We start from the raw sequence: 237,280 nt of genomic DNA, 5'->3' as shown, positions 1-237,280 counted from the left end.
GTACTAGAACGACTTGACCATACGTGTGAAGACAAATGCATACAACATTATTGTCGAAACTATGGTCCTCTTGGCATTACATGTGCGTTTTCTGATCTCTTTGCATCTATTTCTTACTATCAGTCCTTCTCTGTGGCTCAATCATGTGTACCCAGGTTTCATCACCTGTTAACAAGTTAAAACTAACCCGACTATTACAGCCTTTATATGTTTGCTAAAGTTCACGAGCACATTTAAGGCGTTGCTTCTTTCCCTTTCAGTGAGCAAATGAGGTACCCACCTAGCCCTTTCTCCGGCCCGAACGCTTTTCATATTTATTTGCACACTGCCTCCAGATACGCAAGTATAACTGCCTGTTTCTTTTACAGACAACCGCGCATCATGTCCAACCACAGCTTTTACAGCATGGATGTTTGCCTTCTGTACAGAGATTTAGACCTACCAAAACGGATATCGTCTTCGACAGACCTAAACGCTCAATATGAATTTGCCTACTCCAAGAGTGAAAAACAAACCACTCAAAAATAAATATTTAATTGCAAATACCATCAAACAACATACTTGATATCATTTCCTAAAGTCAAACTTTCAATATTTGTTTCGAAAACGGCGATTATTTTTGCTCCAAATAGAATTACGTACACCGTTATATACATATAAAAGCTATTTTTCTTTATACAACATTGTTCGTTCCCCATCGTGCATCAAAACCATATTTGGTTAGCACATGTAGATATTGATTATACACATTTTCTGTAACTACTGTTGTTGATGCAACGCGACGGGGAGGGAGTGTGTGTGTGGGGGGGGGGGGGGGGGGAGTACTTTTAACAAAATATAACTACAGGGTGTTACCAAATGTAAACTAACCAGTACATTTTATATTGAATTTCATTAAAATAATTTGATAGTCACATATTTCTACATCTGTTTGTAACTCAAATAACATACCAATGTGTGCAAAACGTGCACATAGGTATGCGATACATGTATAGTACTGAGAGATGCAATTACTGTGAATTCATTATTTCGTTGCGTTAAATTTTCATTGAATTTTACTCATTCTGGTTGTTTGTTGCAGAAGATTTGCAAATGTCTGTAAAATACTTGTGCTCAACACACCAGACAATCTACGTCACGCCCTCCTCGCGACGTCACAAACAATGAGGAAGGTATTTGTTTTCGAGTTTTTAATTATTTTGTTTTGTATTTTTTTTATATATTCATATTTAAAGTTTTCACTTTTTTTTTTATCTTTTCTTGTGTTTTTATATCTATTTGTTCTAGACACATACGAAATGTCACACGCATGCGTTACTTCGTGTTCTTCCTTTTGTGAAAACTGAACAGAAGATTGTTCTTTGTGGCGGACTAGGCCTAAACACCACAACAAAGTGGCAATTTGAGCACAACAGTAAATCCGATCCTGACTATAGTATATGCGCAAGAAATAACTCTTTGGATTGATATGCCTGTGATGCATAGGTCAAAAACAGTTGCTTCTTGGCAAGTCAAATCAATGACGGTTTCACATTAAAAATTTAGTGTGATGCCAAGAAAGTGATGTGTCAAGTCGCTTTCCATGAAGATGACATATACAAATACGGCTGGACTCGAAAACAAAAGGTCCAGCGGAGGTTCAGGTGGCATTTTTATGCAACGACCTGCATCTACTTTATCCATACAAATGACACATTTCGAATGTGTTTTGTCCACAACTTAAGCCATGGTTTGCACAAAATTATCTTTAGCGGGGTTGGAGTCATCCAAGGTTAACTTTTTCCGATACAGCTTCCTTAGGCGAGCCTCACAAAGGACTGTCATTTCGAATACATTTTTATTACATGTTTTAGCTAAATGCTGAATGAGCCGCGCCATGAGAAAAACAACGTAGTGCATTTGCGACCAGCATGGATCCAGACAAGCCTGCGCTTCCGCGCAGTCTGGTCTAGATCAATGAGTTCGCTTTCAAAACTTATTGCATTTAGAGAAAGGTTTGCGAACAGCATTGATCCTGACCAGACTGCGCGTGAATCTTTGCTGGTCGCAAATGCACTATGTTGGTTGTCTCATGGTCTTAAATACTGTCTGTGCCACTGGTACTTGTCCCCAGCGAGAACTCACCCTACGGCCCTGACAGGATATGACTACTTTTTTAGTATTAATATTGTACAGCACACACATATCTGAGAGCTGTACAAACATGTACATGCACTTGAATCACTTTAATAAAACCAACCGGTCACATACATGTATATCGGTAGCATTCCTATTCACACATGTAAGGTATTAATAACTTTACATTATGAACATTGTATAGATATGAAAGTAAAGTAAGTTTAAATCAAGTAAAGGAAGTTTGCACAAATATCGTTCTCTTTTTTCATGGATATAAGATTTTAATTTTAAAATGTTATTTTCTCCTTAGAAAAAATGTTTTGCAAAGTGTTTTTACTTGGGATTCATATATTTGAAACTTCCATAAAGTGAAAGCATTATATTTTTACGTCAATTGAACATTTAAGTTTTTCAAAAAAAAAAAAAAAAAAAAACTGTACCGTGGCCACAGATTAAATAAAAAAAACATCTTGATAAGAACAGATACAAACCAGTTTCTGCTGATTAATGTTAACTAACACATTGGTAAATATGTGATTCGAAACGATGAGGGTGTTGTTAATGAGAATTTTGCATTCAAAATGTAGGCTAGAAGCATATGATATTGTCCGAAGTCCTTAGTTAATCTTTCAAGCGTTTTAAAAGATACATGTACCTGGTAGCCCTTTAGTGACAGAACTTTTTGCATTGCGTATGATTACATTCCGACCTAGCTGTCTTTTCATGCTCGAATACTCTTCATTATGTTCTACTTCATGAATGTTTGGACAAAATAAAGGATTTTTTATTATGTCAAGGGGTCGTATGTTTAAGCTGCATTAGAATCAGATATTTTTTTCTTTATGTTTCTTTTTCTTTTTTAGAAAGTTATATTGTTTTTCAAGACTTATTATTGATTTATGGTACAAAAGCGGACCTTTCTATTTGATAAGCCATCTCTTGCTGTTTAAATTGAAACAGAAGTGTGAAGGGTTAGACATCTTTGACAATACTGAGTTAGGCCTACATGTAGTAAAAAGTTTATTTCCCTATTTTTCTTTACTTTACATTTTGTAGAAGAAATGTAGGTAGGTTTTGCTTCTACCCCATCGTTGTTTTGAATGTAGGGAGCAATTTTAAAACAGTTTCACAGGACTCGGTTATACTTTTTCAGTGTTGGGGTTAAATTTCTATCCGATTAAGTCCTTTTTACTTGAGGCTTCCGCAGTATTTGTATTGTATAATAGTTTAACAATACTTCGAGGTTTCTTTTATTGAAATTATTGGTATAATGAATTCTCTGCGAACGTTGTATAGTGATTATCACTTTGTAATCTGTCTCTGTTTGAGCTTGATGAAATATCATAAATTATACAAAAAAGAGAGAAAAAAAAAACCCACACGGTAATTGCATCAGTGTGGAACAATTTCAACTTTAAGAGTTAATGCAATTTGTTAAGCATTACTATTACGGGTCAACTACTGTAATTTATCAATTTATTTGTCACCAGTATTTTTGCATTTCAGAGGATTTAAAAGTTTAGAAAAAATTGAAGGCACCTGTTTAAATTAACCAATGATTTCCATTAGACCGTGCTTCATGCAAGCCGTATTATCGCAAGTTCAGTAGTATGTTAGTGCTACTGAATGTATAAATATCGGATTGATTGTAAATTTAGACCTAAAACAGATCATACCTTGTAATGTAATATGCTTCAAAATTATGTAGTAATGACATATATCTATAATTTAAAACAGATCGACTACGCATGACATGCTACGTTCGTAGATAACCTGTATTGTACTTTTTTTGTATATCTTAATTGATGAAATACGATACACATCGGTGACAAAGCAGTCTTGACAGCTGGCACTGATTTGAAACAAAAGATTAACCAAGATTGTATAAAAACAAGCATTCATAACATTTCTACGTTACTGACATTCTTGACTTTGTGTATCGTAAATGGTATTATAGAATTACGTTCTGTTTGTTTGTTGTGGGTTGAACGCCGTTTTTAAAAGTATTTCAGTTATGTAACGGCGGGCAGTTAACCTAAACAGTGTTCCTGGATTAACTGCCAACTTCCCCGCATGAATCAGAGTCGGAAGACGAATGAATTAGACACATTGTCTTTTATCAAATCGTCACGGAGAACATACGCCTCGCCCAGGGCTCGAACGCACGACACCGAGATCCTAGATCTGCGCTCTTCCTAATAAGCTAAGCGTGCGGACTTTATAGAATTGCATGGAATCTAACCAATGACGAAACGGATAACAATGGAAAGCAATATTCTATTTTATTGGACGGATAGCTCAGTGGTGGGCACACTGGCCTTCCAATCCTGAGGTCGGGGGTTCGATATCCGGCAGCTAGTGGGGATTTTTTAGAAACGCTTTTAAGTGTTTTCTACCCAACTAGAGATGTACTGGTCAGGAACCCAGGCAATCTTTGCGTGTATCAGTGCTATACACTGGGCACGTGAAAGAACCAGGCTGTCTATTCGCAACGAGCTAGGCTAAGTTAGCCGGACAAGCCTGTATCTGATTTCTGATCTCTCTGTCGTGGGGGCTTTGTCTCTGTGTCTGTACTAGTAGAGGATGAGTTATGCGCCCTGTGTGGCTGCATTTGAACTATGTAAAGCGCCTGTGAACACGAAATTGATCATGAAAAGGGCGCTATATAAATCTGGTATAATAATAATAATAGTAATCTAAAATACATCCCTGTACTTTGACGTATTTCTGTGTCATCATCAGCTTGTAACAGGATACCAAATCTAGTGAAGCAAATATAAGCTAATGCCCATCTTAGCCTGTCTTGTCGATGATAGGCGGTGAGACCAAGTGCCTTGTGCTTTCTGTGTCATTCTTTCAAGTGAGAAGCTCGTAGACGACTGCAAACTGTATTGGTCTGTATTCTGCGCATTAAAAGAAAGAAGCGTTACTTATCAAAAATTGAAGTAACAACAGCGTTTTTCATTTAACTCAGGAAGAAACAAGAGGGCCAAGATGGCCCTAGGTCGCTCACCTGAAAAACACACCATAACACACCATAACAGTGTAAACCTGTTTGACTTAGTGATTTCATGGAAAAAATATTCTGACCAATTATCATTAAAATTGGAGCAAAAATCTTGAGTATAAACAAGTATGCACTTTGATTTGACCTAGTGACCTACTTTTTGACCTACTCTTTTCAGATCACCCATATTCGAACTTGGCCTAGATTTTATCAAGGCTTTCATTCTGACCAAATTTCATGAAGATCAATTGAAAAATACAGCCTCTATCGCATACAAAAGGTTTCTTCCTGGATTTGACCTAGTGACTTACTTTTTGATCCAACATGACCCATATTCAAACTTGACCTAGATTTCATCAAGACTATGATTTTGACAAAATTTCATTAAAATCAGTTGAAAAATACAGCCTCTATCGTATACACGAGGTTTTTCTTTGATTTAACCTAGTAATTTACTTTTTGATCCTAGATGACCCATATTCATATTCTATCTACATTTCATCAAGACAATCATTCTGACATAATTTCAGGACGATCAATTGAAAAATACAGCCTTTATTGCATACACAAGGTTTTCATTTGATTTGACCTACTTTTTGACTCCCGATAACCCATATTCAATCTTGACCTAGATTTCATCTATGCAATGATTCTGACCAAATTTCATGAAGATTAATTGAAAAATACAGCCTCTATCGCATACACAAGACTTTTATTTGATTTGACCTAGTTACCTAGTTTTTGACCCCAATAATCAAACACGACCTAGATTTTATCAAGGCAATCATTCTGACTAAATTTCATGAAGATTAATTGAAAAACTCAGTCTCTATCACATACACAATGTTTTTCTTTGATTTGACCTAGTGACCTACTTTTGAACCCAAAACAAATAACGTTCTAAACTGACCTAGATTTCATCAAGGCAATCATTCTGACTTAATTTCAAGAAGATCAATTGAAAAATATAGCCTATATCGAATACACAAGGTTTTTCTTTGATCTGACCTAGTGACCTACTTTTTAATCTCAGATGATTTATATTCAAACCTGACCTTGATTTCATCAATGTAATCATTCTGACAAAATTTCATGAAGATCAATTGAAAAATCAAGCCTCTTTCGCATACACAATGTTTTTCTTTGATCTGACCTAGTGACCTACTTTTTGACCTCAGATGACTCATTTTCAAACCCGGCCTAGATTTCATCAAGGTTATCTTTAAAGTTTGATTTCATGAAGATCAATTGAAAAATACAGCCTCCATCACATACAAAATGTTTTCCTTTGATTTAACCTAGTGACCTACTTTTTGACCCCAGAAGACCCATATTCGAACTTGACCTAGATTTCATCACGACAATTATTCTGATTAAAACTCATGAAGACAAATTGAAAAATACAGCCTCTCTCGCATACACAATGTTTTTCTTCCTTGATTAGACCTAGTGACCTACTTTTTGACCCAACATGACCCGTTCTCAAACTTTACGTAGATTTTATCAAGACTATCATTCTGACAAAACTTCAAGAAAATCGGTTGGAAAATACAGCCTCTTTTATAACGAGATTTTTTTTTTGTTATTTAACCTAGTGACCTAGTTTTTAACCCCAGATAACCTATTTTCTGATTCGGCCTAGATTTCATCAAGGTTATCATTCTGACCAGAAGTTATGAAGATTAGTTGAAAAATACAGCCTCTATCGCATACAAGGTTTTTCCTTGATTTGACCTAGTGACCAGTTTTTGACCCCAGATGATCCATTTTCGATCTCGGCCTAAATTTAATTCAGGTTATCATTCTGACCAAAATTAATGAAGACTAATTGAAAAATACAGCCTCTATCGAATACACAATGTTTTTCTTTGATCTGACCTAGTGACCTAGTTTTTGACCCCAGATAACCCATTTTCAAACTCGGACTAGATTTTATCAAGGTTATAATTCTGACTGAAATTCATGTAGGTTAATTGAAAATTACAGCCTCTATCGCATACACAAGGGTTTTCTTTGAATTGACCTAGTGACTTTTTTTTTGACCCCAAATGACCCATTTTCGAACTCGGCCTAGATTTTATCAAGGTCATCATTCTGACATGAATTCATGAAGACTAATTGAAAAATACAGCCTCTCTCGCATACACAAGGTTTTCCTTTGATCTGACCTAGCAGCTTCCTCTCTTGGCGCTAAACATTAAGGGGATAGTGTTAGGACTAGTCAGCCCGGTATCAGTATAATGTGACTGGGTGTGATATCATGCCACGTGTCTACGGCGTGATATTATAGTGAGGCAGCACTATAAAGTTGGGCATTGTGCTTACTGCTAAAAGTAGACACCGTCGTTTATATGACTGGAAAATTGTTGAAAAAGACGTTAAACCCGAACACACACTCACACACACTGACCTAGTGACCTAGTTTTTGGTCCCAGATGACCCATTTTCAAACTTGGCCTAGATTTCATAAAGGCAATCATTCTGATTAAATTCCATGAAGAGCAGTTGAAAAATACAGCCTCTATCGCATACACTAGCTAAATGTTGGCAGACGACAGACAGACGACAGACAGACATATGACAGACAGACGCCGGACATCGAGCGATCACAAAAACTCATGTGAGCTAAAAGAACTGTCTCGGCGTTTTTCGGCGAATGCCGTATTAAGAACGAATTCGTGACCATGCCACGTGATTTCAGTTTGCAAATCAGATTACTCGATAACGCATTATAGATAATTTATCAAAATAAACGATTTATGCAACTCTTTGCCTGATTGGACGAGAGTGTCTATTTGTTTCACTCTGCTGATTGTGCTACGCTGGGTGAAATGTAGACAAAGCATTTATGCTAAATGACGCTGTTCACAGTTTAAAAGCTATGTTTCGCTCAGTATATTTAGCAAGAACATTGATATATCTTAAAAAATGATAAGTCAGTTTGATAAATATGATAAAAACCTGTTCAAATACCAACATATATCAATTTACAGAACGAGCTGAATACGGTCTGCGTATCACATGAATAAGGTGTGATTAGAGTCTTCTATGCAGAGAAGTGCCTTCCAGACCGCTGCTGTAATTATTTGTCGTAGAATAAACGAAACAAAATTGCACATCTAGGAAACCTTTGTGAACATTTTAATGAGAACCATTTAAATTGTTGTTAAGTGTGGTGTTTGGTTCTGCTATTTGCAAAATGTTAGATAGATGATAGAATGACACGATCTTTAAACCTCATAATTCAAATTATACTTCTTGTCTTACTACAATTAGCCTATAATCTTTTTTAAAGATTGTTCTTGTTTTTCACTCTCCTGATTGTGCAACGCCAAGTGAAATGTCAGACAAGGAGTGTTTAATGACGCTATTTACAGTTTTAAAGCTACGCTTCGTTCAGTATATTTAGCAAGAATATTTGATATATCTAAAATGATAAGTAAGTTTAATAGATATAATAGAAACCTGTTCAAATACCAATATGTATCAATTTACAGGGAGAGCTGAATACGGTCTGCGTATCACATGAATGAGGGTGTGATTAGCCGATCGATTAATGTCTTCTAGATAGAGAAGTGACTTCAAGACCACTGTTGTAATTATTCGACATAGAAAAAAAAAACAATGAAACAATATTGCACCGTTACGAGACCTTTGTGAAAAATTAAGAGAACCATTTAAACTGTTTAAGTGTTGTGTTTAGTTTTGCTATTTTCAAAATGTTAAATAGATGATAGAATAACACAAATGATATGAAAACCTCATAAACTTCTTGTCTTAATACAATTCGCCAACCATTTTTTTAAAGATATTTCTTGTTGAAATTGAAATACGATCACGTAGAGTACTGAGACGTATGCCGAGATATAGTTTTATAGTGACATGCAAACCTTCTTTATTTGTTATTTTTTAAACTTCCGGCTATACATTTTCGAATGAGTTTATTTCTGTCATTATCATTTAAGGTGATGATGAAAAAGGGATAATGCTTTATTTCCTTTTTAAAGCGAATACCCCAAACATAGATATGTAAATTTTTTTTTGAAAAAAATCGTTTCATCTATATTCACCTTTATGTCGCATACTTGATGTTGTAATAATGTGTATTTGTCATCACATTCTGTTTATTTTAAGTGGTACTGAATGTGTATTTACATATTGCTAAAAATAAAAATGACATTATACTGTTCGATACCTATACTTACGTGTGCACTTAATTATTAGTAACGAAGCACCGCGTAATGTCCCAAAATACCGTCATTTTATATCTATCAATTGTTCACAAAAGTAGACCGTATTGTTTTAGAAAAGTGCACGAGAAAAGCTGTGAAAACTCGCATATTCCCGCAATTCTGGAAACTATAAACTGATCAATCGTTAAGTTTCATGTAAATATATGAAACAGTGGTGGCATCTTGCCTTTCGATGAAACATTATTTTAAAAATCATAAACCACAATGTGTGGGTAAGTCGCTTTAGAAGTGGAATTATATAAGCACAATAATAAGATGCACATTGTAGCCATAATACCAAAATGGTATAAATAATTCCACTTTTCTGATATACTGTTGTTTCATTGAATGTATTAATCTTAAAATGAACAGAAGAAGTAAAAATACGAAAACATTTTGAGTTTTCAGTTCTTACACTTACGTTAATTGATTGAAATATCCAGGTATGTGGTGTTTGTTTTATTTTCTCATGTGTTTTAGCGTATCTGATTAAACATTCCGTCATCACTGTTCGTAAGGTTTAGCAAGCTTAGTGATAGAGGCAGCAAGTGAACTCGAGAAAAATATATCTGTGGAAACATATTTTTTGCGGCAAATAGCTTGATATTACGAAAAAACTCTTACCGTTTAATGTTTAAGCCGAAAGACATCTTGACAGGAAAACAATAAACCCAGTCACGCATATGCATTTTAAGTTTCATTGTTCTATGATATTTTTGAAATTTATCTTGTGACAACACATTTATTTAAGTAAATCAATTACTTTTCAGATACTTACCCCTGTTTCTTATCCTTGGCTAAACTTGTGTCAAAATTGAAGAACAAAAATATACATAGAAAACAGAACGACAATTCGTATGCTAATACAACAAATATACGGAAAAGACAGAACGGCAGTTATCGCTCAAAGCGACAAATATAAGGTATTTGTCGTATTGGCGCCTTTTTAACGCGCGACACGTAAACACGACAGGCCGATAATGTTTTTCATGAAAGAGTGTTTGGGCCCTTTAAACTTGCCAACATGTAAAGTCTAGAACGACAAACTGCGTGCCAATATGGTATTTGTCGTCTAGGCGCGCTATTGGTCGTTCCAACGAACTTGCGTCCTTCAAGCACTCAAACACGCTCTGTAAATTCTCGCTCTACCTCATTTTTGTGTAGTATAGCCTTCAATACGAGTGATATTTCAACATATACATTTGACTTGGCATTTTGAAATTCTAAGTCAAATAAAACACATTTTCCTCTGTTTGTCTTTTTCTCAGGTTTTAATTAAGCAGCTTAATTTTTCGAATGTCATTGATTTGGGCCGATTAACTTGCCTAAGCCTTACATTTGTAGTTAATGTTAATTTCAATGTCTGGTGTCGTTTCGTTGCAATAATAACACTTGTACAGCTTCATTGCACCTAAAACAGACAGAAATCAGAATTTAATCGTAATTAGTTATAACAATCTGCCGTTCAATATTGACAAAATCGTATCAAAATATTTGCAATAAGTAGTACAGTCTTGTGTGTAAAATAAAAATAAGTCGTTCACTATCATTTCAATAGGGCGTACAATACAATACAACACAAAAGCACCAAGTCCAATCGTCTTTAAAGTACAAAACTCGTAATTACCCTAGGTGTTTTAAAGTAGTATAATATCTTAAGTAAAACGTTCTGCAAGAATAGGTATTTTAATCTCATAAATATTCATCAATAATATAAAACATCAAACAATATTGACATTGATGGTAAACATTATCATTGAAAACGGCTTGTCTATCATGATGTAATAAGAGATTAGTAAATCATTGAGAATTGGAAATTCTGTAAACCTTTTTGGAAAAGGATAGGTTTATTCATTAGGATACTATGATATGTTTTAATTTCAAATTAAAGGTCAAATAAAAATAACTAAAGTCGTTAAACAGAAGTTTGATATTGTCTACAGAATATAAAATAGGCCATATACAGTACAATTTGGCTTCTTTTAAAAAAGAACCCATTGAGAGGTCCGGTGTTGCTCCTTTTAAAGTTATATCAGAGACATAAATAACAATTGTCATCTATGTTTCTGGTTATATGATAGGTTGTGCTATAGACGAAAAAAAACTGTTTCCCTGTTGCAGGTCACTGTGACCTATTAGGGGTCATAGTCACTGTGACTATGACCTAAATACCTCAAAATCAAAAAGTCATCTTCAGGTTATGATCAACCTCCGCCATTCCCAAGCACTCCCTAGTTACTGAATTTCATTCAAAAATATTCAAAAGCTACCAACTTCCCCGTTCATTTTGGACCAAGAGAATACCGAGAAATTTTAGAAAAGCTTAGAAGAAAATTGCAATCGAACGGACGTCTGCCGAAAGTGAAAAAATATATCATTCTTTTTTTAATGTATTTTTTCATAGATTTTTATTGTTAATGTGCTATTTGAAAAAGAAATTCTAAACATTTAATTTGTTCTAGTTTATTACTCAGTTTGTAAGGTTTATATGTCGAATTGCCGCCTTGTTTTGATCACGTGATTAACATCACCAGCCATAGGGTCGAAGACACAGAAGCGCAGAAGAACTCTTCTTATTCCGGCAGAACTTCCGAACGGGGCAAACGAACCCGCCAGTTAAACAATAAATTCATATAATTGAACGAAATACATTTAAACGTGATTCAATTCATGTGCATATCTTTAAACACTGCGAACAAAGAATAGTAAATATATATCTATATATATATATTGTTAATAACTGAACCGTTCCAACATTTGTAACAATAGTATTACACTACATTTCTTTTTATTTTAAACGAACAATTATTTTCGTCTCGGAGGATTTTAAAACTTACTTGTGCGCGAGCGCATTGGGCCATTTTAGACTGGCTCACCGTAATTTGCGCTAGAAAGTGAAATCTAACGTCGTAAAATTAGTAGAGTAGTCTAAATCCTCCTAGTTTGAAAGCCAACACTATGGAGAGGTTTTGATAGACCTCTCCAATAATATGTCAAAAACAAGTTACGGTGGCCCTAGATTGCTATGGCGCACGGGAGAGTTGATTTTTAATCGTTAGCCAGCGCACGGCAATTAATTCTGACTTTGCGACCAGTGCATACCAAGATCATGATCATGGTTTTCACTGTTCGCTATTCAGTCAGTAAATTTTCAGCGAACACCTCCCGTTTTACAAATTAGAAAGGTAAAGGTTAAAAACGAAAACTTTAAGTAATATCATAAGACAGCGCCTCAGTACAAACGGATCGGTAATCAATAATGTTATTTGTACTATACCTGTGATATTGCTTCATGCATCTTTCACTCGACCAAAGCTTATGAACTTGATTTGGAGATGTAGCAAGGGAAATAATAAACCCGCATTAAGACTGGCTTTAATGTATTGAATTAATTCTACGTTAACTCGTCACATTACGTTTTTTACCTGTCCCAGGCTTAAGTTTTAAAACGTAAGTCATTGATTTTAGTGCCTATATATTTATAATGTAGAACAATAATGAGGTGACACCTGGGAACCATTTTTTGCCTGATATATCATTCATCAATAGCAGCTTCACATATAGCCCAGTTTTTACCTTTTTTGTCTGTCCCTAGCATGGGTGTGTATATTGCAAGCTATTTTGCAAAGGCAATACGTACTGTACACTTTAGCACAATGCCTGAACTAAAAGAACTAAGGTAAGTGAGGATTTTAAAACACAAAATCATACCTTATTGAGTGATATCTTTTTGCATTTTCCAATAGTCCTTTTTCCCGATTTTTAAAGTTAGATACGTTATGCGAATTTAACTGACAATATAAGCAACGATTTATGTTTTATGGAACCTCATATTAGTTTTAAATGTAACACACAGCATAGCTGTATACATTCTCAAGTTATTTCATAGTAGAATAAATACTCTTTTTTTATTTAACGTCGCACCGACACATGATAGGTCATATGGCGACTTTCCAGCTTTAATGGCGGAGGAAGACCCCAGGTGCCCCTCCGTGCATTATTTGATCACGAGCGGGCACCTGGGTAGAACCATCGACCTTCCATAAGCCAGCTGGATGGCTTCCTCACATGAAGAATTCAACGCCCCGAGTGAGGCTCGAACCCACATCGATCAGGGACAAGTGATTTGAAGTCAGCGACCTTAACCAATCGGCCACGGAGGCCCCTAAATACTTTTAGACCAAAGCAAGTTGATCAACCGCGACTGGAATTTTTGAATAAAAACATAAGATACGTCATACAGAGTTTGCAAAACAAATGAAAATATCTTTTGGAAAGGGTGACCACAAACCAAATTATTATTAAGCCAGCTATGCCTACTTCATGTAAGTGAAGGAGATGTAGTAAAAAAAGTGATCATTTTTAAGTATGGTTCGATTTCATAAAATGAAAGTAAGATACGTTAAAATAAGATAATGCTGATAATTGACTAATTCACAACGACAATTCATGTAAATCGATGTATGCGCAATTGGGTACATTAAAATATCATGTGGAAGCAAAATACGTCGCGAACATGATTGTTTACACATACTGCTTACTTAGTGGGAGTGTTAGAAAAATGAATGAAGTATAGCCTAGAAGTAGTGAGTAGTTATCAAATATGTACTGTATTGGACATGGTATTTGGCAATATTATTAAAGGTTATACATTTAGATTTAATGTGGAGTTAACTTTGATCTTTTATTTGGAAAAAGGTGTTCGGTTAGCAAACCGAAAACAGTCGTCAGTTATTTAACGTATCCTATGCATTATAACGTATATTATAAAAGAATACCACATTATTTATACATGTAATTTAATATTTCAAATTAAGAAAATATAGGTTAATAAACTCTTTCAAGTGTAGATCTATACAAAACATAAGCTACTTAAACGTGTTTTCCTCTATTGAGTATGCAGAACAAGGCCAATTACGTAACGTATCTTACGAAAATCATAACGTATCTTATGAAAATCCGTTGTTTTATTCTAAAGCGTAGCAATGGAGGTAAATTTCATATGTTTACAATAGATTCACTAGATCTACATTTCAATGCTTGTATTGTCACCAATGATATTAATAATGCAGAACTTTAAGCAGGAAGAATAGAGATGAATAGCGAAGAAATCTGATCTTCATTATCTGAAAAGGACAGAGTCTAAATAAACAGCCGAATCCCATGGGCAGTAAACACAATAAAAACACCGACAGGCACGGCGAGATAGGAATAGAATAATATGAGATATATGAAAGAGTGATAAAATTTGATGTTCAGTACTTTCAAAGATCCATTTTTCTAACTTTATAATAACCTGAAAATTTGATAAAATTCTAAGTGTCTAAACCGTATTTTTTGGGATTTTCTTAAGATACGATAATATGAATGAGATCATGATTATGATTGTATATTCTTTAAAACGTTCAAAGAAAAACATTATATGAGTATTGTTTTAAAAGTTAATTCATTTAACATGATGCTTCATATAAGATATCAAAGCCCAAGGCCCTGTGGTTTTGTACTCGAAGATTTACATAGTTTTCTCTATATAAGTTTATATTAACCATGTGATGCCAAGGGTAGGGTCATATTTGATCCTATGGATATAACTTGTAGAGAACCACTAGATGAGGTTACATATTAAATATTAAAGCCCAGTGTCCTTTGGTTTTGGACAAGATTTTTTTTAAAGTTTTCCCCATATAAATCTTTATTAACCAATTGGCTCGAGGGCGGGGCCATATCTGACCCTAGGGGGATAATTTGAACAGTCTTGGTAGAAGACTACTAGATAATGCTATATACTAGATATCAAAGCCCTAGCTAAGACCTGTGGTTTTTCCTTTCGGTTGCTTTGGCAACAAGACTTCTGTATAGAATTCAATTTGTTAAACAATTTTAAAGAGTACTATCCAAGGAACATCACTATGAAATTTCATCAAAATTGGCACGGTGGTTTATTATTATTATTATTATTATTATTATACCAGATTTATATAGCGCCCATTTCATGATCAATTTTACGTTCAAAGGCGCTTTACATAGTGCAAATGCAGCCACACAGGACGCATTATTCATCCTCTACTAGTACAGACACAGAGCGATCTGACCAGAGGGACAGATTGAGACAAAGCCCCCAGGACAGAGAGGTCAAAAATCAGATACAGGCTTGTCCGGCTAACCACCGACCTCAGGATTGGAAGGCCAGTGTGCAAACCACTGAGCTATCCGTCCACCACTGTTTAGGAAAAGATGTTGTTTACAGGAAAGTGTGGACGGACAGACGCCGGCCAGTGAGCGATCACAATAGCTCAACTTGAGCACTGTATGCTCAGATGAGCTAATATGATAACATGCTACTGTTAATAATTAACTTTTTATCAGATATGTATATAAGTATTTACATTTACAACCTATATCTGGTATGCATGTATACACCATTTTGATGTTTCAATTATTTTATAAATGTCAAAAAAATATTACATGTTTTCTGTAAATCACAATGAATTTGAATAATCAATTTATGTACGAATGGTATAACGTAAAGAAATCAACATTAGTCAGTTCAAAAATATTGTGGCAGCCATCTTAGCGGCCATTTTTAAAAATAAACTTGATCGGTTTCTTTTCGTCTAAACACATATTTCGTACTTATATTTTGTCGATAATGATGATATATAGTATGAAGTATACATATCAAAAGATGGCTATTAGTTTGTTTCTGATTTCACCTAACATTAAATATATTTCATATTGACTTATAGTCAATATAAAAGTGGTATAAAATGTGTCAAAAAGTTTTATTTCGTATCGATTTATGTATATAAATTTGAAGATTTATAAGTTTAAAAATGTTATAATAATTCCAACTGAATTTAAAGAATTTAAATGCTTTTAGACATGTTTGTCATAATTTCACAATGTATTTGATCGCTGCTGTATGAAAATCAACGTTAGGGCTTTGCATCAAGTATGGATCCAGATAAACCTGGCCATCTGTGCAGTCTGATCTTGATCCATACTTTTCGCCTATCCTCTGGATACAGTGTTTAAACTGCTAAACGAAAAGACTGAGTGTGGATGTGGGTATATACGATTATTATGGATGCACAGGCCGATCTGGATTCATACTGTTCCTTATCAGTTTGATAAAAGCTTTGAAACTGTTGAACGGATAGTGTGGATAAGGGGTAGATGCGCAGGTCTATCTAGATCCATACTGTTCGCTTATCAGTTTGATACAAGTGTTGAAACTGCTAAACGAACAGTATCCACGGATGTGGGTATGTACGATCAGTATGGAGGTGCAGACCGATCTTGATCCATACTTATTCACTTATCAGTTTGATACAAGTGTTGAAACTGCTGAACGAACAGACAGAGTGTGTATGTGGGTATATACGATCAGTATGGATGTGCAGGCCGATCTGGATCCATACTGTTCGCTAAACAGTTGGATACAAGTGTTGAAAATGATTAACGAACAGTTTGGATGTAGGTATATACGATGAGTATGGATATGCAGGCCGATCTATACCCGTACTGTTTGCTTACCTGTTTTGAAACTGCTAAACGAACAGTGTCCACGGATGTGGGTATATAACTGTATAGTACGGATGTGCAGGCTGTTTTGGTCCTTGATGGTCGCCAAACCATAACGTTTGTTTTCCAACAGCAGTGCTCATTTGAATTGTTGATACCTCATTATTTAAGAAAAAATTACGTTCATTGGTGCAAACGTTTTGTACCAACTCTATATTTTACAGTTTCATCAAGCTTTGTGAGTAAGAATATCATTTTTTTTTTTACAAAATGAAATATTAAAACGTATGAATGTTTAAACACATGAAGACACTTTTATTTTCTATAAAGATTATACACAAACTTTGCCATTTACTATTCAGTATAAACATGATAAACAGGATGTGTAAGAACTTCAAAACGTCTACAAAAATAAACAATAAATATGTGGCATCAATCAATACCTTGGTATGTTTTTTGTTGGATTTAACGTCGCACCGACACATGATAGGTCATATGGCGACTTTCCAGCTTTAATTGTGGAGGAAGACCCCAGGTGGCCCTCCGTGCATTATTTCATCATGAGCGTGCACCTGAGAAGAACCAACGACCTTTCGTAAGTAAGCTGGATGGCTTCCTCACATGAAGAATTCACCTCCCGTGTGAGGCTCGAGCCCACATCGATGAGGGGCAGTAATTTGAAGACAGCGACCTTAACTACTCGGCCACGTAAGATCAATGCAATCGAAACATTTCGACTCCAAACTTTTCAACCCAAAGAGACAATTCTATCTTATGAAATTTCAACAGATACTCTTTTGACAATTCAACTCCTTTCAGTAAGTTTTCTAAAATTACACGAAGTCCCGATTGTTATGAGTGAGAAAGCTACACTGTGTACATATTACTGACAATTATCATTATTAAGGACTTTAATATATTTAAAAATGATATGTAATATCATAACTATTGAAGTATTAAATTTTCACATAGTTAAGTGAATTTAGCGCATCCACTACTACATAAGTGTACCTCCTAAAAAATCCAACAACTCGGGTCTAATCTGCTGCTTATCAGCGATTATGTAACAGTAGCTAATTAGAGGGCAATTGGTAAAGCAAAGGTCACCAATAGACCACGAAGATGTTGGCATTGGGGTTGAATGAAAATTATGAATTATTTTCAGTCAGTGAATGTCGAATGATAATTAAAACAATATTATGTTTGTCATTATTATTATCATTATTATGTTGCTTTTATTATTATTATGAATAATAATAATAATAATAATAATAATGATAATAATAATAATAATAATTAATTGTATAATGAAAATAAGAAACAGGTATAGTGAAAACTCAATAACATCCTTGTATTGGCAAAGAATATCTGCCAATATATATCATAATAATGAAAAAGGTCATATCGGCGAAAGTGTCCTTATCATGATATTTATTTATAATACTGGCAAGACAATGGGAATATGATTTCTCTGATACATGCAATCATCAATATTGGTAAACAATATGACAGGGTAAAATAAAATTATTGTGTTTCATCTATACTTTCAGTTTAAATTTTATAATTTAAAAGGCATAAAGTGTACCTTTGCATGCTTTCATTATAACACTGGAATGCATATTGGGTTTTCATTTTTATACAAATATCCTGCAATATATTCAGGAAACAATAATAAAACTTAAGATGAGTGAATGTCACACTTTTCTGTAATATCAAATTTGAATGTGTGCATACCTTTAGACAGTAGACAGAAACAACTAAAATCTTGCTTTTCTTCCTGTAAGCATGGTGAAATTTGTGATATGTATTTGTGATATATTCCCAAATAAGTTACTTTTCTTCTTTTTCAAATAACAAACATGGTCTTTTATATAAAGAAACGCCAAAAAGATACAACTTTTAAAATTTTTACATCTTTATTAAATGAAACTTTGATTATAAAATACACTGTTTCCTCTTCTCACTTACTGATACAGGTATAAGGTAGACCGACGTTCCAATAAACAATGACCCCTGTTTATTGGAATCATACTGTGCAAGCCATTAGACCACCGACTGTGCTAATAAAGACAGAAATTCCTTTGCCCACTGCCAAGATCTAGGCCATTAAGATGCTTTTTTTATTATTTTCTATTATGTTTATTTCTATTGGAACATTATGTTGCTTTGTCTGAGTCCTTTGCCTTGTCATGAACTTGCATGTTTTTTTTTCATACATTTTTGCGAATAAAGTATCAATCTGTCCGCTCGTCTAATCAGAGGAAATGGAAAAAGCATCACCACTCACGCCCTTAAATACCGGCTGAAGAGGAATTCAAATCCAATTGTTTTGGTGTCGTTCTAAGTTGTATTATGCCTATAACGTCAACAAAAAATGCACTTGTTTTGCCCTTTTACTATGCCTTTGATAATATATTTGTCGTGGTCTTGTATGTAAATGGAATGTTTAATAAATAAGGAGTACTTAATATAAATCCTTTCTGTGCTAAAATTGCGATACACTCGATTGCTTTTACGTATTAAAATGTAGTTTTAGATTTATTTCGCAAAACCGATTGGCACATTTTTACCGTTACCGACTATTCTTTTCACAAACAATAACTGTGTCACCTAAAATATAATTCTGTGTTGCTTTATGATCTACAAATCCAACAGTTCATCGTTTGGCTCTCTTAAAGGAAACCGGTCTTGTCAGAATTCTTGTCAGAATTTCTGATTATACTATTTTAAACATGTCAACCCAGGTATGCAGTTTGTTTTTCGCTTTGGGCATACAACTTTATTCTAAACTTTCAAAATAGTTTTCCTCTGTTCTTAAATAATTGCACAGGTGAAATATTTTTCAATTTGGTTATTAAATAGATCATTCTATAGAAGACTATAATTTCTCTTTGCTAACACTGATTATGGACAAGTGCATTCAAGATCAATGACGATTTAAGATATGATATATTGACAATACAGATGGGTATCTTGTTCAAGGTATTGTTGTACAAGGATTGATTCTATCCTGAAAGCTTTGCTATGTAAGATGTTCTGAAATTAAACTAGATTGCGTACAGAATATAGCATCTAACACTTACACTGTATTGTAAATACTTGTACATGCACGTGAAGTAAAACAAAAACAAGGAACAATATCCAACAGGGAAAGCCACGTTCTAAAACCGCAGCCTCCCCAAACGCGCACACGATCAATACACACACACCACACACACAAAGCAAACACACAAGGAAAAAAACAAACAAACAAAGGAACACAGCTGGGCACCGCCTTGGAACGGTCAGTGGCAAAACTGCCACTGGGGAGCTTAAATCGGTTTATGGTGCACCTGACCTCATTATTACCCCCACCATGTTCAGATGTCACAGGACAGTGTAAATAAAAGTTATCCCACGCCAGGTGAAACCCTAACATACGCAAAGGCAACAGGATACATGCAATGTAAAACACAAAAATGCTCTTCTATATATATCATCCTTAAGAAGCTAAAGCACATGTACTCAATGCCTTTGCAGAAGACAGAGCAGCAAGAAAAACACCAGTAAGGGCTTGACGTAACAGACCAGAAGACAAAAATCAAAATAGCTCATTTCTGGCGGGATTTAAGAACTACTATTCATAGAGTCCTCCACCTGTTCCGTCAGACACAATCAAAGAGGAAAGCGTAGCGTCAAACTGTAAAAGGGCGTAATACCAAACATGCGGTGTGTCTCAAAACCCTAAGGTCATATACCCTCTTCGTTAAAACGGTTAATGACTTTGCTAAATACAATTGGAAAATTGCCATGACTTAAAATCTTTTAAAGTTTGTAAACCACATCCACTTAAAAAACAGGTTTGGATATGCCCTCGGGCAAAAGTGTCTCCCAATTGCTATTGTATTTCAAAACCAAATTTTGCAAAGTATTTAGGTAATTTATAATAACGGTAGCCCTATTGAAGAAGTTTATTTGTAATATATAGATTACGTTCATTGAAATCCTCAGCATGACTGCACGATCTTGCAAACCGAATCATCTGAGAAATATATACTCAACACTTACAGAGAAGTTGATTCTATCGTGCAGTTATCAGAGACGTGCTATTCAGACCAACGAAAATGATTTATGCATTACGAATGATATGCTTTATTTCCAAGAAATCAGAATAAATGCTACAACATTGCCTTATATAATATTAGATGCTCTTTGATAGCTTCAGCTTTGTTCTTTACATCCCTCGTAAATAATTTGAGTTTCAATTTTATCTATTCTGTTCAAAACGGACAATAACTTTTCGACAAGAAAGCCAACATCTTAAAAAACTATGTCAATATATGCATCATTCCAAGCTGACAAATATATATATATTAAGCGACAGTATTTTGTAAATCCATCTGTTTTTAAGTTCCATTAATTACTAAATCCGACCAACACAGATGAGCTTATTAATGTGTTTAAACCTATCAAAGAGGCAATCAAAAAAGAAATTCGCTTATCAATAGTACATTATAAAGTATACATGTCACTGTGTTCTCACTTCCTTTGTTAATAACATTATATTTTGGTAGCTTAGGTAATGTTATCTTTTATGTTACTTTCTTTAAAATTGTATGAACGTGACTATGTATATTGTAAATGTTGGTGTTTAGTCGATGTTGCGTTCTGTTCTTCTGACTGCATCATAGTTTCTTTTCATAACTTTACATAGTACATAGTTAACGAGGAATATAAAGCTCAATCCGGCGACAATTCCAATGACTATCACAGCAATTTCCCAATCGGCTAAACCGGATTTTTCTGGGAAAAAAAGTGAATATTACATTGTTTTTTTACATATTTGTCAAAATGAAGTAATCAATCTCTTGCAAATGTCTCTCAAATATCATGGTAACAAGTCCTATTTGGATGAAATTATCCACCTTGCAGTACTGAAATTATGTTCGTACATATTGATATCTGAAGTAGAACAATGGTGCATATTATTTCATACCGGTTTATGTGAGTAGCAATATAAGGGACACCGGCCCTTAGCTATGCTGGAAATGTTTTTTAGCGAAACAAAATGATTAGAAAACAGATGTTAATGTTCAAGCAAGAAACGTTCTGATAATTGTTTTCCAAATCTCATGTGCAATTTTAGAAAGTTGTTTTCTCAATCTCTAAGTTCTTTATATATATATAAATATAAACGATTCGACTATCTTCTAAGCTCTGGTTGATGAAAAAATATATTGTTAATTTTCGTTGAAATGGTATAAGTCATTATGACAATTACATGCACATCAAATGATTGAATATGTTATTGAATCACTTACTTCTTTCATTGCAGTTACGCCCTTTAAATCCTCCATGTGTACATTCTCCAGTCTTGAAGTCACATTTCTGACCTTGGCATTCTGTGTTGCAAATGTTTGTACAATTTTCGCCCCAATATGTGCCCTTGACGCATCCGTATAGACACTGACCGGAAGTCACATTACAAACAAGTATATTGGGACCCTTCGGCTTATGGCAGTAGCCACTACATCTCATACTGCAATGCCCAAAGACAAATATTATATACAAACAGTTTTAACTCAATAATATATCAATAAGCGTTGTAAAGAAAACCAACCTGAGAAAAATACTATAAAGACACATTTAGTGATATTGCAGTTTCAAAGCCAGCTTTAATTATATCGCAATTACAAGCGCATGCATACAGTATTAAAATGAATAAACGTGAAATAAACAATAAAACTCATTTTAAATGCTAATGGATATTTTCTGCTCGGATAAACACAATAAGGGCCTGCTTTCAAGTACTGTGTCTTTGTATTTACAATCATTTTTTTAAATACATTAGTTTCTTGTATATCTTATTATTGCATTTGGATTTACAAGGAATTGTTAATGAATTCGCACTGTCCTAGTACATTGAATGAACGTACGTACATTTCCGGTTCAAAAAGCGCTCTACCATTTAACACTAAACCAGAATCTGTGTTCACTTGATTAGGGCAGAGTAACCGAATTTTTGTCCCATATTGGTAGAGATGTTTTCTATCAGACAGACTCAGCATTAAGGTAAGTAGTGTTTACTTTTATTTTTTTGTTTATTAATCATGAATATAGATCATGGCAAAGTATACATATTGATATATTTAATATTTACACTCTTAACCTTTTTTACTCGAACTTAAATGTTTGTTATTATTTGCATACCAGCTGTAATTATTGGTTGCCTGTGTTAAACTAGACAAGATCAGCATTTTACAATTATATGTGGGGTACTGTGGAAAAAAACTTGGAAGACGCTGGTTTGAATACGACTAGTATCAAACCATGGGTCACATTTTTTCCAGTAAAGCCGAACCATATTATTCAAATTAGATTCTATTGCTTATTTACTTTCAGAATTGGCAATTATACTGAAAAAATATGGCTTGAATATATTATCATTTATTCGAAAACTAACCTTTATGGTAGAGCCATTTTTCATACATTCGCCCTTTGGAAAGGAAAAGCACATCAACAATAATACTTAAGAGACCTCGTTTTGGTCCAGTCCTAATGAAAATTGGCCAGACATTTTGTCTGTAAAATCACTAGGTCAAACATGTTTACACTGTTATGGCATGTTTCTTAGGTGAGCGACCTAGGGCCATCTTACCCTCTTGTTATATCGATTAATATTTACAACGTCTTAAACTTAAAAGACTTTCACCAGTTTATCAGTTTTTCAGTTGATAACAAAAGTTTTAGATGAAACCAACGAAAACTTTTGTATGATATGTGCGCTATTTATAGAGCGTTTTACTTTTAAAAGATAATGTTTGGATGGTAAAACTCCGCATTGATATATTAGAGATTTTCAACTTACTTCGACGCGGACTGCGGACAGCGGACTGCGTACTTACAGTAGGGGTTTTCTCAAAATATTTAAAGGTTCGCAAGGAAAAAGATACCTATGGTATATATGTTTCTTTTACCTATATGTGTAGTTACTTTTGCCTTCTCAATTAGTGTATTGTGATATAATTATCTGCTAATACAATACATACGTTTGAAAATATATAGTAAACAGGCTACATTTTAACACTCGTAATCGCAATTTTCAGATGTCATACTCTATTATTTTAGTTTATGTCACATTTAAACGAGTCGGCTACATAAATGTCTACATGTAGGATGCCTCTAGATTCAGTGTAATACCGGTACTCTGTCGCATTTTACTTGCCTTTAGCATGTCCTTCAAATATCCGTATGCTTTAACATTTTGTTTTGATATGGAGACATTTCTTCTGCGCGACGCTAACGACTTCGAACCCCCAGTGCAACGATAAAACTTCATCTTAATATGTTCATGTATTAAAAAAGTCAACTTGAAACGTGGATTTGAAGATAACGGCGATTCCTATAAACAAAAAACAACAGTTTGGGTTTAATTTGTGTCCGTCCATACGGTTCCTAGACTTGTATTTCCTAGTAACAACATAAGAAAAAAGCAGTAAAAATATTATTGTGAAAAAAAAGATACATTTTGAATAAAACAAACGTCCGTTTAATTTTTGTTTCATAGTGTAAATACAGTGTTCTCGTAGACTGCTGTACTGAAAAAGTCATTGTTTTTCATTAATTTTGTTAACTGTAGAAATCATGAGAAGTTTAATGAAATATCTTAAATGATTTAGTTCAACACTTTGTCAAAACATACGGGAAGTTCTCATTACATGCATCTTTCATCCCTGTCGAAACGAGATCCGATATATTACCATAACTTAGCGGCAACATCCTGAATTAGTTATGTATCAGCATGTTTGAAAATTAAAAAGAAAGAATGTCAAATTCTTATTAACATGATCTGATATCAGATTTTGAAAAATGATCAAGACAGGCTCGATCTTGATAACTGAGATCACGCCAAGACTGAATTCCTGAGCTTGAGTTTGAGAATGAAACATTGTCATTGATATCAATATTGCATGTTAGAATTTAAGATTTAAACTCATGACTATTTTCAAGTGGGTATTCAGTATGGATTGTCAGTCTCTACTGGAATCTAATCTTTAAGTACCATCAAAACTAGCTGTCATCTTTTCAATCTAAAACCCAGCTGAGACCGAAAATTGTTTTGTGAAGAAAGGGCCTGAGAAGCGTCCAAGGTCAAAATTCCGATCATATTCCAAAAATGTTTTATGGCCAGTAAATGCATAGAATTGTCAACGAGATTATATTTTTGAATTAGTCAACTCCTATGACGCCATTTGAGCAATTCTGTGTGGTCATTTGATACAACAAGCTTTGAAGTCGAGACTAGCCTTTTATCATTATTTACAAAGTCTTTTTAGTCGAACACATGCAAAAAAGGGGTTATGTGTAGATACTTGTCTTCAGGGAACTTGAACAAAGATTTAATCTCATGAAAACTCAAGGTCTATATTGGTTTAAAAATTCATTATGTAGCCATCACGTATATCATGGTAGGGTGACCGGGAATACTGAATGAATTCAGTATCGTATAAAACTGAATTTGTAGGGTTTGAAATGGTTAAGAATATAATAATACCACGCGCGGCATATTTTTACCGCGTTGCATTACAATGTCACGCATCGTACCGTGCATATTCAAAATTGTGCGTCGTACAATAGCATTTCAGCGTCGCGCGTGCTATAATACGAAAGCCCATACTCCATATACACCATATACATTTTTGATACCAAAAATGTTGTTGTGATCCCCTACCGTTAAGGGTCGGTGAACCTCTTGCGGCGCAGGGGAAAAGTGTCTTTCTCCTCACAAGAAGGTCATTGGTTCAAATTCTGGTTTATAGGGTATGTTGATCGTTGAATCAACAGCCGTTTCCACTGCTAGCGAATACTAGCTAGAACCTCACGAAATTGACAGCAAGCATATAAATAAATTGCAGCAACTCAAATAAAAAAGAAGTTTGCGATACAGATCCTCCAGCTTCTTGTTCATAAATACGGTAGTCAAAAGAATCAAAAAGCGATATAAAAGGTAAAAGGGTGAAAAAAATTAAAAATGCCCCCACACTGTAAAGAAAATATCTTATAGCTGTCTTTTCTCAGATATTTTAAAATGAAAACAGTATTACGGCATTAGAACCGGATGCTAAATATGCAACTGTTCAGTTATGCATAACTTCCTCATATACAGTTTGAGAAAACCCCTATAGTAAGTCCGTAGTCCGCAGTACGCGTCGAAGTAAGCTGAAAATCTCTAATTGAAGGTCATATGGCGATTTTCCAACTTTTGATGGTACATGAAGACCCAACGTACCATTCCGTGCATTATGTCATCACATGTGGGCACCTTAAAAGAACCAGCGAGATTTCATAAGCCAGCTGAATGGCTTCCTCACATACAGAATTTAACACCCCTACCAAGGGCTCGAACCCGCGTTGGACGGTTGGCCGACCTAAATTACATGGCCATTGAGGACTCGGGGAAATATTAGGAACAGTATATGACGCCTAGATGTTTATGCAACAGCCGAAAAAATAAGGTTATTGAAGTAATTTTTCAAATAGTGTAGTTCATACTAAATAACACAGGTTGGCTAACTGGAACTTGACTGTTTTTCTTTAATTGCATACCACCTATAATTATTGGTTGCCGGTATTAAACTAGACATGACCAGCCCTTTTATAATTATCTGAAGGAAACTGTGGAAAAAAATTGGAAGACGCTGCTTTGGAAATGAAAATTACATCACCAATACATATCAAATCACCTTTCATTAGCTTTACACGTTTTACATTCTAGAGAGCAGTCTGGTCCACTGAAGCCGTTTTGACACCCGTACATACATGCTTTTGTCATAAGGTCACATGCTGGCTTCTCGTCATCTAGATGTAAACAGTTGTCACTACATTCTACATCGCCTGTCGCTTCTGAAACAGAGGTAATACTAAGGACTTTATTAACAACATAATTAATAACATAAGAAATTTACGTTAAAATAAACAATTAGCTGTTGACTTATTTATTACAATAAGTGATATTGGCACACTGTGCCAAGTAATTGTTATTTTCGCACGCTTAGTTTCCAGCAAGACGTCTTGGTGTTCCAATGTCTGCGTCATATAAATTTGTATGATTATTATAAAAACTCAATAAAAGGATCGGATGTACCCTTTGGACATAACGAATCGACAAGTAAGGCTTTCCTTAAACTTAGTACGTACACTATTATGGCCTATAGGTATAACAAAGACCTACTGGACATTTATCGTCATACTCGGGTGACAAAATACTTGGTAATTTGATTTGTTTACAATCAATAGTCGATAACGATCAACGTTACAAATGTACAAATGATTATATTTTACGCAAATGAAAAATTAAATTATTAAATTTTAGGAATATGTTAGTTTCTTTTCGAATTTATGCGAGGTCCTCATGCGGGGCGTATAAATTTTTAGGCAACACAATCCGGTTTAAGAGGATTGTAATTAGTTGCACAACATTATTCATTTATCCATTTTGTTAGTTTTTTAACGTCGCACCGACATTATCATAGGCCAAATGACGAAATTCCATCTTTGATCGCGGAGGAAGACTGCAGTTGCTACTCTGTACATCTTGACAATTCATTACGAGCGGGCAGGGCACCTGGGTAAAACCATCGACCTTCTGTTAGCCAGCTGGATGGCTTGCTTACATGAAGAATTCAACGCTCTGTTATGATCGAACCCAAATAGATAAGGGGCAAGTGATTTAAAGTCAGCGATCTTAATTGCTCGGCCACGGAGGCCCCTTTCACAAAATTAGGGTTTAAGTATTAAAGTAGTGAATTTATTATCAAATCAGATATAAAACACTTACTAGACACATAGAAGTGCAGCATCAGGCAGAAAACGCCAAATTTGTATTTATTAAAGTCCATTTTAACCCGTTACGCTAACAAACTGCTTTTATGATACAACTCGTTTCAGCGAGGCAGATAAATTATAAATTTAAACCTAAAACTTATCATTTTCCTCATTCTTTGTAAAATGGTATGCTTCAAAAGTATGTGGTTTTTTATATATATATCTATAAATAGATTGACTATAATAATAAACCTGTATTATACCTCTTTATTTATGAAGTACGTTACAAAATGCCTCGACTATTCAAAATACAGACAAGTAGCAGCCTTGACACTTAACACGGGCATTGCAAAAATTATACCATTTCTGCATAACTGACATTCTTGGTGTTATCTGTCGTGTACAGTATGATACTTAGAATTACATGGAAACCCAGCAATGACGAAACGGATAGACTTTCGAAAACAATATACTATGTAAATCTGAATAACTTCAATGCACTTTAACGCATTTGTGTGTCATTTAACTATCATCTCTTAAAAAAATTGAGGTAAAAACAGCGGTTTCCAGAAAACTCAGTAAGAAGATCATGATATTTTATATTATAGGGTATACAACGCAAAAGTCTCGGCGTTTTTGAAACGTACCTTGCCAAGTCAAATACGATTACGTGGAGTCTAAATCTGCTTGGACAGACCCGCATGCCGTGAACTAATTGAATAATGACATCCAAACCTTCTTGTTGTGTCATTTCTTAAACTTCCGGCGACACATACTCGAATGAATTGATTTCTGTCATTATCATTAAGGTGATGACCGATTGAAAGGGCATATCCAGTCAAACCTGGCTGTTGATCGGGACATATTAGGTGTGTGCTGGGGGCGTTTGTTCGAGGTGTATACTCCCTCGGGCAAAATGAATTACAGAACAGCTTTGGTGCATTATGATATACATAATTGGAAATATACCCTCTCTTCTTTTGGATGACTTTTTATATGATAAATATATCTGTCAATATCATGAGGATACATTTTGATTTTTGGATCTACGAAACTTATCTGATGAAAATGCAAGCAAAAATGTCTTGTATTTATCATATGTAACAGACTGTGGGTCTGTTTTCTGCATTCTCCTTGACTTAAGCTTAATATTATACTAAAAAGATTTATGATGAATACAATTTCTTTTAAAATGGTCTACGCTATGAATTCTAGGCTTTAAAAATGTATGCTTGCAGTTTTTTAGGGATAATGATGCGTTAGGTGCACACCTGGCACCGGTAGTGAATATACAGTATTATATGTGTGTATGTTAATGAGGGAGGGTGGGTGCGACTACTAGATGGGGAACCCCATCCTGCAATATTTTTGTACTTTAAACACTAAGACCTGTATTCTGCTGAGTTTCACAAGATAAGTGCTTCCCTGAAGAAATGTTTGTCATAACAAGATAAACTTACAAATATTGTTATTTTCATTTTCTGCTCTATATGTGCTTACGAGCTTTTCTTAATAAAATGATTATGTGGTTTTAAGAGTGTTGTATTATTTATTTATGAGGAGAGTAGGAGGGGATCCTCCCGGTATAAGTTGCAATATGTACAATCCAAATCCTAAATTTTAAGGGGATTCCAACATTAAAACTTACGATGGTCAATTATTTTCGGTTAAAGTAACATAATGTCATTTAAACTTTGAAAAAGGGTACTCTAAATAGAAATCTTTATCAGGGTGCAAGATACTTGTAGAAGGTATTTCTGCAGATGGTTTTGAATATTTCAACAGCCAAATGATGATTTTTAGCCAGCTTTAGGGATATTTTTTATACTTATAATATTCAAACATTACAGGCGTGATAAAGACCTAAATGCATATTCTGTATTGTGTAGTATGCCTTAGTTCACTTGAAATAGTTAAATGCAAGTCTCTTTGAATTTAAAAATATTAACTTCTCTAAGCCAAAATGGTAAAACAATGTCGTTTCATGTTCATATACATTAATCATATAATTGATACCAAAAAGAGAAATGAGCACCATGGAAAACGCCAGCCCAAACTGCATTTTACTCGGGACATATTAAGTGTGTGTGTGTGTGTGTGTGGGGGGGGGGGGGGGGGGGTAGGGGTTGTATATTTGAAGATACACCCTACCCCTGTTTGAATGACTTTTGATCTGGAAACACGTGACTTAGAAAGGCAGCTTACACGGAAAAATGGCCGATAATTTATCCGATTCGCAGGTAAAACCTAGGTATTTCTATTGATAAACGTTTGTTTTAGATGTTTAAATATTATTCTGATACATCCCCTTTACATTCCTATTTCCTTCGGTACCTATACTTTGTTCCATCCAATTGTATTCTGCGAAACACTTGGGAAGTCTTAATACATTCCCGGTTTTTGGGATGACGGTATCGGCGGACGACACAATTTTGTCCAAAAAATACAAATTACTGAAGTTAATAACAGTACAATCACATGAAAAGTTAACCAAGCATCTGGTCCATCTTAAACATCTAACGAACTTGCAAAAACAAAGCTGCTAAAATGAGAATGTCGAAATCTATGAAATAATGCTAAACACGTACACAGTCTTCGAAGGAACAGCTTCTGTATTCAAACGTGTTTATACACATTCATTTAAAACATGTGTACATATAAATATAGAAGTAACAGCCGGGGAAAAACAAAAGGCGGAAGGATTCAATTTCAACATAAAAAAAAGATATTAAGCAGAAGTTGGAGATAGTACCAGAGCTATGAGGAGTTAAAATGTCAGAACGTAATTCATTTTAATACCATTTAATCTGTAATCGAAACGAAGAGAATGCCAGAAATTACTTTAGTTTTAGTTAGATTCATATCTCGACGACTGACAGGTTGAATTGATTAAATGTTCTGTTTTATTGCTACCTATAACCTGCTAACAAACTATCGAATGTACTGAATAACACTAGTTTCAGTCCATGGGATAACGTTAGCATCTTTCATCTATCTTACAAAGAAATTGAAGTTGGCAAAATAGCTTTAGGGCCTATAAAGGGCTGACAATAAGTGTAGGATCAAGTCTTTTGGCCAACGTTGTGCCAATTGGGAAAATAACATTGGTCAAACTTTGACATTCTTTGTTTGGTCAAACGTGAGACAATCACCTGTACGTTGGATATTGCATACACTATATTTTTGTCTAACGGCTTCCAGTTGGACTGTAAAGTAACAAGCTTTGTTGAACCTCAAAATGATAGCTACGCATTTGGAAGATACTACAAAAATTGGCTGAGGTTTGGTAGTCACTGCCATATGCGTTACACTCAACACAATTTTGTAGTTTACAAATATGTAGAACCAACATGCATTGGATAGTACACGTCCAACGCAAAATATTATTGAAAAACTTTTCTCAGACCCCTAAAACATGCACAGAATTCACCAAATATGATTATGTGGGTGGAAGACCGTGGTGTCATCCTCACATTTATATATCGTTTCACAGAATTCAATATTTGCACGCATTAAAAAATCTCGTTGGAGTATCCATCCGACCACACCAGCAAATTAAACCAACAAAAGAATACAACGTCGTTTGGGGCCGCTTTTATAGGGGACCGAAATTAACCCCGATTGTTGACCTTTGTATCATAATACGTAATGAGGGAAACCCTACTATTTAAAAGGAGCGTACGTAAAGCTCTGATATACAGTATTCCCGAGCAAATTTTATTGAAAAAAAAATGAAATAAAATGTGCAGAGCAGATTGAAAACTTTTAACTGATCCAATGTAAGTATTTAATATGAAATATTTTAACATACTAATTATATTTAAGGCTACATCCCTTATTTCTACTATGAAATAATCGATATGAATAATCAGCCAAAAAGCAAACCATCGCGGTCGAGTTGCGACTACTTTACACGCTCAGGAATTTACATTTTTGTTAATAATATTTGAAAACTATATTATCTCGGGAGGGAAATTTCAATTTCGAACCCCCTCTCCCATCAATTTTATAGAAGACATTCCCTATGTATTCCTTGTGTAATATTGAGCACTGCACCTTATGTTCAACAAATTATAAAAATTCTTTCCATTCTATGATGCCCAATACATCAATACATCTAAATTAAGTGCAGTTGGCGGTTGTTTTTGGAATGAGTGGTCCTTTTACCTACGCTGGCTGCCGAACTATTTCGATAGCACGAAAAAACCTCATTCGAAAAGGTCTTTAGAAAATAATCATTTACGTATTTATCATAAGATGCTGAACTGTATTTCCGATGTCTCTTTTTTGATGATGTAATGCAATATTTAGAAACAATAAACGAACAGTCCTTTAAAAAGAAATAGTCTAATAATCAGAAGGTAGTAACTTGGATGAATGTTAAAACTATACTGTTAGCATAAACATTTTCATTTTAGTCATATTGGGACGATTATAATGTACTGTCAGGTAACATTTCTCACTTACTTCGCAAAAAAAAGTATAACGGATAAACTGTTCGCTATTGCGTCGTTTAACAGAGTATTAACTGTTTTCGTAAAGCAGACTAATCTATTGCTAAAACTAGGGCTGGGACGATTTAAAAATTTTGAAAACGGTTAATCGTTTGTATGAAATCGAACCGAACCGACTAATCGGCCGCAATTTAGAAAATGCTGTTTTCTTTCCTGGCGACTGTACTAAGGTACTCCCAGCAGCTGATTGCGGAACTTGCGGACTTTATCGTTTGCAAGCAGTGTTATGCAAGCAGTATGATAATTAATAAGTTATATTTTTGTGCATTTTAAGGGGACGCATATTGCTACATTCACAGTTCATACAGAAATGCAGAAGGGGTGCATATTCAAGAAATCGATAGTGGGAAAATAAAAAACTTATTCCTAAACCGATATAATACTGATGGACACCTGTAATATTCAGTACTTTGTGGATAAGGATACGGTACTATGAATGTAATAGGAAAACAGAGGTCTTTGTGAAAGTACATTCAACACAAAATATTAAGCTTTTGTATCAGGGAAAAACAGGTTTTTTACAATAACAGTGTTCCAAATGATGCTGAAGGGATGAAATTTTCTTTCTAACACACCAGGTTTGCTTAAACATGTAAAAATTTAACGCCACGTAATTTCAGCTCGGGATGGACGCCATATTTCTCATTGATAAAAAATGTAAACAAAAAAAATCAGAGTGGGATTAGCATTGCAAGGGCATAACATGACATTCTACACAATGAATACCTTAGATCAGATATCTAAGATGCTACACAGGTCAGGCGGGTTAAATGCATAATGTCGATCACTTGAAATTCATCTTGAAAAGGTGATTAACTTTAGTTTATTTACATGGTTTTTAATTTTCCCACGACTTCTCGGCGATTCACTGCAAATGTATTACTGCGCCGGACGAAAGGTAACTCTAATAAACAACGGGAGACAACTTAGGTGTTAGCACGTGTACGATTTAAAGAAAAATATGCCGATGATTATAATTTCTTATCAAATAATGAATCCTATTCAGATATTCGTCTTTAATATTAGAAAATTATTAATTTCTGTGGACATTTATCAAAAAATATTACTTACAGTGGACTACTTTGCGCATCAAACTAGTTTCGCTTCAGTTGTGAGGCACTTCCGTTATACTTTTTGACAACAATAACAAAACACAAAATGAATCAATAAAGTCACTTATAAACCGATTGCTACTTTAATCAGTGTAAGTGTATTGTTGTTACAACATTATACATGTTCGTTACGTTATGAGATAAAGTTTATCTTGAACAGCATAATCCATTAATTACGTTTAGATGATATTGCATTTACAATTTATTTGACCCCGTTTCTTTACGTGAATGACAGCATTCTCGTGCAACTCGTGCAAACAGAGTTATGAAAAGTATGGTGGAGAATTCAAGGACAAATTATAAATGACATTAAAGTGAGGATAACTGTATATTCGTCCAGTTTTGATCATTGACATTCCTGCTGTGTATTAGTAAGTTTTGTGAACAAGATTAGAATGTTACTTTTGCACATATACACATTGATTGGACCTCTCAACCAAATTCCATACCTTATTTTAGGGATTTTTAAGACAATACATTTTCAAAAGTTTGTTGAATGTGTTTTGATATTTAAGTGCATTGTAGTTCATGAATACCAAGTTAAAAATTAATAATGGCAACATTTCTAGGCCCTTTTTGTAAGCCACTAGACTTCTGTAACGATAAATGTTTAATATATTAAGGGGAATATACTCTTTAAGTTTTGGAATGTGGCATTCCTTGACCACTGTATCTTTTCTTATGCACTACTTTGTAAACAAACTAAATAATGTGTTTTAGCTTACATATGCGAAATGAAAAGCAAGACAGTGAACTTATTTCACATTCTTTCTTTAAATTAGAATCTGTATGACATTGATAAATGTTTGGACAAGGTGAAGAACTATTATTTTCGCACAAAAAAGTATTAATTGTTGACTTTGAATGTACACAACAAGTCTTATGTAATTCAACAATAACTTTCTTGTTTCAGTTTTTCTCATTTTTATTTTAGTGAGCAATCCTTTGTGTACTTATAACAGTTGAAACAGTATCCATTTCATGTACCAAAATCTTGTACTTTTTTGCAGGTAAACTTTATCATACCCCACCCACTTTTTTCTAATTTCAAAGTATGCGTCCCCTTAATCTAAACATATCACGACAGGCAAATCCGAGACTATTGACTATGTTGAATGTGTTTTAGCGGAAATATACTGTGGGTCTATGTGCAAGTCAAAGAAATGTATAAAGATAAAGTACAATTCGTGATGTGTATTGCTTGAGAGCGGTTTTGTAAAATTAAAACCGGTTTCACCTAGAAATTGAATCGGATCCGATTAACCGTTTAATCGTCCCAGCCCTAGCTAAAACTAACTGCGTACACTTCACTGATCTATTTGTAGCACTTGGGATTTATCGGACAGAAAACGTATTGCTTTTTTCATTTTTTTGCGTAGTTTCTATTGCATGGTTTGAGACAGTCTCTCTATTCCATGTTGAATTGATACATGATTGTGTTTTTTGAAAGATACTGTTCATTGTATTGATTTATTAAGACTTTCAAATAAATATCATTTTGTGTATAAGTGTAAATATCTATGTTATTATGTTAAACATCAAACGTTTTTGATTTTTTTCACTTTCACCTTCAACTGTCTTTCATAGCAACATATTTCTTATTCACAGTTATCTTAAAAACAAGTTTCACAGTTCTATTTTTCGTTTGATTACATGACGCCCTCTGATGTTTACATTAATGCTTTTACTGTATGTAGCCTTGCGACGCAATTTGTCGCTACCAAAACTCGACTGAATGACTACTGAAAAACGTTGCTACCATTTAAAAATGTAATACATCACTTTATATGACAATATGACCAGACGTCATTGAAATGCATTGATAGGTGTATTTTTATGAATTTATCGTAAGATTTAAGTATACTTTTATATCGATGTTTAGATATTTGTCAAGTACTCGGTTACATGAAATGTTGGATAATTTGTAAGATACGTGTTTTAACAACTCAGACGTGAAATTATCACACTTTAAAATTGGATTTCTGTAACAATCCACAAGATGGCAACCAATGTAGGTATCTAGATCTAAATATAGACTACGTAATCTTGATGACTGTTTATAATAAGCTTATATCAAATTACATGAATACTCAATTTATAACCAAATAAAACGAAGTTTGTTTGATTGTTTGTTTGTTTGGGATTTTTTTCGTGTTTTTTTCGGGGTGGGAAGAGGGACACTGTCATCAGACTAGAAAGAAAATACCCATGTAAATGTTATCCCCTACCAATAGGTATAATATAAGAACAATGTTCATGAACGGGAAAGTGCTCTTACCCATTTCAATCGTACATTTCTCATCAAAAACGTGTGCAGTATATATTGAACAAGCGATAATTTATCTTCCATCGTGCACCAGTCACATTGTCTCAATGTTTCATGTTACAGAGATACTCCATGTAATCTATGATTTCGTCATTGTTACAGGAAACATTTATGTGAACTTTCCTATTGAACATCCGGTCTAGAGGTCACAGCTGTGTGCATATGTTAGGCGAAAAGTAAACACGCCAAATATTTACAGTTTTACAGTAAAACTCGAAATAATGAATGAAATTCGTCTTAGATATGATTTGAGTTTGAAGTCATACATTTGTATACGTACACATCGGTTCTGTTTTTTAATTCATTTTGCACATTTAAACTGCATATACACATTCTAGCGTACACGTGTAGTTTAACGACGACTGACATATATTTTCACATCAGCCAATCAGAATGGTTTTGTAATTTAGACCGGAACTTCACCAGGGAAGTTTCAACCAAGTATTTAATGTAATGTTGACAAACTATATACTACGCGTTGAAATGGTCGCCAATTTATATTTGCTAGGGACAATTTTTCGCATAAACGCCTTGTACCTTCACAAAGTCTTTGAACTTAAAAAATGGTACTGATTGATAGCCCATACCTAGTTTTTTTCTTAAATAAGATTATTTTGCTTTCCCATGGGATAGAATTCCTTTGGGAATCCCATAGAAAATTGTTCCTGAATGTTCCCTAGGAAAAAATTTTCCACAGGAATACATTCCTATGCAAAGACTTCCTGTAGGAAATTGTTACCTAAGGAATGTTTCCCATGGGAATGCGTACCTACAAGAAAGATTACATGTAAGAATGTTTTCTATAAGGGAAAATTGTTCAATAAAATTTTACAAATAAAGATTATGGACAACATAAAATATGCTGAATATCGTTTATTAAGCTGCCTTCCTGTTAAGTTCATAAGGGAGAGCGCAGATCTACAGATCGATAAGGAATATTAAAGACATGTGACACAGTGTGGTACACAATGGAAGATAAATTACGACTCGTTCAATATCCATTACCGAACTGTGTGTTTTAGGTATGAAATGCGCGGTTAAAATGCGTTAGTAAATTTTGCCGTTTATTACCATGGTTGTTATTATATACCTAAGGGTAGGGTACATTTACAGAGAATTACAGGTCAAGTTCTACTTTGAGATTAGTAGGTCGAAGGTCAAGGTCACAATGACCCTGAACAGTTAAATGGTTTCCTGATGACAACATGAGACAACTGTGGCCTAGGAACAATTTTGTATACAGATGTAACATCATAAAATTCAAGTCAAGTTCGACTTTGAGGTCAGTAGGTCAAAGGTCAAGGTCACAATGATCCGGAACAATTGAATGATTTCCAGATGATGACTTGAGAACACTAGAGGTCTAGAGTCATAATTTTATGTACGCAGGTGCTACATGATAAAATGCAGGCCAAGTTAGACTTTGATGTCAGTACGTCACAGGTCAAGATCACAATGACTCGGAACATTTAAACGGTTTCCGGATTATAACTTGATAACACTTAAGCCTATGAACTTGAAAATTAATAAGAAGTTAATCTCTATTGATTTTGGTGACAATATGTCACAGGCAAAGCTCACACAGTGACCCGGAACAATTCAACGGCTTTTGGACGATAACTTCAGAACGTTTAGGTCTAGGATCTCGAAATTTAATAAGGAAGTTTGTCATGACCAGCAGATGACCCCTATAGATTTTAACTTAAAAAGGTCAAATATCGCACATGACTCTGGAACATTTAGTCTGTTTCAGGACATAACTTGAGAAACCTTAAGTCGAGGACCATGAAACCATAGGGAAATTGATTATGACCAGCAAATGACATCCTTTTGATTGTGAGGTAAATAGAACAAAGGTCAAGCTAATTCTGCTTTTACATTGGCTTAGTTCTGTGACAAGACCGTATTGCTTGTGTATTGCCTTTGTGGATTTTTTGTTAGCACTACTGAAATAATATGCAAAGAAAACTATTTAACATTTTTTCTTCAACTCACGATAAATTTCTTTTATTTTGAAAATATTAAGTAGCTAGAACACAAAACAAATACATGTATATGCATTTCAATTGACCCTTACATTAAAAACGAATTCTGCTTTCCTGGGCATGTGAGAGAAGCAGGATTTTCTATTTGCAAAAATATAATTCTAAATTAGAAGCACATGCCTGTATCTAAACTTTCTTTGTCTCTCTGGTCTGAGAGTTTGTTCCAATTTGTATTTCTTGTCAAATTCCTCTGCCTCTGTATCTGCCTAGTATAGGATTAATTTGGTACCAAAGAGTGGTTGCCAATGCTTGAAGCGTCATCATTTTATGTACATTTTAAGTAGACGTCGTTTCTACTTCTTTCTGTATGCAATTATATGCACCATGTTTTGTCCTTGTATTTTCGAAGAGATCTGTGGTTGTCAAATTGCTTTTTCGAGTCTGGTAAATTCTTTAATTGTCTTTTTTTCTAGAAAATGTTCATGCTTGTGGGATTGTACAGTGTACGTCTGTCCAAAAAAGCGTGAATTTACTTTCACCAAATCGTGACCAGCTGTTATAAGTAAATTCTTCATTAAAAAAAACTCTCTGAACTTTCATAGGCTGTTGAACAACACATTCTCGTAATAAAGGATTTGCAACATCCCTATGACGTCTAGCAAGGGTATAAGTAGAAATCTGTAGTAATTGCAATATTTCATTTTATTTTATTTACTTTTCACTACCGTTTCTCTGATTTACATACGCCAATCTCAAAACAATACCTCAAGGGCATGTTATGTTTGCTTATAGATAACTTCTTAATGTACAACCAAAATATATTCACAATCATCGTTTTCATTTTGAAGTGATGTTTAAGCTCCAAAGATTCTGTTTGATCTAGATTTTTGCACAGAAATATATTATATATTAAGCAGCATACAGGAAAATTATAAATTAGAAATAGCAATTAAAGCAAATCTGGGATTATCTTCCATTTACAAAACCCACTAATTTAAAAATGATAATAGACCAGGAGTCAGGCATCAATGTACCATAAAAATGATACCAATGTAAATAGAACTATCGTATTTTCCGGACAATAGGCCGCTGCACTGTATTGGCCGCAGCCGTATATTCTAACTATATCAGAAAATAAAATGTATGATAAAGGCCGCTCCGGCATATTGGCCGCAGCCAATACACCGCAATGCGATTGACCATATTGTTTAAAGACTAGCTGTCCCGATAAATAGTCATTGAAGTCGGCTGTATCTACTGGTAACCACACTTGTTAATCCGTCGAATGCAGTAAACTTTTAAGTTCGAACTGCAAGTTATCGTGAGTTTTTTTCAAAGGCCCTCCCGGCAAAATTGTTCATTCTGTAATTTTTACCTGATTCGATTGGATAAGCAAAATATGGCAACATTGACGAAAAAGAGAAAATTGTTTGGTTGCATACACTAAACAGAAAGGAAATCGGTATGTTGGTCGCTACTTTGAGGTATATAACGGGAAACACTGTTCTGTTCGATATTCAGATTACACATATTTGACGCAATACCGGTAATTGTCTGTTTGTGCCTATTCATCATTTGTCTATAGAACACAGTTTTGTCTTTCGTGTAGATTTTTCAAAAATGGGAATTCTTTGAATTATGAACATAAAACATATTGATTTCATGTTAAAATCTATTTCCAATACCGAGATGTAATTGATATTATTCATAGGCCGCATGAGGCCCATTCAGGAAAAATAAAATGACGTATAGGCCGCTTCAACGCATAGGCCGCGCCCCTAAAAATTTCACTTTTTTAAACCTATAGGCCGCGGCCTATTGTCCGGAAAATACGGTATTCTAAGTAAAGCAACAAAACAGTTCATATCACGAGAAATGATCTGGTAATTAGGGAGAAATTATCTCATAAAAAAACTGAAAAGATCTCACAATAATGAGGAGAGATTTGATGTCGTTATAACGAGAAGAAATAGAGATCAAGTTTGAACATTGGAATGATTTCCGATCAATAGCCAGAGAACCATTGGCTTAGAATCTTAAGCCCTAACTGGCACGTTAGTATTAGTTAGCAGATGACACCTTTCAACCTCCGGGCACATCTGTCAGAGGCCATTGGTGATTGTCCTTAAGGGAAGTAGTCTAGCAAGTTTGATAATTCGGAAGCGCTGACGTAACGTTATATATCCGCGTAACGTAGAATAAAGCCCGGCTCGGCATCTAGGAATGAAAATCTTCTATTAATTTATGGCAATGCTTGAGTAAACTTATTCAAACGGAATTGTTACATTCTTTTTCCAGATAAAATATGATGTTAAAAAGTTTGACATGTTAAGTAATACCAAATTATGTCTTACAAACAGACTGAAAAGCAAATATCTCTTTACTCATTTGCAATTATCTCAAAAACAAGCAGACAGATCTATACATTTTATTTCACTTTCATTATTATTTGCCGAATTTCTTAGTATATTTTAAAGTTTTGATAAACCTGGGTTTATTGAAATTCTACGAACTTTATTTGACCCGACCATGCATAAGTACGTTAAAAATGTTTTTTTCTTCTAAAACTTTAGAACCGTTTGACCTATAAACTTTAAAACTTCCTAAGCATATCAAAGCATTCTATAATGGTATAAATTGATTATTGATTGTTTACCAAAATACCTAAAACGATTCACAAACATAGGTTTTACAGACACAATGTAACGGTATGAAAAAAATCATTTCAGCGGCATTAGGATTTTGTAAAATCACAGTCTGAGAGGGAGATAAAAACCTGTTTCGTAATAAAATGTTTTACGGAGCCGTAAGATGAATTTCCAGTCCCAATCTTTTGAATTTTCTAGGACGTTCGCATATTTAAAACCCTCTCCGAAGAATGATACTTAACAAAACGAAATCAATTTATATCAATTCACACGGCTTTGGTAGATGGATTGTGAAGTCAACAATTCTTTTTTTTTTTTTTTCTTTTTTGTTTGATAAATAACAATTGTTATACAATAAAACACCAATGTTGTTTCAACAGTTTAGACATTATAGATTATAGACCTACATCTTCTGCCATACTGTTATAGCTTTACTAATACCGTTTACAGTGTGATGTTAGATATTCTATTCCTTTAAGGAAATAAAAACGAACTTGTTTTGGCCTACCCCAATGCCTTATCAAAATTCTTTATTTTTTGTAGACATTATCTTTTCTCAACAGTTAGTATTCCTTGCTGTGAAGTTATCACAAGTAGGAAGGTGATGTAGTTTATATCGAAATATTACAAGCAATTCATAGTGGAAGAATGCACCAGATGCCCATTTGGGCATAATTTCGTCACGGCCGAGCACCTGGGTAGAATCGTCGATCTTCCGTAAGCCAGCTGGATGGCTTCCTCACACGAAAAATTCTACGCCAAACGCGAGGTTCGAATCCACATCAGTGAGAGGCAAGTGATTTGAAGTCAGCAACCTTAAACTCTGAGTCACAGCAGCCCCGGCCTGCAGTATCATAAGTGTCAAATACTTGAATCTTAGGACACCAGTCCATACCATATCCAATTCAGTAAATTAAAGATATCCAATGGCCATCTTTCAGTAAAATATGTTATCTTTAGATATTTATTTCTTATGTATAAAGTCCCCATCAAATGTATTTAACTTTACCAAATATATGAATTAAACTTTGCATACAGAGCTACATTCAGAATTAAATGACATGTAGTAACAGTTGAATGTTAAAAAAAACGGTCAGTTATTTTTAATTTTATTTATACTTATTTATACAATGTGTACAGTTTTAAAACTAATTCATAGTACTGTTAATACACATAAACTTGATAACTTTATGTTTACATAAATTAGGCCAAAAAATATATGTGGTTCAGGTAACATTGCCAAAAAATAGGGTAGGTGGGTAGGATTTAATTACTTGTTTTAGAAAATCCATGTATGAGGCCGAAACTTACGTGTGGTTCAAGTAACATTGGTAAAAGAACAGGGTAGGTAGGTAGGCTTTTTGAGCAATTCTGAAAGGGGGCTATTCAAGAAACATTTCTTGTGAAGTTTGATCAAATTGGCCAAGTGGTTTAAGATTAGTCAAAACAATAGGTCGTTTCGGGACAGCATGATATCTTTTGACTTTTCGCTGTCTCTGTCACAGGGATGACAACTATAAAATATCAGATCATAAAATAAGTCATTCCAATAAGCCAAATGAGTAAGGCTAGTTTAAGTGATGTAATTTGAAGCCTCCCTTGTAACCATGACTTTAGCCAATTGTAAAAATATTTTATAGCCAAAAGTGCCAGAATTAGTAGCCATTATTTTTAAACTCTTTCTTTTAACCATCCAATTGCTCTTGAACATGTACATCCTAATATCACATTGAATCAAAAATAGCTTTTAATCTTCTCATAAAAATGTTTAAGCCATTTTTCAAGAACAATTTCAAAGCAAAAGTAATTGCTTAATATATGAAATTATCCCTTTAATAGTTTGCACTTTTTGAATTATCTCCCTTTAATAGGCATTTTCACTACTTAGATGTTTTTAAAATATTAATATTTAGCTCTTTATTTTTGACCTTTATATTTCAAAATTTATATAAGGTCATTTATCAAAAACAGAGTTGTTTTATTTTATTTAATGACTTTTAAAAAGCTTTTTTAATGCTTAAAATTTCATTATATATATATTTCAATTTCTGTTCCATTCCATACATATTAATGTATAGCAAAAACACCACTTAAAGGTATTATTAGCACTTTGTTTTAAAGCTCTTGGGTGGGGCTTTTTAAAGTCCATCCCCGTGTATCAATGCTTTACATTGGGCAGGTGAAAGAACCAAACGAACTGCTTTAGTTCATTTGTATCTCGAAGATTTTTCACTGAAATTTTACGAACGCGACCGAAATGTTACGAACGCGTAGATTTATTTAACACATTTCATGATCGCGCATTTTTAATTCTATGCGAGCGCTTCGACTTATCATTATTTCCAGATTTTTTGTTCTCCTGATCGACCATTACTTCCGCGAATGTGCTTGTTATTAAGAATTACTTGTAAATTTATCTCGGTCGATGTTAAAAATAACTTGTGACTTCATCTCGCGTTTAAGCTTAAAAAATAAGCGGAGCTTTAGACGAAACGCGCAACTAATATTTCGTTTCATTTGCTTTCGTAGAAGTAGCTAGGCGGGGCGAAGTTTGGCGAATCAGATTGACTGATAATCGTTCTTGCGTGAAGGAACACTCTAGCACCTCTCGACGAATGTTTAAATTATGCCCCGAGGTGTAATTCGATATTGACACGTTGGCGTATTGTCTTGGCGTATTGTCTTCGTGTATAACTAAATATCGGATTATTTATCAATAGAAGCTTTCTTCAAAGCGTTTCAGTTCGTACTCGATATTTTTCGTCCCAGGCTAATTCGTAACCACAAACAATTTTCGTTCCAAAAATCGATAAAAAGACTTAGGGTTGGCGGAAAAAAAAATAGGGTCGAAGGGTTACCTGAACCACACATATTTTTTATTTTGGCCTTATATGAAGTATTTTTTCCTGTTTTTAAATATTAAATTTGGATCTACTATACCTTTAATAAACGGTTATGTTTGTTTCAATACATAAAAAGTCAGGACTGTGCAATGTGCCAGTTTGTTTAAATAGATTACAAATTTACATTTTTGTCATGATAGATAAAAAAGTTGAAAACTTGAACTGAAAGGTATGTTACACTAAAGATCTGAAGACCACAAGCTTTATTTTAAATATGTTCTAACATGTGAATAAAAACTTCCTGTAAATACATTATAAATTTTGGCGATAGAATTTCTTCTCTCCGTACGTTTAAAAAGCCTTCAGTCTGATTTATTTTCCATTTTGTTTTGTTAGGTTTACAAGACAGCTCTTTGCCATTCAGCAGTTAGGCACAATTTCTTGTGTAATAGTTAAATCCCGGGTCCGATTCAAAACTACTTGAATGTGTTAAAGGGGTTTGGGATTTTAGTTCACACCTATCATTCCAGGTATTGTAGTTGAAACCGAGACAATTGCTGAAACTAGAACAGTATTCCTTGCACTGCGATAGACCAACACTGTCATATTCTTCCACACTGCTTTTTACCCAAAGGCACATGTTTAAGTATTCAATATATTCCACACCGTAGTTTACACAGCCTGAAAGAAACAAATATCAATGCATATCGCAGGAAGATAATGCATACATTTTGCAAAATAGAACATAGTCTTAAATCTTAGCAAAGAAAGTGAAAAATACAGTGGTATGTTTAGGACATGCATTTATCTTTTAAAGAATAACATTATCTCGTGCGCTGAACATCTTATCTCGTGCACACGACATCTTATCTCGAGTGCATGACATCTTATCCCGAGCGCTTGACATCTTACCTCGTTCACACAACATCTTATCACGAGTGCACGACATCTTATCTCGAGTTCACGACAACTTATCTCGTGCGCTGACATCATCTTATCTATATATGTTTATTAAGGTCCCATGTGTGTATACAAATCATCTGTAAAAACATACAACTCCCACCGTTTTAGCTTTTGTTACGTTTCCTTTATACGTCTACGGGTCTGCAGGGTAGTAAGTTAAATACACAAACTGTTAAAAAATGCAATATAACAATGACGACGCAAAGGAATAAATTTAAGTCATTGGCAAAATAATAAGTATGTAGGCTTCGCCCATATATCAAAGAATTTTCTCGTTTCCCTTTTATACATGCATGCAATTTTATAACTTTTCTGACAATGTGCGAATTGATACTATCAGTCGAACTGCGATTTGTTGCTTATTTTAACATAAAGTAAGTATCATTAACCATGTTCATTTAATCTTAAAGACAGGATGACCAGTTATGTGCACTTCTCCCTCAAATGATGTGGTAAACTTGTACTGGTGGGAATGAATAGGAGGACCCTAATTATCTACTCGTTCGTATGTTTTACTTTCTTTTAATTTAACGTCGCACCGACAAATGATAGGCCATATGGCGACTTTCCAGCTTCAATGGTGGAGGAAGACCCCAGGTGCCCCTCCGTGCATTATTTCATTACGAGCTGGCACCTAGGTAGAACCACCGACCTTCCGTAAGCCAGCTGGATGGCTTCCTCACATGAAGAATTTACTGACGACGTAAATACACACTAAGGTAGCAGGGTACACGAATTTTGACCCCCGTCAATATTTGTTATAATTAGAATTTCGTGATTTTGGATGTCTGAAGATTAAAGTGAGAGATTGATTGTTAATTCTTTAGAAAGTTTAAACAGTTAATTCATAAGAATTTATGATGTCAGTTGTAATACTAACTGCTGATAGCTTTGTATGAATCGATGAGTCACCTTGGCGCGGGAAATTCAAATCATAGAAGGGTTCCATGCTTGTTGATTGATACTCAGGAACATCTTTGCTATTTTGTGAAAAAAAATGAGATGGATGGGCCCCTATTCAAATAATATCCTGTAGTTCAGTAGGGACTATTAAAGTGAGATATGCAATAAAATTGGACATTGTTTCTGCAACGGGATCATCGCAGGCTGTTTGGCATGTTATTTTTAATGGATGGTATAACTTTTTCGTTTTGATAATTTTCTGTTTTCATGTATGAGAGTCCTGATCTTGTCATTAATTAAAAGCACAAAACATGCACACAATTTATAAAATGCCCACCCTGATTCCGCTCATTAAGGAAGTGCAATATTACGACTCACTACATGTAAGCCCGGCCGTGCCGAAAATTTTCGAATCTAAGTGTACCCTGCTACCTAAGTGCCCTAACATCTATAAATAGGATGACATGCGCTTGACATAAGATGTCATGCACACGAGGTAAGATGTCATTCGCACGAGATAAGATGTCGTGCGCGCGAGATAAGATGCCCTGCGCTCGAGGTAAAATGTCGAGTGCTCAAGATAAGATGCCGTGCGCACGAGATAATTTAATATTTAAATAATACATGCATGTCCTAAACTTGCCACCGTAGAAAAATATCAACGCTTTAATGAAATATCAGTATATATTTACCTAAGTTTTCTTGAACAACAATATAAATGCACCCTACTACACGTATCCTCATGTATCTTATTTTAAACTTTGTTGTGTCTGTAAGCTGTAATATTATAGGTTAACTTAATTAAGAAATTATTTATAGCATAACAGTGCTTTACACGATGGGCGATTATACGTCGACGTTATAATTTCACTAGAGCGCAGCTCGAGTGAAATTATTTCGGACAATGTATTTATAACCGCCCGAGTGTATAAATAGTGATAAAGCACTGTTTTGCTCTAAATTATTTCGATTGTTATATGTTCTTTATTGTAAAATTTATATCAAATATGATAGAACTGTTTCTTCGCACAAGCACAGTGCCAATAGTAGGTCTTTGTTAATGCAATCCAGGGCCTGAAATGGTAATGCGTTTTGCGGCACTGTTCGGGCGAAAATTATTGCGAATTATTCGGCACGTGTGTTAATTAATCAACGAAACTGTGACATTTCGTTTAAAACATGTTATTTAGTAAAATATTTCATGAAAATTGAAACCGTTATTTCTTGATGCGTACGTGGTGCTAAATATCGCGTTGACGTGACGTCAACATAACATTCGTTGTGATGATTAAAGCATTGTTAGTCATATTAGAATATTGATTCTGTACAGTATGGCCATATATTATGACCCATTCTGAGAAAACACTTTGAACGGGCTAAAAGAGGGATCCAATATGTTTTCGGATGTGTTTTAGGGCAAATATATCATGTTTTGTTCAGATCATTGTTTCGTTCTAACCCAGGTTTTCTCGTTAGGAATGAAAAACTTACAGACAGGCATGATTCTGTGATCAGAACGAATGCACATGAAAGGAACAATGCGCCACGCTCTTACTGGCAGAACATTTCGTGCGAGTATTTTAACGGCTTTTAACGATTGGTTAATGAGGAGATTCGAAACACCATTGTTGCATCATGCGACGCCGCGTAGTGCAAATCGCAATTAGGAAGAGTAAAATGGATAATATTCATTTTCATTATTTACTATGGACTAATATTATTTGTGATATAAAATGCAAGCATAATTTGAACGAAAATCATGTCCTACTGCTCTTGAAATAATTAGATAACATTCAACATTACTTTAAACGCTAAATCATGTTGTCTTTGTATTGGCATTAAGTGAAGTAATGTGGTAATTACGCTGTACTTTATTCAAGCGGTTACATAGATAATGAACAGTTGCTGTAAAATTATTTTCTTTCCGTTAGGGAACAATTCTCTATTAGCTAGGACCTCGTTGTTGCAGAGAATATGAACAGAAAAACCCGACATAGGTCCAATAATTGGTTGAAACACTGTTTGAAAAAGACATAAACCAGCAAAAGCTATAAAACATGTCCTTACCTGTAACACATGAGTCGGATGAAGGGTCGTGTCTGTAGCCGGCTTGACACGAACAGTTGCCTGAAAGACACATGCCGGCAGACATTGAACAATTCGCACTCGTTGTACACGCGCTGCCATACTGACTCTGTGGGACTGTAGTTGTCATTGACGTTGAGGTCGTGGAAGTTGTCGCAGACGTTGTTGTGGTTGTAGACTTTGTTGTGGTTGTTGGCGATATTGTGGTTGTGGGGGTTGTTGTGGTTGTTTGTGTTGTTGTGGTTGTTGACGTTGTTGTGGTTGTAGGCGTGGTAGTTGTCGTAGGCATTGTGGGAGTTGTTGTGGTTGTATACGTTATTGTGGTTGTGGGCGTGGTAGTGGATGTAGACGTTGTTGTGGCTGTGGGCTTTGTTGTGATTGTAGGGGTTGTTGTGGTTGTAGACGCTGTGGTTGTCGTAGAAGCTGTAGTAGTTGACGTGGTCGTAGAAGTCGAAGTAGAGACATCTGAAAAGTATTGAAACAATGTTTATTGCTTTGTCTCTCGGCGTTATGGTACTTAGTCCGCTACTCGAGGAGTAGCAGACTAAGAGTAAGCATATGCACTTCAGAACGGCATTGTGTAACAGATAAGTTTCGGTTATAAATACTCTTACTAAGGTCGTAAAATGGATAATATTTTATCATAACGTCTTTCGATTTCGTTAATTTCGTAATATTTTACTACCATAACGTATTCATAAGCGTGTAAGTTTCAGAACATTATTATTAGCAATGATTATATTAATGTGCTAAACTTGTGTCCACTTGAGAACATAAATTTCCATTTTCCACTAAAGTAAAGCTGTCAATACTGTTCAATAAATACCTTCTAACATTATTGTTGAGCATTTCATAAAGCAAATAGACGTGGATACCTTCCAAACAGTTTTGCTAAGCCGTTATGTTTAATAACTTAAATCGTGTTTATCTCTTTCATATTTGGACTGTACAAGGACATGAGAATACATATAGTTAAATAAAAAAATCTACAAAAACCGTAAAGATAGGGTTGTTATTAAACGTATTCTAAAGCGATTGCCAATATACGGCATAACTTAAAATATTACGGCTTACCTCTTGTTTGGTAATAAGCTGTACCATGCATAACTTCGCATCCATCCGTTGAGGAAAGAAATACCTCTGATCCTTTGCAAAATTGCTTCTGCTTGTTATAAAAGAAACTTCTACACGTTGGGACCGTGTTGCACTTGGCGGCACATCCTGTCACTTTCGTAAATAAACCCAAGTCCAAACTTGCCAACGGGCACACCATATTTTCGATTGTAGCTTCCTTTTTGAATAATTTTCTTTCAATGAAAGCTACGCTTGGTCCAATAATACTAAACAGCAGCACAAGTTGTTTCAAAAGTAACATTTTTACTTCATATTATTACATAATATTACGTCAATCATACACAAAGCAAACTTATTACAGAGGCCCGAAGTCACCGTTTGAAAATTTGCTAAATGAGCTAATATTCAGAGCTGCCAATTAAATGGGCGGCGAGAAAACCTGCAGCTTTAGCTCATCCATACAGAGCAAAACGTCAATCAAATAAAGCTTTTTGACTTTTAATCTTTAAGATATTCGCATGTTTCTCAGCCATTGCAGTAAAGTATAAAACGACTTTTGGCCGAACGCCAGACGCTAACCACGCCTCATTGTACAGTCGGTGCATCAATCTTTTGAAATAAAGCCCGCGTATCGCTTGCTTTAAATAAAGTAACCTTTCAATATTGGCACTGATTCAGTAAAATCTGTTACGAATTAAGTTTTTTCCAAATATTGCTATTATTTAAACTGCACAATCTTGTTATTTTGTCAATATTTATTCCAGTTGTTTTAGCTGAGTGCATTATTTACAAACTGGGTTATTTTGAATATCCTTCAGGAAAACACAAGCAGTCTGAACGGAAGAAATACAAACATTTTATAGAAAACTGAAAATTTATAGAAAAAGAAATCTCGTTATATGTCATTTAATTGGAGACGGATAGTCTTGTCAGTTGGAGATCTTGCCGTTCTTGTTTCTTTGATACATTGATAAATCGATTAAGATAAAAGTGGCGGCAATAATTCTTGTAAAGATGTATGTGAGTATTGATAAAAAGGCCTTTCCTCAGATGAATCAAATATTTATGAATGACTGCAAAGTTATTAACGTCAAAAATAGATAAAAAAAACATCTCTAACTCTGCAACCTGATGACGTCATAAGGTTGTGTCAGGAAGAGAAATGAAATTTTCTAGACGTAATTTGTACCTGACATTACCAAGGTATAGCGTTTGTTTGCCGAAAACAGGCAATACAATGCAGTAAATATAATGTTAGATCCGCCGACACGACAACACATAAACACGACAATTTCTGTTCAGACATCTGTCATAAAATGTAATGTAATTCTGAAGCCAGTGGCATAGGGTTTTAGAAGCATTTTCTATTCGAACGAACAGTCAATTCAAAATTTATTTATAATATTCATTAAAGCTGCATTAGAAGATTTTAAAACAGTACAATAATTTATCAGATGTCAGTTATCGTTTTAAGCATACGAAGTGAATATATTACTGACCCAGTTCCACAAATATTTAATTTGGGAGCGGGGAGCGGTAACAGTTGAAGAATGAAGGCGGCATCGGCGGGCCGAGTGGGGTTAGGTACGGAAGGGGGTAACCCCTCTTGTGAGGTGGGACATGGCGTGTCTGCCTTTAAATGTTTGAAATATATAAAATGGTGGCCTCTGCTGCATTTTTGAGCCCACATTTTGTTGAGGTACGGGGGTAACCTCCTCCTGACAGTGGAGTCGCATGGTCTTTTCCTTGTCATTTCTGAAATGTAAGTATGAAATTGTGGTCCTTTCTGCATTTTTGTCCAAAATTTGAGATACGTGAGCAGGTCATGCCCTCCTATTTAGGGGGTCAGAGGGTATGTTTGAAATATATAAATGAAATGATGGCCTCTGTTTCATGTTTGGGTCTAAATTGTGAAAACATAATATAATTCCTTTGCCACAATAGTTTTCGTGTCGGCTGGGCGAAAAACACGAAAACTGTATTTGTCGTGTATCGTGTTGGTGGGGCGAAAACACGAAAACTCGACGGATAATACGAGAAAATAAAGGGCGCCAACGCGACATATTTATACCCGCCAACATTAAAATGCGACAGACAAATAAACGGCCCCCTCTTAACGTCGGATTTTTGCGTAAAATGTATCGTGTTTTCGGCCCGCCGACAAGACAACACAAAAACTCAACAAATTAGGTTTTTGTCGAGTTTTCGTGCTTTCGTGTTGTCGTGTTTTCACCCCGCCAATACGCCAACACGAAATTGCAGAAATCAGCCACCATAGAAGTCAGCCACCATGATAGAGGGCACTTTTGAACCCGTTAGATGTGGCCTTGTCGTATCAACAGGCTCGTGGCTGTGTTATGTATTACATTGTTTTCAACATATCGGCCATAAAGGTCATGGTGGTCAAATTATTATATTCACAATATTTAAATCTTTGTAATGAAGGCAAGGCCTTATCTGACACAATCTTGCTTGGTTGTTTTTATTTTGTTTAGTACAGTATTAGTGTCTTAAGAAGGGAACGAGACGACCCACCTCCCTTCGACTAACGCCAACTCCTAAAACATAATTTACAATTTAGACATCAGATGTCAATGGAGCATCTGTAGGCGATTCCTGTGTAAGTTAACAACACCCATCAATAAGTTAAATGCATTGGTAAAACGTTGTTAAATTGATAACGTAAAATTTATTAAACCTGTTAAAAGCATTTATCACTTACTATTTTTCAACCAATGCTTAAACTAATGCTAACGGATTTACTATGTACTAATACACAGCCTGTCAAGGGATAGACACAATATGTCTGCTTAATGTTGATTGCTGGTTGAGGGAGAAAGAATTTAGAACGAAACGTCCATTCAGGAATTGTTATCTAACTAGCTGCTTAAGACAGGCGACTGTTAAATACAGGAGGCCATCAAGAAAGTTTGACTATTTGCCTTAAGTTTCATATCATATTGTTTTCCATTTAATCCGAACATTTTCGTACATTTTCTCGTGGATTCTTATAGTTTCCGCTGGGAAGAGATGAGAGTGTCGAACTTATATTAACATGTAAAACTGCAAGAAAAATGACTGATTTCCTGTCACAAGCTAAAGTGCATTAGCAAAAATTGAATGGAAGCCAACATCTTTTTTATAATGAAAACACAGTTATGTGATTTTGTTGTCAATCGACAGCCAGTATCGTCATCAGTTTATTCAGAAATAATAAATATATACCTATACTTTATCAGTTAATAAAATATGTGCAGGAGTTCGGATGCGTAATAATTAAATCAAGAGTGCGTAGAGAGTGATTTAATATTCGCATTCGAACGACTGCCCATATTTTATTAACTGATAAAATTATTGGAACATATTTATTATTTCGATTCTAACCACGCAAATCTTCGCATTTTATAGCACTACATTTCAGCTCGATACGTCATTCGGCTGGTCATATGCTATTATAAAAACCTCCCCACAAATGGAAAGCGTTGCATAAAACGGAATTTTCCGATATTTAGTAAATTTGAATTTAAATATTAAATAGTTACTGCTGTGAAAATGTTATTTTCATTAACCTTTATTAAGGTCGGATATAGAAATCAGAAGTAAATACTTCATTCAAAGTTTATATAATTTATAAAGTTTCTAAAAATAGTACACGTCACCTACATGATGGCACTGAAACATACACGCCAGAAAATTGCTGCATATAAACACGTTAACACTTGAGTCTGGAAGATTTTAACATGAATTATAATTCAGTTACTGTCAAAGTAGAATATAGTTGACATTTGTGGTGCCTACAACGCAGAAATTGTAACTACACACACGACCAGATATGGATCTAGATGCACCGATGTTGAAATTGAAACTTACCGAGCTGAAACATTTTCATACGGTAAAAATATAAACAAATAAAGTCATCATTTAGAAATTGTTTGTTTCTGAAAATTTAATGTACTTTTTATTACTACTATTTAGCACTGAAAAAGTCGAGTATTTATTCGGCATATAACGGAAGCAGAGTAGAATCTCACGGTCATGTTACAATCGTAGGGTGGAATAGAACAGCTATGTTTTATCGTAGATGCATGTATAGGTGATTTCGCTATATGTTTATATAGCCCCTTCGTATAGTCGGGCTAAAATCATCATTTGAGCCATACCATGAGAAAACCAATATAGTGGCTTTGCGACCAGCATTGATCCAGAACAGCCCGCGCACCCGCGCAGTCTGTTCAGGTTGCATGTTGTTCGCTTTCAAAGCCAATTGCAATTAGGATAATCGTTAGCGAACAGCATGGATCCTGACCAGACTGTGCGGATGCGCAGGCTGGTCTGGATCCGTGCTGGTCGCAAAGCCACTATATTGGTTTTCTCATGGTGCGGCTCAAATGATGATTTTAGCCCGACTATACGAAGTATGGAGAGCTATCCTACTTGTCCTGGCGTCGGCGTCGGCGTCCTTCCGCGTCCGCACTTTGGTTAAAGTTTTGATACACTTTCTCTTTATCTTTGTTATTACTTGATGGATTTACTTCAAACTCAAAACAGTTGTTCCTCATCATCACCCACATCATATGGCACAAGGATCATAACTCTGGCACCAATATTTCATGAATTATTCCCCCTTTTTACTTAGAATTTCGGTTAAAGTTTTGGTACACTTTCACTTTATATCAGTTATTACTAAATGGATTTGATTCAAACTTAAAACAGTTGTTCAACATTATCATCCACATCATACGACACAAGGGTCATAACTTTTGCACCAGTATTTTCATGAATTATTCCCCCTTCTTACTTAGAATTTCAGGTTAAAGTTTTGGTGAACTTTCACTTTATCTCAATTATTACTAAGTGGAATTGTTTCAGACTTAAAATAGTTGTTCAACATCATCACTCACATCATGTGACACAAGGGCCATAACTCTTGCTCCAGTATTTCATGAATTATCCCCTCTTTTTACTTAGAATTTCAGGTTAAAGTTTTGGTGCACTTTCACTCTATCTCAGTTATTACTAAACGGAATAATTGTTCAACATCATCACTCACATCATTTGTTACAAGGGCCATCATTCTTGTACCATTATTTCATGAATTATCTCCCTTTTAACTTATAATTTAAGGTTAAAGTTTTGATGCACTTTCATTCTAATTCAGATATTACCGAATTGATTTAATTCAAACTTAAAATAGTTGTTCCACATTATCACCCACATCATATGATGCAAGGTCCATAACTCTGGCACAATTTTTCAGGAATTATGCCCCTTTTACTTAGAATTAAATGTTAATTTTGATATTTTTCACTATATCTCAAGTTATTACAAAATGGATTTGATTCAACATGACACAAGGTGCATTACTGTTGCACCGATATTTCATGAATAATGCCCACTTTTTGCTAAGAATTATACTTAATATTTTGATACACTTGATCCTTATCTCTCTTATTACTTAATACTTTTGACACAGACTCAAGCTATTATCCATATTTCATCCATGTTTGAGTCATTAAACACTCCAATGACAGCTCCAGCTTCGTCAAATGTGCCCAGTTTCACTATCTAGCATCGAAATAGTCGAGCGCGCTGTCTCCTGTGACAGCTCTTGTAGTTTTTGTGTTAACCTTGCTCTTTAAACCAGAAAGTACTTATTTTTCTTGGACTATTAATCAGCAATAAATCCAAAAGTTCACATGTTTTAATAAAACGAACGATCCAACTAACATGAGTAACAGGTCAGTATTTTCAATAGCCAAAGAATTGACCAGCGGTCTCTACATCTCATATGCGTTCAACTGCGATCAACTGCGTATTAATATGCTCAGAACATCTAGAAACGTAACGTTTTATTTACCCTCGATTTTTTCATACTTTCTTTGTGCATGCATATTTGAATTTTGTGTACTTAGTCTAGTACTGTAAAAGCGTGCAGAAACCTGATCATCATCCAAAACCAAAAATAAACAAAAAAAAAACATGAAATAAATAAATAAATAAATAAAATAAAGCTGGTGCAGTTTTCTTGTCAATTATCAGGTTAAAAGTATTGACTGTAGACCAAGTGTTTTTATAAAGTCAGTTGGCATTTGCCATGAGCGTGACATTTGAATAATGGCATTTTATTGAAATAAGGGAGAACGCTCACGAGGTATGTCATTTTCCTGTTATTTAGAATTCATTCAATGGGTGTGTAATAGAGCACCGCTTAAGCCGGTGCATGAGGGCGTGAGAGGTGTAGCACATTTCATTACCTCTCATGAACAGACTCAATTAAACAAAGTCTGATATTATTATTTTTGGTTACATTCCATGATTCCAAAGGATCTTTGCACAGATTTTATTATTTATTGTTTCTTGTTAACATTTGATTTAGAAGTGGCTGTACCTCTACGTTTTGAGATCATATAAGGTTTGAAATGAAAGTGATTATATTAAAAGCCCTAATTTATGAAACACATGTTGACAACAATTAATTTCGATCAAAACAGCGTCATAATCCAGACAATATTCCATACAAAAATGTAGTCCATATCCGATTTTTCAAACGTTGCTTTTATCTCTGAAGAAGACATGTCGAAAGCTCAGCAAAGTTTATTTACTTCGAAGACTTTGTTCAACCCCTTGATATTACCAATATTAGCATTCTGCAGGAAAAATATCGGGTTGAACGTAATTTACTATTGACATGGTATAGAAAACTGAGGAAAACGCTCTATTCATGTCCTTTATGGGACAAGAACAAGAGTCTGTTAATGCGAGTTATTCTAGTTTAGTTTTCCTTTTTAAAATTTGTTAATCGATCTTTCTCTAGAAAATGTAAGCGACGATTTTGTTTATTGTAAAAGGAAATTCCGGTTATTAGAGATACTGCGGATGCTTTTTTGTAGCCTTCATCGACTTATCTTGTTCTATCAGGTCTATGTTATCTTTCAAAAATTCTCACATTACCTGCACATTATTATTTGCAGATTCATGATATCACCTTGTTTAATATGATGTTAAGTAAACTAGATTATTTTTGCACTTGTATATAAGTGGCGTATAATAAATGTATTTGGATCAATGAAAATTTAGTGTTAAGATGCATACGGTCTTATCCAACAGGCAGATTAATGTTATGGACCTTAACTTGTTTATTCTTTTTTTTCTAAGACATGATGATCATATTCATTTGCTTCTTTTCTTAAATCTCATCTTCCTTACAATTATGTTTTAAAGTAACGTATTCTGTTAAGGCAATATATGGTTTAAAATGGTCCGAGTTAAAGTTTAAGCATAAAACCTCTTTAGGTTAGGTAGATAAATTGTGATTTTGTATGTATACTATTGTTTCATCTGCAGCACTGTTCAGGTCAAATAGCGACCTTTAACCTTTTTACTGAAATGGACTTGAAGGGAAATTGTATAACGGTAGCCTAATATTTCCACCAAATTTTAGACGGGTCATAACCCAGACTATTCTGCCCTTAGCCGACAGATAGAAAACGTCTAAGAAAACAAATCTTTGCTTCGATTTTATTGTAAACCTCGACGTAAGAATTCAAGCATCTTCAAAGGTAACTGCAAAATAATAAAAGTAATACTGTACTTTCACCAAATAAAATGACATAGGCATTTCCCTAAAACTGAGGAAGAAAACTTGAAAAACTTACATGATGAAAAATATTTAGTGGTGTAGTGCCTGATACTATTTCAGAATACGGTATCTTAACGGAAATGTACGGAATTTAGACCGTCCAAAAATAAAATTGAAAATAACAGGTGGTATGATTAGTTCAATAACATTAAACTTGCACAGGGCGCCTTTTAATATTTGGACGTTCAACATGTCCCTGTGTCAAGTTTAATCGAATGTCAGCCATTTGCATAGCACAGATTACGACTTTATTTTATTGAAGTGTAATGTAGGAAAACTCTCAAACACGTGAAACATTGGTTTACCGTAACTAAAACTGCACCACCAATCACTTCCCCGGCGCATTTCACAGAAACTTCCAGCGTAATTTATTGAAATATCACGAACAATACAACACCGAATAAATATATAGAATCAATTATACATGCTTAGACGAAAACAAATACGTTTAGCCTACGACACTTGTAAAAATCTGCGGCCATTATTTAACGCATGGGTACCGCCTAACGCATGTGGACAGGCACGTTTCCAGGTGGGGGGCCAGGGGGTCCGCCCCCCCCCCCCCCAGCTGGCTGGCTAGTTACGATTTTTATTACTATGGGCCCCTCAATTAACAAATTTATACACCAGCGCAACTGGCTTGATTTGACAGCAATACACAGGCTAAAGAGCCATAAAACCGTGTCCAGTAGTGGAAATTAGCCCCAGGCATGTCAAAGGTAAAAGTTTATCTGTGCATGCTTCATTGATCGCTTGATCGGTACTTGATTGGGTAGTGGAGAAACTATTATGTTTTTTTCTCTTTGGAAGTGTTCAAAAATGATCATTACATTGTTGGTTTTGTTAAGTAAATCATAAAATGAATTTGAAAATTGAAAGATTATGATGGTTGTATTTTGTTTTTACATTAAGGCACATTCCTCAAATTTATTAAATTGATACATATTTATCCTATCTTTTTATTTTACAACAATTATGAATTTGAAACTACTGTATCAATTTTACTCTTTTGGGTCCAATAACCTTTATTAAAAACTCTCATAGTTTTAAAAATAGTTTCTCAGTTAATCTTACAAAACGTATCTAAAACTCGTTACTTATGAGGGGTTTTATACATAAAAATATTTAATATGTGCTGTGATGTTATAGTTTGTACAGTAAAAGAAGTATAAAATACACATCTATTTATTTTTATAGATCTTTGGTACAGTTAAGATTTCATTGTCATTTGAAATCTGTGATATAAATAGTAATTGTCATAATACTTCGTTTGTTTTGTTGGAAATCTAAAAACATTTGGCCATTTTGCAAATAGGATACCCTTAATAATTAGACTAGCCACTAGACTGATATTTACGATATTTCTATGATTTATTTTCTTTTTTATGTTCATAGAGACAAAAAGCCTGTCTATTCTAGAGATTTTCTAAGAGGACTGATGTTAAAATTGTAATATTGGACATAGTATATAGACTGGCTCAGTTCACTACATGAAATCATAGAAATGTGAAATAAAAATCATCATAGTCTAGGAGCTAGTCTACTTAATAATCATTTTAAAACTTCAACATTTTTTTTCAACTGGATATCATACAGAAAAATAAGTCCATACACTGTGACTGTACAATCATACATACATTGAAAAGGCTTGATGAAATGATTAAAAAGTAGACTTTTCCTTAAATATATAATACATTCATGCATCCTTAAAGGTGTTTCAGGTAGCAGGAAAATGCATCTATTCATGTGCCATATTAAAAAAATTTCACAATCGGGAGGGGATACCCCTCCCGAACCCGCACCCACCCCAGGTTGCCCCCCCCCCCCCCCCCCCCCCCCCCCAGCAATCAAATCCTTCACACGGGCCTGGTGGACTAGCCTTTTAAACTGCTTTGATACGACTTTACAACTAATTTAAGTAACTTTTAATAAAATTACAACCAATAAATGCTGATTACACCCATCGACTATAAACATATGCATACTACATAGACAATACGTTAGTAACGGGCCGCATTTTTTTTTCAAATCCGCCCGTCAGAATATTTTTTCATCTAAAATTAATCTTTATAATAAAGAAGATTTGACAGTTCGTGTTGTGTTGTGAAAGTGAATGGATGTAAATTTCATTTTCAAAGTGCGGACTGATCTTCAATAACTTCAGTAAGGCAGTATGTTCAATGGATGTGTAAATTAGGTTTCTTTGTCCGTTGTTGGTATTTAGCTATCGCTTTCAAGTCACTTCTACCGTGAACTTGTAAAACCTTCCGCAAGAACTTTTGCGGAAAGTTCTAACAGGAAATTCATACTTTCGATAAAACGTCGGACTATATGAAATGTCAAAATCGTAAAATATTGAAGTCCGACGTTTATTTATAGAACTAGTGGTATGATGAACAGATTTCTGAACAGCATTATTAGAAAACTAGAATGCATTTATATACAGCTCATACGATAAGAAATAGCGTATAACTTACGCAAAAGGCTGCTAAAAACACTGGTAATTAGAAGGCGCTGAGAAGCGTGTAAACGTATACAAATGGCGTACTTTATCTAAGGGAAGTAACTATTGTGATGAATTAGCGGTTAACGGCGCCTTATTTTAACAATCTCAAAACACCTGTACAACTGAAAAAACAATAAGCGTTAACATACAAGAACAGAAGTATTCATATATAGATATAAAAAATGAGTAGAGAATAAACAAATCTAATACTGTTCCAGTACACTCCCGGCCTGTGAAACTTCACACTTTACTGTCTTATAATGAATTATAAATGCCATATGTTTTAGTGAAAATATGTAACTACAATATAATCAGTTCATATAATTGACAAATGGTAAAGCTGTCCTAAGTTTAAATCCAGTATTAAAATGAATACACAGTCTAATCAACCAGTACAACCATTTCTGTGACAGGGCGAGTGTAGTTAGTGCACTTTCCATTTCTGCACACGCGTACTTCTGCCTTTCTAACGTTTTTGTTACTATCACTTTCAATAGCGTTTTCTACTATTCCCACTGTCCATTCATTCCTTGGAAGATTGTTTCCCCTGAGAAGTACAATGTCCCCATTCTTAACACTAGGTTGCGGTATTTTCCACTTTCTCCTTGACTGAAGTACGTGAATATAGCTATCTTTCCACTGCTTCCAGAACATGTCAGAAAGAACCTGAACCATTTTCCACTGCTTCCTATACATTTCGCGTTGATCGATGTTGAAAGGAACTGTTGACTCGCACTGAACTTTCTGATTAAGTAACATAGCCGGAGAGAGAATGACGGGACAGTCTGGGTCGTTTGAAATTGGTGCTAGAGGTCTCGAGTTAATAATACCACTTACTTCCGCCATGAGTGTAGTAAGTACCTCATGCGTAAGATTTTTAGAAGTCACTCCAAGTAACATACCATCTAGGATTCTTCTAGCCATGCCTATCATTCTTTCCCATACTCCTCCCATATGGGAAGAGTGGGGAGGGTTAAACCGCCATGTGACGCCTGAATCTCGAAAATAGTTTGGCACAGGGCCACATTCAACATTAATGACATTGACTTTTAGATCTTCGGTTGCTCCAACGAAGTTGGTACCTCTGTCAGACCTAAATTCTTTCACATTACCCCTCAAGGCAATAAATCGTCGCAAGGCATTTATGAAAGATGAACTTGACATTTCTTCCAAAACTTCAATATGTACTGCGCGAGTGGTCATACACGTCAAGAGCAAAGCCCACCGTTTTGACTGCGCCATACCACCTCTGGTTCTGCGTGATACAATTGCCCAGGGGCCAAATACGTCTAAACCGACAAATGTGAAAGGCGGACCTGGTGTAAGTCTATCAACCGGTAAGTCGGTCATGATCTGGTGTTCTGTTTTACCTCTTAGTTTTCGACAAATGACACAAAGGTGTATTATCTTGGATATAAGCCTCTTTGCTCCTACAATCCAAAATCCATTGGTTCTGATACATCCTTCTGTAAGTAATCTTCCTTGGTGTTTACATTTTTCATGGAAGTGACGTACAATCAAACTAGCTGTATGGCCTTTACCTGACAATAAGATCGGGTTTGTCAACTCCTTAGGAAGGCAGCTTTGATTAAGCCGGCCCCCAACACGAATGACTCCTTCATCATCCAAATAGGGATTCAAGGAACTGATTGGACTGTCACGACATACTTGTTTACCAGCAGCAAGACATCTTATTTCATCACCGAATGACTGGTTCTGGCTAGCCTTCACAATAAATTGCTCAGAATCTTTAAGTGACTCTTGTATTAAGGATTGGTTAGTTTCAGGACTTCTGGTACACTTTCTCATCTTAAAGTTCTTAACTGCCTTTTTCAGGATGCAGAATGCTATCACTAGTTTCTGCCAACTTGAAAATAAATCAAACTTGTCAGCAATATCTTTGACGACACAAGTTTTATTCACATTTACGTCTTGTCGGATTTCTTTGTCTTCATTTGGTGAAATAAGTGGATATTCTTCTGCTGCTTCGTCATTCGCCTTTTACAACATCTCTGGTCCATTTAACCATTTGTTCAACTGATCCACTGATAAGCAACCTCTACTACCAATATCTGCTGGGTTTACTTTGGTGTGAACGTAACTCCATTGGGATGCTTTTGAGAGAAACAAGATTCTTTGTACTCTATTACTAACATAGTTATAGAAACGCCGTGTTTTGTTATTAATGTATCCTAGCACGACTTTGCTGTCTGTGTAAAACTTCACAGCTGTAAAGACAACATGTAGAGCTTGAAGAATAATTTCTCCTACCTCTGTAGCAAGTAGTGCAGCACACAGCTCGAGGCGAGGTATCGTGTGCCCATGAGAAGGTGCCAACTTACTTTTCCCCATGACGAAGCCTACAGACCTAACATCTTCACCACTTAGCCTAATGTATGCAACTGGACTTACAGCTTTCTCTGACGCATCGGAGAAGATATGTAGTTCAGGCTTTTTGGCTGTGCTGAGAGAGTTGGATACGTACATGCGAGGAATAGACACTTCTTTAAGTAGAACGAGTGTGTCAGTCCATGATTTCCACTTCAATATAAGATCAGATTCAAGTGGTTCATCCCAGTCTTTGCCAGAGGTTATCTCTCTCATGAGAATTTTACCATGAATAATGACCGGCGACACAAAACCGAGAGGGTCAAATACACTATTTAGTATGGACAGTAGACCTCGTCTTGTATTCTGCTCTTGTTGTGTGTCGACGTTGAACCTAAATGTATCAGTATTCAGATCCCACAACATACCAAGGCTCTGGTTAATGGGTAGCACATCTTCATCAAAGTTTAAGGACTTCAAATTACTTTGTAAGTCTTCCCCTGGAAAGGCTCGCATGACATCTCTGCTATTCGAAACAATTTTATGTAACCGAAGATTGCATGCTGACAGACACTCCTGTGTTCTCTGCATAAGACTCACTGCTTTATCTACGTCTGGTAGTGAAATGAGCCCATCGTCAACGTAAAAATCTTCGTTAATGAAACCTTTGACATCATCGTCAGCATTCTCGGCTGTCTTTCTCAGACCATACGCTGCAACTGCGGGTGAAGCACTGTTCCCAAACACATGAGCACGCATGCGGTACTCGATCAGCTCTTGATTAGTATCATTTTCACGATACCAGAAAAACCTTAGAAAGTCACGGTGATCTTCCCGGACAAGAAATGAATAAAACATCTGCTCTACATCTGCCATGATAGCATAACAATCTTTGCGGAAGCGCAGTAGGATACATAACAAACTGTTTGTCAAATTAGGTCCAGGTAAGAGTACACTGTTCATTGATACACCTTTGAACACCGCTGATGAATCAAACACACCCCTTATTTTATCAGGCTTTTTAGGGTGATACACCCCAAATATTGGCAAGTACCACACTTCACCTTTTGCTGGTGGAGCAACTTCTGCAGCTCCAGATTCAAGAACCTTTTTCATGAATGTTTCAAAGTGTTGCCTCTTGGTAGGGTTTCTTCTAAGACTCGAGTCTAAGTACAATGCGCGTTTTAAGGACATTTCTCTATTGTTTGGAAGAGCTTGTCTTGGGGTGCGGAATGGTAGGGGCGCCACCCAGTGCCCATTTTCATCCTTTCTTAATTCAGTGTCCATTATGTTAAAAAATTCCCTGTCTTCAACTGATAAGCCAACCTTATTGTCGTCTCGTGTACGTACAAAAATGTCTTTCTCGATATTACCTGACTGATCACTCCCTTCTTTTAGATTAAATTTGCTTTCACATTCAGGAAAGATGGACTGTCTACCACTTTTATGTACGAAGGTTTTATTCACCTTTACAGACATGTTAGGTGTGTGGACATTTCCGATGCACGTCTCACCTATCAAAACCCATCCAAGACTTAATTTCTGTGCATATGGTCCAGTCGGTCCTATAATCTGTTCATGTACGTGATGTACTTCTGGTATGTCTCTACCTATTAATAACTGAATGTGTGAGTCTTTGTCCTGGGATGGTATATATGTGGAAATGTTCCGCAAGTGCACATATTTATTGGCAACGTCTGGTGTTGGAATCTCTTCACGGTTATCAGGAATCTCGTTGCATTCCGTAAGACAGGGTAATTCATGTGTGCTGCCATCTAGACTCTCTATAACAAAGCCTTCGCCTGTCCGACCCGACGTTGTTATGCTGCCACCACATGATGAAAGTGAGTAGGTAATTTCTTGGAAGCTACACTCACCTTTGAAAAAATCGAAAAATTCTGGACTTGCTAGTGATCTATTGCTCTGATCATCAATAAGCGCGTAGACTGAAACCCTATCCTCCGGTCTGTCTTTGTGATAGACATGAACTTTCACAATTTTAGCACAAGATTTACTCAAAGAAGCGTCATCACAAACCTGTGAGCATTTACAGCTGATGTTGCTTAATGTTTGGGAGTTACCATCACTGGCTGCCTTCTCCGGGACAGAGTTGTTCTGCTCAGCGTTAGGCTTAACAGGTTTGAATATGTGTAAGACAGATGTGTGCTTTTGACTCCCACATTCATCACACTTAATTGGCACTTTACAATCTTTAATCATATGTTTGTCCGACTTGCAACATCTGAAACAAATGTTCTTTTCTTTCAGAAACTGTCTTTTCTCTTCGATTGACATTTTCTTGAACTCCCTACATTAGTCTAGCGAATGCGATGAAGTATACGAATGGAAGAAACATTTAGGCTTCTCCTCAGACTGTATTCCAGTCTTCTTGGCTGCAATAGGCGTATAGCGGATAGATCTCGGTGAGACTTCCTCTCTGTTCATACTTCTAGTGAAAGATGTATCAAACTGAAAACTTGGATCATTCAATAATGCACACATCTCTCTGATGAAAGTGACAAAGAAAGCGAATGGTGGGAATGTCACTTCTTGAGATACTTTGTATTTCCTAGCTCTGTCTGCCCATTTGTTCTGGAGATGTGTCGGTAACTTAGAAACGATAGGGTTAACACCTATAGGAGAGTCATAATACGACAGTAGTGTGGAATACTGTGTGTTTTCTTTTACACTTTCTATTTCTGACAACACATCACTAAGATCATACAGTTTTTTGTAATCTTTAACAGTAATTCGTGGAAAGCTTGCGATCTTTTTCTGAAGTGTGCTTTCTACAAGTTCAGGAGCACCATAACGTTCATCTAATCTTTGCCATATTTTTGTGAGTCCTCCTTCTGGATCATGTGCATTGGCTGCACGAAGGTTCAAGGCCTGTTTTGACGACTCTGTCCCAAGCCATTTAATTAACAAATCTATCTCCTCTTGAGGAGTAACATTTAATTCTTTAGTGATACTGATGAAAGTGTTTTTCCACACCGAATACACAACTGGATTGTCTTGAAATTTTGTAAATCTAGTCATAAGCAAGTCTTTCTTCACCAGAAATTTTCCAAACTCAGTTCCTAGGTCCAATTCTCTTGACGTTGATGGTCTATGATAATAAGGAGCATTCACATAGGGTTCAGGCTCATTATGTTGATTAGTATTTTCATACAACTCTGAAACTGATGATACGGAATGTTTCATAACGTAATCCTTTGTTCTTTGCATAGGCGGTTCAATCGTGTGAGGAATATTGCCTACTGAAATTCTAGCATTTTCTGAATCATGCCACTCACTTAAAGTTTCGTACACATTGTTCTCTGCTGTTGCTTCGGCAACCAATTTCTCGTCTTTCAACAAACAAAGTTCTGCTTCAATGATCTTGTCTCGTCTTTCAGCTTTTGCAATGTTTACACTTAATTCTTCTTGTAATAAAGCTTGCTTGGTTTTCAATTCAAATTCCTTTTGTGTCACTGTCCTTCTTGCTTTTGCTGCTTCCAATTTTGCTTTTACAGAGACTGAACTTGTTGACCTGACACTACTTCGGCTTGATCTTGAGTGAATAGATCTACTGTCATTCTCAAGTATTTTCAAGCATCTCGCCTCTAAATTTGCGTATCCTATTGTAATTCACTGTTTCCTTTTTCAAATGTTCTTGAACTAAACGGTTGCTTTCATTAGAACGCGTTGCTTCAAGGAAGCCAACATACTCCTTGCAAACAATTTGATACTCTTCATATTTATGACGAATTGATTGTTCAGCCTGTCTTAGAATAGTTTTATCATTATCTAGAGCAAACGAGTTGTCTAATTCTATCTGCACTGTAGACCAAGTCTGCTGTATCTTCTCATTATATGACTTGACTTTTATATTGAATTCCTCCATGCCTTTATCTGTCAAAGTTCTGATTCGTTTTTCGTGTTGAAGGTCCTTTTTAGCTCCTGCTTGCTCAGCTGTAGACATGTCACTCTTCTGAAGTATGAATTCTTACTATTCTGCCCTTAGCCGACAGATAGACAACGTCTAAGAAAACAAATCTTTGCTTCGATTTTATTGTAAACCTCGACGTAAGAATTCATGCATCTTCATAGGTAACTGCAAAATAATAAAAGTAATACTGTACTTTCAGCAAATAAAATGACATAGGCATTTCCCTAAAACTGAGGAAGAAAACTTGAAAAGCTTACATGATGGAAAATATTTAGTGGTGTAGTGCCTGATACTATTTCAGAATACGGTATCTTAACGGAAATGTACGGAATTTAGACCGTCCAAAAATAAAATTGAAAATAACAGGTTCTACGATGAACAGATTTCTGAACAGCATTATTAGAAAACTAGAATACATAAATATACAGCTCATACGATAAGAAATAGCGTATAACTTACGCAAAAGGCTGCTAAAAACACTGGTAATTAGAAGGCGCTGAGAAGCGCGTAAACGTATACAAATGGCGTACTTTATCAAAGGGAAGTAACTATTGTGATGAATTAGCGGTTAACGGCGCCTAAATTTAACAATCTCAAAACACCTATACAACTGAAAAAACAATAAGCGTTAACATACAAGAACAGAAGTATTCATATATAGATATAAAAAAATGAGTAGAGAATAAACAAATCTAATACTGTTCCAGTACACAGACACTATTATATGAGTCATACCATGTTTTAATTGTAATGATTTGAAATGTAGTCAAATGTCTGTTTATATAGCTGTTATATTTATTATACCACAACATGATAAAAACTCATATAATGACGCTTGTCAATACATATTTTTTTTCAATACATCTTTCCACATTTTAACTATAAAATGTATCATTCTGGGTATAAACTTAAAAAGTGTATCATTAAACAAGCTTCGTTTGTACCATTAAGTGACTACGCGCAATATCATGTCCATGCCGCTTATAAAGGCACTTGGATTTATGTCGGATTTTAGTCTACTCATTCAAATTTAACTGATGACAATTCTGTAAATTGAAGTACACCTGGCACGGCACTAAGGTAACGCTGAAGTACTCTTCTGTGTGATTAATGTGCAGATCCTTTCTTATGCAAGATATGCCCTTTGATCAAGGTTGCATAATTTTTCTTGCGTTCCGACAACCTTGTTATTTGGACTTTAGTTTACGCTCCTGCTGTATAGATATATGTATACATGTTCTCAAAGAGACGAATTTTTGAGATATAATGTATCGGGTAAAACTCTTCTTTCACTTGAATAAAGAATATCTCGAGAGACCTTTGCCTCTGAATTTTGTGTTTTTGTCAAGATCGCGAACAATGGAACAGATCAAATGACTACGAAATAGTCATTGGAAGCATAGACCATAACCAAGAAAACATGGTAGCAGACTCGTTTGATTGAGTCGGGTCATGAGAGGTATGGAAGTGGGCATCACCCCTCACGCACTATAGCACCGGTTTAATCGAATTCTATTATTGCACGAAGGAATGAGCTCCATAAATGATCACATATGGAAACATAACAACATTGAGTCCACGTACGGGGAGACTTTTTACAGTCGCTGCATGACACTTGAACATTGCTGTTGTAATAGTTAAAAATGTCAGTGAAATGGTCTTTGGAAGCATAGAACGCAACCAAGTTAACATAGCAGACTCGGTTTGATTCAGTCTTTTCATTAGAGGTAATGAACTATTAGCATCATTCACGCCCCTAGCACTTGCTAAAAGAGGAATTCTGTAAATGTACAAATGTGTATACTGAGTCCAAGCACAGGAAGAAAACGAACCACTGAAAGTGAGGGTCTGATAACATTGAGTTTGGACGCTGTCAGTACCAAGGTCTCTCGTCATTTGTTCGACATAGGTTCGACACCGTTATACATACAATTCTCGATTTCGCGAACTGCACAGCAAGGTTATCCAATGGCGCGATTACGTTATTTTCTACAAGCAGAACAAGTAATGGCATGTGCAATTCAACAGAAAAATATGCAAAAGTCATTTAATTACAAGGGTTGCAGAACGGTTTTGAACTCGATGTAAACTTAAGCAAATGCGTTTACCACATGCATTTCCTTTGTGAAAATGAAGTTTTGTTTCCTAACGTATGTAGTAACTTGCGGGAATAGGAATTATCATCTAGAACGTAAATGAATAAGGACAAAAGAATGTATTTTAGTGAAAGTCTAAAGAAAATATTTCGAAAATTTAAACACATTCATTTTGCATATTAAACAAAAAAAAATATGTTAAAACTATAGGTACAAGTATCTTTCTTGGCTACAATATACACATGTTCACACACACACACACACACACACACAAAAAGAAATTTGGATGAAATAATATTTTGACGAAGGCGAGAATATTTTGAACAATTGTCTTTGGAACTGTAAACGTAGCTTCGTTTAAAGAAAGTACGATCCTTTTAGATCAGCTTGATGGAGTTCTTAAAAAGTGTGTGTGTAACAGACAATTTTGCTAATGTTCAGGCTAGTTTGACTGTATAAACGCTATAAAACGTCCTGCATACTGACATTTAATATTGGAACGCTATATATATATAGGGATATCAACACGCTTAAAGGTTATTATCTTTGTTCATTGTACATATTTGGAAAAACTTTTTAAGTTATAAAGTAGCTCTTGGAGACTATGTTCGATTTAAAAAAAGTTACAAGCAAGAGACGGCACTGAATGTAAAATTTCATACCTCTTTTGTAACACTTAAATCAGATCTGGAAACAAAGCTAAATTTTGCAGGCAACATTATGCAATCGAAATATAACTAGGTTTCTGATCGTATTATCTCTATTAATATAGATATTCTTTTCAATATGTCAAAAGGTACGCTGAACTGTATTGCTAAATGGCAAATTAAGAAGGTAGGTTACCTTAATATTTGTGTGTGCTCATGCCCAACCGGAAGCTAACCTGACGATTTACGACGACGTTTACGACAAACTAAATGTGTGTTTACATCCATTCTTCAGAAAAAAGTCATGAAACTGTCTCCGATCTGATGCTTAATGGTTTAGTAATGCAGAAAAAATGGGTGAATTGTCACAGAAATGCTTCAAAACATTGTTGCTTTAAAATGGCGTCATTGACATCATGACAATACATGTCGGTTACCGCGCAATATTAATAGCTTTTATTTTCAAAGTACGTAAACATATATAATTCTGTGCAGTTTTTTTTATTTGAACTATTTCTTAACAGCCATCATTTGCTGGAATATTTTTATGTGTCTTTCGCTCTCAATAATAATCAATATTTTGCTTCTTTTGTTTAGTTATATTGAAGTGTTATGCGGATTGTAAGAAATTTTAAATTAAAAAAATGGGTAGTTTGATTTGTAATGCCTATTTTTCAGTTTCCGTTGATAATTTGTTACTTATATATTAAAACTAAGCCCTAAACTTGTTCAAATTTAAGCAGAAAATTGTGGTTTCTTGAATTAAATCGATGTTACCACTGAAACGAAGCCCGTGACCTATATTCTAAATGTAAAATTCAAAAGCGTTGACACTGGTCTATTTAAGGAACACTGCTTCCGCATTTCATTTGCATTTTAACAATATACATAATAATAATAGTAGCATGCAGAACTATTTTTCCATTAAACATGTCAGACGAGTGTTACTGCTGTAAGAATTTTAAGCTGTAAAATTTGTTTAAATAAATGCATATATTAACAGGAAAATATTACTTACGTTAGAAATAAAATGTTTTAAAGCTACATTTACAAGAAAGATTATTTAATATTTTTTTATTAGAAATTACGATAAAAAGCACGATGTAAGCTATTTTAAACATCTCTGTTGCCACGGTTACTTTAAACTTTAAGAAAAATAGAGTACCATGTAAAGTGCTTGGTATTTTGCTAATAATATTACCAAGATATTCCATGTTGGCCATTAACAGAATGGCACTGAAGCCGTCCAAAAACCCGTTTTCAAACATAGTTGTTTAAAAATGAGAGAAAATGCGTTACCATGACAACACGAGCACCGCGACATATACATTTTAAGCTTATATTAGAAAGATAACGCGCATACTAGTAAAATTGATAAAAATGCAGACTTCTGCGGATAACAATGAAACCAAAATGCACTGAAAACTGTTAAATAAACGTATTTTCCTTCTTCTTTTTATATAAAGTACACTTGGAGGGCCATGTTCTTCAAACCTGTATGAAAATTATACTTGAACGGCCAGAAATAAACGAAATTGAGATTGTATCAGTCAAAACATTAAATGACACGAAATACAAAAATTTATGCTGTTCAATTAATCTGAATTTACCCTGGTAACCTCCCTATCAAATTAGGTGTAAATTCTAAAAATGTATGAATGTATTAACGCTTTGAAAAGAAGAACAAGAATATAATTCAAAGAATTGTTCTGTTTTACTTAAAGGGTTTTGTATTACAGATTAAGCCAAGAACTGTAATAAAGAATTAAAACATCAAACTGAAACTGAAACAAACATGTCAAACGTGGAAGATAAACTTAACCTTGAGCTAGCTAATTTTATAGAACGCACTTGGTGTTATTTTACCATGATGGAAAAAAATCCAAACTCGATTACATTATTTAGAGCAAATACTGTTTCAGTGGAAATAACGGTTTGCAATGGAAGGTACGCAACTCAAAAAATATACGGTTCCAAAACAGATACAGTAACTGTTGCATTTTACTTTTTAAGCTAGTGAATAAAAACTGTTGCAGGCGGGTTGCTTCAAGCATATTTAATCATATAAAAGATGCTAAAAATAGGGATGAGGTCAAACCAAAAAATGTGTGTGGAGAGAGTAAATATAAAGGTAGAGGCATATAGAAAGCGAAAGTCATAAAACACGGGTTGGGGCTGAGGATAGCATGATAATGATTATACAAAACATATTAAATTAAACGGGCAAAATGCTACTTTAAATAGGAACATCGCCTTTAAAGGTCAGTAACCCATATAAAAATATGGGGTGGGGTGTTGTATTCGTTTGCCTAATCTCATACCCTATTTACAACTAGTTGTACAAGGAAGTGTAACACGAATAATTTTCCTCTGAGGTAAGCTCTAATAATATTGATCATAAAATAAAGTATGTTAATAGGGGTTATAAGATGTATCTGTTTCGTGTGTTTGTACATACCGGGATTCTGTACTCTGTCCAGTACTAACCTGTCCTCCGAAAGCGTCACAGAGTCTCACACACGAGTAGTCACCTCACTATCAAATAGGAAAAACCCATAGCGAGTTACTGTGTGTGGGTCAATCACTACATACGCGTTCTGCTTTACAACTTTTGCAATGGATCATCCTTTGATGAATATCATAACAAATTTACAAATATTTGATTAAAACAAGAATTATGTTATACTTTCTTTAGTTTTAACATAACATTCCTATAATATACGGCGCTTGTGAAACCAAGTTTAAGAATTGATGTGATTTATTTATATTTCATTCAAAGTTCGGATGATCTGTGCTAAAACAGAGTGAACGAATTCCTTTGGTTACACCATTTTTGTAATGTGAAGATTTCTTTTATTGACTTCATTAACTTTGAGCTGGCCCATGCAAAATGTGTAAGTTGTGACATATACACAATATGATGTTGCTCGGGATATATCTCCTTCCACGAGGAAGGGAGTGGGAGAATAGTCATTTAAAAGTCAATATAGTTGGAATCGTCTCTGTTGTCATATATTTTTAGTCCTAAATTACCATTAACAACAGTAAGATGTAGGTCCAAAAATTGCGATTGTAAATCTGAGTTATTAGCTTTTTTAAGTTGTAATTCTTGTAACTGTATACATTGTGTATCACCATTTCTGGAAAGTATAAGATGATCAGTTTTAATATATATTCAAGGTACCTTGAGAGTTATTATTTGTATTACTTTTATTGAAATGGTAAGTTATTGCCTAATTTCTACTCATACATTGCTTTCTTGTTTGTTGTATGCGATTTTTCCTCCTCCTTACTCCCCCTATTGCCTGCATTTGCGCGAGTCTTTGCATCTCTCCCCCTTTGCTTTTAGTTAGTTTTCGTGGCTCGCCTTTACTCTGGCTGGCGGAATCTCCTAAGGCGGTACACAATTGTTTTTTCCTGCTTGAATGGGTGTGTTTGTGTGTCTAAGATGGTGCCCTTATGTTTTCTATGTTATTTAGTTGTGTGTTGTTGTGTGTTTGATTTTGGTACATGAGTGTCTACGCATATGTGGTTTACGTTGTAGTGCGACAGTTATTAAGTAACATAGCATTTCTTTTGTATATTCATCCTTGTTAATCTTTTCCCTTCACATTCCTCCCCAAACCCCCACCCCACCATTTTACCACTTCCTCCCCCTCTATCTATATTTCACATAAATTAATATGTACTTGTTGGATGTTTGAAGCAACCTGACTGTAATATTTTTCCATTACAGCTTCTTTTTGTTGTGGGCCTACTTTGCAAATGTGTGGCTCTGAGGCTGTGTTTTAGGTGCGTTGTGCTTCCGAGAAATCTACCCTTATCTATTATCTGTTGTGGTTGAAGACATGGTTGTGGTTGCAGGCGATGTTGTGGTTGTAGGCGTGGTTGTGGTTGTAGGCAACACAGTCCCAACGTGCAGGAGTTTCTTATATAACAAGCAAAAGTAATTTTGCAAAGGAGCAGACGTATTTCTTTCCTCAAACGATGAATGCGAAGTTATGCATGGTACAGCTTATTACCAAACAACGGTTAAGCCGTGATATTTTAAGTTATGCCAAAAATCAGCAAACTTTTAAAAATACGTTTAATTACAACCGTATTTTTTACGATTTCTGTAGATATTTGTTCATTTTATTATATCTATTTTCATGGCCTTGTACAGTCCAAATATAAAAGAGATAAGCACAACTGTAAGTTATTAAACGTAATAGATTTACAAAACTGTTTGCAAGATAGCAGTTACTTCGCCATCCAGCTTTAAATCAGCTAAAAATGGAAACATATGTTCTCAAGTACAACAAATGTCCAGTACATTAATATAATAATTGCTGATAATAATGTTCCCAGATTTACCTCATTCTCGTAGAGCAATAACGTTAATCAAAATAAGAGCTTCTTTAAAATATTCGCATGTTTCTTAGCGATGGCAGTAAAACGACCTTTTGCCTAACGCTAGACGCTAGCCACGCCTCTTTGTATTTGTGGTACATCAATCTTTTGAAATAAAACACCCATATCGCTTGTTTTCACTGCAATTAACATGGCACTGATACAGTGAAATCTGTTAAGAATCAAGTTTATCCAAATAGTACAATTGTTTTAAGTGTATTTTCTATTTATTTTGGCAATATTTATTCCAATTGATTAAGCTTTACATTCTTTACAAATGTTGGTTTAAAGCTACTTCAGGAAAACAGTAGTGGTTTGACCGTAAAAGATATGAAGATTTATAGAAAAGAATTATCGGTTATATATCATTTAATGGGACACAGATAGTCTTGTTAATGGGAGAACTTTCCGTTCTCTGCAATCACTGTCAGTTTCTCGCGCGCGCGTTGTTTACATAAAAAATGCAATACACATGACGCTTCACTAAAGAGTAGAATTCTAAATAAATACTGCTTTTCCGACACTTTTTCAGATATACTAGCACATATTTTAGACGTCATTTAGTGATTCCGATTGATACAAAGCACTTGCATTTGTTACTATTAGTTTAATTAAGCGATGGGAACTTTACAGAGCTCACCAGAAGCCGATAGATATGTAGCACATGTAAAGACAAAGAACAAACTGGCCAAAATCCATCCCGTGCAATACATCATATTTACCAATAAAGTGATAAAACCATTTATTTATTTTGCTATTTGATTTTGTTTTCAAATAGTAGAACATTTCTTGTTACCCTTTCGTCTGTGTCGGGGTCAGCGTCCGGATCACACACGTTTTGACAGATTTCTTTAAAACTATTTGGAGAACTGCCTAAGTTAAGCCTCACAGGGTAATAAAGATAAGTTATTTGTCAAAATTATCTCCTTTTTTAATTTAGTAACTTTGCTTAATGTTTCGCATGTATTAAAGCAGCTTTCTCTCCAAATGCTTTCACACTACAAACGTATCTTTGAAATCATGAAAAGCCCTCTTAAGGCATATCACATAGCCATAGCTATTTTTTTGGTAAAATGTATGCCCCTTTTAACATAAATATTTTGTAAAAGTTTTTTTCATGTAAAAAATCAAAGACAAATTTCAAACAGGGAATGCCACGTACCAAAAACGCAGCCTCCACAAAACGAAACCCGCAGCACCTAGACGTGCACACACACACAGAGGACAAAAACGAACAAACAAAGGAACACAGTGGGGCACCGCCTTGGAACGGTGAGTGGCAAAAACACCACTGGGGAGCTTAAACCTTTAGAATGAATTACAATCCATGAAGGATGAAAATATAAGCCTGATTGTTGGCCATATGTTTTCAAATTCTCCATACCTTTTTGGTATCATAACATTACCCCAAATAACATGGTTGATAACTCTAGTCTTCATTTTGGTAACATTATGCCAAATCATTTGATTATTAATTAATATATTAAATTGAAGAGTACGGTATGTGTGTTCGGGTTTGGCATCTTTTTCAACACATTTCAATCATATAAACGAACTTCTATTATGATGTATATCTTATGGTAGCGTAGAAAATTGTTTATTCCAGAAAGTAGAAAGCTGCTCCACAGAAACAGGACTTTCAGAAAATTATAGTGGTAAAATTTTCCAGGAAGGAGGTGTGAATGTTACTGGTGGGAAATAGCCTAATGTGTTCTATATCAGACAACTAAAAATGATATTCCCCTAGTTTGTCATTTGTAATGGGCCGCAACTGCCCTTTAGAATGCACTGATCTTTATATATCTGGCTATAGGAGTATCTGATAATGTAAGTAAATGTAACTTCACATATATAAGAATACACACTCGCTAAAACTGCGTCGTATTACGGAGCGCTTTATGGCCCAAACTCTACTATTGTAAGTAAAACAACAAAACATATCAAGAAAAGATCTCGCTATTACGAGTAATGATCTCGTAATTATGGGAAATTATCTCGTAAAAACTGAAAAGATCTCGAAATAATGAGGAGAGATCTCGTAAATACGAGATTTGATATCGTTATAACGAGAAGAAAAAGGGATCAACTTTGAACATTGGAATGATTTCCGACCAATAGCTTGAGAACCATTGGCCTAGAACCTTCAGGCGTCATTGGTCAGTAGATGATACCACTCAACCTCAGGTCCAATATGTCAGAGGTCATTGGGGATTGTCCTTGAGGGAAGTAGTTCAGCATGTTTGATAATTCGGAAGCACTGGCGTAACGTTATATATCCAGATAACGTAGAATAAAGCCCGGACTCGGCATCCACGAATGAAAATCTTCATGAATTTATGGCAATGCGTGAGTAAATTTATTAAAACGGCATCGTTACCCTCTTCTTCGAGATATAATATGATATTAAAATGTTTGACAAGTTAAGTAATTTCAATTCATGTCTTACAAACAGACTGAAATTTAGATATCTCTTTACTTATTGGCAAATATCTCAAAAACAAGCAGGCAGATCTAGTTTACATTTTATTTCACTTTTATTATTATTTGCCGAATGTCTGACTATATTCTGAAGTTTTGAAAAATCTGGCTTTAATTAAATTCTACGAATTTTATTTGACCCGACCATGCATAACTACCTTAAAAAACAGTTTCTCTTCCAAAACTTTAGAACTATTTCACCTAAAAACTTTAAACTCTAAAACTTCTTAAGCATATCAAAGCATTCTACAATGGTATAAATTGATTATTGTTTGTTTACCTAAAATATCTAAAATACTTCACAGACATAGGTTTTACAGACACAGTGTAACAGTATAAGACATCATTTCAGCGGCATAAGGATTTCATATACACACAGTCTGAGAGGGCGGTTAAATACTGTTTCGTAATAACATGTTTTACGGAGCCGTTAGATAAATTTCCAGTCTCAATCTTTGAATTTTCTAGGACGTCCGCATATTTGAAACCCTGTCCGAAGAATAATACATAACAAACGAAATCAGTTTATATCAATTCACACTTCTTTGAATGACTGTATGAAACACTAAATTTCGAAATAAGATCATGAAGGTAGACAAATTGTGAAATCAACAATTCTTTTTAAATTTGATAAATAACAATTGTTATACAATAAAACATCGTTGTTGTTTCAACAGTTTAGACATTAAAGATTATAGTGCTACATCTTCTTGCATACTTTTATAGCTTGACTAATACTGCTAACAGCGTGTGGTTAGATATTATATTCCTTTAAGGAAATATAAAAGAATTTGTTTTGGCCGGCCTCAATGCCTTATCAAATTTATTTCTATTTTTTGTGTAAAAATAGTCTTTTTTCAAACTTAAAATTTCATCGCTTTAAATTTATCGCACCTAGGAAGTGGATGTAGTTTATATCGAAATTTTACAAGCGCTTCATAGTGGAGGAATGTCCCATGTGTCCTTTTAGGCATTTTTACGTCACGGCCGAGCACTTGGGTAGAATCATCGATCTTCCGTGAGCCAGCTGGATGGCTTCCTCACATGAAAAAATTCTACGCCCAAAGCGAGGATCGAATCCACAGCAGTGAGAGGCCGGCAGTATCATTAGTGTCAAATACTTGAACCTTAGGTCCCCATTTCATACCATATCCAATTCAGTAATTTAAAGATATCCAATGTCCATCTGTTAATTATATATTTTATCTTTAGATATGTACTTCAAATGTATAAAATCGTCATCAAATGTATTTAACTTTACCAAATATTTAAATTTAGTTTGCATATAGAGCTACATTCATAATAAAATGGCATGTAGTAACAGTTGAATGTTAAAAAAACAGCCAGTTGTTTAATGGTAGTTCACATTTGTACTGTGTTTATACAGTGTGTACTATTTTAAACCTTATTCATAGTACTGTTGCTACACATAAACTTGATAATTTTATGTTTATTTAAATCATATGAAGTAATTGTTCATGTTTTTGAAATTTGGATATAATATACCTTTAATAAATGGATTTGTTTGTTTCAATACATAAAAAAACCAAAACTGTACAATGTGCACGTTAGTTTTAACTTTACATTTTCGCCATAGATAAAAAGTTAAAAATGCAATTGAAAAGTATGTTACAGTCAAGATCTATAGGTCACAAGCTTCATTTTGAATATGTCCTAAAATGTAAATAAAGACCTCCTTTAAATACTGTTTAAATTTTGGCCATAGATAGTTCGTTTTACAATTATTCTCTCCGTGCGTTTTAAAAGCCTTCAGCTTGATTTATTTTTCCCTTATCTTTTGTTAGGTTTACAAGACAGTCTTTTGCCATTCAGCAGTTAGGCACAATTTCTTGTGTAATAGTTAAATCCCGGATCCGGTTCAAAACTATGTGTTAAAGGGGTTTGGGATTTTAGTTCACACCTATTGTTCCATGTATCGTAGTTGAAACCACGGCATGTGTTGAAACTAGAACAGTATTCCTTGCACTGAGATAGATCAACACTGCTGTATTCTTCCACACTTTTCTGTACCCAAAGGATCATGTCTAAATATTCGATATATTCCGAACCGTAGGTAATACAGCCTGTAAGAAACAAATATAAATGCACATCTTAGTAAGTTAATACATACATTTTGCAAAGTAGAACAGAGTCTTAAATGTTAGCAATGAAAGTGAAAAATACGGTGATATGTTAAGAACATGTATTAATTTATTCCAAAGATTAAATTATCTCGTGCACTCGACATCTTATCTCGTGCGCACGACATTTTATCCCGATCGATCGACATCTTATCTCGAGCGCACTAATAGTGCCCTAGTATATATAGATAAGGTGTCGTGCGCTTGACATAAGATGTTAGGTGGGCCGATGGTCTAGTGGTAACACGCTTGACTGTCAATCCAGAGGTCCGGGGTTCGAATCCCGGTTGAGGCACTGGAAATTTCTGAGATGCTCTTGAGTGACTGCCTGTACTGGTTCTCCCCAGGAAAGACGGCTTCGCGTGTATCGGTGATATACACCGGGCACGTTAAAGAACCAGACTGTCTATTCGTAAAGAGCTAGGCTAAGTTAGCCGGACAGGCCTGTATCTAAAAAGTTATCTTTGTTTGTTCTGGGGGCTTTATCTCACTCTGCCCTCTGGTCAGATCGCTCTGTGTCTGTACTAGTAGAGGATGATTTCTCGCCCTGTGTGGCTGCAGTATATGTAAAGCGCATTTGAACGTGTTTATCATGAAAATTGCGCTATATAAATCTGGTATAATAATAATAATGATAATAATAATATGTCGTGCACATGAGGTAAGATGTCATGCGCACGAAATAAGATGTCGTGCGCTCGAGATAAGATGTCGTGCGCTAAAGATAAGATGCCGTGCGCACGAGATTATTTAATCTTAAAATAATAAATGCATGTCCTAAACACACCACCGTAGAAAAACACCAACGCTTAAATGAAATATCCGTATACCTAGGTTTTCTTGAACAACAAATAAATGCACCCTACTACACGTATCCTCGTGTATTTAATTTTAAATTTAAACTTATTTGTTATTTGTTGTGTCTGTAAGGTATAATATTAAAGGTTACAAAAAGTGCATTTAATATTGTTTCTGTACAATACGGCCATATAGTATGACCCAAGTACCCATTCTGAGAAAACACTTTGAACGAGCTAAAAGAGGGATCCAATATGTTTTCGGATGTGTTTTAGGCCAAATATATCACGTTTTGTTCAGACCATTGTTTCATTCTAGCTCAGGTTTTCTCGTTATGAATGAAAAACTTACAGACAGGCATGATTCTGTGATCCGAACGAATGCATATGAAAAGAACAATGCACAACGCCGTTATTTGCATAACATTTCGTGCCTTTATGAGGAGATGCGAAACATCGTTGCATCATCCGACTCCGCGTAGTGTAGTACAAATGGCGATTACGAAGAGTAAAATAGATATAAGATACTATTCATTTTTATTGTTTACTATGGACTTATATTTAAGAAATATTTTATAGCAAAAGAGTATTTTAACACTATTTATGTACCTTGGGCGGTTATACGTCGGGCGTAATAATTTCACGAGGGCATAGATAATGAACAGTTGCTGTAAAATTATTTACTTTCGTTAGGGATTAATTTTCTGCGAGCTCGTTGTTGCAGAGAATATGGATTGGTTGAAATACAGTTTGAAATAGACTTAAACCAGCAAAACCTATAAAACATGTCCTTACCTGTAACACATGAGCCGGATGAAGGGTTGTGTCTGTAACCGACTTGACACGAACACGTGCCTGAACGACACATGCCGGCTGACATTAAACAATCAGCATTCGTTGTACACGCGTTGCCATACTGACTCTGTGGGACTGTAGTTGTCTTTGACGTTGGGGTGCTGGTAGGCTTTGTAGTACTCGTAGGCGTTGTTGTATTTGTGGGCGTTGTTGTGGTTGTTGGCATTGTTGTGGTTGTAGTCGTTGTTGTGGTTGTAGGCGATGTTGTGGTTGTCGGCGATGTTGCTGTTGAATGCGATGTTGTGATTGTAGGCGATGTTGTGGTTGTTGGCGTTTTTGTGGTTGTAGGCGTTGTTGTGGTTGCTGTAGGCCATGTTGTGGTTGTAGGCGTTGTTGTGGTCGTAGGCATTGTTGTTGTTGTAGGCGTTTTTGTGGTTGTAGGCGTTGTTGTGGTTGTTGTAGGCGTTGTTGTGGTTGTAGGCGTTGTTGTGGTCGTAGGCATTGTTGATGTTGTAGGCGTTGTGGGCGTGGAAGTGGTCGTAGACGTTGTTGTAGTTTTGGGCGCTGTTGTGGTCGTAGGCGTTGTTGTGGTGGTAGGCATTGTTGATGTTGTATGCGTTGTGGGCGTGGTAGTAGTCGTAGACGTTGTTGTGGTTGTTGGCGTTGTTGTAGTTATAGGCGATGTTGTGGTTGTTGGAATTGTTGTGGTTGTAGGCGTTGTTGTGGTGGTAGGCATTGCTGATGTTGTAGGCGTTGTGGACGTGGTAGTGGTCGTAAACGTTGTTGTGGTTGTGGGCGTTTTCGTGGTTGTAGATGTTGTGGTTGTCGTAGACGTTGTAGTGGTTGACGTGGTCTTAGAAGTCGTTGTAGTGATATCTGAAAAGAATTGAAACGATGTTTATAACTTTAACACCCGAGGTTATGCTACTTAGTGTGCTACTCGAGAGCTGTTAAGTATATACACTTCGGAACGGCACGGTGTAACAAAATTTTCTCGGTTATAATTTCTCGACATTAATGTACCTTTCTGTTACATACATACTAAGGTTTTAAAATGAATAATATTTTGCCATAACACCATTTCGTCAAATATATTACTATCAAAAGGCATTCATAAACGTGTAAGTTCCATAACATTATTATCAGCAATTATTATATTAATGTGCTGAACATAGGTTGTACTTGAACATAAGGGGGGGGGGGTCGCAGTTAGATGTCTGCGCAAAATGTTTTTTGATTTTCTTTATATTTTATGACAATACACCTACATGTATTAAGTTTATTCACAAGTGTTACTGTTATCAGTTTTTACTTAATTTTATAGAAATTCACATTTAAAGTGGGTGGGGTAATTTGACATGTAACCAGTCAGGAACACAATCTCCGTCGCGTTTTTAAAAATGGTTGAAACTTTTTACCTGGAACTTTCGTTCCAGACGACAAATAGGAGGTTCACAAGTTCATATCATGATAAAGACTCATGCATGATTTCATCAATTTATATGTAATACTTTCAGAGCTAGGCGCACAGCAAGGTGAAAATGTGCATTTTTTACTATTTCAGGGGCCATAACTCTAGATATAGGGGCAGAGTCAGGCGAAAAGTAGGAGATGCTCAAGTTCATATCACAATAATGATTCATGCAAGGTTTCACCAATTTATATGAAATGCTTTTTGCGCTATCCACATCACAACGTGAAAATGTGCATTTTTGACTATTTTAGGGGCCAAAACTTTGGAATAAGGGTGTTGAGACCATAGAAAAATAAAAGGTGCGCAAGTTCATATCATGGTTTAGATTCATGCAAGGTTTCATCAATCTATATCAAATACGTTCTGAGCTAGGCGTGTCACAAGGTGAAAATATGTGTTTTTGACTATGTCAGGGGCCATAATTCTGGAAAGAAGGGGCGGAGCCAGACAAAAACTAAAAGGTACGCAAGTACAAATCACGATAAAAACTCATGCAAATTTCATCAATTTTATATCAAATACTTTTTGAGCTAGGTGCGTCAAAATCTCGGCGACGGACGGACGCTCAACACACGATGCACTGCACAGAAACCAAATCAATCTTGCCCCAAACCACTCATACGGGCATATTTAAGATAGAAGTAGATAATCTGAGGGCCATTTCTTGAACTGCAAAATTATTATTCTATATTTGGTTGCTTTGAATGTTTAGCTTCGCATGTTTTTTACCCCACCCATTTTTTCCCTAGTTTGTGAGTGTAGCCACTATTCCAATATGTAATCAGATGTACTGATATATTGTCATTTTAATGTTTATTTAGCTTACATTATCTGCTGTACAATAACACCTACAATAGTCTCATTACGTAATATAAATGTTTTAGATTTTTGGTGAAGTTCGTCCATGTGAAAATCAGTATAATTTGATTAGGCCACTTTGTGGCTTGTGTTAAAAACGTATTCAAGACAATTTTAAACGCAACATGTTGTGTGTAAGTGTGAGCATTGCATAGTTTATTTTATCACGAAAGTCCCAGGTAAAAAGTTTTCAACCATTTCAAAAACGCGGCTAGATTGCGTTCCTGGCTGGTTACAGTTCAAATTACCCCAGCCACTTTAAATGTGATTTTCTATAAAGTAAGTAAAAACTGATAACGTAAACCTTTGTAATGAAACTTAATACAATGTAGGTAATTTGTCATAAAATATAGAGAAAAATCAAAAAACACATTTTTGCGCAAGTAACCTAACTGCGACCCCCCCCCCTCCCCCCTTTCCATTTTCCGCTTATTTAAAGCTGTCTATACTGTTCAATAAATATCTTCTTACATTATTTTTGAGCGTTTCATGGATGGGGAAGTAACTTCTATCTTGCTACCTGTTTTTTTAAGCTGTTATGTTTAATAACTTAAAATTGTGCTTATCTCTTTCATATTTGGACTGTACAAGGCCATGAAAATACATATAATTAAACAAAAAAAAATCTACAGATACCGTAAAAATACAGTGGTTATTAAACGTTTTTTTTTCTAAAACGTTTGCCGATATATGGCATAACTTAAAATATCACCGCTTACCTGTTGTTTGATAATAAGCTGTACCATGCATAACTTCGCATCCATCCGTTGAGGAAAGAAATACCTCTGTTCCTTTGCACAATTGCTTCTGCTTGTTATAAAAGAAACTTCTGCACGTTGGAACTGTGTTGCACTTGGCGGCACATCCTGTTACTTTCGTAAATAAACCCAAGTCAAAACTTGCCAACGGACACACCATATTTACAACTGTAGCTTTCTTTTTGAATAATCCTCTTTCAATAAAAGCTACCTTTGGTTCAATTATACTAAACAGCAGCACAAATTGTTTCAAAAGTAACATTTTTAAATTGATAATATTACATTATATTACGTAAATCATACACAAAGAGGTCCGAAGTGACCGCTTGTAAATGTGCTAATATGCAGAGCTGTCTTTGGGCAGCGAGAATACCCCCAGTTTTAACTCTTACCTCTTATAGCAAAAACGTCAATCATTAAAATATTCGCATGTTTTTTAGCCGTGGCAGTAAAGTATAAACGACTTCTGGCCTAACGCCAGACGCTAACCACGCCTCATGGTATATGCGGTGCATCAATCTTTGAAATAAATCTCGCGTATCGCTTGCTTTTGAAAAATTTAAATAATTTAATCCTTTCACTATAATAATTATTAGTAAAATCTGTTAAGAACTATGTTTTTCGAAATAGTGCTATTGTTTATACTGTACATTTTTGTTATTTAGTCAATATTTAAACCAATTGTTTAAGCTGAGTGCATTCTTTTCAAAGGTTATTTTGAATCTACTTCAGGAAAAAAGAATCCCAGTTATATTTCATTTAATGGGACACGGATAGTTGTCAGTGGGAGATCTTTCCGTTCTCGTTTTTTTCATACATTGATAAATCGATTTCGATAAAAGTGGCGACAATAATCCTTGTAAAGATGTCTTGAAGCGAAGACATGTAAGCATTGATAAAAATGCCTTTTCTAAGCTGAAATCAAATATTCCCATTGATGACTGTAAAAGGCATTATAAATTTGTGTAACGGCACATCTCTATCAGTGCAACCAGTCCTCGTGGTGACGTCATAATGTTGTGTCAGAAAGAGAAATGGAATTTTGCAGACGTATAATTCGTACCCGACCTTCCCATGGCATAGCGTTTGTTTGCCGAAATCAGGCGACACAATACAGTATATATATCGGTAGGATTACAGTAGGATTTCCGGGATTCCCAGTGCCTTCCAGTGGGATTCTCAGTGGAAAACATTGATTTTCCCGGCGGGATGCCACTTGATTTCTTATCGGGATTCCCAGTTTTGAAGTGGGATTTCATGGGAGTTCCAGTGGGGTATACCAGGATCCCGAAATTCTTTCCGATTGAGATCCCGGTAAGATCCCACCTAAATCCCGCTGGGATCCCATTTTATCCCAGTGGGATCTCAGTATATAACCGGGATAACAGTGTGATTTTTTAGTTGAAATCCCGCTGAATTGCAGCTGGATCCCAACAAAAATAACGCTACAAAAATTCTGGTGAAATCAACTATAACACAGAGAAATTAATTTCTTTGTATAGGTTTTAAAGTTAAAAGGTTGCAAATTAACACCATATTCTACATATACTTAAAAATGAAGTTGAAAATTAATTTTTTGTAACATTTCCCCTTTGTTCTGTGTCATGAAACCACATAGACTAGTGACAATAATAAAACTAATCAAAATGATACCTACTTAACAGGAGAGAAAAACAAGATTAAACTCATGCTAAAGCTGTATTAAAGAAGATGTGAAAAAATCCAAATCTCTCCAAAAGAAACAACACAATAACTACTAAAACAAGCACACATAATTATCGTCTGTAGAAACGAATGAAATGTTAGTTTTAGCTATTGCACCAATAATATTTCCACATGATCATGATTCACTATCTTTTTGAAAGGGCAGTCGTATACGTCGCAGTCTATTAAATGAAAAATTCACGATCATTTCACAGAATGAATGTTAATTTAATCTTTGCCGGTTTATTATTACAACAATATTTCCCTTATAAAATGTAAATAATATGTTAACTATATGCATGCTAATACGGTCTTACATATTTTCTTATCTTATTAAGAACAGCAATTTAGCACTCACTAGGAAACACATCGTAAGACTTGTATTACAACACAAAATAAATACAGAATAAAACGGTTATCTCTCATTAATTGGTTTCTTCGAGTTCTTTGAGTTTGGTCCGTTTAACAAATATAAACATGTTTGTAATGAAAAGACAGGGTATAACAATATAGTATTTGATAATGTAATTTTCCTACTAGATCCCTAACATTAGCATGAAGAAATCAAAACTTATGAATCATAGGCTTGAAATGACGCACATTGTTTAAAATATCATAGCAACAATGATAATGTCAACGATATGTACAGGCATATGCAGACAAAAATTGTATACTAACAATTGTATACTAACTGACGGTGGCCGTTTTAACATTTGATAAAAAAATATTTCCTGATGAACATTTGGTCAATGTTTGCAATTTCTGAGGGCACGGTCTGACTGTCTTTTAAAGGAATAGGGATGAAATGGTGACCTAACACGTGCACAAACATAACATTTTTTAATTACTTCTCTAGAACAAAAAATTAAAACTGCACGGATCATCCTAATTGTCTTCCCTTGCTTTTAATGGGGTTTAAATTGTGTTTTATGGCTTAGATTCTAAGATATCCTATTATTAATACCAACAAGAAAAATCAATACTACCCTATCCGTGGCTAATAAATTTTTCCAGTATCTTGTGTATGTGTGGAAAACAATTTTACTCTTAGTAAACATATTTAGCGTTGGACATATAACTTAGAACATATTTGCAATGTAAATGAAAAGCTTATGGGGATGACCCGTCATTTGAGCAATGTGAACCGCACACTTAGAGAGAACTATCTACATACTGTAACAAATAGATCATTCTCAATACGATGGTCGTGTGGTATAGCGTTACGCACACCTGACCGTGTATAATTCCCTAGTTCTTTATAGCCCCTGGTTTGAATCTCCTGTAAAAACTTTCTTTATCTATTAAAACTAAATGATGTGAATGTTTTAATTCACATTTTTCCCCTTTTACCTATTTCTAGTTTTTGCTGAGATATACGCTTTGATGTTACCCGAACAGACAAAGCAGCTGAACTATATATGCTTCAGCTGCATGCTTATTCAAAATACTAATAAAGTATTTTATATATTGAATGACAATATGCAATTTAAAAGATAAACAGTCAGTTCACAAAGTAATAAAATGCACACACATTAAATGGACTGGATTCCAAATCTTGGCAAAGAATTATCCTTCTTGAAGTTTTGTCATATAATGAGTATTACATCATGATCTTTTGTTTCTAAACAATTTGAAAATGCTTAATCAAGACAAAATAAGTCCGAGTGAGAAATCGAACCTGGGTTGCCTCGGCAATAAAAGCTTTCCTACTATTTTGACAAATACACAGCCGTACTTAACGGCCGCTTATACAAAGCTTTATAATTTAGACAGTTTACCTCCGATACCCGTTACAAATACTTTTCAATTTTGAATAAAGAAAAAACTAATTCTCCAGTGTTTCCATAACATACAATTTGTCAGTAACTAAGTTTCAAAGCTTCCTAAGAAATATAGCTATAATTCCCTCATATCTTTAATCTTTGTCGTACGATCCATTAATACAAATATATTAAAATAGGAATTTCAAATAAGATGAAAAAGATATTCTATACGAGTAAACATACGGGCTGAAGCGATGTCGCATTGCTTCGCAACCGATGTATCTAAATGCCGCTATATTCCATCAAAATGAGATATCAATATCATGTACAATTTTGCTAATATCAAGGATCAATGAAACGCCACATCTCCTCTTTAAGTTACGAGTATTGCAAGTACAAACCATGCAATACTTTTTTCTATTCCCGTTTTTTTTTCCCATTGCTACTTCAGTCATGTCTAATACTTGATAATTGAAAGAAAAATAAAATATTTGCAAAAGATACGTGTTTAAAAACGTGAAGGCATATATATTTGTATGCCCCATTTGTTATGCTAAATCACTAGAAGACTGGACATTTCAGTTTGTCCGATAAATAGTATATAAGCATCACTAATATAATGATCACATCTTTGTTGTAGTAATTCGTTTCAGAAAGAGTACACTTCCAAAGATTCCTGTGTTCTTTTCACAAATGGTCCTAATCTATTCTTTCTTCCGAGCCTTGTTCAATATTTGTCCTGTAAGTAAAGATAAAAGTTTTGCTTGAAAACAAAACACAGAAAGTTTGTTTACATCTTTTAAAAAAGGCAGCTAATAAATGAACTTTCTGATGTGTTCTATCCTATCCAGTTTGTAGTCATCCATTCTCCACATTTGGTTCATGAATTAAAATTGTCAGTAACTTGATGATAATAAATTAGTATATACGTGTACAGAAGAAAACAATGCCTGGGACAGATAAATAAATAACGTAAAATCTATAAAAAAAAAAACTGAACTGGTACTGCGTTTATTGCAGTTTCGACGAAAATATCGTTAGCTATTAAAGCAAGAATATCTTCACATCGTAATAAAGTGTTCACATTTGCATAAAAGTGTATAAGTTTTATGAATTGTCTGGACTAAATTTTAAAGTAAATAAATAATTTACTAAATTTCCGAGAGTAAATAACTGAATCTGGCATTCGTTTGATCATCCCCTAAATAATGTACTATTTATTTTGAATAAACATAACAACCAGTTAACATTTATATGACACGTTTTCTGTGTTTTTTTTTTAAATGTTAATCATGGAATAATTAATAAGGTACCAAAATCCAATAAAGGATCCCAAATTAAGTATTATGCAAAATGAATGCCATATGTGGAAAATTCGTACAAAAGGATCATATGCATATTTGATCAAATTCAATTTTATCTAAACAATAGATGTACTACTTTCAACTGGCTGACTGTTGTCAAAGGCTGGTTTGTTTTGCTTTTGTGTGTAAAGATAAAATTTCGAATCATTTTTATTAACCTCTGCGAAGACCAACATGAGTCTCGCTCAATTATGTCAGTCAAAATAGGAACACTGAATGTATCATATAGGTAAATTCATTATTTTCTTATATAAACAGTCATAGTTTTAATTTAATCATAACTAATACTGTGCACATGCATATAGTGTACAGAGAAAACTGATTACTGACACTTTCTTTAGCTATATATTGCAGGGTTGTATTCAGTTTATGTCTCTGAGAGAATATACTTGGAAACCGTTTCTTTTCGTAAACTTCGAGCATGTGTTCTTGTTTTTCTTTTTTCTTTAGCTTTCTTGAGCCGTTAATTTGTTGGCACGTGCTACTGGCAAATTTTCTTTTACAACACTGCAAAAATACAGTGATGAAGAACTATACATATAGGAAATGTACTGTTCAATATAGAATATAAACAAAGTTTTACTTAAGTGTTATTTTATGTACTAACTTTTATGCGTAGAATTAATGATTTGTTTTAAACTTTGTGAAAATCGTCTTTGTGACGATTAGATGAATACATCTAATTATTTTGTAGTCAGTCGCGACTTTTTATTTCATTACATTGGTGCATATATAAACCTCCCAGGTATGTGATCCGCCAGTTATTATGGTACATTTTTATGTCTATTAAAGGCAATGATACTACAAATGTATCTAAAATCTGATCCTTTTTTTGCGCTCGGATGATCGTCCTTATTTCTAATGATATATAGATGGCACTTTTGAATTCGTTAGAGATGGCCTTGGCATATCAACAGATACATGGCTGTGTCATATATTACAGGATTGATTTCAACATATCGGCCATAAGATTAATAGTGGTCAAATGATTGTATTCACAATATTCAAATCTTTGTAATGAAGTCAAGGCCTTTTCCATCATAATCCTGCCCGGTTATTGTTATGTTATCTAGTAAGGTATTAGTGTTTTAAGAGGAGAGACCGCCTCCCTTTAACTAACGCCCACTCCTAAAACATAATTTAGAATTTAGAGGAGCATCTGTAGGTCATTCCTTTAAAGATGTATGTAAGTTAACACCACCCACCAATAAGTTAAAAGCATTGGTAAAATGCAGTTAAATTATTAAAGTAAAATTTATTTAACCTGTTAAAAGCAATTTATCGTTTACTATTTTCAACCAATGCTTAAACTAATGTTGACGGATTTACTATCTAATAATAAACAGTCAAGCTATTAAGCAGGTGGCTGGTTAAGGTAGGTCGAAAATATAATAGCTGACTAGTTGCTTAAGACAGATGACTGTTAAATACAGGTGGTCATTAAGAAAGTTTAACTGTATGCCTTAAGTTTCATTTCGTAGTATTTTCTATTTAACCCGAACCTTTTCGTACATATTTCCGTCAATTCTTATAGAGTTTCAGCTGGGAAGAAAATCAATTCCTTGCAAGTTGCCTGTCTCACTTTTTTAATGATGAGAATGTCGAACTTATTACCATGTAAAACTGCAAGAAAAATGACTGATTTCCTGTCACAAGCTAAAATGCATTAGTTTCGGAGTTAAACAATAGCAAAAATTGAATGAGAGCCAACAATTATTTTATATTGAAAACACTGTTATTTGATTTTGTTGACAATCGATATCCAGCATCATTATCATTAATTACACGTGGTTTTAACAATGACATATCACTGACAAGCATACTATAAAAATCTAATTAGAATAAAAAAGATATTCGGCATTGGTGGGGATTTAATGTATTTAAAATGCTGGATTGCAGTATAGATAAAGAAATATAACAAAGGTATTCTTTCACACTGTGCATGCCTTCTCACAAAGTGTGAAGTTTTAATGAAATCACTTTAACTGTCAGTCTTTCGCGCGTTGTTTACATAAGAAATGCAATACTCATTACGCTTTACAAATTAAAGAGTTCGAATATTCCTGTACAATTTTAAATTAATACTGCTTTTCTGACCCTTTTCAGTAGATAAACCAGCAAATATTTTCAGATGGCTTTTTTTTATTCAAATTTTTATCAAACACTTGACAATGTATTTATTACTATTAGTTAAATCAAGCGGAGGAAATCTATCCACAAGAACATTACGGAGTTTGCGGAAATAGCCGAGCTCATCACAAGCGTCAACTGCACTATACATAGATAGCTGTACTAATATGGAGTTCCAAGATCCAATGTACTAAAGCCCAATCATCATTCAGGTAAAACTTTAGAATTTTAAAATTTAATGTCACAAAACGTTTTGTGAAACATTATATTTATTTCAGCTAATTAAAAGTATGCATGTATTCATTTCTGTCCAGTATCCCGCTGTTTTTATTGGTAGAAGAATTATAAATTTACAACTCTTATTGGGTCTTTAAGTAGATCAAAAGTTGGCTTAGACAGCTACGCCGAAAAAAGTAAAACTTATTGACATACTGTAGACGGCACATTTTGAATTATATTTAGCTTGTTCTGCCTTCTGCTGCTTGTAGATTCGAACATTTTGTTCGACGTACATTTTGTTTAATAAGAAATCGATCCAATTGTTTTTCGTCGCGGAAACCAGGATCGATCCCTCCTCGGTAACATGCGCGATACGAAGTCAAATAATAAGATGCAGTAAGCGTCTACGCAATTTTTCGAACCACAACGCCTCGCATATTGTAAACAAGGTAATGACAAGTAGGTTGCTTTTATTCCATATCAAATAGAAGGAATCCTGGCTTTTAATCTCAAATTTGCATCTGTTAGCTGAAGAGAGTTAAAAGGTGAACCACGTCAACTACACGAAAATGAGTAACGTGGTATACATGAGCTACTTACCTTCTAGAGAAGGTCCGTAAGATATTTATTGGCCGTGCAGCAACACTTAATGTAGATGCACAGTATGTGAGGTATTAATTAAGACACCTAATCTATGACAGATTTAACTTTGTAGAAGTACTGACCAGAAATATAAATATGCAGAAGGAAGTAACTTCGTGATATTTTCTAAAATGAGCGTGGGTTAGATAATAAAGATGTAAAGTCCAAATATAAATACACGTGATTTACCCAATCTAGCGTTTGAAAAACGTATTTCTCTTTGGTTTACTTAAACTATATCAGAAGAATTACGAGTACTTCAGTGTTTAATTTCAGTTTCTGGAGCCATCATGACAGAAAAATCACGCATTGACGACTAAAATAGGGGAATTTGTGTCGTTATAAAAACAGTACCTTACATAAACATGTTACACACTTTCTTGAAGAGAATGGTTTAAAAACGCATTGTCCACAAACATGCATTTTCAATTTTAATTCGGTTGAGTTGAAAGTAGATCGATTCCTGATTTAGGAAGCGCATTATTTCACATATTATTTCAATTATTTCTTAATTTCTTATTCGGATACTAGATAATCTAGAAAAATACAATAACATATTTTGAGAATTACTTGTTTTGAAGTTCGCGTGACAGTAAAACTTGTTAACTAAAAAATAATAGAAGTCGCAAATAAACTGTATATGCTATGCAAAATATTTTGATTGATGAAACGTATTGCAGATGGCGTAAACACACTGTTAAGAAATGTCAATTATCAGCATTGTTTCAAAGTCCTTTCTTCCTGTCTGTTTGTCTGTCTTTCTTATTTTCTTCTTCTTTATTCTTGTATTAATTATTTTCAACTTCATTAAGATCAAACTGGAGACATTCAATTGCTATTATTGTAATTTTAACATTTAAGTCTGAATTTTCACAAACTCGACTGCACTTAAAAGGAAAGCTTTAACATTTTACTTTAATTTATAGGAATTTTCACCAAACATTCGGATCCTTTAAAGAAAAAAGGCACTTATATTTATATATCTTAAAAATATTGGTACTTTTTCAAAGTCGCCCTTTCCGTGGTTACTGTAGTATTCTTCTACGTTGGGTGTCCTACGTCTGTTTTATGAGTATGTTGTAGTTAACCTCATGATGATAGAGATACTTACCGATTCTTTTCAAGGAATGTATTGAATTTTGCAACATCCCTGACACACCCAGCACCGACTTTAGTCACGTTCTTTATTATAGGCAACATGAACTGGTTTCTTGATCTGAATAGGTCAGAAAATAAACAACTCTGGCTACGTTAAGAATGGATATGGATGCCACAAGACTCTTTCAAGACTTCTGTTGTGACAGCTCATAATATATATAGAAGCACAAAATGCAAACCAAGCAAAATAATAGCAGGATTGGTTTTATTCAATGTGCTTCTGAGTATTTATACACTCTAATGCAAAATTTTCTGTTTGCTAAAATATTAAAATTGCAGTAGTCTGCATTATAAAGGAACATTGTTTGTAATACTATCTATCATTTAAATATCTATTATTGAAAATATATCATTCCTTTATAAATAGTTTTACTAAGTCATTTGAAGGAAACATTAAAAGGCTGTTTCAGTAATTAAATCTTGCTTTGCTTCAATAGTTGACATATTGACAGTAGCGAAAACATATGAAAATCATATTCTTATTATCTTTATTTTTCTGTAGAAAAACTAGGTGGGATGTGAGCTTTAAAAATTAATTGTAATGTTTAGGTATTATCTTAACCTGGCCTATATATGTACGTGATTAGGTTGGCAACATTATTAAACGTCTGCACACACGTCGTCAAAGTAAAAAACTATATTTATGCAAAGAATGTAAATATAACCTGAGAAATATCGTTTTAGTAATATGCGAAAGGACCTTTCGACCACTATTTAATGTGTAAACTTTTAATTGAGAATTTTCCTGCATTTTAAAACATTATTTCATCAAATCGACTAGCTTGTCAATGACCTCGTAAGTCTCTTAAATGGTGATTTTTTTCGTTAACTTTGCTCTTTAAACGAGAAGGTACTTAATTTTCTTGGACTTTTAATCAACAACAAATCCATAATATCACATGTTTTAATAAAACAAACGATCCAACTAACTTGAATAATTGTGTGTTAATATTACCCCGTATGGCATTTGCCATGAGCGTGACATTTGAATAATAGCATTAGATTTTAATAAGGGAGAACGCTCACGAGGTATGTTCATTTTCATGATATGTCGAAAAGCGTCGAGAAGGTACCCTATATTCAACAAACGTTTTTGTTTCTCATTATACATATGTGCTGTGTACTACCATGTGTTCAAAAGCCATAAGATATTATTAAACTTAAACAAGCACATCAGCGTTACCGGTTTTGCTCAGCCGTAGTGCCTGCTTTGTAGGTCTAAAATGTTTGTAACTAGTGTAGAAGTGGTTGTTTTTGTCGTTGCCGTAGAAGTTGTCTTAGCGTAATGGCTGAGACCGTGGTTGTATTGGTCGTAGATGCAGAAGTGATCGTAGTTACCATAGACATAGAAGTTGTTGTATCTGGCGTAGAGATAGAAGTGGTTGTAGCTCGTGTAGATGTAGAGATGGATGTAAATGGCATAGATGTAGAAGTGATTGTAGTGGACATAGATGTACGACGTGTGTTCAGAAAGTCCGTGGACAAGACGCGCATTACAAAACGTGTAGCTTTACCCTTACAAAAAGACGCAAAAGTGTTAATTTGATCAGTCTACAATCAATTTTCAACTTCTGGCATTCCTTGCATCTCTGCGAGTATACTAAAACGTTGCTATAGCAACACTACCTCGCCTGCACGCGGCACTTCGTATTTTCAGAAAACGCATATGTATACCTTGTCTATTGTCGTCTGCATAAACGGCAAAATGCGCGAAAAAAAAATGTATCATATTAAATGTGACGTCATTTAACGTTTTTAGCGGTTATTTTGAAGGTCATCCGCATTGAAGCGCGTTCTTTTAGCGTCAAACAAATCGCAAACAATATTCAGCTATGGCAGCAACGTTACACAATGAGCAGCGCAGCGTGATAAAGTTTTGCGTAAGTGCAAACATGACACCGATGGATACACATAAATTAATGCAGAAAGGGAAATTTCACGTTTCAAGAAGTTTAGTGTTTAAATGGCATAAAAGATTTTCAGAAGGACTTGATGATATAAGTGACAAACAGAGGACAGAGAGGCCTCGCCGAAGCGAGAGTGAAGTTAAACAGGTGCGCGAAATCGTTTCAGAGGACAGGAGGAGATCGGTGCGGGAAATCAGTGACATTACCGGCATTAGTGAAACTGGTGTTCATAATATCTTAACAGAGGAGCTTGGCATGGGCAAAGTGTGCGCGCTGGGTGCCGCGACTCCTCCGAGACAACGAAAAGGAAACACGTGTTAGACTGTCGAAAGCATTCATCGACCGTTATGAAAGAGTAGTAGTGGGTGTAGCAAGCGTAGAGATAGAAGTGGTTGTGGCTTGTGTAGATACAGAAGAGGTTGTAGTTCGCATAGATGTAGAAGTGATTGTAGCGGGCGTAGATGTAGTAGTGGGTGTAGTAGGCGTAGATATAGAAGTGGTTGTAACTAGCGTTAATGTAGAAGTAGTGGTTGTAGCTTGCATAGGTGTAGAAGTGGATGTAACAGCCGTAGATGAAAAGGTTGTTGAAGTTGGCGTAGATGTGGAAGTGGTTGTAGCTGGGGTAGATATAGAAGTTTCTGTAGCTGCCGTTAATGTAGAAATGGTTATATCTGGCGTAAATGTAGAAGTAGCTGTAGTGGGCGTAGATATACACGTGGTTGTAGTTGCAATGGATGTAGAATTAGTTGTATGGGCGTTAATAAGTTGTTGTAGCTGGCGTAGATGTAGAAATGGCTTTTTTGGGCGAAGATGTAGAAATGGTTTGAGTGAGCGTACATATAAAAGTGGCTGTAATTGGCTTAGATGTAGAAATGATTGTAGCTGGCGTAGATGTAAACTTGGGATCATGAAGTTCATTGAATAAATGTTTAACCTCCGCTTAAGCCGGTGCTAGGGGGCGTGAGAGGTATTGCAGATTTTATTACCTCTCATTAACAGACTCAATCAAACCGAGTCTGCTATTATTAGCATTATTTTTTAAAGGGATCTTTTTACAGATTTTATTATTTATTGTTTTGTCTTTTGATTTACCTCTACGTTTTGAGATCATATAAGGTTTGAAATGAAAGTGATTAAATTGCAAGTTCTAAGTTATGAAACACATATTGACAACAATTAATGTCGTTCAAAATCGCGTCATAGTCCAGAAAATATCCAATACAAAAAAAATGTAGTCCATTTCCTTTTTTTTCAAACGTTGCTTTTATCTCTGAAGAAGACATGCCGAAAGCTCAGCAAAAGTCTATATACTTTGAAAAGACTCTGATCATCCCCTTGATATTACCAATATTTGCATTCCGGGGTGAACATAATTTACTATTGAAATGGTACAGGAAACGCTCTATTCATGTCCTTTGTGGGAGAAGAACAAGAGTCTGTTAATGCGAGTTATTCTAGTTTTGTCTTACTTCTTAAAATTTGTAAATCAATTTTTTCTCCAGAAAATGTAAGCGAGGACTTTTTTAATGTAAAAGGAAAATCCGGTTATTGGAGATACAACGGATATTTGTTTGTAGCTATGTATGCCTTCATTGACTTATCTTGGTCCAAAATATCGGTCTATATTATATTTCAAAAATTCTCACATTACCTGCACATCGTTACGTACAAATTCAGGATGTCACCTTGTTTAGTATGATGTTAAGTAAACTAGATTATTTTTACACTTGAATATAAGTGGCGTACAATAAATGTATTTGGATCAATGAAAATATAGTGTTAAGATGCGTACGGTCTTATTAAACAGCCAGATTAATGTTATAGACTTCAGCTCATTTATTCTCTTTTTCTAAAACATAATGATATTTCATTTGCTTCTTTTCTTGAATGTCAGCTTCCTTACAATTATGTTTTCGAGTAAGTTAAGGCATTTCATGGTTTGAAATGGTCCAAGTTAAAGTTTAAGCATGAAAACTCTTTAGGTTAGGTAGATAAATTTTTAATCTGTATGTGTGCTATTGTTTCATCTGCAGCTCTGTTCAGCTCAAATAGCGACCTTTCACCTTTCTGAGGGACTTGACCTCAGATTAACGTCAACACCTACGGTTTGGCCAAAACTAACGTATTGTCTAATAGCGGGTAAAAGGTGTATAACGGTAGCTTAATCTTTCCACCAAATTTTAGACCGATCATAACGCAAACACTATATTGACGGACGATATGAGTCATATCATGACTTAATTGTTATAATTTAAAATGTAGTCAAATGTCAGTTTATATAGATGTTATTTAATTATACCACAGCATGATAAAAACTCATATAATGATGCTAGTAAATATATTTTTAATACATCTTTCAACATTTTAACTATAGAATGTATCAGTATAAACTTAAAAAGTATATCATTAAACAAGTCCCGTTTATACCATTAAGTGACTACGCGCCATTTCATGTGTAATTGATTGTAAATATCCATGACGCTTAAAAAAAACCACTAGGAATTGTTTCGGACTTTACACATTCCACAAATTAGTTGACGCCTTTGCAAGTTTAAGAACACCTGGCACGGTATCATGGTAACGCTGAAGTACTCTTCTGTTTGATTAATGTGAAAATCCTTGTTTAGGTATTCAATGTATGTCAAGAAATGCCCGTTGATCATTATGGCATACTTATTGTTTTCGTTTTAGAAAACCTTGATATCTGGACTTTAGTTTCACGGCTCTTTCTGTAGGGTTGAATGTTTCTGGATAGACGAAGGTGTGACCTATATTATATAGGATGAAAATCTTACTTTTTTTCACTGGAATGGAGAATATGTCAATGAGACCTTTGCCTCTGAATCTTGTGTTTCGTTCGAGGTCGCGAACAATGGTCCAGGAATAGATCAAATGACAATACCATTTTTATCGTCGAAATTCTTTAAACACATCTAACACGACGGCATTCTTTCTGTAATTGCCTCATCTATAGAAAAAAAGACTTAAAGCTATATAATTAGATCTGTGAAATGGTCCTTGGAAGCATAGACCGTAACCAAGGCAACATAGTAGCAGGCTCGGTTTGATTCAGTCTGGCCATGGGAGTTAATGAAATTTGCACCACCCCTTACGCCCCCAAGCATCAGCGGAATTATATTGTTGTATAAATGAATGTGCTCCATGATCCCAAAGGATAGGTAAATATAAAAACACTGAGTCCAAGTACGGGGAAACTTTTAACAGCCGCCGCACGACACAAATATTGCTGTTGTAATAGTTAATAAAGTCTGTAAAATAGTCCCTAGAAGGAAAGAACGCAATCAAAGTAACATGATAGCAGACTCGGTTTGATCGAGTATGGTCATGAGAGGTGTTAAAATGTACAACACCCCTCACGCACCCTAGCGCCGGCTTGAACGGAATTCCATTATTGCACGAATGAATGTGCTTCATAAATAATCCCAATGGATAGGGAAATATAACAACGACACTTGAACATTGCTGTTTTAATAGTTAATAAAGTATGTGAAATGGTCTTGGAAGCATAGAACGCAACCAAGGTAACATAACAGCAGACTCGGTTTTATGAAGCCTGTTCATGAGAGGTATTGAAATATTAAAACCCACGCGCACCCCTAGCACCGGCTAAAGCGGAATTCTGTTATTGTACAAATGAGTATACCGAGTCCATGTACAGGAAGACAGCAAACCACTGAAAGTGAGGGTCAGTACCAGGGACTCTCGTCATTTATTATAATTTCGATACCATTATACATACTAACAGAAATATGGTTTTGGTGACAAAGTTAGACAGTCGGTTCAAATGTGTCTGATAGGTTCGACAACTATAATATAGACTCACTTAGAACAATTATCGATTTCCCGCACTGCACAACAAGGTTTTCCAATGGCGCGATTTCGTTATTTTCTACAAGCAGAACAAGTAATGGTACGTGTATGCGCAATTTGACAGAATAATATACAAAAGGCATTAAATTACAATGGTTGCAGAAATGTTTTGAACTCGAAGTAAAATTAAGCAAACGCGTTGACCACATGAATTTCCTTCTCGTTTCATAAAGTATGTAGTAACCTGCGAGAATATGAATATTCAGCTAGAACGTAAATAAGTAATGACAAAAGAATGTATTTTAGTAGAAGTCCAAAGAAAATATTTCGAAAATTTAAAGACATTGCATAAACGAAAATTTATGTTAAAACTATAGGTACAAGTAAAGTTTAAGAAAGTACGATCTTTTTAGATCAGCTTGATGGAGTTCTTAAAATGTGTATGTTTAACAGACAAGTCTATTAATATTCAGGCTTGTTTTAATGTATGAACGCTATAAAACGGCATGCATACTGATATTCAATGTTGGGACGCTATAAGGAAATCCTCCTTATCATCTGAGAGTTATGTAAAACATGCTTAAAAGTTATTGTCTTTGCTCATATACATCTTTGGAAAATTCAATTTTCAAGTTATAAAGTAGCTCTTGAAGACTATGTTCGATCAAGATAACAGTTTGGAGCAAGAGACGGCATTCATTACTCTTTTGTAACACTGGAATCAGATCTCGAAACAAAGCTTTATTTTTGTAGGTAACATAATGCAATCGAAATATAACTTGGATTCTAATGGTAATACCTTTATTAGTATTAAATATTCTGTCAGCTGTGTTAAAAGGTACGCGGAACTGAATTACCGAATGGCAAATTATCAATTATTCCAAAAATGTATAAATGTATTAACGCTTTTGAAAGAAGAACAAGAATATAATTCGGAGAATTGTTCTTTTACTTAAAGGGCTTTATATTACAGATATAAAGTCAAGAACTGTAAAAAGAATTAAAATACAAAACCGAAACAAATATGTCAAGCACGAAAGATAACTTAAGCTAATGTTGTAGAACACACTTAATATTATCTTTACCATGGAAAAATCAAAACTCATTCTCATTATGTAGAGCAATACTGTTTCAGTGGCAACTGGCTAATAATTTACTGATGACATAGGTTGCCAAACGGGAAAAAATTGTATACATAGATCACACAGAAAAACCTTAGTCCATTTATTTTTAATAATTAGGAATGCTGGTTTGCAAGAAATATATAGAATAGAATCTAAATAACAACAAAGTTAAATATTAATACTAGTGATTTTAAAGTTGCTATACTTTTAAGCAATTTTAAGTAATACTACTCTGTAACAGACTGAAGCAGGCTGATTAATACGGCCTAATGGGTGAATGGGAAATATAGCAATAATTGTTCATATAACAGAAACGACAGTCTATGTCCCATTGTTTCAGAAAATAATTTAACGTTGTAATAGAACAAATCGTATATAACTGTGAAAGCAGTGACAAACATTTCTGATATGAAAGACAAAAAAGGTTAATAACAATCCGTTGGTAACGAAAGGGACGCAACTCTAAAATTAGACGGTTTCAAAACAGAAACAGTTGCGTTTTACTTTTCAAGCTTGTTAATTGAAACTGTAGTAGGCGGGTTGCTTCAAGCACATTTACTTTTAAGAAAGATACAAAAAATAGGGATGGGGTCAAGAAGTGTGCGTGGAGAGGGAAAATATAAAGGATAGAGGCCTAAAATGTGGGGGCCATAAAACAGGGGGTTAGGGATGAAGAAGGGGAATGCTTGACAATAATTATTCACAGCATATTAAAAATATAAAGGGGCACCTTTAAAGGTCAGTAACTCATATAAAGAAAACTGGAGTGGAGTGTTGAATTTGTTAGGAGCACCCCGAAGTCCTACATATCCTATTTACAACTCTTACAACTAGTTAGACAAACAACTGTAAAACGAATAATGTTTTTCTGAGGTAAGCTATACTATTATTGATTATAAAATAAAGTGTATTAATAGGGGCAATACAAGGTACCTGTTTCATGTGTTTGTACCTAGCCAATGGACTGGGAGTCTGTACCTGGTCTAGTACTAACATGTCCTCCGAAAGCGTCACAAAGTCTCGCGACAAGTTTGATAGTTTCGAATTCAGGAAATCAATGATTTATTTAAGAAGAAATAAAATGATAATTATTGTAACAGTTATTGCTTTAGTAAAATGTCAATTATAGAAATAATATGCCATCACATGCTAAAGGATCTTATAATGAAGTTAACCGTCACTACATATTTTCAAATACATGTATATCTGTAGTCGGTGCTAGGAGTGTTGCACATTGCTGCTCATTAACAGACTCAATTAAATCGCATCTGCTATCATTTTGCTTTGTTGCATTCTATGATTCAAAGGGATCTTCTTGCAGATTGTATAGATTTCAGTGCATAGCTGCCTTTATGCTAAAATACATCACATTATATGTTTAGAGATTGTTTGGTCAAAATTTGTGACATATATTTTCAATACGATCCTGCTTTGATTACTACTCATCTATCTCCTTGTTCATTACAAATCATTGAAGTATCCGCTCAGGCATAGTCTACGAAAGGCCAGCTATTGAACGAAGTGTCCATAGCGTATTTAGGACAAAGTGTCCTGAGAAGTGGCCTTTAGCCAAGCCATGATCCTTGAAATATTTATTTACTGTATAGATACTTTATAAAACAAATATTGGCAATAAAGCAGTGATCTCTGACCGACATGTTGTTAAAACGCGTTTCTGTCCACGCAATATGTCCAGGTTGAATTTGAATGTTGAGTTAAGTATGATTGTAAGATTTCCGAAATGATACTTCATTCACTTTATGGTATTCAACTTCAAAAAGGAACATTATCGGTTTGAACGGTATGTAAAATGTAAAACAAAAATGTAAAGATTTTTATTGTAAGATCGTTTATATGACACATAATATATTTAGAGTGTGTGTCAGTGTAAGACCTCACAGGACAGGACCTCGCAGGTTTATTTTTAAATTTTGATGGTTTCTGTTTTTAAAATTATCTAATATCCGCTGGAAACATGAAACGCAAACTAGCAAATAGTTGACTTTGTTTCATTAAGCGGTATGTAATAAAATGTGCACCGCTCATCACGCTCCTTAGTACCGACTTAGGTGGAATTCTTTTATGAATTAACATAGGATGAATGAAATCCATGACCCAAATAACCAGAAATAATAAAAAAAATAGTTTAAGATTTGATCAGGATATAGATCAGCGTGTCACCGTGCGATATTCCTGCGAATTACTACACAGATTTTGTTCTTGCGTAATAAACAACCAAATAATATAATATTTAATTATACTTGAAAATGACTCATTTTATATCTGCACAACGTAACACCAAATGTCATGAAATTATAATGTTTATGTTTGAAAAAAAAGACATCTGTTACATTTAATAATCTGACATTTTCAACCGTACATGTCTTTTTTCAAATTTATCTTTCTTTTCCATAGACATAAATGAAACGAAAAGAGAACTTAGGGGATCAGATTCATACTCACACAGTTGTACGGTTATGACTGAGGAATTTAAACTTTAAAGCTGTGTCATTTAGCGCATGTTATAAGGAAGCGTTTCTGTACGAATAGTAATAACTAAAAATGTTCGGAAACCAAACTGGTCTATGTCTGGCTGATTACAGTAAGCAGCATACGCTAACAACATTTATACATGTATACACATTATACTTAAAATGTATAGAAACCGAAATATTTTAATTCCTCATTTCTAAGTTAGTATATTTTAACAAACGTTTTGCCCGGTCTTATTTCGTTCGAAATGTATGTACATGTAGTTAGCAAAACGTTAGGCCATCACCTGTACTTGCGACACTGTATGCACTTATATTGTTTTCTCACGGCTTCCATTTAGACTGTATAGTATTAAACTGTAAAAAAAATATTTTCCGTTTTATATTACACAAGTCGGTTTCAATATGCACTAGACGATGTCAAGTTTTATTCTAACAATTTTAAGATTTTCTTTTATATAAACAAAGAAAGATTTTACCGTGTATTGTCTTTTCGATTAAAACACGTTTCGCAAAATGACCTACTTTTGGCTATTCCGCCTAAAAATAGATTCAAGATTAATTTAGTATCCATCCCTGGTGTAATTCGAACGTGTTAGAATGGAAATAGATTTTAGTTTTGCGTGCTTTGATGGCAGATAAAACACGTATTTTGTTCAGATGCGTCGTAATTAATCACTCAGGTCTTCTGCCTTTGTGATTAGATTACTACGCATCTGAACTCAAAATCGTGTTTTATTTGCCAACAAAGCACGCAAAATTAAAATCTATTTCCCAAATAAATCCTTTCATTTTACCTGCATGAACTCATGTTACGTTGAACGGTTTCTCAATGGACTGCATGGCAACATGTTTTGTCAGACTGATTCATTACTGTACATGGCAACACATGTTTTTACTCTTCATTTTGTGTTTAAATCAATGAAAGTAAGCTTATATCAAATAATATCTAAATACAATATAAAATATCAACTTAACTGGCGGGAAGGGGAATGAAAATATGACCAGGCGGCGTTGAACTGCATTGACAGGCATTTTAATGAATTTATTATTGTATGTATATTAACTTATTTTGGCGGTAACAGCAGCCAATAGTATGGGATCGTACAAAAGTTCGATTTTCTCCATTTTGAACATAAACCTTCAATAAACCCATTTTATGCCCGTAACATATTTAACATAACCATGACCTTAGCCGCCCGTCGAAAAGGTCATAACACACTGTAGTAATTAGTAGAATTGGTCAATTTCATATGGGAGATCAATAAATGTTTTAAGATAATGTGACTTATATTCCAACTGTTTAGATAACAATGTATTCAGCGTGGTTAATGTATTAAATCAGCTAACTCATAAAAAGAATAACGCATATACATTTATTGAGATATAAGTAAGCTTTGTTTTATCGTTTAGGGATAACCCATTATTTTAACTGGGGACCGTAAGTCTCTTTTCATGGAAATGCACCGTGTATTATTGAAGGTTCCATGTACACCACCGTATGAATACATCTGCATATGTCTCTTAACTGTAATTGTAAAACGTATAAATGTTTAGTTCTGCTCAACCTAGGGCTATATGATTTGGGTGGAAGAATGCATTTCCACTACCGTAAAACCGAGCCTAAAACATTTCATTTAAATACACTAATCTATACATTTTCGGCAAAAATTAATTTCCCTGAAAATTCCACAAATACTGAGTGCGTCGAAAGTGACTAGTGGTAGAAACTTATAGACGTAAGAATTTTGCAATATATTCTTATAAATGACCAAAACTATTGTGCAGAAAGTAGTAAACCGTTGCAACACTTTTGAAATAATGCAGAACATTTTCGTTATTTTTGCATTATTAACAATACCGGAATCTAACATTTATTTTCACCCACTTTCAGTGTCATATATACATTCTATGCCAAAATTGGTGGAAATGAACATGGTGAAAAATGTCACCCAAACTGTGGGCGAGTAGCTTTAAGTCGTATTGGGCGACTTGTGGTTTTTCATCTTTTCTTTTTTGTATTTCAGTTACGTTAAAAACAGTACAAGATATAACTCCTACTAGTATACGTTCGTCGTACTCGAGAATTATTTAATGTAAAATTTCAGGTGAAAAGTGACATGTTAAAATCATTTCTGTGAAAAGGTCTACCTTCCGTAAGCCAGCTATATGGCTTCCTCACATTAGAAGGGCCTCCGTGGCCGAGTGGTTAACGTTGCTGACTTCAAATCACTTGACCCTTATCGATATGGGTTCGAGCCTCACTAGGGGCGTTGAATTCTTCATGTGAGGAAGCCATCCAGCTGGCTTACGCAAGGTCGGTGGTTCTACCCAGGTGCCCGCTCGTGAGGAAATAATGCACGGAGTGGCACCTGGGGTATTCCTCCACCAGCAAAGCTGGAAAGTCGCCATATGACCTATAATTGTGTTGTTGCGACGTTAAACCCAACATGTAATAATCCTCACATTAAAAAGTCTACACCCACTGAGTCACGGCGGCCCCGGCCTGTAGTATCATTAGTGTCAAATACTTGAACCTTAGGACACCATTCTATACCATATCCGATTGAATAATAAAATAAACGGTTCTTGTTTGTTTCAATGCATAAAAGGTCAAGACTGTACAATGTGCAACTGGTTTATTAGATTAGAAATTTTCACATTCATCATAGATAAAAAAAGACAAAAATACAACTGAAATATATGTAACAATCAATGTCTAAAGACCACACGTTTTTTTTCCGTGTGTTTTAACGTGTTTGGCCATGTACATTTTCATCTCTCACTCCGTGCGTTGTTAAAGCTTTCAGTTTGATTTAGTTTTCTTTCTTTGTGTTCTGTTAGGTTTACATGGCAGTTCTTTGCCATTCTGCAGTTAGGCACAATTTCTTGAGTAATAGTGAACTCCCAAAGACCCTACAAAACTACTGGGATTTGATAAAGGGGTTTGGGATTTTAGTTTACACCTACTGTGCGAGGGTCTGATGTTGAAACCACGGCATGTGCTCAAACTAGAACAGTATCCCTTGCACTGCGACAGATCAACATTGTTGTATTCTGCCACACTGTCACTTACATCAAGGCGCTTGTTTAAGTATTCGATATAGTCCACACCATAGTTTGTACAGTCTGTAAGACAAAAATATACATGTACATCTTAGTAATTTACTGCATATAAATTGCAAAATAGAACAGAGTCTTAAATTTTAGCAATGAAAGTGGAAAATACGGTGATATGTTTAGGACGTGCATTTATTTTTTTAAGATTGAATTATCTCGAGCGTGCGCGCGGCGTCTTATCTCGTGCGCACGACATCTTGTCTCATTATCTTATTTTATCGCACTGCTCTTGAAATAGAAGATAGCAACATTATCTTTAACGCTAGAGCATGATGTTCTATATGTACTGGTTGGTATTAAGGAAACTTATGTGGTAATAACGCTCTACTTTATTGTGCATATCGCTTTAGTATGGTGATACAGATATTAATGAAAAGTCATTGTAAAATCATTACATTTCGTTGGGGAATAATTTTCGGGGATCAAATAACGCTGGGTGTGTAAATAAATTTGAGATATCAATTTGCAAATTACTGATAAAAAAAAACTAGAAAATAATGTCGAAATACAGTTGATTATCCTGTAAAACATGTAACAGATCATCAGAATATCTACTTTCAGTTTCACTTTTGCAATAAACCTGTGAACATTAGATTTTCGTATAAAAACACAGTCTGATCAGATGCTCGGTTGCTTAGAGAAGAGCGCGTTAACTTATCCTATTCCCTTCAAAGAAAAGTGCACTAAAAATGGGAAAATGTGGAAGTTCAATATGAGCCGGACCCGGTATCAAGCTGATTTTTCTGAAAATGTATATTTTAGTAACCTTATTTTCTCAGCAAAACTTCAGCCTGACATCATGTCCGGCTCACAATGAAAGTCGAGCATGCAGTGTGTAAATCGCGTATGAAAACGATGAAAGTCACGGACCTCGAGTACTTTAAAGGTCTGAGTCATACAAATAACTTAGTTTTGAAGTATTTTTAAAAGTCATAGTTTAAACGATTATGATCTTCTTTAGTTAAAATTTTAATTATGGAGTTTTCATATTCTGATTATTTATGGGGCCATTTCGCATATCTTATCATGTTTCGTCCTTTCGGATTTAATGAAAAAGTCCGGAAAAGCGCATTGTACTGGAGGGTTTTCTATGGATAGTTTGATACATTATAGTTTATATGTTGACTGCAGACTTCTGTATAATAGTTTTATTATCACAAGGTTTTATTTGTCTGATTTTTAAGAAAATCAGCTCTCTCTGGTAAAGCAGTTTTACTAGGCTAAATCCAACGTTCCCGGAGAGTCATGGATTCGATCCCACACTGGCCCCGGTTTTTTCCTCATTTTGCTATTATTATTTTTCTTTGCCATCAAGTGCCTGTGGACAAAACAATAAAGCCATCGACAGCAATAAATGTCCTCGAATGAGCCTTTTTGAAAGTTATTGAGCAGACAAGGTATTTTTGTCAAAATGTCAAAAGTCGAAAATGGGCAATAACTCCGTCAAAAATTATTGGACCGCAGGCGAAATCGAACATTATCTGCAATTTATAGTTATATACATGTGTACCAAAAATCTCTTCACCTATATTGTTATAGTCAACATAACAAAATTAATGATTATTTAAAAGGTTTGATCGATGTAATGACTGCATAGGCACAGTGTCTGTCCGATCTTATCTAAAATCGAAATGATGAACATAGTCAGTCTGTCTGACCAACAGTCAGATGAATTATTTATCTAATAACTAATAAACGATTGATATAAATAATGAAGAGTTATATAATGATTTAGATAATTATTAAATCGTTGATTAATTGATTGATTGATTGATTGATTGATTGATTGATTGATTGGGAGACAAATTCTTAATGTGCTATTGATTGATAATAATTAATGATCACTTATAGAAAGAATGACTGACAGATCGATTTAGTCGAATTATTTCATTGAACCAACTAACTGACTCGTTAAATAATCGAAACTTCCTCATTTTGTCAATCTCTTCAGTACTTTCTACAATTTTGTAAATAGATTCAATTTGGTTTGTCAGCTAGGGACGGCAATGCCTGGTTTAGCGGACACATTTGACTGGAAGCCATAGACGAAATCTAAGAAAATGCATGAGTATTTTAAATCATAGACTTACATTACACTGAACTTTTAAAACCTAAAATTACATGCATTTTCCTCATTTTGTCAATTGCTTCAATTTGATTTGTCAGCTAGGGACGGCAATGCCTGGTTTAGCAGACACATTTGTCTTGAAGCCATTAACAAAAATCAAAGAAAATGCGTGATTATTTTGAAATATAGCTTAATATTACACTAAACATTTAAATCCTTAAATTTCATGCACTTTCTACAATTTAGTCAGTTGCTTCAATTCGGTTTGTCAGCTAGGGAAGGCAATGCCTGGTTTATCAGACACATTTGTCTTGAAGCCATTAACAAAAATCAAAGAAAATGCGTGATTATTTTGAATTATAGCCTAATATTACACTAAACATTGAAATTCTTAAATTTCATGTATTTTCCTCATTTTGTCAATCGCCTCAATTTGTTTTGTCAGCTAGGGACGGCAATGTCTGGTTTATCAGACACATTTGTCTTGAAGCCATTAACAAAAATCAAAGAAAATGTGTGATTATTTTGAATTATAGCCGAATATTACATTAAACATTTTAAATTCTTAAATTTCGTACACTTTTTACAATTTTATCAATCGCTTCAATTTGATTTGTCAGCAGGGACGGCAATGCCTGATTTAGCAGGCACATTTTTCCTGAAGAAATTCATAAAAATCAAAGAAAATGCCTGATTATTTTATCCTTAATCTAATCATTTTTGCAACACATTTGCCGAAATATCCAGTAAAAATTCATGTTTCGGTATCTTTACCTATTTTCGTGACCCTCATATGACCTACAATGCTGAACAATATCAAAAAAGGTGAAAGCATTCGCTGTTAATACCCCAAGGGGGCGAAAATGAATATATAGATAGTAGTAAAATTAAAGCCCAAAGAGTGGGGTGGGCATGCGTACAGGTCCGCTTACGTAACGTTTCGGCGTGTGTTAAAAAGAAAGTCATTTATATTTCAAGAGAATAAATTACCCTACAATTTGGTACCCACTATATTATTAAAACTCATCAAATAAGTGATTTACTGCCAGAAAACGGTGTACAAAGTTTTGAAAATGGCTATTTCACATAGGGAAAAATGTGGGTTGGGTAGTATTTTAGCACTGTGAAGCCATTTATGCACCGATTTCAAAGCAATGTGTCTCACGCGTTTGCTAAAAAGTAGTAAATGTAACTGGGTATAAGTATTTAGAAAAAGTAGAATGGACCAAAAGTGTGTGTGTGTGTGTGTGCAGTGTGGGGGGGGGGGGGGGGATGAGCTCGCCAGCCAGACTCGGCAAAGTTAGGGCCTGCGACTCAAAGAAAATAACTTTTATTCTAAGAGCATGAAATTTCCTACAATTCGATACCAAAATTATAATTATAACTTTTAAAATGTGTGATAAACGTGCAAAAAAGCGTGTAATTGTTTTGCCTAATGGCAATTTCATCTAGGAAAATGTGTTTAATTATCTAAGCAATATTACCTAAAGGTTGGACGTTATTTAATAAAAGCGGTATCATTATGACGGCAATACAAGTGGCCTTGCAATGATGACAATATTGATCACTAATCTAATCATTTTTGCAACACAATTGCTGAAATATCTAGTAAAAATTCATTATTTTTTTCGTACTTTTACCTATTTTCGCGACCCTCATATGAGTTCTGACTAAACAAACATCATCATTTTGCCATATTCATGCACCTACCTACTATATGTTACTTTAGTATATTTGTAAATAAGACTTTTGAAATTAGGTCCCAAAATCTTGGTAGTAATTCTGACATGTAATGATATTAGCCTATGATACATCTACAGTAAATAAGTGTTTAAAGTACTGTTATTCATGTTCATATGTTTGATATTACATTTGTACATACATATAATATCCATTAAGCTGGTCTTGCATTTCAGTTTTGCCAAAACCAAAACATATGGATATTATAAATTGGCTGAATGAGTCTCAAATATAAAAATGTAGTTATTGCATATTATCTGTTTAGCTATATGTGTCATTTTGCTGAGTCTTGTCTTGTTATTTTCGACTCAAAACAAGATAAGACCCATGCATTAACTTTTATCACGCTGCATTGTATAAAATTGATATAATTACATGAACACGAAGTGATATCTACCCCATACCTAATACATTATTTGGTATCTAATTACACTGACAAAATCATTGTCAGCAGCCGCTGTCTGCGACTATTGTCAGCCGTTGTAATTGTCAAAGTCTATTTACATATAAGTGTATCACAATTAGCATTTATATATGGGTAATTTGTATTAAATTTTATTACCATAGGTCATTGTCAATAGCCAGTGCCATGATCAGAGAAGGTTTAATATACTGCTTTGACCCGGATGTTAATTAATGGCCTAATATGATATGATATAGAGTAGTTCATATTTGTCAAATTGCATTTGTAAAATTGTGTTATATGTACCGCCATATAATCATTGTCAGCAGCCATTGTCAAAGTTAAATGAAATGAGTCCTACATAACAACAGAGAAGCCAAGAAATGCATTTAGAAAAAGTAAAATGATGGACCAAAAGGGGGAGGGGTTGGAATGCTTGCCAGCCAGACTCGGCGTAGTAAGGACCTGGGACTCAAAGAAAATAACTTTATTTCTAAATGCATGACATTCCCTACAATTCGATACCAAAATTATGATTATAACTTTTTAAATGTGTGATTATATAACTTGCAAAAAACATGTATTTTTTCCCCTAATGGCCATTTTACGGGATGAAGTGGTTGCGTGGTTTTAATCATCTGGGCACTGTAACGTAAAGGATGGACGGATTTTAATAAAAGAGTTATCATTATGATGGCAATTAAAGTTGCCTTGTAATGACGACAATATTGATCCTTAATCTAATCATTTTTGCCAAACAGTTGCCGAAAACTCTAGTAATAATTATTTCTTTTAACTATTTTCGCGACCCTCATATGACTTGTGTCTAAACTAACATCATTATTTCGCCATATTTATGCAATTACCTACTATATGTTGCTAAAACATCAAAAATGGTGAAAGCATTCGCTATTAACACCCCAAGAAGGCGACAATGAATATATAGATAGTACAAACGAAGCCCAGAGAAGGGGGGTGGGGCATGCGTGCAGGTCCGCTTTGGTAAAGTTTTGGCATGCATTGAAAATGAATTTATTTATATTTCAAGAGAATAAAGTTCCCTACAATTTGGTACCATCTATATTATTTAAACTCATCAAATGAGTTATTTACGGCCAGAAAACGGTGTACAATTTTTGAAAATGGCTAATTCACATAGGGAAAATGATGGGATGGGTAGGTTTGTTTAGCACTGTGAAGCTACTTATGTGCCGATTTCAATGAAATTTGTCTTCAAACTTTTGCTATAACATATCAAATGTAATTGGGGCTAAGTAAATGAAATGATTCCTACATAACAACAGAGAAGCCAAGAAATGCATTTAGAAAAAGTAAAATGGTGGACCAAAAGTGGGGGGTTGGAATGCTAGCCAGCCAGACTCGGAATAGTTAGGGCCTGCGACTCAGAGAAAATAACCTTTATTTCTAAATGCATGAAATTCCCTACAATTTGATACTAAAATTATAATTATAAGTTTTAAAATGTGTGATTAACGTGCAAAACAAAATCGTGTAAATATTTTGCAATGACCATTTTTCGGGATGAAATGGTGGGTGGGTTTAATTATCTGGGCACTGTAAACTAAAGGATGGATTGAATTTAAAGGGAAAGGCAATGTTGTTTTGATGTTAATTCCATCTGCTGGGATTTCTTTAATCATTTAAAGAAGTGAAAGAATTTTCAGAATCGACTAAAAAGGAGAAAGTTATGAGCATTTGAATATTTGATCAACATCGCGGCCATTTTGTTTCCATGGCACATCTCTTAATTGTATTTACTTATTTATATATATTAATATATAAGTATATTTATATATTTAATAAATTACCATGTTTTACATCTTACACTAAAGACTCAAGAAATATATAAATTTAATCTATATAAAAGGTTATTTGCTAAATAAAGAATTCTGCAGTGTGTAAATAACGTCATAAACACACAAAATGGCTGCCTCTATGATCAAAAATTTTCTTAAAATTCAAACTGCCATATCTTTTTCAATAGTTGTCCGATTTTTAAACTTCTTTCAGCGTTATGAAATGCTTGAGGATGGCTTTCATATAGAATTTACTTGTAGTCAGGCTTTCCTTGTCCTTTAATGAAGAGGTATCATTATGATGGCAATACAACGGGCCTTGCAATGATGACAGTACTGATCCTTAATCTATTATTTTTGAAACACAATTGTTCTATTCTATTCGCAATTTTTTTATTAAAGACTACAATTATGAAAACCTGCGTGAGTTGCAAAATTTTCAAATAAATCTAGCAAAAAAAAAAAAAAAAAGAAAACAAGCATACGACTCTATTATTTTTGTTTGCCGAATTTTCTAACGTTCTGCAATTTTGAAAAATCTGGGCTTAATTAAGGTCTTCAAATATTATTATATCCGAGCGTGCTGAACTACCTTAAAAGTGGTTTCCTATTTTAGATCCATTTGACCTAAAATCCTTAAAACTTCGTAGGCATATCAAAGCATTCTGCTATGGTATAAATTGATTGTTGATTGTTTACCTAAAATACTTCACAGACATAGGCTTCACAGACAGAGACATCATTTCATCGTCATGAGGATGTCATCTGCCTACAGTCTGAGAGGCAGGTCTTCGTAATAAAACTGTTTTACAGAGCCGGTAGATCGATTTTCAGTCCCGAACATTTGAAGTTTAAGGTACTTCCGCAAACTGAAATTATAAATTCATGTGAAAAATCAGAATCCTCGAAACAGCTTTCGAAATGCAATTGTTAAGGACACAAAAAAATATATGATAAAAGTTGAAAAGATATATCTGTAGGTAATCTTGCGAGCATGAAAGCTACGCTGAACCCTATCTCCACAGTGCTTCGGAAGAAAATGAGTCAACATTTTTGGTGCAAAATTCTGGTATCGTATGCAACCTAAATTGCTATAAAATATTTATTTTCAAAAGAAAGAAATGCCAAAATAGTGCACATGAGCGTTACTTTTTCAAGAAAATGTCGTTAAACATCCTAATGCGCAAAACACGTGCACAGTTTTTCTAAAATATTTCGCCGCCATGTTTATTTCAAGGAATTAAAGATAAGAATGATTGTTCTTTTACCCCAGATTTCCTTACTGAAATATGTATGTCTCCTTATTCATGGTTAGATATATATCCATTTAGTATAGTTCTGCACTGTCCGATCTCGTTAATCTGTTACCGATCCTTTACATTTAAAGAATAAGCCAATGTGTAATGTTAGTTTTTCGCTTTACACACCTCTCTTGGACAAGAAAGCCGTTTCACTTAAAATTTGTAAGAATCCGCTGGCAAAGTATTAATGAAATATCGGAACTTTTTTCTAAAATAAAGTTTAATTTCAATCATTTTCAAAAACTGGAAATATTGCACATTGTGTTGAAGTTATAAACAAAACGAAAATCCCAAAAATAAACCATTTTAGAACTTTTCCGGGAACTATACGTTTCAGCCGAACAACGCATTTGAAGATGACACAAAACTGATTTCTCTTTGTAAACAATGTCTAAGTTCACCTGTCAGCATTAGTGTCACGTAAAGACATGTAAGAACGAGATCAAATTTAAATACGGGGATAAAAACTACTTATTAATCCAGCTGAAAACTGAAATACCCGCATTATATCAACCTACTATCCTTATACACAACAATTATACATACCACTTCTATGAACTAACATAAATACAACCATTCAATTGAATAAATCAATTCAGATATCAAACAGCACAAATTACTTCACAACATCAGAATCATTACTTAAACATCACTATGAGTGTCTCTTTAAACTATCTTATAAAGGCACTTCCAATTTTTCATATACTGTCATATTCTATGATTTAAACACTGCACTGTACAAGTGTCATTTGTGTCCAATACTAAAATGTCTTTTTAATACTATCAATTTCATCAGGTTTAATATTTACACACTTCCTGAACACCATGAATTACTTATCAATTACCATTGATAATAGTTCGTAATTCGTAAATCTTTAACACAAAGTATTATTTCAACCAAATTACGTTGCTAAAGCACAATTATGAAACACAAATAAAAGTAGCCATAATCAACTTAAACATGCATAAATATTTAAGCAGAAACTATACAAAATAAAATTTAAAGCAACACGAAACATAGGTTTAACAATCAACTTTCAACTTTAAATGCATATATGTTCTATAATTATTCCAATATCAAAAACCGTCCGATCTTTTTCGTGAGAAATAAAACGAAGCAATTTTAACTATTTGTTTACACTTTAACCATGTGAAATTAAAAGCATGTAATATCAAGAGACTCCCGTGCATTTTGAACCTCTCGTGGAGTGAATAAACTGAATATACTTTAAAGTATGGTGTCTAAGTTGAGCCAGTTAATTGTTAATTTCACAGAACATACATTACAGAAGTGTTTATGAGATAATGCATGTGTACGAATATTTCAAAGTCTACTTTATATTAACGACGATAGAAAACAAGTGTGCACTCGGCAAAAATAGCAAGTCTATTATTTTCAGGTGTATACTGTCCATTTCTATGCCGAAATTGCAATACACATTTTTTATCAGTTTAAATCTTTGGAAGTGTGAAAAAATATCATTCTTTAACGAAGAATCAAGATAAAAAAAAATAAAGATACTTTTGAGATATTTCTGATTTTTGTCATCAGGTTTTCGCGCGAAAAGTTCAACCGATTGCATTTTGTATGTTTCGTAGTTATCTACAATTGTATACAAATTGTATTACCGCCTAACATATTTGGCTGTACATTTTTTTTCTGCGATTTATACTCACTGTCCTGCATAAATTCTCATATTGTATGAAAAATCGATAGATCAAAATTAGTTAGTTTACGACGCATGAAACGTCTAATAAGGAATCTCTATACACATCTAACTTGTCCCGGACCAGTATGCGGAAATACTGTGGCCCAATGTCTCAAGATTGTCTAAAAATATTTGCATATATCGTGATAAAGCAAATATTTCGATTGTTTTTATAATTTATAAATATACAATCACGCATGTGTGAGAAAGTTACGTTAAATAATTTCGGTAGTTACCGCAGAAAGTGCCTAAAATTCCATTTCCACCAAATGTTCCGTGAGATAAGCAGCGCGTAGGTACATAAATTCCAGTATAATGAATTAAACCTTTCTTATACTTGCACAATCTTTGAAACGAATTTTGGATCGTTGCCAAATCTTGTTCACGTTAAGTCTGAAACTGTAAGCTAATATAGCTTTCTGTCCAGTTCCTGGAATGTTGTATTGTAAATATTTCATGCTTTTCGGAATAAAGATACGTTTAAACTAAACTAAGTCTGAAACTTTTCTTACAATTTAAGGCAGTTTGGTACACCGCACATTGCACTACTTTTATGTATGCTGAAAATAGCAACATTTTCGTTTTAATACATGAAGTGATCAGATTTGAAAACAGATTTTGAAATAAGTTTAGTTCTATTCAGTAAGACAATTCTTCTATGAATTAATTGAAACTTTTAACTAACTTTTGCCATTCATGAATTTTTAATAAAGTATTTGGAAAGGATTTATAAATCTAACCAAAAATTTGGAAAAAATACAGGTAAATCATCGACAGATCTGCTTTGTTTATTTCCAAATGTCAGTATCACTTTATATACAGCTACTTTTAGTTCAGGTCTTGCAAACTGAGCTGTTTTTGTGCTATGGAACAGCTGCATTTGAAAGTTTTGTTCACTATATTTTCACACCACAAATGAAGGTCACTCTAAATCAAGATGGCGGAAGAACCTTAACAAACGAAATCAGGTTATATTAATCCACACTTCTTTGAATGTGTGAAATACTAAAATTCAAAATAAGATCATAAAGGTAGATATATTGTGAAGTCAACAATTCATGTTTGATAAATAACAATTACTATACAATAAAACATCGTTGTTGTTTCAACAGTTTAGACATGATAGATTATAAACCTACATCTTCTGCCATACTATTATAGCTTGAATAAAAGTGCTTACAGCGTAAGGTAATATATTCTATTCATTTAAGGAAATAAAAACCAAACTGTTTTGGCTTGCCTCAATGCCTTATCAAAATTCTTTATATTATTATAAAAATATGATAAACGATTTGATGTAGGTTCTTTTTTGTAGAAATTTATACAGTTAGTATTCCTCGCTGTGAAGTTTTCGCACCTAGTAAGTGGATGTGGTGTTTAGTTTCTATCGAAATATTACAAGCGCTTCATAGTGGAGGAATGTCACAGGTGTCCTTTCGGGCATTATTTCGTCACAGTCGAGCACCTGGGTAGAATCATCGGTCTTCCGGAAGCCAGCTAGATGGTTTACTCATATAAAAAATTCTACGCTCTAAGCGAGGCTCGAATCCACATTGGTGAGGAGCAAGTGATTTGACGTCAGCGACCTTAACCTCTGAGTCACGGCGGCCCCGGCCTGTAGTTTCCTAACTGCCAAATACAACACCATTCCATACCATATCCGATTCAATAATATAATAAACGGTTCTTGTTTGTTTAATACATAAAAGGTCACAATGTGCACGTTTTTAACTGTATTACAAATTTACACATTCGCCATAGATAAAAAAGATAAAAATGCAACTGAAAAATATATAATAGTCAAAATTTAAAGGCCACAAGTTTTATTTTCCATGTGTTCTAACATGTGAATAAAGACCTCCTGTAAATACATTCTAAATTTTGGCCATAGAAAGTTCGTTTTACAGCCCCCCCCCCCCCCCCCCCCCCCACCTCTCTCTCTCTCTCCGTGCGTTTTGAGAGCTTTCAGTTTGATTTGTTTTTCTTCGAGTTCAATTAGGTTTACATGGCAGTTCTTTGCCATTCAGCAGTTAGGCACAATTTCTTGAGTAATAGTGAACTCCCGAATACTCTACAAAACTACTGGGATTTGAAGCGGTTTGGGATTTTAGTTTACATCTGTTGTGCGTGGGTCTGATGTTAAAACCGCCGCACGTGCTCAAACTAGAACAGTATGCTTTGCACTGCGACAGATCAACATTGTCGTATTCTTCCACACTGTCACTTACATCAAGGCGCTTGTTTATGTATTCGATATAGTCCGCACCATAGTTTGTACAGTCTGTAAGAAAATAGAAATACATGTACACCTTAGTAATTTACTGTATACAATTTGCAAAATAGAACATTTACCAATGGAAATTAAAAATAAGGTGGTACGTTTAGGACATGCGTTTATTTTTTTAAAGATTAAATTATCTCGAGCGCACGACATCTTAACTCGTGCGCATGACATCATATTTCGTGCGCAAGAACATCTTATGTCAAGCGCATGACATCTTATCTCGTTCGCACGACATCTTATCTCATTATCTTATCGCACTGCTCTTGAAATAAGAAGATAACAACATTATTTTTAACGCTACAGCATGTTGGTCTACATATATTGGAATTAAGAGAAGTCATGTGGTAATTACGCTGTACTTTATCATGCGTATCGCATTCGTACGGTGACATAAATAATGAACAGTTGCTGTAATATTTTTTGTTTAACCTTTCGTCGGGGAGTAATTTTCGGGGACCTCGTGGTTGCACAGAATATGGATGGAAAAAAACCTCATGGGTCTGATAATTAATCGCATTTCCATTTGAAATAGATTTAACCCAGAAAAACTTATAAAACATGTCCTTACCTGTAACACATGAACCGGATGAAGGGTCGTGTCTGTAGCCGGCTTGACACGAACACGTGCCTGAAAGACACGTGCCGGCAGACATTGAACAATCAGCACTCGTTGTACACGCGTTGCCATACTGACTTTGTGGGACTGTAGTTGTCATTGACGTTGAGGTCGTGGTAGGCGTGGTAGTGGTCGTAGGCGTTATTGTGGTTGTAGGCGTAGTTGTGGTTGTGGGCGTTGCTGTGGATGTTGGCGTTGTTGTGGTTGTTTGCGTGGTAGTGGTCGTAGACGTCGTTGTGGTTGTGGGCGTTGTTGTGGTTGTAGACGGTACGGTTGTCGTAGACGTTGTTGTGGTTGACGTGGTCGTAGAAGTTGTAGTAGTGACATCTGTAAAGAATTGAAACGATGTTTATACCATTATCGCTCGGGTTTATGCTATTTAGTGTGCTGCTCAATGGCTTTTAAGCATACACACTTCGGAACGGCATGGTGTAACCGAATTTTCTCGGTTATACATACTAGAGACTCACTTGAGAATCACTTTAACAAAACTTAAATTTCCATTTTCCGCTAATTTAAAGTTGTATATACTGTTCAACAAATATCTTCTTACATTGTTATTGAGAGTTTCATAAAGCAGATGGATGGGAAAGTAACTTCTGTCTTGCAAACAGTTCTGTTTAGCCGTTACGTTTTGTTATGTTTAACTTAAAATTGTGTTATATCTCTTTCATCTTTGGATTGTACAAGTCCATGCAAATATATATCATTAAATGAAAACAATCTACAGAAATCGTAAATAATAGGGTCGTTATTAAACGTATTTTAAATCGTTTGCCAATATATGGCATAACATAACTTACCTGTTGTTTAGTAATAAGCTGTACCGTTCATAACTTCGCATCCATCCATTGAGGAAACAAACACCTCTGCTCCTTTGCAAAATTGCTCCTGCTTGTTATAAAAGAAACTCCTGCACGTTGGAACTGCGTTGCATTTGGCAGCACATCCAGTTACTTTTGTAAACAAACCTAAATCCAAACTTGCAAACGGACACAACATATTTACAATTGTAGCTTCCTTTTTGAATAATTTACTTGCAATAAAAGCTACGCTTGGTTCAATAATACTAAACAGCAGCACAAATTGTTTCAAAAGTAACATTTTTAAGTGTACAATATTGCATAATATTACGTAAATCATACACAAATCCAAACTCTTTCACAGAGGTCCGAGGCCACCGTTTACAAATAAGCTAATATGAGGAGCCGCCTTTGGGCGGCGACAAAACCTCAAGCGTTACCGTATCCTCTTAAAGCAAAAACGGTCAATCAAATTAAGAGCTTCTTTACAATGTCCCATGTTTCTTAGCCATGGGCAGTAAAACGACCTTTGGCATAACGCCAGACGCTCAACACGCCTCTTTGTATTTGTGGTACATCAATCTTTTGAAATAAATCCCGCGTATCGCTTGCTTCCGCCGCAATTAATATTGGCAGTGAAATATGTTAAGATTTAAGTTTATCCAAATAGTGCTATTGTTTAAACAGCACATTCTAGTTATTTTGTCAATATTTATTCCAACTGTTTAAGCTGAGTGCATTCTTTACAAAGGTTATTTTGAATCTACTTCAGGAAAACACTAGCGGTTTGAACGGAAAAGATATGAAAAGTTATAGAAAAAAAAATCTCGATTATATGTCATTAAATGGGACACGGATAGTCTTGTCAATGTGAGAACTTTCCGTTCTTGTTCCTTTTGTACATTGATAAATCGATTTATGTGGCCTATGTTATATTGGGTGAAATTCTTACTTCTTTCATTGGAATGGAGAAAATGTTAATGAGACCTTTGCCTCTGAATCTGGTGTTTTGGTCACGGTCGCGAACAGATCAAATGGCAATACCATTATCTTTTCAGTTATCGTCGAAATGTTTGAAACACATCTAACACGACGGAATTCTTTCTCTTTCCCGTCTATTGAAAAAAGACTTGAAACTATATAATTCAATCTGTGAAATGGTCCTTGGAAGCATAAACCGTAATCAAGGCAACATAACAGAAGACTCGGTTTGATCACAAAGAATCAGAAAATGCAGCAACACTGAGTCCAAGAACGGGGAAACTTTCAGCAGCCGCCACACGACACTTACACATTGCTGTTGTAATAGTTAATAAAGTCTGTAAAAAGGTCCTTGGAAACATAGAACGCAATCAAGGCAGCATAATAGCAGACTCGGTTTGATTGAGTCCGGTTATGAGGTATTGAAATTTGCAAATACCCTTACGTACCCTAGCACCGGCTTAAGCGGAATTCTATTATTGCACGAATGAATGAGCTCCATAAATGATCCCAAGGGATATGGAAATATAACAACACTGACTCCAAGTACGGGCACGCCCCTAGCACTGGCTAAAGTGGAATTCTGTAATTGTACAACTGAATATCTCGAGTCCTAGTACAGGAAGAAAGCAAACCACTGAAAGTGAGGGTCTGATAACATTGAGCTCGGACGATGTCAAAACCAAGGTTTCTCGTCATTTATTGTAGGTTTGACACCGTTATACATTCGTAACAGAAATATGATTTTGGTGATAAAATTAGACTATCGATTCAAGTGTGTCTGATAGGTTCGGCAACCATGATACAGACTCGTGAGTTTATCTTCGAACTATTCTCGATTTGCCGCACTGCACAACAACGCGATTTCGTTATTTTCTACAAGAAGAACAAGTAATGGTATGTGCAATCCGACAAATAATATACAAAAGTCATTAAATTACAACGGCTGCAGAAAGGTTTTGAACTCGAAGTAAATTAAGCAAATGCGTTGACCACATGCATTTTCTTTGTGAAAATGAAGCTTCGTTTCCTAAAGTACGTAGTATCCTGCGAGAACGTGAATTATTATCTACGAGGGTCCTGCAAAATGTTCTGTCACTAATTGGCTTCCGTAGCTTTATCCCAGTTATTTCTTAAATGGTTCATAGTATTTGAATGATGTGTCCAATAGCTAACGATATCCGTTTATTTTGTGCAAATTGCTTTTAAAATGACCGAGTTATTCCAAATTGAAATACATGTAATCATATACACTGACCAATTTACTTGTCACATTGTCAAATGGACGAAAAAAACTGAAATTCGTAACTATATTAAGGCATCGCAACAGTCAAAACTCAATAGCAGTTCATATTTTCAGCCGAGTATTTTTCTCTTGCAAACTGCACTAAAGCCTTAACAGTTAGCCAAATTATCAATACATAGAAGCATATGTAAAATGTTTGAGTCTCGTTTAGACCGAAAGTTTATCCCAAAATATTGAAATCTTACGGGCAGTCAAACTCCATTATAACGTATATAACAAAGACAAAAGTTTGTACATGCATTACTGACCACAGCTAGCCAGGTAAACCAGAACACATCGATTGTTCATCGCCACACAACACTAACTCTACTGATTTATATAGGGAGATAAGATAGTTTTTCATTGAACAGTCAACCTATAATATCACCTGGTTATATACCTGTAAATTATGTGTGAACAGATAAAACAAACTGGATAAATTGATGATGTTTTGATTTTTGTGTATAATTCAATAACCAGGTAAAATTTCAAAATAAATTCCCTAAGACTGTTCTTCCCGGTCTGCTTTACAATTGGCTGTGATTATTTTTTAATGTATTAAATGTATATTGAGTTAGACTACATGTAAAATTGCATAATTTTGTCATTTTGGTCAGAGAAAATATCGAGTAAAGGCGTAATACAGGTAGTGAAATGCACATCCTTTTACTTGCACATGTTTACATAGATATTTAGAACACAAGTATGACAACATTATTGACTTTATTGTTACCACTTAGTCATATTTTATTTTTTATGGAAATTTGCATGTAAAATTTTGAGTAAAATGGCCGCCACTGTGGCGATGCCTTAGACGTATCATTGCTTGATATATATTCAAAGCAGATATTTAATGAATTGTGTGGTATATATGGACCACAGGCCATTTCAATGCCCATAGTATTTAGGTGAGTTAAAGCTTTTAAAGCTGGAAACTTATCTACCGAAGATGATACCCGTTCTGGTAGGCCTAAAACCTCTGTTACAAATAAAATCTGTAAAAAGATCCGTTGGAAGCAAAGATACAACCAAGAAGAATAATAGCAGACTCGGTTTAATTAAGTCTGTTCATGAGAGGTAATGAAATATGCAACGTACACCTCTCACGCCCCCTAACACCGGCTTAAGCGGTACTCTATTACATATAATTAAGTTGGATGGACTCCATGATCCCAAAGGACCAGAAAAAATTCAAGGCAAATATAGCTGCTGTAAAAGCTGTAGTCCAACAGGATGCGCAATTGTCGGTGAAAGATATAGTTAATTGTAATCGCATATCAAAAGGTAGTGAGCATACAATTCTGAAGAAGCGTTTGGACCTGAGAAAGGTTAGCGCTAGGTGGGTACCTCATTTGCTCACGGAGGGGCAAAAGAAACAACGCCTTATATGTGCACGGCGGCGGGAACTTTTGAAAACATACACAGGCTGTAATAGCCGGGTTATGTCTAACTTGCTAACAGGTGTCGAAACCTGGGTGCACATGTTTGAGCCACAGAGAAGGGCTGATAATAAGAAATGGAAGCGAAAAGATCACAAACGCCTCTGTATTGTCAAGAGAATAATGAGTTCGAAAAAGATGTTGTATGCAATTTTCTTCAATTCTAGTGGGCCAGTCGTTCAAGTGCCTTGTCCATCTGGTCATACAGTCACTGGACGATTCTACAAGAACTCTGTACTGAAGAAAGTGAAAGAATTGCAATAAGAGGCGTCAAAGCAAAGGATAGACAGGAGTCTTTTACACGACAACGCCCCCTGTCGTTAAGTATTTTTTGGCTTCTGAAAAGGCGGAAGTTGTAAGCCATCCGCCTTATATACATGACATGAGTCATTGTGACAATTTTTTTATTCCAAAGGCTTCAGAAAATGCTTTCTTGAAAGGAATATAAGTCCAGAAGTTCTCTTGGCAGTGCCATTTATCAATGTCTCAAACAGATTCCAAAAGAAGACTATTTATCTGCATTTCGCGATTGGGTAAAAGGTAACCTTTTGTTTCAGAAAATAATTTAACGTTGTAAAAGACCAAATCTGCATAAATGTAAAAGCAGTGATAAACATATCTGATATGAAAAAAATAATTTGAAACAAAGAATGTAAATAACGGTTGTTGGTAATGAAAGGGACGCAACTCAAAAATTAGACGGTTTCAAAACAACAACAGAAGGCGAGTTGCTTCATGCACATTTAATTATAAGAGAGATGGGATCAAAACGTGTGTGTGGAGAAGGTAAATATAAAGGGGAGAGGCCTAAAAAGTGGGGGATGAAACAGAGTCTTGCAAAATTGAAGGAATTATTTAAGCCTCCCATTGTACCAAGTTATGAAAGTACATTTGTATTTCCTTATTGGAGAAAGAGAAGATGCAGTTTATCATGCCCGCTTAAGAAATAAATGTAGCATCCTTAACTACGATCTTTACAATAATCACTTCCGAAATGATCCTTTTTGTGAATCGGGCCTTTAGCCACTTCCTAATAATTATACCTGAATGGAAAGGGGTGTTGCACATTCAAGCATTACCTCTCATTTATCTAAGAGACAGAATTAAACAGCGTCTGCTATTATTTTGGTTGGTTGCATTCTATGATTCAAAAGGGATCTTCTTGCAGATTTTATGGATTTCATTGCGTAGCTGCGTTTAAGCGATAATACATGACATTATATTTTTAGTGATTGTTTGGTCAAAATTTATTACATATTTTCAGTACGATCCTGCTTTGATTATTACTCACCTGTCTTCTTGTTCATTATTATTCAACTTTACAATATTACACACTGTATAAGATCGGTTGCAAACATCATATGAAACAGACAGAGCTAATACAAGACATAACTGAGCCAATATGAGAAAAACAGGGCCAATACGAGAAAAACAGGGCAAATGCGGAATTCAAGCATTTTGATTGGTTCAAAAGAGAGGGCCAATACGGAGAAGTCACTTCCGTTATATTTTTAAATGACGCCATTTAGTTAACATCAGAGTTATAGATTATATTTTTTTTTTCACATTTTGACAAAAACCCATCTAACATGTTCATGTAATAACCAAGTATGACTGAGCAGGATGTACGTGTTCATAGATTACAACGATACTTTCGTTTATTCGGAATTGTGTAAAATGTAAGTGTTTCCTGTCAGAAATTCTGGCAGTTGTCAAGGAAAACAATGAGAAAACACGGAAACTCAGATTAATCAAAAGGATGAGACTTATCTTTAACAGACATGCTGATAGTATGGACTATTTGTGCAATGATAAATAGCGATTCAAATGCTGGAAAGTGGATGAATAAATTGGCGAACAAGAGTGTCAGTTGTGAACTGCAAACAATTTCGGATAAGAATTAAACGAGGCATGGGAGTGTATAATTTGTGCTTGGTTGATTCTATTATCTTGATCAACACATATGTGTACAATTTTGTGTCTCGTTGCCTGCAGCCTAAAAGGAAATTACTTTTAAAGAAGTTTTTATCGCATTTCAAATGCTAAGATAACTCACTAAAGAAAATAAATAGGAATTCAAAAATAAGGTAAGTTCTAGTTACTCTTGATTATGTCACATCAAGAACATCTCTCAAAATTATTCTCAAGTACCTACATACAACTCGTTCTGTTTTACTGGCTAAAATGATTATGATGTCTAAAATAAGTCTAAACAACTTGTCAAGATTTTTCACCTGAATGCGCATAGCTGCAAGAAGGTAACTCACAGAGTTCTTATACTGTTACCGCCAACAGTCGAAAGTTGAATAATAATATTATCATTAATCAAGCAATTTCATATTGGCCTAGTTATTTGTCCTCGGGCAGTCCTACTGGCCCTCGGCCTATGGCCTCGGGCCAATACGACAACCCTTGGACAAATAACAAGGCCAATATGAAATTGCTTGATTAATAACATTATATTACAAATCATTGAAGCATCCGCTCAGACATAATCTATAAAAGGCCAGCTTTTGAACTGTTAAAACGCGTCACTGTCTACTGTATCCAGGCAATATGTCCAGACTGATTTTTGAATGTCTGGTTAAGTATGATTTTAAGATCCATCTTATAATATTCACTTCCAGTAAGAAACTTTGAACGGTTAATAAAATATAAAACAAAATAATAAGGATTTTATTGTTAAATCGTTTATTGCACACATAACATATACAGTCTGTGTTAGTGTACGATCTAACAGATTTGTTTTGGAAATTTGATGGATTCTGTTTTTAAAATTATCAAATATATGCTGGAAACATAAAACGCAAACTAACAAATAACTGACTCAGTTTGATTGAGCGAGATGTAATAAAATGTGCAACGCCCCTCACGCCCCTTTGTACCGGCTTAAGAGGATTTCTTTTATGAATTAACATATGATAAATAAATTTATCATAGATATTTAGATTTGATCAAGATTTAGACCACCCTGTCACCGTGACGGCGAATGCGATATTCGCGCGAATTACAGTTAACTATATTACTAGTAAACAACGAAATAATATATTTAATTATACTAAGTCTTGAAAGTGACTTATTTAATCTGCACAACGTAACACCAAACGTCATGATGTCAATGTCTGACATAATGTTTTTGTTTGAAAAATAAGACATCTTAAACATTTAATATAAAGGGGCGTATATCTTTATGTTCGCTTTAAGGGATATTTTGATAAATGAAATCTCACTGAGAAAATGAAGAAGCTACAAATACATGTAAATAAGTAAATACAATAAACAGCGCTTCTGTACGAACAATTATAACTCAAGGGTACGGAACAAACGTCCTATGTTCTGTTGATTACAATATGCAACGTTTTTATATGAATGATAATAAATAAACAGTCTGGAAATCAATGTCTTCAGATAACTTTTTATGTCCAGCTGATTCCAATAAGTAACCTTGCTGCACGAATCTAAATAACGGAAAAGAGTTCTGAAATCATTGTTTTGGTGTTTTGTTTTTATTATGTCCAACTTTATGACTAAATTTTGATTTTATTTAAATTAACCCTATCGTACTATTTAGGTTGTTTTAAAGCATCGGGTTCGTAATCATCTGACATTTTCAACCGTACATGTTTTCTTTTTTTCAAATTTATCTTTCTTTTCCATAGACATAAATGAAACAAAAAGACTACTTAGGGGATCAGATTCATACACTCACAGTTGTACGGTTATGATTGAGGAATTTAAACTTTAAAGCTGTGACATTTAGCGCATATTATAAGGAAGCGTTTCTGTACGAATAGTAATAAATGAAAGAGTTCGGAAACCAAACTTGTCTATGTCTGGCTGATTACAGTAAGCAACATACGTTAACAACATTTATATACACATTATACTTAAAGACGCGCCACAAAATAACTGTAATTTTTTTGTATTTCCATGATGGTTATTATACATAGTTTGCATGAAAAATAAAATAGAAATAACAAGTGTCTAGTTACAAAATGACTGTGACATACATAAGGTCAAGACAATGTATTTAATGTCTAAATATATTATTAAGTTAATGTAAATTATGCACAGTGCTCGATGTATTAAGCTGAGTTTAGACCATACTTTGTTTCTCCAGTGTACGATAGTCATGATTCTATGTTTTTAAAACTATGCTGAAAAGAGAATATCCGAAAAGGCTATGAAGTTGAGGAAACACGTTTTTTCACGTGGTGGGCCTAAAAGATTCACCTGTCATATATTGTTACGCTCCAACCCCTTGGAGTCGCTTTCAGAATTATTCCTATGCCTATATATATATATATATATAGCCTATATGCTATGACAGCGTTCAGTCGCTGCCTAGCAAATATGCTAATAAGTGCTACCTGACTGTGGCCCTTGGGCGTGATCTTGGGTGTGGTTCTGAACTACACTATATTGGGCCGGAATGAACCTTAGGATCGGGCATTGAGAATATGTATATAATTGGTAGACGTGACTGTGACCGTTCGACCACCCAGTTTGATTTGACCACTGCTGCTTAACGTGTCTACACCTCTGTAGACTGCTGAGACTAGACTCCTGTAGGTTGCTTGACGTGATTGGGCTTTTGTTGACTGCTAGGTGTGACTGGACTTCTGTTGACTGCTAAGTGTGACAGGACTTCAATTGACTGCTCAACGTGAGCGTCCTTCTGTAGGATGTAAGTGTGACAGGACCTCAGTTGACTGCACAACGTGACTTGCTTTGTAGGCTGTAACACGTGACCGGATCTCTGTAGACTGCTAAGTTACTTGATGTGTGTCGAAAGCTCAACGTGAATGGGGCTAAGATCGCTTCTGGCCAGCCTTCGCAGATGTTCTCTGGTTGAACTCCAACATTTACGTTTTGGGAAAATATATCTCTACTTAAGACTTAACAAAGAATTCTAAGACTTAAACTAATAAAAATACCACAAACGACTATTAAAAGTTTCTATTATTTATTTAACAAGTCCTTAATAATTGTTTCTCATAAATAAATCATCAAACATTGACTAAAATCTAAAGGAATAGTCGCAAGGCAGTTTAATATATCAGTTTTTTGAGCCAAAGTTTGAGTTCTGCAAAATAATTTAAATAGATCAAATAATTCTTCCTGTTCCAAAACAAGCTTTAGAATACCAAAATAAAACTAATAAAAAATGGTGCACACCCTTATAATTTCTATTTCAAGCCAAAACATTGTTAATTTCGAAGAACGGCCAAATACGGTATGCAGCCGAAATTTTGATGCTGGAGCTCCAGAATGACGGTAAGCAGTTCTTATATACTGTCGCCGAACATGCCACAAAAAAATGGTGAAATCCACGAACGCTCCACAGGAAAATTGTGGTGACCACAGAAAATTCGTGGCGCCCACAGAAAAATCGTGGTCCACGGAAAAGTTGCGGTACACCACAGGAAAACTGTGGGGAAAGTTTAAATGGCTCTAGCTGACTGAAAAATACACAAAGACACAAAATATTTAACAGACATACAATATAAATCCCGAACTAGTGCTATCTGGAAAAGATTTAGTGTAAATAGCCGTAATTTTAGTATGAAAATATTCACTCCCTTTGCAACTATTCACCGTGTAAACAAACATGGCGGAAAAGATTCTAGGCAAAGGTGTAGTTGATAAAAACATTAAAATACATTGTTTTACATCAAAATTCATAGAATTACTCAGCAGATTTACTTCATGAAGGTTGCTACACAACATGAAATTGGAATTTAACATCTGGAAACTAAAATGAAGGAATAAGGGATTACTGACAACTGTCGTGAAATTCGGATACATTTACAAACTTTGACAAAGTTCTGTCATGGAAAACGGCTTCAAAAGTGAAGGATAGATAAAAATGCTGGTACAATACGTAATGTCTGGTTGTTGACTTGTGAAAATGACCTAAGACAACAGTCAGCTTCATGCGTTGTCGCCAGCAAAAGCTGCAAAACGAAAGTAAACAACCCAAGTGAAAGAACGAAGGATAAATGAAAGGTAAAATTTCTAGAGCATTTCAATATTTTAGAACCAGTATTATCAGAATGATGTGCACGAAGTTCGTGTGGGAGGAAGAATGAAGTCACTAGGTTGTCGTGGATCTTTAAAATGTATAGAAACCGAAATATTTTAATTTCTCTTACCTATCTGAGGATATTTTAAACAAACATTTCCGTCTGTCTTATTCTGTTCTTAGTTTGATAATACTCTGGTCACAAGAACGCTACGAGCTCCGTGCGAGTAGGTTTTCAGTCGAATTTTGGCAAACTCGTACGGCGTCTGCACAGACATCTTTGATTCGTACGGCGTCGTGCGTATTTTTTGAACTCGTAGAGGACTCAGAAACTTGGTGAAAATGTTTCACCGAGCTCCCGAGTTCTTTACTAGCTCGTAGAGATTTTCGAAGTCGGAAGCAGCTCGCAAGAGGCCGATACGGGAACCGCACGGGCCTCGGAAGAGCTCGTACGGGCATCGCACGGATTAGGAAAACTGCAAGGCTTGCTGATACTCGCACGACTATCGTAGGGGACTCGCACGGACCGATGTCCGTACGATATTAAGGACACAAGTGTGATACTAAATGGAAGTGGCTACAAATGGACATATTTTCAGACGTCGCAAAACTAGTTTATTCCTGTCGCAGGGACAACGTACAGACACCGTACGGGCGTTAAATACATTTATATGTAATAATCATTTTACAATGGTCACTATTCTCTTATACTACGGAACTCTTTTTATAAATCGTCTGTCCGTAGTTTGTGCTATTTTCCAGTCAGTAATTCAGCAAGAGTTATAATCTGCAGTGCTAAACTCATGATCCTTGAAATCATTTTTAATATACTGCTTTCTAATACGGTCCGATTTATTTCCATGTTAAACAAAGAAGACAGATACTGTGTGTTATTATGCAACACATGCACTGTTTGTACGTCACAACTATTACGTCATAGCGTCAGTTCATTATATCAACACACAAAAAATTATTCTGGCATCTATACAAGGAAAACAATAATAATCATTATTTCGTATTTCACCAATGCCAAATGGAACTGCATCAAATTAATAACACTTCATGTTGATCGTCTCATTGGCATCGGCAAGTGTTTAGATGCGCGAGAAATAAACAAAGAGTGCGTTAACAAAGTTGTTAAAAGTCATAGCATCTGAACGATGAATAATCACAAGAGGCATTGTTTTGTTTTTTTTTTTTTTTTTTTTTTTTTTTGTTGTTGTTGTTTTTCATTTTAACATGTTTAGTGAAACATTATGATGAACATAATTTAAAAATTAAAGCCTATACATTTTACAGAGCCTTGTTAACTTAAGAAATAATATAATTCATCCAGTGATTTGCCGTTGAATAAATCATTGTTTGGAGTTCAGATGCGAAGGAATTATATCACGAGGGAGCAAATCACTAAATGAGATATATCATTTCGATTCTAACACGTTACCAAGGAGTTTTAAGTACATCCTTGACGACATTCATTAAATATTTGCCCGTTTTCAATCGGTTTCTTTTCCAGCGCGCCGCTATGCCGTTTGACGCCATGACGTAATAATTGTGACGTCAGAACAGTGATTTGTTGTATAATAATTCACTGTTTTCTGCCTTCTTTGTTTAATAGGAAAATGAATCGGGCCGTGTTAGAATTATTAATTATCCTCAAGAGTATAAAAACAAGTCTTATCTTTAGCATCTGAACGATGAATAATCACAAGAGGCATTGTTTTTTTTTTTTTTTGGGGGGGGGGGGGGGTTGTTGTTGTGTTTTTTTTTTTCATTTTATAATAACATGTTTAGTAAAACATTATGATGAACATAATTTAAAAATTAAAGCGTATACATTTTACAGAGCCTTGTTAATTTATCAATTATCCTCAAGAGTATAAAAACATGTCTCATCTTTACAATATAATTTCAATTGAAATGAATTATTCCTCTTATCGGTGTGATTTAAGGGAAATACTGTATTAAATGTACAGGATACCAGTCTCCTCTGTGTATTGTTGAGCTAATTAGACAAGTGAGAAGGTGATCTATCAGCACGGTGGAAAAACATGCATTGTCATACCGTGGCAGAAAAATGGTAACATAAGTTGAAGCTTTAAATTGCTAACGATGATCTGCAAAACATTAGGAGCATATTATAAATTTTACATCTAATATTCAATTACACAATATAACAGTCGTTTGTAATATCCATCCACAAGGGCATGAAAGGACAAACATCAGATATAAATTCTACGAACATATAACTGCAACGGTGTGTTGGTGCATTCCTCTTGCATCCATTTCTTTAATAATACACACATATTAAACTTCTTTCAGCTTGTTAACATTATCCACACGTTCTGGTTCAGGACAGTGACATACGCTTTAATGTACGTACTATCTCAAGACGTTAGTCGGTACAACTTTTTTCGTTCCCCGCAGTTCCCCGCAGTTTTGTTTTGTTTGTTTTGTTGGGTTTAACGTCGCAGCGTCATCATTATAGTCATAGCTTTGATGGTAGAGGAAGACCTCAGATACCCATCTGTGCATTATTTCACCAAGGACTGGCAGCTGGGTAGAACCACCGACCTTCCGTAAGTCAGCTCGATGGCTTCCTCGCATGACGAATTCAACGCCCTGAGTGAGGCTCGAACCAACATCGGTAAAAGGCTAGTGATTTGAAGTCAGAGACCTTATCCACTCGGCTACGAATGCCCCAAAAGACAGTTGTCATAATCAGAATGTTTATATTATTAGTCTACAATTTCCATAGTTATGTAGAGTACGATCTATACAGATCATTTTGAAAAAAGTACAACGCAACAGAGATAAAAAAAAAAAACAGTTTGGTTGAATTTGATTAAATCTGTTCAAAAGTGGTCCTGAAGTGTGCAAACCCAAACACCATCCGCAGCAATGGCTAAACAAAACTCTATTTTAGTAAACCTTAATGGAATGCCTTGTTCCGTAGAACCAGATAATAATATAACAAACTGAACCTGAGTACAGGAATGAGCCACTTGGCAAATAAGGACGGATGTTCTGATAGTAGATAAAATCATGAAATCTATAGAAATCTACAGATCCTTTGGAAGCATAGAACGAAACCAAGATAAATAATAGCTGTCTCATTTTGTTTCACGAGAGATTATGAAATATGCAACAATCCTGACGTCTCCTAGAATTTCTGACATGGGTGAGTACCATTTGTTGTTGATTACCGTGTTTAGTTGTTGAAAAATCATTGGCTATTGAACATCGTTTCAGACGCATCGCATCATTTCAAAAGTATCTGTTACGTTCCGCTTATATTATACTTTAAAAGGACACTTTGAAAAATATCATACAAGGATAACTTTCTACCCAATGCCACATAATTCCAAGTTTGGACTTTGAAGAATTTTAAACATCGAAACCACAGACCGTTTATAGCTAACGTAATCTCCAAATTGTTTTTGAACATTAAATAACTTTGAATGACATGTTAATAGAAGTTACATTATTTTAAAATCTCAGTTTCAGTAATAAGGTCGTCCATATGACAAGTAATTAACACCTATACCTACTGCTTACATTGTTTCGCTATTGTTTTTATTAACTAATTTTTGTATAAATATTGCAACATTTAAAGGGTGGGATATGTTTGGGATATTATAACTGAAAAAAGCTATGTAAAAGTAATATAAAGATATTACATGTAAAGATATCCAATGCGCATCATTCACTTGTACTTATATAGTTTATCTTAAGATAATTAAATGTAAGTTTACTTTACAAAATTACTAACGAAATGTGTTTGTAGAGCTACATACACAATAAATTGTCATATATATCTGTCGCTTGTAAATTAAGTTCTAGAAGTTTTCTTGGTGGTACACTTTATACTTTTCCTTGCTGAATATGCAGTGGTTTTGTAGATTTAAACTTATCCAATTATAGTACTGTTTATACACACATGCTCGTTTTCTTTTTATATTTTTATAAAATAAAAATAACTATTTAAATTTTCCACCTTGAATTGGGCTCTTACGTATCTTTCACTTATTACTTTTTAGAATACGCGCTGGTGGTAGCACAGATTATGCTTGGAAATAGTTAACATTTAATATGACCAAAGAGAACTCCTCTTCCTTCAATGAGAACGAATTCATAGTCTTCTGTTACATGTTATACTGATAATGCCCCGCCTTATTCTCTCTATTATAGTTTGAAGCGAGTATCAGATTTGTTCAAAATATCACATTTAGCCAATAGATTCTTCTTAGAACTGTGAAACCTCGCGAGATTTTTATATTGGCTGGATCGTATTGCATTTCTACAGATCTAATTGGCCAAAGCCGGTTAAACCATATCTTTACTCAAACGGTTGGCTATATTTATTTAGACACGTATTGATCAGTTTATTCATAGCAACATTCGCTTGAACAGAAAAAAACAACATCTTATCATTTCACTGTAGAGTAGTTACAAAGGATCCAAAAGAAATGGAGCTTATCTCAAAAAAAGCCACAAACATCTCCTCTCTGTACAATCTGTACAATAACTATGACGACCTCGTCTACCGAGAGAAGACTTTTCAAGAAAACATGCTTCCAGACTACTTGCTCCGGTTTCTTTATAATGACGACTCTCCCGAAGAGATTGCCGTTGCAGTGGCGCGTATGAGAATGTTTAACAAATTTCTTTTGTACTTTCTACCAATTATGATATGTGTTTCATTTCTTGGAAACTTACTGGTTATTCTTGCAGTTCTTCACAAAAAGAAAGGATATACTTCTACAGAAGTTTATATCGTTTCCCTCGCAGTAGGAGATCTTCTTGTCAACTGCGCAAATACACTGAACGAATATCTCGTAGCCTTTGGATTCGTGGAACGGACGTATTCAACGCTTGATTGCAAACTACGCCGAATTCTACCAATTGCGAGCCATTATATATCTGTGTGGCAGTTAGTCGTCATCTCTACGGAGAGAGCTATCAGCGTATTAATACCACACAGAGTCAGATATATTTGTTCAGTTGGTACAGCAAGAACAACCGTTATAGCGGTTTGGTCGGTTAGTCTCCTAATTGGACTCTTCATAAATGTCATAACTTACCCAATCAATTATAATAAGTCTATACTTGCATGCAGCATCCATTCGGAGATGGTAGCAGCTTTTAATATCTTTTTTAAGATACACAATGCCATACTCTTCTTTATTCCATACACGTGGATATTTTGTTGCACCATTGCGATTACCATCACGCTCGCGAAAAATAAAATGAAATCTTCAAATAAAAGAGTTTCAAATTCTGTAACTTTTACTCTGATGGGCTTAAACATTATTTTCCTGCTTACGCAGGCTCCTCATCATATTTTCAGCATAATGGACTACACTGGATTCTTTGACGATTACTGGTCAATCGTCGAGACTATAGATATGGCCCTTGTCAGGTCGGTCTCAACGTTTCTGACTGATGCCAACAGCGCTGTTAACGTGTTTGTATATTTCCTGAGCGGTACTAGATTCAGAAATGACGTAAAACGACTTTTTAAAAGTTGGAAAATGTCTCCTCATCGTTCGGTTACAGACACAACTCACACAGGAAGCCAGCGTTTTTAAGATTTTTTCCGGTAGAAACTGAGGAATTTAAGTGTCTTATAAAGTAAGTGCAGTGTTATGATAAAGAAACAAGACATAAATGCTATGTTATGACATAAAGTATTCATTGTGTGATTTGTCCACGTAAATTGTGAGTATTAACTAAATAGTTTATTATTGTTGCATGTGTTCATATTAAATGGAATTAAATTCATCTCCGAACCGAAATTTTACCTTTCTGTGCAAACTCGATTTTAATAGAATTCTGTCATAAACTGATCATATCCTAACATGACCAAACCATACCTACTGAATACCATAACCTGATTTCAGTCATAGTAGCCGTTAAAGTGAGAAAAATTCACATTGAATGTTGATTGATTTTGGTCAAACAGTTACAATTTTCCAATACAAACCTGCTACGGTTACTAATCAATTGTCTCTTTCTTCGTTGCAACGAATTAATACTATCCGCCCATGTACAATGTATACACTACAAAAGGCTAGCTTCTTCTGAAATAAATGTCTTTGAGCGAATTGTCTTGAGAATGAAGTGTCTCGAGGACGAAGCGAAGCTGAAGTCTTGTCATTGTTAGCATATCATTCTTGTGCAACTTATAAAGAAGCGTTTCTGGTCGAATAAATATTACTGATAAATAAAAAGAGTTCGGAAACCAGAAATTGTCTTTTTCTGTCGGATTACAGTAAGAACATTTATATACACATTATACTAAAAATGTGTGGAAATCGAAATATTTTGATAAGGTCTTCTTATCTAACTTTCGTTTGCCAGGCCATATTTTGATCGCAGTTCGAAACTTTATGTATAGATACAATTGAAATGGAGAACCATATGTATCTAAATTGTATATATGATATTATTGTTTTTATGCCTTTTATGATAGTTCGCACGCAGTATTACTAAGAATGTGAAGTTAATCACACAAAAATATTATGAAAATTTGACAAAAAATACTGTCAAATACAGTCAACATTTTATAATCGGTTTATAGCGAATTAGCGATCATTTTCATTATATACCTTTATAAATTCTAAAAACAATCGGCTTGTAATTTACAATTAAATATGAACAAGCAGAAAAAAAACCGTATTGTACCTTTAAATTCCGTATTGTATCTCCCATATTGTATGCTATAGGACTACTTTCATTAAATTATGAATATGTATGGCGTGACACAGTTCCATAAATAGCGCACATAAAGACTTCACCTAGTTCCATTTTAATATCGATAAACATTAAAAATTTCCTTTAATAACAAAACAATAAACAAAAAGGTAGAGGTATATAATAAAAGGGTCATTATAACAGTAGCTGGATCAGGGATTTTGTATTCGGCTCTCATGGATTTTGCAAGGTCGGATCACACTCGGCGTTTGCGCGCCTCGTGAGATTCGATCTGGCAAAAATCTAATGGAGCCGAATACAGCATCCCAGATCGATCTACTGTTATAATAACCCTATTATATTTCCTAACTACTCTTAATAATGTGAAAATCTGTAAAATTCTTTATTGTTTGCCCAGTATCCAATATTTATTCTTTTTGCTGTTGTTGTCTTTTTTTCCAACTTCTTCACCAGATAAGAGGGGGTAATAAATCTGTAACCTTGAAAATTTGCAATATGTACATAATTTATCTATAGGTTCTGATATTGAATAAAGAGTATACATGTAGTTTCTTGTTCTGATGTTACTGTAGTCTTTGAAAAGCCAAAGAGCTTGTCTGTAATTATTCATATGTCTTATGAAATAAAACATTTCCCCCCTGAAAAACCCTAAAATATCTACTCTTTATAAAATCAATGTCTATAGTCTATGCTATTGTCCTGTCAGTTTTATTCAACAGGAGTTTACTAGGCTGAGGGGAAGTTGTTGAAATAAATTGTAATACAAATGTATTTTGCTTTCTAACACGGTCCGATTTATTTCCATGTTGAGGAAAGAAGACTGCAACTGTGTTATGGCATCAAATACACTGTCTGTACGTCACAATAAATATGCCATAACAACAGATGTCATAACGGCGCGTTCGAAAACAGAACCACACAAAACATAGACACACTTCTGAATATCTTCGAAGATATAGAAAGTAATCCTTAACTTCGTGATACCCGAAACTTAAAAAGTAAACACGCAATCAAAGAAAACAATAACAGTCATTTTTGTATTCGACACAGCCAAAATGAAACTGCATCAAATGCAAAAGAAATATAATAATTGAAATTATTATTTACAAAATTGCTAGAGCTTCGCTTTGTTATCGTCTAAATCTCGTTGCTTCTGAGATCAGATTACCTAAAAATCAACCGTGAGTACGCTACGCATCAACAATTGTTAAATATCATTACATCTGAACGATGAATATTTACAAGATGCATTGGTTATTTTTATTCTAACATGTTCAGTAAAACATGATAAAATTATTTACAATTTAAAGTTGTTTACATTTTACAGGGCCTTGTCAACAAACGGCGAAATGTATGCTCCGAAATCGAAGAACTTGTTTCATCTTTGCAATGTAATTTCAATTGAAATTCGTTATTCACTTGTGACGGTGTGATTTAAGGGAAACACTGTAATAAATATATAGGACACCTCTGTGGTTTGTAGAGCTAATTAAAAAGATGAGAATGTGATCTTTTACCACGATGAAAGAAATGCATGATTATGTGACAGAAAAGTAGAATAAATAAGTAGGAGCTTTTAATTGCTAACGACGATCTGCAAAAATAATTACGTGTTATAGATTTTACACTTGATATTCAGTTACACAAGGTAACTCTCTTCTTCGTAATATCCGTCTAGAGGGTTTAGAAAGGGCAAACGTTAGACTGTAAGGCCATGGTAAGGATAAATGATATCTTTATACCACTCATGTCTGTCTTATATAAACTTTATCAGGATCCTGCGAAAAAACAAGTGCACCGGATGTTGGTACATTTCTTTTGGAATTCATTTCTTGCATTTTAATTCTTTTATAAGTTATATACACGCCAACAATACTTCTTTCATACAATCCACACGTTCTGAACCAAATAGTGACGTACGCTTCAGTGTACGTACTCTCTCAAAACGTCAGACGATGCAAGCTTTTTCGTTCCCCGCAGACAGTTGATAATCAGAATGTTAAGAGTTTAGTGTACACTATTTCCATAGATTTAAACACTGTCAGATCATTTGGAAACATGCAACGCAACCAAGATAAATAATAGCAGCCTAAGTTTAGTTGACTTTGTTCATGTGCGGTTTTGAGGAGAGAAACACCCCTCAGTACACCCCCCACCCCACCTCTCACTCACCCCCACTCGCAGCACGGCTTAAGCAGAACTCTATTGTAGTAAACGTTAATGGACTATCTTGTACCAAAGCATCAGAAAATATTACAAAATGAGTCTGACTATAGGAATGAGCCACTTGGCACTCAAAGACGACTATTCTGGTAGCTAATGAAACGTGTAGAAGTCTATAGGTCCTTTGGAAGCATAGAATGGAAGCAAGATAAATAATAGATAAATCATTTTCACTGAGTGAGCTGATAAGAGGTAATGAAACATGGAACAACCCTCTAGTCTCCTAGAAAAAGTGACAGGGGTGAGCACCATCTGTTGCCGATTACCGTGTTTACTTTTTGGGTGGGCTATTACACATCATTTCAGACTTATTTCATCAGTTCAAAAGTATCTGTGTCGTTCTACTCAATTAAAAAATATTCTACGAGGATAATGTTCTACCGAAAGCCACATAGTTCCAACTTTGAACTTCGAGAATTTTATAAATTAAAACATGGACCGCTTTCTTTACAACGAACGTAACGTCCTAAATGTTTTTGAACCTTAAATAACTCTTATAATGACATGCTACTAAAGCAGGTAACGTTACATTAAAATCGCGGTTTCAATAATAAGATCGTCCATTTGACAAGAAACTGACACTTATACCTACTGCTTACATAGATTTGCAGGTTTCGTTTATTTAGTTGATCTTTAAGATAATACATTTAAGGGTTAAAAATCCTCATTAAATAAATTTAAATTTACAAAATTTATGAAGAAAGGTGTTTCCAGAACTACGAGGGTTCTTCATATTTTTAAATAGGAATTAGGTATCTTTCATTAATTACTTTTCAAAAACACAACAAAAAACGAGCAATGTACTGTGTAATTTAAGTAAGAGTTTTCAATGCTAAAGTGTAGTTTAATTAATCAATTTGTCATGTAATTGAACACAGGTCTAGTTCGAGCCTCACTCGGGGCGTTGAATTCTTCATGTGAGGAAGCCATCCAGCCGGCTTACGGAAGGTCGGTGGTTCTACCCAGGTGTCCGCTCGTGATGAAATAATGCACGGAGGGAGACCTGGGGTCTTCCTCCACCATTAAAGCTGGAAAGTCGCCATGTGTACAGTATAAAGAAGAGTATGAAATTATACATTTTTATAAAAATATTGTAAACTGCTATTATCTCTGAATGGAATTTGCACGCAGTTATAACTCTAGTATAATTTTCTGCGTAAGTTACGACATTAATGAAGATTCCAAATAGGAGACTAACCGCCCAAACCGCTATAACGATTGTTCTCGCTGTACCAACTGAACAAATATATCTGGTTTTGTGTGGTATTAACACGCTGATAGCTCTCTCCGTAGAGATGACGACTAACAGGAACACGGAGACAAAATGGCTTGCAACTGGTATAACCCGGCGAAGTTTGCAATCAAGCGTCGAGTACGTTCGTTCTACGAATCCAAAGGCAACACGAGATATTCGTTCAATGTATTTGTGCAGTTGACAAGTAGATCTCCCACTGCAAGCGAAACGATGTAGAGTTCTGTAGAAGTAAATCCTTTCTTTTTGTGAAGGACTATAACAATAACTAGCAAGTTTCCAAGAAACGAAACACATATCACAATTGGTACAAAGTACAAACTGAATTTTGAAATCGTTCTCAAACGCGCTCTCGCATCTTCAAAATCTTTGTAATATTCATCACTGTAAATGAATGGGAGCATGTATTCCGGAAATATGTTTCCTCTGTAGACAGGATCGTCATATTTATTGTTGTTGAACAGAGGGGAGGTGTTTATTGCAACGTTTGAGATATCCTCAATTCCTTATGAATCCTTGGCTACTTTTTTACTATGAAAAATAATATTATTTGTCTTTCTGTTTAAGCGATTGACTTCACTTATCAACAGCAGAGTGAATAGATATACACAACCGTTTGCATAAAAATATGCTTTAACCAATTAAATTTTGTAGAAATGCAATAAGACTCAGCCAGTATACAAATCTCGCGAGGTTTCACGGCTCTAAGTGGAATCTATTGGTAAAATGTTATGCTAATACATTCGCTTAATATAGAGAATAAGGCGGGGTATTATCAGTATAGCATGTAATAGAAGTACATTATTACAAGGACTATGAATTCGTTCTCATCGACTGAAGAGGAAAGTCCCTTTGATCATATTAAATGTTGAGATAATCTTTGATAACACTTTTTTTTGGTTGGATTTAACGTCGCACCGACACATGATAGGTCATATGGAGACTTTCCAGCTTTAATGATGAAGGAAGACCCCAGGTGCATTATTTCATCACGAGCGGGCACCTGGGTAGAACCACCGACCTTCCGTAAGCCGGCTGGATCGCTTCCTCACAAGAATTCAAGGCCCCGAGTGAAGCTCGAACTAGACCTGAGGTCAATTACATGACAAATTGATTAATTAAACTACATTTTAGCATTGAAAACTCTTACTTATTAATAAATTACACAGTACATTGCTCGTTTTTTGTTGTGTTTTTGAAAAGTAATAAATGAAAGATACATAAGATCCCAATTCCTATTTAAAAATATGAAGAACTATTCATAAAAATATGAACCCTCGTAGGTCTGCAAACACCTTTCTTTATAAATTTTGTAAATTTAAATTTATTTAATGAGGATTTTAACCCTTAAATTTATTATCTTAAGATCAACTAAATAAACAAAACCTGCAAATCTATGTAAGCAGTAGGTATAAGTGTCAGTTTCTTGTCATATGGACGATCTTATTATTGAAATTGCGATTTTAATATAACGTTACCTGCTTTAGTAGCATGTCATTAAAAGAGTTATTTAATGTTCAAAAACATTTAGGACGTTACGTTCGTTGTAAAGAAAGCGGTCCATGTTTTAATTTATAAAATTCTCGAAGTTCAAAGTTGGAACTATGTGGCTTTTGGTAGAAAATTATCTTCGTAGAATATTTTTCGAAGTGTTCCTGTAAAGTAAAAATTGAGTAGAACGACACAGATACTTTTGAACTGATGAAATAAGTCTGAAATGATGTGTAATAGCCCACCCAAAAAGTAAACACGGTAATCGGCAACAGATGGTGCTCACCCCTGTCACGTTTTCTAGGAGACCAGAGGGTTGTTCCATGCTTCATTACCTCTTATCAGCTCACTCAGTGAAAATGATTTATCTATTATTTATCTTGCTTCCATTCTATGCTTCCAAAGGACCTATTTCATTAGCTTCCAGAACAGTCGTCTTTGAGTGCCAAGTGGCTCATTCCTATACTCAGACTCAGTTTGTAATATTTTCTGATGCTTTGGTACAAGATAGTCCATTAACGTTTACTACAATAGAGTTCTGATTAAGCCCGTGCTGCGATTGGGTGTGCGTGTGTGCTGAGGGGTGTTACTCTCCTCAGACCCGCACATGAACAGAGTCAACAACGTCAACCAAACTGAGTCTGCTATTATTTATCTTGTTTGCATTGTATGTTTCCAAATGATCTGACAGTGTTTAAATCCTATCCTATGGAAATAATGTACACTAAACACTAAACATTCTGATCATCAACTCTCTGCGGGGAACGAAAAAGGTTGCATCGGCTGACGTTTTGAAAGAGTACGTACACTGAAGCTTACGTCACTATTTGGAACTAGAACGTGTGGATTGTATGAAAGAAGTATTATTGGCGTGTATATAACTTATAAAAGAATTAAATTGCAAGAAATGAATTCCAAAAGAAATGTACCAACATGCCGTTGCACTTGTATTTTCACAGAATCCTGATGAAGCTTATATAAGACAGACATGATTGAAGATATCATTTATCCTTACCATGGCCTTACAGTCTAATGTTGTCCTTTCCAAACCCTCTGGACGGATATTACAAAGAAGACAGTTACCTTGTGTAACTGAATATCAAGTGTGAAATCTATAACACGTAATTATTTTTGCAGATCGTCGTTAGCAATTAAAAGTTCCTACTTATTTTATTCTACTTTTCTGTCACATAATCATGCATTTCTTTCATCGTGGGGATAGATCACATCCTCATCTTTTTAATTAGCTCTACAAACCACAGAGGTGGTGTCCTATATATTTAATGCAATATTTCAATTAAATCACACCGTCACAAATGAATAATTCATTTCAACTGAAATTACATTGCAAAGATGAGACAAGTTCTTCGATTTCGGAGGATACATTTCATTGTATCCGTGTGAAGTTAGCAGAATAGAAGAATAGCAGAATAACTCCAGCAGAATAGCAGAATAACTCCAGCAGAATGGCAGAATAGCAGAATAACTCCAGCAGAATAGCAAAATAACTCCAGCAGAATGGCAGAATAGCACAATAACTCCAGCAGAATAGCAGAATAACTCCAGCAGAATGGCAGAATAGCAGAATAACTCCAGCAGAATAGCAGAATAACTCCAACAGAATGGCAGAATAGCAGAATAACTCCAGCAGAATTGCAGGATGAAAGAAACAAACTGAAAATGAACACTTCAAAGACTGAATTTATCATGTCTTGTAGCTGACCTCAATTGAACAAATATTTCACAAATGCGATTAACATTGCGGGTGATGATATCAAATGTGCAAGCATAATTAGATATCTCGGTGCATTTCTTGACGAAACACTCAACTTTAAAGATCTTATAAATCGCAAATGTCGTACAGTCATGTTGAATTACCTACGAAGTAAGAACATCCGTTAATATTTAACAAAATCAGCCACTGAAATTTTAGTTTTGTCTCTAGTTATTTCACATCTGGATTACTGCAATGTCATACTGTATGGTGTAGCTAACGGTGAGGTGCGTAGGATGCAACGTATTCAAAACATGTGCGCAAAAGTTGTCCATAACCGAAAATTTGGCAGTTCTAAATAGGCATTGTATGACCTACATTGGTTGCCGGTGAAAGCAAGGATTGAGTTCAATGTATTTAACAGAATTGCTTAGACAGTATATTCATAGTACATAAGGTTTAAGATAGTCCGGAAATTCTGAATGTCGTTATGTTGTTCCATACAACACGTGCAAAACATTCAATAATAGAAGTTTCTGTACTATTGGTTCAAAACTATGGAATGAACTGCCGTTAGAACTACGCAAAAGAAAAACACTTGCCACATTAAAAATCTTAAGACACTGTATTTCAGAGACTTCGTGTCATTGTTCTAAATTTTTTGCTTACTATTTTAACAACATATAATAATTCTTGAATTTTTGTAAAAGGTTTTACATTTTAAAATTTATATTTTTAATGTTTGTTTAATTAAACATAATTGTTGGTGCAGGCACTATTGGTAAGGTTGGGTGTAGTATTTCTTTTTTTCTAATAATCTGTAATAACACCATTAACCAGGGGGTTTGAACATCGATATGCAGCCCGTCAGTGCATACCATGTAAGGCTGTTTAAGCACTGGCATTCACAATAGAGGTAAAATAACTTCAGGGGAGAGGTTGCGGTCATTATTTTTTGTTTAAATAAGGCTGTTTTGATTGTTCGTATTGACTCCAAGGCGGAGCCAAAAACACGTACTGACCTCCAGATGTGACGTCATCACAGTTTGACGTCAAAACAATGCGACGTCATACACAATTTACCTTGACAAATGACCAAAGGCTGCAGATATTTGTTTTTTATGTTAATACTTATGAATAGACTGGATCTAATAATAAAACAATTATTGCCTTTTAAGTTCGGTCGATATGTGGATTTATCAACCTGATAAATCCACATATCGACCTCATCAAAAGACAATAGTTGTATATTATTATTAGATCTATGTTTTTAGTCCTTTCCATTGGTCTAGAAGATGATCAATGATAAAAAAATCGTATTGACTCGAAGGCGGAGCCAAAACCACCTATTGACCTCCAGCTGTGACGTCATCACGGTTTGACGTCACGACAATGCGACGTCGTACACAATTTACCACGAAACACGAAAAACTTGGCCAAAGGCTGCAGATACTTTTATTTAATGTTTATACCTATGAGTAGGCTGGATTAAATAATAAAACAGTTGTTGCCTTTTAAGTTCGGTCGATATGTGGATTTATCGACCTGATAAAAGCGATATCAACCTGGGGCTACGCCCTCGGTCGATTTCGCTTTTATCGGTCGATAAATCCACATATCGACCTCACCAAAAGGCAATAATTGTATAATATCTCGTCCACCACAAGCTTCATGCGTTAAGCAAAATAATAATTTCACACCTGCCATGACTTTTGTCAGAAAGTTTGTTTATAACGATTTTCGAGCGATGAATTTTAAGCCGAAGAGTGGATAAATGTAGACGAAAGTTGCATGTCCGGTTTTGTAAGTATGATTAAAAGAAATTTACTATCGTTAGTTCGATAGTCTTTCAAAATTCAACATGGTTTTCTTTGTATTGATAATGAAAAATATATCTCATCTATTGTATCACAACGACTCTCAAGGTCTTTGTACACCTCAAAATCATTACCTATCTGATTCCCTGAAAGTAAACATTGAAGGGACCATCCTGTGATGGAATTCCCTTTCATATGTGACTTGAATCCAGCCTGCTGAAGAGTTTATAACATCAATCTGCTACTCTGTTCCATACTCTTTTGTTATTAACAGTTTGAATTACCTGACTGTTTGTCATGATTTGAATAGATCTACTTGTTTTATAGTGTTATAGTGTAAACTTGATTGCCAGGCGCACCACCAACACACCAGTATTGAGCGTAAACAGTAGATAGATGTGTGTCATAAGAACATAATTCAGCATCCATACTTGCGTGCGAACAAGAGAATAAATGTGCAATTTCTGTTTGGCTCGAAGGGCAAGGGGAGCACTGGTGCCAAGTTTATTCAGGTGTCTGGTTATCTCATGTTTTACATAATTTACTTTATGTACACGTACGTTGAGGTTTGAAAAAAGTTCGGCTTATTTAACCACTTTATTTAGTAAACCGTGAGTATGATCGTTTTTCCAGTCTGATTGTATATTTCTTGTCTCGTATGAATTCTTAAACTGGTATAAAGATGTAGTTGAACCAACAAATGATGCCCGATTATTCCAAATGTTCACAATTCTATACGGTACCGAAAATATGTTTCCTTGTGACTTTCTTACACTATTTCCTACTTCGTCTAAACGCATAACCTCTTGCATATAAATCTTTTTAAAAACTCAGTCTTGTTATTCATGGTGGGTGCAGGGGCGTGAGGGAGTTACAGAATTCATTACCTCTCAATGAGTCTTTTATTATTTTATTTGGTTGCTTTTTATGCTTCCAAAGGGTCTTCATTTAGATTTTGTTAATTATGTTAATTAATCAAGTCTATTTCCATCTTCATCTTCTCTTTTAAACGATTTTCATATACATCTTTTCTTAATTGTCTTGCTTTTTAAGTCTCCATATTATAATATTTCAGTATTTAAACTATGACCACTGGAAGTTTTATACACATAAATAAACATGTTAAAAACTTTCTTGTCAAGACAGGGGGGAAATATATAGGATATCTTTCAAGATATCTGCCATAACTAGTTTGCCTATAAAAAAGAACTAAATTAAAAGCTGGCTTCTAAATTGGGACATAGAAATGTAATGGTTAAGATTACTATTGCGTTGGTTGTTGAAACTGATCATGTTCGAAACTTCTAGCATAAATCAGCTCTTTTTCCGTTTTAAGGGGTGTGTTAACAGGTGAGTGAAACGTATGTTGACAGGGAGGTTATCGCGAACACGCGCTCTTTACACAAGCTTTTACATATGCGTGATCCTTCGAGATCCGTAAACCCATAACGAATTGTTCAAAATTGATTTAAATGACGTCATCCTGATAAAGCAACACTGACATTCCAGTCCATTTTGATGCAAATTAGATGACGTTGATGGATAACGAATTGTTCAAAATTGATTTAAATGACGTCATCCTGATCAAGCAACACTGACATTCCAGCCCATTTTGATGCAAATTAGATGACGTTGATGGATAACGAATTGTTCAAAATTGATTTAAATGACGTCATCCTGATCAAGCAACACTGACATTCCAGCCCATTTTGATGCAAATTAGATGGCGTTGATGGATAATATATTCATGTTGGTGCTTATAGTTATGACATTTTTAGACTAGAACAAGGTAAAACTGAAACACAATAATTTGATTAAACGCCTATCTTTATACAATGATATATTCAATGGCGTTGTACATAATAATAATTATAATAATAATAATAATAATAATAATAATAGTTATTATAACAATATTAATAATGCCAATAATAATAATATCAACCTTATTGTAACAAACAGTCATGACAGTTCACCTCCCCTTGAGGTCATTTTACCCCTATTGCCAATACCAGTGCTTAAAGCATCTGGTACGCCCATACGAGCTGCATACAGAGGTTCAAACCCCCCGGTTAATGGCGCCATCACATACTATTTAAGAAAGAAATACTACACACTACCCTACTCATAGAGCCTTACCAACAAGTGCGTTTATTAAACAAACCTTGGAGATATAAATGTTGAAATGTAAAACCTTTTACAAAAAATTAAGAACTATCACCTGCTGTTTTCGCATGATAAACAGTTATCAAAAATTTAAAACAATGCCGCGAAATCTCTGAAATACATTGTCTTAAGATTATTTTGAATGTGTCAAGTGATTTACTTTTGCGTAGTTCTAACGGCAGTTCATTCCAAAGTTTTGGACCTATAATACAGAAACTTCTGTCATTGAATGTTTTGCTCTTGTTGTATGGAACAACATAACGACATTCAGACGATCTCAAACCTTGTCTACTAGGAATATACTCTGTAAGCAATTCTGTTAAATACAGAGGTGCTCTGCCAGAGTGACAGCTATACATGAAAGAAAGTATCTTGAAGTCAATTCTTTAGCCAACTTCACAGGCGCGTGTTATTTTCCAAATTTCACTATTCAAAATGGTATACATGTATCTTATGATTGCAAAGTTGTATTAAACTGTGAAAGGTCTTTATGGAAAGCGCATAGAATCAGCTAGACGTACATACCTTTGATTTGGCACTAAGCACAAAGGAAAGCCCGGGTCAGCTTCATGAGTACAAGTCTGTCATAATCATGGCTGTAATTTGAGAATCGTAATATTATTGTAAATAATGGAATGTTGCCATATTGAAACCAAACCAAACAAAGGCCTTATTCACAGAGACACGTACGTCATTAACAAGACAGTAAAATAAACAGAATGCTAGAATTTCAGCAGGAGATATCGTTATGAATGTATGTGAGATTTAGGATTGAAAAAGACGTTGGGTTAGCGTTTTGGATGTGAAGTGTCAGCTAGAATGCGTTGGTATTAGTGACGAAAAAACCATGAAATGAAACAAGTTGGAAAATTTGAAACTAATAACACATATTTATCACAATATCGAGTAGCATTTTAGTTGATTCTGTACATTTAAAGGTGAGTAAAAAATCTGTTTCAGGTCACTAAATTTGTGAAGTTGGAAAATGAATGTCGTCAAGTGCGCGACATACGACATATGAATGTCGTACAACAAACGACATACGACATTCAAAAAAAATGTTCAAAGTCGTAAGTCGTATGCCGCGTACTGAACGACATTTAATTTTTTGTCAAAGTTCGAATGTCGATTGTCCAATATTATTGGTGGACGACATTCATTTTTGTCGAATGTCGTGTGTCGTATGTCGCGCACTGGACGATATTCAAATTTTATGGCTTGTTTCTCTTGATACTCTGTCTTCTGCATATGTACATACGTTTTCGGTTCTAGAGGTTTTCTTTTTATATATTAATACAGAAGCATTTTTTTGTGTTTTATGTGCCATATCTTTTAGTTTCCATTACGTGTGTTAGAAATTCACCTGGCGGGGATTACTTTTATTTACACTGTTCCGTGTCTTTGGAACATGGTGGGGGTAAGAGTGAGGTTGACTGTGCACAATAAACCAGTTTAAGCTCCCCAGTGATGGTTTTGCCACTGACCGTTCCAAGGCCGTGTCCCACTGATATCCTTTAATTGTTCGTTTTGTCCTAGTGTCTGCTTTGTGTGAGAAAGTGTGTTGGTGGTTTTGCTTTGTGTGAGAAAGTGTGTTAATGGTTTTGCTTTGTGTGAGAAAGTGTGTTGGTGGTTTTGCTTTGTGTGAGTGTGCGTGTGTGTATATGTGTGTTGGTCTAGTGCTTGTCCGCGTGCTGGGTTAACGTTTGAGGACGCTGCGTTTTATCCTTTTTTTTTTTTTGTGATTGCAAAGTTGTATTAATCTATGAAAGGTCTCTATAGAAATAACATAAGCCCATGGAATTAATATAAGGCTTTATTCACAGAGACTGGCCGTAGACAGGTCAGTAAAATTAACAGAATTCTAGAATCTAAGGAGGAGATATCGTTTATGAAAGTATGTGGGATTTAGGATTGAAAAATACGGGGATATGGCGTTGTCAATGTGAAATGTCCGCTAAAATACTAGTACCACTGATACTAAAAAAGCGGCAAAATGTTATTTTGTCACTGACCTTAATAAGCAAAATTTCTTATAAATACCACGTATTTCCCAATCATTTCACATGAAGGTATGTATGATAAAATTGAAAAATAAGCCACCGGGCCAATTTGGCCTATATGTCACCAGGATTATCAGGTACTAATATACAAAATTATTTAACGGTTCATATAATATCTATTTAAGTAGGCTAACTATGAAATACATATTATTATATGTTATATACATATGTTAAGCATGAAGTACCAATTATCATATGCAGTGAAAAGAAAATATATTGCAAGACAAATTAAAAAAAATATCAAAGAGCTGAATTAATTCATCAATTCCTATATCTGAAACATGTAGAAAACCTTTACATACATATGGTAATATTGAGAGACAAAAGATTAATCCATCCCTATTTCATGTAGTGAATATCCGATCGATCCCTTACCGTCTCAAAATGTAAAATCAAAGACATGAATTAATCGATCAAGTGGCGGAGTATGAAAAAAAGCAAAGCTTCATTACTTTAAAAACATGACATAAAGCTCTATGCAAAACAATCCACTATCATTGACGTTTTAAGAGTGTCTGAGTACATTGTAATAACGTTTAGATGTACAGATCAGTGAAAACGTCGATTTCTAATGATTAACATGATAACATAAATGATTTGTATTGATTACTGCAAACATGTTGCATACAAATACATATCCGTTATAAAAATATATTTGAAACACATGCATTATTTACTGTTTTGACATATGAAAAAGGCTATAACGCATACGCTAATCACATACCAATAGTTAAGTATTAAGATACACATTTTGGTGTAATGTCACAAAACCTCGAGCGCTAGAATTAACGATAACCCGAACAAATTTTGCCGGTTCTGTAGATTTTGAGCGAATGAAGGTGATTGTATTCGAAATCGTGAAACACGTCTGACAAAGGTCTGATCAAGACTTTGAACACCAACCTTTGAATATCTTACTTTTTCCGTAGAACAGTTGGACAACACATTAACCTTTAGCATGCTAAATTTCTAAAATGGACTGGTCCATCATTATGTTTGGGCAATACCATTTATACTCACTTGCAACCAGCAGGCTAAAGGTTAAAAAAAAGAAAAGGTATTTATGAAATTTTATAGCAATTTTCAGGTGTTACTCAAACCTGGCAAATGTAGGTCAAGTTAGCAAAATAATAAAAATTGTACACAAATGTCGTCAAAATTTGGAACATATTTTCTTATTTAACTAGGAAGGGTAATACGTTGTGAGAAAAATCGTTTCACAAAAAGTAAAAGTATTTTATTTTTTGTCTTTATCTGCATTCCTTTAAAGCAGAATACGTGTATATGAGAATTTGATTCGTAGTTGTTTACAACATCTTTTGGATATAACATGAAATGGGACGAAAGCAACATTTTCAAGACATAACTGATATCGTTATATCTGATACTTTTCGAAAGGATGGAACAGAAAGATGTTTTTCTTTGTATTTCTGATCTAAACCAGTTCATAACCTGTATAAATGAGGTTTTGTGTTTTGTAATTCAGTCAAAATACAGGCCATTGTGCATTTTATGTCTGGTATTAATCATCTATAAACAAAACATGACGACCAAACAAATGATTGCAGGATTCCAGTGTGCACTGTAAGTAGAGTTATTAATTTACAAACTGTTTCTATCGAGGCATGGAAGTAAAGTGTAGTCGGCAAGATAAAATCGTTACACTGTTTGTTGGTGACAGGGTACGGGATATAAGCGGTCTCACCTGATATGGATTTCCTCGGCAGGGTATAGCCCGTACCCTCTCACCAACAAGCAGTGTAACTAATAGTGCATTTTTATTAAAATATTGTAAACTGCTATTATCTCCGAATGGATGTTGCATCCAATATAAATTAAGTATAAGTTTCTGCATAAGTTATGACGTTTATGAAGATTCCAAATAGGAGACTGATCGCCCAAAACCGCAGTAACAGTTGTTCCTGATGTATCAACTGAGCAAACATAATTAATCTAGCTCTATGGTATTAATATGCTGACACCTCTCTCCGTAGAGGTGACGACTAACTGTAACACAGATACACAATGGCTTGTAGTTGCTATAAACCGACGAAGTTTCTAATCAAGCGTTGAATACGTCCGTTCTATGAATCCAAAGGCAATAAGATATTCGTTCAGTGTATCTGTGTAGTTGAAAGTACAATGTACATCTCCCACTGCAAGCGAAACAATATAGAGTTCTGTAGAAGTACAACCTTACTTTTTAAGAACTGCATAAAGAACTAGCAACTTTCCAACAATGAATCTCATATCATAATTGGTATAACGTACAAACGGAACTTTAAAAAAACCTCAAACGCGCCTTTGCCTCTGTAAGATTCGTCACTGTAAAGGAATTGGAGCGTGTTTACTTGAACGGCGTCTCTCCGGAGACGTAGTCTTCATAGATATTGTACAGATTGTACAGAGAGGTGGTGTTGGTGACAACTTTTGACATATCGTTAATTTCTTATGGATCATCTGTAACTACTTTCCGATGAAATGATAAATTAATAATATACTTCTGTTTAAGCGAAGTTATAAATATATATTTCCTCCTTCTCACCTCTTTTTTGTCATAAAATGATATCTTTAATGCAATATGTGATGTTCTCGATAGAATCAAATGACTGTTATAATTTAATAAATTTCACATGGAGGCAGTTAGTATATGCTCCTTTAATGTAAAAGGATTAGAAAACTACAACAAAGACAGCAAATTTTTCAATGATTGAAGTGTAGAAAGTATTCTATTTGTCTCCTGCAAGAAACACATTCAACCCCCTTCAAAACTGATACATGGAAACAGGAATGGTGTGGAGAAGCTATTTTTAGTGGAAATAGTAGTAACTGTGAGGGAGTGGCAATTCTTTTTAATAGTACATTTAATGGTAAGATACTATGTCATGAGGAAATGATTATTGGACGAGTGATATTTGTTAACATTGTTGTAAATGAAACAGAAATAGTCATTATTAATTTATACGGTCCAAAGGAAGATAACCCAAAACGTTTTGAAAAAATTGAGTCCAAAATTCTAAAAATGGATAACATCAATTTACTAATCGGAGGATACTTCAACACAGTTATCGATATTAATAAAGATAAAAAGAATGGACAACTTGAAACACATATTAAAATAAAATGAATATTGAAGATTAATTAAGAAATTTAAAGTACTTTGTTTATCAATATTGAAAAGAAATAAACTATCACAAATGTATTTGTTGTAAATGTGCTGTATGTATTGGAAATACAAATATATTACAAAAAAAAAGTTTTTAAGAAGTTTCAATAGGTGTGTGAATAGATATACAAAACCTTTTTGCGTAAAAATATGGTATAACCTGCTTTAACAAATTAGATCCTTAGAAAGGCAATAAGATTCGGCCAATATATAAATACTTCGCGAGGTTTCACAGCTATAAGTTTAATCATATATCCTTACTGTTGTCTTAAAGTTTAATGTTTGTCCTTTCACGACCCTGCTGATAAATATTACAAACGACAGTTACATTGTGTAATTGAATATTAGATGTAGGGTCTAGAACATATGATTATTTTGTTTATTAAGATCATCGTTAGCAATTACACCGACACAAAAGAATAATTCATTTAAATTGAAATAACATTGCGAAGATGAGAAAAGTTCTTCGATTTCGGAGGAGAAATTTCACAGTCACAGTGTTTGGTCCCAAGGCCTTTTTTATTAATATAAACAACTTGAATTTTAAATAATTTTTATCATCATGTTTTACTGAACATGTTAGAACGGAACCAAAACTATGACTCTTGTCAATATTCGTCGTTCAGGTGCTATGGTATTCAACAACTGAGGATTAGCGTACTCTTGGTTCATTTTCTGCTCATCTGAAGTCAGAACAGGTGTAAATTTTGTAGAATATTTTTTTTAAAGTTTTGGCATTTGATGCAGTTCCACTTGACTGTAGGGAATGCAATATTTATTATTGCTTTCCTCGGAAACTTTTCAAGCTTCGGGTATCGCCAAGTTAAGATTTACTCTCTATATCTCTGAAAATCTTTAACAAATGTTTACCTGTTTTGTGTAGTTCTCTTTTCCAGCGAGCCGGTGTGATGTTTAGCGCTATATGACGTTTTAATTGTGACTTTCAAATAGTGCAATAAAACATCTGTGATGCATACTATTACACAGTTTCAGACTTCTTTGTGTAAAATGGAAAAAAAATTCGGACCGTGTTAGAAAGCAGTATATTACTATTTATTTAGCAATATATTACTATTTATTTCAGATATTTCCTAGCAAACTCCTGTTAAATTATTGACGGGACAATAGCAGAAACTACGGGCAGGCGATTTATATAAAGAGTTAGATAATATAAGTGAATAGTGATTCATGTATAATGATCATAACATATTAATTGTATCTAACAGTATTGTTGTCAAATGATCACATTTCACATCTTAGATACATTTTATATTTTGTATTCCTGTTGAATGTGTCTTATAATATTAATTAAACTTAGTTTTTATGTTAAATGTGAGTGAGAACTGTAACAGTTATTATAAACAATAATACAACGTATACAATTTAGTAACATATGACCTGCCATATCACCTTTATCTATTTTTAGTATCGAACTGCGATCAAAATAATACCTGGCAAATGACGGTAAGATCAGAGGCCCATATCAAAATATTTCGGTTTCCATACATTTTAAGTATAATGTGTATATGTATGTTGTTAATGTAAACTGCCTACTATAATCAGCCAGACATTGGTTTCCGAACTCTTTTATTCATTATTATTCGCACAGAAACGCTTCTTTATCATTTTCACAATAATAATTTGCGCACAATAACACAGATTTAGCTTCGCTTTGTCTTAAAGACAGTTCTTTCTGAAGACGCTTCGTCCTAAAGGCTATTCGTTCTCAAGATGCTTCGTCCTAAAGGCACTTCGTTCTCAAGACGCTTCGTCCTAAAGGAACTTCGTTCAGAGGAAGCTGGCCTTTTGTACGAGGGGTGTTCAAGTATGAATACAACTAGGCCAATATCTCGCTTTTAACCACGATTTGCACGGAATAGGTACATATATCGCATACGCATAGAGGGTTGTGTAAGCTCTTCATTGATACACTACTTGTTTAAATCCGTTCAGTCTAGCTTTGACAATAGCTCGATTAACACTATCTACTCGTGTACACTAAAGTTAAATGGTGGGAAACGGTCTCCTTTCGCTGACCAAATACGGTCTTATATCAAGAACCGCTGTATTCTTGGTATACAGGCGAAAGACATATTTAATGAAATATGTCGTGTTTATGGGAACAATGAACTTTCTTTTTTCATCTGTCATATGGTGGTGTAAGAAATTCAAAAGTGGTGTAGATTCAGTAAAAGATGCGTCTCATGCACGTCGTCCGAAAACTGCAACTTCGCCAAAAATAGATGAAAAAGTAAAGGATTTGACTGCTACCGATGAAAGATTTACAACTAGGCATATAGCTAAATGCGTTGGTATCTCAGTAGGAGCTGCTCATACGATTCTCAGACGTGATTTAAAAATGAGAAGGATAAGTGGCAGATGGATACCCCATCTCCTTACAAAAAAGCAAAAACTTGCTCGGGTAAGAATCGCCAAACAATTGTTGAAACAGTTCCCTAAATACAACAATCGATCTTTCGCAAATAGCATCACTGGCGATGAGACGTGGGTTCATTTTTATGAGCCCAAGCGAATGATACAGAACAAAATATGGGCAATCAAAGGAAGCCAAAGACCTTGCATAGCAAAATGCACAATGAGCGTCAAAAAGGTAATGTATGCCGTACGAAAGGGTAAATCTGTAAATGCCAGGTTTTACAAAGGCAAGGTCCTTCATAAATTAAAGAAATATTTCGAAAACCGTCGACCAGCAATTGGTCTCGTGGTGTCGGGTTGTTGCATGACAATGCTTCGTCACACAAAGCGGCCATTGTACGCGAATATCTGAAACAGGAAAAGGTTGTCGAGCTTCCTCACCCTCCTTTTTCGCAAGATCTTGCCCCCTGTGACTTTTTTCCGGGGCTCAAAAAACACTTTGCTGGAAGAAAATATATCAAACGCGCAAAAATCTCGGTTTGGCTATTTTCCAGTGTCTGAAAAGTATACCTCAGAAAGATTATGAAAACGCCTTTAAAAATTGGATTAAAAGACTGAAACTTTTTGTACATCACATGGTCGTGAATTCCGCTATTAAGACCACCCATGGTTCTTTGTAAAACTGGTCTTATTAGCGGTCTGGTCTGATTAGTGGACAAGGCTATACGGGGAAGGTCTGGCAGATAATAACACATTGGAATACAATCAATACGCAATAATGGCAAACACAGTGTTCAATTTATATGTAGCTTTATTTTCTTTAATTTCTATATATACTACTATTACGGATCAAACTGTGTATTAATTAAGGACGCACTTAACTAATAATGATTTGAATTTTGTTCAATTAAAGACAATTACAACACTATCAAACCTTTTCAAATTTCATTTTTCGCTGAAATCCAAAAACGTATTTACATTAATAATAACAAACAAACACCGTTTAGATCTAATTAAATCCGTTTTAATCCAGTCAATTCGATCAGCAGGCATTCCTCTAATTACAAACAATTTAATTATTTCAACAATTTTATATGTTAAAATAGCGATGTAAAACACCAAACATCTTTAAATTACAATTTCAGACAATCAAACAGTTTGATACGTTGCTTTGATAACGTTTTAAGACTTGTTAGCAATTAACGGATAAATACACAATGTACACGCTTAACGTGTTAACACGATGTCGCACGTGTTAATTCCCGCGGCGATTCGCGGTAACATACAGAAAAAATTGAGTGGTCTTAATTGCGGTGATTAATTAAGTCTGAAAATATCAAACAGTTCTGAAATTGGTGGTCGCATTAGGGGATTAGCGGTCTGGTCGCATTTTCGGACAAACGACCATTGGTTCTAAGAAGGAAGTATTTCGTTCTTTGCAAAATCGGTCGTATTAGCGGTGCGGTCGTAATTTCGGCGTGGTCGTAAGTAGGAATTTTACTGTACAATGAAATTAAATTCACCTCCGTACCGAAATTGTACCTTGCCGTGCATCCACGAATGTTTTAGCATCCTACCATAAATTGAGCATATTCACACATGACCAAACTATACCTTCCCGATACCGTAACTTGATTTCATTGCGTAGCTACCTTTTAAGTGAGAAAACATTCACACTGAATGTTTATCGATATTTTGGTCAAACGTTTTGTAACTTTTTCCATTACAAATTAAATTCTATTACTAGATTTCTAATCAATTGTCTTCTTATTCGTTACAAATAATTAAAACTATCCGTTCAAGTTTATACGAGGGATGTTCAAGTATGAATGCAACTAGGCCAATTTTCAGAATGGCTTAATAAACAATGCCAAAATAATTATCGCAGTCCTTCAAAATACTCACGACCATGTGATGTACAAAGTTTCAGTCTTTTAATTTTAATTTTTAAAGGCGTTTTCATCATCTTTCTGAGGATTATTTTTCAGACACTGGAAAATAGCCAAACCGAGATTTTTGCGCGGTTGATATTTTCTTCCAGCAAAGTGTTTTTTGAGCCCCGGAAAAAAGTCACAGGGGGCAAGATCTTGCGAAAAAGGAGGGTGTGGAAGCTCGACAACCTTTTCCTGTTTCAGATATTCGCGTACAATGGCCGCTTTGTGTGACGAAGCATTGTCATGCAACAACCTGACACCACGAGACCAATTGCTGGTCGACGGTTTTCGAAATATTTCAGAATCTTTAATTTATGAAGGACCTTGCCTTTGTAAAACCTGGCATTTACAGATTTACCCTTTCGTACGGCATACATTACCTTTTTGACGCTCATTGTGCATTTTGCTATGCAAGGTCTTTGGCTTCCTTTGGTTGCCCATATTTTGTTCTGTATCTTTCGCTTGGGCTCATAAAAATGAACCCACGTCTCATCGCCAGTGATGCTATTTGCGAAAGATCGATTGTTGTATTTAGGGAACTGTTTCAACAATTGTTTGGCGATTCTTACCCGAGCAAGTTTTTGCTTTTTAGTAAGGAGATGGGGTATCCATCTGCCACTTATCCTTCTCATTTTTAAATCACGTCTGAGAATCGTATGAGCAGCTCCTACTGAGATACCAACGCATTTAGCTATATGCCTAGTTTTAAATCTTGCATCGGTAGCAGCCAAATCCTTTACTTTTTCATCTATTTTTGGCGAAGTTGCAGTTTTCGGACGACGTGCATGAGACGCATCTTTTACTGAATCTACACCACTTTTGAATTTCTTACACCACCATATGACAGATGAAAAAGAAAGTTCATTGTTCCCATAAACACGACATATTTCATTAAATATGTCTTTCGCCTGTATACCAAGAATACAGCGGTTCTTGATATAAGACCGTATTTTGTCAGTGAAAGGAGACCTTTTCCCACCATTTAACTTTAGTGTACACGAGTAGATAGTGTTAATCGAGCTATTGTCAAAGCTAGACTGAACGGATTTAAACAAGTAGTGTATCAATGGGGAGCTTATACACAACCCTCTATGCGTAAGCGATATATGTACCTATTCCGTGCAAATCGTGGTTAAAAGCGAGATATTGGCCTAGTTGTATTCATACTTGAATAGCCCTCGTACAAAAGGCCAGCTTCCTCTGAACGAAGTTCCTTTAGGACGAAGCGTCTTGAGAACGAAGTGCCTTTAGGACGAAGCATCTTGAGAACGAATAGCCTTTAGGACGAAGCGTCTTCAGAAAGTACTGTCTTTAAGACAAAGCGAAGCTAAATCTGTGTTATAGTGCGCAAATTATTATTGTGAAAATGATAAAGAAGCGTTTCTGTGCGAATAATAATAAATAAAAGAGTTCGGAAACCAATGTCTGGCTGATTATAGTAGGCAGTTTACATTAACAACATACATATACACATTATACTTAAAATGTATGGAAACCGAAATATTTTGATATGGGCCTTTTTATCTTACACAAAACAGGCAAACATTTGTTAAATATTTTCAGAGATATAGAGAGTAAATCTTAACTTGGCGATACCCGAAGCTTGAAAAGTTTCCGAGGAAAGCAATAATAAATATTGCATTCCCTACTGTCAAGTGGAACTGCATCAAATACCAAAACTTTAAAAAAATATTCTACAAAATTTACACCTGTTCTGACTTCAGATGAGCAGAAAATGAACCAAGCGTACGCTAATCCTCAGTTGTTGTTGAATACCATAGCACCTGAACGACGAATATTGACAAGAGTCATAGTTTTGGTTCCGTTCTAACATGTTCAGTAAAACATGATGATAAAAATTATTTAAAATTCAAGTTGTTTATATTAATAAACAAGGCCTTGGGACCAAACACTGTGACTGTGAAATTTCTCCTCCGAAATCGAAGAACTTTTCTCATCTTCGCAATGTTATTTCAATTTAAATGAATTATTCTTTTGTGTCGGTGTAATTGCTAACGATGATTTTAATAAACAAAATAATCATATGTTCTAGACCCTACATCTAATATTCAATTACACAATGTAACTGTCGTTTGTAATATTTATCAGCAGGGTCGTGAAAGGACAAACATTAAACTTTAAGACAACAGTAAGGATATATGGTTAAACTTATAGCTGTGAAACCTCGCGAAGTATTTATATATTGGCCGAATCTTATTGCCTTTCTAAGGATCTAAATTGTTAAAGCAGGTTATACCATATTTTTACGCAAAAAGGTTTTGTATATCTATTCACACACCTATTGAAACTTCTTAAAAACTTTTTTTGTTGTAATTTATTTGTATTTCCAATACATACAGCACATTTACAACAAATACATTTGTGATAGTTTATTTCTTTTCAATATTGATAAACAAAGTACTTTAAATTTCTTAATTAATCTTCAATATTCATTTTATTTTAATATGTGTTTCAAGTTGTCCATTCTTTTTGTCTTTATTAATATCGATAACTGTGTTGAAGTATCCTCCGATTAGTAAATTGATGTTATCCATTTTTAGAATTTTGGACTTAATTTTTTCAGAAAGTTTTGGGTTATCTTCCTTTGGACCGTATAAATTAATAATGACTATTTCTGTTTCATTTACAACAATGTTAACAAATATCACTCGTCCAATAATCATTTCCTCATGACATAGTATCTTACCATAAAATGTACTATTAAAAAGAATTGCCACTCCCTCACTGTTACTACTATTTCCACTAAAAATAGCTTCTCCACTCCATTCCTGTTTCCATGTATCAGTTTTGAAGGGGGTTGAATGTGTTTCTTGCAGGAGACAAATAGAATACTTTCTACACTTCAATCATTGAAAAATTTGCTGTCTTTGTTGTAGTTTCCTAACCCTTTTACATTAAAGGAGCATATACTAACTGCCTCCATGTGAAATTTATTAAATTATAACAGTCATTTGATTCTATCGAGAACATCACATATTGCATTAAAGATATCATTTTATGACAAAAAAGAGATGAGAAGGAGGAAATATATATTTATAACTTCGCTTAAACAGAATTATATTATTAATTTATCATTTCATCGGAAAGTAGTTACAGATGATCCATAAGAAATTAACGATATGTCAAAAGTTGTCACCAACACCACCTCTCTGTACAATCTGTACAATAACTATGAAGACTATGTCTCCGGAGAGACGCCGTTCAAGTAAACACGCTCCAATTCCTTTACAGTGACGAATCTTACAGAGGCAAAGGCGCGTTTGAGGTTTTTTTAAAGTTCCGTTTGTACGTTATACCAATTATGATATGAGATTCATTGTTGGAAACTTGCTAGTTCTTTATGCAGTTCTTAAAAAAGTAAGGTTGTACTTCTACAGAACTCTATATTGTTTCGCTTGCAGTGGGAGATGTACATTGTACTTTCAACTACACAGATACACTGAACGAATATCTTATTGCCTTTGGATTCATAGAACGGACGTATTCGACGCTTGATTAGAAACTTCGTCGGTTTATAGCAACTACAAGCCATTGTGTATCCGTGTTACAGTTAGTCGTCACCTCTACGGAGAGAGGTGTCAGCATATTAATACCATAGAGCTAGATTATTATGTTTGCTCAGTTGATACATCAAGAACAACTGTTACTGCGGTTTTGGGCGATCAGTCTCCTATTTGGAATCTTCATAAACGTCATAACTTATGCAGAAACTTATACTTAATTTATATTGGATGCAACATCCATTCGGAGATAATAGCAGTTTACAATATTTTAATGAAAATGTACTATTAGTTACACTGTTGGTGAGAGGGTACGGGCTATACCCTGCCGAGGAAATCCATATCAGGCGAGACCGCTTATATCCCGTACCCTGACACCAACAAACAGTGTAACGATTTTATCTTGCCGACTACACTTTACTTCCATGCTACGATAGAAACAGTTTGTAAATTAATAACTCTACTTACAGTGCACACTGGAATCCTGCAATCATTTGTTTGGTCGTCATGTTTTGTTTATAGATGATTAATACCAGACATAAAATGCACAATGGCCTGTATTTTGACTGAATTACAAAACACAAAACCTCATTTATACAGGTTATGAACTGGTTTAGATCAGAAATACAAAGAAAAACATCTTTCTGTTCCATCCTTTCGAAAATTATCAGATATAACGATATCAGTTATGTCTTGAAAATATGGCTTTCGTCCCATTTCATGTTATATCCAAAAGATGTTGTAAACAACTACGAATCAAATTCTCACATACATGTATTCCGCTTTAAAGGAATGCACAGGTGCAGATAAAGACAAAAAATAAAATACTTTCACTTTTTGTGAAACGATTTTTCTCACAACGTATTACCCTTCCTAGTTAAATAAGAAAATATGTCCCAAATTTTGACGACATTTGTGTACAATTTTTTATATTTTGCTAACTTGACCTACATTTGCCAGGTTTGAGTAACACCTGAAAATTGCTATAAAATTTCATAAATACCTTTTCTTTTTTTTAACCTTTAGCCTGCTGGTTGCAAGTGAGTATAAATGGTATTGCCCAAACATAATGATGGACCAGTCCATTTTAGAAATTTAGCATGCTAAAGGTTAATGTGTTGTCCAACTGTTCTACGGAAAAAGTAAGATATTCAAAGGTTGGTGTTCAAAGTCTTGATCAGACCTTTGTCAGATGTGTTTCACGATTTCGAATACAATCACCTTCATTCGCTCAAAATCTACAGAACCGGCAAAATTTGTTCGGGTTATCGTTAATTGTAGCTCTCGAGGTTTTGTGACATTTCACCAAAATGTGTATCTTAATACTCAACTATTGGTATGTGATTAGCGTATGCGTTATAGCCTTTTTCATATGTCAAAACAGTAAATGATGCATGTGTTTCAAATATATTCTTACAACGGATATGTATTTGTATGCAACATGTTTGCAGTAATCAATACAAATCATTTTATGTTATCATGTTAATCATTAGAAATCGACGTTTTCACTGATCTGTAAATCTAAACGTTATTACAATGTACTCAGACACTCTTAAAACGTCAATGATAGTGGATTGTTTTGCATAGAGCTTTATGTCATGTTTTTAAAGTAATGAAGCTATGCTTCTTTTTATACTCCGCCATTTGATCGATTAATTCATTTCTTTGATTTTACATTTTGAGACGTTAAGGGATCGATCGGATATTCACTACATGAAATAAGGATGGATTAATCTTTTGTCTATCAATATTACCATATGTATATACAGGTTTTCTACATGTTTCAGATATAGGAATATATGAATTAATTCATCTCTTTGATTTTATTTTTAGTTGGTCTTGCAATATTTTCTTTTCATTGCATATGATAATTGGTACTTCATGCTTAACATATGTATATAACATACAATAATATGTATTTCATAGTTAGCCTACTTAAATAAATATTATATGAACCGTTAAATAATTTTGTATATTAGTACCTGATAATCCTGGTGACATATAGGCCAAATGGGCCGGATGCCAGTGAAATGATTGGGAAATACGTGGTATTTATAACAAATTTTGCTTAATAAGGTCAGTGACAAAATAACATATTGCCGGTTTTTTAGTATCAGTGGTATTAGTATTTTAGCGGACATTTCACATTCACAACGCCAAATCCCCGTATTTTTCAATCCTAAATCTCACATACTTTCATAAACGATATCTCCTCCTTAGATTCTATAATTCTGTTAATTTTACTGACCTTTCTACGGCCTGTCTCTGTGAATAAAGCCTTATATTAATTACATGGGCTTTACTTTTTGCTTTGCGCTAATCATAGGTATCTGCATCTAGCTGATTCTGTGTGCTTTCTATAGAGACCTTTCATAGATTAATACAACTTTGCAATCGCAAACAAAAACAAGGATAAAACGCAACGTACTCAAACGTTAACCCAGCACGCGGAAAAGCACACGACCAACACACATATACACACACGCACACTCACACAAAGCAAAACCGCCAACACCCTTTCTCACACAAAGCAGACACTAGGACAAAACGAACAAATAAAGGAAATCAGTGGGACACAGCCTTGGAACGGTCAGTGGCAAAACCATCACTGGGGAGCTTAAACTGGTTTATTGTGCAATCCTAAATCTCACATACATTCATAACGATATCTCCTGCTGAAATCCTAGCATTCTGTTTATTTTACTGACTTGTTAATGACGTACGTGTCTCTGTTAATAAGGCCTTTCTTTGGTTTGGTTTCAATATGGCAACATTCCATTATTTACAATAATATTACGATTCTCAAATTACAGCCATGATTATGACAGACTTGTACTCATGAGGCTGACCCGGGCTTTCCTTTGTGCTTAGCGCCAAATCAAAGGTATGTACGTCTACCTGATTCTATGCGCTTTCCATAAAGACCTTTCACAGTTTAATACAACTTTGCAATCATAAGATATACTATTCTGAATAGTGAAATTTGGGAATAAACACGCGCCTGTGAAGTTGGCTAAAGAATTGACTTCAAGATACTTTCTTTCGTGTATAGCTGTCACTCTGGCAGAGCACCTCTGTATTTAACAGAATTGCTTACAGAGTATATTCCTAGTAGACAAGGTTTGAGATCGTCTGAAAAATCTGAATGTCGTTATGTTGTTCCATACAACAAGAGCAAAACATTCAATGATAGAAGTTTCTGTACTATTGGTCAAAAACTTTGGAATGAACTGCCGTTAGAACTACGCAAAAGTAAATCACTTGACACATTCAAAAAAAATCTTAAGACACTGTATTTCAGAGATTTCGCGGCATTGTTTTAAATTTTTGATAACTGTTTATCATGCGAAAACAGCAGGTGATAGTTCTTAATTTTTTGTAAAAGGTTTTACATTTCAAAATTTATATCTCCAAGCTTTGTTTAATAAACGCACTTGTTGGTAAAGCTCTATAAGTAGGGAATCGTGTAGTATTTCTTTTTTAAATAGTACGTGATGGCGCCATTAACCGGGGGGTTTGAACCTCTATATGCAGCTCGTCTGGGCGTACCAGATGCTTTAAGCACTGGTATTGGCAATAGGGGTAAAATGACCTCAAGGGGAGGTGTGCTGTCATGACTGTTTGTTACAATAAGGCTGATATTATTATTATTGGCATTATTTATATTGTTATAATAACTATTATTATTATTATTATGTACAACGCCATTGAATATATCATTGTATAAAAATAGGCGTTTAATCAAATTATTTAGTTTCAGTTTTACCTTGTTCTAGTCTAAAAATGTCATAACTATAAGCACCAACATGAATATAGTATCCATCAACGTCATCTAATTTACATCAAAATGGGCGGGAATATCAGTGTTGCTTGATCAGGATGACGTCATTTAAATCAATTTTGAACAATTCGTTATGGGTTTACGGATCTCGAAGGATCACGCATATGTAAAAGCTTGTGTAAAGAGCGCGTGTTCGCGATAACCTCCCTGTCAACATACGTTTCACTCACCTGTTAACACACCCTTTGAAACGGCAAAACAGCTGATTTATGCTAGAAGTTTCGAACATGATCAGTTTCAACAGCCAACGCAATAGTAATCTAAACCATTACGTTTCTATGTCCCAATTTGGAAGCCAGCTTTTAATTTAGTTTGAATACAGTTAAAAACTTTTTTTCTTATAGGCAAAGTTATGGCAGATATCTTGAAAGATATCCTATATATTTTCCCCCTGTCTTGACAAGAAAGTTTTTAACATGTTTATTTATGTGTATAAAACTTCCAGTGGTCATAGTTTAAATACTGAAATATTATAATATGGAGACTTAAAAAGCAAGAAAATTAAGAAAAGAAGTATATGAAACTCGTTTAAAAGAGAAGATGAAGATGGAAATAGACTTGATAAATTAACATAATTAATACAATGTAAATGAAGACCCTTTGGAAGCATAAAAAGTAACCAAATAAAATAATAAAAGACTCATTGAGAGGTAATGAATTCTGTAACTCCCTCACACCCCTGCACCCATCATGAGTAACAAGACTGAGTTTTTAAAAAGATTTATATGCAAGAGGTTATGCGTTTAGACGAAGTAGGAAATAGTGTAAGAAAGTCACAAGGAAACATATTTTCATTACCGTATAGAATTGTGAACATTTGGAATAATCGGGCAATATTTGTTGGTTCAACTACATCTTTATACCAGTTTAAGAATTCATTAGAGACAAGAAATCTACATTCAGACTGGGAAACGATCATACTCACGGCTTACTAAATAAAGTTGTTAAATAAGCCGAACAGTTTTCAAACCTCAACGTACATGTACATATGTAAAACATGAGATAACCAGACACCTGAATAAACTCGGCACCAGTGCTCCCCTTGCCCTTCGAGTCAAACAGAAGTTGCACATTTATTCTCTTGTTCGCACGCAAGTATGGATGCTGAATTATGTTCTTATGACACATATCTATCTACTGTTTACGCTCAATATTGATGTGTTGATGGTGCGCCTGGCAATCAAGTTTTCACTATAACACTATAAAACAAGTAGATCTATTCAAATCATGACAAAAAGTCAGGTAATTCAAACTGTTAATATCAAAAGAGTATGGAACAGAGTAGCAGATTGATGTTATAAACTCTTCAGCGGGCTGGACTCACTAAAATCTGGAAAGTAGATCCCTCGGAAGCACCGAGAACAAGGCAAACAGTGAAAATTGCAGACTCGGTTTGATTGAGTCTGTTCATGAGCAGTAATGGAAAATGCAACACTACCCACGCCCCCTAGCACCGGCTTAAGCAATATTCAATCTTCAAATCTAAATGAGTTGAAATCAATGATCCCGAAGGAACAGAAAATATAACAACATATGAAAGGGAATTCCGTCACAGGATGGTCCCTTCAATGTTTACTTTCAGGGAATCAGGTAGGTAATGATTTTTCCTATATGTGTACAAAGACCTTGAGAGTCGTTGTGATACAATAGATGAGATATATTTTTCATTATCAATACAAAGAAAACCATGTTGAATTTTGAAAGACTATCGAACTAACGATAGTAAATTTCTTTTAATCATACTTACAAAACGTGACATGCAACTTTCGTCTACATTTATCCGATCTTCTGCTTAAAATTCATCGCTCGAAAATCGTTATAAACAAACTTTCTGACAAAAGTCATGGCAGGTGTGAAATTATTATTTTGCTTAAAGCATGAAGCTTGTGGTGGTCAACGAGATATTATACAATTATTACCTTCTGGTGAGGTCGATATGTGGATTTATCGACCGATAAAAGCGAAATCGACCGAGGGCGTATGTGGATTTATCGACCGATAAAAGCGAAATCGACCGAGGGCGTAGCCCTAGGTTGATATCGCTTTTATCAGGTCGATAAATCCACATATCGACCGAACTTAAAAGGCAATAATTGTTTTATTATTTAATCAAGCCTATATCCAGGTATAAACATTAAATACAAGTATCTGCAGCCTTTGGCCAATTTTTTTCGTGGCAAATTGTGTACGACGTCGCATTGTTGTGACGTCAAACCGTGATGACGTCACAGCCGGAGGTCAATATGTTGTTATGGCTCCGCCTTCGAGTCAATACGATTTTTTATCATTGATCATGTGATAACTTGTAGACCAATGGAAAGGACTAAAAATATAGATCTAATAATAATATACAATTATTGTCTTTTGATGAGGTCGATATATGGATTTATCAGGTTGATAAATCCACATATCGACCGAACCTAAAAGGCAATTATTGTTTTATTATAAAATCCAGTCTACTCATAAGTATTAACATAAAATACAAATATCTGCAGCCTTTGGTCATTTGTCAAGGTAAATTGTGTATGACGTCGCATTGTTTTGACGTCAAACTGTGATGACGTCACATCTGGAGGTCAGTACGTGTTTTTGGCTCCGCCTTCGAGTCAATACGACTTTTTATCATTGATCATGTGACTACATCTAGACCAATGGAAAAGACTATAAATATTGATTTAAAAATAAATTATTATTAATATCTTTTCATATTACCCATAGCCAGTTAAAAATATGTCAAATGATAAAAACATTTAAATTGGCTCTGATCTTTATCTTATAGAATTAACAATGCTTCTCGTTGTGTATCGTCAAATTTTCAATGATTCAGTGTTCAAATGTACGTGCATAGGACCCTGAGTGTGTTACTAGACAGAGTAGTTAAACACCCATGGAACTGAACAAGACAAATTCACAACTACATGAGGCAATTATTTATTTTCTTTCTAACATACTTTTCAAAAAAATGGATGATGAAAACATTTTTATTCACAGCCGTGTGAATTGTACCGGGTCTTGCTCCGAAACCCAAGAATTTCTTTCATCTTTGCAATGTAACTTCAAAACTAGAAGGAAATATCCTTTCATGTTAAGCTTTTGTACAGAAAAAATAAACATTTGTATTAAATGTACATGATACCTCCCTTGTGGTTCCTAAAGCTAATTAAATTATCTTCTTCAAGAAAAACACTTTTATAATATTAGATGTACACGATATCTCCTTTGTGGTTCATAAAGCTAATTAGATTATGTGCAAAGGAGATCTATTTGATAATATGAAAGAGAAAAGAAGAAATAAGTGGGAACTTTTAATTTCCAACGATGATATGCAAAAACAGAAAAATACTTAGATGTCGAATGATATTAAATAACATAGGACAACATCCTCCAGAGGGCAGAGAAATGAGAAGCACTAGATTTTAAGGCAATAGTAAGGGTACATGTTAGCTTTGTTACTGATCATGTCTGTTGCAGACTGAATAAAACTGTATAAGCTTCTCTGAATATGTAACTTCACAAGTGCAATATGACATTTATAAATTCCTTTTCGGAATAATTACAAATAAGTTTGTTATAGTTATACACACCTTTAAAGTTTCTACTTCCTTTAGCGTGTTCACAATATTAGCATGTTGAAGATCACGGCAGTGACATACGCTTTAATGTGACGGGATTCGGATAAATCTAGACAGTTGTCAAAAGTCAAAAATGTTCTCCTTAAAAAAGCCGTAACGTCATTAATGTCATATCAGTAATAAGACTGGCCATATGACATATAAATATTAACTTAATTAAGAGCCAATTTTATGTCATATGGTCAGTCTTATTACTGATATGACATTAATGACGTTACGGCTGTTTTAAGGAGAACATTTCTGACTTATATGGCTTTGCAAATTTACTTAAATCAAATGTTTGCATTTAAACATGCATTGGCGTGAATGTTACTCACCTGTAATAACAAATTTCTATGAAGGGTATATCTTTTATGTATTTAATTTATTGTAATTAATGTAATGTTGTTCATCATATAAATTATTGTAAAAATTGAGGCCATTGTAACGGAAGTTTATGTGTTTTTTTTATTTTTGTACAGTACACAAATTACAATAAATTTAATACATAATAGATATACCCTTCATAGAAATTTGTTAAAATGAAAATTATTTATAATCACATTTAAAATGGGGAAAATAGTTGTCCTCCTTTGGTGCCTATTAAAAATTTTAAGAGTGATTTTTTTTTTCAGCCTGGTGTATTCACTGGATGAATAGAAGAGACAACAGTAAACGTTATTGTACGATACTATATTGTACTAAACAGTGCCTATGGGTTTGTTAAGCAGGCATCTTTTCTAAGTTCACCATGTCCAACTCGTTAATATATTTCCCGCATCTTTACAAGACCATAAAACATTTTAGATCAAAATTGTAGTATTGCATATCGACCATATTGAGTTAAATTTAAACAAATATTATTGACGCTTTTTAGATATTCAGAATAACGCTGTTTAGATAGTTTAAAATGCAATTTTTAGATAGTGCAGAAAAACAACTAGATTGGTAAATGAGAAACGTCAACATGGTGTGAACGTGAAATTGGCTTTAATTCGTTAGCGAATGAACTTGAACCAAGTTTTCAAATTCTAATCTAAAAAGGAAGACAATGATTTGCAAACTGATTCAGTATTCAAGAGGTGCATGCGTCTTAACTTAATAAGACACACTGAAAGAAAGGCCAAAATGAAACACATTTTCAAAGAATGGTGCACATTTAAAATTTTCTGTTGCCAATTCTTGGTTCAGCTGAATCGTTAAATCTGTTTAATACTCAGTTGGGTGCATATGGAAGACCAGAACTTTACATGTTGACCGAATACCAATATTGCTACCTATTTACTATATAGAGGTGTTATATTGTGTCTACAAACATAAGTTGTAAGATAACCGTATCGTAACAATAATGTACTTTTGTCATCTTGTTCACACACAAATGCTATTGACTTGTGTCCTCATGACCTATATAGACCTAATCTAATCTATCTACTGCTTATACTCAAGATTGGTGGCTGGTTGTGGCAATTTAATAAACACAGATCTTACATTAATTTAAAGTATATCTATTCGAATCACTTATAACTATTACGTAAGAGTAATGGTTCACCAAGGATAAATTGGTCCTAGAGATACAATATGAGAGAGATATTATCGTTATCAATAGAGACAAAGCTGTCACAACTTCCGAAAACTGCAACCTTACTTTGGAAATACAAATGGGAGAAACTCCTTTAAATCACACTTAAAAACAGGAAAAAAATAATGTAACTTTCGTCAAGCAACGCTAGAACCACATCCACTGACAAACTTATGGCCAATTGGATACTGCAATTTAAGAGCATAAAGTATTTTTAATAAAGGAATATTTCTGCAGTGTAATGTAGACGCAATATTTGATTTACTTTTATACAAACAGAATTACATTTACACGAAAATAAAATATTACATGTTGCTTATATATGTATGGAAATTACTCTGAAATCAAAATATCGAAATGCCTTATGTTTTAAATACGATGAGACAATATCCAGCGAATTATTTTTTTACATGTCCACTTAATTGTTGGATTATGTCAAGGGGAGGTAAATAACCGTATAGTTTTACTGTTTGTTACATTGAGAAGCTACAATTTGTTTAGTTTAAGTATTACTTTTGTTTGCAGATTTAAATATCTTACCAAATCATCCACTGAACCTAAAGATAATATGAGTTCTGTATGCAAGTTATGCGTTTTGCGATACATGAAACCTGGATCATAATATTATGTCAAAGAATGATAATCCTACTTTAAATCATCACAAAAAAATAAAATGCAAAAAAAAAACAAAACATTGAAAATGTCTTAAAATTTCATTTATAAAATTATCAATGCTTCGCGTTGTTTATCGTGCAATTTACAACGATCGCAAAGCATCTGCACGAGAACAGCTGTTTATTTTCAGTCTAACACAGTGCAACCTCTGTAGAGCAACACCCTTTGGGAGATACAAATATTGACTGTTATTCTGGAGAGGTAAATTTGATAGTATATTTCAGCTTACGGAAATTTTGATGATATTGTTATAGAGAGGTTTTGGCTTAAGAGAGGGCCGCTCTGGAGAGGTTGTACTGTATGCTTATTAAAAATTATACGAAATTTTAATCCATGGACAATTCACTGGGCCTTGTTAATACAGCGCAAAATTAGTCTCCGAAACCAGAGAACTCATCCTCGCAACGTAATATCTAAACGGAAAGGAAATAGTCCCTTATATCAGTCTTTTTAAGGAAAAACATCTTCTTTTGAGGTTCGCAAAGCTAATTAAATCATGTGCAAAGGAGATATATTTCAACGTTACCATGGTGGTAGAAATGCGTGGTCATACTGTCCTGGAAAAAAGTAGTAACATATATAATAAGAAGAAACTTTTAATTGCCAACGATGATAAGCAAAAAATAAGAAGAATTAAATGTCGTTATAGATTTTATATTTGATATTCAATAACACAATGCAACTTTCGTTTTTTACAGCCTTCAAGAGGATCGGGACAGGAGAAGTACCAGACTTTAAAGCAACAGAAAGGGTTTACCGTAAAGTTTTTTTTACTGATCATGTCTGTTGCAGTTTATATCAGGATAACATGTAAATATAAATGCGCAGACGCAACTTGATTTTGGTGCATTCCTTTTCCGATTTATTTGTTCTTACATCTAAATTATATTATAAGTTACATAAACATCTACAAAACTTTTATTTCCTTCAGCATGTTAGCACTATCCACACTTTGAAAAATCATGACAGTGGCATACGCTTTAATATGGAATTGCGTACTTTTCTTATGACGGTAGTTGGAAGAACTTTTTTGCTGTAGTAGTTAGAATGTTTAGTTTACATTATCTTACATAGTTATGTAGGATACAATCTAGGAAGATTATTTTGAAGCATAAGAAGGCAACCAAATTAAATGATAGCAGACTATGTAGACGAGGGGTCCAGTAGTGTGCAAAGACCTCTCACGTACCTAGCACCGGCTTAAGCAAACAGAAAATTTAACCACATTGAATCCAAGTATGGGCACTAATGGAGTTTATCTTTAAACCACAAATATCACTATAACATGAAAAGTGCTCTTAAAATTACTGCTTCTATGGTTTTGCAAACGCATTAAATTAGATATTAATATAAATATTGCAACATTACATTAAACATGTTAAATATTAGACATTCTTCAGATGTGCAGACTATAGCGTGAAAACAAACGTAACGTGTATTTCAAATTCAATAACAATAGAACAGTAATTTAAAGATATACAAGGCATATCTTTCACTACAGTCGTTTACTTTTAAACTATTTTCCTCAACAAATGAAACTATTTTACATAATACATAAAGGAAAGTGTTTGTAGAACTAAATTCTCTATTTACTGACATATAAATTAGTCATTTGTTAACAAACTTCTAGAAACGTTTAAATTAATTGAACACATTAATGCTGCGCCTTGCTATACATGTAGTATGTGTGTTCTGTTTTAAACATAACACACAGAACGGCTTACTCAAAAATATTGTACTAAAACTTTGATCTATTTTTCGCATTGACGAGTAATGTAATGTGTAATATAGTGAAAAGTTTTCTATGTAAAGTATGATTTAATTAAATTATTTTTTCCATGTATTTGACCCAAGATCTGGTGGTCGCAAAGTTTATGCTCGGATGTAATCAACATTTTATTCGCCTCTTCAGTCGGTGAATGCAGAAAACTTGTAATAATGTGGTCATGTTTAATAATTCACCTGTAATGCCCCGCCTTATTCTACCTTTGGTGATCTTTTATCAGCTGCTCGTCTTATTTCCAAAATGCCGTAACTAGCTTTTAAATTGTTTTGGGAAACAACGTTTAAATATTTGAGTGTCAATGTCTTTTCATTATTTACAGCCTTGTTGAACTAAACTTTAGCCTGTTCTACAAAGCCACAAAGTCACTGTCATACAGAGGTCAAAGAGACATACCTAATGCCAATATAATCTCAAGTTTGCCAAACATGGACTTAAGGCACTTTGGAATTCAGGCGACGACTCACTGCATACATCATAATTTTATGAAGTATCATATTTTAACCTGCCCAATAGATGTCTTGAAACATCGTAAGATTTATATATTGGCTGCATCTCACTGCATTTCTTCGGATCTTATTGGCTAAACCAGGTTGTAGCATATATTCACGTGCACGATTGCGTATATTAATCTAGATTCCAGCTCAATATTTGTTAGTGCAGTCAAAGAAACATTCGCTTAAACAGCAATAACTATTATATTCATTTTAAATATGTTTTAAAGAATCCATAAGACATGGAGGATAACTTAAATTTTACCAACACCACATCATCTCTGTACTATGATTACAACGACTATGTCGACGGCGAGACGACGCATCCAGGAAACATGCTTCTGGAATACATATTGTCATTGGCTTACAAGGACGATCATATTGAAAAAGAAATTAACAAAGCCATGGCGCGATATATAATGTTTGCGAACTTCCATTTTTATTTTTCTCCAATTATGATAGGTGTTTCATTTCTTGGAAACTTGCTTGTTATTGTTGTAGTCCTTCACAAAAAGAAAGGATTTACTTCTACAGAACTCTATATCGTTTCGCTTGCAGTGGGAGATTTACTTGTCAACTGTACAAGTACTCTGAACGAATATCTCTGCGGCTATGAATTCGTGCAACGGACATATTCGACTCTTGATTGCAAACTTCGCCGGATTATACCAATTGCAAGCCATTTTATATCCGTGTGGCAGTTAGTCGTCATCTCAACGGAGAGAGCTATCAGCGTATTAATACCACACAAAGCAAGATACATTTGTTCAGTCGGTACAGCAAGGACAACCGTTATAATGGTTTGGGCAGTCAGCCTCTTCTTTGGAATCTTCATGAATGCCGTATTTTACGCAGAATATTATTCTGTATTAAATGTTGTACTTATGTGCAAACTTCGTCCAGGGGCAATTGAAGTTTACAATATTTTTATGAAAATGTACAATTTCATACTTTTCTTTATTCCATACACATGGATTTTTTGTTGCACCACTGCAATTACCATCACGCTCGCGAAAAGTAAAATGCAAACTGCAAACAAAAATGTGGCAAGTTCGGTAACTCTTACTCTGACTTGCTTAAACATTGTTTTCCTGATAACCCAGGGCCCCCATCATATATACAACATAATGAAATCCACTGGATACTTTGACTACCACACGTCAATTGTCGATATGATAGATACCAACCTTGTCATTTCAGTCACAACGTTTTTAATGGATGCCAACAGCGCCCTGAACGTGTTCGTATATTTCCTGAGCGGTAGTAGATTCAGAAATGACGTCAAACATCTATTTCAACGTTCGAGACTGACTCCACCACGTTCATTTACAGACACAACCTTCAGTGGGAGCCAGCGGTCAAAAGTTAATTCCGGTAGAGACTGACACCAACAATGACATTGATTTGTTTGGAAGCAGGTTCAACATCCTGATTACGTAAGACGATATTAATGCAGATTTATGACATGTATTACCTATTGTGTAACGTTTTTCCACATAAAATGTAAGAAAGTTAAAAATTCATTATTGTGACGGCGTGTACAAAACAGTGTCTAGTTCATTCAATGTGCATGACCGGACACTGTTCTAGAAATAGCGCAGATAAATAGTTCATTAAGTTCTATTTTAACGTCGATAAATATTGAAGGTTTCGTTAATGTTTTGGATAAATTCACCCATTTTATAGTTTCTTACCAGTTAAAATACATTTGATATTTTTTACTGTGAAAATATCAGGTATATTTCAAATTAATATTTCAATAATTCACTGAAAAGCATGTAATAAAAAGGAATAATTCACCCGGTCCATCGGGACCATCAGTCACCAAATTTTACGGTATAATTAACAAGTACGAACAACATATATTCATTTATTTTAGTGATAAAATACATTAATTTATGTCACATAGACAAGAAAGGAGCCGCGCCGAACGACTGGATCAATCCCTAGCAGTAAGGCACCGACTACACCGAGGATATAATCGCAAACGAGTCATTAATTGAGAATAAATTCATATTGAAGTGGACACCTGACCTCTTAAGAAATACAAAACATATATGCTTCAGTCAAACATAGACACGGCGTGAGTTCAGTATCTACAAAATGCATCCGAGAACGGAGTCACAACAAACGACTCGGCCAGTCCCCATTTGTATGACACCGACCACATAAAGGATAAACTCGCAATCAAGTCACTAGTGGAGAATAATGTACACTGAAAGGAAACGATAAAATACGAATCTTTAAGAAAGAAACACGAAATTATATACCAATACAATTACAATTTTGACATATTCTGATTTTAAGGGGCACAAGGGTTGATTTGTTTGTTTGATTTACGTTTAAATCCTTTTATCAACAGTATTTCAGTTATGTAACGGCGGGCAGTTAACCTAACCAGTGTTCCTAGATTCTGTACAAGCACAAATTAAACCTGTTCTCTGCAAGTACCTGTCAATTTCCCCACATGAATCAGAGGTGGAGAAAGAATGATTTCAGACACAAAGTCTTTTATCAAATCGTCACGGAGAATATACACCCCACCCGGGGATCGAACTCACGACCCCGCAATCCGTTTATCTGCGCTCTCCCTACTGAGCTAAGCGGGCGGGCTAATACAAGGGTTGAGGATGGGACAAAATTGATTTAGTTATTGTACTGACTACTTTTTCACGAAGTATAGACTTTCCGAGTTAAATATGATAAATAGTTTCCATTATTGACGACATATAGGTATGCATTTCTTGTGATATTGTTTATCGTACCTATGCATGCCATGTTAGTTCAACACCTGACATTTTCAATTAAATGTCACAAATCCCTGTTCGTTATGGTTTTATTCATTGTACCTTTGACAGGGTAATAAGATTTTGGTTTCAATTTCCTGATCAAATGATGAATCATATATTTTAGACACTTTAAATTATAATCAGAGTAAGGAACTATCGAAGCAAGATTTTGATTCAATAATCCAACCTCTTTCTTTGTTCACAAAACTTTGCTTCTTTTCCAACTTATCACTGTTCCAGTAAATTGGTGCCTGTAAACTTGTACCTAAGTAGCCGCTGGTTTAAATGTGTTGAAACTTCACACACTTGTTTACCGTGATGATTTGACATGGAGTGTACAGATTACCTAGCTATATTTTGCATTTTCACAAAGCTATGCCCTATTTTCCGACAAATTTTGGTTAAGTCGTTGCATATAAGCTCGTACCTTTGTAACCACTTCTTTGAGTGAATTGAAATTTCATACATTACATGTAATGACACAATATGTGATATATAGAGTCTGTAATTGTATTTTACTTTCTGACAAAGTTATGTCCCTTTTACGACTCAGCAAATTTTGTTTAGGTTTCTGTCTATTTTTGCGACAATGTCCTGTTGTTAAGTAGGATATTGTTGTGAATATTGTCCATGCTGATTTATGTCGTTTCACGACAAGGAAGAACTTGGAAAAGGTTTTGCTTTTGAAATTATTGATGAGCCTTTTCTTCCCTATCACTACATGCAATTGAAATATTTCTATCAATGATGGATAGATCAATGAAATTGGTTGTACATTTGAGACAGTCCAAGGAGTGATTGGTAAGTAGGTATGATTAAATCCATCTTGTGTCTATTAGTACTAATATTCAAATGTATAAGTTTTGAAAACATTATGTTAATGCAGATCTTTACATAAAATAGTGATAGGTGAATCACTTTTAATACACGTATAACTTTTGTATGTTAAAGTAAAACGGAAATGGAAGCTTGTTTTTGTTCGTTTCTTTGCTTGAGCATGATTTAATCAATGCCACAATTTCTGCATTTAATTACATATTTACGAACATTTCGAATTCTAACGTTGTCCTTCCTTTATTTGATGAAAATAAAGACACTTTAAATGGCAAGCAGCGATATTTGTCAAATTCCTTTTCAAAGTATCATCAGTTTTCCTTGGTTGGCCTAGGTTGCAAAGTATTACTAAATAAAAGTGTATTATCTCTTCAACTACAATCATCACGCATATCTGTTTACTCTGATTAGTAACATCAAATGCATTTTATGATGATTACTTAATAAAATCTTCGGTCTAATCAATAAGTTTTCTTTTTGTTTTTGTTGGGTTTAGGGTCATGCCGGTGTAATGAAGTAGTTCGACCCCCATAGAACAATGACCCCCGGTCATTATTCTATAGAAAAAGTGATCCCCCGGTCATAGTATTATGACCTCCAGATCATAGTACTATGACTATCCCCACGTTAAGTAAACTGAACCTCACGAAGAATATTGACTCCCATAAAAGAAAACGACCCCTGGTCATTTGGTCAAATTTAGTGATAACTCATGTATCTAAGGCCTAATTGCTGCATTTTATGCCCCCACTCGGGGGAGGGGGGCATAAAGATTTGCCCTTGTCCGTCCGTCCGTCCTTTCATTTGACCATTAGCCCCAGATACCATCACTTGACACAGAAATCAGAGCATTCCGCAACGGGAAAAGGGATTCTATTTCTAGACGCTGTATCTTGGTGTATACATTTTTTTTCAGGAAAATAACAATTCACAATACGTTCACAAAACACACCAGTGTCAATAATCCCTGCAAACTTCGGTATGAAGTAATTCTTCAGAAGAAAACTGCACAAGAAACTGCTAGCATAGAACTTAGTATTAATAGAAGTTGCAATACTAAGCAGTGGCAGTAAAGTACGGTAGCGGCAACAATAGAAAGTAGTAGTAGTAGTAGTAGTAGTAGTAGTAGTAGTGGCAGTGGCAGTTGCAGTAGCAGCAGCAGCAGCAGCAGCAGAGGAATAAGTGACAGCAACAACAGCAGCAGGAGAAGAAGAGGTAGATGTACAAGACGTATTAGTGGAAGCAGGTGTAGTAGTATCAGTAGTAGCAGTTGTAGTAGTAGTAGTAAAAGTAGTAGTAGTAGTAGTAGAAGAAGAAGAAGTACGTGTAGTAATAGCAATAGAAATAGCGGCACCAGTAGTAGTAGTACAATCAAAATGTTAACTATTGGCAATGGAGGGTATTAGAGTTGTAGATCTAGTAAAATTGTCCGTTAGATTTGGTGGGGATCACTTTTTGATAGATATTATCGTCGAAAGTCTTTTTAGGAGCCGGTGTTTTACACGGAAAGAGTAACTTTTTTAAATTGAATAATGTCCGGAAATCGATATTGTATGAGAGTTCGAATGTAGTAATTTCGGCAGTGAGTATTTTACATGGAAGGAGTCACTTTTTCTATAGAATAATAACCGGGGTCATTATTCTATGAGATTCGAAGGGAGTCATCTTTAGGGAGTCAGTATTTTACTTGGAGGGGTCAGTTTTTCTATAGAATAATGACTGGGGGTTGTTATTCTATAGAGTTTTCAAAGGGAGTCAGTTTTTTATAAGGGGAGTCAATATTTTACAGGAAAGGAGTCACATTTTCTATAGAATAATGACCGGGGGGTCGTTATTCTATGGGGGGTCGAAATACTTCATTACACCGGCACAATTATATGTCATATGTCGAATTTGCAGCTTTTGTTGACGGCTCCCCTCCGGGCACAATTTCTTAACAGGCGTGTCTCATAAGTAAGTTGGATGGCTCCCTCACATGGGGAATTCTACACCAATAAAGGGCAATTGATTAGAAGTCAACAGCCTTAACCAAACGGCTACGGATGTGCCTATAATTGATCTATAAGTGCGACCTTGGGCTTTAAGCTAGGAATCTGGCTTTTGCACATGACAAGTCATCTTATTATAGGTAGCATTTGTTCCAAAAAGTTGAATTACCTTGATAGATGACAAATCTATGAACCGGACAGGAAATTAACCCTACTGAATTAGTTTATACTAATTTGTTGTAAAAGTCACAATACGTCACAACATGTGAGACATCTCTAAAGTGTACCCCAAGCAGACATATATAACGAAGGCTTGGTCCAAATGTTTTTCTTATAAGGTTGTTGTCAGAAACGTTTTCCATGCAGCCCAACCTAGTGTGAAAATAAAAATGTTCTCATGAAAACTTTTTTGAACTATACACGATTTCAAAGTTTCTACGGTAAGCGTTCGTAAAGACTATTATATCGTAAATAAGTAACTCCTTGGTCATCTAGGACCATCCTAGCGTTAATTGCAAGCAAACATTCAGTGTCCCAAAGTCAGGTCAAAAACTGCTATTTCCTACATACATAAGTATATACGACGTAGTGTCGTTGGATAGTATATAAACCAAGCTAAAATATGGTACCTTTCATTTAAAGTTCTACAAATCATGAAGCTAAGGAAGCCGCATAAAATTTCACGTAACAAAATAGACAATAGAAAGAGGGAGGGCCAAGCGGCTGGTCTGTTCTGTTGAATCGTAACGTAACTGCTTGGTCATCTGTGATCATCCTAGCTTTGAATTCAAGAAAATATTCAGTGTCCAAAAAAACTGTTATTTTACATCAATATGCATATAGCTATGTTTAAGAAAAGTCCGTTTTTGGCACTATGTTTAATGTACTGCTGCTTAACCCATTCAAAATATCATTTCAAATGACTTAATGGCCTTTGAAAGACCATATTGCAAGCTGCAACATGGTACCTTTCATTTGTATTTCTACAAATCACAAAGCCTTTGAGGGCCGCGTATGGGTAAAGAAATAGTAAAGCACAGTTTAAAGCTTCACATAAGAAAATTGACAACTGAACGAGGGATGGCCATAAGTTGGGCCTATCCTATTATATCGTTATGTAAGTAATTGCTTCTTCATCTGGGACTATCCTAGCGTTAATTGCAAACAAAACTTCAGTGTCCCAAACTCAAATACTCCTGTTTTCTACATACATAATGTATATAATCGTGTTAAAGAAATGTCCGTTGTATGCATTATGTTTAGTGTACTATTACTAATCCAGACTTGATGTCGCTGGAAAGTGCATATTCCAAGCTACAAGATGAAACCTTTCAGTTGTATTTGTACAAATTGCAAATCAATTGAGGGCCGCTAGTGGGTATAGAAAGAATCAAGCATGGATATAACTTCACGTATGAAAACAGACAAAAGAAAGAAACAGGGTCATGAGGTGAGTCTATTCTATTATATCGTAAAGTAACTAAGTGCTTGGTGACCTGGGACCACCATCCTTCCGCTAATTTCAAGCAAAAATTTAGTGTCCCAAAGTCAGGTAAAAACAGTTATTTTCTACATAGTTACATATATATGTATGTATATAATCATGTTAAAGAAATGTCCGTTGTTTCACTGTGTTTAGTGTACTGCTGCTAACCAATTCAAAGTCACCTTTCCAAAGACTAAGTGTCGTTGGAAAGTGCATATGCCAAGCTACAATATGAATATATTTCTGCAAATCACAAAGCCAATGTGGTGGGTCTGTTCTTGTGTATCGTAACGTAAGTAACCTCTCGGTTATATGTGATCATCCTGGTTTTAATTGCGAGAAAAAAATCAGTGTCTCAGAGTCGGGTCAGAAACTGTTACTTTACATATAATATGTATAGTATGCATATAGTTATGTTTCAGAAAAGTCTGTTTTTGACACTATGTTTAGTGTACTGCTGTAACACATTCAATTTCACATTTCAAAAGACTTAGTGTTGTTTGAAAGAGCATATGCAAAGCTAGAATGTGATACTTTTCATATGTGTTTCTACAAAACACAAAGCCAGAGAGGGCCGCGTGCTGGAATAGAAATACCTAAGCACTGGTGAAACTTTACATAAGATGATTGTTATGGGGCAGATCTGTTGTGTTATGTCGTAAAGTAAATAATTGCTTTAACATCTGGGACCATCCTAGCGTTAATTGCAAGCACAAAGTCAGTGCAAAAACTGCTATTTTCTACAAACATAATATAAACATGTTAAATAAATGTCCGTTGTTTGCACTATGTTTAGTGTACTTTCACTATATCCTGGACTGATGAAAGAGATGTTATTGTTGAAGAGCAAAATGGCTTTCGAAGTAAGCGTAGCACTGTAGATCACATCTCTAGTTTGACAAATATCATTGATACACGCAAGAAAAACCGTCTCTCAACTTTTTGTGCTTTCATTGATTTCAAAAAGGCCTTCGATTCCATTAACAGAAACCGCCTTTGGCAAAAATTAATTGAAATTGGTATATCAACCAAAATGCTATCGGCAGTAAGATCTCTTTACAGTAATATCTCTTCATGTGTACGACTTAATGGATATTTTACTGACTGGTTTTCTGTCAATACAGGCTTACGTCAAGGCTGTTCATTGTCTACTGTTCTTTTTAATATCTACATTAATGATCTAGCATTAATGTTGAAAAGTACAGAGAAAGGTGTCTATATTGATAATCAAAAGGTGTGTATTTTGCTTTATGCAGATGACATTGTCTTGATTGCTGAAAATGAAGCTGATTTGCAATTCATGTTAAATATGTTAAATGATTGGTGTAAAATTAATTGTATGTCTGTTAATACCAGCAAGAGCAATATTGTACATTTTAGACCTACCTCTGTTCAAAGATCTGATTATTTATTTGTATGTGGTGAATCAAAATTAGATTATGTCAGTCAGTATTTGTACCTTGGTATTATGTTGACAGAACACCTTGATTATAATGTAACAGCAAAAGTTGTTGCCCAGAGTGCTGGACGTGCCCTGGGTCTTCTCATTGCTCGCTTTAAAAACAATGGAGGCTTACCATATGATGTATACACAAAACTGTATTATTCAATTGTTGTCCCAATTATAACATATGGCTCCTCAATTTGGGGAACTAAGGTATTTTCATGTATAAATGCAGTCCACCACCGGGCCATGAGATTCTACCTTGGAACAGGAAAATATACACCAAATGTGGCTGTTTATGGTGAAATGGGTTGGAAGCCAATCCTTATAGATCAGTGGACTTCAGTATGTAATCATTGGTATCGCTGTCTGAGTTATGAAAATACACGTATAAATAAAAAGATCTTTAGCTGGTCCTTTAAGAAAGGTAACTCAAGATGTAAGAACTGGCCATTTATTGTTAAAGAAAAATTTAAGTGTTTAGAGTTAAATGACTTCTTGCAATTACCTTTCTCAAGAAAACGCTTAATTGAAACTATGTCTACTGTTTTGTTAAATACTCATTTAGAAAAATGGTCTACTGACATTTCAAGATTAACTGGTGTCAATGGTGCTGGTCAAAATAAGTTACGAACCTACAGAATGTTTAAGAATGAGTGTAATGTAGAACCTTATTGTAAGTTGCTTATGCCTTTCTCTCATAGATCTGCATTGTCTAGATTCAGGTGCGGTGTTGCACCCATAAGACTCGAAACGGGTCGTTACGAAGGTTTAACAGAAAATCAACGATTGTGCCCATTTGGTTGTAATGCTGTAGAATCAGAGATACATGTTATTCTATGCTGTCCGCTTTATACTGTTGAACGAAGACTTCTATTAGAAAAGGTCACTTCTATATTTGTAAACTTTGGGAGTCTAAATGACAATGATAAACTGGTTCTGTTATTCACACATCCAAATTTGATAAGAATAGTTGCAAAAACCTGTAATGATATACTTAAAAAAAGAAGTAATACTTTATATAATATAAACACAGTTTAATGTACCTGTATAGATAGGCTTTTATTTATTTATAAATTTTTTTTACTAAATTGTATGTAGATTCTTTTAAATAATTACAGTATTTTAGTGTTAAGTAAGAGATATCTGCTAATCTGTTCTCTACCAATCTGATTGGTGGGGATACTTGATTCTTTAAGCCATTTTTTACTAGCGCACATTTAGTGCACCTGTCTAATCTGGTTCAGTGTCTTATAACCCTTTTTTTTAATTAAATTTTAGGACACATCTTTGTGTTATGATTAGCAGACATGTCTTGCTTTTTACTGTAATATATGAGAATTGATTTATGTGAAATATGTGATATGTAGAAATTTTATATATATAGTCTCTTGTAATTCAAATTTGAGTGGCCATTTACTTGTGTTTTATTATGTATATGTCATGTTTTTATACTGTAAACATGTAAATGGATGAGACTGAAATAAACAAATAAACTATAACTAAAAGTCACCTTTCCAAAGACTTAGTGTCGTTGGAAAGTGCATATGCCACGCTGGAACATGATACCTTTTATTTGTATGTACGAATCACACAACTAAGGAAGGCCACGTGTGGGTATAGAAATAATCAAGCACGGATATAGCTTCAGATCAGAAATTAGACAATACAAATTAGTTTATTAACACAAAATATTATTTGTTAAAGACCAGTGTCTAAGGTTTATCACTTTAACCGGCCAAGATATGATTATAGTTTAAATGTGATTGTCTTCCATGAGAGCTTTATTTCAATTCTTAAACAGTTGGTCATGTCAAACACTTTGGTAAATTTCTAAGGAATTGGGGTGCATCATAAAATAATTATGTGCACGCATATATTTCTGTGTTTGTGTAACAAATGTATTGTAGTATACTGCTGTTTATAAAAAATTACATAATTCTACTTTTCGTTTTCTACTAAATTAATCTTGAATGTTATTATCGTCGAACTCGTGGTCTTTGTGAAAAAGTTCAAATAAGCATTTGCTAAAACCGTGAGAAAAGTTGAAAATTACAGAGTGGTCATCAAATACATGTTTTCAGTGAGGTAAATGATAAACTTTATTTCCTCTGTAAACACTGTTTATCATTGAAATGAATGACGAAATTACCGCTTTTTGTTTGTTGAAAGGAACTCGCTTTTCCAATTTTCGCCAAAAAGTGTTTTCGGTGCAACTGTTTAATAGTTAAAAAAAGATCTGCTTTAAATGCCGATGGTGTTCAGACACGCCGTATGGTAAACTTTTAATTACAAGTTTAATGCTGTTCTACAACAGAATTATATTTGCGGTTTTCATACCAAAAGTACTAAAACTGGCGACTCGAGCTCATTTCGAAGAACGTCAGGTCATTGATAGACCTAACACTGGAATAGAATTTGCCTTTTACAGGGACAGTATTGGTTTGAATGCAAAGATATTCTATGAAACAAATGGAATCATACATGTATATGGGACAAAGAACATACAACGGACCGGTTAGTGCAAGTTTCTTTTTTGTTTACTTCTCATGAGTATGATCTAAAAAAATGCAGGCGGTTATCTTTATAGAAATTTACTTTCGGTTATTTGAACTGTAGAGGATATTTCTTTATAAATGTTTAAGCCTTGATCGAAATATCTTTTGCCGTTTGAATGTTACATTCTAACGAGTTATTATGACTATTTTGTTTTTATGTTAAACAAAGGGACCTGTCCTTGTTAAAAAAATCTTTGCAAGAGCAACAATATGCGCACCTTTTTGAAGTATGCAGTAAAAATATAGTCCATAAATAATTTATTAATATTCAACCGATGTTACCTCAGTGTAAATGAACTATACCAATAGAACCACGCGGCTTAATCGTGAAATACGTGCACACTTATATTTTTCTGTGCTTGGTAAACGAATACATGTATAGTGCTTGGTTAACGCAAACATGTATATTACAATACTGATATTTATACGAAAATAATATAGTACTACTGTTTCGTTTTCCACTCCTCAAGAAAATATTATTCATTGCTGAAATGTTTTTTTTTTTTGTTTTTTTTTTTTTTTTGTTTTTTTTTAAAGCACACATTTCCTGGAAAGTGAACAATACTGAGTATCGTGACAGCTACCTCGCTATCTCGTGACAGAAATATACCACCGTGCAACCATACCAGTCCAATGCATAATAATGAGTAGCTATGCACAATTTCTTGTGTAATAGTGAACATCCGTGTAGTCTTGAAAGGCATTTGGATCTGTGTACGGAGTTTCAGATTTTAGTCTACACATTCCACCACCGTAAACTGGACTGTAGTTGACGCCTCTGCATGTATCTGAAGTTGAGCAATACGTCTGACACTGCATCAAGGTAACCTTGAAGTACTCTGCTGTATGGGCAACAGCAAGATCCTTGTTAAGGTATTCAATATAGGTCGAGCCATAGCTTACACAATCTGTTAGTATGAAATATGTGTAAATTAAGATAGGCCGTGCATGACGTATACATTATTTGAATTTAAGTACAAGCTTTTATTCAAGCAAATTGAAAACATTGACAAACTAAAAGTGTTGCGAGTTAAACGATGATAGACAATGTCGCCACATAGGATTCTCATATGTTATGAGTACCATATGAAATTCATATGAGAATCATATGATAATCATACCCGAATCATATGTTGTATCCACAACGGAAAAACTATTGCTATTTGCTTGTTTTTATCTACATGGTATACACGTAAATTTAAAGTTTTAATGTCATTACGCATGAATTTGCGGCAAAAAGTTCATCCTCCGGCTTCAGTTACTTGTAGAAAGTTGCAGTGTATAGATGGGGGAAAAGCAAACAGGCATGACTATTGCATAGTTCAAAATATTGTTTGAAATAAATGAAGGCCAAATAACGATTATGACGTGTGCATACTTATGACACATGAACCGGACGAAGGTTCATATCTGTAGCCGGCTATACATGAGCATGCTCCTTGAAGACACGTGCCAGCAGACAGTGTACAATCAGCATCCGTCGTGCACAAGTCAGCGTACTGGCCTAGAAGGACGGCACTGGTTGTAGTGGTCGTAGACATAGAAGTGGTCGTAGACATAGATGAGGTCGAAGACATAGATGTGGGTGTAGACGTGGTAATTGTGCAATCTGAAGAATTAATTTATTGTATTATTTCTCCAATATAAAATATTATACAAGTGTTTCGCTTTCCTCAATCCAAACAGTAATTCGTTGAACTAACATCACTGGGAAGGTTAAACATCAGCTAATATTAGGTATGAATCTCACTAATGAAAAAGTCATCGTTATTGGTACAGGTTCTGAAGTAGTTTCGGTATGCATGTCGACACTTTGTACGAACATACTGACACGAGTTGAAATTTTAAGATTAAAGATCAAAATTGTATGATCTCAAATTACTATCTATCGATGGACAAAAACGCTGTTTGCATGTAGCCGAACATTTTCTTAGGTGGTGTGCAAAACAGTACACAGCTGTAAAACCAGAAACTCTTTCCAGCAGGATGTGCTTAAAATTGTAATAGCGGTTGATTAACAGCTCTTACATATCAACAAACGAGTGCAACATTAAAGTTCACAGTTTTTGATTTTCGTTTATTTCATTTCGGGCTGGCCATGCCCGCCCGCATTCAGACTCAGGATTTTGATTATTTCAAAAGATAGGCGGTTTCAATGTTTTCTTCGGTAAGACGTTTCGTCGGTATGTAATTGTCTAAAAGCTCATTCTTAATTTGTTGTGGTAAACAGTGTTTATAAGTACTATGATTTTAATTTTTGTAGAGGTCAAGTCAACATAATTATATAAATACATCGAAAACTTTTCTTTTATATTGGAAAAATTACAAACTGCGATATTTCTTAAAAGTAGATTTTACAAAAGGAGAATATGTACGGTGCCCCTAAAGTGACATGAGACATATTTATTTTTATCCGTAATATCTTTTTAGTTCGTAAAAATGTAATATTATTTCGTAAAAACGAAATGTATTACGTAAAAACGTAACCTTATTTCGTAAATACGAAACGCATTTCGTTAAAGCACAGTCTACTATTTCGTTTAAACGTAATATTACTTCGTAAGGAAGTGTACTTTTATTTCGTTAAAAACGTAATATTTCGTAATAATATAATATAATTTCTTAAAAACGTAATTCTATTTCGTATAAAACGTGTTAATATTTTGTAATTACGAAATGTATTTCATAAAAACGTAAATTGTTTCGCAGAATCGTAATATTATTTCGTAGAAACGTAATATCATTTTGTTTTTAAGAAATATTATTGTAGGGATAATGCACGTTTTTTTTGTGTGTATTAACGTCTGCGTCACAAATATATCTCACATTAATACACAAAACAAACGTGCATTGCCGCTATTCTTGCATACAAAAAACATTACACGACGACTAAATGTATTGTTTTCATTTCACTGTGATGACTTTACGATTCCGGTACATTTTTTTAATTAGTTGCCATTCTGTTGTTCTTGGAAACGGTAAACATGTTTTAAATATCCATAGCCTGAGCTCAGAAATAAACAACACTTCCAAAAGCGCATACTGAAGATTTTTAAACGATTCTCTCTCTCTCTCCCTCTCTCTCTCTCTCTCTCTCTCTCTCTCTCTCGTTATAACAAACATGAAATTACCAATAATTTGTCATAAAACTTAAATAATTTGGTAAACAGGAGCACAGTTTCAAAAATATTAGCTTATACATTCGAGTTATTTGAGTACGGGCACATTTCGAGTACAGATAAGTACGACCGTAGTGACAAGCTTTCAAGCGTTTTATATAAATTCTTCGAGAAATTAGATAAAAATATACCGACTGGTACTCATCCAAATCAAAAATATGATTCCTAAAACAAACAATCCCACAAGTTACTTGCGATTCTGAAACATCCACGGTTACCTACAAAAGCTGAAACGACGCTGAGTTCTAAAAGAGGAGTAGACAATGGGAGAAGCGAGTAAGAACATTGTTGGGGCAGTGCATTTGGCTTTGCTAACTGATATAGCAAAACATTCTATGCTTTTGATTACATCTTTTGTGCTACAGAAAGACGTTATTATGGAAGAAACTAAACAATCTGCGGAGAAATTCATATACGTTCCTAGAAAGCATTTCAAAAATAAAAATATCATGTATTTAAAGCACGTGAATTGCCTTGTTTGCACACGATTTTTCTCCCGTTAATACATGGGCGGATCCAGTAAAAGAAGTAGTTTTTATGCAAGAATACGTTTTAACGAATTAACATCACTTTTTTTACGAAAAGAAATAATATAACATTTTTACGAAATACATTTCGATATTACAAAGTGATATTACGTATATTACGTCATTTTTATGAAATAAAAAAAAACAGGTTCCGGATGCAAATTAATGTGTCTCGTGTCATTTTAGGGGCACCGAACATATGATACGTTTAAACTGGCATGACTAAAATAACATGATAAATTACCTGTTGATTGGTAATAAGACGTGCCAGGCATATCTTCGCATCCAAATGTTGTTGAGAGAATATCCGGCGCTCCTTTGCAAAATTGCTCCTGTTTGTTATAAAAGAAACTTCTGCACGTTGGGGCCTTGCTGCACATAGCTGCACAACCTGTAACTTTCCTGAATAAGCCCAAGTCTAAACTAGCAAACGGACACAAAATATTCACAATTGAATTATTCTTTTTGAATAATTCCTTTTCAACAAGAGCCTTGCTTGGCATGACCGTACTAAAAAGCAGGAAACAGATTTGAAAAATAATTATTTTTAATTTCATTATGGTAATAATTTTATCATACACAAAACAAATATATCGCACGTCGTTTACTCGCTCACGTAGTTTGACTTATAATAAGCGCAGCTGCCTTTGAGCCCAAACACGCTCGTCTTTTCAAAATGTTTGTCTAAACTTATGTTTTCCCTTACGAGAAACCTGTTCCCGCGACTATTTTTTTTCTTCTTGATGATGACTTTAATCAATTCTAACTATTTACGTACACTACATTGAATGAAAATAGCTGCAAACAGTGCGAAACGCAAGATACTGTGGAAATATAAGAATAATGTTAATCCGTAACAATAAAACACACGTATTTGATCATAACCAAAACAATATCAGTTTGAACGTAAATAAAGGTTATAGAAAATTAAGGATCATTATAGGAAATGGTCTATTCAAAAAAAGGGAAGCATTGAGTGTCAACGAGATTTTTCCCGCCTTTTACATTTTATTAATTGACACATCGGTTTATCTAAACAGAAACATTAGTGATGACGATGATACTTGTAAAAAGATTGTAGTTTGAAATATTAGTTTCGATTGATGGAGCTATAAATGATAAATTTTATTTGTTTCTTTGTAAGCTAACATTAGACCATATTTTAAAGTTTGAATGCAATACTCTCATAAGTGGCTTCGAATACTTTGGTCATGTAAAACAAGCAAAATTCAGCCGTCAATGTTTACATTCAAACTTTTCTCATACTTCATGACGTCATGATATTTATGTCTGATAGAGTAAAATAAAAATTCATGGATTCTTTGTATATTTCAAAATAAAAAAGGCGCATGTTTTTATGTTGACTGTAACTGAAGTATGTATCAGATCAATGAAAATATGTTTGAGGTTGTTTGTTTGTATATAAGTTTATGGGCGACTCCTCCAGAAGACTGTTAGTAATGTTAGTGGGAGGATAGTGCAAGATACAGAAGACACTCCAATTCAAGAATCTTCCCTTGTTCTTTAACGTGCCAGGTGTAAAGCACCCATACACGGAACTTCTATCCAAATGTTAGTTATTTGTATTCGGAGAAGGAGGGGGGGGGGGGGGGGGGGGGGGGGGGGGCTCGAACTCACGAACACTGATTTCGTATTCAGACAGTGTTACCACTGAACCACTGCATCCGCTTTGATATTTACTCGTTTTTTATACTGAAGCACCGTGCTGACTACGTATTTTTTATCTCACGAGTTAATTTCTTGTGGACACGAGATTAAAAAAAAATTATCCCGTGGACATGAGATACTTAGTCGTGGGAACAATAACAGACATCGCACGCTCGTCACCTCGGAGATACCGTATTTCATTTTAACCTTACGGAAAATGGTAAAAGCTGATAGGTCCTTTTTAGCTTACAAACTAATGTTCTGTTTTCTGCCTTTTCCTCCACACAGAAAGGTCAGGATAAAGATGAATTTAATATTTCAAAATTACAGCATGGTAATCAAATATCTATTTTCAAATTTCATTTAAGTAGATAAACTGACTATATCATTGTACATATCATCATGTTTCTTCTATTACATATAATGTATGCTTTTTGCTAAACCCTTACCATGCTGGACACGATTGATTCTGTCTTTGCGACCAGTGTAGACCAAGATCAGCCTGCACATCCGTGCAGTCTGATCATGGTCTGCACTGTTCGCTATTCAGTCAGTCAATTTTCAGTAAACACCCCTTCAAATGATAAATGGTACTGCTCAAAGTGGTTAAAATACCGTCATGAAAAGGTTGTAGATATGAAATGCAGCAAATATTGCTGTTGTTTTTTTTTCATTTAAGTAGATAAACTGTGTTTATCACATGTTTGACGTCGTGGGAGTTAACTATAGCCATTACATAATTTTGGTATTACACCAAATTAGTAAATTTTCGGCGTCGATGTCGTTTTAAGTATAGATGATGATGATCGAATTGACTTGGTCTGCATTAGGTAAGAAAGAAGAAAAGTTGATGTTTCAGTAGGAGAAGTGAACTTTTGATAAGAATATTACATTTGTGTCTTTCCACATTGTATTTATTGAACTCGTTGAATAAAACATGATCTAATGCTCGACAGAGTCTTGAATGTTACTATTTTATTCATTTTGTTTAATATATTCAATATGAAAAAAAAAAAACACACACACATATGTAATATCCGCTATATACAACATGTATGTATAAAAATTTATTTCGAGTTTGGCACTAATATTAGGTCAAATGACGATTCTTCTGCTTCTTGTTAGCTCAAAAAGTACTACATTTTCCATTTTCCGTAAAGAAATAGTTTTGTCATTTAGTGCAAATGAAATAAGATCCTATTTAGTTGTACAACGTACCGTAAGAAATTTGATTTTATTCTGCTCTTAACACATTTTCAAATATAAAGGGACATAACTGGATGACAACATAATATTTATTATATTCCTATATAAATTCTGTCAAAATTTCGGTTTTTATTTCACAAGTAAATATGAACAGGAAGAGAAAAAAGTCCGTATTGTAAATATGCATGATCTGACACAGTTCTATAAAGAGCGGCATAAAACCTTCGCTCAGTTCTATTTTAACATCAGTAAAAAAGAAAACAAAGGTGGAGATACATAATAAAAGGGTCATTATAACAGTAGCTAGATCTGGGACTTTGTGTTCGGCTCGAGTGGATTTTGCAAAGTAGATCGCTACGATCTGGTAAAATCCACTCCAGCCGAATACAGGTTTATTATAAGACATATTCTAACACGACCGGCGAATAACCTACATACATGTAGAGCAAAATCTATCTCGGGTTATTCTGCAATATACCACTCGCGTCCAATGACGTCATCCGATGCAGGTACGTAGCACGGTCGTAAACAGTAGTTACCATTTTTTCTAACACTGTTGATACTAGTATGTCGTGTTAGAATCGAAATAATAAGTTCTCAAGTGTGATATCGATTTATCGTTGAATAACCCGAGTTTTTCGTTCTTATGCGAAACAATATATCACTCAGGCCTACGGCCTTCGTGATATATTCTTACGCATAAGAACTCAAAACACGGGTTATTCTACGATAAACTACGTTTGGGAACATATTATTTCTTAATTAGAAACAGTAATAAATTTTGATTTTTCCCAAGCAGATCTGTGTTGGATAGTGTAGAATTAACGGGATTATTTTTTTTGCAAATTCTGCTTTAACAAATGGAAAGGAAAAGATCCGGCCTAGATAACAAATACCAACACTACTGGATGCACATGCCATAAAAGGGTCATGAAATTGGCCTTAATTTTTTCATACGTTTTTAACAGAGTTTTAACAGGTCACCATTAAAATTCACCCATTACTTCTTACTATTTAATGGGATTTTCATGACCATAGTTTTAATGACATACATTAAAAAGCCATGAAATAAGTATATTAAAACCCTGATAAAATATACCTTGTTAAAATGACTTTGATGGCCCTGAAAAGCTGCTTAAAATAAACCATTAAAATAAGTTAACAGGCTCCTTAAAACTCCATGAATTTTTTTAATTGGCATGAAATTAATGTGCCATTAAAAAGGTACCCTTTAATTCCACGTTAATTAGTAAGAAATAATGGGGCTATTCATTTTTTAATACTCTGTTAATGGCCGTTAATTATTAAAAAATTGTTTAATGGTCTCATTAAATATGTCAGATTCAATTTTAATGGGTTCGTAGTATTTTAATGGTGTATCAAATTAAGGGCCATGAAAATTTGCCATCAGAATTAGACACCTTAAGATAATAAACTTCATATTGATATTTGCCGTATTGATTTAAACTACGCATTACTACACATGTAATAGTATCTATACATAATTATGTACTGTTTTGTAAAATGCTAGAAGAACATTTGTTTCTTCTTTTTTCTCTCATTATTTTGTAATGTAAACACATGTAACAGCCTCTTACAAACATTTGTCATATTGTATCCTTATTCTGTCATTATGTTCATATGGAATAAGAAAATAAGTGGATATTGTATTGTATTGTGTTGTACTGAGAAGGGTTTACAGGTACCGGTTTAATAGATCAAGTGACCATGTGGGTAGTTTTAACTATTCAACATTATAATATTGACAAACATTCTGACCAAGTTTTTATTGGTACAGACATTAGGCATCAGGTGTATTCAAAAATCAACTGTTGATGACAATGTCAGCGTACAATGGGCAATCACAATTTAGCTCTACTTCAGTACTTTGTGCTCAGGTGCATGCACTTAAACAGCTAAGAGCAAATGTTTGAGGGATTGCATCACAAGTAGCTTTCCCCCCTCCCCAATCAAGCGTACCACACTCTTTGAATCATTGACACGAAGAAGCGATTGATCTGCCCATGCCCCAAATGAATTTAAATCAGACTGTAAATATTCATAATCATGTGTACTGTTCACTCCTCTATAAACCTTAGTTTCTACCCAAGGATTGGAAAATTTGAAAATCTTAGCTGGTCTGAACACATTTTATAATGTAAATTCCTTACCCCACCCATTTTCTTATACAAAAGCTGATTATTTGGACAGGAAAAACAAACAAAAAACAGAAAAAGTGGCATGCATCAATATGATTTACCCTAAGGCTTACCAAAATAATGTAGATTGATGTTATCAAATAAATTAATATGTTTTCATCCGACTTTCATTGAAATAAATCCGTTTTTTTGTAGGAACACAATTTAGCAAACATTTGAAAAAAATGGCGTAACTGCATCAAGGGGAAATAACTTTAATGCAACTAAATATAACATCATGATATATTATAGACGATGTGTGCGTAGTATGTATTTATTGTGATTAAAGTCCATTTTAAAACAATATGGGACTGGAATTATAAGCATTCAATGGGAGTGCAAGCCAAAAACCAAAAAAAGAAAATATACGAATCACATTTTACAGAATGTAGGATTTAATGGGCATCACATTGCTGTAAAGGGTCATTAAGTTTACTCTTAAATGAAATCGTACAGAACCTGAACATTTAATGGGCATTAAATCAAATTTAAGGGCCATGAATAATCCTGTTAAATTAAAAAAATACAGAATTTCACTATTTTCTCAAAGCCATTAACTTTTTTAGCTACCAAACTAAATTTTTAATGGCATGATTCATGGTCAAAAATGGGTGTTTTAATGGTATTTCAACATGTAACCATTAATATTGTGAAACCTGTTAAATAATGTGATGCAAGAATTAATGGGGTTAATTAACGGGTTTTCCTATTATAATGGATATTTTACAGGGTTTTAAACTATGTTTAATGGTATGTGCATCCAGTAGTGCAATATTGATAATTTTTATCTGTGTTTTAAAAAATCTTTTAAAGTCACTCTTTGTTTATTTGCTTGTAAAGCGATTTCCGCATTTGTTCTATTTCTATTGGCTTCACATTTTTTCATCGTTCAGTGTATATCTCTTTTTTCCAAACATGTCTAAAATATTCTCTTCATATCATCCGGAAATGTTACAGTGTAAAATATCCTGTTTCATACATACCGTCCGTAAATGTTACAGTTTAAGAAATCCTCTTACATACCGTTCGTAAATGTTACAGTCTAAAATATCCTCTTTCATACATACCGTCAGGTAATGTTACAGTCTAAAAAATCCTCTTTCATATCGTCCGTAAATGTTACAGTCCAAAATATCCTCTTTCATACCGTCCGTAAATGTTACAGTCTAAAATATCCTCTTTCATACCGTCCGTAAATGTTACAGTCTAAAATATCTTCTTTCATACCGTCCGTAAATGTTGCAGTCTAAAATATCCTCTTTCATATCGTCCGTAAATGTTGCAGTTTAAAACATCGTCTTTTATATCGTGCGTAAATGTTGCAGTCTCAAATTCCTCTTTCATACCGTCCGTAAATGTTGCAGTCTAAAATATCCTCTTCCATACCGTCCGTAAATGTTACAGTCTAAAATATTCTCTTTTATACCGTCTGTAAATGTTGATGTCTAAAATATCCTCTTTCATATCGTCCGTAAAAACTACAGTTTAAAATATCCTCTTTCATATCGTCCGTAAATGTTGCAGTCTAAAATATCCTCTTTCATACCTCCGTATATGTAAATGTTGCAGTCTAAAATATCCTCTTTCATACCGTCCGTAAAAGTTGCAGTTTAAAATATCCTCTTTCATATCGTCCGTAAATGTTGCAGTCTAAAATATCCTCTTTCATACCGTCCGTAAATATTGCAGTCTAAAATATCCTCTTTCATATCGTCCGTAAATGTTGCAGTCTGAAATATCCTCTTTCATACCGTCCGTCAATTTTGCAGTCCCAGTCATACCGTTTCTTTATCATATGCCTAGTTATTTTAGTCATAAAGCAATTTACTGTCCAATTATTGTGTAAAAGCCATATAATATAAAATTATCCTTTTCAAATGGCTTACCGGTCCATAATCTAAACTATAATAGTTTTTGAATGTCGGGCATACAATTTTGACTTTTGATCAGCAGGTCATTCAGTAAGAGCTTTTATACATGACATTTGAAATGGATTTTTTTCATATTAAGTTGTTCAAGTATTGAACTTAGCCACGCTAAAATATGTTGAATATGGCATAAACTATAGCCCTGTGATTTATATAAGGAGTAATGTTATACTGATTATTGTTATAGCTTGAATATCTAGAAAATATTTAACTATCTTAATTAAAACTTAAAACATGTAATGCCACATGCTTCATGGTCATGTAATCAAGCATTACATTTTTTTCGAATAGCATGTACATGTACATTGTTAAGTAATAACAGAACAGAACAGAACATAGGTTGATTTTGATTTAAGCATGTACAGCTTATCATCAATTATAATACATACATATTACAATATTACACAAGCATGCAAATGGCAGGAATTGATAATAATATTAACAAAAGGTGATATCTGAGAGGGTAGTCTTAATACCCTAATATATATATATATATATACACACAAAGAAACGTCAATAGCTCACATCAATACCAAGAAGTCTTATCATGATATAACATTGATCATACTGTTCCGAAGTTGTAATGCCTTGATGGTGTAATTTGCTAAACGGTACAATAACTTTCTATTTTTGCTGCTTAATAGTTCTATAAATTTAATCATACTAGGTCTTCGTGTATAATATGTAGGTATGTATTGTTTTCTCACGTCTTTTTAAGATTTACATATAAGAACAAAGTGGAATTCGTCTTCTATGTCGTTCTTTTGACAAAGTTCACATTTCCGTTGTTCACGTGGAATGTTTCGGTACCTTCCCAGTTCAATATTAAGTCTATGCGACGACAAACGTAGTTTTGATAAGGCGTATCTATGTTTACTATTGTCTAAAACACTTAAGTAGTCCGATAATTCAAAGTTTGATTGGATCTCACGAAACAGCGATAGCGGACTAGAAACTCGAACTCTTTCTCTCCATTGTGAAATATAAATGTCTTTTAGACGTACCTTAAATACTGATAAAAACATTTTAACATTTATGACAGAATCATGATATATCCAAAAGTCATTAAAACCAGTCTCTTGTAGTAGCAATTTAACGTTTGTTAACCAGGAAGTTTTATTGTTTTCACACCTATAAAGCATATTACTATATACAGCATATAAAATACAATTGGTGTTAAAGCTATTCATGAGTTTAAACCAATATTTTACAATATGGACTTTCCTATTAATAATGAGCAGATACCTTCCAGTCTCTCCGTATAATGCAAGGCAATTTGTAGACATTTTAACATTAAGCGTTCGTTTTAAGAATTTTTTGTGGACCCTTTCAATATTTTCTGCTTGTAAAAATCCCCATAGCACCGAACAGTAACTGAGTATGGGTGCGACATATGTGTCAAATAAATCAAATGTAATTTTCAGTGGAAAAGCCATATCTTTAGTCAAATTTCTTAGAGAAAACATTGCTTTAAGTGATTTAGCAGCTAAAGTCTCTGGTCCCTTGCGAAAAGAACCACCTGTGCTGATTACAAATCCTAGGTAATTAAAACTATCTACTATATCTATTTTCGTTTTATCTATATTTACACTTAAACTCCACTTTTTGCAATATGTTTCTAATTGATTTAAGTGCATTTGTAACCCCTCAGCTGTTTCGCTTAGCAGTACACAGTCATCGGCAAACATAATAAGGTATATTGACAACTGGTCTAAAGTTAATCCCGAGAATATATTTTGCTGTAAGCAACTTTCTAGCTCATTTATAAAGTGACAAAACAAAATCGGTGAGGTGGGACCCCCTGAAATAATCCGACGTCGCAGTTGAAAAACTCTGATAATGTATTGTGTTACACGCTTGACTTTACCTCGTTATATATGGATCTTAATAATTTCAACACCTTTCCGTCGATTCATTCCCGTATTTCTGTATATTAGGTCATAACACTTCCGGTAATCGACAAATGCTGCGTAAACTCTTTTACGTGGATCTAGATATTCTTTTATAATAATATTATGCAATATAAATATAGCATCCGTTGTGCTGTGGCCAGCTTTGAAGCCAAACTGGGCATCAGACAATTTTTCGTATTTTCGTGTCCATGACTAACCTTTCATTCAATACATTTGTAAATAACTTCCCCAAACAGCTAATCAAGTAATTCCACGATAATTATTTACGTCACTCGATGTTGCTTTTTAAGAACCGGAACTATTACTCCCTTCGACCACTGACGTGGACATTTTCCAGTGTTCAGTATCCTGTTAAAAAGTAAGATTACTGGTTTAATGAGCACATCAACACCTTCTATAAAATATTCATTTAATAGGTTATCGATGCCTGTGGCTTTGTTTTTATCTAAGTTTTTTTACAGCCTTTCTAATTTCCGTTTCCGTTATTGGAACATCTAACTCTTCGTACCTCGGTTCTTGATCGGTTTCAGTGTCAAAATTATCTAAAAACATATCAACTTCGTCATTAAATTCATTATCCTGGGTCTGAGCAAGCGACTTAAAGTGGGACAAAAAGTCATCTAGAGAAATGCTTTCATCAGATGCTTGTCGGGTTCATTTAATTTCTTTCCAGAAATCCCTGGGATTTTTTCGCCTTAGCTCGTGCATTTCTTTTCCTTTATTTATACTGAATTGTTTTCTTGTTTTCCGAACAGAGTATTTATAGTCTTTTTTGCATCGTTTCATCAAATCAAATCTCTCAGCACTACGATCACACGTATATTATTCAAGAGCCTGAATGTATGCGAGGCGTTTATTTTCACATTCAAGATTAATCCACTGTTTTCGGTTCGAAATTTCATTATCAACAAATGTGGGACTTGCATTCTTAATGGTCTTTTTAAAGTATTTTTCTGCTGTTAATGCGATATACTCAAAGAAACACGAAACTGCATTCTCAACGTCATAATTATTTTGTAGGCTTTCTGTAATACCGTCTATATTTAATGATAAATCGTTTAAAAATGCCAATTTATCATTTTCGTTCCATTTATAAAACTCCCTCTTCTGTGAGTTATTGTTACATTTGCACGTGCGGTAATAATTTCAAATGATATAGGTGAATGAACGGAATATTCTGTATAGTTGTGGACGTTAAAATTACGTATTAGCTTGAAATTGCCGTAGGATGAAAGTACGTACGTAGTCTATTAAACTTTCTCCACTGTGTGTGAAACAGGTGAAATTACCGTTATCCCCATTACAACCCGAACGACCATTCATAATACAAATATTTGTAGTTTTGCATATATCCAGTACATAATCTCCGAATCTGTTACTCGAGTGATCCATTGACGTACGTCTAGACGGTAAATCGTTTAAGAAGTCATTAAAGACTTTTGACCTACTCTGCTATCACTACTGGATGCACATACCATTAAACATAGTTTAAAACCCTGTAAAATATCCATTAAAATAGGAAAAACCGTTAATTAACCCCATTAATTCTTGCATCACTTTATTCAACAGGTTTCACAATATTAATGGGTTACATGTTAAAATACCATTAAAACACCCATTTTTGACCACGAATCATGCCATTAAAAATTTAGTTTGGTAGCTAAAAAAGTTAATGGCTTTGAAAAAATAGTGAAATTCTGTATATTTTGAATTTAACAAGATTATTCATGGCCCTTAAATTTGATTTAATGCCCATTAAATGTTCAGGTTCCGTATGATTTCATTTAAGAGTAAACTTAATGGCCCTTCACAACAATGTGATGCCCATTAAATCCTACATTCTGTAAAATGTGATTCGTATATTTTCTTCTTTTTCTTTTTTTGGTTTTTGGCTTGCACTCCCATTGAATGCTTGTAATTCCAGTCCCATATTGTTCTAGAATGGACTTTAATTATAATAAATACATACTACGCACACATTGTCTATAATATATCATGATGTTATATTTAATTGCATTAAAGTTATTTCCCCTTGATGCAGTTACGCCATTTTTTTCAAATGTTTGCAAAATTGTGTTCCTACAAAAAATCGGATTTATTTCAATGAAAGTCGGATGAAAACATATTAGTTTATTTGATAACATCAATCTACATTATTTTGGTAAGCCTTAGGGTAAATACGTATTGATGCATGCCACTTTTTCTGTTTGTTTTTTTTTTTTTTGTTGTTGTTGTTTTTCCTGTCCAAATAATCAGCATTTGTATAAGAAAATGGGTGGGGTAAGGAATTTACATTATAAAATGTGTTCAGACCAGCTAAGATTTTCAAATTTTCCAATCCTTGAGTAGAAACTAAGGTTTATAGAGAAGTGAACAGTACACATGGTTGTGAATATTTACCGTCTGATTTAAAATTCATTTGGGGCATGGACAGATCGATCGCTTCTTCGTTTCAATGAATCAAAGACAGTGTTCCCACTGGCATTTAAAGTTGGGGGTGAAAACTTAGTTTTTCTTGCACTTTTGCACCCCCTCACTAAGAGATATATAACAGCTATCTCCAAAACTGGGGGTGCAAAGTACCATTCTGGGGGTGAAAAACCCCCATTTGGGGGTTTCTGGGAACACTGAAAGAGTGTGGTACGCTTGATTTGGGAGGGGGGAAGCTACTTGTGATGCAATCCCTCAAACATTTGCTCTTAGCTGTTTAAGTGCATGCACCTGAGCACAAAGTACTGAAGTAGAGCTAAATTGTGATTGCCCATTGTACGCTGACATTGTCATCAACAGTTGCTTTTTGAATACACCTGATGCCTACTGTCTGAACCAATAAAAACTTGGTCAGAATGTTTGTAAATATTATAATGTTGAATAGTTAAAACTACCCACATGGTCACTTGATCTATTAAACCGGTACCTGTAAACCCTTCTCAGTACAACACAATACAATACAATATCCATTTATTTTCTTATTCCATATGAACAATTGACAAAATTAGGATACAATATGACAAATGTTTGTAAGAGGCTGTTACATGTGTTTACATTACATAATAATGAGAGAAAAAAGAAGAAACAAATGTTCTTCTAGCATTTTACAAAACAGTACATATGTATAGATACTATTACATGTGTAGTAATACGTAGTTTAAATCAATACGGCAAATATCAATATGAAGTTGATTATCTTAAGATGTCTAATTCTGGTGGCAAATTTTCATGGCCCTTAATTTGATATATCATTAAAATATTACGAACCCATTAAAATTGAATCTAGCATATTTAATGAGACCATTAAACAATTTTTAATAATTAACGGGCATTAACAGAGTATTAAAAAATTAATGGCCCCATTAGTTCTTACTAATTAATGTGGAATTAAGGGGTACTTTTTAATGGCACATTAATTTCATGCCAATTAAAATTTTTCATGGAGTTTTAAGGAGCCTGTTAACTTATTTTAATGGTTTATTTTAAGCAGCTTTTCAGGGTCATCAAATTCATTTTAACAAGGTATATTTTATCAGGGTTTTAATATACTTATTTCATGGCTTTTTATTGTATGGCATTAAAACTATGGTCATGAAAATCCCATTAAATAGTAAGAAGTAATGGGTGAATTTTAATGGTGACCTGTTAAAACTCTGTTAAAAACGTAGGAAAAAATTAAGGTCAATTTCATGACCCTTTTAATGGCATGTGCATCCAGTAGTGTATTCAGGTCACCAATCCACAATATCCGTCCATGTTGTGAAAACTCTCCTATTTCGTGGTCTTCCATTTTACTAAAAATATCAACGTAATACATATCGTGCACAGGAGAACCTTCTGGCGGGATATATGTTGCAGCAATGTACCAGTCTTGTCAGTTTGAAAAAAAATCTTTCGAAAGCTTTAACCATACAATACAATCGCAATAGATTGACGCCTTTACGTATAGTATCTTTCGAATAAATAATAACCCCACCACTAAAACGTTCCGCACGACGATTTTGGAATTTTCTGAACGAATGTATAGTGTTACTAAATCCATTTAGGTCAATATTTGTATGTTTATTTGTCCAGGTTTCGTAGAGACATATTATTTGGTACTGAGTGAGAAACGATGTAAAATCATTTAAAGACCTTTTCGCGCGTGTGAGCCCTTCAACGTTCAACGAGAGAATATCTACACTACCCTCAGGCGGATCCTAGTCCCAGGTCGGAGGTACAATTTCTTCGCCATCAATGTACAGTTTATCATACCGGAAGTATACATTTTTCTTGTCCCTTTTCGCCTGTCTGAACTCGCCGCTCAACGCTTTCCGCTTATCAGCTATGTCCTTGGGATAGTGTGGGCTAACACTTTTGTAGTCTCTCTGAGGTTCGGACACGCTTTACGAACCAACTCGCGATCTTCAAACCGTTGAAATTTAACTAGGACTGGTCTCGTATTGCCTGCTTTGAAACGACACAAACGTTCTGCGCTGTTAACTTGTATCCTATCTTTAGCTTTTTCAACTCTCATTTTGGTTTCTATAATGTCTAAAATTGTCGTTTTACAGACCTCTGGTGTTTCCTCTCTAGTGTCTGGTACTTTGAAGAACATGAGATTGCTTTTTAATTCGTCACATTTGAGTTTCATCATCAGTTCATCACATGAGGATTTTTCGGACTCAAGTTTTTCAAACGTTGCGTAAGAAGGTTTACATCACTTTGTTTTCTATTTATTTCATCAATATTATTTGAATCGAACTGTCGATTATTTTCCAGATCAGTGAGGCGTTGTTCAAATGCAATCATTTTTTGATAAATGCCATTCAACCGTCCAGTTACGGTACTAACGGACGACTGTATTACGTTTAATTGCCCAAGTCTATTGTCAACCCTATCAAGACGTTGAAGTATTAGTGCAAACGGATCTATGTTCACCTGGCTTTGTGGTGACATTGGTGTATTTGGTGGTTGAACCATATTTTGACCCATATTTTGTCCCATCACAGATGAGCACTGCCCCATGGTGTTCATATTCCCGTTATTACTATATGTAAAAGTTCCAGGGGGTATACAGTTCTGATTTTGATACTGACCATTTGAAAATCCAACAGAGTTTCCAGGAGAGTTTTGATTTTGCGCCATATTTTGTCCCTTTGTTTTGGCCCTGCTCTTTGTTCACAGGCGAACTAGTACTCTTCTTGCGTTTTCCCATAAACGTTGATTTCCTGGTGGAATATTAAGTACTTATCACTGTATATACCCATAATACACTTTCTGACACAAATAATCCAATTCACATAAGTTTTTTATCACCATTAAACAAAATTTTCAAATATATTTCTTTTGTATTTTTTTAAAGTCCGCCATTTGCGCGCATGCGCATACCATATTACGTATATATTAACCTATGCAAACTTTAAAAGAAGTTAATCTTTTTACAGAACAGAACAAGCACTTTATTAAACTCACACCATACATAAAGGTATATGAGTATACAAAGCAATTTTACAAATCAGATCACGTGACAACATATTGTTAACATGAAACAAAAAGAAAACAGCAGAAAATACACTTGTCACAAGAGAGAAAAAAAGGGGCAAAAAGAAACAAAACCATGTCCAATCTTTACCGTTGAGTAACTACGCGCAATTTCTCGTGTAGTAGTGAACATCGGTCAAACTCATAAATGCACTGAGGTCTGTTTCGGATTTTAGTCTACACATTCCATCATCGAAAACAGGACTGTAGTTGACGCCTCTACATGTAACTGAATTTGTGCAGTACGTCTTACACTGATTCAAGGTAAGACCGACGTATTCTGCTGTAAAGGCAACCGCAAGTTCTGTGTTTTGGTATTCAATATAGGTAGAGCCGTAGCTGACACAATCTGGAAGCAAGAAATATGTGCTAAGTTATGTAAGTTTATGATACAGAAAGTGAATCTGACCAGCGGTCAGTATTCAAGTTGAAAACACAAGAACCTAAAATGTTCTCTTACAAAGAACGTATTCTTTGCATGACCAAATCATCATGACACATTAGAGGTTAATAATGTACAGGAAACGCTCTGGTCATTACGCTACATAATATTAACAGCTCTCTAAGACTAACTTCTGTTTTAAATAAATAGTTTGCAAATCTCCACTACCAAACACCCCACTGATTCTTCTTCGGTAGTACAATATCAATGAAAATAGTCAATTATCCTTTACGTCTAAAGAAACTCTTGAGAACTTAAGATTTGATAGAAACAAGTGAACGGTCGATGTTTTTTGGAACTTAAGATAATCAGTCATGGTTTGGGAACTTTAGACTTATTGGTTTGGGAACTTCAGTCTTAATAAAAACAAATGAACGGCCGTAGCCTGGGAACTTCAGACTTAATAAAACAAATGAACGGCCATGGTTTGGGAACTTCAGACTTTAAGTTAATGGTTTCGGAACTTCAGACTTAATAAGAACAAATGATCGGTCTTTGTTTAGGAACTTCAGAACTTCATAGAAAAGAAATGAGCGATCGTGGTTTGAACAAATTGGCAGCCATGACATTGTGTAAAATATTTTACAAAATAAAGCAAGCAAATATATTACTAATATGGATACTAACTTAAGACACATGAACCGGATGAAGGTTCATATCTGTAGCCGGCTTGACATGTGCACGTACCTAAAAGACACGTGAAAGCAGATATTGTACAATCAGCATTTGTTATACATGGATTGCCACACTGGCTCACGGGAAATGTAGTGGTTGTAGTGTTAGTAGTCGTAGTAGTTGTGACATCTGAAAGAAATAAAAAGCAAAATATATGAGCCGTGCCATGAGAAAACCAACATAGTGGGTGTGTGACCAGCATGGATCCAGACCAGCCTGCACATCCGCGCAGTCTGGTCAGGATCCATGCTGTTCCTTTTTAAAGCCTACTGCAATTAGAGAAACCATAAGCGAACAGCATGGATCCTGACCAGACTGCGCGGATGCGCAGGCTGGTCAGGATCCATGCTGGTCGCAAACCCACTATGTTGATTTTCTCATGGCACGGCTCATATTAAAGGGGATATCAAGCAGGTCATTTGATAGTAGGTATAAAAATAAGAAGTATAAAGTTGCAAGAAGATGTATGAAAGCAGATATAAAGCAGGTTGGAAGACAGACAGCAAAACACAATACATTTGAGAACGAAATATGAACATAGTAAATAAAACATATAAATGGACAGCATATTATGCAGGTCATAGAAAAAGGATTGAAAAAGCAAAACATTTGACGGGAAGACGTAAGAATATCATACAAAAGGAAGTACAAAGCGATACATATAAAAAGATAAATCAAGCAGGTGGTGCTAAAACATGTGTATTGCACGAAATATGAAATGGTGTATTAAACAAGTCACATTAAGGATATAAATAAAATCTGTAAAAAGATCATTTGGAAGCAAAGAATGCACCCAAACAGAATAATAGCAGACTCGGTTTGATTGAGTCTGTTCATGAGAGGGTAATGAAATGTGCAACACCCCTCACGCCCCCTGGCACCGGCTTAAGTGGAACTCTACTACACGTTTATTGAATGGACTGTATCATCCCAAAGGACCAGAAAATATAACAACACTGAATGGAATTGTGATAATAAACCACGTCATACAAAATGAGGTATAGCAGTTCTGAAAATCTCTCCAACAGAACTGCCATTTCTGATAAATCCCTGTCGTCTTGCAAATGGAACTGTTGATGTTATACCAGAAGTTCATTTTCTGTAAGTTGAGTGAAGCATGTGTATCTCGCTATAACAAAATTACTTTACGAGGCTTAAATGACTAAAACAAAACATTAAATTTCTCGCATTCAACTGTTATTGATAGAATACCCTGTGCTCCTTTGCAAAATAGATCATGCTTATTGTAAAAGAAACTTCTGCACGTTGCAATCTTGCTGCACGTGGCGGCACATCCTTTAACTGTCTTAAACACACCCAAGTTTTTACTAGCCAATGGACACAAAATATCAACAATCGTCTCGTCCTTTTTGAAGAACACATTCTCTACAAGAGCTATTCTTGGTACAACTATACTAAATAAAAGCAAATATCGTTTCATACTAATCATTTTTTAGTTTATTATAATAATAAATCAAACGTGCGATTCACGTAAGTGGCACATTGCTCCAAAGTTGTCATTTTTACTACCGCAACCCTAGCTTTATTAAAATGCGCACGAAAACATTCTTAAATATTTACCACCTTAAATATTTGGGTTAAATTATTACAATTCCATCTTCAGCCTGTTCCATTACTAATCAGACTCATTGTTCGTTACAATTCATTGTCCGCCTAAGCATATAATTCAATCAGCCAAATTCTGAACGAAGTTTCACGAGCCTATCTACATTCCTTAAAATAATACTTACTTAAAACAAATATTGACATTCAATCAGTGAAATCTGACCTACAAGACTTGTTCAATAAGCTTTAGTGCCAAGACAATGTGTACATATTGAATTTAATTGTTCAAGTTAAGTACCATTTTTAAATTTCGGAAATGGTACTAATTTAGCCACTAGATAAAATTGGACTTCAATAAGAACCGGTGTCGGTTTTGAAGGGTGAAACAAATAAAACATGCGTGGCTATTCAAAACTGCTATCACTAAATATGTGAAAATGATTAGAATCTGAGATACCAGCTTTCATATAAACCTTAGCAAAATCGGGATGCCGACACGGGTGTGTGCAACAGCTCTTACTTCCCAGTCTTCGAAAAATCGCTCACATTGGACACATTATGTATTCAGAGTGTGTCAGGGAGAGACCGCTCAAGTTAACATATAAAGAACCGATTGAGGTGACAACTATAATTACTGAGTTAAACCTGTTCACATATTAATGCTAACAGAATACTTCATGATTTCTGTGTAACCCTTGGCGATCTGCTCTGGGATGATAATTTAAAGGAAAGAAAGTCATTATTCATATTGAAAAAAAAGTCTATTGTAATAAACAGGAAATGTTTTTCTTGGCGGCTTTTCACAAACAAATATAGCATGATAAAGGCGGTTCATTAACAGTTCGACACGATGAAAACTGCGGTGCCTTCAGCTGCACGTTTTATTTAGTTTTTAACTATATCCAATAATATTGGTCTATAGGACCTTGATGGTTACGTGGAATGGAAACTTCATCCTGAAATGCATTTTTCACAGTCTACAACGCAGTATAGGAACAGTCTCTACACGTATGTTAATCATTCCTTGCAAAAGTGAAGACTTAGTGCAATAACCTATTTTATAGAAGATCCAGAATCCATTAAATAAGAAACCCATTACCATATACCCAAATTGTCTGGTCGGCTGTTCTTCCTCGGCACAATTACAGATAAGAACGCAATCATTTTAAGACTGATAAAGCCCGGAAAAGAATTAATGGGTGCGGGTTTCATCCGATATCTCTTAATAAAAGAACTAAACGAATTCTTCTGAGACTAAGTACATTTGTCTACATATGTATAGAATATATTCGGAGGCCCCCGCAGGGGAACTGAATGACGTTGATTCAAATGAGTCGAACAGGACTATGTTATCTTGAAGCGACATGTTTTTACATTAACATATTTATATTTATTTATTTATTTATTTATTTGAGTCTCATCAATGTACATACATTGTATACACAGTTATAAACAAAAAAAAACAATATAAAAGAGCCGCGCCATGAGAAAAGTCTGGTCAGGATCCACGCTGTTCGCTAACGGTTTCTCTAATTGCAATAGGCTTTGAAAACGAACAGCATGGATCTTGATGCGCAGGCTGGTCTGGATCCATGCTGGTCGCAAACCCACTATGTTGGTTTTCTCATGGCGCGGCTCAAAAGTACATCGCCACTCATGTAATGAGTTATAAGAGACTTTTGGAACACTTAACATTACATTATATCACTATACTATTTACATATTATTAAAGCTAAGAAGTAGACGCTAATCCATGTATTAAGAGGATATTAAAAATGAGCGATTAGAACACTGATATGTGAAAAAAGCACTATTGCGCAGATTCAAAAACCGGCAAAAAATCAGATATTACCCCGATCAGATCGTAGATGAACTGATTAGGACTTACTTCTTAGAAGTAAATAAGAGGTACAAATAACATATTTTAAAAGAAATTACATTATTTACATAGATAAAACTGTCTTCTGTTTTAAATGTCATAACAGGTTTTGGCACAAATTCTAATGAGCGAATGATTTGAAAACACAAGTTTTAACTTATCGACATCTTGCATATTATTGAAGTTTGGCTCTATTGATATGTAAAAATCTTGAAGTTTTTACATTAACAGTGAATGATAAAATAGAACAAAAACAGTTCAAATAAGAGACACTCAAACCTTTGCTAAATACCACAGAGCTACACGTATAATGATTACCAGTTCAGTATCTGTAGTGTGTAATAACCATTCTAACATTGCTCGATTTAACTGCCAGTTAAACAAAAGAGAAAGTCAAGCTCTGTATATTCTGCGGTAAACAACAGTTTACGCGCGGACCGGTAAGAGTGCATTGTGACGTCAATTATGGTGTCGAATTGCCGCATGACGTCCGGTTGATTACTACTAGAATAAATGAGGCCCAGCATAATATTGAACACTTAGAACACTTAAGAATGAACACAATCAAAGTCTTCTTGTGGTTTGTCGTCTAATTTACCACGGTCCATCGCTCACATGCTCAGATGATAAAACACTCGGGCTAACGCCCTCGTGTTTCAATTCCTGAGTATCTGAACTCTAAACAGTAGTCAATTAGACGACAGATAACTGGAAGGCCTTGATTCTATGCTGGTTAAAAGTTAACTACTTATTTTTGCCATTATGAAGAGTAGTCAATTAGACGACAGATAACTCGAAGGCCTTGGTTCTATGCTGATTAAAAGTTAACTACTTATTTTTGCCTTTATGAACAGTAGTCAATTAGACGACAGATAACTCGAAGTCCTTGATTCTATGCTGATTAAAAGTTAACTGCTTATTTTTGCCTTTATGAACAGTAGTCAATTAGACGACAGATAACTCGAAGTCCTTGATTCTATGCTGATTAAAAGTTAACTGCTTATTTTTGCCTTTATGAACAGTAGTCAATTAAACGACAAACAACTCGAAGGCCTTGATTTTTTGCTAAGTAAAAGTTAACTGCTTATTTTTGTCTTTATGAAAATGATCTTAAAATTTATTTCATGTGTATTTGAAATATTTCATTATTGCTAACTCTTTATCATAATGTTAAGTTACGTTCTCCGACCTTTCGTCATGTCACAATTACGCACAATTTCTCGTGTAGTAATAAACATTTGGAAAGTATGATACGGCACCAGGATTTGTGTACGGAGTATCGGATTTCAGTCTACATCTTCCGCCGAAAATCGCCACAGTGTAGGTGAGGCCGGGGCAGGTTGATGAACTTGAGCAGTACGACAGGCACTGTGACAGCGTAACACCGGTGTACTCTGCTATATTTGAACTAGTAAGGCCCATCTGTGGGTATTCGATGTATGTAGAGCCGTAAGTTACACAGTCTGTAAGAAGGAAATAATTATGCATGCAGTTTAAGACGTTAAAATGGCATAATAAATATAAACTTTGTGAATTTGACCGAAAGAAGGAAAAAAAAAACAATAAAACTATGCTCCGGAATATATTATGTTCTGCGCTGAAAGAGATAACGTTAAGAATCGCGCACAGACTATTTTAGGTAGGGAAAGAACAAAATTTTAGAGGTCAATACATCTTTAAATCCTTGTAATTACAAAACGAATAAAAGCAAACAAATAAAATGTGTACAAACTTATAACGCAGGAATGGGATGAAGGGTTGTATCTGTAGCCGGCTATACATGAACACGTGCCTTGAAGACACGTTTCAGCAGACAGTGGACAGTCAGCATCTATCGCGCATGTGCTGCCGTACTGGCTAACTGGGACTGTAATGGCTGTAGTGGACATAGTCACAGCAGTGGTAGAGGTTGTCGTAGACGTAGTGGTGGTGGCATCTGAAGAATGTTAAGTGTTTAATTCACAGCAGATACATTATCCCTCGTGCATACACGATTTATACGCTGTAGAGTAAGAGAGTGGCGACTTATACTGCAGTTTTACGGGCCGTATAGCAAGAGAGTGGCGACTTATACTGCAGTTTTGACGGCCGTATAGCAACAGAGTGGCGACTTATACTGCAGTTTTGAGGGCCGTATAGCAACAGAGTGGCGACTTATACTGCAGTTTTGAGGGCCGTATAGATAGAGAGTGGCGACTTATACTGCAGTTTTGAGGGCCGTATAGATAGATAGTGGCGACTTATACTGCAGTTTTGAGGGCCGTATAGCAAGAGAGTGGCGACTTATACTGCAGTTTTGAGGGCCGTATAGAAAGAGAGTGGCGACTTATACTGCAGTTTTGAGGGCCGTATAGTAAGAGAGTGGCGACTTATACTGCAGTTTTGAGGGCCGTATAGAAAGAGAGTGGCGACTTATACTGCAGTTTTGAGGGCCGTATAGCAAGAGAGTGGCGACTTATACTGCAGTTTTGAGGGCCATATAAAAAGAGAGTAACGACTTACACTACACTCTTGATGTCCAGGCAGGAAGAGAGTAACTGCACTCTCGAGGGCCGTATAGAAAGAGAGTGACGACTTATATTGTATTTTGTTGGCCGTATGGCAAGAGTGTGACATATGTTGTGCTGTTTACCTTTTATTCACTTTTTTATATTCTAAATTTATTTATGGACACCATAAATTTATATATGGGAAACTTAGGTTCATTTGTGGATTTCCTTTATTCATTTATGGACATCATTTATCCATTAAAAAAATGTCATATCATTTATTCATTTTGCGGATATTATTAAATGCATTTACAAATATAATAAAATTATTTATAGATAGCTTTAATGCAATTATCGCATATCCATAATTCAATTTTGATTATATTTTGAATTTTATTTTATGAATTCATAAATGATTTTTTAGAAAGAAAAAAAAAAGTGAATTTTTGATATATTTGAACAGATATTAGGATTAAAAAAAATAAATCGATGTTGTTATATCGTTAAATGATCGTACAATTATATTATGTGTGAATTAATGATATCAATCAAATATTTACACTTGAACTTGGAACAGCCGCTATATTTTGATTTTAAACTTGTTTGGGACGACTTCTTTTTAAAATTCCGTCATGCACTGGTACAAAATGATCAATGATCAGTTGAATAGCTTTCATTGTTTTTAGTACAAGTTTGATATTCAAATCATTGAATCTTACTTCTTTCAATAAACAACCCTAAAGGCGGATGTGTTGGATTAATTTGCAAATGGATTTAACAATACTTCAAAGTCTAGAAATGAAGTCATATTGATTTAAAGCAGCATGCCTCCAGATTTGGCTAAAAAGTAACCTTTCTTTCAAATTGAAGTTTGATCATATTATGAACATTAGAATATGATTTTTTGTTTCTGAAATATTCTAAAAGTTCCAAATCAAGAAAAAAAGATGATCTCGTCAAGGGGGGATAATTTTACAGATAAAACGGCAAATTTTACCTAATTGTTGACCATGGAATCGAACCCGGACCGCCGCGGCAATAAAGACATTTTCTCGTCGTCGTAACCAGTAGCGCTATAGCTTAAGTAGTGAATACTGATACAGAGATTTATAATCGAGACAGTTTACCTGGAGTAAACGCGTGACAAAACGCTTTTCGATTTTCATCGTAAAAATCAGTAAAAACAACAAATTATAATGTTTGTCCGTAATATAGAGTTTGTAAGTAATTAAGTTTTAAAGCCTTCTTAAGAAATATAGCATTTATTTCAAGATATCTAAAATAAACATATCTTTGTTATTGAAAGATCTGGAGGCATGCCGCTTTAAATATCTTCGGAAAAATTAACACAATACATATATATCAAAGTCTTTTCGAAGCATGCACGCAATCTAATCTGAAATACTGTTGAAAAATTGCGTTGAACATAGAACAAACAAACAAAAATAACAAAATCATGACAGGTTTGTTTCGTGTTGAGAAAGGAATTGCTTTCCGTTGATAGTGTATGAAATGTGTCTGAACGTTGAGCAAGATTTAAGGATGATCTTGCTTTAATTACTATACCTTTCAATCATTTACAAATGAGCCGTGCCATGGGAAAACCAACATAGTGGGTATGCGGCCAGCATAGATCCAGACCAGCCTGCGCATCCGCGCAGTCTGGTCAGGATCCATGCTGTTCGCTAATAGTTTCTCCAGTTCCAATAGGCTTTAAAAGCGAACAGCATGGAGCCTGACCAGACTGCGCGGATGCGCAGGCTGGTCTGGATCCATGCTGGTCGCATACCCACTATGTTGGTTTCTCATGGCACGGCTCAAATGTATTTACATGTATAATAATATATATATGTATGTGTTCTTTAAATTAGATTTTTTGAAAAGCACATATTTTGTATGAAAAGAATGCTATATAAATGGGGTGTGATAATAATAATAATAATAATAATAATAACAATGAAACAAGCAAATTCGGTGAATTCATATCCCGCGTCGAATTAGTTGTTTTGTAAATGAGGGGACTATGTTTTGAACAATTTTTGTTAAAAAAGATCGTGCAGTTCACAATTTTACAAAATCAACGGGAAACTGATCTATAAATTTCATGAAGATCCATCAATGGATTACTTTTTGCGGGAATTCATGAATTCACTGCTCTATAGTGATCTATAATTTAATTAAATATCATGAAGATCCATTAATGGATAACTAAATGTCATGTGGGAATTTATTGATTGTAAAATTGTAAGAAATCCTGTCGAGACTGGGCGCACCACTGCCCTATAGTGATCAATAATGTGTAAATTTTCATAAAAATAAATCTATTCAGTATATTTCTAAGACACATACAGATATCCCTATGTTTTACTATATCAAGGGAGACACCTTGCTTTTACTGAGTAAATGGGGGTAATGTTGCACGTGAGCAAAGGTCATGTGTTAAATAATCAATAAGATGGGTTTGGCAACTCTTATCAAAATGCTTTTTGAACTATAAGTATTGTCATTTTTACCAAATCAAGAGGAAATCTCTGCTTTTATTAGGTCAAAGGTGATAAGATTAAATATGAGCGGAGGCCATGTGCTAAATGATAATTATTTGAGGTTCTTTTCGCTTTGTTCGGTGGATAATGATGGCGGACTTCGTTTGATCAAGAATGTTCATGATTTTTTTTATCAAATACTTTCTAAGCTTTTGTTTTTATAACGCAGGGTGTAGATGCATTATGTGGAAATATATTTCAAATATATAAATAAAGAAAAAGATCACACTATGTACAAATTATGAGAAGGGATTACGTGTTTTCTTTCTTCTTTTTACATAGTATTAAGTCTGATATGTAAATAGCTCGAGGAAAAATAAGCTCTCTTTGATTTCTATAACATGTGAACTTGAGCAACCAAACCCTTTGAGGGAAGCTGCACCTATACTGAAGTTAAAATGATAGATATCTTAAAGCAACTGTCATATGACATTATTTGAATAAAATCAAAGTTTACCTGTTGTTTTGTAATAAGTTGTGCCGGGCATATTTTGACATCCAAATGTGGTTGAGAGAACTCCCGTTGCTCCTTTGCAAACTTGACTCATTTTATTATAAAAGAAACTCCTACACGTTGGGATCGTGTTGCACATTGCGGCACATCCTGTCACTTTCTTATGAAAACCGAAGTCTAAACTAGCAAATGGACACAGCATATTGGAGTACAAGCTGTCCTTTGTGAATATCTCTTTTTCAACAAGAGTTACTTTTGGTATGACCACGCTAAACAGCAACAAATATACTTTTAACATAATTTTGTTTTATGTCTATTATGATAACTTAGTCATACACAAATTTCGTTAGTGTGACATTGCTCAGTCGATGTTATAGTCGACGTTTTCTCTGTAGAATTTTTTTTCGATAGTCTGTAACTGCCTTTGACAATGTGTATCACATTTCTTTTCTAAGTTTATTTGTTTATTTCAGCCGCGAAATTTCGTGAAACATGCACAAACACAAAAAGCAAGATTGAGAATGTTTGGAACCTACCTACACCATTTTAAATAACAGACTGGTGTAGTGCAGGGCAACATGTTTATTTGTTAAAATTGATTTTCGAATTCAATATTTAATTTCAGTGAATTCTAAAAGGTATGGTTTGGTTAAACCAATTTCAATTTCCTGTACAGCGCAGAAATATTTTGCACTAAGTGATACTTGCATCTACGAAAGCCGAAACGTGTCAAATGGAAAACATTTGTCGAACTACTATCTCGTATCAGTTGACGAGCTCTATCGACCTTGTGGCTGATGTGTCAAAGGTCAAGGTCACAGGGGCCTGAGCTTAGAAAACGTTGTTTTTTTATTCCAGAGAATGATCTCCCATCAGTAACTGGAAAATCATATGACATACATTTATCTTTGTCGGTTGACAAGATTTATTGATTTCGGGGTCCGTAGGTGACAGGTCAAGGCCACAGGAGCCCGAGCATTAGAAAAAGGTACCAAACAATAACTTCAGACGCAGCTGACCTAGAAAGGCGAGTTATTTCTTAAGTTGAAAAATTCCGAAACTTTTGGGTCATTTTTGTATGTTAGCCATACGTGACCCTTTGGTATTCATTTTCATTTCCCTTTAAGGACATTTCCTATATTTTTTCTATGGATAGATATTTTTTGGAATTTTACATATATCTAATTCAATGTAAAATATACTTTATCTACCATCCGCATTCATTGTTTCCATTTATTTATTTGGGCGTTTGGTTCAGAAAACCCGTCTTTCAGACACGATTCTAATCAAATGATTAAACATGCTTCAACATGTTAATAATTTAACTGTAATTGTTTTCTTTTGTGGCTACAGTACTTTCCGTAGTCATATTTGAAAACGCGCATCTCTTTTTCATTGCATGTGCCTTTTAACTGAACAGTATTCTTCTCTTTTTATCGACTAGAGCATGTTCACATCTTTTTTGTTTCCATTAAGACGTGGTGTACAATACCGTCTTAATATTATTCAACTTTAATGTAACGAAAAGCATAACAGAAGGATCAAAGATTGCGCGGTGACAATTACTGGAAATGTCTTTAACATGCACGTTTCTTTTTCTTTTGCAGAAACGTTTCAGACGTCAACATTATGATATAACGTCTGCAAATGAGCTATAAAAGCATACCTTATTTACGTTTTTTTTTTTGTTTTGTTTGTTTTGTTTTGTTTTGTTTTTCTTGTTGTTTTCTTGCATGAAAAATGAAAAACATAAATCATGTAAATTACTCTACAAAACAGTTCCGGAAAAAGTACGGCACAGTGAACAATCTCCGAGCAGAGTTGTCGTTCGTTATCTTCACTAATGAAATATCAACGAAAGTGCAAGAGATCGCACAAAGGGGACACGCTTTCGAGCATTTCAAGCCTTTAAAAACTCTGTCGATATCTTCGTTTTGATGCCTTGCAATAATGTCCAAGTGCTAATACGTTACATAACTAGGTGGAACGTAGTTTTCTATGGTGTCCCGTTTTAGGCCATCGTGCTATCGCTGTCGCGTCAGATATGCGCGATGCAACGACAATACGATTACAGGACGACACGGTGGTGATGAAGCGAAGGCACGATGACGAAAACGCGAAAGTACGATGACGACGGTGCGATACTACGATAACACGATGGTGACTCAGCGAGGCCACGATAGCATGATGACGAAGACGCGCTTTTACTTAGCGACTTCGCCATCGTGCCTTCGCTTCATCATCATCATGATATAGTACTGTCGAATCATCACCATCGTGTCATCGCTGTCGTATTATCGCCTTCGTATCGCCGCTGTCGTGTTATCGCCTTCGAGGCGAAGACGCCATACTACGATGACACGATAGTGATTGAGAGATGCTACGACAGTACGATGCCGAAGACGCGATATTACTTCGCGTCTTCGTCATCTTGCCTTCCCTTCATCACCATCGTATTATCGCTGTCTTGTTATCGTCTTCCTGTCTGATATGCACAGACAAAAGCAAACAAGGAAAGAAAGCATTTATTCCAGTATTAGGCATAATTTTTGTCTGGGTACGCATGAATGCTGCCGAGCATAGAAAAGGGACATTAGGACATTATAACTTTATTACCATTAAAGGTTTTGACTTTGAAATTGGCATATAGGTACATGGCGATGTGTCAATGTGCAGAGAGCTTAAATCGGCTCTGTATGTTTAAGGTCAAGGTCGCAAATTGAGCTTCAGGGTCATCAAATGTATGTCCGAGGCTTATCTAAATAACATTGCAAGGTATTGACTAAACTTCGCATGTAGGTAGGTGGCGATGTGGCAATGTGCAGAAAACATAAACCGGGTCTGTAGGTCAAAGGTCAAGGTCACAATCTGAGCTAAACGGTCAAATCTGCCTGTCATTTCCGTGTCCGGAGCATCACTTATTATACCCCTACAAAACAAAGTTTGGAGGGGGTATATAGGAGTGAGCTTTTCGGTCGGTCGGTTTTCGGTCGGTCGGTTTTCATGGTTTCTGTACAATAACTCATGAAAGGCTTGACAGATTTGAATAATTATTTGCCCACGGGTGTAACATTAGAAAATACAGGTCAAGTTCGACTTTGAGATCTGTAGGTCAAAGCTCCAGATCACAGTGACCCTGAACAGTTAAACGGTTTCCGGATGATAACTTGAGAACGCGTGGGCCTAGGATCATGAAACTTTATAAGGATATTGATTATGACCAGCAGATGACCCCTATTGATTTTGAGGTTAGTAAGTCATAGTGACCCGGAACATTTAAACGGTTTTCGGACAATAACTTCAGAGTGCTTGGGCCTAGGATTACGAAACTTATTAGCGTGATTAGGAAGGTTGGTCATGACCCGCAGATGACCCTTGTTGATATTGAGGTCAGTAGGTCAAAGGTCAAGCAAGTTCAGCTTTAACATTGGCTTAATTCTCTGACAAGGCCATATTGTGGGGGTATAATTCGTCACTCCTGTGACAACTCTAATTAAGCATTCAAGGTATTGACTTGAAGGTAGGTAGTGAAGAGACGATGAGTAGAGATCATGAACCTTGTCAGTAAATGTAAGGTTAAGATCACAAATTGAGCTCAACGGTCAAGTATTCCCGTCATATTTAGCTTAAAAATATTAAGGGTATTGACCACTGACCTTTGAGTTCTATTTGTGACCTTGACTTTTGACCTACGGACCCATTGTATGTGCTCTGCACATCGTCATATCTCAACCTACCTACTTGCCAAGTTTGAAGTCTATACCTTGCATGGTTATTTAGTTACTGGTATGCTCAAGACACAAAATTTGATCGGCAGTTTTGACATTTAACGAAGATGACCTTAAACTTAAACATAGGTTTCCAAGCGCTCTGCACATCGTCATATCGCCATGTACCTATATGCCAAGTTTAAATAAAAACCTTTAATGGTTGTAAAGCTTTTATGTTCCCTATATCTATTTCCTTTTCTGTGCTCAGCAGCATCTGTGTACCCAGACACAGGATAACCCCTGATACCGGAATAAATGCTTTCTTCCATTGTTTACCTTTGTTTGCGCAGATCAAACAGCAAGTCGATACCAAGACAGCAATGAGACGATGATACAATAGTACGATAGCACGATGATGATGGAGCGAAGGCACACTGACAAAGACGCGAAGTAATATCGCGCCTTCGTCATCGTACTATCGTACCGTCGCTCCATCATCATCGCGTCATCGTAGTATTGCGTCTTCGTCATCGTACCTTCGCGTGATCGGCACATATCCTTCGCTCTATCATCATAGAGTTATCGTACTGTCGTGCCATCGTATCGTCGTGGCATCGCGCGTACTGAGGCGACAGAGATAGCACGGTGGCCCTAACGGGACACCGTAGTTTTCAGCAATTGCATATAAATAGCATGCATTTTTAAAGGGATACAACTTTTTGAGAATATCTAAAGTATTCAGTCGTACGGGACAACTGGGTAGAGCATTTAATTGATTGGATGATTACTGGTAAAGATCTTGTTTGTTTACCAAATATTTCTGTACTCTTAACATTAAATGCGCATTGGAACATTGGATGAAAAAAAAAGAATTATAGAATGTAATCCACTAAAAATATTAAAACTGAATAAAACTATAAGTATATACCTTATGGATATGTTGTTCTACCGTATATTGGTAGAATCATTGAAACAAAAGAAACTCTGCATAATATTTTCTTTCTCTTTGTACATTATGTATTTCAGGTCATACCATGGGCAAACACCTTTAAAGTTTTCGCTGTACATGTATTTAAGATATACATGTTCGCCATGTGTTACACGAAAAACCCATGCGCATACATTTACATGTAAGTGCAATGCTCGGGAGGCCCGTATTTAGATATCTAATTTAAAGAAATTGCTTTATATATAACTGTATTATAACAGACGTGTATACCTAATAAATTCATAATGTAAGCGCAAATGTGACTTTTAAATAAACCTTGTCTCCGTATTTTCCAAAGTGCATGCATATTAAGAAAAATACCAAAAATGCCATCAAAGGAGGAGTCACTGAATTTTAAACATAATTATAACAATTATATACCCATTTATTAACACTCGATCATTATATTTTTACGCCCACTTTGAAATATATGACTTTATCCTTTTGTCCTTCATGATTTTATATATAAGCGAAGATACTCAGGGGTTAAAGCCACAGGTACCATTTCCGTTATTTCAAACCAACACAACTGCAAAGATACAGTTTGATAAATGCTAACGTTGTCCGCAATTTTGTATCATATATGTATATATTTATGAATACACTGTAAATGATATTCCCAATTTCATTTACGAAAACCTTAGATTTTTAAATTCCTCTTTAAGGGCCTCAAATATTTCGCGCGCTTTACAAGCTATATAAAGGAGAGAGGACACGTTCTTTGCGTAGCGTTCCTAGGACTGAATCGGACAGCAGACGACATCAGCATAAAACAGAAGATGAAGATTTTGTTAGCAGTTTTGTTGTTGGGTGTGGCTTGTCAAGGTAAGTCCCATTTTCTACTTTTCACTGTATGAATATCTAGAACTTTTGTATCGGACTGACTTGCTTTTTTTCACAAAGTTGTGCCTTTTGCTAAACTTGAAAGTATTTGTGAAGTTGTTGCATGTAAACCAACATATCGGTAATAACTTACTCTTCTCACACTTGTAAGGTAAAAATTACATAACATTTTTAAAAACGCAAAGTTATGCCCCCTGCCCCCTTCCTCTTTTTACTTAGCTATATAAGTCAGTATCTCCGTAACTACATATTTTGAAACACTTGTTGATTCATTGAATCAGATACGGTATGCACTGCATGGTTTCCACAACGCTTGTTTTTCACACAAAGTTGTGCCCCCACCCCACCCCCACCCCTCTTTTTAACATCCCAGTTTTTACATAACTTAAGTTTTTTCATTCAGTAGGATATTGTTAGTGATTGCTGTGATTATTTTTCCGTAATGACGTTATTTTGGTGGTTTCATTTTTAGCCACGCGTCTTTTGCACGTGGCATTGCCTTTATTATATCGTTCAAGATACCGACTGCTGTAAAATTCCAAATTTTTAAATGTTTTTATCTCGCAAATGTCAAAGTGCGCGACGTAATTCCCGGCCAATTACGAGGTAGTAGAACGGGGGACCGGGGTTTCTTCTAAACATAAGAGTTATTGCAAAACAAGCCTCTGTTTACAAGTTTCATTCAGTATATTATGTACAGTGTGGAGTATTTTCATAAAGGAAAAGAATCCTCAAAGGATTAGATTTTCTACAACTCTACAGATACCAAATGAAGCTATGTCAAAGTTACACGTGTCTAGTATTTCATACAGGGAAGATAAAATGTTCGACCCGACTTTGGTTTAATTATCTCCCTTCCCTTAGTCTTGGTATCCAGTGAAAATATCCGACCTTCTAGATAGAAAACGTTTTACTTTTACTTGCAGGGAAGAATAGTAAGCCACGACTTGTGGACGTACTTAGGCAGCATATGGACAAGAAACAAATGAACAACGTAGTTCCTACCCAATATTCTCATACTAACTGGTATGAGCCGACTACCGAACCACCACAATCCCACTACCCGATGGAGGACGAGCTTATGCGTATCCACGAAGCGTTTGTGTTCCCCGGAAGTCACTACCTTACTAATTTGGTTGAAAAATACGTTGAATATGGAATGGACGAAGAAATGGAGATGGAGGATATTAAAGGTAAATATTTGACTTTATTTGGCGTTCTAAAATAATTTCAGGCAGTGATAATTTTAAAAATCGACAAAAGAACAGTTGAGAACATTTTAACATAGTACTAAATCAAATAGCCATTTTGTTTCCATGGCAGCGTAAAACGAAATAGTTTTTTTTAGATATTTGATATTAATTTCTTTATTCTAACAATTTCTACACTTTTTCCAACTAGAATGAAAGAAGCAATGTTTTTATCTCATAACTTTTACTACAGAAATCTATTTGAAATGACGCCATAAACACTAAATCTGCTGTATAAAGCATAAAATGTAGACATGTGGGCCAGTATAATTTAGGCTGAACACCACTAAATCCGGCTGTTCTTTATTTCATATAAAATCCACTCACTTCATAACGGTGTTTCGACATTTTCTAGCATATCAGATTTTCAGAGACTTATATTCCCATAAAGAACTAGATCGCTACTTTAGAAAAACAAAAAGAAAAGGGGGTGTTAACTTTTATATAAGAAAACTACAGTTCGTTAAATACAACCCGCTGATTTTACTACTTTTCGCTTCTTTCAATTTCTCTTTTCGTGACATTAAATTCTTACGCCGCCATTTTTATCTAGCAGCCAATAGGAACATGCCGATTTCATTAGAATGCAAAGTGATACATACTGAAACGCGGTAGGGTAAAAGTAAGCACGTTGCTGCCGAGAAAATGCACTAGGAAAGGAAAAAAGATTAGTACTATTTATATTTGGACTACTTGTGACTAGACCTGCGGAGGCTTACATTCTATTTGGTAGTGATCAGCCTATAAGAGAACTTTTTTGTTTGATTTTTCCATGAATTTGCATTCATTCTCAAGGTACATCTATTTCACAATGATTCTGCTTTGTTTTGGTGCAAAATATTGAGAAAATGTAGAGAAATGACAATTCATTACAGGTCACCCTCATCCCCAAAATTATGCAAAATTTAGTCCTGTGCAAGCAATATTTCAATTAATTTTACCTTATTCGTGGAATTTACATTGAACACCCATTTAATCGTTACGATGTTTGTCATTTTCATTCAGAAACATGCTAATTTCAATATTATTTAGACAACTGAAGTGCTAAAATGCGAGAAAAGACATTTACTAGGTCCTAAAACGAACCAAAATAGTGCCACCTGGTCGAAAATTCGATCTAAATTCCAAAAACACAAGAAATTTAAGCGTTTTCAGCCATTTGTTACCGTTTTACATCATAAAGAATAGATTAATGGCATTTCCATTCATTTTCGAGGGGTTTCAGAAAATAACATGTATTGCCCCTTATAGGCTGAACACCACTAAATCCGGCTGTTCTTTATTTCATATAAAATCCACTCACTTCATAACGGTGTTTCGACATTTTCTAGCATATCAGATTTTCAGAGACTTATATTCCCATAAAGAACTAGATCGCTACTTTAGAAAAACAAAAGAAAAGGGGGTGTTAACTTTTATATAAGAAAACTACAGTTCGTTAAATACAACCCGCTGATTTTACTACTTTTCGCTTCTTTCAATTTCTCTTTTCGTGACATTAAATTCTTACGCCGCCATTTTTATCTAGCAGCCAATAGGAACATGCCGATTTCATTAGAATGCAAAGTGATACATACTGAAACGCGGTAGGGTAAAAGTAAGCACGTTGCTGCCGAGAAAATGCACTAGGAAAGGAAAAAAGATTAGTACTATTTATATTTGGACTACTTGTGACTAGACCTGCGGAGGCTTACATTCTATTTGGTAGTGATCAGCCTTTACTGTCATGTACACCATTTTCAGATTATTTTGAACTTCCGGAGTGCGATATGAAGGACATCAGGAAAAAGGCGTTAAAAGTTTCGAAAGTGATGGACGACCCGGAGTCTATGGCCTGGTACGTTACAAGAATGATGATCAAACCCATTCTAAAGGAGAGGATGAAATGCCCGGCTTCCATTCTTGACATGGGAATCGCAAGTAAGGGAAACTAGATTTAACTGAACTACTTTTAGAACTTAGTTTTAGCTTGGATTTCTTTATTGACATATTAACATGAATGGGGACTCGCCAACTCATTCCTAATACATCTGATACATTTGTTTTCCAAATGTAAGTAGGACGACTCGTTGTTTGAGTAGGAGGAACTCCTTTTCTGACTCCTGAATTTCTTACAGCATTACGCGTACACCATAACAAAGAAGTGAAGTTTTCCATTTGAAACAAAATACTTGCTAACTCGAAATATTTATAAATCACAGGCTCAGGATTTACACAATTGTTATCCGTATCAATTGTCTTTATACGATACATTTTTGTCTTGACCTACATTTCTGTTAAAACCATAATAGCAAATGGTAACTGAGGTGGCCCATCAATTACAACTTTTATTTGTACAAGAAATTTTGGAATATATCGTTAATTTTACACTGAAATTGCCGCTTTTCCAGTGATATAAGGTTTAATTAGGTTAGCTTATACTAATTTATCTTTAAGTTAGCTTGATTTGTAAAAGCTTTAAGCTTATTGGAACCACTATCAAGTCCGCTTCCTGGAAAACCAGTGCTGGACGCGGTCCGAGATTCTTGTGGAGCCCGAACCCACGACCCCAGGGTTGAGCGGCCAACACCTTACTCCCTAGATCACCGCTTCCTTTAATTTGATTATTACGTAGAATTACAAAGTAGGTGACATTGATGTAATTTTAAACGTGTTGGTGTCAAACGCGAAACTTTAGAGGCGCAGTCTTCTAGCATAATTCATACTAAAATAACTAGATGCTATGCGATACCGCCTATTTATGACGTTCTTATAAAATCTGAAACAAAAAGTGAAACGATTCATGGAATTATGTCTCCCACACCACTGTGTGGTGGGAGACATATTGATTTACTCCCGTCCGTCCGTCCGTGTGTCAGTTTGTCACGAATCTTGTCCTCACTCTTAGGTCGAACATTTCTCATCCGATCTTCACTAAACTTGAACAAAATGTGTTTGATCGTAAGTCCTCGGCCAAGTTCGATAACTAGCCAAATTGGCCCAGAAACTTAGGAATTATGGCCCTTGAATTACCGAAAATCTGCATCTTTACACTTGTCCGCGCTTTAAGTCAAATACTTCTCATCCGATCTTCACCAAACTTGAACAAAATGTGTTTGCCAATAAGTCCTTTGCAAAGTTCGATTGATAGCCGAATCGCCCCAGGCACTTCGGAATTATGGCCCTTGAATTACCCAAACTCAAGCCATTTACTCTTCAAAGGTATATTTGTAGTGAGTAAACAGTATATAAAGACTGACTTACCATGCTTACTATTTAAATGATTAGGCAGTTGTGGGAGATATGCGCTTTTCTCAAAAGCAGCTCTAGTTGTAATTGACTTTAACATGTAATGATATTTAATGTTTGAAAATGCGTGCTTTGATTTTTAATGACTCTCATTACAACATGAGCTTCACATGGCAACGCTTCAATTAGCATAAAAAGAACCACCATATTGGATAAGATATATAATAAGAGAATGAATAAATCTTAAACGAAAAATAATAACCATAAACGGATGAGTCGTTTACAAGTCATTGAGTGCATGTATTGATTTTGGAGTTCACTTGGCTTCTTACTAATTCAACTAAAATAACTCCTACATAAAATGACTGAAACTTTACACAATGTGTTCTGATATCTTAAACGTCTAAACAACGTTCAATGTATTCGTGTTTCAGAAGTATTGATGAGATCAAAAGATCAATTTTTTGCAAAGGTGGACGAATCCTGGTACAACATGTTCAGGGACATGATTCCACTTCTTGATCCCATGTTGGAGCCGTACGCAGACGACATTATCGAAAAGGGCGTACATGAAATGCATGGATACGTTTTCAATGACACACTAGAGATGCTGTTTGGCTTTGGATTACGAGGTATCAATCTGACTTAAGTACTTGATCTTCTAAACGAAGATCTGAGAACGACCCATTCACATACGTCTTCTGTATATTCTGGATTTCCAGTATTGCTATTTTTATTTTAACCAATCAGACGACTTGTTCGAATGTCAAAGAGTAAGAAAAATGCGCAGTCATTCCAGGGCTCGAACCCGGGACCCCTCGCTTACAAAGCAAGTGGCCTACCGACTAAGCTACCCGGCTATCTGACACTTTACGACATAAGAATTGTAAATATCAAAAGTCAAGGCTACAGGTAGATTTGCAAAATGTTGTAAGTTAAGCTCTGATTGTCTAGCGAAAGGGTCTTCAGAACGAGGCTATGAATAGGTCGTTCTCAGATCCTATGCGTAGCGTAATAGGAGATGTACTTTAGTCAGATTGACGAGGTATGAACTTTACATAGTTTTCAAATGCAAGAAAACTAAAGTTATGCTACGGAATCCAGAAACACTGGCTAGGTTATCCAACCACCATTTTATCACTTGAATCCTGGCAAAATAGTTTTACATATCCAATCTGTCTACACTGGATTTCACAATATAACTAAGTTATACCTTGTGTCACAACTCCTACAGTTTCCATATAATTCAAATAAAACTTTTTATTCTATCAAACATTTTCATGAGACATTTCTCACAGACATCATTTCTTTGTAAGATTTAATGACGCACATGTTGTGTGGAAACCTTTCATATTCTGATTTATAGCCAGGTATTATCTCTTTCAGATGTTGCTTTTGCATCGCACCGATTGTACGAAAACCTCGTGCACTTCTATAGTATGCCCGATATGTATTCCGACACGTACCCCGGGATGTATCCACAAGACCGGGACTATATGCTAATGGACTCCGTATATAGCTCTTTGTGGGAAGTTATGTGCCCGTATTCCCATGACGTAATGGAAAACCACAGGAGAATATTCTTAAGATTCAAAGATGAGTAAGTACAATTTGTCTTGTATTTTACACGATATTCGAGGACATTAAAAATTTACCACATTAAATAAAATCTTAAAGTTTACCTACTTGTCTATGACCGGATTTTCTGTTACGATGTCCGGAGCAAAGTCAGTGCATGTCATTGTCATCGTTTTTGTTCTTGGGACATGAACTACTGATTTTGGAAAACGGACAATCTACTTGTATTTTGCTTGAACCGTTGTCCTCTCCAAGGCACGGGTTAAAACTATTGCCTTCTCCACTAACCTTTGTTAAAGCCCTGCTTCGTGGCTATTCAAATTATATTGTGTCTGCAACCCATGACTACGATAAGTAACAGTTAAGGGCCACGCGTCAAACTATAGCATGCAGAACCACAGGTATTTTATGTACAATTTTATCTAAAATAGACTTTTTTGACAGGCGTCGCTGTTCATAGTCAGGATTTTCATGCTTTTCAGTGACAGTTTAAGGTTAAAAGGTAGGACTGGAGCAAGTCTTTGAAGTTTGGACTCGAGTATATTACAAAATGCTTCCCTTGTAATGCGGTTTTAGTTAAACAATGATTAAATATGGAATCTAGACTTTTCCATATGACAAATTGAGATAATTTGCAAAGCTATCAAGGTTCTTCACTTTGAATCATTGAAACTCATCACCACGACGGGTTTCATCCCTCTAAGATTGGATTCTAATGGAAAACCCCTACTTCTGTCAGAAAAAATATATACATATATGATATTGCGCGTATCATTTGGATATTATCCTAATGAATTGAGACACCAGTATAATTTCTTCTGTTTCAACGGCTATGAAACACAAAAATAAAACTATTATATGAACGGTGTTTTTGCGAACTATGAAAAAAAAATCACGTAAGAAATCTTTTTTGTTTTCAGATTTGAGATCTTTGAACGAGAACGCGTTTGCATGGCAGTGACGGACTTCCTGTACAGGTACGTCAACAGGACTTTACCGGGACACGTGATCGACTTTGAGAACACAGTTGGATTGTCGTTTGTATGTGACGAGATCAAAGGCGTAATAAGTGAGGTTGTAAAGGGCTACAGAGACTACGAGAATTCCATATACTCGATGAACATCAGGGAGTTGGAGGAAGTGCTGAAAGAATATTTATGTAAGTTTAAAAACAAAAAAAATTCATACCCAGAAATCTAAGCCAATTTGCTGGCTTATTGGCGAAATTGTCTCCCTTGAAAACAGGTTATCGGGTGTATCGATTAGCCATTATCGGTCAATTTACGCCTATTGAAATATAGAAGGAGAAAATCTTTAACACATCAAATGACATCAAAAGCATCATCTGACAATATTTATTAAGTTATTGAAGTAATCTGCAATATTTGCACTTTCTTTCAATGTAATTTTTAATAAAATAAAATATGATCTTCTTGCTTCCCTAAGCGTTTGAAATAAGTAACTAATTTTGATCCTGAGTCCCATTGATTTCTGTAGGAAATGACATATTTTAAGCTTTACATGGTCTTTTAGAATGATTTATTCTTATATTTATAATCATCTCACAACATTTATTAAGTTATTGAAGTAAACTAGAAAAGTTAATCTTTCTTTCAATTAGTTTATTTTTAAATTATTTTTATGTCTTCTTGCTTCCCTAAACGTTTGAATATCACTGATTTTACTAATTTGGAAAATTTTGCCCATCACAGTACACGTGTACTGATGACACCGGATAAACTGAATTAGATAGACATGTGTGTTAATCTAATTCCGTGTTTAATGTCATAACTTTGTCAGATTGAATAAAAATAAAGTTATTTTAAATTACATGTTTAAATAAAAATATTCCATTTTTTAATTCATTTAATACCATTTTCACTACTAGAATTATTTATTGCATTAAAACGTAACATAACATAAAGTTGATTAACATATAGAACTATATGTTCATATTTAAACTTGAATATTGTACCCGAAATATAACAAGTCCATTGGGTCGGGTGTAAATTTCATGTTTCTTGTTTGTAAGTATTATAATATTGTTGTTAAAATTTTTTTTTGTTTGTAACACCGCCACTACCTAAATAACATAAACAGCTGTTGGTAAAAGTTACTTACCAGTCTGACTAAAGTACATCTCCAATTTACGCTACGCTTTGGATCTGAAAACGTGCTATTGATAGACTCATTCTGACGACACTTCCGTTAGCCAGTCATAGCCTTGCTTTCAACATTTTGTAAAGTGAAAGTATAAGTTTAAAAAATCTATATTTAGCCTCGGTTTTTCATGTTTCTTACAACGTCCATATCACGGCTGCGCCTTCGTGTTTAGAGGTATCACATGTCACGGTACGGACTTGGTCACGTAAGGAGAGAATCTGTCAGGCAGCCGGTTAACTCAGTCGGGGAGGGCCCTAGATAATGTTGGAATAACTTTTGGACCAACCCATTTGTATGTATTTGATTTAATGCTTGTATTAAATGTGATGTATACATGTGTGAATATATATAAACAATAAAATAAGATTAAACTAAACTAAACTCAGTCGGTAGAGCACTGTAAGCGAGTGGTTCTGGGCTCGAGCTCCGGTCTAATTGCACTTTTTGTCTCAACCTGTGACATTTGATGCTATTTTGATGGTTCAGCCCACTGGCACCAGATCAGAAAGAAAATGCCTCCGTACGTGTTACACCCTACCCCTAGGTATTCTATAAGAACCATGGTCATGAACGGGAAAATATACTAACCCATTTCAATCGCGTATTTCATACCTAAAACACGCAGGTCAGTAAATGTGTACTACTGATATTAAACAAGCGATAATTTATCTTCAATCGTGCACCAGTCACCTTGTCTCAATATTCCATGTTGCAGAGATGCTCCGTATAGTTTATGCTTTAGTCAACGTTACAGAAAAAACTTGCGTGAACTTCCCTAATGAACATCCGGTCTAGAGGTCACGACAGTATGCACATGTTAAGCGAAATGTAAACAAACAAAAACAGAATGCAATATATTCACAGTTTTACGAAAAGACTCGAAATGATGAATGAAATTCATGTTGTATATGGTTTTGAATTTGAAATCATACAAAGTTATACATCAATTCTGTTTATTTAATTCATTTTGCACATTTATGCTACATATAAACATTTTAGCGTACACGTGTAGTAAAATGACGACTGACATACATTTTCACATCAGCCAATCAGAGTGTGTCTATAATCTAGAACGGAACTTCACCAGGGAAGTTCAAGCAAGTTTTTTGTGTACCTGTGAAAAAACTGTAAACTACACGTTGTTTTTCTAAGATAAGAACTATTGAAGAAATGTGACCGGTACACAACGGAAGATAAATTACCACTTGTTTAATATCAATAGTACACATTTACTGAACTGCGTGTTTTAGATATGAAATACGCGATTGAAATGGGTTAGTATATTTTCCCGTTCACGACCATGGTTCTTATAGAATATCTAGGGGTAGGGTATAACATGTACAGAGGCATTTCTTTCTGATCTGGCGCCAGTGGTTCAGCCAAATGCTTCTTAAAACGAATCGTCTGATCTGTTCAAATAAATAGATTTGCGAAAATAAAAATAGCAATATCGGAAAATCTAAATGTACAGAAAGATGAATGTGAACAGGTCATTCTCGGAACTTCGTTTAGAAGATAAAGTACTTTAGTCAGATTGAGTTATTTACAGTCTTGACGCAAGATAACTGTTACAGCCTAACCGTAAATGTTACGATAAAGATTTTTGAATACAAGCAAACGTTTCCAAAATTACAATGAATCCAGTTCAAAACAATTCTAGAATCATAAGCACAACACAAACTGTTGCAAAAAGTGGGATAAATAATGATAGGTGTGCTTTTTGCCATACTGAGACAAACTGTTGAACATTTATTTGCTGTTTATTTTTGGGAGGACATTAAGAGATGGATTAAATTATCTTACCCAAGTGTCAATACAGGCGGGTCAAGGCCAGACATCTTGTTAGGAAATGAATATTTAAAGGATGACATAATAAATGCTAAAATCAACATAACTTCTAAATATAATCACAGGAAACGTAACTGTACATTTGAAGTGGTAACAAGCACGTATGAATTGTTTCCCTTAAAAATCTATTGCTGACAGTGTGTTAAAAAACTATTGGAATTGTTTCCCTTTAATAAGAATGCCAAATTCTAGTTTTTCCCTTGCAATTTGCGTTGTTTTTCGGCCTATTATTGCAAGGTGGTTTTGTTTTAATTTTTCTTTTCCTTCACCTACTGGTTCGATTTCCTCGTCTTACACATTTTTTGTTTGTTTTCGAAATGGTAAAAATAAAATTTAGTAAAAGCTTGTATTCAAGTCTGTTATGACAAAGTATAACTTTGCAGACTGTTACATCCAGGTAGTGTAACAGTTACTTACAGGATGACGTATTAACGTGCCTTTTTTTTTTTTTTTTTTTTTTTCAAAATGTTTCATTGATGGATCGGATTAAATTCAGGCTTAAGATATACCGGTGGTTCTACCAAGATACTTTTACACTTTAAGTTAAAAAGGAAAGTGACTTCATAAAATCTTAGTATGATTTTAAAATTGTGCGCATTAGACTCCAACCTACTTCACTACAAAAATAAATAGACTATAATTTGTTTAAATATTCCTTTTACCTACAGCTCCTGAAGAATGGAAACTGCTCGAAGAAGCACTAAGAAGAATGGGTTTTGTAGACATGCCTTTTACAGGGTAAGCCAGTTTAACATAATTCATAAGGATATGAACTTTGGACAACATTCATTGTATCATAGCTCGGTGTTTTTTCTTAACAAATTTGGTGCAGGTAATTCGTATACTCCAAGTACAGGGTGCGGTAACTAAAAGTGTGCAGGTATTTAATACCCGCACGCTAGTTACCGCACTGTTAGATAGGAAAGTATGCCAGCTGTCTGGAACAGTAGAAAACAAGTGTATTTTATTGATTTTCTGCTCTAGCATTGGTTTATTTTACCTGGGCTTTACACATTTGTAAAGCAAGGATTTTAAGTACTCACTGAACTGCTGTATATGGCAATGTGGACCGCCTACAACTACCATATATGGATGGCTATGATACAAAACAGAAAGAACATTAAAACTCTCGGGTAAACGATTTATACTCGGGGGCTACGCCCCCTTGTACAAATCGTTTACCCTCGAGTTTCAATGCTCTTTCTATTACTTTAGTACATTTTTAGATTGTAATTTTGATATAGGAAATGAATTTTTCAGCAATTTTTCACACGCCCGTTTTGAAAAATGGGACGTGTTATGGGACTGTGTACGTCCGTCCGTCCGTCCGCCCATCCATCCGTCAACATTTTTTCTAGACACGGTCACAAAGTATTACAGCTACCGCTTCCATACCTTAAACAAAATGACTATGCAACACTTGAGAACGATCCCTTCTTTCGGGACAGGGGGCGGGGTCACTAGGTCAAAGGTCAATATTATAGTGACCTGAAGACTGAAAATAGTTTTCGCACTCCATGTTATAAAGTATAGAAGCGACAGCTTTCAGACTTCACACAAGACTAAGTACATTGTACATCTACAAGAAAATCCCCATTGCGGTGTCAATGGCTGAAGGTCAAGGTCACAGGGATCTGACTAAATATCTAGCAATTTTCGATTCTGAGCTCTGTCATAAAGTCATAGCAACAAGAAAACTTTAGCTTTACATGAGGACTTGGTATTGAGTCCATTGTCCTGCTACTGTAACCTGTAACCCCACACATATTGCCTCTCTTAGCCCTCTTTAGTCCTACTAAATGGTAGGTCAGTTGTGTTCAAACATTATTTCATAAATATACAATTGTCTGTTAACTTAACCTGTGTACTTTGATTCCTTGCCGTTGTTAGATCGGTTTCTAACCTGCAACCTCAACTGAGGTAAGTGTACCTATTTTAGGAAGGCATAATGAAGTAGGGACTAACCGTCGGACATCCCGGGTTCGAATCCCACTGAAAAGGAGTCTGATCCCACCGACAATACCTTACATTTCAAATATTTGGGAAACGCCCAATGAGCATAGATGACGAATCCCTCTAATATCGACATAAATTATTTCATTTTCTTTCCGTTTTCAGGCAAATCTCCCGCATATCTTCGAGGATGACCAAACATAAAAGATAGAAATATATTTCGTTTACTTATGATTGTTTTGAATTATGTTACCTGGTTAATTGTGAATGTTAGAGATTAGAGCAATAAATTAATAATAAACCAATGTTTTGTTTGTCTGCTTGATCTGTCTGGAAAGAGTCCCACTCAAATCGTTTCTACAGTGTTTACAAATTGACCCAACTAATCGGACATAGACCGATTGACCAAACAAGGCAACCTTAGTGAAGGTATGCAGAACAAACTTACAAAAATACAGTAAACTTGCTAGATGTTACGCAAAGAAATGGGGATATATCTTCCTTTACAATATGCACATGTGAACTGGTACGTTAATGCATATTTGCAAAACGCTTTTAATGAATATGGATAAAAATTTTACACTATTGGGTCAGTTTGTTCGAACTATACAAAGTATTTGTCAGCATGAAATAGCCGATTCAGTGATATACTGAAAGAATAGGGAGCTATTACACTCACACGGGCTTTGGCATACTCTGGAGGTACCTTTGGTTTCCGTACAAGGTCATTATCTGTGCTCATTACTGGATAGAATATTCACGAAAGGCTTCCCAGTTATTGAACCTGAATCAATCAAATCTGATAACTTTTGATGCAGTTTAATCTGAATTAATGCTTTCTTTGATTTTGAAAGGTTGAAAGAATTTGCCGAGCAGTATCCCAATAAGTTTTCAGATTTAACACTGCTTACGGTTATTCAAGACTGAAGCAGCCATGGTGTATGTAAAGTTAAGGTTCATGCAAACACCTTTAAGACCACCCCTCTGGTATAATTTCATTTTAGAAATTATACGTGACAGACCCGTAATATTCATAACGTGTATACACAGATTGTTCAGAAGGGGTAGAAAATACTTTCTGTAAAGGTCACCTTGCTTGGTAGCATGTATTTTGTCCTACAACACATGTACTTAGATTGTCCACAATCTATTTTGTAGAAAATATCAAATCTTTTTCAAACAATTTTTTTCTCTAAATCTGTTGCTGTTGTGTGTCTAATATATTTATCTAGGCACTCCGAGAAATAAAAAATGACCAATTGATATTTTTTGGAATACTGCAGTTCTGGGTTATCTTGACAGCTCTACTTTCACTTCCATTTTGCAGTTTTTGTACTTTTTTTTAATTGTACATTGTAACACTTTCAACTCCCAGAGTACCTAGGGAAATATGTTAGACACACAATCGTAAAAGTAATGACGAAACGCTTTAGAAAAAGAAGTTTGATATCTTCTACAATATAGAACATGAACAGTCAAAGTACATGTGATACAGTACAAAATGTGCTGTACAATAAAATATAGCCGGTCTTGAAAATTTCTTCTACTTATTATGTATAGTTTGGTACCCGGTATACTGTAGATGATAAACCAAGGTATAGTGGACGCAACTTGACCCCGATGGTTGACCTTTGCATTATAATACATAATAAGGTACAACCTATTATTGAAAAGGAGTGCACGTTAAACACGAGCTGCACGAGAAAAGGGAAATATAAATTTGTGTAAATTTAAATTAATGTATTGGAAAGTTTTAACTGATCAAATGTAAATATATATCCTTGATACTGCACTGTATACAAACTAATTCCATATAAATATACACGGCTACCCTAAGCACCCTTGATTTCTATAATGAAATAATCGATATGAATAATCAGCCTAAGGTCAACCATCGCGGTCAAGTTGCGACTACTATATATGTGGCGTAATAACAAACAAAAATTCACCCGAGGTGTGGTTTCAAATGTCTTTACAAGAACCTTAAGTCAGTTCCTTATTTCGGTACAAAACCTTTTCTGCAGATCGACTTGCTTTGCAGAAAAATTGAACAGTATATAAAAACGTGAAAACGATTGGTAATCAACTAATGTATGCTTTGAATTTTGGAAAAGGTCCCTACTTTCGTCTAGTGATAGGCATTTACCAACTCGCCTTTTACAAAAAAAATGTTAACGTATGTCCTTAAATGCATTTGTCATAAAGTCCTTGTGTAGAAAGCTCACATAACTAGATTGTCTACATGCCTGTATATTTATATTGAATAATCAGTGATTACTTTGGATCCTACTTTTCACCAAATTTTGTTTTAAAGCACAATTGGAACAATGATCAGATGTCCTGTTTGGCAAGCAAGTGTGTAAAACAAATCTATTCGGATAACTTTTGTGCTGCTCCCGATGTTGGACTTTTTTTTCACTTTTAAGCTCACCTGTCACATAGTGACAGGGTGAGCTTTTGTGATCACCCTTCTTCCGTCGTCCGTCCGTCCGTCCCCAATTTCCTTGTGAACACGATAGAGACCGAATTTTGTATTTGATTTTAATCAAACTTGCACTCAACTTGTATGGGCCTAATATCTGGGTTTCTTTCGAAAACTGGCCAGATCCCATCATGGTTTCCAGAATTATGGGCCCTTAAACGGCCAGAATTTGCTATATTTGGCTTGTGAACACGATAGAGACAACATTTTGCAATCAACTTTAATCAAACTTGCATACAACTTGTATTGGCATAATATCTCGGTTCCATTTGAAAACTGGCCAAATCCCATCATGGGTTCCAGAGTTGTGGCCCCTTTAAGGGTCAAAAGTTGCTACTTTTTGCTTGTGAACACGATAGAGACAACATTTTGCAATCAACTTTAATCAAACTTGCACACAACTTTTATTGGCATAATATGGCATATCTCGCTTCGTTTTGAAAACTGGCCAGATCCCATAATGGGTTCCAGATTATGGCCCCTTTAAAGGGCCAAAATTTGCTATTTTTGGCTTGTGCAGTCATATAGAGACTTCATTTATGGTTTGATTTGATACAAATTTGCAAAGTATCTTCAACAACAATAAATTTTGAATTCCATGATGAATCTGTAGATAACTATGGACTGATTTTATGTCAAATTACCTCCCTTTGTTTCAAATTAAAATGAGTATATCTCCATAACTAATGAAGATACTGATCTGAAATTTCATTGATGCCATCAGATGGACTTGGACAATCAGTGAAGATACATATTGACTGCATTTATGACAAATTACCTCCCTTTATCTTTGATGTAAATGAATATACCTAGCAGCTTCTAATGAGATTGGTTTGACACATTATTTATGTTTTCCATGGTAAGAAATTTCTACTTTTACCTACTTTTCTAATATATTGCTGTAAAGGCTTGTACTCTGTATCTTCTACATGCATATACCAATGCATGATTACCTCCCCTAATTTTAATAAAAATGGATTTATCTCAGTAAATATTTATAGGACGTATTTGAAATTTCATTATTGTCATTAGTTGGACTGAAGCAATCAGGGTAGATAACTATGGACTGATTTTATGTCAAATTACCCCCCTTTGTTTCAAATAAAAAATTGGTGTATCTCAGTAACCAATGAAGAAACTGATTTGAAATGTCATTTATACCATCAGATGGACTCGGACAATCAGGGTAGATAACTTTTGACTGAATTTATGACAAATTACCTCCCTTTTATTTCATGTAAATGAATATACCTCAACAGCATAAATCTTCCAGAGTCATGCTAGTACAAAAATGCAGCATTTGAGCCAATGTCCCTCAAACTTGGTATGGAGATTGGCACTGACTAGTATGTGACCCATAGATCAAAAGGGACTGTTATAAGAAAATATTTATCCTGATGAATTTCAACCTTCACCCTGCTGAATTTCTATAGTGGACTGGTCCATCATTCAATTTGGGCACTACCACTTCTTATTCAAAGGAGTGCTCACTGAAAATTTACTGACTGAATAGCGAACAGTGCAGACCATGATCAGACTGCACGGACGTGCAGGCTGATCTTGGTCTGCACTGGTCGCAAAGGCAGAATCACTGGCCGCCAGTAGACTAAAGGTTCAAGTGCATGCGTATGTGATCTATGTCAAAACTTGATGTTATCATTAAGAGCAATGGTACTCAGGTGAGTGATATAGGGCCATCATGACCCTCTTGTTTATTTATACTGCCAGTACTTTTAAATGAATGACTTGAAAACAATGACTTTAAAAAGAAACAAAAGTAATAAATGTAAAACAAAACAAAAATATGACATTCATTCCTTTATTATATTACATGACATAGAAATTTCAAAGTTTCTGAGTTTGACCAAGAAATACGTGTTTTATACACACACACCAGATATATATGTAGCTACCTCTATTTACCAACAATCTACAAGGTCGTGTAATCGTTTAGACTATTGACCGGAAAGTTATTCAGTAAGTTTATCCCAATATAACAGTTTTGTTCAAGTTAGCATTTTCATTTACATAACACGATAAATTTCGCCTTTTGTTTACACTTTTAGATAACAATATTGAAAGAAACTAAGACAACTTACAAGTTTATAATGGAAAAAATTGATACTAACCGACTGCTCGTGTTCAGATCAAGCAGTTACAATATCTAGATCAAAACTATGGATGGAAGTAAAACATTTACTCTACTGGAAGAAGTTGTCCGCCTGTACATACGTATTAAGGATTTAACTTCCAAATTGCCTCTATAATACTTAAAGAAAATTGCACTCCAAATGTAACAATTTCAGCTCGACTTTTTGAAATGACTAACATATAAATTTTGTGAGTTCTACTGTACGCAAGTTTCGCACTTCATAAACTACTTTCAGAATCTCCACACGTCTTGTTGATCATGAGATGAGCTCACATGGCAAGTTTCGTAACTCCGGCTTTAATTTTAGCAGTTTTGTCCCTTTGTCTACTTGGACAATTTTTTTCTAAAGCTTTCATATATAAGCTGTTTTCAGGTGGAAATAGTTTCTAATAATCGATCTCGCTGTCATCAGACAGTTCTTCTGAATGTGATATGAATTTCTTATGCGACATGCCATTACTGTGACATGAAATTATAAATTTGACAGTGCATTCAAGAATTTTCTTTATTCAACATGTCATTCTAAACTAAACATTACAATGTAAATTGCATTCTAAATCACTTTTTTTTATCAAGATCTCACATCAAGAATTGCTAAAATATAAAATATCTACACCTCCGTCTTTTTATAAATTGTTCATTCGTGTTCTAAAAACACTTTTGTTTATTTTTTACTTTAGCAAATGGGATGAGGTACAAAAATGGCTACAGTTATATCTTTACATAATTTGATAATTTTGAAAACTTGATATGTTATTAAAAGTATGGTTTTAATTGTACTCCTATTTACAAATACTTTCATACTGATAAACAAAAAAAGGAGGCAGGGTTTCACTGTTAAAGGTAAATAAATCCAAACTTCTACATTCGTTTTATCTATTATCTATCTATCTATCTATTCTTATATTATTATATATCATTATTATATATATATATTATATATATATATTTTATATATATATATATATATATTAATATTATATTATATATATATATATATCGGTGCACTGCAACACAAGTATTTGTTGCTCTGTTTTAGAGAAAATGAGGCTTCTGTTTTTAAACACTGAACTCAGCATTGAGAGAAGTCGCTGCCAAATCGGTTAAGTAGTTAGGGCTTGATGACGGTTTAAATTTAAAAAAATCATTATTTACAAAATTACAATAACATCAATTTACGGCCATGAATATGAGAGAAATTACAAAATTACATACTCATAGGGTTGTTCTCGTCTTTATGCACTGCAGCACAAGTGTTTCTTGCCCTGCTGCAATGAAAATAAAGTTTCAGATTTTAAAATCTGAACCAAACTTTGAGGGAATCGCTGCCAAATCGATTATTAAATAGAGTTGGATGACGGTTTTTATTAAGACAAATTTATCTGTCATTCACAAAATTACAATCATCGCCAATTTACGGCCATGATTATCAGAGAGATAGTTTAGCTTCTGATCTTCTTTTGTTAGCGACAAATCAAGATATCGCCGTTAAGCTTATCTATGCTCTTTTAAACGATACTCTTACATTTAAATGCACACTTGCATTCGTGGCCATCATTTTAATATGCACATGGTCCATATAGTTTCTGAGTAGGAGAGTTTGGTGCTTAATATGTTATTTATTATGTTTATAGAACTAGGGATTTCTACGAATAAATACTTATTGTTGACCAAGTTTCCTCAAGATTGGAGCAAAAATGTGGCCTCTTTAGAGTGTAAACAAGATGTTTCTTCCATGGAGACAAATATTCTGACCAATTCTCGTAAAGACGGGACCAAAAATGTGACATGAGTGCAAACATGAGTGTAAACAACCATTTTCTTTGATTTGACCTAGTGACCTAGTTTTTTACTCAATACGACCCAAATTAAAACCTGTTCTTGGTTTTATGAAAATAAACATTCCGACAAAATTTCGTGAAGTTTGAAGCAAATGACTTATATTCAAATCTGACCTAGACTTCGTTAAAAAGATCATTCTGATCAAATTTCGCGAATATCTATTTAAAAAGCAGACCCTTTTGCACACTTAGTTTTTTCTTTGATTTGACCAGGTTACCAGTTTTTTTTTACTTCAAATAACCCATATTCAAACTTGATTTCATCAAGACAAACATCCTGACTAATTCTCATGATGTTCTCTAGACTGTTAAGAAGATTTTCCTTTGATCTAGCCTAGTAACCTGTTTTTGACAACACATAACTACTTGGCCTAAATCATCAAATTTAACATTTTGACCAGGTTTCATGAGGATAGTCATAAAGAGTGTTAACACACCTTTCCTTTAATTTGAACGGGTGACCTAGATCTTGATCCACATAAGCCAGATCCAAACTTGACCTAGAAGTCACCAAGGCAAACATTCTGACCGTTTCTAATTAGTTTCAGACTTGAAATGCGATCTCTAGAGTGTTAACGAGATTTTCATTTGTTCTGGCCTAGTGAACTAGTTTTAGACCGCACATTATCCAGATTTAAACTTAGCCTAAAGATCTTCAAAAATAACATTCTCACCAAGCTGCATGAAGATAGAGTCATAATTGAGGACTCTAGAGTGTTAACAAGCTTTACATTGAATTCAACCGGGTGGCCTAGAAGTTAACCCCACAAGACCATGATTCGAACTCCGTCTAAAGATCATCAAGACAAATTTTCTCACCAATCCTCATGAGTTTTAAATTTAAAATACGGTCTCTGGACTGTTAACAAGATTTTCATTTGATCTAGCCTAGTGACCTAGTTTTTAGTTCCAGATGACCTACATTAAAACTTGTCATAAAGATCATCAAGATAAACATTCTGACTAAGTTTAATGAAGATAGAGATATAAATGTGGCCTCTAGAGTGTTAACAAGCTTTTCCTTTGATTTCGTCTACTGACCTAGTTTTTATCCCCACATGACCCAGTTTCAATTTTAAGATAGAGATCATCGAGATAAATATTCTGATTAAGTTTCCTAACGATTGGTTCATAACTGTTGCCTCTTGAGTGACAACACGGCAAATGTTGACGCACGACGCACGATGCACGACGGATGCCGGAATGACCGGTCACAATAACTCACCTTGAGCAGTTCTGGCTCTGGTGAGCTAAACCTGCTTGAATCTATTTCCTTAGTTCTTAAAGGTGCACAGGTTTAGACATATTAGTAAAACAAGTAATACTTCATTTAGGCACGGCTCAGCGCAAGTGAGAACAGCACAGGATATTACAGGCGTTATTTATATCGGTGCACTGCAGCAAAAGTGTTTGTTGCTCTGTTGCTATGAACACAAATCTCTGAACTAAACTTTCATTGCATTTGCTGCCAAATTGATTAAGTAGTTAGGGCGGGAAGACGGTTTCAGTTAAGACAAATTTCTCCATCATTTAAAAAAATACAATCATCAATGTACGCCCATGATTAAGAAGGAGTTATACTCATAGGGCTGCCCTGGTCTTTCGTTTTTGCTTAGCGAAAAATCAAAGATATCTCCGTTTAGCTAATCTTGTGTTCTTTCAAACGACACCTGTAAAATTAAAATGCACACTTCCAGTCGTTGGCCACATTATGTTAAATATAACAAATTATGGCCCAGGTACGTTTTCTGAATAGGAGTGATTGGTGTTTACCATATGCATTTGCATTCAAATCATTTAATAAAACTGAAGATTTCTACGACTAAATAATTGCTGTGTAATATAAAGAATGCTTGAATCTCTTCCCTAGCCACTTAAAGGTGCACAGGTTTAGATACTGTAGTAAAACAAGTGATATTTTATATAAGTGAGAACAGCGCAGGATATTACAAACTTTAGTAATATCGGTTTACTGCAACACAAGTATTTGTTGCTCTGTTACAATGCAACTAAAGCTTCTTTATCAAGCCTCTTAACCAAGCTTTGCGGGGACCTGCTACCAAATCGATTAAGGGTGTATGATAGTTTCAATTTAGACAAATTCCTCCATCATTTACAAAAATTGCTTAGTAATAATTCAAAGGTACATGCGTTAAGATTATCCTATGCTCTTTCCAACGACACCTTTACATTGAATGTACATTCGTGGCCAAATCATTTTAAATATTGAAAATCATGGCCCAGGCACATTTTCTGAATAGGAGATATTGATGTTTACATAAATAATTTATATAATGTGGATGATAATATGGTACAACTGTTTTTAGTTCAAATCATACTGTTTAATAATAACAGGGAAAGATAGAAAGTGGATAATAAATACTTTTATCTGAAATTGTAAATAAAAAGGAGGACAATTCATAAAAATTGTCGCCCGAGTTATCGCTCTTGTATCAAATTATGTCCGACTCAGTGATTATGTGAAACAATTATATAAGTTAGTATCAAATCCCTTCTGTAATAACAGGTATATAATAAAATGCATCAAAATTAATCTAATATTCAAAGGAAAAAAGTGGCATAATTCATGGATTATTGATGTCAGAGTTATTGACATTGTGTCATATGATGCTGGTACTGACGTGGAAGTTTGAATCAAATCTATAAAGAAATAACTGAGATAGAATGAAAGTGCACCAAAACTTTAACCTGAAATTCTAAATAAAACAGGGGATGATTAATGAAATGTAGGTGCGAGAGCTAGGACCCATGTACCATATGATGTGGATGATGATAAGGAATGACTAAGTTTGAAGCATATCCATTAAATAATTGTAGAGATGAAGAGAAAGTGTATCAAAACTTTAACCAAGGTGTGGACGCAAAAGGACGCCGACGCCGGGTAAAGTGGGATAGCTATCTGCTAACTTCGTATAGTTGGCCTAAAACACTTAATTAGCTCAGTTTTGCTACAGATTGATATTTATTCCTTAGATAAGCATAAATGAATGTAAACCGTGCTGAACTTGGCAGATCAAAAAGATCCGACATTTCAACGTGTATGTTTTTGACACAACAACAATAACAAAACTTCTGCTTCCAGACGAGTTCGAAAGATAAATTATAAACAAGATGAAGATAAAATAAAAACCTATATTCAAACCTGACCTTGAATTTGTCAAGAAGATCATTCTGATCTTTCACGAATATCCATTGAAAAATGCAGACCCTATTGCACACTTTTAAATTCTTTTATTTAGGCAGGTGACCTAGTTTTTAACCCCAGACGACACATATTCAATCTTTATCTAGATTTCATCAAGACAAACATTCTGACCAATTCCCATCAGTTTCAAAATTAAATTGTTGTCTCTAGTATGTCAACAAGATTTTACTTTGATCTGACCTAGTAATCTAGATTTTGACAGCATATAATCAAGATTCAAACTTGGTTGCAAATCATAAAGATAAACATTCTGAACAAAGCTTCATGAACTTCAAGATAGATAACCGGTTGACCTAGTTTTTGACCCTACATAACCCGGATCAAAGCCTAACCTAGAAATTATCAAGACAAACATTCTGACCGTTTCTCATGAGTATCAAACTTAAAATGTGGTGCCTAGAGTGTTAACAAGATTTTCCTTAGCTAGTGGCCTAGTTTTAGACCGCACATATTCCAGATTTAAACTTGACCTAAAGATCATCAAAATTAATATTGTTACCAAGTTTAATGAAGATAGAGTCATAAATGAGAGCTCTAGAGTGGTAACAAGTTTTTCCTTTATATTAATCGGATGACCTAGTTTTTAATCCCACATGACCGAGTATCGAACCTAATCTAAAAGTCATCAAGACAAATATTCTGACCAATACTAATGAGTTTCAAACTTAAGATGTGGTCTCTAGAGTGTTAACAAGATTTTCATTTGATCTAGCCTAGTGACCTAGTTTTTAGTTTTAATCCCAGAAAACTTAGATTAAAACTTGGCTTAAAAATCTTCAAAATTAACATTCTGACCAAGTTTAATGAAGAAAGAGTCATAAATGTGGCTTCTTTAGTGTTAACAAGCTTTTCCATTGATTTAGCCTACTGACCTAGTTTTCGACTCCATATGACCCAGTTTCAAACTTGATCTAGAGATCAAGACAAATATTCCATATCAGCTTCATAAAGGTTGGGTCATAACTGTGGCCTCTAGAGTGATAACAAGGCAAATGTTGACGCAAGACGCACGACGTCGACGGACCACGGATGCCGATGGATGCCGGACAATACCCGATCACAATAGCTCATCTTGAGCCTTCGTGTTCTGGTGAACTAAAACTGCTTGAATCTATTTCCTTTCCTCCTTAATGCTGCACAGGTTTAGACATTTTAGTAAAACAGGTAATATTTTAATATATATGACGGCTCAACGCAAGTGAGAAAATCACCTTAGTTATATCGGTGCACTGCAACACAAGGGCTTGTTCTCTGTTGCTATGAAAACAAAGCTCTGAATTAATATTTCAAGGTATTTGCTGCCAAACTGGTGAAGTAGTTAGGGCTAGAAGACGGTTTCAATTAAGACAAATTACTCCATCATTTTCAAAATTACAAGCATCACTTTACGCCAAGGATTATGAGGGGGTTATACTCATAGGGCTGTCCTCGTATTTCATTTTTGCTTAGTGACAAATGAAAGAAATCTCCGTTTAGCTAATCCAATTCTCTTTCCAACGACACCTTTAACATTGAAATGCACACTTGCATTCGTGGGCAACATTATGTTGAATATAGCAAATTATTGCCCGGGTACGTTTTCTGAATAGGAGAGACTGGTGTTTACAATAAATAATGTTTTTTTCTCAATTTCTTATTTGTTACTTTATAAAACCGACGATTTCTACGAAAATATTATTTGCTGTGTAATATAGAAAAATGGCTGAATCTCTTTCCCTAGCTTCTTAAAGGTGCACAGGTGTAGATATTGTAGTGAAACAAGTGATTTAAGTGAGAACAGCGCAGTCTATTACAAGCTTTGGTAATATCGGTTTACTATAACAAAAGTGTTTGTTGCTCAGGTGCAATGAAAATAAAGCTTCTACAGACTCTGAACAAAGTTCTGAGGGGACTTGCTGCCAAATCGATTAAATAGTTAGGGCTGGATGATGGCTTCAATTTAGTCAGATTCTTCCATCATTTACAAAATTTGCTTAGCGATAAATCAAATGTATCCCCGTTTAGCTTATCATATAATCTTTCCAACGGCACCTTTACAGTAAAATGTACACTTGCATTTCCGGGCCACATCATTTTAGATATTGCAAATTATGGCCCGGGTACATTTTCTGAATAGAAGAGACTGGTGTTTACATGAATAATTTATATGATGTGGATGATTATGTGGTACAACTGTTTTTAATTTAAATCAAATCTGTTTGATAATAGCAGGGAGAGAATGAAAGTGCATAAAAAAACTTTAACCTGGAATTTTAAGTAAAATGGAGGATAATTCATACAAATTGGCGCCGGAGTTATTACCCTTGTGTCAAATTATGTCAGTGATTATGTGAAACAATTATATAAGTAAGAATCAAATCCCTTCTGCAATATTAGAGATATAATAAAAATGCATCAAAATTAACCTAAAATGCAAAGGAAGAAGGGCTGAAATTCATAAAATAATGGTCCCATAGTTATTGACATTGCGTCATATGATGTGGGTGTTGACGTTGAAGTTTGAATCAAATCTATAAACTTAAGTATAATAACTGAGATAGAGCAAAAGTGCACCAAAACTTTAATCTGAAATTCTAAGCAAATATGGGGATAATTAATAGAATATAGGTGCGTGAGCTAGGACCCATATGTATCATATGATGTGGGTGATGATAAGAAATAACTATTTAAGTTTGAAGCATATCCATTAAATAATTGTAGAGATGAGGAGAAAATGCATCAAAACATTAACCAAGGTGTAAACACAAAAGGACGCGGATGCAGGGTAGAGCAGGATAGCTCTCTGTATACTTCATAATAGTTTGGCTAAAATCCTTAACACAGTTTTGCTACTGACTGACATTTATTCCTTAGATCAGCATGATAAATGAATGTAAACTGTGCTGAACCTGGCAGCTCAAAGATCCGACACTTCAACGTGTGTGTCTTTTACACAACAACAACAACAGCACTACATGTAGCATGAGAAGTTCTGCTTCCAGCGGGGTTTCAAAGATAAATGAGTAATCATAACACGATTTAAATGTTATAAGAATTAGCATCGATTGCTTCAATTGGCAGACAAACTAGTCATATATTTTGTCTTTCAAAATAGAGACAATGTTAAGTTCAGAAGTGTCCAACCAGGTGCAGTCTGCGACATGGTATTTACCTAAGGTCTATAGTCTTCTCATCAATTGTACAATTTTCATAAATTTACCTGTTAAGAATTGTAGAATGGATGTATATCAGAAATGATTTATTGGTGACGAAGTCCTGGCAAATGTATCAACGGGGTTGATGTCGGGAAACTAACCCGGAAGAAGGTTCGAGTACCATCCGGAAGGAAGCCACTGATGTCTTTACAAGCCCTTACCTCAGGCTCCAGTAGTGACTTTTACATAGGAAGCATTCGATATAAAATCAAAATGTTGAAA

At 34.8% G+C, this 237,280-nt stretch overlaps 7 protein-coding genes across 7 annotated transcripts; 1 reads left to right on the top strand and 6 right to left on the bottom strand.

The window, feature by feature from the left end:
* Positions 1 to 21,448: 21,448 nt before the first annotated feature.
* On the bottom strand, positions 21,449 to 27,838 carry LOC123562750 (cell death abnormality protein 1-like). Its single transcript, XM_045355358.2, has 4 exons — positions 27,698 to 27,838; positions 26,604 to 26,763; positions 22,182 to 22,399; positions 21,449 to 21,663 (listed from the first exon to the last, which is right to left on the bottom strand). Exons 1-4 carry the CDS (start codon positions 27,756 to 27,758, stop codon positions 21,512 to 21,514), a joined length of 591 nt encoding a protein of 196 aa, XP_045211293.1. The 5' UTR covers positions 27,759 to 27,838; the 3' UTR covers positions 21,449 to 21,511.
* A 13,213-nt stretch (positions 27,839 to 41,051) lies between these two features.
* LOC128549200 (integumentary mucin C.1-like) lies at positions 41,052 to 48,336 on the bottom strand. Its single transcript, XM_053525728.1, has 3 exons — positions 48,138 to 48,336; positions 47,046 to 47,528; positions 41,052 to 41,113 (listed from the first exon to the last, which is right to left on the bottom strand). The coding sequence occupies exons 1-3, from the start codon at positions 48,334 to 48,336 to the stop codon at positions 41,052 to 41,054; spliced, it is 744 nt and encodes a 247-aa protein (XP_053381703.1).
* A 9,574-nt stretch (positions 48,337 to 57,910) lies between these two features.
* On the bottom strand, positions 57,911 to 65,247 carry LOC123563931 (uncharacterized). The gene is made up of 2 exons (XM_045357104.2): positions 65,001 to 65,247; positions 57,911 to 64,706 (listed from the first exon to the last, which is right to left on the bottom strand). The coding sequence occupies exon 2, from the start codon at positions 62,903 to 62,905 to the stop codon at positions 60,284 to 60,286; it is 2,622 nt and encodes an 873-aa protein (XP_045213039.2). The 5' UTR covers positions 62,906 to 64,706; positions 65,001 to 65,247; the 3' UTR covers positions 57,911 to 60,283.
* LOC128549196 (uncharacterized) lies at positions 58,664 to 60,091 on the bottom strand. Its single transcript, XM_053525724.1, has one exon. It carries the CDS (start codon positions 60,089 to 60,091, stop codon positions 58,664 to 58,666), a length of 1,428 nt encoding a protein of 475 aa, XP_053381699.1.
* On the bottom strand, positions 64,697 to 88,452 carry LOC123562195 (uncharacterized). Its single transcript, XM_053525718.1, has 4 exons — positions 88,371 to 88,452; positions 77,888 to 78,763; positions 76,076 to 76,238; positions 64,697 to 64,706 (listed from the first exon to the last, which is right to left on the bottom strand). The coding sequence occupies exons 1-4, from the start codon at positions 88,450 to 88,452 to the stop codon at positions 64,697 to 64,699; spliced, it is 1,131 nt and encodes a 376-aa protein (XP_053381693.1).
* A 12,268-nt stretch (positions 88,453 to 100,720) lies between these two features.
* Positions 100,721 to 195,664, bottom strand: LOC128549188 (integumentary mucin C.1-like). Its single transcript, XM_053525709.1, has 5 exons — positions 195,499 to 195,664; positions 114,322 to 114,696; positions 113,634 to 113,750; positions 102,282 to 102,440; positions 100,721 to 100,839 (listed from the first exon to the last, which is right to left on the bottom strand). Exons 1-5 carry the CDS (start codon positions 195,662 to 195,664, stop codon positions 100,721 to 100,723), a joined length of 936 nt encoding a protein of 311 aa, XP_053381684.1.
* A 16,303-nt stretch (positions 195,665 to 211,967) lies between these two features.
* LOC123562742 (uncharacterized) lies at positions 211,968 to 224,468 on the top strand. Its single transcript, XM_045355351.2, has 8 exons — positions 211,968 to 212,125; positions 213,070 to 213,336; positions 215,137 to 215,313; positions 217,056 to 217,253; positions 218,008 to 218,221; positions 219,120 to 219,358; positions 222,879 to 222,948; positions 224,329 to 224,468. The coding sequence occupies exons 1-8, from the start codon at positions 212,080 to 212,082 to the stop codon at positions 224,372 to 224,374; spliced, it is 1,257 nt and encodes a 418-aa protein (XP_045211286.2). The 5' UTR covers positions 211,968 to 212,079; the 3' UTR covers positions 224,375 to 224,468.
* Positions 224,469 to 237,280: the final 12,812 nt, after the last annotated feature.

This window comes from Mercenaria mercenaria, chromosome 2, assembly GCF_021730395.1.
Source record: "Mercenaria mercenaria strain notata chromosome 2, MADL_Memer_1, whole genome shotgun sequence".
NCBI classification, from domain to species: Eukaryota; Metazoa; Mollusca; class Bivalvia; order Venerida; family Veneridae; genus Mercenaria; species Mercenaria mercenaria.
This window is presented reverse-complemented; position numbering and strand designations above follow the sequence as displayed.

Excerpts from the sequence above, each read along its gene's own strand:
- LOC123562750 (XM_045355358.2), bottom strand. The coding sequence starts at position 27,758 with ATGGACTTTAATAAATACAAATTTGGCGTTTTCTGCCTGATGCTGCAC. Across the intron at positions 26,764-27,697 it reads GCTGCACTTCTATGTGTCTA|AAGCGACAGGCGATGTAGAA; the intron begins GTAAGTGTTTTA and ends CCTCTGTTTCAG. Across the intron at positions 21,664-22,181 it reads GCGTAACTGCAATGAAAGAA|AAAAATCCGGTTTAGCCGAT; the intron begins GTAAGTGATTCA and ends TTTTTTTCCCAG.
- LOC128549200 (XM_053525728.1), bottom strand. The coding sequence starts at position 48,336 with ATGGTGTGCCCGTTGGCAAGTTTGGACTTGGGTTTATTTACGAAAGTG. Across the intron at positions 47,529-48,137 it reads AGCTTATTACCAAACAAGAG|ATGTCTCTACTTCGACTTCT; the intron begins GTAAGCCGTAAT and ends AATACTTTTCAG. Across the intron at positions 41,114-47,045 it reads ATCCGACTCATGTGTTACAG|GCCGGGGCTGCTGTGACTCA; the intron begins GTAAGGACATGT and ends ATGATACTGCAG.
- LOC128549196 (XM_053525724.1), bottom strand. The coding sequence starts at position 60,091 with ATGAGAAAGTGTACCAGAAGTCCTGAAACTAACCAATCCTTAATACAA.
- LOC123563931 (XM_045357104.2), bottom strand. The coding sequence starts at position 62,905 with ATGTCAATCGAAGAGAAAAGACAGTTTCTGAAAGAAAAGAACATTTGT.
- LOC123562195 (XM_053525718.1), bottom strand. The coding sequence starts at position 88,452 with ATGTACGTCGAACAAAATGTTCGAATCTACAAGCAGCAGAAGGCAGAA. Across the intron at positions 78,764-88,370 it reads TTCAAAATGTGCCGTCTACA|ATATCACTACAACGACTTCT; the intron begins GTATGTCAATAA and ends AATTCTTTTCAG. Across the intron at positions 76,239-77,887 it reads ATCCGGCTCATGTGTTACAG|GCTGTATTACCTACGGTTCG; the intron begins GTAAGGACATGT and ends TGTTTCTTACAG.
- LOC128549188 (XM_053525709.1), bottom strand. The coding sequence starts at position 195,664 with ATGAAACTCAAATGTGACGAATTAAAAAGCAATCTCATGTTCTTCAAA. Across the intron at positions 114,697-195,498 it reads ACAAGTTAACAGCGCAGAAC|ATGTCACTACTACAACTTCT; the intron begins GTTTGTGTCGTT and ends AATTCTTTACAG. Across the intron at positions 102,441-113,633 it reads GTGCAAAGCATACTGTTCTA|ACTGTACAAACTATGGTGTG; the intron begins GTTTGAGCACGT and ends TTTGTCTTACAG.
- LOC123562742 (XM_045355351.2), top strand. The coding sequence starts at position 212,080 with ATGAAGATTTTGTTAGCAGTTTTGTTGTTGGGTGTGGCTTGTCAAG. Across the intron at positions 213,337-215,136 it reads GGAGATGGAGGATATTAAAG|ATTATTTTGAACTTCCGGAG; the intron begins GTAAATATTTGA and ends CACCATTTTCAG. Across the intron at positions 215,314-217,055 it reads TCTTGACATGGGAATCGCAA|AAGTATTGATGAGATCAAAA; the intron begins GTAAGGGAAACT and ends TTCGTGTTTCAG.